Here is a 237,660-nt window from a genome sequence, read left to right as displayed (position 1 = left end):
CTCTGCAACTTACAGTTTCATCAAGACACCAAAAGTTTTAAGTTTCTTGATGAACGTCGCACAACCATGTCTTCTTGATGCTAAAGTCGCCATTCAGCTTACTAAACCTTGCTGTCATAGAGGAGAAGGAGAATTTGGGTAGTGGATGAAGTCAGGGAAACAGGCTTATAACTCACCAAGGTTAACACAGGCTAGTTACTTCTCTGAATCTCAGATTTCTCATCTGGAAGATAGGAATAATAAAGCCTTGGGATTGTCTGAGATTCATTTGTACCATGCTTTTGCAAACTTTTTAAACAGCTATGTAAATGTGAGTTACGCAAAACTTACAGAATATTTGTCTTCCTGTCATGGCCAAATAACTTCTATCATACTCAAAGGGCATGCCGGTCTCCCTTCTAGAAGAGAAGGTAATGAATGAACCTGAAAGAATGCCTCTTCACTCCCCAGGTTATCGAGGAGGATGAAATATTCCTTTTTTTAAAAGTGGGAGCCTCCAAAACTAAAAGGGTTTGAAGAGGCAGAGAAAAGTCCTGAACTGTATCAGAAATTTGGCAAGTGGAAAAATGAGATAAAAACAAGGAAGTGGAAAGGGATCAGTAGAGTCAGTCATCAGCAGGAAGAGGTTCTAAGAAGCGGCAGTTGCTTGTCCTCTTAGGAATCATGAGGTGGTTTTATCAGACCAACGAATGACAGGAAGAAGAGACCAGTAGTGCTGGTTGATGATGTCTGCCATTGGCACTGGAGAAATCTGCTTTATTCTAAGGCTGTATATCTCTAAAACATGGAGTACCTCCCCAAAGTTGTCCAACCCAAGGACTGCACCACCCATTTCTTGTGACTTACATGGATACTAACAATACCACCAGAATTCATTGCTAAGGGCTACTGAGTCATGGCCAAGAAACTGAAGACTTGTGGGGTATGAGTGGTATTTTACATTGGTCTGTTCGTAGAAGACAAAGCCGTCAGAAGGAAAAGGTAAGTTTAGAAAGTGAACAGCTGGCAACCCAGATGGATTTGGGATTTCTGGGCCACAGGTTAAAACATAGGAATGATGGATTCTTGACCTAGTAAGACTAGTAAAAATGTATTACCTGGAGTCTTGCAAATCTGATCAACAGAAATTAGGACTAGACCAGTGATTTAATTAACATCGGTAACTTCCAGGTGAGGAAATTCCTTCTGCCAGTATAGGTCATCATCTTCTGCAGTTTATAGTTTTAGAGTTGCCTATGGACACTGAGAGGTTAAGTGAGTTCCCCAAGATAATACTGCTAGTATGCGTCAGAGACTTGAACCTGGGTCTTCCTGGCTCTGAGGCCTGCTTTATTCACTGCATCATTGGTGTCAAATAGGAATTCGGCCTATGGGCTTCGTGTTGACTTAGAAAACCACATATTGACGTTATGTACGTACTGTTGTATTTTTATTTTGTCAAATATTTCCCGATTACATTTTAATCTGGTTTGGAGGAGTGTTGGGCTGCAGGACTCTATATTTGATACTTTGCAGTACCCGGTGTTGCCCCTCTCAAAAAAGGTATAGCAAAAGAAAAAAAATATAGAAGGAGAAAACCCCCTAATTACCAATAACGGCAATAGAGATTCCCAGAAATTAATAAAGTAAAATCCAAAAAAGGAATAGAAATGAAAATCCATGGGCTCAGATACCTATGCTTTTGTATATCAGATACTTTTTGGGCAAAAGACAAGAAGGTTAGTGATAACAATACAAGGAAACAAATTTTGACCATAGGGTCATCACAGACTTGAGGGGATGAGAACCGTGACTGCCTTTGGAGAGATTCAAGAGGAACAAGGTGGGCAAAAGGGGAGGGGTTAGAGAGGGGGATAAGGAGTAGCATTGTATATTACAATATATACCTATTTTTAAAAACCCGAGGAATTTGAGGAAGAAAACATGGTGGAGAACATTTGCATAAAGATCAACAGAGACAGAAACAGAACTGATATTGTCATTGCAACATCTTTTCTGGACAGAAAGGAAAAAGCCTGGCAGAGAGGCATGGTGCAGTAGTGACAGAGGACTCCAATTATATAGACATGCACTAGTGTGCTTTCTGTGCCAAAAAGCAGAGTAGCCAACACTATCTTGGCTTTCCTTCAAAAAGCTAACAAGATACTTAACATGTCGGATGATAATATCACTATCCAAAAAGGTTCTGACATGCTAGATGGAGCCAAATCTAATTGGATAAAACTTAGAAGGAATTAATGTAAATTCTCACTTTTGGATTCAAAAAACTAACTTCATAAGTGCAAGATACAGATGGTGTGGCTAGACAAAAGTTCATCTGAAAAAAGATCGAAGGGCCTCAGTGGATGGAGCTCGACAAGTCGAGAGTATGATATAGCAGCCAAGAAAGGTAACGCAATCTTAGGCTGCACTGAGAGAAGCACAGTGTTGAGTGCGAGGGAGGTAGTAGTCCTTCTGTGTCTACCATTAGGCTACATTTGGAGTATCAGCTTCAATTCTGAATGCTACATTTTAGTGATAAGCTGGGGAGTATTCAGAAGAGGGCAACTTTTTCAGTTGTGTCCCACTCTTCGTTGACCCCATTTGGGGTTTTCTTAGCAAAAATACTGGAGTGATTTGCCATTTCCTTCTCCACCTTATTTTACAGATGAGGAAACTGAGGCAAACAGGATTAAGTGACTTGCCCAGGGTCACACAGCTAGTCAGTGTCTTGAAATCAGATTTGAACTTGGGGAGAGGAGTCTCCTTGATTCTAGGCCTGACACTCTGTCCACTGCACCACCAAGCTGTCCCACTTTGATGGTAAAAGGTCCCAAAATCATGTCGTGTGCATGAGTTGAAAGAACTGAGGGTATTTAGCTTGGAGAAGGCCTAAGGATAACTGTTTTCGAGTACCTGAAGTGCCCTCCTAAAGTGCTCTCCCAAAGTAAAATAGATTCCAGGAAGTAGCAGGCTGTCCCCTCTAACAAAGTTCACCCAACATTTGGGTAACCAGCTGTTGGACAGGTAGAGCAGAATCTTGTTCACATATGGGTATGAATTCCCTTCCAAACCCAAGGTTCATTTATATGGAGATACTTCCCTTTGGGGCAAACTGGAAATCAATGGCTTCAATCTTTTCTGATAGTGGGGAAGCAGGAAGTTTTGCCTTTTTAACTCCCAGCAAACTTGGGGTTCCTGCCCTACCCTGGAGGGTCTGGCTCAACAGACTTACTCTTCTTGCCACCTTTTGGAACTATGAGAGCCTGCCATGGGAAGGAAGAAGAAGAAGCTGCTGCTTATCCAGGAAACTGAAGTATGCTCCTGGGGGCTCATGCATGTGCACGCATGTATATGAAGGGCACCTGGAGACCTTAAGATAGGTAACAGCTGCTCCTTGATGAGCTGACCCCAAAGGGCCATAAAAACAGCTACCCACCTGCAGAGCCAGAAAGGTTCTAATGGAGTCTGTGGAAAGGCTCGTGTCAGAAGTCACCAAGCTAGGGCTGACTGGACCAGGGACCGAACTGGACTTTTAGAGTTGGAGGAGGAAACCTTAGGGAGCATTTTGTCCAAGCCTTTGGATTATCTAACTAACTTGTACAGCAGGGAAACTGAGGCCCAGAGAGTGACTTGCCTGATGTTAAGCTGCAAGTTAGCAACAGAGCTAAGACCAGCACCCTGTCCCCTTGCTCCACCTTGTGCACTGCGCCATGCTTCCTCTGCCAAAGGTGGGGGTTGGGTGGGATACCTGTGGACTGACTCAGGATTAGGGGTAAGGAGTTGGTGGGCATTATAACCTCTCCTTGGAGGACACTGGACATGGCAGGGACAAGGAGGGAGAAGGGAGCCCTCACACATCTCGGTTCATGAAATGCTTTTCTCTCTGTCCCCTTTCCCATACCTAGCACCCCAACCCCTCTCCTCTCCAATGACATCTTCCAGGCTGTCAACCAGAGGAGAGGGAGAAGTGGCCACAGAGGGAAAGGGAGGACTGTCGCCTTGCCTAGCCTTCCCCTTCCCCAGCAGAGGCAGCAGAAGCCAGGGCCTTATTCTTGTCCTCCCCCTTGGGCTCCTGTTCTGAGGGCAGGAGCAGGGCCGGGCTAGGGCTGGAGTGGCGCTGCTTCCTCATGAATGGGAACACTCTGGAGAGACACACAGAGGAAGGAAAGATGAAGGCCAGGACCCCCAAAGGGCAGTGCAAACGTGGAGGCCTACCATGGGGTATAGATTGTGTAAAGCCTTTAGCTCTACTTCTCTTCCCCAATGGGTCTGAGCAGGGGGAGAGAGGGAGTGGCAATTTGTACATACTGATTTCTGTGAGCTTCTATGGAAAAAGGATACTGAGGATGAGCTGAGAGTTTGAGACTGTTGGTTATTCTCCAGTTTTGCCCCCATTCTCTTGTCTCAATAAGAGACCTCTCCCCCAAGTTGACCCATTCCATGGAATGGGATAAGGTGAGGTTGACCTGCGTGGTAATTCCCAATTCCAGCTCTCTCACATGGTGGAGTGGTTATTGGTGTAAAAGGCCAAGGGAAAGACTGCCTCATCCCTCCTGTCCCCCCAACCTCCTCCAAATCCTTTTATTTTGGAGTTTAGGAAATAGAGTGAATAGGATGAAGGCAGGGGCAGGAAAGGGGGCGAAGCTCACCGTTTCTTAGTCTCTGGTGGAATCACAGCCTCTGCCAGGAGTGTCTTATACATGTCAGACTTTAAGAACCTGGGATAGGAATCCTGAAAGACAGGCAGGACCACCTTATTCCAATAGCATTACTTACACAGTTGTTTTGAAATTTGTGCTTTTATTTCCCAGGACCATAAAATTATCTTCCTGTAGAACAGAGAGATTGTTCAAGTAGTTTGGAATAGAATCGTGGGATTTAGAGATCTAGTCTAATCCCTTCATTTTACAGATTAGGCAACTGGGGCCCAGAGAGATTTATGGCTTGCTCAAAGTTACAGGTAGGATGTAGCAGAGAAAAGATTCAAACCCAGGCCCTCTGACTCCAAATTCGGAGTTCTTGCCACCACCCCATGCTGCCTTCTTAGTAAGCATTTAGCCCTTTATTTAAAGGTAGATTCCTCCAGAAAAGAAGAATGTCCAAGTCCACAGCTTCCTCCTCAGTTTGATAATCCCACCCCCCCATCCCCACAAGGCTGTAGGAACAGCTTGTGAGGAAAGTCCATTAATAACCCCATTACTCTGTGCTTTCCACGTCCTTGTAATTATCTGCAGGACGACTGTCAGATCTAACTCAACTCAAAAGGGCAGGTAGGTGGCCCAGGGAATAGAGTGGCAGGCCTGGAGTCAGGAAGAACTCAGTTCCAATCTGGCCTCAGACACTAGCTATGTGACGCCAGGCAAGTCACTTAACCCTGTTTGCCTCAGTTTCTTCATCTGTAGAATGAACTGGAGAAGAAAATGGTAACCCACTCCAGTACCCCTGCCAAGAAAACCTCAAATGGAGTCACAAAAAATCAGACACAACTGAAATGACTGAACAGCTATGCAGCAACTCAGCTCGGGCATCCAGTAACATCTATCCTGATTTTAGCTTGGTTTTAGTTTGGTGGTGTTCAACATTTGTGTTTCCACTTGTAAGTAGCCTTCAGCTCAAAACCTTCTTGGAAGCTGGTGGGGAATAAAGCATGAGTGAATAAATGATTGAATGCATCCATTCCAAGCCCTAGGCGTTTTTAGTTAAGGGTCTCAGCCTGTGGGCCACCTGACCTTCAAGGCATGAAGGTAAACCTTTTGCCTTTCTCTAAGACAAATGCCTGGCCTTCTAGCTTCAGACCCAGCTACCTTTCACTGCCCTAATGGAATTGATGCTTTAAGGCGGGAACCCTTTTGTTTTTCCCAACTCCACCGAACCCCTGGTCCCAGCACCTTTTTCATAAGCATGTAGATGTGCATCTGGGCATCATCCATGACATAGCGATGGGGTCTGCGGATCCCTTCAAGCGTCTTCTCCATAGTTTTGCTGTCAATATTGACCCAGCGTGTGGCCCCGGGGGCAAGAAACTGTCTGAACCCCAACAGTTAGAGAAATAGGGACAAATTAGCAGAAGGGCTTGCAGCCTGTGGCCTGCCTTTGAGATACCGTTTGCTCTTCGAGGCACTGGGAAAAAACTCGAAAATTATCTTTGGTGCTTTTCCACCCCCACCCCCAACCCACCCCCAGCAGAGTTTCTCCTTCCCCACTTTTAAGTACCTATCATGTAGCTCATTCTTGTTCCCACCTGGCTTTTAAACTAATCCTCAAATAATTTTAGGGGAGATATTATGTGTCTTAGGATTGTTTATACTTTTGGAAACAATAGAGACATGGTCCCTGTACCTTTCTATTCTCTTACTAGACACCTATGTCTTGGTATGCCCCATCCCCATTCAGCAGGCTCAGCCAGACCACCTAACACCCCAGAGTATCCAGCGGCCTCCCTCTGGCTAATCCCGCACCCCTTCATCAGAGAGTGAAATGGGTGTAGCATTTCCAAAAGGAAGCATAAAGTTGTTAATTTAGCCTGAATGGGGAGTGGAGGAGAGGCAGCCTGGGGCTCAGTGCTCTCTCAGACATGATGTCAAAAATTTCCCATCCCACCCTCACCTCAATAGACTCAGATACATAGACAGCAGAAGAATGGACCTAATGACCTCTGAAGAAAAACTCCTTTCGACTGGAAGATTCTCTGCCTAGACATCAAGACCCTTTCTAGTCTCTGCCCCCCCCCCCGCCAGGGGTGAAGGAACCCAAGGGAAGTTGGGATCCAGAGCTGGGTTCTGGGGGCGGGGGAAGAGGTGAGGCTCACTGGTAGACAGAGTCGACACTCTCAGCAATCTTGGACTGCTCCCCATATCGCAGGTCCTCACATGCTTCCCAGAAGCTCAGGTTTTCAGCTGGGTGGGAGGGAGGAGGGGTGACCAGAGGTGAGACGAGAGAAGAAATGTTCAGGGAGAAGCCCCTAGAGCCTGTAGCTGAGTGAGCTGGGGCCCCTGACTGCACACCTCGCCATCCTCCTGAACATCTTCCCATTCCCGCCCTACAGCCACTGGCTGGAGAGGAACAAGGAGTCCTTGGCTCACAATGTGCTGGTGAAGAGACAAGGCTCCAGGAACTGGGAGAGTTGGAGAACTGGGAAGAAAGCCTGGCCCGGAGCAGGAAGGACATCATCCTGTCAGGCATGCTAGCATCCAGGTGGCCAGGTGGAGTATTGAACTTGGAGTCAGACCCGAGTTCAAATCCTACCTCAGATACTTAACCTGTCTGCCTCTGTGCCCTAGCTGTTATCACCCAGGATCTTCTTGGGGCCCTGTATCCCCTACAGGAGCATGGCCAGGGGTGGAGTTGGGGTAGCTGTCTTACCGCTGAACTCTTTCTTGAGGAACTCCATGAACTGTATATGGCCCAGAGGATCCCCCAGGAGCTCCCCGAAGTTAAAGGCCCAACGCTCAACCCGCAACTTAGTAGGTGTCGTCACCCTGGCAATAGATGTGTAAGGAGGTGGCAGCTTCTTTTGCATCCCCCACCCCAAGGAGGAAAAAACCCCAAGGATCTCCCCCATAACTCTCAGAATTAGAGAAACGGATCCAGAACTTATTAGAGTGGTTACCATTCAGGGCCCCTTACAATAGAGACCTTACATGTTGCCTAGCTTGAGCAATGAGGCCCCCTAAATGGGAGGGCCTCAGTGAATTCTGGAGCCAGATTCCCTGTGTCTGGGCCCATGATCCCCCACCAAGAATCAGCAGTTAAGCGTGGGATGGTTATCCTAGTGGAAGCTAGGATGCTTCCAGTTTCTCCACCCACCCTCAGCAAGTGGGAGGAACACTCACGTGGGTGCATTCATTGACCAGTAGTCGGTATCGTCAGTGATCCAAGGGTTACTGGGCAGGCAGCCAGACATGATGGGGTCATGGGGCATGTACTGGTCGTTGAACTTGAGATATCTGGGTGGAGAAAGCCCACAAGGATAACAGGAACGTGGATTTAGAGCTAGAAGGAAACTTGGAGGTCAATTAGTTCAGTCCCCTCATTCTAGAGATGAGGAAACTGAGGCGCTGACTGGATAAATGATATGCCCGAGGTCACAAAGGTAGTAAGTGGCAGTGCCAGAGAGTGCAGATGATTTGGGGGAATGCTCCCCACTCAAGAAGGTCTGGTCGAAAGGAAAGGGCTGCTATGGTAAGAGTAAGCCCGGGGAATCCCAGATGGGGCTTTAGAGAGCCAGGGGAGTATGGGTGGGGACAAAGGAAGCATTTGGGAGAGATCTGGGGTGGACATGTGTGATGTCCCCACCCTCCCACCTGCCCAGACCCTGCTCCTCCCAATCCCGAGGCACTCACGCTTCCAGGCAGATAGAAGACTTCACCCTAGTCCTACCCATCGCTTTCTTACAGTACTCAATCTAGGCAGACACACAAGGAAAAAGGGGTGAGGGAGAGATCAGCTCTTGCCAGCTTTAAAGCCCCCAGACTAGCCAGGGATGGCCTTCCAGTTGGGTGGATGAGGACAGCCAACCTCCTTTGCCTTTAATCTTTGTCCATATTTACCCAATTAAAAAAAATTAAAGTGGGATATCCTCATAGCCAGGAGGTAACCAGATTCCACCCATAGCCCTATCATCCCGTTTCTCCCAGCAGGCCTTAGGCTAAACACAGGCCACATGTGGCCTCCAGGCCACAGGTTCCCCACCCCTGGAAGAATCCACGTGTTGCCCCTCCCTAGAACCCAAAGACAGTCTAAGGGCTTACCTCTCGCTTATAAAAATCCATATTTTTAGTCTGAAAAAGATTAAGACAAGGAGGGTGAGGGCAGGACAAAGCAGTCTGGTGAATGGGGGGCCATAAGAGACTCTAATGGGGAAAACTTCTTTTCTCTTCCCTCCCACTCACAACCAGAATCAGGAACAAGAAGGAGGCATAATTAATGAGTGAGTGACCTACGTGGCATAGTGGAGAGAATGATGGGCTTGGACTCAGAAGGACCTGGGTTCAAATCTTGCTTTAGACTTACCAGCTGCAAAACCCTGAGCAAATAACTTCTGTCTTCCTCAGTTTTCCCATTTGCAAAAAATGAGATAGCTCCTATCTCACCAGGTTGTCATGAGATTAAAATAAATTCTAGCTATTTTTATCTCATAGGCAAAAAGATAACAGTGCTCATTGGGTAGAACTCCCCTGATGATGGCAAGCTTAGTCTTTCCCCCACACTTCTGATCACTTCCCCGGTCCCAAGCCCTGGACTCGAATCCTACCAGCCTCTCAGATACCGGTGCCTCGGACCGTTCAGATGACCAGTAGAGAGTGTGGCTAGCTCAGTGGAGTCCGCCCCCTGCCGTCAGGGACACATCTGAGGTCCTGGCCTCAGTTGTCTTTCAGGTATATAAATGTCCATAATTTCAGATCTTCAGAGAACTCGGTGGTTTTTCTGTCATTTCAGTCATGTCCAACTCTTCATGACCCCATTTGGGATTTTCTTGGTAGGGATGCTGGAGTGGTTTGCCATTTCCTTCTCCAGGTCATTTTACAGATGAGGAAACTGAGGCAAACAGGGTCAAGTGACTTGCCCAAGATCTGAGGTCGGATTTGAATTCAGGTCTTCATGCTCTGTGCTCAGCCCCATGCTCTGTGCACTATGGCACCACCTAGCTGCCCATGGACAACCTTAAAGGTCATCTAGTCCAATCCCCTTAGCTACAGACAAGGAAATAGGCCCAGAGGAGAAGGAATTTGCCCAGGGTCATATGGAAGGTTGGAGACCAAGCTTGGATTGGACCCACATAGCTCCCATCCACAGGGCTGGGATCAGAGTCAAATCAAATAAGCTGAATGCTAACGGGAATCCTTGGTCACGTCTGAACTTTTCCACCCCAGGGAGTTACTTGAACAGTCCAGTATCTGGCTACAGCTGAAGGCTCTAGCCGTGGAGGTATCTCTAGTGTCAGGGTCTAATGTTAACCATACCAAGACCCCGAACTCCAGCGCAAAAGAATGGACTGGACTTGGCTGGAAGGGAAGAGGCTTTTGGAACTCTCTTTTTAAGGCTCTTGAGTCCAGGCAGGGGGAGGGGAAAACGAGGGAAGTTTCTGCTTCCCAGGGGCTTCCTTATTAGAAGTCTCCTGTGCCAATAAAATCACAGGTCTGGTTCCAAAAACAAAAAACAGTTGGACAGGGAATTCAGCCTGGCCCCAACCTGTCTGAAGCAATCAACCATTACCAGCCACGAGACAATCTCTTGTTGTCTAATCCCTCCCCAAACCTTCTGATCCCATATAGGGCTTCATAGCTCCTGGCCCCTGGGGGACACAGCACTGCCTTTTAAATCAGAGGGCCTACAACCTGTATCTCACATATACTAGCTGTGTGGCCTTGGCCAAGTCACTTGACCTGGGTGTCAGCTTCCCCAACTGTACATGAGGGGTTTGGGCTGTGTGGCATTCCAGGTACCTTCCAGTTCTAGAATGTATAATCTTAGGGATCATTGTCCCTGAAAATGCTTCCCGTTCCCTTAATCATCCTTCACATTGTGGTCAGTTCCTTCTTTGTGTATGGTCAGGGGAAGGGGGTTGGGGGTGGGGGAGAACCTGGGACATGTGAGGTCTTGATTCAAAGCCAGAGCTGGAACCCAGCTGAAGAGGGAAGAAGGGAGATGGAAAGCAGAGGGGGAAAGAGGCTGAGGCCAGCCCCGGGTATGGATCCAGAAATCCTGCCAGAGCTGACCTTCCTTGCAATTCCTCCATAGGGCAGACAGGCAGGGGTTATTTCCTATAAATGGGGGAACCAGGGCAAAGAAGGGCCACTCACCATCTGCACCCTGCTGGTATAGCAGTTACCCCGCTCAGGTCCCTGCTCCATCACATTCAGGACTCCCGGCTGACAAAGAAATGGGGAGGGGAGGGAGGGGACATGGAAGAGTCAACTCTCAATTTCCTGTTGTCCACCCCCCTCCCCAAACCCTCTGCCCCCAAATGGGCTTCACAGCTCCTAGCCCCTGGGTACGGTGGAATGAACACTGCTGCTCAAGTCAGAGGACCTACAACCTGTTTCTGATATGGTGCTAGCTGTGTGGTCTTGGTCAAGTGACTTGACTTCTGGGTCTCAGTTTCCCCAATGGTAAAATGAAGGAGTTGGTGGAAGTGGCATCCTATAGCTCTCTATAATCCTTATTCCTAAAAATGTTCATCATCATTACCTTCATCATTCCTCACATTATGGCTAGGATACAGCGGAGCCAAGTGGGCAAGAGTTTGGGTTCTGCTGCCCACTTGTCTGGGCCAGGTCCATGGGTCAGGGTCTCCCCTGGGCCCCCAGTGGAGGGTGGGAATGGAGCCAGCTTCAAACCAAGAAATCCTGCCCCATCCTCGTTTCACAAAGAAGGAAAGAGGAGCTAGGTTCCTGATTGACCTGGTTTGGAATGAGGGAAGGGGGGCAGGGCAGGGAACAGCTTAAAAACTAAACACCTTCTGGGATCCCAGCTCCCCAAAACCCTGCTGGGTGGCTCCCAGAGACTGTGATTACCTTCAGCTACAGCAGAGGGAGACAGAGAGCAGAACTGACCCCTGGCTGGCCTGAAGCGTGAGGGGGGTAAGGGAAGCAGATCGTATCCCCAAGTCCATCCAGCCAATTCTCTGCCCCCCATCTCCACATCTTCCCTCACTGTGAGGCCCTGCCAGCCCCCTACCCCTATTCAGCCGGCCTCAGAGAAAGTTCGTCTTCTGTGCCCCTTTTTCTGAGCTCCTCACCTAGACTCCCCCAACCCATTGGCCATTTCCAGTGACCACTTTCCCCGCGTCTGCCAGGCCTTTCCTCTTTCCTTTCATCCCCTCTACCAGTCCAGATCCCTCATTGGATAGGGAAGGAATCCTGAGGCCCAGAGCGGTCAAGTGATTTGTCCAACATCACAAAGGTCCCTGGTCTGAGGGGGAGGTGGGGAGAGTCTCTCACCGGGGGCCGATTCACCAGCCAATAAGTCTGCTCCTGGCACTCAATGACAATTCTGTCCCCTTTCCGACGCTGCTTGACTGCTCTGAGGGAAGGGAAGATGCTCAGTCACAGATCATGCCAGGGAGGAGGGGAGATGCTGGGTCAGACAGAGATCAGGCCGGGATGTGCTGATCTCAGGGGAGAGCCAGACTCTAATCCCTGCTCTCAGAGAAGATTAAGCAGAGGGGGGAAGGGGTGGGGTAGAACCTAAGGCTTGTTGGAGTAGCTAATACTCTCCCCTAACATCTGGAAAGCTTGCTGACCAACATCTGGCCATGCCCATTTTCCCTTATCTCCTTTCCCAGCTGAGTGGCTTAGTTCCTGGTTCTGTATCCTCCAGGGATCCATCCCTCCCCCACTCCCAGCCCCCCACTCTAGGCAGTGCTAGGAGAGAAGCTAGGAGGAAAGGGGAGAGAGCAGGGCAGGGGAGTGTTTGACACAGCCCCTGGTCCGGACCACAGACTCAGGGGCCTCGGCCAGTGTGGCTGTGGCCTGAGACAAAGGGCAGGGTTTGTTCAGGGGTAGAGGGAAGAAGGGCAGCTCACCTCAGCTGCTCCCGGGCCTGCATCACTACAAAGTCCCATGTGTGATTGATCTTCTTGTGTAGCTGGTTATAGTAATCCTGCAGGAGGGAGAGGAGGAGAAGGGCTCCAGCCAGGGGGCCCCCAACCCAACCCTACTCCTACCCCTGCCTTATGGCTTTCTATGCAGGCCCCAACCCCTCTAGGACAGAGAGGCAGGGGATAGAGCGCCCGGAGGCAATTCTGAGTTGGGGGGCCTAGCCAAGAGGGGAAGGATCTGGGTGGTCTGTGTGTCATCTGCATTGAAGAAATAAAGCAGTTTCTATATCCCCATGGGTATCCCCATCAGTAGGGAGATGGATCTGAATATCTTGGATGGGGCAGTGGGCTGGGGCTGGGACCGCCCTACCTTTTCATGCTCAATCAGGTCCCCTTGTTTCCGTATATTCTTCTTGGCCAAATAGATAGCTGGAAAGGCAGATGTGGCATGCACAACCATGTGCATGCATGTGCACTTGCCAACATACATGCATACATGTACATGCACCATACAGAGAGGAAAAACTGGTGGCTAAACACCAGCTCCCCCCAGTAGCATCATCCCAGGAAGTCCTACCCTTGTCTGTGGAGGCCTAATCATGTGCCTATCCCACCTGTTAGTGACCTTAATCCTGTACCTGATATAAGAATCTTTTAAAAATTAGTGAGAGTCTAACTGAAAATGAATTCCTCTGTCCTGTAAGATTATCAGACAGATTTTTAAAATGGGAAAATAATTTAACTTTCTGTACCATTATCAATGCAATTTTTGTGTAAAAATCCAATTTTGAGAATGTATTACCCAAAACATATTGCTAAACTTAAAACTCAAATCCAAAGCCTGAATTTCCATGATAGATAAACTTTGGAAGCCAATCATATACATCTATATGATTGAGAAAATGGACTAATCCTGTGGCTTTTTTCTGTGACTCAGGGCAAGTCGCTTAACCCACATTGTCTCTAAAATTTAAAAAAAAATTTACTATTCCATTTAATTAGAAAGCTTTTACATTACATCTTTATCTTATTAGTTGTCTATTTCCCCCTTTTGAGGATACCATCCCTGTATTATAATTTGACCATAAATATTGGTTAAAATTGTAAGATAGTCATATTTGAATCCTATTATAACAACTTAGAGATGTTCCAGTATCAATCTATTATTTAATAGATTTAGTGTTGCGCTTACAAAACTTCTTGATTATAGAAATTTGCTATAAAAGGAAAAAGAAAGACATAGTTATAATCATAACACAAGGAAAAATTCCCTTTGCACTGTTGGAAAAAAATTTCCTCAGCTCTGATTCCAGGCATGGGTCATATCTGACAGCCAATCATGTAGTGATAGAGTGTTAAAGGCAAGGCTCAGGATTAACCAGGTGGGAATTTTCCTTTTCCAGAAATGAAATAACACAATGGGGAAATAGAGTCAGAAGGATCCTACCTAGGCCATGTCCTAGGTCGTCCCCACCACCTTTCCCAGGCACAAACATCCACCTTTAGGCAGTTCTCAGACTGCCGCATATGCCATTTTCTACTATTGGCTTTATAACAATTCAGACAACTATCCTGGTAATCAAAGCTCAAAACAATGGTAAATTTACAATCCCATGAATTTTTACCCAAAATAGCAAAATTTCACTAACCACATCTTAGAGCCTGAATATTTTCCTGATGTTTCCCTAATAGTTAACATTTGTTAATTTAATTAATAAGTTAAAATTAACATTAATCCTTTACTTATAAATTAAAACTACCCGAGGCTTCAAACATACAGCAAATGCCTAATAGTTGACTCATCATTTATATGTTGAAGCCACATCTTTAAACTACCTCATACACTTTCATAATAGCCAAGATTTGCAAATGAAAATCTGTTATTACAGTAGATATTATTAGTAGTAGTAGCAATAGTGTTACTATTATCATTACCCGTTTATAACTAAATATACCTCATTAAATATTTAACAGTTTTCAAATATCTAATCCTTTTTTATCACATCCTTTTAAAAGCCCAATTCATATGTAACAAAATCCAGATTAAAAATTGCTTTGTCCAACACCATTTCTATTTTACAATTGTCTTTCAAATTTTACAATATAAGAGAATTTGGAAATACAATACAATTTAGAAATACAATTATAACACAAACAATAAACTTCAGGTGACATCAATTGCATTTTCAAATTATCACACTAAAATCATTGATCTTATTACCTTCGGCATTTTAAAACCACTTTAAAGTTATCTGGTATAGAACAATTACATTAAATTAGAGAAATAATAATAATGTAGTGCTTAGCATATGCCAGCCACTGTGTTAAGCACTTTACAATCATTACATCATTTTGATCTCACAATAACCCTGGAAGGTGGGTGCCATTATTATTTTTCTCTTTACAAACCAGGAAACTGGGGTAAACAGAGATAAAATAGCTTGCCGTAAATTACATAGCTAATACATTTCGGCAGCTGGAACAGAGACGGGTGGGCTCACCAAGGGCAGAGGCTAGCTGGCCCCCGGACTCTCCCAGGCAGCAGCTGGGAGGGGCCTGATGAAGGCTGGCCCTGCCCTGACAGGGCTTGAGGAGGAATCAAGGAAGAGCTGAGCCCCAGTGGGGCAGGAGCCCTTCAGTGAATAGCTGTGTGACCTTGGGTAAGTCCTTCACCCCCTTTGGATCTTGATTTCCCTTAATTGTAGAAAGAGGGAGCTGAACGGCATGACCTCCTCGCACCTCAGAGATCTGACATTCCTGTGAGTCTGACAGTCTCTGGACACCCCCCTCCACCACTATCAAACCATTCAAAATCTATTAGCCACAGCCCTGCCTCTGACCCACTTACCATAATCCAATTCAGCAGCTGGCCACTTAGTGCTCATCCAAAAATAGGGTGTCTGGGGGGGAGGAGGTGGAGAACAGGATATCATCATGGCTGGAAATAACAGAGTGGGGTCCCCTTTTCCCCCTCCAGGAAACCTTTCTGGAGGAACCTAGACTTTACTCCAAATTTGTAGTCAAATCAAGTCAACAAGCTCTATTTTTTTTTAAGGCAATTGGGGTTAAGTGACTTGCCCAGGGTCACACAGCTAGTGTCAAGTGTTTGGTCTGAGGCTGGATTTGAACTCAGGTCTCCTGACCTGAGGGCCGGTGCTCTATCCACTTCACCACTAGCTGCCCCTAACAAGCTCTATTTTTTAAGTTCTATGCATCAGGCCCTGTGCTAAGTGCTGGGGACACAAAGAAAGCCAAAAAACACTGCCCCTTCCCTCAAAGAGCTTACATTCTAATGTGGAGAGAACATGCAAGTAACTGTGTGACCACATGTTATTTATAGGATACCTTGGAGGTAATCCAGGGAAGGCCCCAGCATTGAAGGGCACCAGGAAAAGGCCTCTCAAATAAGGTGAGATACTGATTCCTGGCACTGGACAGAGTGGTACAGAGCTGGCTGCTGTGGGTGGAGAGGATTAGCGAAAAATTAAACCTAAACCTTAGGCAGAAGCCAGATGCTCTTTCAGGAGGATGGAGAAGCAGAAGGATGCCCTTTCCTGAGGACAGCATCCCTATTTCTTCATAAACAAGCATGTATGGTCTCTGCCCCTCACTTGATTCATAACTGTGGCATTGGAGGCCCTTTACCACCCAGACCAGGGCCCCAGACTACCTCTCTAACATTATCCACCACTACTGCAAACAGATCCTTTCTGTTCTCTGAATTGGATTTTTTTAATTCTACCTGCCTTTGCTCATGTCCTTTCCCTCAACCTAAAATGGCAAAGGAAAGAGCTTTAGCCTTGGAATGAGCGGTCCTAAGCTCGCTCTGCCTTGCGCAAATTCCTTTTCCTCTCTGGGCCTCGGTTTCCTTATCTGTCCAATGGGGACAATAATGGCTGCCCAGCTGGCTCCACAGGCTTGTCGTAGTGATCAAACAAAAATGTGCTTTGTAAACTACAAAGCCCTGTATGCTTTTGAGAGGCTGTTATTTAAAGCCAAAAAAGACCTTAGAAATCCTTTGATCCACTTCTATAGGTCCTGCAGCCCCAGAGGGGGAAAATAGCCCAAGGTGACACACAGAGGAAGGATTGGAATGAGCAATGAGTCGGGAGTTACAAGTTCAAGGTTTGAATCTCAGCTCTGCCCCTTGTTTCCTGAGCAAGGCATTTCACTTAGCTGAGTCTCAGTCTTCCCATCTGTAAAATGGACAGTTTTAACTAGAGGGTCCCCAAGGGACCCTTCCAGTTCTAAACTCCTATGACCCAATTCTCTGTCTCAGCCTGCTTCATCATCTCCTGTAAGTGAGGTCTCCTGTAGGGTGGCACAAAGCTTATTTTGGCACCAAGACAATCTTGTTCCTATCTTCCTCCCAGACTCACATCCCATGGCTACCACTCCCTTCCACACAAGAAGAGGGTGGGGCAGGCCTTAGGTGCCCAGCCATCAGACTAAGTGCCCTCCCAGCCCACCTTCTGGGGACTCCCATCTCTAGCTGCAATTAACTTGGCTGGAAATGGACTTCCCAGTCAGCATTAGGAGTGCCTCAGTTGTTCTCCCTGGCTAAGTAAGCTCCCTGCCCCCCCCCACTCCAGCACAGGTGCTGAAAGATATGGGAATAGGGAGGAAGAAAAGGAGGTGGTAATGATGATAATGGAATCATAGGGTTGCACATTTAAAGCTGGAAGGAACCTCATTTAACAAATAAGGAAACTGAGGCCTAGAAAAGTGAGCTGTCTTCTTCAAGGTCATACCTCTTGTAATAAACAGAAAAGCAGGGATTTGAACCCAGGACCTCATATTCCAAATCCTTCTCACTTTTCTCTGGCACTCTGTGGTCCACAAAGTTCTTTGCTTCATAACAATCCCGTAAGATAAATGGCTCAAGTATTAGCCCCATTTTACAGAGGAGGTAACAGGCTCAAAGAGCTTTTTAGTGATGTGCCGGTAGTCATACACTATTAGGATGGGAGTAGTAGCACCAAGGCCTGAGCCCCAGGCTTCCAATGGTGAGTACAGTGCTGTCCCTGCCACCACCTCATTCCCTCTCTTTTGCCATTTTTATGAAGTAAAAATAATATGTGAAAAATGCAAATCAGGTCTTTCGCTTTAAGCGAAGAACTGGGAGAGGGGCCAGCTGCAATCTAGGAGGCCTGAGGGGGGTGGGAGAAAGAGAGGGACTAAACTATACCTATCTACTGGTTAACTGCAGCCCCCACACACTAATCCTAGAGAGCCCCTCCCTCTTTGGAGCCAAACCCAGGAACTGGGTTCCCTAGGCCTTTGCCAGGTTAGCTGGCTGGCTGGAGGATGCCCCACCTTTAGGGCTGGACACCTCTCTACCACCACCATCAAAGCATTGAAAATCTGCTGTGTGACCTTGGGAAAGCCCCTTACCCTCTCTGGGTCTTGATTTCGCTCAATCATAGAAAGATGGAGTTAAACTGGAGGGCAGCCTCACCTGGAACCTGTAAGGGGAGTCATCTGCTCGGAGCACGAGGCATCGAGGGTCCTTCAGGGGATAGATGTAACCATGTTTCACAATGAGATTCCCCAGGTGTAGAGACTCTGCAGAGGGAGATTCAGGCTTAGATCGCTTCTGGAAATGGTATTTAGTTCTGGGGACCACTTTTTTTTTTTTAGTGTTGATACCTTTGATTTTTACATAACCTTCACTTCCAAATTTATCCCTTTCCTCAGTTCTTTTTTTAATGTTGTATTTATTTTATTTTTAATTTATGGAATAAAACAAGCATTTCCATAACAGTATAATAAAAAAAGATGATTGCACCTGAAACTGCAAATCTATTATGTACAACTTGCTACTCTTTTTTAAATATATAATAAAATTATCATGTAAATTTCTTTTTTTTTTCTTTCTCCCTCCCCACCCTAGAGATGGCTGCCATTAGACACAAATATGTGTATGTACATATATGTAAAATCATTCTATCTGAGCTTCTGTTTATCAGTTATTTCTCAACCCTTCAAACAAGTCTAACAATGTATGTGTAATCCACACCTATAGTTCCCCAGTTCTAAAGTAAACCATAATACAAGGTGTCCCAAAAGTTTTAGTGCAGCTTTAAGCCTTAATATTAGCTAATTATTATTATTTAAGCCTTAATGGCCCTCTATTCTGATTAAATCATACCTCTGGTCAAAAACAAAACCACATGTGCCAGGCACTGTGGCTACAGAGACTATAATACCATCTAGCATTCATAGAGGACATTAAATGTTTGCAAAATATTTGACACATGGTCTGATAATAATTTGTTGTTCTTCAGTTGATTCTCTGTGACCCCATTGGGGTTTTCTTGGCAAAGATAATGGAGAGATTTGCCGTTTCTTTCCCAAGCTCATTTTACAGATGAGGAAACTAAAGCAGCTGAGAGAGATTAGATAATGAGCCTAGGGTTATATATCTAGGAGGTGACCAAGTCAGAATTTGCACTCAGGTCTGACTCTAAGTCCCCCACTATCCACTCTACCAGCTAGCTGTCTAATTTCTGCCCTTACAGGGCTAATATTCTATTGGGGGAAACATGTATGCATCAAAGTGATTAAAAATAATACAAGTTTTACATTATTGCATATTGTATAACCTATATCAGATTGCTTGCTATCTAGGGGAAGGGAAAGAAGAGGAAAAGAGAAAAATTTGGAACTCAAAATCTTTCCAAAAAAATGAATGTTGAAAATTGTCTTTACGTGTAATTGGGAAAAAATTCTATTAGAATGTTTAAAAAAAACCATACAAAGTTAATTTCAGGGTGGGGAGACATTAGATACTAGGAGGAATCAGGAAAGGCCTTGTATAGGTGCCAGAATGAGCTGGGATTGGAAGAAAAAGCAAGGGATTCTAAAAGAGATTTCCTCATCTGTCAGATGAAGCATTTGGTGTATTCCTGCACTGAATCCCATGATCCTGTAAGCCCTGAGTGAGGAGAAAGAGGAGGAGGAGAGAGAGAAGTGGGGAGGGGAGGAAATGGAGAGGGAAGAGGAGGAGGTAGTGAAGGGAAAGGAGGAGGAAGAGGAGAGAGAGGAGGAGGGGAAGAGAGAGGAGGGAAGGTGGAAGAAAAGAAAGGGGATAAGGGGGAGAAAGTGGAGGAGGGGAAGGGAGGAGGAAGAGAGAGGAGAAGGAGAGGAGAGGAAGGAGAGGAAGAGAAGGAGAAGGAATGGAAGAGGGAGAGGAGTGGGAGGAGGAGTGGAAGGAGGGAAAGGTGAGCAGAAGGAGAAAGAGAAAAGGGAGAGGAGGAGGAGGAAGAAGAAGAAAGGGGAAGAATAGGAAAGCAAAGAGGGGAAGAGGGAGGAGGAGGAGAAAGGGAAGAAGGGGGTGGAAGAGGAGGGGGGGAGAGAACAGGAGGAAGACAGAGTGTGAGCCAGACGAGGGTGATCAGAAACTTGAGGGGAACCAGCGAGGGATTTTGTGTCAGCCCAAGCCAGCCTCCAGCAGCTCCCAGCCCAGACCCCGGTTATTCTCAGTTATTGCTTCTGCCCTGCTATTCAGCCTGGGTCTTCGCTATCTTCCAGTCTCCTGAGAGGAGCCGCCTGTTTTTCTGCAGTGGGTACAGAGCAAGTGAATTCAACCCTGGTCCCCAGTGAGGATTAGATAAAAGCCTGGCTCTCCAGTCCCATTAAAGGATGCTGGAGGGAGGGGCATCAGGCTTCTAGAGTGTGTGTGCAGGACCAGGAACCTGAGCTCTGCAGGAAAATGACCCCCATAACCCTCATGGAGGTTCCAGTCCCCACACCGTGCTCCCCAGTCCCTTCAGGGAGGTCCCAGCTTCTATTTAACCTGGCCCCGCCTTCCCCCACCCCAGGCCCCATCTTCTTACAGATTATAGAATCTCAGAGCTGCAAGGGACTGCCTAAGGCATCTACCCCAACACACCTACCCAACCAGCCCTCATCGAGCTTTGCTCTAATACCTCTGGTGTTGGGGAACTCACTATCTTTGGCAGCTAGCTCACTGCACTTGGAGATTACACTTCCTAACAAGGAATTAAATTAGGAACAATGATCATCTCGAAGACTGGACTGAGCCCTCAGACAGGGAAGGGTAGAGGAAAGACCATGTTTGGAGTGGGAATGGGAGACCGCAGCATGACGGGCAAATAAAACCTGGGTTTCTCCTGCTCTGCAGAGGACTTGGAGGACAGGAGCAATGTTTAGTCAGCCCCTTCTGCCTGAGAAGCAGGAAACGGTTCCTCCCAACCTTGATACTCCCTTACCTTCCTCTGAGATAGAGAATTTCTGGATGAGCCACTCCACAATGTCACTGCCTTTTTGAGAGAGACAGAAAGAGGAGAAAATGAGACACAGAGAGACACAGGGAAGACAGACCCAGTCCTGATATCTTGGCTCCCTTTCTGCCTCCCCTCCCCCTTCTTCCTCCATGTGAGGAGTGAGAATTTGGCAGCCCTGATAAGACTGGTGAATAGGCAGGCAGGAGGGAGAGGCAGATGCAGGGCAAACGGCATGGGCAAAGCTGAGCAGCACAGAAGGTGCCAGATCAGACAACCCCCTTCCCCAGAGCAGTTACCCAGGCCAGTGGGCAGGGTTTCTAAGGCTGGTGATGTCACCGGACACAGGGGTCACTACTCCACCCCAAGACCACAATTAGATAGGGGGAGACTCTCTTCATTTCTGGGGTCCCAAGGGAGAGCTCCAGAAGGGACACTTCCTGCCCTACTCTGTTAGCTGGGCAAAAACCTAGGGGCCCCAAACACAAAATGGAGGTGAGATGGGGTGGGGTCAAAAAGTCCGGGAGATTTGGGGTGGAGTGGGGACAGCACAGCTCTCCAGTAAGAAGAAGATGGAGCCTTGGACCCCAAGCTCTTCTCAGCTCAATCCCTGCCCCCAACCTGATACATAATTGATAACCAAGTGCATTAATGGGAGAGAAGCTATGGGGGAAGGGCAGAGAAGCTCCCCTTTCAGAGCTTAGGGCTGGTGGGCTGGGCCACCAGCACCACAGGGCTCAAGTCCCGGCACTTCATCCCAGCGCTTCACTGAGCTGTGCGGCTCCCTAGGGCCTGGTCAACTTCCGTACACAACAGATCTTCCTTTGCTGTCTCTCTCAGAAACCTTTCCAAAGTAGTCTCCCCTCTCCCCGGAGGAGCCTTAAGCTGAACTCAGGCACCCTAGAGGCTTCCTCTGAGTTCCCGCAGGACTAAGGGACTCACCAGTCATGGCATGGGGAATCACTGTGATGAGCAGGCGCTGATTCCGCATCTTAACACCCATGTCTGGGTCCTGCATGCCCACAATCACACGCTCCATCTGCAGGATACAAGGATGAGAGGTGATACTCCCCCCCCTTCCCCCTGCTCCTTGCCCAAGGCTACAATAAGCCTAGACACTGTCCAGGGCCATCATTTCTGTTGGCTCAGGGAAGGAGGTGAAGTCTGCCCGCCTTCGGTCTTCCCTCCCCTCACCCCTGCATCCTTTTCCTCTCTCAGTGGGCCCCACCTCTCCAAGCACTTCAGGGACCCAGTATTCTCTCAATTTCTCCATTATCAAAGTCTGCTCCCAGGAGTATTTGCATTTTAACTAGGGATCAAGTCAAATGAATGAATCTTGAATGGTAGAATTTTAAAGGTCTCTTTTTGGTTGGGGAAGTGGACAGGAGGGACTCCAGAACCTCTGAAATCACCCTAGATCCCCTCACAAGCAGCCACATCTTCTGCTTCTGTATAAAATTGTTCCTCCTCTCTAGGGGACACCCGCTCTGTGCTCCTGGGGGAGGAAAAGGGGAGGGACTGCCTAAGGCTGGGCAGGAAGCCAGAGGTAGAGGAAACACCAACCTCCTTTTTAACATTTTGTCCCAGGGGCTGAGAACTCTTGGGAGGGCTCCTGGTTCTCCTTCCCTCCCTACTCCCCCACCAAGAGTGAGAGCAGGGCTCCCCCCTCCCCCAGCCTTCCCTCCTGGGGGCCAGGGCAGGAGTCTAGTCTATAACAAAGCAGGCTGCTTTTATTTTTAGCATTTGACTAAATGCCTTCCCAGCTCAGAGCTTGGCTTTTTCCAGGGCCAAGGGAAGGATGGCGCCGATCGGCCTATGGCTTTGCTATCGAGCTGTTTATTCCTTCCCAGAGATCAACAGTCAGGCCTCCCTGAAAAGCCAATGGAATGAGAATGCTGGGGACAGAAAGGATCTGGGAAAGTGTCCTGAGAGGCCTCTGAGGAAGCCCAGTAGAGCCTGTTTAGCTCCGCTAAAGTTGCAGAGATTCTGAGGGGGAACCGAGCTTGGAGAGCTAGACTACAAAGGATCAGATGTTTAAAGCATGGTGTAGGATAATAGCCAATCAAAACTGGGGGTTGGGGACTTTCTCCTTACCGACCCTGAATTTCTTCATCTGCAAAAGTAGGGATTGGACTGATGGTATCTAAGGTCCTTCTATAGGCTAACATTTCCTGTTCTAAAGACCCCTCCAGCTCTGACCTTCTATGTTCTAAGGACCCTTCCAGCTCTGACATTCTATAATGTGTTATAAGGGGCTCTCTGCCCCAAGGCCACTTCCAGCTTTAACATTCTATATTCTATATTTTGAAGTTTCTTCCAGGGCTATCACTCTGTGTTCTATGAGAGCCAATCCAATTTTGTCAAGGTACTTAAGGGTATAAGAATAGTTCCAGAACCTGGAAAGACTTTAGCAGGGACCCATTGCTTCTGGAGAAGGACCAGGCCAGGGACCAACGGAAGCCTTTATGCACACACATCAACCTGCTCAAGGGAACCCAGAGTCAAGAGGCCATCAGAGAGAAGAAAGGAGAGGGCAGGAAGAGGGGAGAAAGGGTCTGAATCTGGAGATAAGGGGTGGGGGCTGCAGTGATGACTCTTCTGCTCCTCCCAAAAGGAGGCAAGTTAAGACCACTCACGACCAATCAGCCAGCTGCCACTGGAGGAACGTTGCAGGTCTTTTGGCCAGAAAGCTTAGTGTCCCCAAGCTAAGACTCTTTTCTCTTGCAGAAAGGACAGCAAGGCAAGGGATCCCCAAGGACCTCTTAGGGAAATGGGGTTTTTCCTGGTTCCTCGCACACCACGGGGCCTCTGCTAGGCTGTCCCTCTTCTGGGTTCCCCTAGAGCACAGGGCACCCCCTTCCCAGGTTCGTTCCAGGACAGAGGGCATCTGCTAAGCTATCTAAAGGTCCCAGGGCACTCCCCACCCAGGCTTCTTCCAAACCATAGTGTCTCTGCTAGGCTGTCTTGAGGGATAGAATCCCTTCTCCCCTAACCGCCTCCAAGTTCTCCCAGGCCACAGGACCTTCCCTGGGCTTCTCCCGCAGGACACAGGCTCTTCCAAACCCATGACCTCTTCTCCCCAACAAAGATGTGGCTGCCCCCCAGCCCCCTCTTTTGAATCCCCTCCTAGCAGTTGGCCAGGGAATCAGTAGACAAGAGAGATGAGCTCATTCTATCCCCAGGGGAGGATCATGGGATCACCAGGCACAGGGGCTTGGGGATGTAGGTTCCCTGTCCCTCTTACCTTGCTCAGGCATGGCATCTGGGCTTTGCAGCTGCCTCCCTGGTGGAGGGCGTTGATGGTCATGGCCCCTGCAGGGGCAGGCAGAGCTGGGCCAGGCAGATCGGGCGGAGGAGAAGGACAGAAGGAAGAGGAGGAGGAGAGCGGAGGAGAGAAAGAAGCCGACACAGGGTACTGAAAGCTCTGGGATGCTGAGCACTGAGCTGAAAGCCCCGGGGGGCATCCCGCCCACTGCCCCACCCGCCCACTGGCCTCTTCGGTTCTGCTGCCACCTGCTGGACATTTGAGGGTGGGTCAATTGGGGCGGATGGAGGACGAGGGGACCTAGCTTGCTGTGATTATTCAGTCCTTTTCAGTCATGTCCGACTGTCCTTTATGACCCCATTTGGGGTTTTCTTGGCAAAGACGCTTGGAGTGGTTTGCTCTTTCCTTCTCCACCTCATTTTACGGATGAAAAAACTGAGGCAAACAGTTAAGTGACTTGCCCAGGGTCACACAGCTACTAAGTGTCTGAGGCAGGATAGGTAAATAAACGGTGGCACTACTGACCTTACAAGATTCTTGGGGGGAAAGCACTTACTTGATGAGCCTTACAGGACTATAGGAAGCTTATGTTAATGCTATTAGTAGCTTTCCACTTCCATCATCAAACATGGAAGATTCAAACCTTTATTGAACATCAGCTGTGTGCCCAGCATTGTACTCAAGGTGGGGAGATAGGTGAAGACCAGGTTTCCCCCTTAGACAGGATGCAGTCTCCCTTGGGGTGTGGGTGATCGGAACGGAATAGACTCAATCCCGTGAGACAAAGGGAGAACACCGTTGGATGGTGGGTGATGGAGGTGGGGCGCAGAGAAGGGGGTGGAGGTCTTCGTGTTTCCAGTTCCATACGCTTCTTTCCCCAAAACAAACCCAGTGAGCCCAGACTCAGGAAGTCTGCTCATCCCACGTCCCAAAAGAAAAGCCCAACTCCAGGGGGCAGATCATGTATTTACTCACCTTGGGCATGTTCTATCCCTCCAACAGAATATGAGGTCCTGGGAGGCAGGAGCTACCTCAGTTTGGTATTTGTATCTCCAGTACCTAGCACAGTCCAGGTATATTAAGTCCTTAAATGCTTGTTAATTGATTGATTGATTGATTGAGGAGAAGGCAGGGACTCCCAGGCCCCATAGAGCCAGAGAGAATCACAAAGTGTTAAGAGACCTTGTCTGGGTCTTAATCCCAGCCCACACACCACCAAGAATCCCCACTACAACAGCTCATCTGACCCTTCAGCAGCCCATTTCTTGTTTTCTAGGAATTACGACCAACAGACCATAAATTTAGAGCTGGGAAGGGTCCCTGAGGTAGACTAACCCAATTTTATGTTATTAATGAGGAAACTGAGATGCAGAGAAGTGACCTTGAAATCTATGTTCTTGATTTCAACCCCATCATTCTTACCACTAATAATAATAATAGCTAGCATTGAGGCAGCTAGGTGGAGCAGTGGATAGAGCACTGGCCCTGGATTTGGGAGGACCTGAGTTCAAATCCGGCCTCAGACATATAACACTTACTAGCTGTGTGACCCCATTGCTTAGTCAAAAAAAAAAAAGAATAATAACTAGCATTCATATAGCAACAACTATGTGCCAGGCTCTGGGTTAAGTGCTTTACAAATATTATCTCATTTGATCCTCACAGCCCTGGAAGGTAAGTGCTATTATCCTCATTTTACAGTTGAGGAAATCGAGGCAAACAAAGGTTAAGTGACAGAGGTGGTAAGTGTTTGCACCTGGATTTGAACTTGGGTCTTCTCAATTCCAGCACCCTAGTCATTGTGCCACCTAGCTGCTTTTGCCCATATTCACATTATACAATCTCTAGGAGATTTTATGCCTCTTTATCACTTTACCTTCAACTGGGATTATCGTATGGGACAAACATGGGACAATTCTCACCTCTAGAGGTGAGGGTCAGACTGGGGAGAAGCAAAGAAGAGTGATGTTCATTCATCCATCTGTCAATCCACTCATTCAACAAACACTTTGCTTATAGATCCTAGAAGGGAGTTTAGAGACCCACTAAACCAACTCGCTGACTTTACAGAAATACCCCTGGAGGTGAAGTGATCTGCCTATGATCAAACACAGAGTCAGGAGCAAGAGGTAAGATTTGAACTCAGATCCTCCAAGTCCAAATCCAGTATTCTTTCCACTACATGTCAATGTTTTTACACCCATTTTACAGGTGAAGAAACTAAGGCTTAGAGCGCTAAGGGATCCCATGGTCATACAGCTAGAGCCAGTATTCAAATCCATTTCTTTTGACTTCAGTTCCAGTATTCTTTCCGCTGTACCATGGCATCATTTCTGGCTAGTCAGGGGTTCAAAGAAGGCTTCATGGAAGAGGAGACACTTGAGCTAGGTTCTGTAGGATGGTTAGATGTCTATGACAGGGACAGAGAAGCAGGCACTGAGAACAAAGTGGTCTCTGGGTGGTTCTATGGACAGTGTCTTCTGGTCAGACTGAAACAAAGTACTGCATATAAATGAGGTAGAGAGAGAGAAGACTGGGAAGATAATGAGGCATCAGAGTTCAGAAAGCCTTGAATGCCAAGATAAGGAATTTGTAGTCTATGCTGTAGGTACTAGGGAACCACTGATCATTTTTGAGTTTAGAAGTGACATGATCAGAAAAATATACAGGAAGATTACACAGATAGCAAACATATGTAAGATGAATGGAATGGGGAGATTGGAGGGCCAGAAACCATTTAGGAGGCTATTGCCCTAGTCTAGTTTTAGGGCTAATTAAGACCTACATTAGGGAAGTGAAAGTGTGAGTGAAAGGGACACAACTATGACTAAATTTAAGAAAAAGCAAATTCTGTGAATAAATTATTATTTTATGTATACATTTTAAAATTTATTTTTAGTTTTCAATATTCAGTTTTATAAGATTTTGAGTTCCAAATTTTCTCTTCCTCTCTCCACTCTCCCCTCCCCAAGACGGCATGCAATCTGATATAGGCTATACATGTATGATCAAATTAAACATATTTCCACATTAGTCATGTTGTAAAGAAGAATCGGAACAAAAGGGGAAAACTACAAGAAAGAAATAAAATAGTAATGTTTCAATCTGCATTCAGACCCCATAGTTCTTTCGCTGGATGTGGATAGCATTTTCCATCATGATTCTTTTGGACTTGTCTTAGATCATTGCATTACTGAGAAGAGCTAAGTCTATTCAAGTTGGTCATCCCATAATGTTGCTGTTACTGTGTACAATGTTTTCCTGGTTCTGCTCACTTCACTCAGCATCAGTTCATGTAAGTCTTTCCAGGTTTTTCTGAAGTCTGCTTGCTCATCGTTTCTTATGGAACAATAGTACTCAATTACATTCATATAACACAACTTGTTCAGCCATTCCACAACTGATGGGCATCCTCTCAATTTCCAATTCTTTGCCACCACAAAAAGAGTTGCTATAGATATTTTTGTACATGTGGGTCTTTCCACCTTTTTTTAATGATTTCATTAGGATACAAACCTAGAAGTGATATTGCTGGATCAAAGGGTATGCACATTTTTATAGCCCTTTGGGCATAGTGCCAGTTCTCCAGAATGGTGGGATCAGTTCACAACTCCACCAACAATGCATTAGTGTTCCAGTTTTCCCATATCTTCTGCAACATTTATCATTTTCCTGTTTTTTTCATGTTAGCCAATCTGATAGGCATGATGTGGTACCTCAGAGTTGTATTAATTTGCATTTCTCCAATCAATAATGATTTAGAATATTTTTATATGACTATAGAGACCTTTAATTTCTTCATCTGAAAATTGCCTGTTCATATCCTTTGACAATTTATCAGTTAGGGAACTTGTATTCTTATAGATTTGACTCAGCTCTCTATATATTTTAGAAGTAAGGTCTTTATCAGGGACACTGGCTGTAAAAATTGTTTCTCAGTTTTCTGCTTTCCTTCTAATCTTGATGGCATTGACTTTGTGCAAACCCTTTTTAATTTAATGTAATAAAAATTATCCATTTTGCATTTCATAATGTTCTCTATCCCTTGTTTGGTCATAAATTCTTCCCTTCTCCATAGATCTGACAGGTAAACCATTTCTTGCTCTCCTATAGAGTGAATTTTTAATTGAATGAGTGAATGTTAAAGCATTTATTAAGCACCTACTATGTACAAAGCACTTTCTAAGGCTTAGGGGTACAAAGAGAAAAAATCCAAATAATCCCTGCTTTCAAGGAGCTGGTATTAGGGTGAGAGACCACACATATGGAAGGTTTCAGCTGCTAGACAGATGGAAAGGTCCCATGGTCCCCAGGGTGCAGCAGCCAAGGAAATGGTAATACCTTTCCTTTAATGCCATTTTTATGCATATGCATTTCTGATGCAGAACCATTGGACAGTGATAAGGACTTTGGGGCTAAGAACTTACTTTTCCAAGTCTTCTGCAGTTATGGCTTGGGGGGTGAGGGAGGGTGGGGAAAGGAATGGCGCAGGCTAAGGAAGTTGTCACCAAGGTGGTTTGCTTGGACTATGGCTTTGGGGGGCCAGGCTAGAAGTAGGGCCAGTGGTCTGGGAGGGTGGATGCTGTGCTGTTCTCAAAGTTCTTTGGGTTACCTACTTGTCAGTGATAGCTGTTCAGTGGGTGGTAGTGGAGTCAGGATATTGGGGAAAGGAGCAGGAAAATGGAGGATGAGGTTGGATATATCAAGGGGGAATATTCTAGAGAAGGGGACACTTCCCAGTCCCAGTCCTCCTACCCTGCCCTGGCTGGGTTTCCATCCCTGAGATGCAATTAATCTTTTGTTTGTCTCAGAATTTATGCTCTCTTCCTCCCTCTCCCCTTCAAAACCTGCAGATGAAATTTAGGGCAGTCTGACTGCCAGTCTGGAGGAATAGTCTAAGGACTTCCTAGCTAGGCAAAGGCAGGGGGAGGAGGGTCGGGATTTGCCAATGATCCACTCAGATATGTGGGTTAGAGGGCACGTCCATTACTATGACTCCCCTTCCCTTTTATCTGCCCCTCCCCACTAGGGACTCTCCTGCTGCAAGTCAGCAAGCAGACCAAGGTTGCCCTCTTGTGACAGCCAAAGAAAAGGCACCAGTGTCCCCAGAGAATTCAAAGTTTCCAGTCCCATCCCCCAACCAGGAAGGGACTCCTGGGAGATCATTCAGTTCACGCACATCAACTCTGCGTCCCTTGATGGACCTCTGGGTGTGGCCTTAATTCCAGGCTTGGACAGGTACATGAGTGGCCTGTAGGAGTTACATGGGGGGGAGGGGTGTGGCCCTGTACAGGGATATCCCTCTGTGACAATTCATTTCCCGGCTGGATTCACAGAGGTCAGAGAGGGCTTTGCAGAAGGTGTACCCTGAGCTGAGGACAGAGGCTGAGTCAGTAGGGGTGTGTAGAGGCACGAGGGCTTAGTGAAGAACGAAGGGGCTCAGTGAGGGGGATGGAAATGCCTTAGTGACATAAACAAGACTGAGTCAGCGGAAAGAGAAGTCCCCTGGAAATGGAGAGTTCAGGGAAGGGATGGGGGCTGAGTGAGAGCAGATTTTTCATGAGGAAAGGTATGAAAGTTCAGCGATGATGACAGGGGCTTGCTTGCTTAATAAGAAAATGCAGGCTCAATGAAGAGATAAGGGCTTAGTTAGGAAAGGGAGTATAAAGCATCTGAGGGGAATGAGGGCTCAGTAAAGAGGCCCTTAGGTGGCAAAGTGGATAGAGCACCGGGCCTGGACGCAGGAAGATTCATCTTCTTGAGTTCAAATCCAGCCTCAGACGCTTACTAGCTGGCATGACCCTCAGTTTCCTCATCTGTAAAATGAGCTGGAGAAGGAAATGGCAAACTACTCCAGCACCTTTGCCGAGAAAACCCCCTGAAATGACGCAACAGCTACAATTTTGGAGGCTAAGTGAAAGGGACCGTGACTGAATAAGAGCTCAATGACTGGGGGTGAGGTATCAGTCAAGGTTAGGGGCATAGTGAAGGTAATGAGGGCGCAGTCAGGAGGACTGGGGGCACCGTGATAGGGAAAGAGGCTTAATGAGGGGCCAGAGCCTTAGATGGGGTCAATAGAGGCTTGGCGAAGGAGATAGCGGGGCTCAGTGAGGGGAATTGGGGTTTCATGAAGGGATGAAGAATCGAAGAGGCCAGCCCTGGATAGCCCTGGTCAGCCAGAGCTGAGCGGGGACTGGAGGCTTATTGGCTGAAGAATGAGAAACTCCCTGCTTCCTGGACCGTGGGTTCCGCCCGCCCGCCCCTGGGTCCCGCTCAGCCCCTGGGCCACCGCCCTACACTGCGAGGCTGGGGCTGCGGCGGCGACTGCGAACTTGAACCTGCGGCGGCTGCGAACTTGGCCAGACCGACCCAACGGTGAGGACCCCGAGCGGCGGGGGAGCTGCCGGGGGACAGGAGCAGGGGGAGACAAACCGCGAGAGGGAGGGGTGAATGTGAGCGGGAGCGGAACTGAGCGTGCAACTTTGTAAACCTCTAGACGGAGTGCCAGCCAGCCTGGGTGTGACAGCCTGTTAGACGATGTGAGGGATGGTTGGTATGTGTGTATCCATGGGAGTACCGTTGGGACTGGGAGGGAGAAGGTGTATGTTAGTGACTGTGTCACTGATTGTGTAACAGTGTGATACGGTGGGGCTGAGAGTCTCTGTGCTAGTTTGTGTGACTTTTTGTCTCCTTGGTAGGCGTTAGAGTATTTGTGATTGTGAGCATGAGACAGGTTGTAACTGTGATTGTGTGTGGACTGAGCGGTGAGCAGACGTGTGTGTAACCGTGGGAGGGACTGGAGTTGGGCGCCCTAGCGTGCATGGCACAGTATATGTTGGGTGTGCTCTGTGTGGGCAAGCTGTCCTTGCCTAGTTGGGGCGAATGCAGTCACAGAGCCCCCTTTGTACTGGGCTTGAGGTAGAAGAGAAGGGAGGGGGGAAAGTGGTTGGAAGGTCTCAAAGTCTGGCTTCTAGGGCAAGACTTTTTCCAGATTCCTGCTGGGGAGGGGTGTAGGTGGAGCCATCAGAGTTGACCTACTTTTACCCAGTTCCCCATCTAATAGGAGTAGAAGGGGTGAGACATCATCACCCCACCTTCCACACACACACACCCAATCCCTGTACCCTTTCCAAACCATTCAGAACTAACCTGCCCTGCCCCCTCCTCCTCCCAGAGGAGTCCTGGGACAGGAGGTGCTCTGGTCTTGGACATGTGGGGAGTTGTTTTTCTGCAGTGACCTATGCCCTCCCCCTGGGACCCAGAGCTCCCAGACCCTCTATCTTCCCTTCATCTCTTGGAATCTCTCCCCCACCACCACCCCCTGCCAGTTGAACTTGGGAGACCATTGGCCCTTTCCCCAATGGCCTCCTCCCCAGCTTCCTCCCCACCTTTCTCTTTTTCTCTTCCTGCTTGCTAGCTGTGGGCCATTTGGCAAGTAACTTCACTTTTCCTAGCCTCAATTCCTCATCTGTAAAATGAGGCTAATAAACCTTTTACCCTCTCTCACTGGATTATTGTATGGAGGAAGTGCCTGGTAAATGGTAAATTGCTAAAGAAATGTCATAGAGTTAATATTATGCCTAGAGAAGACCTATCTCCCACCCTACGCCTCTTCTGTCTGGTTTATTCAGGCTGCTAAGTTTGACAGTCAGATTCTTACTTCCCTATTCCTGCCACCATTCCTCCTTCCCCCTGCTTTGCCCCTTTCAGGAAGCTTAGGGAACCTTAGTCTTGGAGAAGAAGGAGCCCAAAGGGCTCAGGAGAGGCAATGGTCTAAGTGAGCTAGCTGAAGGCTGGATCACTGGAAGCCAGAAGAGTCAGAAATAAAACATCCTTCCCCCTCCCACACCTAGGAATCCATGGACCCAACCCTCTCCTAGTCCAGGCCCAACCCAGGTTCAAAGCAGGAATGGGGTTAGGCTTAAGAGGACCCCTGGGGCATTCTTAGACATTGTTTTGCCTAGTTTGGAAGCCTAGAATGTCAGGGCAAGTGGTCCAGGTTGGGGTGAAAGGGGTCAGTGGGCAGGAAACAAGGGTTCTGGACTGGAAGTCAGAGCCCTTTTCTGTTGCCCTTTAGCTACTTTTTCCAGACTGACATCTTGATTTTTATAGGATCTGGGAGCTAGTGCCTCAGAATTCTTTCCCTCCTCCAGTCTCCAATCTCATGTCTTCATGGGAGCCCTGCCTCCTTGGGAGCCTGGTCTGGCCCCTTCTGAGCCATCTGTCCAAGAGGCAAAGTAGCATTCATTTATCTGTCTGGAGTGAGGCAGGGAGGCTTACTAGAATAAGGGGCTGTATTCTGTCCCCTCAGGGTCGCTAGAGTATCCCTCCTTTCAATCATAAACTCATATTTCAAATCTGGAAGCTCAGTTAGACACTCCCTCATTTTACCAAGGAGGAAACAGAGAGAGAGAGAGAGAGAGAGAGAGAGAGAGAGAGAGAGAGAGAGAGAGAGAAAGAAGAAAAGATGCTTATGATCACATAACTGAGTTAGTTGAAGAAATCTTCTACTTTCTGGTTCTGTACATCAAGTATCCTTAATCTAAAGCTATCCCTTTGCTCTTGGAGGAATCCCTCCTTACTGGCCAGTGGCCCTGGGAGCATCTATCAGCCTGTCTTCTCAGTTAAGTCATGACTGAGATTCCCTTTGACTACTCCATTGTTGGAGATAAAAAGAGAACATAGAATGCTAAGAACTGAAAGTGACCTTAGGATATAGAACATAGAACTAAAAGGTTCTTCTTCCCCACAGGGGCCACTGTCCCTGCCCATCATCTTCTGCTTGCCCACACCAGGCAGCCACCCTCACTCCTAGGGTAGCATGGCCCCCTTTATTGGGCTCATCTTCCTCTCCCAACCCCCATAGCACCTCTCTCTCCTTCCTAGAGTGACTACTCCTATGGTTGAATTATCCTTCATGCAGGCAACCTCCCAACCACCAACACAACTATTTTTGCCCAGTTAAAAAAAAATTCCTAGTGATGGCTTTGCATCAAGCAAAGGATGTCAGAATTACGTGCATCCGTATGCCTCAGTTGTATACCCATGTGTGTGTACTTACAGAGAACTGCTTGCTTGCAGGTACTCCAAGTTCCCTCCACAGGTGGGTGGAGGACACAGGCATGCCATGCCATTCCTTATTGGAGATGCCTGAATACATCTGCAAGAGGGAGGGAGTTCTAATGACTCAGCTTATCTAATGTGGCAGAGCAGAAAAAGTAAGCGCTAGGAGTCAGACACCCTCCATTCAAATCCCTAAGGTCCTTGGTCTGCCACTTGGTCTACTAGCTGTGTGACCTTGGGTGAGTTATTTAATGTCTCTGAGCCTCAGTTTCTTCATCCATAAGCTAGGGATAAAAATATTTGTCCTTCTTATCTCATAAGACCTTAAACTAGCAAGCTCATAGCCATGTGGTTGTTCCACTAGAATCAATTGAAGTGGGTGGGTGATGGCTGGTCTTTCTTTTTCATATTAACCCCAGACCCATCTCCTTCCCAGTCTGGGCTCCATCATCCATGGGTGGTGTTAGGTTATAATTAGATGTGCTTGAGTTTACCTGATGTGCAGAGACTAAATTTATTCAGGTACAATTAAAACTTCTTTGGCATGTCCCAGTGTGTGCAATATTTATAGGCATTCTGTGACACCAGGGAGGACTGAAGAGGCCAACTCACCTCCATGATACAGCCTCCAGGCCTCCAGGTCTTGAAACAGATTCTGAGTTATGCAGAACCTATGGTTACTGTACCTCCTTCTCCTCATCTCCTATATTTGGGGTCCATTCCCAGAGGAAAACCAGAATTTGGGCTTGGTTTCTTGTGACCAGTTCTCTCTGATTAAAAGCTGGGTGGGGAGGACAGAGAAACTATGAGTTGAAATAACTATTTCAGAATATCTGTGGATTTTTGTTGTCCACTTTTCCCTACTTATCCTATTTCCCCCCCTTTCCTATTATCCATCCCACCCCTACTCCTGACTCAGCAACCTAGTATGCATAGGAACTCAGAGACAGTTCTCTGGAGATACTCCTCCTTGTAGTGGCTGATTACAGGAACCACTGGAATTACTCACCCACAGGAGCATTAAAGAAATTAGGCTGAGCCCTGAGGAAAATCAGGCATCAGACCATAAAGTTGCTGAATGCATTCTCTGTCTTACACCCTCCCCCTCAGAGTTGGATTTATCTAGTGACTGGTGGCGTCTTTATAGGGCTGAATTATCGTCTTCCATTTTCCTCCTCCTTCTGCCCATCTCCTTCCTCTCCTCTTCTCCCCTCCCATTCTCCCTCCACCTTCCCTTACCTCATTTTTCTCCTCACCTCATCTCATACCCATCCCCACAAAAACCCATTTTGGGTGAGTTGCTGATCTGGTTGGCCTAAGTTTGGGGGCTGGGAGGGACCTGGAGAGATCTCACTTCTTGCCTTGTCTCTGGCTTCCAATCCAGGTCTCAGGTGACTGGCTAGAAGTATGAGACACCTCCCTCCCCCACCACTTCCAAGCCGGGTCCCTCCTCACACATTCCAAAGCCTCTGAGTCATCGGGAGGGGCTGTGTCATACAGGAAACGGGACCTAACGACTCTCCCTCCTGGGCTTGGATTCCCCTGGCTAGAGCACCTTCCCCACGCACTTACCGAGGGCCCCGTGCCCTGCCCTGAGCTCCCCACACCCATACCCTAGTCCTCTAGGCCTCAACTCAAGTTCTTGTAGTTAGTTTTGTTTTCCTCACAATATACCATAGGAAATAGCTAATATCAATATTATCCCTCCTGTTTTACAGATGAGGAAATTGAGGTTTAGTAGTGAAGCTCCTTGTCTAAATTCATATAATGACTCAGTATTGCAGCCAGAACTGGAACCCAGGTCTCGGACCTGCAAGGTCAGTGATCTTTGTGTTATGCTGAACTACCTCTCAAAAGTAAGGAGAGGAGGAGAGGCCTCGGCATGGCGGCAGTGATGGAAGGGATGGAAGGGAGTGCGGGAAAGGAGACAAGAGGTAGACCTGGAAGGCTGTTATCATTGCTGTTGTCTGTCCTTTCTCAAAGAGAACCATGACATCAGGGAGGTGATACCATGACATGAAAGTGTGGATTTAAGTGAGGAAGGGCTGTGCAAAGTCACCAGCCTCACCTCCTCTGGAGTCATCTGGGTCCAATGGCAAGATATAGATCAGGAAGACTGGAGATGGCCCTGGACGCAGTGGGAGACCTTGGCCATTGTAAGCTAACAAGTCTCAATTTGACTGAGGTAGCACCCATTCAGTGATTAAGGCTAGGTAAGAAATGAGGCAGAGAATGGCCTTTTTACCTAATTTAAAAAAAATAAAATAAATCTGGGAGGGGAAGACCCTTAGGGTTTGTGGCCAAAACAGAAATAATTGGTATTTACATTGACCCTGAGCCAATCAGGACCAAAACAACCGGAAAGGGCAAGCCAAGTTTATGTTCAGAGTCTTGACTTCTTACCAAATGTCTGTTATACAAAAGATGACCACAATTTTTTTTTTGCCTTTCTTTGTATCCCCATCAATTAGCACTGTGATTGGCACATAGGAGGCACTTAATCCCCATTCCTCATCTGAACAAGGAGGGGGTTGAATTCCAAGAACCCTTTTAGCCCTAAGGCTGCTGCCCTGTGAAAGAGCCTATAAAACCTGGAGACCTCAAACCCAAAGTCTGGAACTACCCTTGCCCTGACTCAGGGGCTCATGCTGGAGACTACCTCTCCCTCACCCCTTATGTACAGCAATAACTAGGGTGTGCACTACAGGCTTTGACACAGGCTTCTGGAATTTAGGGGGAGGGGGCTGCGAATCCTTGCTTTCAGCAGGAATAGTTAGTTAAAATAGAAAGCTACTTGTTGGCACCTAGGTTGAGAGCCTCTCTCCTCCTCATCCCATCTCTATTTTCCTGAGCCTCAGTCTCAAGCTGATGTCTCCACCATGAAGTGGTTTGCTTTCTGGGAATGTTTTGTAGTACTTGCCATGAGTGCAAAAAATCCTAGTAATAACTTGTACACGTCAGGTCAAGTCAGCGAGCATTTATTGCCTGCTATGTGCCAGGCATTGTGCTTCGTTAGCAATCAGGATACAAAGAAAGGCAAAAGACAGTCTCTGCTCTCAGGGAGCTCTAATGGGGGAGACAACAGGCAAACAACTATATACAAACTAGGTATAGACAGGATAAAGTGGAGGCGATCTCAGAGGGAAGGCACCAGGATTAAGGAGGACTGGGAAAGGCTTCCTGCAGAAGGTGGGATTTAAGTTGAGATTTGAAAGAAGCCGGAAGGTAGAGATGAAGTAGAGGGAGTTCCAGACATGGGCCACAGCCAGTGCTAATGCCCAGTGTCTGGAGATGGAGTGTCCTATGTGAGGAATGACCAGAAGGCCAGTGTTACAGGATGTGGAGGGCATTAAGGTGTAAGAAGACTAGAGGAAGGATAGGAAGGGATGAAGCTATGGAGAGCTTTAAAAGCCAAACAATTGATTTTCTATTTGATCCTAGACTGCGGTAATAGGGAGAGAGGAGTGTGTAAGGACCAGGGATCCTTTCCAGCTTCAGCTGTAGATCTGGGATCTTATAGTAGAAGGGAGAAGGAATTGGGTGGGGAATCTGCAGCCTCAAGGCCGAACGTGGCCTTCTAGGTCCTTGGGTGTGGCCTTTTGACTGGGTCCAAGATTTACAGGATTTGTCTGTGAAGTTTGGATTCACTCAAAGAGCCTCACTTAAGGACCTAGACAGCCACGTGTGGCCTTGAGGCTGCAGGTTCCCAACCCCTGGGATAGAAAGTAGGCAAGCTGGCCAACGAGGAAGCTGTTTTACTAGATAGCTATTATGGGATAGGCCAGAGGATCTGAGGTAGGGGAGTGTCCATTTGAGTGAAGATGAGGGAACATACACTAGGACTTTGGACACAGAGGGTGAGAGAGGGGAGGGAGAAAAGTGATTCTGAAACTCCAGTCTTGGGTGACTAGGAGGGTGGATGGTGCCTTCAAGAGAGGTAGGGAAATTTGGAGGGGGAAAGAATGATGGGTTTGGCATTGCTGAGTTTGAAGGGCTACCATCCTGCAGTTCAGAATTCAGTCTGAGATGTGGTTCTGGATCTTAGGAAAGAGGTTAGGCTGGAAATAGAGATCTGGAAAATAGCTGCATAGTGGTTCTTAGCTTAGGGTGGCCCAGTGCCTCAAGGGGACCTTTCAGTCAATGGAACTTGCTTTTTTGATCTTTCCAATGGGAGTGTTGACACTGGATAAAGCCCTCTTCCGGCTCTATGGAGACCATGTAGAGATTAGGGGTGATGAGGGATTCTGATTCCACTGCATGTTACAGTCAGAAAGGACAAATTCTCTCCTCACCTTCTTTTTACTGATGTGGAAGTTGAAGCCCTGAAGGAGGGAGTTATTTGACCCAAGTCACACAGTGGCCAAGCTGGGAGTGAAACTCAGGTGTGTGTGAATACCACTTCTCCTGCCTTTTTGGCCCCACACCACATTTCCCTCAGGCTTGGGGAAGTCTCATCCAAGGGATGAGGATTTGGGGACCCATAGTTGACCCTCTTAGGGGGCCTTGGATCTGAGGTCTCCAACCTCTTGGAGGTAGGGGCAGGAGTGAGAAAAGGGAGGGAGGAATGATAGAGTTAAAGTAAAATGGGGAAAGGGAGAAGAGAGAGAAGGAAGGAATAGAAAGGGTGGGGCATAGGGGAAGGGAGCCTGAGGAGATCTAGATGAGAGAAAGAAGTCTGAGGACAGAAAGTCTGATAGAGAGGAAAAGAATGAGGTGGGAAAACACATGAGGGAAATAGGAAGAAGGGAAAAGCAGAAGGAAGGAAGGGAGAAGATGTAGGAGAAAGGAAGGGCAGCAGAGAAGAGAAAGCAGGTGTTTAATAAATGGGTGTTGATTTGCTTTGTTGAAGGAGAGAAAAAGAAGGATTAAAAAGGAAAGAACAAGGTACCATAGTCATTTAGAAGAGGAAGAGACCACTAGTAGGTACAATGTAAACTCCTTAAGGACAGAGACTTCTATTTTTGCCAATGTATCTCCAGAACCTAGCACAGGGACTGGCACATAGTAGGTATTTAATAAATACTTTCGGATGGACTGGCTAAAGCACTGGACTTGAAGTCAGAAAGCCCTGGGTTGATTCCTATTTCAGGTATGACCCTAGGGAAGTCGCTTAACTTCATTGAGCCTCAGTTTCCTTATCTGTAAAAGGGGGGATAATAATGGCACCTACTTCACAGAGCTGTGGTGAAAATTAAATAAGGTAATTATGTCAAGGACTTCCAAAACCTTAAGTTGTTATATAAAAGTTAGTGACTATTATTCTGGTTGAGCTAAGACTAAAGTGGGAAATAGGAAAGCATTGACTTTCTGAGCCAGGCACTCTGGAACCCCATCCCTCTTGTGCTGACCCCAATACTTCAAAGGTTTCTGGACTTTAAAGGCCATGGCTGAAGGGGACCCTGCCCTTGGGGGCGTGGGCTTGGGGCGCAAAGAAAAGAGTTCCTAAGCACAGTGAATGATGTGCAGGAGATTCTGTGAAAAGGCCAACCCTTGGGCAGGCCCTTCAGGCCCTTCGCTTAGACAATAGGTGCAGACCCCTGGGACAGTTCAGGGAAGAGAGGAGTGGGACACAGGTGTGGGGCCCCAGCTGCCCAAGGCTGCCTCTAACGGGGCCCTGGGGAAGAGTGCAGACACTCAGGAGGCTGAGGGGGCCCCTGGGCTTTACCTAGAGCCAGAGCAACAATGCTCTTTACCTTCCCCTTCAATCCTTCGCCACCCCCACCTACATATACACGAATTCAGGTCTTTCATTCCTGAATGACAGACACCTTGATGACATTCACACACACACACACACACACACACACACACACACACACACACACACTGACAGACACTGACGGACACACTAGTGACAGTCATCGACGTATGCTGGATGGCATACACACTGACCCAGGCAAACCAGGACACCGCTACAGATAGACACATAAGGACACACCCACAGACGCACCAGTGGTAACCCCGGAATCATAAGAAACACAATCTGACACAGATTCACTAGGGACACCAGCATGGACGCACACCCCACGCCCCTATAACTGTTTGGAACACCCACCTCCACCCCCACCCTGAGCCTGCAGGGCTTGGAAAGGAGGCTGGGGCTGGGGAGGGAGGGGGAATCCCCGGACTGCACCCCGCCCTGTGTGTGTGTGTGTGTGTGTGTGTGTGTGTGTGTGTGTGTGTGTGTGGCTGCGCCAGGCCCACTGTGGTTGGTATGCGGGGGGCGCTGTGATGAGCTCACTGCAGTCTGGCCGATAATGAGGGATGGGGCTGGGGAGGGGCGGGGGGGACGGGGAGGGGACCGGAGGCGGCAGCGGCAGCAGCAGCGGTTCCTCCGAGCTTAGAGCTGGGAGCTCAGAGCTCAGCATCTCAGGCTTCAGCGCCGGCCGGGCAGACAGACCCAAGGGTCGGTCCATGGGCCTCCCCTGCTGCCGCTCCTGCTGCTGCTGCTGCTTCTGAGAAGGAGGAGAAGGAGGAGGAGGAGGAGGAGGAGGCGGCGGCGGAGAGGGAGCGGCCGGCAGGCGGGCGGGGGCCCCGGGAGCCGGCACCATGCTGGGCTTGGATATGTGCGAGCTGGGGGCGCAAGTGCTTGAGCTCCTGTGGCTGACAGTGTGCGCCAGAGGTGAGCGCCTGAGGCCCGAGGCTGGGGCAAGGCTGGGGACTTTAAGGGCTGGGGGTCCTGGGGAAGACACCCATGCCAAGGGTTTGGAGGGGGAGGAAATGGGGAAACACCCATGCAAGAAGCTTAGAGGGAGAAGACACGGGGAGGCACCCATGCTTGGAGGCGGAGGACATTGGGAGACACCCATGCCAGGGGCATGGAAAGGGGGCTCATACTGGGAGACACCCATGCAAGGGTACTTGGGGTGGGAACATTGGAAGACTACACCCATGCCAGAGGACTTAGAAGGTGGCATCTGAACAAATGCCATGGCCAGGGGTGAGGAACACTGGGGAACACCTGTGTTAGGGAACGTGGAAGGGGAGGACCTGGGGAGGGGAACTAGGAAGATACGCAGGCCAGGAGATATGAAAGAAGAATGTAGGAAAGGTGAGGTGAGGACTCTCTAGGTGCTGACACAGTCTAGGTTAGTACCTCCCGGGCTCTGCCAGTCCTACCCCTCCACACGGTAACTTTGGAGAGGTGCCCGCCCGAGTCAGCAGCAGCCCAACCTTCAGTACCTTCCAGGCACTGGGATCGGGTCTTCCTAGGGCGAGGCTCTTGTGTAAAACAGGGTTGGGTTGAAATGGGGGCTGACTTGTGGCAATGGATGGGGTGTGGAGGGAAGAGTGCAGAGGTCTCATTCTTTCCCATTCCTCTTGAAACACCCGTGGGAGAGCTGGGAGCAGCAGGTGAGGCTCCCACCAGCCCCTCTGGCCTGGGAGGTATCTGCATTCACTCCCTTGGATAAGAGAAAGACCAAGAAACTGCTAAAGAGAACCCCTCCTCCCCGAGCCTTCTGGCTTCAGCGAAGCAAGGCTATCCGCAGATGGGGGTTTGGAAAGGAAGTGTGGGGGGAAAAGGCAAGAGTGGGGCCTGTCTAGGGCAGAAGGGTTTGAGGGAGATGGGAGGCTGTGAACAGGGAAGGCTGGGGTGAGGTTTGAGGAGGGACAACGTGTTGATGATAGGGAGGGGGAATTTCATTCAGGAGAGAGGAGGATCTGTTTAGGGAAGGGGCCACTCTGTGTCTGTATTGGTACTTCCTTATTTCTGTGTTGAGAAGGGATCTCTATTGGGGTTGGGTCGGCATTGAGAACTTGAGTCTACTGTTTTAGTGAGGGAGGAGGAAGACTTAGTATTTCTGTATTTGGAAGGAAAACAGTATTGTCACTCTGTGAGAGCCTCCCTCCTAGGGACCCACCCAGAGCCCACCGTCCATGGTCCCTAAGAGCAAAGCAAAGACATAGGTGTCTCTCTGGGACTCTATTGTCACTGGAATGGGGCTGGGGACTGGGAGAGAGGATGAACTAAACCATCGTGGAGATACCTCGACCCAAGGTCCTTGAGCATTGGAGGAGTAGGATTGAAGAAGAACCTTGGTCTTAGGTCACTACAAGAAGGGGCCCTGGAGCACTATGGGAATTCCATGCAGCTCAATTACCAGTTATTATGCCCTGGTTTTATGCTAGGCACTGGGGATACAAAGACAAAAATAAAAACATTCCCAGCTTTCAAGGAGTATAGGGGAGGGGGATTGCAATATGTGCATAAATAAAGTTATATACAAAGTAATTTTAGGAGGGAAAGAACACTTAATCACTGAGGGATCCAGAAAGCCCTATATAGGAAGTAGTACTTGAGGGCAGGCTTGAAGGAAGCCAGGATTTTAGGAGGCAGAGGTAAAGAGGGGAGGAATTGGAGGCTTGGGGAGGGGGTGCGGCTGTGCAAAGGAGACTGAGCATGGAATAACACATATGGGGAACAGCTTGTGGACCACTTTGTCTGGAGCAAAGAGTTGGAAAGGGTGGAGTAAAATCACCCTGGAAAGGTAGATAGGAATCCAGGAATAGAGGTTGTAAATGTCAGGCCAAGTATTATGTATTTTATCCTAGAGGCAATAGGGAGCCACTGAAGATTCTAGAGTAGGGGAGTGACATGGTTAGATCTGTGTTATAGTAGTATCAATTTGACCACCATTTGGAAGATGGATAGAAGAGGGAGGCTGAAAGCAGAAAGATCATTGTGCAGACTTTTGCCATAGGTTAGATGAGAATTAATGAGGATCTGAACTAGGGTAGAGCCTCTTAGGACTAGAGGCCAAGTGGAAAGAAGGAAACAGATTCAGGAAATGTTGTGGAGGTGGAATTAACAAGACTTGGCAACTGACTGAGTATGAGGGCAAGGGAAAAGTTAAAGCGAAGCTGGCTCTAAGGTAATGAACCTTAAATGTTGAGGGTGGCCCTCAACAGAAATAGGGAACTTTGGAGGAGGGATGGGCTTAAGGGGCCAGGGGTTTTATCTCATTTAATCTGAGTTCAGTTTTTAACATAATTAGTTGGAAATACCAAGGGGATATCCAGGTGGAGATGCCCAGAAGACAGTTGGTGATTTGGGACTGGAGCTCAGGAGAGAGATTAAGTCTTGGTTGTGTGTATAGATTGGGAGTCATCTACATAGAGATGATAATTGAACCCCTGGGAGCTGATGAGTTAGACAGAGGCAGACAAGGACAGATGAAGGAAGGGGAAGGCAGACAGACAGACACAGAGAGGGAGTCAGAAAGAGGGAAATGGGGAGAGAGAGAAAGAAATAGAGACAGAGAGATGAGAGTGACAGAGACAGAGAGAGAGGAAGAGAGGGAGAGAAAGGACAAAGACAGAAAGAGAGACCGAGACAGAGAAAGAGAAGTGTCTAGGATAGAACAGTCTCATGAGTCCTTTGCCCCAGAACTACAGGAAGTGAGCTCAGAGACTGGAAAGAGACAGTCCCCAAAGCACTGTGGGAAAGGGCTCAATTCAATTTAACAGTCATTTATTAAGTCACTACAAAGTGAAAGGCACCATGCCAGGTGCTGGGGACACAAAACAATGCCAGTGTTTGCCCTCAAAGAGGTTATATTATCCCAAGGAGAATCGGGAGTTGGGGTGGAGGTGGGATGCTGTGATGTAAGAGATGATGGATGAAAAGGAAAGATAACTATTTGGAGAGAGAAAGAGAGCAGCATTAGCTGGGAGGAGCAGGGAAGAATTATAGCTTCTGAGCTGACCCTTGAAAAACTAGAAGGGTTTTCTGCTGAAAGACAGAAGTAAAGAGGGGGCAACGTGCCAGGACTAGCCACAGTGAGAGGATGAGTCAGTCTGTTGCTCTAGGACACTGTGGGAAGATAGTTCAGGGCTTCCCCAGGTCTGGGCAGCCCCTGCTAGAGGAAGCAGGTGCTCCATTGTGACTCTGAGAAGATTGGTTGGGAGTCGGGAGAGAAGAGGTGAGACCCTGAAATTTGTCCTCTTCAGGGAGAAGTCTGGAATAATGGAGGGGATGGGGGTAGGGTGGGAATCTGGCTGGCCCAAACTCCAAGATTTCAGAATTAGCAGCGCCAGATATTCACCTTAGGGTCTGGGGAGGGAGGGTAGGGAGATAGACTTCTGATTCAGTTCTCTGTAGTGTAAAGTGAGCCCAAGCCCAACAATCAGCAAGCATTTATTAAGCACTTGTGTGCCTAGTAGTGTATTAGGGCCTGAAGATATAGGGACAAAAAGGAAACGGTCCTCCCTTGGGTTTTATTGGAGGAGACAACACACACATGTCATTATATACAAGATAATTCTGAGAGGGGAGGCAGGATGCTATTAGCAGCTAACTCTGTGGATCAAAAAAAAGCTTCACGTGGAAGGTGTTTTACTAATTCCATTACCCCTTAGTTTTTTCTGGGGGAAGTGTCATTCAGAAAATTGAAATTGTTTGCAGCTGCAACGCTGGATCAATGCCCTTTGTTTCTGACCAAATCATTCCCCTGTTCAAAAAGTTTCTGCGGCACCAAGTTTCCTATAGTATAAATAACATTTGGCATTTGCATACAGCCCCTTCTCACATCTGGAGGAGATACAGGCTCTTCTCACCTCATGCCTGGACTGTTGTAATAGCCTTGTGCTCGCTCTGCCTCAAGTCTCTCCCCACTCCCCCCATCCTCCATTCAAACGGATCTTCCTTAAGTCAGGCCTGATCATGTCACCTCCTAGTCAGTAAATTCCACTGGCTCCCTATCACCTCTAGAATCAAATATAAAAGTCTCTGTTGGGAGTTCAAAGCCCCTTGGCTTGGACACCTTGGCCCCTTCTTACCTTTCTCATCTTACATCTTACCCCTTGCTACGTACTCTGTGATCCAGTGAAACTGGCCACCCTGATGTCATTCCCAGTGGACGCTTTTCACTATCTGCCATGCCTGGTTCTTCCTTATCATCTCTGTGTTCTGGCCTCCCTGGCTTCCTTCAAGTCCCAACTAAAATCTCACCTTCTAAAGGAAGCTTTCCCCAGTCCCTCTCAATTCTGGTGACTTCCTTCTGTTAATTATTTTCTGTTTCTCCTGTATATAGCTTATTTGTACATAGCTGTTGGCATGTTGCTTCCCCATTAGACTAGGGCCTTCTTGAGAGCCAGGACTATCTTTTGCCTTTCTTTTTATGTATTTTATCACTTAGCACAGTGCTTGGCACATAGCAGATGCCTAGTAAAAGCTTGCTGATTAAATGAATTTAAAATAGTTTTTCATAATCTGGTTCCAACCTCTCTTTCCAAACATTTTCACATCACTCCCCTACATTCCAGTCAAACTGACCCATGGATGACATTCACCTTGCACAGGCTGTCTCCATGCCTGGAATGCTCACCTTCCTCATCTCTGCCTCTAGGAATCCCTAGCTTCCTTCAAGGCTCAATTCAAGTGCCAGACTTTCCCCAATCCCTCCCACTCCTCCAGCCCTACTAATGCTGCTCCTCTGATGGGGGCCACCTTCAATCATCCAGATCTATATCTTCCCACTGGACCCAGATGGCTCCAGAGGTGAAAGTGAGGCTGGTGATTTTGCACAGCCCTCCTTCACTTAAATCTAATTCATTTGCAAGTCATGGCATCACCTCCCTGATGTCATGGTCCTTTTCAAGAATGAAGGGCCAACAACAACAGCTTCTCTGATACTTTGTATACTTTGTATATATTTCGAATTGTCTGTGTATATGTGGTTTTCACCTAGTAGAATTTAAACTCCTTGAGGGCAGGTACTGTTTTTGGTTTTTATCTTTGTATCTGTTCCCAGTGTCTAGCGCAGTGCCTGACATGGTAATAAAAATTTAATAAATGTTTCTGAATTTAAATTTGAGAAAGTGATAAAACTACTCTCTTGCCCCTAGTCCCCTCTCCCTAAAATGCTGCTGTGGTTGGGTCTGGTGCTGGCTAGCCCCAAGAGGAAGGGCACAGGGTTCCCCTCAACAATTTCCTCCCTCCCAAACATATCTCATTGGCATCTGGGGAAACCCCTAGGTAGTATCACATGCCAGAAAGTAGCATCTTATGAACAGAGACTGGGGTTTAGGTTTGGGATCTGTAGAGGGCCCTGGATCTGCTTTCTAGGTCCTTCTCTACTTTGGACAGATGAATTTCAGGATCCTCAAATGTTTCTTCCCCTTTCACTTTGTTCCCAGTGCTAGGAACAGAGGGATTTCTACCTGCCGTGATTCTAGTTCTTGGCTAATCTGGAACTGATAAGATCACGCTTCTTCTTTAGTTTTTGCCCGCTGGGAACTAACAATCTAATCAAATGGTGTTTAGTAAAGTGCTCAATAAAATGAATGGATTGTTGAAAGAATATTTGGGAAAATGAAGACTTCCTTCATTCTATGCCATCTTCACATATCCTAGAATGGAAAGGGCTATCTAGCCCAAGTGCCCCATTTGAAGTGACTTGCTGAGGGTCACACATGCTTTTGCAGCACAGCCAAGACTAGAACTGAGGTCTCGACTCCCAGTCTTTCTACCATACTCCTTCCTCTTATGGGGAGGCTGAGAAAAACACAGGATTATTGATCTACAGATGGAAGGAAGCTCAGAAGTTGGTCCGACCAACTTACTTTAAAATACACACACACACACACACACACACACACACACATACATATATATACATATATATACATATACACACACATATATATACACATACATACACACACACACATACATATATATGTTTTGAAGTGATGAACTGGTCTAACCATTCTGGAGAACAACTTGGAACTAGGCTCAAAGGGCTATAAAACCGTGCATACCCATTGATCCAGCAATATTGCCTCTAGGTCTGTATCCCAAAGAGATCAAAGAAAAAGGACTTAAGTGTACAAAAAATATTTTTAGCAGCTCTTTTTGTGGTGGCTAAGAATTGAAAATTGAGGAGATGCCCGTCAATTGTGGAATGGTTGAACAAGTTGTAGTATATGATTGGTATGGCATATTATTGTGCTATAAGAAATAATGGGCAGGTTGCTTTCAGAAAAACCTAGAAAAACTTACATGAATTGATGCAAAGTGAAATGAGTAGAACCAGGAGAACATTGTACACAGTAACAGCAATATGGCATGATGATCATCTGTGAATGACTTAGCTATTCTCAGCAATGCAGTGATCCAAGACAATTCTGAAGGACTTATGATGAAAAATGCAATCCATCTCCAGAGAAAGAACTTAGAAAAGCCTGAATACAGATGGAAGCATGCTTTTTCTTTACTCTTTATTTTTCTTGGTTCTTTTTGTTTGTGTTTTCTTTCACAACATGACTGACATGGACATTTTTTAAAACTCTCTGTGTGTGTATACATATATATATATGTATGTATGTATATATATATATATGTATGTATTTCAATTAACTAAGACTTATTTTCTCTCTCATTGGACTATGGATCACATCAAGAAACTAATGACTAAGGGGCATTATTCCCTGGATGTTTGGAAAAAGAATAATAAAACCCTTCTAACCAATACCTATAGTCAAGCAAAACAAATTTCTGCATTGACCAAAATGAACACCTCGTTCTGCATCTTGAGCCTCTGTCAGGAGGTTCATAGCATTTTTCCTCACTGTGGGTGGTCATTACACAAATCAGTATTCTTAACTCTTATTATTAGTTAAACCTTTCAAAGTTGTTTATCTATGCAGTGTTGTTATTGTATACATTGTTCTCAGGTCTGCTCACTTCACTCTGTATCAGTCCATATATATCTCCCCAGGTTTTTCTGAAACTATCCCCTTCACCCTTTCTTACAGCACAATAGTATTCCATTATATTCATTTCCCATAATTTGTTCAGTCATTCCCCAATTAATAGGCACCCCTTTATGTTCCACTTCTTTTCCACTATAAAAAAGGGCCACTGTCAATGTTTTTGTACATTTTCCCCTTTCTTTGATCTCTTTGGAGGGTAGAGGCCTGGTAATGGCGTTCTTGGGCCAGAGGATGTGCAGAGTTTAATGACTTTTTGGGCATAGTTCCAAATTGATTTCCATCGTTGGCTGGACCAGTTCACAGCTCCACTAAACAAAGCATTAATGCGATCACCTTATTTTAGGGATGAGGAACATTAGGCCTAAGGAGGTTACAGGACTTGTCCAAGGTCACACAGAGTAATTGTCAGGGGTGGAAAGTGAACCTAAGTCTTCTAACTTTAGAACTAGTTCTCTTCCTGTACTGTCCTGTTTTCCTTGGGGCCTAGGCTGGGGAGAGATTGGGTTGAGGAGGTAGTCAGCTCTGTGTGTGTGTGTGTGTGTGTGTGTGTACTTACTAAAGAGGAGATAAGGGCCCTCTTGCCCCAGGGAGCCCTTCCTCTATTTCTGAGCCCAAGAGTCCAGGCCCCATGCCAAACGTTATTGGGGAAGGGATATGTAGACTGGAGGATGAGGGAAAGGTGGTTGGAGAGTCCCTGCAACTAGGAATTCTTCCTCCCAAAACATTAGAATAATCATTTGCTCTTTTTTTAGGACAGAGGTTAAGGCTTATAATAAAAATAGCTAGCATTAATATAGCCCTTTAATTTTTGCAAAGCACTTTCCATATATTATCTCATTTTATCCTCACAACAATCCTGTGAAATAGGTGCTATTACTATCCCCACTTTGCAATTAAGTCAACAGGCATTTATTAAGCTCCTTCTGAATAATTTGGAGGTAATCTCAGAGGGGACAGAGATTAAATGATTTATCCAGGGTTACACAATTAGTATCTGAGGCAGGATTTGAACTCTGGTCTTTCTCTTTGGAAGTACAGCATTCTATCCACTACACCACTCAGCTGTCTGAGAATTAATCTTTTCCTTCATTTTATAGACCTCTGGATCACTTAACTCTTGCCCTTACCATGCCAAGTATTTATCATGACCCTATGAGAAGCATTGTCTTCCCTTTCCTGGTCCTTGGAAAGGGTGGAACAATGGAAATTGCAGTGGCTTTTGAGTCAAAGGACCTGGGTTCAAATTCTGCTTCTGATGCTTCTAATGGGACATCTGCCAAGTCTTTTAACCTCCTTAAGCCTCTGTGTCTTCATCCGTAAAATGAACATTGGATTAGATGACCTTTGAGGTCCCTTTCAGGGCTAAATCTATGAATTTCTGAAGGGAAGGACTTAAGACAGCCTGGGATTTATTTTGATAGGCGATATCATGGGAGACTAGCCTTTGCTAGTCTCCCCTCCTTCCACTAGGCCAGCTGCATCTCTGGGCCATATGCCCGGCCCAGTGCTCCTGGAATCCCTGGCACATAGGGATGTGCTGGCTGAATGAATGGGTACAGTCTCAGCTGGGAGGCACCTTAGAACAAAGAATGATGGACCTAGTCCTCAATCCCTCTTCCTCAGATTGTCATGTATGACCAGGCGTGGTGGTAGGTAGATGCTTGTAATCCCAGCTACCAGGAAGGATCTCTTGAGCTCGGGAGTTCTGAGCTAGAGTGGTCTATACTGATCTTTAGTCCACACTAAGCTCATCAATATGGTGGAGCTCCTAGGAAGGGGAGTGGGGCACTGGGTTGCCCAAGGAGGGTTAAACCAGTCCAGGTCAGAAATGGAGCAAGTCAACGTTCCTGTGCCAGTCAGTAGTAGGTTTGAGCTCATGTCCCTGGATGATGAGAAAGCCCAGTCTTAAAAAAAAATACACACACACACACACACACACACACACACACACACGTGTGTGTGTGTGTATCACTGCTATACTTTTTACATGTTGTTATCTACCAGCACTCCCAGGAGAATTTAAGTTCCTTGAGGGCAGGTACAGTTTTTCCTTCTGTCTTCATATCCTCATTACTTAGCACAGGGATCTATCTTTACATTCTGGCCAAAATCCTGATGGCCTTTCCTTCCCAGATAAAATTTTAATAGTATTATTTTTTACTAGGTAAAGAGGCCATTTTCTGCCTCATTTCTTACTAAGTCTTAATCACTAGATGGGTGTATTGCTTTAGTCAGACTGAGACCTGTTAAAGACCTTTAGCTTAGCTAAAGGCCAAGGTTCCCCACTGCATCCTGGCTGTCTCTAGTCATCCTGATCTATATCTTGCCACTGGACCCAGGTGGCTCAGGAGGAGAAAGTGAGTCTGGTGACTTGGCACAATCTTATTCACTTGTACGTTATGGCATCACTTCCCTGATGTCATGGTCCTCTTCAGGAGAACGTAGGACAGACAACAACCATAACAACAAGATGACAAGTAATAAATGCTTTTCAATTTGGATTACATGGGACCTTAAAAGAAAGAATGTTAGAACTGGGAGGGACCTTGGATATGATCTGATCCATCTCGTCATTTTATGGATATGAATCATCAGGCTCAAAGAGGAGTTGTCCAGATGGGGCAGCTAGGTGGCACAGTGGATAGAGCACTGGCCCTGGATTCAGGAGGACCTGAGTTCAAATCCGACCTCAGACACATAACACTTAATAGCTGTGTGACCCTGGGCAAGTCACTTAACCCCATTGCCTACCCACCCCCCCAAAAAAAAACCACAACAAAAAACAAACAAACAAACCCAGTCAGGCCTCCTGACTTCCTAGCCCAGGCTCTTTCCATCACAGCAAGGTCCTTGAGTTCACAGTTCATTTGGAAAGAGAACTTGTTCAGTTGTTTTCAGTGTGTCTGACTCTTTGTGACCCCATTTGGGGTTTTCTTGGTGAAGACAGTGGAATGGTTGGCCATTTCCTTCTCCAGCTCATGTTACAGATGAGGAAACTGAGGTAAACAGGGTTAAGTGACTTGCCCAGGGCCATATAGCCAATAAGTGTCTGAGGCCAGATTTGAACTCAGGAAGATGAGTCTTCCTGACTCAGAAACCAGCACTCTGTCCACTGCGCCCCCTATCTGCTTAGAAGAACTTTACAGAAAGGTTAAAAAGAGATGGCTTTATAGGTGTTTAGACTTCAGGGTGGGGAACCTGCAGCCTCAAGGCCACATGTGGCCCTCTAGGCCCTCAAGTGTGGCCCTTTGAATGACTCCAAACTTCACAGAACAATCCCTTTGAGGACCTGAGGATCCACTTTGCCACACTTGAGGACCTAGAGGGCCACATGTGGCCTCGAGGCTGCAGGTTCCCCACCCCTGGTTTAGAGAAAGAGAGGCCCTCAGGGTCAACCTGGGAAAGCTTTCTGGAAGAGGTGAGCTGTGTGACAGAAGTGAAGAGTAGAGGGCAGGAGAATGAGGAAGGCAAAAACAATTCAGGGAATGTTGAGGTGACATCAGGCTGAAGAGGAGGACGGCAGTAGGAGATCAGTGGAAGATTTAATTGCTCTGTCTCTCCCATTGCCCCCTTCTCTCCACCACCCTTGGTTCAGGCCCTCATTGACTCTCGCTGGCACTCATTTTAGGTGCCATCTTCTATAAGAGATATATTTCCCTCTCACCCCCAGATGTTAGTGCCCTCTCCCCAGATTACCTTGTACTATTTTGTGTGCATTCATATGTGTGTGTGTATATATAGATATATGTACACATACATATATACACACATACAAACACACGCACATATATATTTATACATTTATACATATACATACATGCAGACAGGCAGTAAGGCGGTGCTTAGAGCGTTAGACATTGGAGACAAGAAGTCCTGAGTTCAAATTCTGCCTCAGATATTTCCTTATCTCTATGATAAAGGGCAAGTCACTTAACCTCTCAGCCTCAGTTTACTCCTCTGTAAAATGGGAATTATAATAGCACCTGTCTCCCAGGAGTTTAAGGATCAAAGGAGATAACATGTAAAGCATTTTGTAAGCCTTGAAATACCATGCAAGTGCCAGTTATTGTCATATACCTACATATGTGCGATAGCTAGAATATAAACTCCTTGAGAGCAAGTTTTGGCTTTGTGTCCCCCTGCACCTATCATAGTGCCTGGCACATAGTAGGTACTTAATAAATGCTTATGGGTTGATTGGGTAGGTAGGAGGGGCTGAGGATGCAGAAGTCCTCGAGCGTCAAGATCCGATGGTCACCCCAGGGTCTCTCCTCCCTGCCTGACAATCTTCCTTTTGTTCTCCCAAACAGATTTCATGGCGGACAAGGAAGGCATCCGGGCTGCCCATGAGGAAGACCTGGATGAGGTGGACTTGAACTACAAGGCTCCAGAGAAGAAGACTCTGCAGGAGATCCAGCAGCTGGACCAAGACGATGAGAGTCTAACCAAGTACAAGCAGGCCCTGTTGGGGCCCATTCCTGAGGCTGTGGGTAGGAGGCTGGGGCTGGGGGGGGCACACCGGCCTCAGGGACGCCGGGGCTGGGGGGGCACGCCGGCCTCAGGGACGCCGGGGCTGGGGGTGGGGCACGCTGGCCTGAGGGACCAGAGGCTCAGGGGTGTCCGGGCTGGGGGGGCACACCGGCCTGAGGGACGCCGGGGTTGGGGGGGCACACTGACCTCAGGGACGCTGGGGCTGGGGGGGGGCACGCCGGCCTCAGGGACGCCGGGGCTGGGCACACCGGCCTCAGGGATGCCGGGGCTGGGGGGGGCACACTGGCCTGAGGGACCAGAGGCTCAGGGGTGTCCGGGCTGGGGGGGCACACCGGCCTGAGGGATGCCAGGGCTGGGGGGGCATACTGGCTTCAGGGACCAGAGGCTCGGGGTGGTGGGGCAGGCATGGCAGAGGGCAGGGGATGGGGACAAAGGAGTCTAGAGCACCAAATATCAGACTGACAGACTCCACATAGACTGAGGGTGGGAAATCAGGTGGCTAGGTAGATTTTAGAGATGGGGCATTGGGAAACCCCTCTGGGCCCAGTAACCAAAAACAAAACTTCTTGGTGTTTCCCCTAGCTCCCCTCTGACTCCAGTTCATGAAGAAGGGCTTGCCCTAAGCCCTTGTTCTTCCCCTCTCCCCTCCCCCACCCCCAACATACCTAGAGAATCCTAGGATCTAGAAGGTGGAAGAAACTTGAATATCATTTAGTCTCAGTGCTTTTATTTTATAAATAAGGAAACAGAAGCACAGAGAATGTTTTCTCCGAGGCTACACAGGAAGTAGGAGGGTCACATTCAAACTCAATTCTTCTGACTCTTAACACCTGTTTTTCATTCACCATATCATACACTAATACCTACAGGAAATAGGCACCAGGTCCAGACCCACCTCTATTTGCCCTAACGCACTAGTGGGTGGCCAAGCCTAGGTCAGAAATGACTCGAACCAGAGGCAGGAATGAGACCCTGATCCTGGAATCTGGTGGCCTCTTGACTCACCTTGGGCAACTTGGAGACTTGGGGGGGGGGGCGGGGGGGCATTGTTTAGCCTAGAGAAGAGATGCTTTATGGGAGGTAGAGGAAACTAAGTGGTACCGTGGTGGGCCTGGAGTCAGGAAGACCTGAGTTCAAATCCAGCCTGACTCTAGCTGTGTGACCTTGGGCAAATCACTTAACCTCTCTCTGTCTTAGTTTCCTCAACTGTAAAATGGGGATAATAATAACACCTACTTCCCAGAGTTGTTGTGAAGATCAAATATTTGTCAAGTTTTTTGCCAACCTTAAAGCACTATATAAATGCTAGCTGTTTTATTATTATTATTATTATTATTAAATCACATAGAAGAGAGAGATCAGATTTGCTTTACTTGGAAGACAAAGACAAAGCTGGGGGCAGTAGGTAGAAGCAACAGAAAGGCAAGATTTCAGCTCCATATAAAGAAAACAATTCCCAATAATTAAAACTATGCAAAAACGGAACAAGGTGCTTGGCAAAGTACTGAGCTCCCCATCACTAGAGGGCTTCAGGCAAAGGCTGGATGACCGCTTGGTGGAGATGTTGCTGAGGGGATCCCTGCTCAGGTACAGGTTAGGCTGGAGGGGTCTCTGGGGTCTCAGGATTCACATGCTGCAAACTCTTAGAGCCTCTGCCCCCAGCTCCTGAGCTCTGTCCCGGCTTTCTTAGCTGCTCCCCAATCCAAACACATACATAGTTCTTTACAAAGAGCCTGTCTTCTTAACAGGACTTGGGGAAGGAGAAGAACCTATCTCCCTAGGGGCCAGGGGCCAGGGTGTGTCCAAAAAGACAGAGAAGAGGCCCCTCCGGAGAAGCATTAGATTGTGAGCTCCATGAGGGCAGGAACTGTTTTCTGCCTCTTTTTCTATGCTCAAAGCTTGGCACAGGGCCTGGCACCAAGTAGGCACTTAAGGTTTATTGATTGACTGACTGACCAGCAGGACAGAGCAGATTCATCAGGATGAATTCAGTCCACTAGGCCAGGAAGCATTGATTGAGCCACCCAGAGTGTCTAGTCCTGGACCTTACTGCCTTGTGTAGGTTTCTTGGGCTCTGGAACCAGTCCAGGTTCCTTTGCACACAGTAGGGGCTTACTAAATATTTGTCATACTGCTCTGATTTTTGTGCTCAGAACCACTTACTAAACTTCCCTGACCACTGAACCACAGCCCCAGTCCTGTCCCTTCTCTCTCCTGAACCCCTTGACTTCAGAGATCAGTTGTAGTCATACCATTCAAACCTTAATGACCTGCCCACACCCCTGCAATTGTTATTTTTTGGGTGTCTGTTTCAAGCATCCCTCTTTCCCTTCTTCCTGTTTCAGCACCTTCCAGACCATAGTAGTCATTTTTCTAGGCTTCACTTTCTAGTTGAAGAGTTCTTTAAGTTGAAGAGAGGCATTGTGGCATAATGGATGGAGGGCTGGCTTTGAAGTCAGGGCGGCATGGATTTGGATCCTGCCTCTGACATATACTACCTGTGTGCCACAAGCCAGTCTCCTAATCCCTCAGCTAGAGGCAGCTAGGTAGCAGTGAATAGAATGCTGGGCCCAGGGTCGAGAAGATCTGAGTTTAAATTTAGCCTGAGACACTTACTAGGTGTGACTACTGTATGCCTCAGTTTCCTCAATTGTAAAATGAGGTCAATAAAAGCATCTATCTGTCAGGCTTGTTGTACAGATCAACTGAGATAATATTTGTAGGGTGCCTGGAACATTGTAGGCACTTAATAAATATTTGTTTTCTTCCTTACTTCTCAGGATCTCAGGCAGCTAAGACAGAAGTTCTTAAGTCAGGGTTCATGGACCGTTCTGAGTGGGTGGTGGATAGATTTCAGGGAATCCACAAACTTGGATGGGAAAAAAAGTACATCTTTATTTCAATAGAATTTATTTTCTTTGTAATTCTATTTATTTTATCTTATTCATTTAAAACCATGATTCTGAGGAGTCCCTAGGCTTTACCAGATTGCCCAGGGGGTCCAGGATACAAAAAAAAAGTAAAGATCCCTTGGTCTAAGACTCTTTTTTAAAAAATTAATTTATTTTTAGTTTTCAACAATCACTTCCACATGCTTTTGAGTTTTAAATTTTCTCCTCCTTCCTTCCCACCTCTCTCCCCAAAGATGTGTGCAATCTGACATAGGCATTACATATACATTCCTATTAAATATATTTTCACATTAGTCATGTTGTAAAGAAGAATTAGAACCAATAGGAGGAGCCACAAGAAAGAAGAAACAAAACAAAACAGAAGGAAAAAAAGAGTAAATAGTATGCTTCAATCTGCATTCAAACTCCGTAGTTCTTTCTCTGGGTGTGGATAGCATTTTTCATCATAAGACTTTTGGAGATGTCTAAGATCCTTGCGTTGCTGAGAAGGGCTCAGTCTATCAAAGTTAGTCATCACATGATGTGACTGTTAACTGTGTACAATGTTCTCCTGGTTCTGCTCACTTCACTCAGCTTCAATTCGTGTAAGTCTTTCCAGGTTTTTCTGAAGTCTGTCTGCTCCTCATTGCTTAGAGCACAATGGTATTCCATTACATTCATATACCACAACTTGCTCAGCCAAAAATTGATGGGCATCCTCTCAATTTCCAATTCTTTGCCACCACAGAAAGAGCTGCTGTAAATATTTTTGTACATGTGGGTCCTTTTCCTGTTCTTATGATCTCTTTGGGATACAGCTCTAGAAGTGCTATTGCTGGGTTAAAGGGTAGGTGCATTTTTATAGCCCTTTGGGCATAGTTCCAAATTGCTTTTCAGAATGTTTGGATCAGTTCACAACCCCATCAACAATGCACTAGTGTTCCAATTTTCCCACATCTTCTCCAACATTTATTATTTTCCTGTTTTGTCATGTTAGCCAATCTGATAGGTGTGATGTGGTACCTCAGAGTTGTTTTGATTTGGGTTTCTCTAATCAATAGTGATTTAGAACATTTTTTCATATGACTACAGCTTTAATTTCTTCTTCTGAGAACTGCCTGTTCACATCCTTTGATCATTTATCAATTGGGGAATGACTTGTACTCTTACAAATTTGACTTAGCTCTCTATATGCTTTAGAAATGAGGCCCTTATCAGAGACGCTGGTTGTAAAAATTCTTTACCAGTTTTCTGCTTCCTTCCTAATCTTGGTTGCATTGGCTTTGTTTATGCAAAAACTTTTCAATTTAATATAATCAAAATTATCTTTTTTGCATTTCATAATGTTCTCTCTTTCTTGTTTGGTCACACATTCTTCTGTTCTCCATAAATCTGACAGGTAAACTATTCCTTGCTCTCCCAGTTTGCTTATAGTATCAGCCTTTATATCTAAATCATGTAGCCATTTTGACTTTATTTTGGTATATGGTGTAAGATTTTGATCTATGCCTAGTTTCTGCCATACTCTTTTCCACTTTTCCCAGCAGTTTTTGTCAAATAGTGCATTCTTATCCCAGAAGCAGGGTCCTTGGGTTTATCAAACAGTGGATTACTATAGTCATTGACTACTGTGTCTTGCATACCTAACCTATTCCACTGATCCACCACTCCATTTCTTAGCCAGTTCCAAGTAGTTTTGATGATTGCTGCTTTATAATACAATTTAAGATCTGGAATGTCAAGGCCACCTTCTCTAGCATTTCTTTTCATTAGTTCCCTTGATATTCTGGACTTTTTGTTCTTCCAAATCTTGTTATTTTTTCTAGTTCTGTAAAATAATTTTGGTAGTTTGGCATGGTACTGAATAAGTAAATTAACTATGTAGAATTGTCGTTTTTATTATATTAGCTTGGCCTACTCATGAGCAACTGATGTTTTTCCAATTATTTAGATCTAACTTTATTTGTGTGAAAACTGGTCTAAGACTCTTAAGTTGTAGCTCTGTCTCTCTTTAGTGGAGACGGCTCTAGATCACAGAGTTCTAGATATTCCTAGTCTAGGCAAGGAGTATCAAATTCAAATAGAAAAGGGATTCCCATGTGCATGCTGATTTAGAAAACCCTGTATTAACATTATCTGTGTTCTATTGTAGTTGTATTTTTTTTTGGTTAAATATTTCCCAGTTGCATTTTAATATAGTCAAAGGCTGTGATGCTGCCAGGTTGAAAAAATTTTCACAAAGAAAATATATAAATTCTGAAATGATACATCTAAGGAATATAAACTCCAGTAAAATGTAAGTTCCTTGAGGGCAGGTACTGGTTCATTTTTATCTCTCCTCCCTCCCACCCCTTTCTTGGCATGTAGTAGACATTTGACAAATATTTGTTGATTTGAATTTAAATGAGTTGAAAGGAAGGCAATTAGACATGTGACTAACAAAAATCTACCTAGTCGCAAACTTCCCTTGATATCATATCTAGCTTAATTTCTCTAGGCCCAGCTATCATGATCTGAGGTTTGGCCCATCTGGATGCCTCATGGTCCCTAGTGAGAACAGTAACCTCCCTTGAAAAGCCAGTTTTGGAATTCACCTACTTAGACTTCCTGCATTTAAACCATTGGTCTATTTTTTCATTCCCAGAATCCTCTTGATGGCGTGGCTGGGGGTGGTTCTCTGCCCTTTGTAGGTAGTAGCTCCCTTTTGCCATCCAGGGAAAATTAAAAGCACAGCTTGTTCAGACAGGATTTTTCCTCACCTAAAAAATAAAAATCAAACCACTCGACTCACCCTCCCCACCCCCCCCATCCCAAGTTCACAACTGACACCCCCTTCCTTTTTTATTGGGTACAGTAGGAGACAAAACCATGTCTTTCAGGGAGCTTCTGGTCTGGGGGACCAGAGACCCACAGAGAAAGATAACCATAGTACAGAACAGTGGGGTCTGAGGGGGTCCAGAGGAGGGAGAGTGAATGGGGATTGGGAGGTTTCCTGGAATGGGAGGACCTCAGCTGGGCCCTGGAGGATATGGACAACCAGAGGAGGAGGGATAAGCATATTCTGGATTGGAGTAATAGTTCAGAAACAGCAAAAAGACTGGTGATAGGAAAGGGGTCATTAAGGGACTGTAGGCTATAATATCCTCCCCTCACATATAACCCCTGTTCCCAACTACCCTGCTCTTTCTGTACCTCAGATCCCAGCCTCCCCAATGTGCAGGTGACTCGGCTGACCCTGGTATGTGAACAGGCCCCTGGACCCATCACCATGGACCTGACAGGTGATCTTTTCCTCCCACTTTGTGTTGCGTGTTATAAGGGAGAGAAATAGGAATAAAAAAGACCCATGAATTGCCTTCCAGGAAGCTTCCAATGAGTACCCTATACCTCCTTATCCCACCTCTAGTCCCTGGACAGTGAGGGCCTCTCACCCCTGTCACTATGGAAACCCCCGTCTGTCCCCAAAGGCCCAGCAAAGGGCAGCCTGACTCCCAGCCCTGTTTCTCTCGCCTACACAGGGGACCTGGAATCTCTCAAGAATCAAGTGTTTGTGCTGAAGGAAGGTGTGGATTACAAGGTGAAGATTTCCTTTAAGGTAAGACCCAGCTCAGATCCCCTGCCTCAGTCCTGGATGTCGGTTGTAATGGGTGTTCCCCCTTGATCTCTACCACAGTACCCAGAAGTGATTAATCCTTTCTGAGGCCTTGCCCCTTAAGCGCAGTCTTGGGGGTCCTTGGTTTCCAGGCATGTTGCTAGAGTGCCCAGATATCCACCCTCTTTGGTTTCAGACTTTCCAAGTGGCTCCGGCTGTACTCCTGTCTGTTGCCCTAGTGGGAAATCCTAACTCTAGTCCATTTCCAGTTCCAAAGACCCCTTTTCTTTGACTTAGACCACCCTCTCACTTGCCTGCAGGTCAACAAGGAGATTGTCTGTGGCTTGAAGTATCTGCATCACACCTACCGCAAAGGGCTACGAGGTAAGGCCAGCCACAGGCACTAGAATGGGGGCTGGGGGCCTCAGGATTCTGGCATCCATTACTACCATCCTCACTTTCCTTAGAACTGCCTGGGGGCAGAGCCCTCTACTGGACCCTGGAGGGAGAAAGGGGAGACAGCATGGTCCCCCGACCTCAGGATCACGCCAGTCCAAGGAGAGAGCCCCTATCATTGGGGAGGGCTTGTACTGAATGGGGGGGGGATAGTCCTGCCTTCTAGAAGCCCCAAGTCTGAGGTGGGTAGGCAGGGCAGTCTCCATAGACAGCTCCTGACCGTATCTTATCCACAGTGGACAAGGCCGTGTACATGGTGGGGAGTTATGGGCCAAGGACAGAGGAGTATGAGTTTCTGACGCCCATGGAGGAAGCCCCCAAGGGTCTACTTGTTCGAGGCACCTACCACATCAAGTCCTTCTTCACGGATGATGACAAAACAGACCATCTCTCCTGGGAGTGGGACCTCAACATAAAGAAAGACTGGAAGGACTGACCCCCACCCCCCTATCCAACCCCTCTAATCCCTATCCCACCTGCACCTGCCTCAGCCTCCATTGGGGTCTAAGGTCACCCTTGGGCCAGGCTGGCAGGGACCTTGCTAGTGGGGCTGAGAGCCCATAATTGGAGCACTAGGTGTGGGTCCCCCCTTCCTTTATCCCTCCCATTTCGGGGCCTTCCTCTGGCCTCCAGCAACACCCTTAGCCCGGGAAGGGGCTGCATCCAACTTCTTCCCTCTCCAGCTCCCACCCACGCCTACCCTCTTCCTTCTCCTTGGAGGTCTCCCTCCTGGGGACCCAGCACAATTCCCCTCCCCCAATAGGGATTCCAAAGCACCTGACCTGATCCTCTTCCTCCATTACATAACTCTCCTAGCCATCCAAGCTCAGTAGGAAGGGGCAGTTCCATAATTCTTTCCCTCAACCCCATCAAAAGAACCTTTTGTGTCTGTACCAGGTTATACAAACCCTGACTCTCATCATCCCCTTACCCTGGTCCTCCCCACTCAGGGTCCAACAGTCATCTTCCTGGAGGAGGCTTCCAGGGACAGGCGGGAATAGAGTGGGGTGGAACAGGTGGGGAGCATCTTCAGCCATCCCTCCCCACCTGCCGGGGGCTTGTGTCTGTAACCAAAGCTCATCAGAATTGCCTTGTGTCCCTTGCCCTCCTCCGTCACATTCCTGTGGTGGCCCCAGCATGGCTGGGGCTGGGCTGCCTGAGAAGGAGGGGCTGTGCTCCTGCCTGTCCCCACCCCCCAGGCTGTGGGATTCCTGTCCTTGCCCCCAGTTCCCTGCTGTCTGTGTTCTCAACTGTTCCCATTAAACTTCAGTGATTTCTGTCTCTTGACTCAGGTGTATTTCTTCTCCCCACCCTGGACTCTGGGCCATCAGTACGTAGCTCCCCAGACCTTAGAGATTGTCTCCGTGTCTCTCTGTATAGGAGAGGTGGGGCTGGGGCCGAAAGACCCCGGATGGGTCCTTGAAGGAGGGAGTGTCCCTCCCCACCGAGCTAAGTCATCCTCCCTCTTTATTAAGGTCAGAGGCTATTTAGAGCCTGGTTGACAAGGCGCAGCGGGTAGAGATTGTCCCAAACCTCTCGGCTGCCCTCTCGGTGTCCCCCCCCATCCCCCCCCCCTCCAGCCCCACTTACTCCCAGAGCCTGGCCCCAGCTCCAGCCAATTCCTCTGTGGCCGGGCCTTATCTTTCCAGCCCGCACCTGGTACTGAGGCCCAGGCACTGCCACGTGGCAGCAGGTCCTTGGTCCCCCCCTTTGTTATCTGCCCCCACCCCCGTTCCCAGTGCACAGACACCAGCCAGCATTTGCTCCCAACAATGAGACTTCACTCATTCCTGCTGCTCTTTCTGCTTACTGCATGGGCCTGGGGCCTGGATGGGGAGGAGGGAGTGGAGGAGGAGGAGGAGGAGGAGGAGGCCAAAGCTCCTGAAGAGGCCAGCCCGGGACCCCCCTCTGATGAACTTCTGGAAGAGGACAACATCTTGGTCCTCACCCAACACAACTTTGCTCGGGCTCTCCGAGAACACCGCTACCTGCTGGTGGAGTTCTGTGAGTGCAGGGAATGGGGGAAGGGCTGCCCCCAGAAGACCCCCCCCACCCCCTACTCCCCAACACACTCTGAGATTGGGGGAGGGAATGAGGAGTTGAGGCTCAGGAAAAGAAGGGAGGTCCAAGGAGTCACTCGGCAGGCCTTGGGAAAGGTGGGGCTTCAGGCTGAGGGCATTAGATTGAGGTCTTGTGCAGTGCTCTGGTATGGTTCGCACCAGACCTTTGTCCTATCCAACTAGGAGATGCTGGACTTTCTAAGCCCTAAACTCAAGTCCCCAGCCTGCCACTGAATTCCTGAGAAACCTTGAATAAGTCACCCCACCCTCCACTTCTGGGCTTCTCTTTCCTCCTCTGGAAAATGAGCCCCGTGGACTCTCTGATATCTAAGGTGTCCTCCAGCTCAGATGTTCATTCTATGGTTCTTTGATCTCTATGACCCTTTCTAGCTCTTGCCTTGCCCCACTTCTGCTCTGGGGAACAGATGGGAGCAGGGGAGGACGCCAGAGTCCCTGGGCCCAGCTGCACCTTTTCCCACTGCAGAGTTAACCATGAAAATGCTGGAGGACAGCACCACCTTTTTTCTCCTCTTCACTAGTCCTCACCCAACACAAAGGGACACCCTCTCCTTCCCCTCCAACCCAGTGAGTTTGGGCAGGGGTAGGAGAGTAAAGTCCAGCCTGGCCTCCTCACAGGGCTCCCTGGCTATTTCCTTTACATCCCTTTGTAGGTCAGGCTGGGAGACCCAGAAATCAAGAACAGAAAATTAATGGGGAAGCATTGAATCAATATAACAAAGAAATGTGAGCTCCTGGAGCCACATTCAGGCAGGAAGAGCATCTGACATACAAATACACATGAACACACACACAGATGGGCAAGGACACAGCATGAGCTGCATGTACACACATACACCTCTGCACAATTCAAGGGCTGGCCTTCGTCTTCCAAGACACAGAAACCCAGCATCCTTCCAGCTCCTGGTGGGTCATCAAGAGATGCTTTCCACAGAAGGGGCCTGGCATGGGAGAGGGTGCCCAGGGAGCACAACTCTGTATGAGGAATCCCAGAGCAACTGGGATACTCCCCAGGAAGCTCTTGGGGAGCCATCAGGGATAGAAGAGAAGGAAGGGTCCATTCAGGTGAAGGTCCACCCCCTCCCTGGGACCCCTCATTGTGGAGGAGATGGACAAGGATTTTCAAAAAGCCCAGGGTTCAAAGCCTGAATCAGCTGCTTTACTTGCCTATGTGACCTAATGCAAGGGACTACTCTCTCATTGGGCCTGTTTTTCTCATCTGTAAAACGCAGGCTTCAGACCAGAGTTTCACTGACAGCCCTTCTGACTCTAGTTTCTACTATCTGTTGAGTCAGATGACAGTGAGACACTTCAGTTAAACTCACAAAGGATGGCCAGCCCCTGCGAATGATAGGATACCAAGGCAGGCTTCCAGGAGAGGATTCTTGGCCATGAATGGACAATTCAGGTGTTGACCAGAATTTGGTGGCTGGGCTGAATAACCCCACTAAAGACAAAGGAGCCAAAGAAAGTTTCTGAGTGAGAGACAAGACAAAAATAGTGGATGCAGGAAGGCTGGGGAGTTGGAAGTGGGGCCCTACTCACTGAGCTCTCCACCCACTACCCAGATGCTCCCTGGTGTAAGCACTGCAAGGCTCTGGCCCCTGAGTATGCAAAGGCAGCATCCTTGTTGAAGAATGAATCCTCAGAGCTGAAGCTGGCCAAAGTGGATGGCCCTGCGGAAATGAAACTGGTGGTAGAGTTTGGGGTGACGGGGTACCCTGTCTTCAAGTTCTTCCAGGACGGGAACAGATCCCAGCCCGTGGAGTTTACAGGTGGGGAAGGGGCCTAGGGTGGCAGGGTGGGACTTTTGTGGGGGCAAGATAAGTTTCTCAAATGGGAATGTTAACAGGGAGCAGTGAACAATTTAACCAAGATCCAGGCAGCGTGGAGCAGTAAGAGGAGCCACCAAGTGAGAGTCAGAAGGCCTGGGTTTTACCCCTGGCTTCATCATGACGTTGTGTGGCCTTGGAACAGAGTTGATCTAGAATCTCAGAGGTTTTTAACCTGGGCGCTGTGAACCTGTTTTCAAAAATGTTCTGGTAACTGCATTTCAATATAATTGCCTTCTTGGTAATCTCAAGTATTTTATTTTATACATTTTAAAAATATTATTTTTGAGGGGCAGCTAGATGGCGCAGTGGATAGAGCACTGGCCCTGGAGTCAGGAGGACCTGAGTTCAAATGTGACCTCAGACACATAACACTTACTAGCTGTGTGACCCTGGGCAAGTCATTTAACCCCAATTGCCTCACCCTTCTCCCCCAAAATAAAAAAAATATTATTTTGAGAAGTGGTCCAGGGGTTTCACCAGACTGCCCAAGGGGGCTATGACATGAAAAAGGTTAACAACCCCTGAACTAGATGACCTCTCAGGGCCCTTCTGAAGGCGCTAACATTCTAGGACTTGTCCCGAACCATCCTTTCAAAAAAGTCCATATGGGAGCCAGAAAAACCGGAAGTCCTGACTCATTCTGGCCCTGTTGATTCTTGCCTGGTAACCTTGAACCATTCCCAGAAGTGAGACCCAGGTGGTAGTGGGGGAGGAGGGAGGAGGGAGGGAACTCGGGGTTATTTCTCTTTCTGGTGTCCCTGGCTTTATTCCAAGGGCCAAGGGGAAGCTGGGGCCCTGACCCCAAAGGGGAGGAGATAGGATCAAATTTCCCTTGCTATTCCTGAAGATGTGACAGATGTGTAGGCTGGAAAATAGTCTAATCAGGTGGATTTAGCACTGATTGAATGTCTGCATCAAAAACACTAATAGCTCCAGGTCAGTTTGAAAGGAGGTCTGTAGTGGAGTGCTCTTGGGATCTCTCTTTGGACCTATTTAATTTAATATTAAATGAAATATTTGGACCTATTTAATTTTTTTAAACATTGGTGTTGATAAAGGCATAGATGATAAAGACAAAAGGCATCAATGAAATATACACACAAAAATAAAGCTGCACATGGCATACTAATTAAATTTCCAGATGGTATAAAGCTGAGAGAGTTAGTTCTTGCTAGGCTAGAACACTGGGTCAAATCTGAAAAGATGAAATCTAATAAAGATAAATGTAGAATCTAATGCTTGGGTTCAAAAAATCAACTTCAAGAGTATAATAAGGTGAGGGAGAAGGGAAATCTGGGTGCATAAGTTTCTTTGAAAAATATCTGGGATTTTGGTGGACTGCAACCTCTATCTGAGACAACTGTAACATGGTGGGCGAAAAAGACAAGCTGAGTGCACTATTAGCTGGCATTCGTAGAGGTACACCATCCAGCACTAAGGGGGTGATGGTACCACTGTCCTTTGCCCTGGGCAGATTGCATCTGGAGAATTGTGTTTGGTCCTGGGCACGTTTCAGGGAGGATGCTGGAAACCTGGAGAAAGGCCAGAGAAAAATGATCAGGTTGGGGAAGGAAGTGCCTTGAGATTAAGTCATATGAGAGTCAATTGGAGAAAAATGGGAATGTTTAGTCTGGAGAAGAAAAGACTACTTGCAAGGGATGGGGGGAAATGACATGATAAATGTCTTCAAGTATTTGGAGGAAGCTTATGTGGAAGAGGAAATGTGGGAGGGAATATGACAAGGGAAGAGGGAAGAGCTTAAATGGAAGTCTGCAGCCAGAAGGAGGAGAGTTGGGGGGAAACTGTAGAAAAACAAATTTAGGCTTGATGTCGGGAATACTTTCCTAAGAATTAGAGATACCCCAAAGTAGAATGGCCCATTTGGGGAAGTGGTGGGCTCCCCTCATTTGAGGTCTTCAAACAAAGTTGGGAGAATGGTTTACCAGGTATGTTGGACTGGGCCTTCTAATTCAGGAATGGGTTGGATTAGATAGCCCTAAGGTCTCTTCTAACTCTGGGATTTGGCATTTGGGGTTGCACTGCAGGCCCCCAGGAGGCTGAGAGCATTGTTCGTTGGCTAAAGCGACGCTTGGGTCCTGCTGCCACTCAGCTGGAGACTGAGGCTGAAGCCAGACAACTCATTGATTCACAGGACCTTGTTGTCATTGGATTCTTCAAGGTGAGCTTGGAGATTGAGTATGGGTCTTACAATCACCCCCTTCTCCATCCCTGGGGACTCAATTTTCTCACCCGTAAAATGAAGGCATTCCAACCAGATGATTTCCAAGGGCCCTACCAACTCTGACATTGTATAATCTATGGTTCCTTGCAGTTCTGACATTCCATAGTCTGTGAACTATGGAAGAACTAAGGTATGTGGGAGGTGTTGGGAAGAGGGCTGTGTTGCCCCTGGATTCATATCTAAGCATGGATGCAGGACCTCCAGGATGAAGATATGGCTGTGTTTTTGGCCATTGCAAAGGATGCTGTTGATATGACCTTTGGCTTCACTGACCGACCAGAGCTCTTCCAGAAATATGGCGTGAGTCAGGACACGGTGGTCCTCTTCAAGAAGGTAAATAAGGAAAGGCAAGAGGAGAGGATAGGTTAGGGAGGGGACTTCAAATGCCAGTGGGAGATTGGAGGCTGAGACTCATCCTTTGACCTCAGGCCACCCTGGTCCTGATCTCTCTCTTTCCCCTGTTCCTTTCTGGCCCTGGCGTGGCTGTTCCAGTTTGATGAGGGGCGAGCAGATTATCCAGTGGATGAGGAGCTAGGATTGACCCAAGCAGATCTCTCCCACTTCCTTGTTGTACATAGCATGCACCTGGTCATGGAATTCAACAGACAGGTAATGCTCCAGGCCATGTCCCTAACTCTTCTGATCATAAGAGCCAAGGGGGACAGTGAGCATCAGAAGTGATTTTTTTTGTGTGTGAAGCGATAGAGGTTAAGTGACTTGCCCAGAGTCATGCAGCTAGTAAGTGTTAAGTGTCTGAAGCTGGATTTGAACTCAGGTCCTCCTGACTCCATGCCAGAGCTCTATTCACTAAGCCACCCAGTTGCCCCGAAGAAGTGATTTTGTCAACAGAATCCCTCACACCCAAACTAATTGGATAAAAAAGGGGTATATCCATCCATCCATCCATCCATCCATCCATCCATCCATCCATCCATTCTTTTGTTTATTAATTCAGCAAGCATTTATTAAGTGTTTATTACATGCTATGCATTGGGCTGGGAGCTTGGGCTACAAAGCCAAAGAAATCCTTGATCACAAGGAGCTTAAATTATGTTGAGGGGTGGGAGGGAGGTCAGAAATAAAACGTACACAAATAAGCATTGTGTGGGAGACACTTAAGGAGATATACTTGGGAGATTTATTATAGGGTGAGATGCTGTGGGTGAGGTAGAGATATGGGGGAGAGGAAACATTGGAGAGGGAGCAACTGAAGGTAAATCAGGGAGGGATGTCGATGGGGACCCTTGGCTCTGGCTCATTCTTCCCTCTCTCCCAAAGACATCCTCCAAGATCTTTGGGGCCAGGATCCTCAACCACCTTGTGCTCTTCATCAACCAGACACTTACCCCACACAAGGAGCTTCTGACGGGTTTCCAGGAGGCTGCCCCTCCTTTCAGAGGAGAAGTATGTCGGGGAGGAAGGGATGAGGGAGATGTGGGCTGACAGGGCTGGCCTTTCCCAGTTCTCAGTGACTGGTGGCCTGGCCTGATCTGTCCCCCAGGTCTTGTTTGTTGTGGTAGATGTGGCTGGAGAGAATGACCATGTGCTACAGTACTTTGGCATGAATGCCACAGAAGCCCCAACTCTGCGCTTTATCAATATTGATACCACCAAGAAGTATTTGCCCACCACTGAGGAGATCACGGCTGCCTCTGTCACCACCTTCTGCCAAGACGTCCTTAGTGGCAAAGTCAAGGTCAGCCCCTCACAAATCTCCTTATCAGGTTTTTCTTTGTTCCTCCTACACTTTGAGAAAACCATGTGGAGGAGGGACCCCCGGGTACTCTGCTCTAGCTCTCAGCCTATTAGTGTTCCTGTTTCACAAATGGGAGCATACCAGGTCCCCATCTCAAAGTGTTATCATCAGGAGGGCTGGGTAGAAGTCAGAGTATCCTTAATCCCAGGGCTACCAGCCCACAGCTTTTACAGGCCCAGATGCCCCATACAAAACCCTGGGCATTAAATACAGGAGTCAGGTAGATTCCCATTCCCTGTGACTCTGTTTCTGTCCTCAGGAGGGTAGAGATGGGGCCAGAGCCAGTCCAGACATCTTTTCCCTTCCCCAGTACATACAGACAGCTGCTTTCCTGTCCCTTCCCAACAGCCCCAACTCCGGAGTCAGGCGATCCCACCAGACTGGGACCAGAAACCTGTCAAGGTTCTTGTAGGGAAGAACTTTGAACAAGTAGCCTTTGATGAGTCAAAGAACGTGTTTGTGAAGTTCTGTGAGTATCACTGAGGGACGGGGAAGCTCCAGCAGCTTCATTTCCTGGCCTCAGAGTCTCCCCTAGGAGACCTCAATAGTATGCCTTCCCTCTAGGGCTCTGGGAGCCTGGTCGTAGGGTCCTCCATCAGGGGTAAGGGCATCAGACTTGTGGGGGGCAATGTCTTCGGTGGTAAGGACTCTCTACACTTGTCTACCTTCCTGCCTCAGATGCGCCATGGTGTACACACTGTAAGGAGATGGCCCAGACCTGGGAGGACCTAGCAGAGAAATACAAGGACCATGAGGACATCATCATTGCTGAACTTGACTCCACAGCCAATGAGCTGGAGGCCTTTACCGTCCGGGGCTTCCCCACCCTTAAATATTTCCCAGCTGGGCCAGGCCGTAAGGTGAGACTCCAGGGACAGCCAGGGGTTGGCATACTGCTGTTTCCTGGTACACAATAGGTGCTTAATAAATGCTCAGTTGATTAAGCTGTGGCTGGGGAGGCTAGAGTGAAATCAATCCTTTCATACATCAACTGTCCCATCCTGCCCATTGAGAAGAGCCCCAGTGAGCTGGATTATCTAGCAGCTCCCTTCAGTAGCCCTCTCGACTCCCCTCTCGACAAAAGGCCATGGTGAAAAGCACCTGAGACTTGGAGTCAGGAGATCTGAGCTTGATGTAGGAACATGGTTAGTCACTTTACTGCTTATCTGTAAAATGGCACACTACTCTGAGAGCTGAACATATGCATATGCCTAACTCCACAGGGTGTGCTCCAATCCCTCCTCCCCCCACCCAATAACACCTGCCCCAGGAAAACACTTTATGAGCCTTAAATTACTATATTATTGCGACTGGTTGAAAGTGGGTCCAGCTGCCTGTGTGTCTAGAGACATAATTAGGGTTCTTTTACTTGGAGCACAATCAAGTTGGGGTCCTGGGATGGTGGCAGAGGAGGGAAGGATAGACTTAACTGGGGGGCAAGTCTCTCAGAGGATCTGTTCTCTCCTCGCCCTGGGGCAGGGGTAATGTGTGGGAGAAGGCAAGCTCTTCTGCTCTGGGTGGAGAGGGAGTGGTTTGGGGGATTGCGCTCAGCTCGGCAGGTCTCCCCCTCAGACCTCTAACTCATTTTCTCTGGCAGGTGATTGAGTATAAAAGTGCCAGGGACTTGGAGACCTTCTCCAAATTCTTAGACAATGGTGGTGTCCTGCCAGAGCCGGAGAAATCTGAGGTCCCCATCCCGGTGGGTATTCCTTCCTAATATCCCCTTCCCTTTCTTCTTCTTTCCTCTCCCCAAGATGCCTGGCATCTGCTCTGTTGGGGTCAGGGGACTCAGGCAAAGAACAATGACCTTAGTCAAGTCATTTCCTCTATTTGGTATTGTAAAATAAGAAGGTTGAACTAGATGATCTCAAACCTTAGGTATTCTATGCTCTGGAGGTGGGGTGACACAGAAAAAGGGTAAAACCCTTAGGAATAGGACCTTGGAGACTGTACCCCAATGGAAAGAACACTGGATTTTGAGTCAGCATGTTTGGGTACAAATCTCAGCTCTGCAATTTATTACCTATGTGTCTTTGTGTCTTCCCTTCTTTGGGGCTCAATTTCCTCATCTATAGAATTGGGAAGGGGAGTGGGAAGGGAAAGACCAGATGATCTATCTCTAATGTCTCTTCCAGTCTCAGCTAAATTCCTACATTCTGCAAGGAGCCTTTCCCAGTCTTCCTTAATCTCAGTCTTCCCTCCGCCGAGATTACCTCCAATATACATGCCATATGTATCTTTATTTTTATACTATATATCTTTTTATTTTATTCTATATTCTTCTTTATGTAAATTCTATATCTACCTTATATATCATTATATATTTATATGATATATCTTCTTTATTTTATTCTATATTATATTCATATTATTCTTTATATATTCTATATCTATTTTATAGATCATCATATATATCTTCTTTGTACATAGTTGTCTGAATGTTGTTTCATTCATTAGATTGTGAGCTCCTGGAGAGCTGGGGTGGCTTTTTGTTGATTTGTTTTTTGGCCTATTTAATCACTAAAATTTAGCACAGTGCCTGACGCATAGTAGGTGCTATTAAATTAATAAATACTGGTTGACTGACTGACACTTTTTTTCTTCCCAGGAGGCTGGAGCCAATAACAGCAAAGAGCACAAAGATGAATTGTAGTTGGCCTCTTCCCTATCCTCAGCCACTCATCCCAGAGGTCCTGGAGAATTCAGAACTTTTAAATTAAATCACCTTGGCCCTTGACTTCATTCTGCTTTTCCCTCTCCTCATTCTCTCAGGCACCTAACATCTCTTCATTTATCCTGTTCCCTTCCCCACTTCTTGGTGTCTTGGGTAGGGTTCTTGGGGGGAGAAGCAGGCGGAGATGTGAGTAATGGGGGAGAAGTCTGATCGAGTGGAGAACAGATAATACCAAGATAATTTGAAGCCTTCCATAATGAAGGGCTTCCATAATAAAAGTTTTGAGCCCAAGATTATCCCTGATGCTTGTGGGGAGGGGGGAGAGAAAGGAAAGGAGAGGTCCTTATTTTTTTTTTTAATTTATTGTTTTTTTTTAATTTTTAGGCAATTGGGGTTAAGTGACTTGCCCAGGGTCACACAGCTAGTAAGTGTTAAGTGTTTGGCCTGAGGCTGGATTTGAACTCAGGTCCTCCTGACTTCAGGGCTAGTGCTCCACCCACACCACCTAGCTGCCCCAAGGAGAGGCCTATCAGTGGAGGCTAGTTCAGGTATTGTCGGGACAACCCTGGTCCAGTTCCCTCAGGCTTGTTTTTTTCTCTGCTTTGTAGTCCCTCTGTCAAGGGACACACCTTCATCCATGGGAGCTGGAGACCTGGAGGTGGAGAATTTAGACATTAGCTGAGTCTATCTTGACTCCCTTTCTGATCTACACAGACCCTTCCCCTTTAGTTGGGAGGGCTTTGTGCAGCTGAGTTCTGGCAGGATTGTAAAGGATCTTTTCCCATGAGGTGGGGTTGTGAGGAGACACTCCTACTGTTTTATTTATGGGAGGAGATGTGTTATAAAGGATGCTGCCTTGGGCCTTAGGCCTCACTGATCTGTAACAACTTCCGGGGGAACCAGGTTCTCCATTTTGAACCGATATGAAGGCTTTCTTCAGTTTCCTGGATTTAACTTTTTACTACTTCCTAAAATTACTCCATTCCCTTTGTAACCAGATTCCCTAGTCTGGCATTCACTTCTTCCCCTTCTATGTCTCACCTCTACACGCTTGAATGTTTTCTAGGCCTTACTTACAGGGGAAAAGAGAATATACAATTCAGAAATAATATCCCAGGGTAAAAAAATTAGAAGTGCTCATTTCAGACTAGATTGTTTTTAATTTCAAAGCTATTTCTAACTGAGATAAGGTCCCAGGAGCAAGCTTGGCCAGTTCTGATTCCCTCTAGGCCAGAATTCTGCTTAAAGGTTCAGTTCCAAAACACCCTGGCCCTGGTGTTCATATTCATATGTATATGCTTGTATATTAATATATAAATGACTATTAAGAAGTTTTGAGAGACAGGGCACAAAAGGTGGTGTAGGAAATCAGCAAAGGCTTCATGTAGCGGTGGCATTCAAACCTAGTTTTGAAGGAAACTAAGAATTATAAGGGGTGGTGAGGAGGTAGAGCATTTGAGGCATGGAGGACAGCCAGGCATGGAAATGGGAACCGGTGTGGAAATAGCAAGCAAGACAGTTTGGCCAGAGGATTATAAAGTGCTATAGAGGGGAGAATTATGTAACATTTGAAACGTCAGGTTTTTGGTGCACAACTAATACAATACTGCAAAGATTTAAGTGCGGATACTTATTTAGTAAGGTAGCCTGGCTAAGTGGATAATTTCTATCCCTACCTCTGACATTAGCTGTATGGCTTTGAACAAGTCACTTAACCTTAGCCTCAGGAAACTCTAAAATTCATAGAAGGCACACAAAGGCAAAGAAAGATTGCAAACGACTCTGCCTCTCTGATTGATAAAATCACAGATCCTTGTCATATATTGATGATTCCCTCTATTGATTGCAATCCCTTCGAGTTGAGAGGGATGACTATGGCTGAAAAAATTAGTCACTGACCCTGTAATGAGCTTCTCCAAATTTACCAGGCTGGACAGGAACACAGTGACGCTAAGCCTGTGCTTAATGGCTTTTCTACAGTGGTAGTGTTTGTCAGTTTATATTTCATTGGCATAGCCTTTCAAGAATGTAGGAATATTTCCACTATGTGATCAACAGTCCCCTCCCTCTGACTAAAGAGAGAGTATAGAAATCAAAATTACCCCCAACATTCCAAAAAATCACAACCATCCAATGTGACATCTCTGTCTCTTCCAGACTCAGCTAAATTCCTACATTCTGCAAGGAGCCTTTCCCAGTCTTTCTTAATCTCAGTCTTCCCTCCGAAAGGTTTTATCCAAAGGTCTCTCCAAAGGTTTTATCAGACATGACCTTTCTCTTAAAGGATTGTCTTCCTGATGGACAAGATGGTGGATTTGTCTGTACTGTCCACTTCTAGCAGAAGATACACTCTAGTTTTTGCTGCTGTTTCATGAGGCAAGATCAGGTAGGGGTAAATAGTCTCTTCAGTAGCCCCAACACCATACTCAACTCTTCCTCTTTTAATAACCTAGGACCCCAATTCTTTTGACTAGCACTTCCTTCTACCTCCATTGGATACCACTTGAGGGGTGGGGAAGGCCAACGGGTGGTATTTGGAGACAGTTATGGTGATGTAGAGTAGCCCAGGTTATACGTGGTGGTGGTAGTGGGGAGGGCTGTGAGTTGATAGCTCTGGGATAGGTAGGTGGGTGGGTGGGATTGGCAGCATGCTGGTCTTCTACATCTGAAAAAGACTGGCCTGCAGCAGTCTTTGATTACTGTTTCTTTCCCAAAACATTCACATTTACAAGGACTTGTCATAGTCTCTAGCACCTGTGAGAGGCAGAGCTGAAAAATGCCAAGGTCTATCTGTATGAGGTAGGGTTCCTTCTCCTGATGTCTGGTCAGCTGTCATAGCTAGGGCTATCAGGCACCCTAATAAGGAGGTTGTGGAGCGCTTGAGAGAGCTCTAAAATAAACAAACAAAACCTGGAGATCCTTACCACTGAAGGGGCTGGAAGCTGAGGTGGAGACAAGGTAACCTCTCTAGTGAAACAGACCTCTCCTGCCCCTTGTTCCCTAACCCCATCCCCACCTTTTTCAGTTCCATGCAAACCACAGTAAGAGTAGCAGACGCTTGTGTTTTTTAAAATTTTATTTAATTTCATTATTATCCAAGTACCTTTGAAAAGATAATTGTACAAGTCAGAGCATGAAAAATGGTCTGGGGCAGCTAAGCTGGCCTTAGAAAATGTACATATTTACAATGAGACCCTTTAGAAACAGGGAAATGAAAAAGGGCTATGGTCGGGCCACAAGGAAACATCTCACTGGACAGAGGATAACAATTAGAACTTTAAAAAGATTGAAGAGTCAAATGCAGTTAGTTCCCTGGATGAAGACAAGTTCTCATTTGCTGGGGTTCACACAGTGGCAGGCAAATGACAAGACTGCGTTTCAAGGCACTCGGTGACATCTACAGTATTGGAGGCCCCTGCCCTCCTTCCCGGGGCTTTGTTGTGCCCACCTGGGGCTGGGGTCCCAGTTAGTGAGATGTGGGCATAAGTGAGGCCATGCTGAAGGGAGAGCAGCAGGGGAGCCACAGGTGAGGAGAGAGGCCTGGTCACTCTCGACGTTGCCAGAGAGGAGGTCGATCCCTCGCCTTTCCAGTGGGCCCAGGCTAGATGACCCGTCGATGTCCTGTCCTGATCTGCCTGAGATAGGAGCTTAGGGACCAAGCCTCAGACAGATCAGGGAAGGACAGTGAGAAAACCACAGCGGACATTATATGTAGTTAGCAGCAGTGAGGGCAAGTTCCCCTCTGAGGACAGGCCTTAAGTTACAGAGAGGGGTGGGAGTGGTGGGAGAGAGAGGCCTGATCTCTCTCAGTGCCAAGATCAATTCAGTGATGCTCTAGGGCAGTGGTATCAATAGAAATAGGGACCACCAATCTGTACACAAGGATTCCTGTGGGCCACCTATCGACTTAGTTTTAAAATGTAATATTATCTACATTTATTTTGTTAAATATTTCTCAATTACATCTTAATCTGGTTCAGGCCACACTTGGGAGGGTGTTGTGGGCCACATGTGACCCTGGGCTACGTATCCAAAACCTCTGCTATAGTAAATCTGCTGTTTGACAGCAATTCTGCCTTCAAAGCATCCTGCTAAAGCTCTGACCTCTGATCTGGGCAAGTTTCCTCCATGGAGAGTTGGGTCAAATTATGTTAGAGAGAACATTAAATAGTAAGTGATCAATGGCTTGTTCCCACAGGAAGAGGCAAGGCTGCCTTGGCTAGACTCCCAAGAAGAGTGTGTGTAGGTAGATGGGTCTCAAAGGATATTGATTGCTCTGGGGGTTTAACTTAAGGGTGGGATTTCTTTCCTCCTCAGCACCTGCATTGACAGGTTTTCCAAGACTGACCCCTCCACTCCCCACCTACAAGCATACACAAAGATAATGTGAGAGAATGAAATAAAATCACCCAGATGGAAGATATGGGGGCTGGGGCTTTGCAGGTAGAGGGAATGGTATTTAGTTGGGACAGATGTAATGGCTGTACACATTTGGCGATTTCCAAAGTACCTATATAGGTCTGACATTTACATAAGAGCACTGTGACACTGGAAATATCTTCCTTTATTACAATATATCAAAAATATGAGCTTTAGTAAACAAGGTCATATACTTTCTAGTACAACTGTACAACACTACATTACATAGAATATTTTGCATGTAGGCAGGTTCTCAAAGGAGAATCCTCAACCCCTTGTGGACAATGCTGACCGGGGAGGGGCCACAGGAGGTTTCAGCCCGATGGGGCCTGTGTGATGCCCTTTGGGATAGAGAGCTGAGCAGGGTGTGCCAATCCGGCACTGCTCTCTGTTTCCGAATTCCTCGGCAGTGGTGCCCAACCTGGAAGAGTGTGGGACATGGGAAGTCTAGGGGATTAATCAACTTTCTCCACTTTCCCAATGATCTTCTCTTCAAAAATGGGCAAGATGGCATCATCTTCTCGAACTTCCTCAAACACTACCCCACAGTCAAATTCATCACTCACTTTCTTGAAGTAGTATCTGCAAGACAGAAGGACATTGGGTGAGGGAGAGTTGGCAAGAAGAGGAATTGGAATAATATAAGAAGCCACAATTGGACCTTTATTTTGATCTCCCTGATCAATGATGCTTTCCACATACTATCACACATAATACAACATCCCTGTGAGGCAGGGGCCATTATCCCTGTTTTACAGATGAGGAAACTGAGGCTGAGCAGTTACGTGACCTGTCCAAGGTCATATACGTAGTAAATTTTTGAGGCAGTACATAAGCCCGGGCCTTCCTAGATTTCAAAACAAGCACTCCATCCTCTACATCATGCTGCCTCCTAAGGAATATGGTATCTGTAGGTCAATTATGATTCTTTCCAGCAAGGAGACAGAGTGGAGCCACCAGGATTCATAGTCATTAAGTCTATGCCTACACAATGACTGAAGGGACCCATGCCCAGCTCTCACGTCTTCAATCCTACCTTGTAAAGTCTCTGCTCCAGTTTTTTCACCTTATCTAGAATACAAGCTTCTCACTGATACCTGTCTCTATTCAGCCCTCTCCTCGCTACCTACAATCTTTTTGCCTCTCCATTTATCATTTCCTTCAAAATCAGGTTCAAAACTCATCTTTTCTTTTCTTTTTTTTTTTTTGGCTAGGCAATGGGGTTTAAGTGACTTGCCCAGGGTCACACAGCTAGTAAGTGTTATGTGTCTGAGGCCGGTTTTGAACTCAGGTCCTCCTGAATCCAGGGTCAGTGCTCTATCCACCGTACCACCTAGCTGCCCCCAAAACTCATCTTTTCTAAGAAGCCCTTTCTAACTTACCACCCTCCATTCTCAGGTCTCCTTTGTCTTATATCCTCTGTAGTCTATACTGCCTCAGCTCATACCCACTGCTTTGTAACTATTTTCAGGTTTCTCCAGCTACAGGCTCTGCTCAATAAATGTCTTCTGAATGAATACAGGAATAAGGGGTGATTATGTATCAGGGGGTAACTGAAAGTCCTGGGATACCCTTACACCAATAACAAACACTGATACGGACACTGATTTGGCTTCATTCTCAACTTCTTTACTCACATCAATGTCTATCTCAGTCTCCAATGGTTCAACTCAATTACACAAGCTTTTAAATGAGCACTTGTTATGTGTTAACTGGGCCAGGAGTCTGGGAGCTGGATGAGATAACCACTCCTTCCCCCAACTTTGCTGATACAAATACCCTTTATTGTAGGTTTGAGAACAGAAGGCCCCTGCTCCTGGCTGATCGCCCACATAGGCCAACTTATCCAGGAAGGCTAGGCTGGGCTGTGCCTTACCAACATGGCTGGCAAGACAGAGGACTTTTCCTCTCCTGAAATGTAATTCCCAAGAAGAGCCACTTTGGTAACAATGAATCACTGGTTGTAACCTTTACTGGGAGATCCTCCAGAGCTGGTTCCCGCCCTGCGGGCTGGCTGCATGTTGAAGCCCACGGGCTGGAAATAACTTGAGCATGTTTATAAATGGGAAAACAACACAGCTCTGTTTATCTATCCTCCACCCAAAATCCCCAAACAATAGCTGTAGACTTAACCTCCAGGCTGTGGCCAATGGAGAGATTGTAAGTGGGGGCACAGTGTGTTTTTATGTGTAGGGGGGAAGGGAATGGTGTGGAGAGCAGAGCAGTAGTTGGGTCTCTTGTAGAGCTGTTAATTTTCCCCAACCGTTCACACCCTTAAAATGAGTTCACAGGGCAAGATTTTCCCAGACTTTTTATTAACATGTTTCCATGATAAAATTGCTAAAGTAGCTGGTATAAGACAAGGGAAGTATCGCTAGCAGAAGCCCTGGGAAAAGATCTAAGATGAGATGCCGGGAACAGGATTTCTAGGGGACCAAAGGGCTGGGACTGCCTGTTTTGAAAGGAGGTCGTTAATGACTTTCTGTGTGTGTGTGTGTGTGTGTGTGTGTGTGTGTGTGTGTGTGAGCGCACGCACTTGTTTTTCCTGTCACAAGGGCTAACTGCTTCACTTGAGCCTCTGCTGTCTTTGCCCCTGTGCAGAGGGAGGACAGTGTGGAAAGCATGCACAGGGACAGCAGAGGAGGAACAAATGACATAGTGTGTATTCTTTCTTAGCACTGTGGGCATGCTTGCCTTCCTAGGAGCACTATGAGGGGAAAGGTAAACCCAGCATCAGAGTACTGTTGAGCTGAATGAGATGCAAGGGTAGGGAGGGATAGGGACCATCTGCTTCCCTCTCTCCTCTGAGCTATGTTTCCACTATTTTCTGAGCTGGTGCTGAGCATAATGGAGAGGAAGGTCATGTCACTTCTAACTGGGAAGGAAGGGGCTCTTCCATCAGTTTTGCATGCAAGGATTGTAAAACATGCCATGTGAATACAGCCTGGCTTTGTGTGAAAGTGGACATGGACATAATGGATAGAATTACTCAATATTAGAGTGAAGGGACCACTGAGTTTCATTTTACAGAGTAAATTCAAGAGATCAAGAGAGGGTAGATGATTTGCCCAAAGTCACAGACCTGGTCAGTGGAGTAAACTAGAACTTGAATCCAGGTCCCTGACTCTTTCCTGGTACCACTTCTAGAAGAGACAACAGCCAAATCCTTCTCTGTGGCGCAGTGGATAGAGCTCCAGCCTTGAAGTCAGGAGAACCTGAGTTCAAATCTGGACTCAGACACCTGACACTTACTAGCTATGTGACCCTGGGCAAGTCACTTAACCTGGATTGCCTCACCAAAAAGAAAAAAAAAAGAGTCTTGCCCTTTAATTTAGGCATTCTTCTCACAGTTTATTTCTGTTTCTCTAATACAATGAAAAAGGGGCTTATGATGGAAGGACCTGTTGCCAGTAGAAACAATGAGATGTACATAGGAATTCTAAAGTATGAAATATAGATAACTGATTAGACTAAAAATAAAAAATCTACTTCCATTATTACGGGATATAACTTCTACAAAAGTTAGTGGCAGTAACTAGGCCTTTTGGTCACCCACCTGATCCAGAGCCTCTCATGGAAGGTGACTGGGTTATTTCTTTAAAAATTTACATCAAAAATACAGATCTTCAGAGCTTACTATCTGATTTGTTATGCCTCTTCTTCCAAAGGTATAAAGGGAAAGAGAAGCTGGAAGAAAATGCCATCATTTGGTGGTTAAGCTTTTGCAGCTACTTCACAATCCATGAGGCAACCTGGAAAGAGCTGAGAGGGAAACCTGGGTCATGCCAAACAAACTCGGTAGGCTGGTAGCACATTGTGGAGGCAAGGAGAAATACTTGCCCCAAAATGCCTAGGTAAGAAATCTCTGAGAACAAAGACCCAGAGAAATCGTAATGAAGAATGAAGCTCCTGCTTGCGCTTCTCTAGGCCTCCGGGTTGTAACTAAGTTTCCTGTGTGAGGGACACCAGGCCAGACATTTCTGCTCTCACCTGTAGTTTCCTTTCTTGGTCAGAAGTTCTTTGAATTGACCGAGGGTGACCACACGCCCCTTGACCAAGGTCCTGTAAGGGATTGGCTCTCCACAGAAGTAGTAAGCTACCACGATGGTATCGCACGGTGGAGCACTGCTATTTCCCAGCTTCTTTTGTAGCTTTGCCCTGGGATTCAAAAGCAAAACAAGAGTTGGTTACTTTTTGTGGAAGAGGGATACAATAAAGCACTTCCTACCATGAATCCACAAAAGGTTTGCATCCAGTGGAACAGGTGCACAATGTACACACACACATACACACGCACACACTAAAAGCTGTGATTAGTGCTCAGTTGTGACCCCCACAGTTTCCTGGTACTGCTGCAGGCCAGCTAAAGAAGAACTGGAATAGGTCTAAAGGGTCTACATCCTATCCTCTGGCCAATCGAAAAACACTAACAGGCAGACACCTATAGCTCTGACCTACCAACCTGCTTACCCTCCCTCTTCTATCAATTAAGAGTTGATTCACAGAAATCTCCAGCCTTAAGGTTTCGGTTTCCCCTAGAAGCACCATCAGAAATAGAAGTGTTCCCTTACCAACCAAAGACAAATGCTAACACTAAGGTTTGTAGAAGCAGAAATTTTGCATTTTGCCCATGCACTCCTTTTCTCAACCACCCTGAACTGTATTTGTGTAGTTCGTAGGTTGGTGGCATTGCCTGAAACTGGCCTCATATGGATAGTGTGCTGTACCCGGAATGAGGAAGACCTCAGCTCAAATTCTGCCTCAAGATAATTGTCACTAGAGGATAACAGCACTTCCTTCTCAGAAGAGTTGTTGTGAGGATCAAGTAACATATGTAAAGTGCTCTGCAAACTTCTAAGTGCTATGTAAATGCTAGCCATTACTGCTGTTAACCAGGGTCCCAGCACATACAACGGTGCCATTACTCCCATGGCCACTGGCAGACCTCGGGGAAACCCTGTGCACAAGGCTGGTTAACAATCAGGAGGGTATTCCCTATGTCTATGGTCACTGTGTCCTTTTATCAGCTGAATGTTATGACAAAGCTTGGGTTTCTTAAGGGGCTGTAAGTAGTGAATTTCTGTACTCAATCCCACACTAAATCAGGTCCTACAGTTGGTATGCTATAGAATCACATTTTCAAAACTTTTTTTGGGGGTGGGGTGGGGGAGAAGTGGACAATTATACTGTTCAAGGAGAAAGGTGGTTTATATTGCTTATCTTAACTGAATCTACTTTTGGGACATGCCCTATCAGGGTTCTAACCTAATCATAAAGCACCTAAAAGTTATGAGTTATATTGATTTTAAATGTTCAATGAATTACCTCTTTTCCTCCTCCTCCCTGCTAGAAAAGCAGGACCAAGTAGTATAAAAAGTATCTTGCGGGTGTCAGGCAGGTTTTCAGGGAGCCCAATAAGTATGGCACCACTATCTGAGGCCCCACAGTTCTGCTAATCCCTTTAAACTGTTCTGACATGACATCTACTTTGAGTTATACAGCCCTGAGCTTCAAATGAAAACTTCTGTTCTCTAACAACACCTTCTACAACACAGGAGTCAACTACCCAGAACAGAGTTTGCAATTGCCTGAATTGGGGCTCATGGTTTCTCCAGAAGCCTTTATAATGTTCTTCAGGCAGTGTCTGGAAGCGACAGCAGCCCACCATACACTCAGGAGATTGTGAGTGAGGCTGAGGCACACCACCAGCGACGTCAGTTAGTCCACGGCACCACAACTCACGGGCTGAATAGAGAGGCTTTGGTGCCAGATGCCCCTGTACCCCAGTGGAGCAGCTGACCTGATGCATAGGAGCAAGGAGTTCATGTGATCACAAAGTTCTTGCTAGGGAAACTCTAACCTAATATGAGAGGCTATCCAGAAAGAGGGCTCCCATTCAGAAGCTTAGTATCTACGTCCCACTCAATATATGCATTGCAAAACCTTAAGGAGTTGGAAGGAGCTTTTGAAGTTCTCTAGTTCAAGGTCTAAGTCCTCATGGCACTGCATTTTCACAGAGCTTCAGTTGGGATTATGATCTATAAACAGAGGCAGTATCCTTGTTGACACACAGGAGGCTTGCCTGGTCAGATCATTGTCTCTTTCCTCTAACCTACCTTCCTGGAAACAGGACTCCTTTGATGTTAAGGCTCCACAAAATGGAAAAAGAATGCAACTTATTTATCATCTGGGGTATGGACTACTTTTGCTTACTTACTCTTACTGCCTCTGGTAATAGCAAGAAAAGGGAACAGAAAACAATTCTTCAGTAATTCTTTCAAAAAGAGATAGTTTCTTTCAGCCACTGGTCGAGAAGCTTTTCCATCTACTGAACTGAGAAGCTGGCAAAGGCTTTTAAGATGACAATGTCTGAGCAAGGAGCTGTGGCTTTAGTGCCAATTCCTTCTTTAACACACACAATTTGTGGGGAACACATTGGTTCTGACATTTAACACAGCAGGTGCTTCAGAATATGGTGATTTTTATTGTGTTTACAAACCACATTCTCATTCTTTTGTACCACTACTTCGTAAGGATTTTGGCCAGAAGGTATGGATATATTGGAAAGTGTGGGGTCATTTTTGATTTCTAGGGTCTTGACTAAGTAGTCATTCAAATGAGTATTTTCTACAGTTGTGATTTCATCTAAGAGTATCAGAATTTTTTGAGCATACAGATTCATAGTAAGCAGACTGATACTACATTCACCACAGATACTTTTATGTTAATAATTTTAATTAACTCAAAGAGCTTTTTTTCAAGAAACCTGTCTTTTTTGACTAGGTTATAAATGAGCCACTCTTGGAGAACTGAATTCCAAAGTTCAGATGGGATGCTTTAAAAAGGGGGGTGGGTGGGGGCGGCAAAAAGAGTATAGGAGTTGGGTTGCTATAAAACACAGGCCCCTTTTAGGAAAATGCGGCAACAACCTTCCAATCTTCAATTGACCATGGACTCAAAATATATGTATGGGCCAACAACTCTCTGCAAACCTGAATACTTTCCCTAGCTATACTGATATCAAAATGTCTCCCTTTAAAAGACTGCGGATGGAAGGCTGCATGTCATAAAAAAAAAAAAGCAGGCTCTGGCTGTATCTCCACCCTCTAAGGCCTTGTCCATTTCCAAGGCCAAGCTGGTTCTGTAGTGTGGGAGCTCCCTAATTGTGGGGTGAAGGATAGAAGGAATAAATGGATAAATTATTCAATAGCTAGTGATTTTTGTGGTCTAGAACAGCAGGCCCCTGGGGCCTTGGTTCCTAGATGTATAGAGAACACATGAAGCGTAGTGGCACCTACTCAGACTCGGAGAGGTCCATGTCGGAGACAGCTGGTACCACATTCAGCATTGGCATACAAGCTGGCCTGACAGAAGAGCGACCCCGCTGGATAACCTCTTGCACATACCTAAAGAATAATCTTTATATATTAGATATGGCAGGTTTACCCCCATTTCTATGATCCAACATCAGTCATAAAGCTAACCTTTCAAGGAACAAAACCTTAAATCCTTTGTTCACATCTTCTTAGAAGATAGCAAAGTGTAGAAAACACAATGAACCCTTATAACCCAAGACAACTGAATCAAGTTTCCCAAAGCCTAATAAACAGAGAGCTCTAGACAACGGCTTGTACTTCACAAGATGGGGATTTGTCAGCTGATCCATAATGGCATCATTCGGCCTCTGCACTGGAAGCCATGAAGAATTCTACAGACAAGTTACTTTTTAGCAACTACAGAACAAACATTCCTCACTCTTTTTCTGCGTAATATGGTTACTAGTCAGTTGTTCTTTCACCAGTTCTTTCTTCAGACAACATACACTTTTAAAAATCTGAAAAGGCCTGGAAAGAGGCCTTGAAGAATACACTTCTACATATTTCCTTTAATATGAATAACATCACCATCTTTCTCTGAAGATCTCAAAGAGCAAAATTCTTATGAAGCAATTTATATTAATCTGCTTTTCTACCTAAATTAGCTATAAATGATACCCTTTCTCTACATCAATGAAATGTATACATTTGTGGGTGCAATTCTGTACAATTCAGTATAATACACTTTCATTAATTGATAAATGACACACTGTTAATATGAAGAAGCCAAAAACTAAGAAAATGTTCCAAGGCAAAGAACAGTAAAAATGGGTCATTGTAGACAATAATTCCATATCTCAGGACCCATATGCACAAAAATATGTATAGTAACTCCTTTTGTGGTGGCAAAGAACTGGAAACTGAGGGGATGCGCCCATTACTTGGGAAATGTTTGAACAAAGTCATGGTATTTAAATGTGATGGAATACTGTTGTGCTGTAAGAAATGAAGGGGACGAAGGTTTCAGAAAAACCTGGGAAGATTTGTGTCCACTGATGCAAAGTGAAGTGAGTAGAACCAGGAGAACAGTTTATACAGCAATAGCAATATTTTTAAGATAATCAACTCTGAAAGACTAAAGTAATTGATCAACACAATGACCAACCACAATGTCAACAGACTCATGATGAAACATGTTATCCACCTCCAGAAAGAGAACTAATGAACTAAAATAGTACAGATTGAAGCATATTTTCTTCTCCCTCTCTCTCGGGGGAGGAAATGGCTAATATGGAAATCTGTTTTGCATGACTACATGTATTTGAAATGAGTTTTGTTTTTCTTGTCTTCTTAATGGGCTGGGGAAGGAGATAATTTCAAACTGAAGATGTAATAAAACTGAATTTAAAAAATAGTTCACTATCTCTCCCTTTCCCAATTCTTCAACCCCTGGGTCTTTCATTACAAAATCAGCAGTTGCTTATAAAACCAAACCAAACCAACAAAATTACTCCTATATCAAGAAGCTCAAGCCAATAGCTTTTCTTCTTCCTTAAGAGTCATCTGTAAAAGCTTAACTTCATCCTGGGGAAACCTGGCAGCAAGAAAGCAGGATGCAAAGGGCCATGGAGAAAATGGCTTTCACTGAGTTTTAATATTTACTTTATCAATTTCCAGTACCACTTCATGCAGAACAACTCACCCTACACTGCAAAAGAACTCAAAGATACAGCTCTATACCTTAAAGGAGATCCCAAGTGAAAGTGGAGATAAGACATATAATTTTTTTTTTGGGAAAAAAAACCCCTCAAATCTATTGCAATAATAAGCCAAGAAATTGTTAAAAATAGGAAAAACATAGGAAACCAAGGACTCACATAAGCTCTCTTAGCAAAAATAATAAACTAGCTCCTGAATATCAACATTGACCGCCCAGGTGCAGAACTGATCTTCCAACTTGAAGAACTTGCAAACTGGTCTTCCAAGAGAGGATACAGACAGAGAAATAAACCCATCTAAGTGTCAGGGACCTTGCTGATAAGAATGTGTCTACTTCTGACAAGATGGGAAGGGTCAGAAGAGGAAAAACTTGATGACCTCTTAAGCATGTGCTAGCCTTAGGAATTAGAAGGCTATGGGATATGAGTCTTTGGGGTTCTAAATAACTGTCATCATTTTTATGTCCTAAAGCTAGTAAGAGGAGTTAAAAATATCTACTAATTCACAACATACTTGCCACTTAGCATGCATATAATAAAATATCTGATTAGGTGGGACAACAGAGCTGGGTTATTTATACAGAAAAGGCAAAATTATAACTTTAGATGTCTTTATTACTTTTCTTTTGTATATGTGAATGTGGTCAGCAGTTTATAGTTAGGAGGAGTAGGGAGAACAAGATGGAAATTGGCAAATAAGGAAGAGTGGTTTGTTTTTCTCTAAAACTTCAGCAAAGCTGAAGAAGATAAGAAGCCCTGCTTCACTTGGACAAAGCACTTCAGCTATATCAAGAAAGGAAACAATTTTGTCACAAGTTTTAATTGCCTAATCCTAAAAAATTCTTGCTGCCAGTATGTTGTCAAGTATTTTTCTACTCAATTATCTTTCATATCTACATATCTGAATAACTTTAAGAATATTAATTAGTCTGTGATCCTACTCCTTCCTGAATGCTTCAAAAAACAAATAAACCCAGTTCTACAGTTCTATCTATCAAGGTGTAAGATGGTTAACCTGCAGGAAGATTTATTTGAAAAGAATCAGAGAGTTTTAAAAGCTGGAAGGGACCTTAAGAGATCATCTAATCCAGGGGTGGGGAATCTGCCGCCTCAAGGCCACATGTGGCCTTCTTCTAGGTCCTTGGGTGCAGCCTTTTGACTGAGTCCAAGTTTTACAGAATAAATCCTTTTATTAAGGAGATGTGTTCTGTGAAGTTTGGATTCAGTCAAAGGGTTGCATTTGGGGACCTAGAGGGCCACATGTGGCCTTGAGACTGCACCCTGATATCTAAACTCTTTGTCAGGTGAAGGAACTGATATCCTGAAAAGGCAAGTGATTTTCATCACACAAGAGCCAAATTCAATTAAAATTGCTGCAGTCTAATGGTATCATAAGAACACTCAACACATTTTATAGTACCCACTCTCTGTGGAAGCACCGTCAGTGAGAAAATGTTATCTTCTTAAATAATAATGCTTTATGTATCTCAACTTGGGACCAAGTTGTCCTTGTAGGGAAAGGTCAAAGGTGCCAAATTTCCATTTCATCAAAATTAAACAGGAAAAGTTCCTTTGCCAGGGAAATTAATAGTAGGTTCCTGGAGTACCTTCTTCCACCTTTTACCCTCTTAATATATTATCCTAGGTCCTCAGCAGACATGTGTTCTGTGAGGGGGGGGTGGACTTGACATCTCAGGTTCCTTCCAACTCTAAATCTATAATCCTGTGATCTTTCTATTATTGGGGAGATGCTGATAAGATGACTGCTGCAAAGCTCTGCCTATCCTCTACGTCCCAAACATAGCACTTGAGCCTCAGAATGAAAGATATAGCCAGAAGTAGGTGGGTAATCCTTGTGGCTGCACTTTATATGGTTAAATTAAACTGGTGTGCAATGTTTTATGGTTATAAGGGCTTAAAGAAGTCTATTTATGGGACAGCTAGGTGGTGCAGTGGATAGGGCACTGGCCCTGAAGTCAGGAGGACCTGAGTTCAAATTCAGACCAAACACATGACACTTACTAGCTATGTGATCCTGGGCAAGTCACTTAACCCCAATTGCCTAAACCCTCCCCCCCCAAAAGAAATCTATTTATCAGAAACACTGAAGTGGCACACCTCCAGCACGATAGAACAAGTGACATATCATTTGCGTTGAGTCTACTGGTTCAGTCAAATGTTCATATATGGTAGTGAGGGTTATTTTTTTTTAAAGAAAAATAAATAAAATCATAAGATGTAGTATTTACATTAACCCTACAATAAGGATGCAAATTAAAACATAATTTAGTTAAGAAATGGAATTACTGATTACAACACAGATGCATAATTCTGCAGTATAATTTAGACTTTCCTGGCGGTCTTGCATACTAATTTATGAAAACTAGGGGTTAGATGACTATAAGATAGAATTTTGATATCAGAGATTCTATAGAGTTTATTTTTACACCTATGAAGTGCACAAAGCTGATCAGATTTTGAGGTTTATTTCCTTAACGTGGCTGTAAACAAAGCTTTTTAAAGCTCTCACTGAAAAGTCTTCATTTTGGTACTTAAGCCTACATGAAAAGCCTACTTTGCCTGAAACTACTTTTTTGTGTTATTCTGAATCATGCTGGGGAAACACTGTCATCTCTCACACTAAAAGACAAAGACAAGCCTCTCTTTCAAAACATCTTTTCAAAGTGACCAATGCCACTGTTAGTGATCCAGAACACTGATTAGGCACTGGATGAATAATTCTATTTAATTTCCTTTCAGAATGACTCAGGATAGCCAGCACCCTGCAGTTTAATCAAACACCTTCTACTCCTTCTGGCCCTTTATCAGAGCACTCAGGGCGATGGAGCTTATTGTGCCGTCTTTCTCTTCTGATTGAGGAGGCTGGGGTAACTACTCATGGGAGTGGTCCAGCCTCCTGCCTTAATCCCTAGAGGTACCAATAAATGTAGTTAACTAAACCTGGCTGTCATGCTCAAAGGCTCTCTGTTGTGGATCTCAGGAAAATGTTTTTAAAGGATTCACCAAGATAAAGTAGATACCACTTAATATAATTAGACTGGGTGAGGAAGGACTGAAACACAAGCAGATGGCATCAGTTTAAAGTAAAAACCAAAGGCCACTATACTTATGTCATTTTTTTGAACAGGGTATTTCAAAACTCACCGCTCACCAAATTTACTTATTTTGGAATTCCAGAAAGCTGAGATACCGTAATAACCAACGCTTACCTCATCACTCTTAAAACATTAATTTTCTCTGAAACTCCAATCAACTGAAACCAGCCCCTACCTCTGCTTGGTAGGCAGTTTTCCAGCTCTTTTCTCTTCTTCTTCCAGGCGCCTTCGGGCTTCCTCCAGCTGAGTCAGGGGGTTTGGGGCTGGGTTAGGTGGCATTGTTGGGTCTTGGATGAAAAGATGAGAAGGTTGGACCACATTTCGGAGCTGAGCGCTCACCCACGGATGGACAGCACCAGGACGCTCAATGGAAAGGGGTCTGGAACTATCATGGCCCAGCTGCTTCTTAGTCCCTGAAGACCTGTTTTAAAATAAAATAAAGGTAAGATTCAGTCAACATAGCTTTTTTTTCTCTTCAATTTAATATTTTATTTTTTTCCAATTACATGTAAAAACAACTTTAACATTCTTTTTTTTCAAATTTTGAGTTCCAAATTATCTCCCTTCCTTCCCCCTCTCAATTGAGAAGGGAAGCAATTTGACATAGGTTATACATGTGTAATCATGCAAAACACATTTCCACAACAAAGATCTTTAAGGGAACAAACAAACTTGGTCACCAGCCACGCAGGAGTTATTACTCTCTTCTCCCCCATTAAGAGAAATCTTTTCTAAATACAGCTACTTCCTCACTCGCAATTTGGATCAAATAATCTTTCTAATCCTTCTTGTTTCTAGTAACAGGCTCTGAAGAGCCTGTGCTTAGTCTGCCCTTTCCCTTTCCTTACCACCTTTGGCCTCAGTGGTCAGAGCATGGTTGGCCTCCTCAAGGCCAAGCGAACTATGGATAATTGGCAGCCTCATTCCCCCAGAGCACACAGAGGAGAAGCCAGAGCTGACAGGACACAAATCTACGAGTGGGGCATAGAATCAGCAATGAGGTCCAGCTGTGGAGGTGGACGATAAGGAGAAGGGAAAAATGAGCATATAGGTTTGGAGACCACACTAAATTATAGAGAGGTGGCTTCAGAATATCTGTTTTTTTTCTTACTCCTTCCCTCTCAACCCTGGACCATTCCAGGGATTTCTCCCCATTTAGTTTCATGGTACTTTTGAAAACTCATACACATTTATCATATTCTAATTAGTGTTTAATTTATTGTTATATATGTCTTATCTCCCTCTATTTAGAGCATGAATTCTTTCAGGTCAGGGAACAACGTTATTTCTTTTCTGTTTTTCCTCTAATGCCTAGAACAGTGCCTTATATATGGAACTTAATAAATGTTTATTGAATTAATTCCTTACCCAACAATACGGCTAAGCTAAATGGATTCTAAAGTAGATAAATGGGAGAGAAATAAATGCATATTAGGAATTTTTGGAATTAGCTGTCTGGCTCTCAATGTACAAAATAACCTCCATATGATTAATACCCCCATTTGAATGCTTTTTAACAATGCTGAATGTGAAGGTGGGCATTCTAGTTTTATAACAGGACAAAAGGGACAACATGATGAAGTGGGAAATGGGACCTCAGTAGAGGAAGGGTTAATAGAAACAAGAAGGATTAGAAAGATTATTTGATCCAAATTGGGAGTGAGGAAGTAGCTGTATTTAGAAAAGATTTCTTTTAAATATGAGCTAGAGAAAGTGGAAGAAAGAGATGACTGATCAATGAGAGGCTCCAGCAGTGGAAACCCCAAACGCATGTGCCAAAGATAGCACAAAATTCAATTTTCTTTGGCACTGGGACTGGTTAAATGTTGCCATGCTCATATGAGCCATGAGAATTATTGGTCAGAGAAAGATACTACTTTTCCTGCCTTTGATTTTGAGTCAGAAACGAGTATTCATCTCAGCTCTTCTCCTGACCATAAATCAGATGCACTCTCACCCTACCCCCTGAAACCAGAACAGTCAATATATCACTAGCATTCTTTAACTTTCCCATAGTCCCTAGTAAATTAGCACCACTTCTTCTGCCACAAAGAGGAAGGGCTCAGCGCCATTCTGGGGAAGCAGACAAGTGGCTTGTTGTTGTTGCTGAGTTAAGTCCAACTCTTTGTGACCCCATGGACCATACTGTCCATGAGGTTTTCTTGGCAAGGATACTAGAGTGGTTTGCTGTTTCCTTCTCCAGGGGAATAAGGCAAACAGAGGTTAAGTGACTTGCCCAAGGTCGCCCAGCTAGCAAGCGTCTAGGGCCACATTTGGATGCAGGTCTTCCTGACCCCAGCAGCAGCCAGAGTTCTATCCACTGAGCCATCCAGCTGCCTCTGGATAATTGGCTTACAGCTGGAACCAGGGTTGGAGCTAGAGTCCAACAATAAAGGACTGAACACCCCCAAAGGTTGGGGCTAAGTATCAGCTGGACAACCTAAGGGAATCATAAAAATAAGATGTGTTGTTGCAACAAGTTGGACTAAATAACCAAATCGTGTATGTGTAATTTACCTTCTTATATACATTTTACCTGGAGATTTCATCACACTACAGTTGAGTGAATAGCTCTGCACTCCAACAGCATGATGACTTACTACAGGAGAGGATTAACAGAGTTAAAAGGAACTAGGCTACAGATACTGCCAAAGAACATTAAAGCTGGAAGCGACTTTATAAACCAGGAAAATGAAGCCCAGAGGTTAAGCAGTGAGTTTCAAGGTTGCAAATTAAAGGGAACATTCCCTAATCCCCTTTGGGTAGTGACAGTGAAAATGACCAGATGCTAAAACAGGGTATCCAGGGTGTTTCTGTCAGACTCTGATTCACTTTTGTCTTTTAAGTGACAATCAGGTGGTAAACTCCTAAAATACTTAGATCATTCTCAGATGAAGTCATTACCACCCCCAGAAATAAACATGTAAGAACAGTACCACAGCGCTTGCTGGAAAATAGAAATGACCTAACAACAGGTCTTTTCCACCATTAATTTTCCATATTCTTTCCAGGTTTACTGTTCTAAGGGTTTGTCTGATATGGAGAGAAAAAGAGGATCTGAACTGAGGATACTACATTATGTGAATTAATCCTAATTTAAAGGTGGGATATGGCATCAATCTCCTCCATCAATCTGGTAGGCACTTGGCTGATACTTACTCAAGGCTAATTATTATTAGTACTCTTAAAAAAAAGTGTTCAGTGTAGTTTATCCTTCCCACCACAGTACCTTAAAAATCTTTGATTTATGCCAATGACAACCACAAAGGAAAGGTACCACAGGAGGCAGTATGTATGATGCAGTAGCAAGAATCCCGGGGGCTGGCCTGGGAGTCCCAAGACCTAGGTTTTAGATTTGGCTGTTATCCTTACTAAATGTGTGATTCTGGATAAATCATTTGTAACCTTCTAGAGTTGTTAAGAGCAAACAATTTTGTAAACTGTAAGTAAAGCAGACGATTCACTGAAGCCTAGCGTCCTGAGGCCAAGAGGAGCAGGGTTCACGTTCCTTAAACTCTCCGTGCCCTAGACAACTATGAGTTGAGAAGATGGCAAAGTGAATCGATAGTTTTTTCACCTGGGAGTTAATACCATGAATCACAGGTTTAGTCCCCATTCCTAAATACAGCACTGCTGAAATGTGAAGAATTATTACTACATAGGATGTGAAAGAACAAGAATGCCCTTCATAATGTAGATGTCTTACCATTCACCTCAGAGGCTCAGCTGAGTCACGTAAAATTTGTTAAACGTGGTGATTATGTCTGGTAGAAGGCCTGACCTGACACAATGTATCTGAATGAACATATTAACAGAGAGCGTTTTTATTTTCCATGAGATAGTGTTTACTGGTTAACTAACTTCAATACTTTCTTCTAGGTCCTGCCTATAATTTCATCTGCATGGATACTCTTTCCACTGATACTGGTCATAACGTCTCTAAAATTACATCACATAATGTGATCAAATTGGAGAACAATTAAAAAGCATGTCTTCAGCGCCACCCCTCCGTGCAGTAGGAGGCCTGGAGAAAGGAAGTAACCAAAAACCGTTACCTCTCGCTTCCTCTGCAGGGGGCCATCTCCACTCCACTGCAACTCTTTCTTTGGGTACACTTTTCTAACTTTCTACCATAAAGGCAGAATTACTTTTATAACTAGTTTAAATAAATATTCTTGAGGGGCAGCTAGATGGTGCAGTGAGTAACAGCTCCAGCCTTGGAGTAAGGAGGACCTGAGTTCAATTCTGGCCTCAGACACTTGACACTTACCAGCTGTGTGACCCTGGGAAAGTCACTTAACCCCGACTGCCTCACCAAAAAAACAAACAAAGCCAATAAAAGAAATATTCTTATATACTTTCCACCCCATAGTTACTTACCCATGGTTTGTTTTTTTATGCCTGCTGATTTCCTTTTCTCCTTCTATTATCCACTGCATGATTTTCTGGTTCTTCTCCACATCTTCTGGAGACCCAGGCATTTCATAGTTGGGAGCAGCACTTTTCCCTGAATCAGCCTTCTTTGAATTTCTTTTTGAGAGCATACTGGTTTTGCCACTGAAAGAACAAAATTTTAAAGGTTAGTTTTTCCTCACAGAATCACACAACTTGGAAGGCAGAAATCTCCTCTTTAGGAGAGCAGAAAAGTACCAATTCCTTATGTGATGTCTGTGGATGGCACAGCCACTGCATCCTGAGACTGATCATTCCAATATTTTGCAGTTTCTATTTTTAGAAAATTTTCCTAATGTGCCAAAATCTGATGCTATAATGACCATCCACCGCTCCTGGTTTGGTTCTCTAAGGTAAGTTAGAACAAGTATGATTCCTCTTCCATATGACTAACTTCATCTTTATTTTATCTCGAAGGCACCATCACTAGGGATATGGATTCTTCAACTAAAATGTAGCCAATGGCTTTCTACCATCATCTCTGCATGGGACCATGCTCACTTGGTAATGCTCAGGAAACATTTACGTAGTAAACAGTAGCCTGAGAGAGAAGTATAGCCAGAAAAAGGTTTCTCTGATAGATGAAAAAACCCAACCCCCCAAAAAAACCAAAAAACCCTGTTTTTTTGTCTTTTTTTTTAAAGTTAAATTGGGATGTTTTGGCTACCTGATTTCCAATTTTTGCATGACTGACCATAGGGATCATGTAACCTGTTGTTTGTTTGAGTCATTGTCCTCAGAGAAAACAGAGGTGGGAGACATCAGCTCTCTAGAAGGGCAACTTAAAGAAAGGTTTAGATATAGCTTCATTATATTGTAGTTGAAGATGACTGTTAAACTGGGTTTGATGATAGTACCTTCCTGGAGACAGTGGGAAGGGAAAAGCCAAATTTCTATGAAACCCTTTATCCCAATGCTCTTGCTTTATACTATTCCTTAGGCCAGGGGTTTTCAACTAGGGGTCAGGGAATTAAAAAAAATTTTTTTTTGAGATTTTATATTTCAATAATCAGTTGTTGCCTTTCTAATCCTGTGAATTTTTATTTTATGCATCAAAAAAATAAGTTCCGAGAAGGGTCCAAAGGCTTTAGACTGCTAACAGGGTCCATGAAACAAAGGTTAAGAACTCTTGTGCCAGGAAAGCTTTGATGAAGTGTGATACATGGCCAATCACACTTACCCTTCTTCGGTGTAACTGTGGCCTTTCAAGGTATGTAAAGGAAATACAGGAACCCAGCTTTCATTCCTGGTGGGTATCTAGCACTTTAGGACGGGTGAAAGCTATAATGTGCTTAGCAGTTGCAAAACAACTACTTTATCTGAATGCTCAACTGTAAATATCATGTTGATTTTCTCTAAATATGTACACAGATTCACTGCTGGCAGAGCAGACATTTGGGTCTGAATGAGCAGGCAGGAGAGGAAACATGGAAGTAAGCCGTCTGCTGCCCAGTGAAGGTTAAGTGACCTATGAAGAAACAGTTCTCTAGACAATGAAGAGATGGGATCCTCATTGGTTTTCTGGCTCTAGGCTCTCCTGCTTTTAAAATTTTGAGCACTTTTCCAATTTCTGTTTCATTCTGTATGTCACTATAGAATTCTACCCCATCCCTCACACTTAATGGCTGAACTCAGACTGAGAAAGAGGGAGCGTTGTGTCTACTGTGAAGGCCATTCGAGCTATGACTTTTCAGGTACAGTTACTCTAAGAGGACTGTATAATTCTTGTCAGCAGGGCTTGTTTAAGCCTAGAGTTGGACCCACTGCCCCGGTACTGTAAACTCAGTAGTTCTCAGTAGTGAACTCCTTGGTTTTGCTTTTGTTTTTTTTTTTTTTAAATAATGATCCTCTGTTAGAGTGATTATTCTTTGTGGATTAAATATCATTTTTAAAATGCAGAGTTTCAATTTAGAAATACTTTCAAAATCCACAGATGACAATTTCACACAATGTGATTCCCTCTTCTACAAAGGAAGACAGTTTCATGCCCCTCTTTCCAAACTCGCTTCTTGATTCTACCTAAAGCAGGCGCAGCTACAGAGATGAAGGACAACAAACAATATAATTAACACAAGAGGGTATGGTTTCAAATCTGCCAACTCAAGACAAAAACTCAGTTTTTCGTTTTCCAATCACTCTCTAGGACACTTACCTGTAGCCCAATCCATCCACTGGATTTGAAGTTAGTCCCATGCTTTCATTGTAGTTTCGAGATTTGGTTGCATAGTTATGTGACTCTGAACTCCAAGCAAAGCTGTTCTGAACCCTCTGAGTGGCTTCAGCCTCAATCTGCTCTTTTGGTTTCATCACACTGTGGTGATGAATATGGTGGTAGACATGTTTGTGATGGTATAAATTAGCTGCATCTAGTTTCATTCCTGATTTTGTACTGTGCTTGCTATGCCCAGGAGGTCCTGAACCCAGCGTCCCTGGAATCTTAGCTGCATGACCATTGTCTGGGGAGCGTGGCTTTGGGGAATGGTGGCCAGGTCCTGGGGACTGGCAACCTGGCGTCTTCATGACCCTCTGTACATGCTCATCAAGGATGCTCTCAGGATTTTCCTCGTGGACATCTCGGATCCCAGTGCAGCCCATTTCTGCATAACGGGGAGGGAAATGGTGCAAGGTTTGTGCAGAAGGCAGCTTGTGACTAACTACTGAAGGACCAGAAGAGATGTTTGCATCCTCACCTTCTTCTTCCTATTAGGAAGAGAAAAATAGTGCAACTGAAGCACTTCATTTCAAGTTCATTTTTGTTTCATTAGAACATCAAACCAAATGACAAACAGGAAGGGGAGGGCTTGCCTAACAGATAGCTTAATTTTTCTGAAGGTATTTCTACAAAAACCACACAAAGTTTCCACAGTGTTTTCTGATGTGTTAATGCTGAGGCTGCCTGCTGAAACTGTCACAGCACAGGTGGTAAAACAGCATGAGGAAAAGAGAAGAGGAAACATTTCAAAGACAGTGCCACACTACCAAGAAAATTAGTGTGTGCCCAAGGTGCACAGGGAAAGTTAATGACCTCTGGAGAGCTCTCTCCTCTATTACTTGGCTGCTGAGCATTGGAGGGAGTTCACATGGACTGAGAAGTATTAGGAGTGGTGCAGCACACATATGCCCGGGTACCAGTACTCTTGGCCTAGTAAGAACAGCAGGGAAAAGGAAGAACAAAGGAAGGAAAGACACATACAGGTAACTTTATTGGTAACAAAGAAACTTTTGCAGGCTTCAGACTGTCTAAATCATATTGGCAAATATGTTTGTCTTTTTAAAAAAATTACTACTTATAAGTTTCCTAATATTACCCTGTAAAAATTTTTTTTTGTAAATTACTGTCCTTCAACAAAAATGATGACAATTATTCAGGATGTCCCACAAGTCTTGGTGAAATTTTAAGCAATTTAAGCTTAATTTCGATCATAAATTCTGAGCTGCAAGGTATCTGTGAGATTATCAAGGTCAATCCCTTCATTTTAAACTATTAAAGCTTAAAACTGCACTAAGACTTCTGGGACGCACTGTATAGTATAAAACTCTAAATTCTTGAAATATCAGTAGATTCTCATATGGTACAGTCAGAAACCATATCTATTTTATATTCTATACTTTTACAGAGACTGGTAATCATGGATTAAATTTTAAATGTGTAATATGTTGAGGGATATACAAAGGAAAATAAGACAAAGTCTAGTAGAGCAGAAAAAAGATAGTTTCAACACATAATAGAACACAACTACGTAAGAGAGGTAATGAAGTGCTGTGAGCATCCCATCTTGGTGGTAATAGTAGAATAAAAGAAGGCTTAATAGGGAAGGCATCATTTGAAGTAGGGTCTTTAAGGATGGACAAAATTTTAACAGGGCAGAGTGAGAGAAGAATAGTTATATAGCACTTTAAAGTTTGCGAAGTTGAGTTAAATATATTATTTCATTTAAGCTACATAATAACCCTGTGAGAAAGTATACTACAGGTATTATTATCCACATTTTACAAATGAAAAAACTGAGGCTCAGAGAGGTCCTATCTGTGGTCACACAGCTAGTAGGTATCAGAAAGACGACCTGAATCCAGTTCTTTCTTACTCCAAGTCCAGCACTTTACCTACAACGAAACATTGACTCTCAAAGAAAAATCCATCTAACCTATCGTCTAGGGATCAATATGAACAAAAGACATGAAGGTCGGTGGGGTAGGAAAATGGAGGAATATAGTAAGTACTATTTACACCTGTAGATAGTCAATAAATGCTTGATGATCATCAATTATATAAGTGGGACCAGGAGTAAGGGGAGAATAAAACACCATCTAGTGGTCATAATGAAAAGGAGCATCATATAATAAAAAAAAAAATAGTGAATCTGTGGTTCTGACAAGGCATAGCAATATTATTTCCCCTCAAATGAGCAACAGCTATTTTTTCAATTTCATATTTACACTTATGTGCCAAATCTGATGATATTAAATAAACATACTATTACAAATGTACAAAGATTTATGATTCTTTTGCTCGTAAATTGATCATAAACTCAGAGCTGAGAGATATCTAAGTTAATCAAAGCCAAGCATCTGGGTATCATGTCTGAGACAAATTCAAACCTCGTATGACTCCAAAGCTAGGGCTCTATCCACCACACCACACATCTCTCAATGTTGTGACTACTCCACCTACCAATATAGATAGCAACTCCTCTATAATTTATGTGGTAGGAGTGAGAGTCTCATTTCATTTTAATATTGAATGTGAGGTACTAATCTGGACTAAATCATATTTGCCCTAAACTCAGTAGATAGTTTTCAAGACTAGTAATTAGGGCTAATAAAATAATTACTGTGCAGCTAACTGGTGATGAAGCTCTGGTCAGTCCTTGGACAACAACAGTCTATCACTGAAACCTTATTGCAACTTGATAGGACCTACTAGACTTTGGAGCAATAGGCATCTAATTGCAGTTTCAGGACCCAGGAAACTATGGTGGGACAGTAGCCCTTAGCTAAGATCCTTTCCTGATCGCTAGAAGCAATTCCAAAGAGTAACAAAGTGGCTCAGTCAAAGGATAAGTTATGTAACTTTGTAGTCCCATAAACAGATATTCAAACACACAGTCAGAATCTTTGGACTGAGTCCTTTTTACCCAACTTTCTTTCACAAGAGTTTTTCTTCATGGTTCCTCACAAGAATTCCGAATCACAGAATTTAAGAGATAGCTAAGAATTTAAGAGATTTGAAAAGGCTTCTCAATTTTTCCAGACATCTCTATTTGATGCAGCCAGCTTCCTGCTGAAGCACAGAAGAGGCTATTGTACCTACGCACATTATTTGCTTCTTTTGCAAAGAATTTTCTTTTTTTGTTTGTTTTTTTTTGTTTTTGGCAACTGGGGTTAAGTGACTTGCCCAGGGTCACACAGCTAGTAAGTGTCAAGTATTCGGTGAAGGCCGCATCTGAACTCAGGTCTTCCTGACTTCAGGGCCGATGCTCTATCCACTGCGCCACCTAGCTGCCCCTTTGCAAAGAATTTTCAAGAAAACATATTTAGTTATTCATCACAGTGCTACAGGCAGATATAGTAGTGTTCATTTTAAAATTAAGTTTTGAGAAAAACTGTTGACTTGAAAAATTCATGAGACAACTTTAATTTAGGACAGAAACTAAGGTTCTACTACGTTAAATACAAATTTTTGCATTCCACAATGATGTTCCTGTATTTTCTTTCCAAAGGAGAAAAATATGTTCGTGATCATTTATTAAATTTGTACTAAAATTGGAGACAGAACTTCTCATAGAGAATTGAACATTGACCACTAGGTGGGGCATAATTATCACATTATCAAAGTTCTTATTCTGAGAATTTAGAATTTTAGATTTCATTTTTTAGAATAGTTCATTCAGTAAATATGTTGAATATGAGCAATTAAAAAAAGATAAGAAACGATTCTACCTGCTTTAGTTTCATAGATTATATATAGTATATAAAAGAAAAACTTATTTCCCTCAAAAATTGCTGAGAAATTATGCTTCAGATAGGAACTGTACTAAATGGTACTTAAGGTCCTTTCTGTTTCTAGGATTCTATGGAGCAGAAAAGGATATAAATTAAGTGTAGCTAAGGGATCTCCTTTCTTTTGAATTTTGCAGAACGGTCATCAAATATTTGAGAGTGGCAAATTTTTGTCATAAAATGTCTACACAAAGTGATAGATGGCTTTTGAATGATGCCAAAATGAAATCTGAAAACCAAGAGAGAGAAAACAGGGAAACCATGTTTCCAAGGAAAAAATAAAGGAAGTTCTATAGATAGTGCAGAAAGGAGCAAGAGTATCTGCAATCTAGAAGACAATATGTAAAATAACCCCACAAAGATGGAATACTTATGCAGTTGAAAACAAAGAGAAGAAGTCTGCCATTATAATGTACAACTCTAACTATTTCTGTGAGCAAATTTCCCAGCATAATGAGCCCAATTTCAGCAGCTAAGTACTATTTTGGGCAGCCAGGTGGCACAGCAGACAGAGCACTAGGCTTGGAGTCAGGAAGACCTGAGTTCAAATCTGGCTTCAGACACTTACTAGCTGTGTGACCCTGAGCAAGTCACTTACCATTTGCCTCGGTTTCCTCATCTGTAAAATAAGCTGGAGAAGGAAATGGCAAACCACTCTGGTATCTTTGCCAAAAAAAACCCAAACTCCAAATGGGGTCAGGAAGAGTTGGACATGACTGAAACGAATGAACATTTCAGACGCATAAAGCAGAATAGTTTTTGAATGAACACTAAAATAAAACCTGTAAAATGATAACCACGTAATACCTATAATGATGAGGACAAAGTGTCTTTTTATCAGCTGACAATTCATGATAGAGAGAAAGGTTTTGAAATATCTAAAATTACAGGTATCAGTGAGATTCCATTTGCTCCCTCTGCTCCATCAAATGAGATTAAAAAAGAGGAAAATACAACAGCAGTGAGGATCAGATAAAAAGATGATGTTATGTACTTTTAGCTGACAGGTTACACCATGAAAACAAAGCTGAACCCTAAAGGCATTCAGGAAAAAATTTCAAGGCTTTTTTTCTTTCTTTCTTTCGTTTTTTTACTAAGATGTCAATAAAACAGTCTATCTAGGTTAAGGAACTTTCCCTCTTGTGATATAGGCACTTAATTTAGGAGACAATCAATGACACTAAGAAATGGTTTGTCAGTCAGCTATATTTCCTGTCCCAGGAATTTGTGACATAAAAACAAAACCTTCACGAATTTCAGTACTTATACATCCTTCCTGACAAAAGCAGAAGACCAGAGGCTAGTGGCTAAATGCTATTTGAAAGATTCTGACTATATCTGAAGAGTTAAATGCTTCTAGGTTCTGTACATCCATTGCAACCCTTCTGTCTAATGCCTTCAGTCACTTCTCACTGATCCCCTATGGCCTGAGACACATCAAAAACTAGCGAGAAGGAATACTCAATGTAACACTGAATAATTCTATATAATACCACTTGCCCAACCACCATTTTTGCACTATCTTCACCAAAAATGACCTTAACAAATCCTAGGCTCATCATTTCATGAGGATACCACAGGAATGTGTGGAACAACAGCCCCCTCTTGGCAAAACATGGCTAGTTCTGCTTGTAATATATATGTGTGTTTCAGATACGTTAATGTTTATATTAAGGGAAAATCAAGTGACAGGCTCACCTGTGAGGGTTAGACGTTTGAAACAGGGGCAGGAATGAAAAGGAATGCCCTTTAGAGAAACTGAAGTTAAAACAGTTAACTTATTGATGCAAGGTTTAGGGCAGCTATTGAAAAGGCTCAAAATCACTAAGCAGTTGTTAAGGTATTTAGGTAGCATAGTGCAAAAAATGCTAGACTTGCAGTTAAGAAGATTGAGTTCAAAACCTGTATGTGATACTAGGCAAATCATTTAACTGTTCACAGCTCCAGTTTTCCCCTCTCTAAAATGGGGATAAGTACACATATGGGGAAGAACCAAGAGGCAGAAGAGAGGTAGCAACTCAGCCAAGCTCTCCTAACATCCCCCTACAGATTTATGAAAATAATGCCTCAAATTGAATTCTGGAGCATCAGAGACAAGAAAAAGTCATTTTTCCAGGCTAAGACAACTTAGGAGGCCAGAAGGAGAGGTCTGTGACACAGGGGTGAAGGCTGGTCTATAGAAAACACAGCAGCAACACCAGGGTGGGTCTTGGAGGTGGTGCCAGCGGCAGCAGCAGCTTCAGGAGTTCTTAACCCAGATATGGTAAGGGGATCAGGTAACTTGTCAGAAAGACTTTTCAGGGGACCTCTTGGCTGGCATTGGGTACAGGACCAGGTGCTGTTTAGCAACTCCATTGCTCATGCACAGTTCTAGGGCAGAGAGGAGTGCTTGTGGCTGCAATGGAGCAGGGGTCTTTCCTGGGTAAAGACCACAGTGTAGACCAAAAGAACACAGATCACACCTCCCTGGATTACACCATTTTAGAAAACAGCAGCGTGAAAAAGCCTGAAGCTTGGGAAAGTGCCCCCCACCCTCCTACATAGGTGAGAAAAGCACAACTTTAATATACAGTTTGAAGTAAAGAAGCAGGCTGGAAAAATAAGCAAACAACAGAAAAGAACTTGACCATAAAAAGCTACTACAGTGACAGGCAAGATCAAGACACAAATTCCAAAGAAAACATCAACACGAAAACGGCTATAAGAAAAGCCTTAAAATGCATACTAGATACAAGCCCAACAAGAATTCTTGGAAGAACTAAAGAAATTGCAATCAATGAATCAAGTAAGAGTGGCAGAAGAAAAACTGAGAAAAGAAATGAGAGCTATGCAAGAAAATTATGAAAAGAGAATTAATGGCTTGGAAAAAGAAGCACAAAAATACAGAAGAAAATAACATTCTAAAAGATAGAACTGCCCAAATGGCAAAAGAAACCCAAAAATTAACTTAATAATACCCCCAAAATTAAAATCGGGTAAGTGGAAGCTAAGAGACAGCAAGAAACAATAAAACAAAGTCAAAAAGAATGAAAAAAATAGAAGAAAATATGAAATATCTCATTGGAAAAATAACGAACCTGGAACCAGATCAAGGAGAGACAATTTAAGAATTACTAGACTACCTGAAAACCATGATCAAAAAAAGAGCCTAGACATCATCTTTCAAGAAATTTATAAAGGAAAACTGCCCTGATATCTTAGAACCAGGAAGTAAAACAGAAATAGAAAAAATCTACCTACTGACAAAAATCCCAAAATGAAAAATCCTGGGAATACTGTAGACAAATTATAGAGCTCTCAGGTCAAGGGGAAAATATTGTAAGCAGTCAAAGTCAGGATTGCACAAAATTTTGCAGCTTCCACATTAAAGGAGTAGAGGGATTGGAATATGACATTCCAGCAGGCAAAGGAGCTAAAATTATAATCAAGAATAACCCATCTAGCAAAAGTGATCATAATCCTTCAGTGGAGAAAAGAATATTTAATGAAATAGAGGGCTTTCAAGCATTCCTGATGAAAAGACCAGAGCTGAACAGAAAATCCAACGTTCAAACGCAAGACTCAAGAGAAACACAAAAAGGCAAACATGAACAAGAAATCTTAAGGATCTTAATAAGGTTAAACTGCTTATATTCCTATAAGGAAAGATAATTTAAAAAATTCTTAAGAACTTTGTCATGATTAGGGCAATTAGAAGAAGTCCTACCAAATTCCTTCTATGACACAAATATGGTTTGATACCTAAATCAGACACAGCAAACACAGAGAACAAAAACCATAGACCAATTTCCTCTAGTGAATATTAATGCAAAAATTTTAAATAAAATACTAGCAAGGAGATTATAGCAATATATCACAAAGATCACATACTATGACCAGGAGGGATTTGTACCAGGAATGTAGGGCTGGTACACTATTAGGAAAACGAAAAGCATAACTGAACATACCAATAAAAGAACCCAACAAAAATCATATGATCATGCATCGATAGACGCAGAAAAAGTGTTTGACAAAATATAACTCCAATTCCTATTAAAAACACTAGAAAGCACTGGAATAGAGTCTTTATTAAAATGATAAGTAGTATCTATTGAAAACCAAGAGTAAGCATGATCTGTAATGTGAATATACTAGAAGCCTTCCCAATAAGATCAAGGGTGACGCAAGGATATCCATCACCACTATTATTCAATATTGTACTAGAAACGAAAGCTATAGCAATAAGATAAGAAAAAGATGCTGAAGGAATAAAAACAAGCAACAAGAAAAAAAAACACAATACACTGTAGTAAATGACCATAGTAATCTAGTATTTGATAAACCCAAAGATCCAAACTTTTGGGGCAAGAGCTCATCATGTGACAAAAATTACTGGGAAAACTAGAAAGCAATTTGGCAGAAACTAGGCATAGCCCAACACCTCACACTGTATACCAAAATAATGTCAAAATGGGTAAGACTTATACGTCATAAGCAAATTAGGTGAGCACGGAAAATTTAACTTGTCAGATCTATGGATAAAAAGAGTTTATGACCAAAGAAGAGAGAGAGGATCACAGGAAGCACAACAGATAATTTTGATTACATCGAATTAAAAAGGTTTTGTACAAACAAAATTAATGCAGCCAAAAGTAGGGAAACTGGGAAAAAATTTTACAGAAGGTTTTTTTGATAAAGGACTTATTTCTCAAATACATAGGGAACAGAGTCAAATCTATAAAAATCAGAGCCATTCCCCAATTGATAAATGGTCAAAAGATATGAACAAGCAGTTTTCAGAAGAAGGAATCAAAGCTATCGATACAAGAAAAAATCCTCTAAATCACTTTTGACTAGAGAAATACTAATTAAAACAACTTTGAGGTACCATCTCACACCTATAAGATTGGGTAACATGATAGAAAAGCAAAATGATAAATGCTGGAGGGGATGTAGGAAAATAGGGACACTAATACATTCTTGGTGGAGCTGTGAACTGGTCTAATCATTCTGAAAAACAATCTGGAACTATGTCCAAAAGGCTATAAAACTGTACATACCCTTTGACCCAGCAATACTACTACTAGATCTGTACCCCAAAGAGATCAAAGAAAAAGAAATCTATATCGACAAAAACAGCAGCTCTTTTTGTGGTGGAAAAAAATTGGAAATTGAGGGAATGCCTACCAATTGGGGAATGGCTAAACAAGTCATAGTATATAATTGTGACAGATAATTATTGTGCTATAAGAAGTGATAGAGGGAGTACTTTCAGAAAAATCTGGGAACTTACATGAACTGATGCAAAGTGAAGTAAGCAGAACCAGAAGAACACTGTACAAAGTAACAGCTATACTATAATGATAAACTGTGAAAGACTTAGCTACTCTGATCACTACAATGATCCAAGACAATTCTTAAGGAGTCATGATAAAAAATGCTATTCACCTCCAGAGAAAGAACTGATGAATTGGGTGAAAATCGAAGAATCAATTTTTCACTTTCTTTATTTTTGGGGGCAACATGGCTAATGTGGGAATGCCTTGTATGACTTCACAGATATAACTGGTGTAATATTGCTTGCCCTCTCAATGGGTAAGGAAATGGGGTGGAGGAAGAGAGAGAATTGGGAACTCATGATTTTTTAAAAAATGAACGCTCAAAATAAATAAATAAATGATAGATTTTTAAAAGCAAGAGAACACATACCTCACAGGCTTGTCATGAAGAGCAAATGAGATATCAAATACAAAGCATTCTGCAAATCCTAAAATACTACATAAATGCTAGCTATTATTAAGAGACTTTTCTTGGGGCAGACAAAAAGGGCTTAGATAAAGGAGATGTGATAACAAGATGATGAGTGAAATAATTCAGAGGAAGGATAAAAAACTACTATGTTATGATGTAAGTGGGCTACAAAAGAGTATTTTCTATCTAGAACCAGAAAGTTGAATCTGATGACCAGTAAGAAAAGACAATGGCAACAATAAACAATTATTGTTTCTTGTCCACATGTTCCTATAATATCGAATATTTATATAACACTTTATGGCTTATAGATTACTTTGCCTATTATCTCATTTGATCCTCACAATTCTGGGAGGTAAGTGCTATTTTTATTCCTATTTTACAGGTGAGGAATCTGAGGCACAGAGAGGTTATGTAACTTGCCCAGGGTCACATGGGATTTGAACTCAGATCTTCTCGACTCTTTACTCTATACACTGTGCCAACTAGCTGCCCACAGAGCATGAGTTCTCACCCTGGGGTGGGGGCTGTGAACTTATGTTTTTGTTTTAATATTTTGATAACCTTATTTATAATTGGCTTTCTTTGTAATTTTAAGTATTTTATTTTATGCATTTTAAAAACATTATTTGGATAAGGTGTCCATAGTCTTCACCAGACTGCCAAAGGGTTCCAAGACAAAAACAAAGTTAAGATCCTCCGATATACAGTATTCAAGTTTACAAAAATTTTTTCCTCACAAGCATGAAAAGTAAGTAGTGAAGATTTATTAACTTCATTTTACAGATGAGGAAATTGAGGCTTAGAGAATTTATAATACTATAAGACTGATTCTCAAACCTGACCATGTGTTCAGGGATAATGGTTTGGTGGAGGATCTGGGTTAGAAACGTTAAGAGTCAGAATAACATATTTAGTTACAATAAGCTAATTTAAGTAATAAGACTCTGTATCTATGTATCTTGTACCTATGTATCTAATGACATGTTTATCTTTTGTACTCCATACAACTTAAAAATGTCTATACCTGAACCAGCTTCCTGAGCTTATGTTGTGCTCAGGATTCACAGTGTTAAGAGTTCCCCAGGGTCGGCTCTACACAGAAGGATTCCTGGTGGCAGTTGATTATTAGCAGAACAGAAAAGTTTTACAACTTGTTGGTTGGTTAGTCTAACACATTCAGTGAGATATGCCAGTCTACTCACAGCTCGGACACGTTTTAGACGCTCCTCTAATTTCTCCTCTGCTTCCCGCGTCCGCTGGACAGCCTCCAAGCGATTGATAAGTTCTGCTGCAAACTTTTGTGGTTCAACACGGATTTCCTTTGGCATTCGGTAAGTGCGCTAGAACATAAAAAGATAATCCATCTGAAAACTTTTTAAATTGTTCCACAGTTCTATTTGATTTGGAGCTAAAGAGGATGTTAGAGACCTATAAGTCTAACCCCTTCATTTTCTATAGATAAAGAAAACGATGCCAATAGTTATTAAATGGCTTGCCTATGGTCACAAAGGTTAAGTAATAGCTATTCTCTGATTCCAAATGTACTGCTCTTTGCCCAATACTACTATGTTATCCTGCAATTTGTAATTCTTTAGAGTCAGATGCTATGCTGTTGATTAAATGTTCAAAAGAAGATAGCTGGGACAAGACTTCTGTCTTTAGAAAGCTTATACTTTAAGGCAGCATATATGTGATCATACTTTATCTCCCCAATACAAATAACTTCTACTGTACTGTGCTTTGACTTGCATTATCTTATTTGATCTTCCAACAACCTTCCAAGGTAGATGGGACAGGAATTATTTCCATCTCATAAATGAAAAACCACAGTTAAAGTTTTATATACCACCCCACTTACTGGTCAATCACCCCTCTACGTCAGGTGCACTCTTCCTTTCTCTTGCTAAATTACTTGTTTTCTTATTTGTAAAATAAGTTAGAAAAGATGATCTTTGAAGCCCTTTCAACCTCAAAATTATATGACTCTCCTATTCATAAAGCCACTCATAAATTTCTTTTCTGCAATAAATCCATGTTCACAGTTCAAAATAGCAAATTGCTCTGGTTATAGAAGACAAATAGATTAATAGTTTCAGAAAAGATATCTTACGGTCTGAAGGACGGGCAACAATAAGAATGCTAGTGTCACATCAGAATAATAGTGGATGAAGATGAACAGTGGATGAATTAACTGCTGTTGCACTATCAAATAAGGTAATCTGGGATATTAGCATGTAAACATGATATATAAACGAATGAAACCTTATGGTTATGAATGGTCTGCACTGGGCAAAAAACAAAGCAAAAGGAAGATTTTCTACTAAAACTTCACATGTAATATGAAACACAATGGAGCATGAATGTGACATAGGAAAAGCAAGATGTCTCGGTTTTAGGTCAAAGAAGACACCTAAGTGGCTAAAGTTTTTGTTCCTAATTCTTGTTCTCAGCAATTTCGCTGCATTTTGCAAAGGACTCTTGTCTTATTACTTTGCTAGGGGTATAAGCCAGGTTGAGTACACTTGTAAGAGGTGCTCCTTAAAAAAAAAAAGTCAATAGTTAGGCTAGAAGGGACCTTTGGAGTCCCTCTACTCTATGACTTTATGACAAAAATGGAGTAATTTGCTTCTGAATCAAGTAAAATGTTTTCTGGTAATCTGGCCTAGGATATTAATTATTGCTCAATTTGTTGCATTCCTGTCTCTTTAAGAGAGATGCAGTTTGTATTATCTCCAGAGAAAATTACCTCTAAATTGCTTACCAGTATTTCTCAAGGAAAAAGCAAAAGGATCTGATCCAAGGCAGTAAAAGAATAGTATTTTGTATCCAGAAGAAGCTCACAGGGAGATAGCAGAACTGTGGCTCTCCTACGGGAGCTCTTCTGGATCTTCGGCTCAGTTATTTGACTTGAAGCTCCTCTCACCGTTTCTGAGTCAGACAATTTTGATTCTAAATTTCTTAACACCATCTTACAGGGAAAATCTAACACAGCTTGAGTCCAGTGAGGATTATGCATCCTACTTGTTCCCCCTTCTGTTTATCTGTTTGCTAGAGAAACATCAAGTTGAGCACAGGATGCCAAACAACAGCAACATTTACTTTTTCACTTACAGGATCAAATGAGGTAATATTTGTAAAGCACTTAGCACAGAGCCTAGTACAAAGCAGGCTTTTGAAAGAAATGCTTTTCACCTTTTATTTTCTCTTCCTGTGTGCATCCATCCTCTCCAATTTAATAAATTCAATTAGAGCTACCACAGAACAAATATATAGAAATGAAGACCATATTTCCTGTCTGCTTCAAAAGAAGAGTAAGACAACTGCATCATTTAACTTGCCATAACTCAATCACACCTCTATTCAATTTATTTCATTCAATTTGTTCCAAATAATGTAATAAATGCTCACCACCCTCTTCTCCTGCATACTTTCTTTCTTTGAGTTTTCATGACACTACTCTTCCTTGGTTCTCCTCCTACCTGTCTGATTACACCTTCTAAGTCTCCTTTGCTAGTTAATCGACCATATTACATTCCCTTCACGTGTCTCACATCTCACCCTTTCCTCTCTATTCATATAGACACACCTTAGTTCAAAGCCTTCATCACTTCCTCTGTATATTATTTTAACAGCCTCCTAACTGGTTTCTCCAACTCAAATGTCCCCATTCTAGTCCATTCTAAACAATTCCCAATGTGATTTTCCTTAAGTACAGAACTGACTAGGTCATTCTTCCTACTAAATAAACTTCAATGGCTTCCCACTGACTCTAAGATCACATATAAACTCGTCTGTTTAGCTTTTAAAGAACTTCACAATCTAGCAACCTATCTTTTTCAACCTATGAGGCTGCACATTACCCCACCCCTGTGATCAAACCAAACTAGCCTCCTCTCTGTTCCTCATACACAACAGTCCCCTCTCTTTACCTTTTCATTGTTCATCCCCCAGGCCTAGAATGTACTCCCTTACTCCCTGCTTACTCCACCTCACAGGATCTTTCAATATGTAGCTATAAAATAATCCTCGATATGAAGTCTTTCCTGATCATCCCAATTGCTAGTGCCCTCCCTCCCAAATTACCTTGTACTTAACTAGTTTGTACTGATTCTTTCTATATTCTGTATATACTTAAACATTATCTCCAGGACAATGTTTAAAATTCTTTCTAGTTAGCAAAGAAGTACAAAACATTCATCAGCAGAGGCCGCTTACTGCCCCTGAGGGGTGCAAAATAACCCACACAAAAACCCAACTCTTGATTCCTGAAAACTTTTTAAATTGTTCCACAGTTCTATTTGATTTGGAGCTAAAGAGGATGTTAGAGACCTATAAGTCTAACCCCTTCATTTTCTATAGATAAGGAAAACGATGCCAATAGTTATTAAATGGCTTGCCTATGGTCACAAAGGTTAAGTAATAGCTATTCTCTGATTCCAAATGTATTGCTCTTTGCCCAATACTACTATGTTATCCTGCAATTTGTAATTCTTTAGAGTCAGATGCTATGCTGTTGATTAAATGTTCAAAAGAAGATAGCTGGGACAAGACTTCTGTCTTTAGAAAGCTTATACTTTAAGGCAGCATATATGTGATCATACTTTATCTCCCCAATACAAATAACTTCTACTGTACTGTGCTTTGACTTGCATTATCTTATTTGATCTTCCAACAACCTTCCAAGGTAGATGGGACAGGAATTATTTCCATCTCATAAATGAAGAAGCTAAGGTCTACAGAGATAGAATCCCTCATCTCTTTGTCATCACAGGAGGCATGGAGCCAAGTGCTTTCTGATTTCAGGACCTGAGCTTTTTCTGCTCTATCACCTCTCTTTTCTCCTCATTTGATGACTGGATTGAACAGGATGGTGAGGGATATTTAGAGAAGAAATAATGTTCACCAGACTCCCCTATTTCACTGTGGTATGATATTCATTTGCAGTCTATAGAGATTCTACCCTTGAATTTGGGATTATCTTCCTGTGAGGCTTGCCAAACAAATTTTAACTTCTTTATGCAGCTGCTAATACTTAGAATACAGCACGTTTTGGTGAATTTAGCCAAATTCCTTAATTATTTCCCTAAGATTTTTCATCATGTCATGTGCTGCTTTTATGTAGAGCATGCAAGCACTGATTTTTTTTTTTAAATAAGGTCAACCTCATTTTCCATGAGACTATCCTTTAACCACTTTGTTTTTCAGCTGGATTTTTACAGCTTTTGTTTCCCTGCCCCTGTTTAGACCTAGCATATGTGCAGTAAACAGCTGCTGTTCTCATAGTAAAAGAGCAGAACATATAAACAGAGGTATCTGTTGTGATCATACCTATGGGACACAAAGGGATAGCTGCTGTGTATCCACAGGATACACAAAAACATCAAGAAAAAAGATAATATGCCGAAAAGCCTTTGGTATCCATAAGATGAACTCCTTAGACAATTAAAAAAAAGTCTTAAGTAGTGCAACAATATAAAAATGATCAACTAAGCTAATGTATTAAAAAGAGATTTAAGGTATTTACAAGGAAACACCAGTTCCAGGCCTTTTTAGGCATAATTTTATTAAGATAAAAATATGGAGAAAATGTTCACCATTGACTACCCAGGAGAGCTATGAAGGCAAGTTAGCCTCCTAGAGCTATTTCAAAAGCAGATCCATTTCCAGCAATTGCAGATCTCATTACTATAATTTTACAAAGATGAGCAAAGTATTTACTTTCTGCTAACCTAAGTACAAGTCTACAGTTTAAGTCAAATCTATCTCCACAGTTGGGTTGACATGAAGTGCCAAGATATGTGGGATTATTCTAGTCTCAGGAGACAGAACAAATTTACTTCTGATATATGTAATAAAAATGTAGTTATCTTCTGTAAATTAAAGTGAGGAAGGAAAGAAATTTAAGAAATTCTTATGAAATAGGTATGTAAAGACTAAGAGAAATTTCCAATTTGCTGGTGCAGAAGATGTTTCAGCTCTGTAAGTGTATTATTCAAATAGCAATAATGATAGTAGTGAATTCAAGCTTCCTCATGACTCCTTCCTGATGATACCCGGAATCTTTTCCCCTTCAAAATTACTATGTAACACAAAGGGATACTAATTCTTTTATAAGTATCCACTGTAAGACTGGCTTAATTCAACTCAACAGAATAAATTATTTGTGGGTGGAAAATGGTTAAAACAGAACTTGCTGTACATATTTTATGTTGCAATTTCAGAGTTTGTAGACTATCGTTCAGTAAAGGCCTGTCTGTACCATGATCAATAGAAAACTACTATTATTTTTATCTAAGAGGTGAAGTGACTGACAGCCTTTGAAGTCACAGAATATTTATGTGGTGGCTCCCACTGTTCAGCAATAAAAAGAGGCCAATCCTTAAAATTTCATCTCTAACAAAGCAATGATTATAGCAAAAATGGTACTGAGAGGAATAAAAAGGCACCAAGCCAGCCTTTTCCACAGCAACCACAAAGTAAAAGCAACTAACTGAGTAAGTTAGGCTGAGCAACCAGGGCTAGCAAGTTTCCATAACCAGAGCTTTATACACAATTGGATAATCAAAGCAACAAAGGCCCTTTTGAATCTCAAGAAAGATAATCTAATTTAGCAGGAAAAACAAATTTTTAAAAATCTTAAAACAAGTGATTCTGCTTAAACTTTACTTATAAATGGGCAAGAAAGGAAAAGCTGAACAGACTTTTCTCTGAAGTAGGCAAATGGAAATTCTTAATTGACTATGTTAGAGTTCAGTTATTCAAAGAAAAAGAAATCTTCCTTATTTTCATCTGAGTTCTAAATGTCATCTGTTTCAGGAATGAGAAAACTTAACATGATTAACAGCACAGATGTTACTGCCAAGTCATAAGCTTAAATTGAAACTGTGATTTCTTATATTGGAGATAGGCAGAGTTCACTAGAATCCTGGGGAAACATCTCGCCATCAAAGGAAACAGTCAATCAATACAGTGGCTAAAGCCAACACAGTCTACTAGGAATAAGGGTGAGTGGAGTGCAGTGAGGGGTGTCAAAGAAAACAACTGGCTACATAATGGATTTTAAATGGTTTGAAAATCATTGGGGAGGGATGGGGAGAGAATACGAGTTGAGACAGTGCTGTTGGAAATTAGCTTTGTAGGTTAATTGGATTATAAGTTTAAGAGCTGGTAGGATCTTTAGAGATCACCTAAGGTACAATTTCTCATTTTATAAAGAAACTCAAGGTGATAGAGGTTAAGACTTGCCTAATGTCATAAAAGTAGCAAAACTGACATAACTAGAATTTAACCCAGGTTCTCTGGCTCCAAATCCTCCCCACCTCACTGAATTTCACAAAAAGTTCTGCTACTTACAGGAATGTGAGGTAGTGGTACCCGTCCATTGGCTTTGACGCTTTCCTGCATCTCTCTTCGATGTTGCTTTCGGGTTCTATAAGGTGGTACTCCATCTCTATTGGGAGGAAGCATAAATCCATTAACTCAAATAAGAAATGAAATCAAATGATATATACTGGAACTGATCCCTAGATACTATTCTATAGCCAACCAACACAGACGTATGATACTTAAAATTTCTCCAGCAGTGATTCGGGGGAAATCATTTTATCCTCTAGATTAAATGAACATTAAAAAATAGTGATAAAGACTAGGTGTGTGATTTCATTGACACAGGGAACTCCCAGATGAGGAAATTCTCTCTACTAATGAAGGCTGGCACAAATTATGCATCTTATAGTCTTGGAGAATTGCTGAGAACCTTAAGAGGTTAAATGACTTTGCCTAGGGTCACAAAGTCAATATTTCAGAAGTAGGTGAAAAACATACAATACTACATTTCACTGTCAAGGTAAAAGTAATTTTACACAATCACAAATCTCAGACTTGAGAAGAACCTCAGAGGTCATCTACTCTGACCTATACCTAAACAAGAATCCCCTCTCTAGCATATCTGCCAAGTGGTTATCCAACCTTTTCTTGATGACCTCTATAACCCACTCACTATATTCCTAGGCAGGCCATTCCACTTTTGGATAGCTGTAATCATTAGGAATTTTTTTTCTTTAGGTCAACATAAAATTTGCTTCTCTGAAACTTCCACCCATTGTTTCTGGTTCTGTTTTTTGGGGCAAAGAAGAACAAATCTAATCCCTTTAACACACACAAGCCCCCTCAAATACTTGTCCCTCCCAAATCTTGGTTTTTCTATGAACAACATTCTTTGCTTTTTTAACCTACACAGCAAGATCTTGAAGTTCCTTCACCATTTTGATCACCCTCCTTCAGATATCCATCAGCTTAGCAATGTCCTTCCTAAAATGTGGTATTCAGAACTGAACAAAATATTTCTGATGTGGGCTTGGTGCTGTACTATGGTCCAGTAGGACTATCACAGTCCTGGACACCCTAACTCTCCTAATGCAGTATAAGGTAGGATTAAATTTTTTGGTGATTACATCACACTGTTGACTCATATTGAACATTATAGCCTGACAAAATCCATAAAGATCTTTTAAAATCAAGCTTTTAAAATCCATGTTTTCCCATCTTGTAACTGGGAAGCTGATTTTTTGAACCATCTCTACACCTCCTTGTTCTTTTTCCTCTTTTTAAATAATTCTTTGTTATAAGTATGACTCTTAGGGAGGGGAAAGGAAAATGGGAGAATCAAAGTGATATTACAAGATATAATAAATATATTTTTAAAATTTTCATCTCAGTAGATTTGGCCCAATACTGTAGTGTCTGTCTCTCTCCACCTACCCACCCACCCACCAACATTAATACACACACGCACACACACACACGAATGAATTAGTTATCACTCCTAGTTTTACATCATCTGCAAATCTGATTAGCGTGCCAATCTATTTCCTTATCCAGATCTCTGATAAAGGTGTCAAATAATACACAGTCAAGCACGGATTTTTGTGCCATCCCATTAGACACTTCATTCCAAGTTGATATTTAACCATTAACAATTACTTTTTAGGTCCAACCACTCAGCCAATTCGAAATCTGCTATTATATAAGCCCATATCTTTCTATCTTGTCTATAAGAATAGTATGAGTTTTTCCAAACTCCTTGATAAAATCTAAGTAAACTATGTCTAGAGCATTCCCCTGATCTATCAGTGGATTGGCCCTACAAAAAAAGAAAATGAAGTTGGTTTGGTATCAGTGATCCTGATGAAACTATGCTGGTACTTCGTGATTTTCACTTTCTTTTCTAGAATATGGGATCCTCTGTACAGAGCTGAAAACTGGATTAGAAATTAACTAGTCTAACCATTTCATTACATACATGACGAAATCAAGGCCCAGAAAGATTAAGTGACTTGTTCAAGTGCACACAACAACGGGAAGACTCAGAATTTTAATCTCAGTCCTGTGGTTTCAAGTTCAGTGCTCTTTCCACTGCACTATAATCAGTCTTTTAATAACATGCTTCAAATTTTGCTAGAAATTCAAGTCAACTTCATTAGTCTAGTTTGCTCTACTCTCTATAGGTGATGACACCCTCCAAAGCTTGTAGACTTAACTTCACTCTTTTGAAAATTAGGACACATGCCTGCTTCCAGTCTTATGGTATTTTTCCTGATAACACTGAACTTTCCTTTAAAAAAAATTTATTTGTATTGACATATTTTATCTTTATTTGACAATCATTTCTGAAAATATTCTTTCCACCTTCACTGCGAGACATTCCCTGCATCAAAAATTTAAAAAAGGAAAAAAGCAGTATGATAAAACTACCCAATGTGCCCAAACTTTGTTTTTAAATATCCTTTTAGTTTTGAATATTTTATATCTCTTGGGTTTTTTTTTTAACATTAGCAGAATTTCTCCCAGCATTCTTCCTCCTCTCAGAGAGAGCTATTTCATATAAAAAATACAGGATGTAACAAAAGTTTTAGTATACTTTTAAGCTCTAATACATTAAAAAAAGTACCAACTTTAACAATACCCTTACAACTGTGCTAAATTTTTGAGACACATTATTTTCTAAAAAAATAAAATCAATAAAGCTGGTCAATACATGGAAAAAGTGCAAAAATATATTCAACATTCCACATTCATGGACCTCCTACAATTACAAAAGTCTAGGGTGGGACTGTCTTTTTGAAACTCTTCTTGGGGCCATACTTGTTCTTTACAATTTTGTATCATTCACTTTTGATTGTTTTGTGGTTGTTCTTTCCATTTTCATTGTATAGACTTGATCTGGTTGAGCTGCCTTTCCCATCTTTGTTTTCTTCAGTACCTTTTCCACATCCTTGATACACATTTGGAACTGTGATGTTCTCTGTTCAAACCTTTAGGACTCTGATGACTCCACTGCTTTGATATTGAAAAGTTTGTCATAAAACAGATCTTTCCTGTTGTCTGTTGTTCCTGTGCCAATTTTGCCCTTAAATATTCAAAAGATCACTTTTTAGGTCTCTTATCAAGTTTTCTTTAAGCTGGTCATTTCTTTGACTTCAGTTTGATGAAGTGACACTGTTCATAATCATCCACTTCCTTTTCCATAAGGTTTTACAAATGAATTTGTATTCAAAATCAGTGTTGCTACTGGCTGCCATGTCTGTCTGCTTGGCCAACTTAAGTGTTTGCTGTCTGATGCAGTTTTCTGACTTAAAAAGTGGCATATTGGTCAAACTTCTTTGCAAAATTATTATAGTTTTTGTCTATGTCTTTTCCTCTATCCATTTCTCAATTTTTGAAGAAAAAACCTTGCTTAAATGTGTTATGGTAGAATTCTCCAAAATAAATGCCATCTTTTTGTCTCCTTTACTATTCTAGTTTTGTATTAATTTTGATCTTTGCTCTCACAAGTTAGTGATCTCACTATGCATAGACAGCAAGTTCAACAATGCCTCCTGTATAAGCCCTTGTTAGGAAAATTAAAAAAAATATGATAGATGTACAGAAACTCAATGTGTAGAGATCAATATATGGATCTGTTTAAGAAATAATAAAATCAGGTGATATTTATAGAATGTTTTACAATTTATCCCAAAACTATTTTGAGAATAAACTATATGGGTAGTAAAGCCTGCCTTGATTAGATTATTAGAAGGGAAGTTGGTTTTTTGCCAAGAGATATTCCACAGTAGACATCATTAGAATAACACAGTTGACATAAAGTAAAATTCTACTATACTTACTGCTTCATAACTGTCAAAAAAAAAACACCATCTGATTTAATAGCACACAAATTGCCTTAAAGTCTCTCCTTCAAAAAGAGGTCTACCCTTCAGAACTTCCACTCAAAATTATACAAAATGCTTTGTTTTGATATCATTAATATCAAAGGGTTACATGCTTGCCAAAGGTGTCATGGAGATTCTCTATAGGTGATGACATCCTTCAGAAAGTTCCTGTTGGTTTGCAGATGACACTGTGCTCAATGAATCAAATATGACCTTAAAATACTACACAGCCTAATGAATGAGCTCCATAATCATGCTAAACAGTTTGGTCTAATTCTCCACATAGGAAAGAACAAGTGAAAAGAATATTTCTCTAGACTATGATATACAAGTGGATGGCAAAACTACAGAGCTCATTCAATAGCATATTCTTATCTTGGCCAAATTTGCAAATGGAAAATGAGTTGGACTCAGAAACCAACACCAGAAAGGGAGTATGGGCTAAATAACCTTTGGGAAATTATACAGTTTTTAAAATGACTCCAACATTGTCTTTGAAATGAAGGCCTTAATTTGTAATACAAATAATCTAGGGATACTGTATGGCTGCAAGTCATGGAACAATATAGTGTCCAAAGCAATAAAATTCAGAATCTTCCAAAACACTATTAATTGGTCTGGAAAGCAATTAGGAATTATGCTAAGAAAGTAACTAGAATGTCTATACCTTTGATCCAGAGATAGTACTGTTAAGCATATGTTACTGGGACGCTGAAGATAACTTGTATTTTACGACGCAAAATGTTAAAGAGAACCAGGCAAACAATATGCATAATGACTATAACAAAATAAATTTAAAAAAAAGGATCCTGAATACCGTGAAGTTTAAATGATCAAGTTCTGTCCCAAGGAGATATAAGAAACCTCTGTTATTTGCAGAGGTGAGGGCTATGAGCATAAAAAAGGGGAAGACAAACTATTCCCCTGCACCCCAGCCTATTTTTGTACTATCTGAAAACTAAGAATGTTTTTTCACATTTTTAAATACAATAAAACTTTACTCACAAACAAAAATCATTCACAGTTTGTGGACCTTAGAAAAAAAAGCAGTGGGCCAGATGCCCAATTCTGTTGTAGAACAAGAAAAAGACTTGGCTAAAATGTAGGTTAGTTTTATTTTGCTTGTTTTTTTTTCCCTTTTGTTATTCTTTAATATAAAAGGTGCTCTAAAGGGAAGGAGGAAGAATATAATGGGAAATCAGGTCTGTGAAAACAAAAGCTATCAAAATTTTTTAAATGATAAAATTATCTAAAGGGCAAGAGAGAAACGTGTGTTAGGCATGAAAAGCCTGCAACACTTTAAAAACAAGGAATTATGAGGAAGAAGCAGAGTAAAGGATGTCATCAAAGAACTCCCTGAGCAAAAAAGATAGGCTGGTCAGGAGGCGATAGCAAGGAATAATAACCACTGGACAATCTGTGTGCTCTGTGTGTGTGTATACGCATACATACATACCTACATACACACACATACATACATGTATGTATGTATGTATGTATGTATGTATGTATAGCTGCAATAAAAAAAAAAAAAGGAAGACAAATCCTCTCTACTCCCCATCCCTGGCCACATTGAATGGATTTCTTGTGATAAACTTCCAGGAGGACATAGACAAGAGGTGCAGAGGATGGAGGCCGGTGGAGGGGTTTTGATTTTCATCATTAGAGGGAATACCACATGTATCTGAGAGTAATTAAGGCCAGGGATGAACTTTAATCAGACTTCATGGTTACAAAAAATGATTAATTTTCTGTGTTGAGTCACCTTCAATACCTTTTTTTCAATTCAACACAAGTTTATTAAATGTCTATATGTGCAAAGTATATTGTGGAGAGACCCATTCTAGCCCCCAAGGACTTCATAGTTCAGTAACAGAGGTTAACAGAAGTTTGAATAAGTAATATAAGGGGTATAAGTTAAAGAAGAAATCAGTTGAGGTTGCTAGAAGTCATTGACAAAACAAAAGTTTCCATTTATACCAAAATATTTATAGCAGCACTTTTGTGGTAGAAAGGAACTGGAACCTAAGTAGATGTCTGTCCACTGACTGGATTCTCTAGACTTTGCCCATGTGCCTTAGTTGCCTTTCACTTTGGCATATCCTTTAGTCCCTTAGGGTACCTTTCTCACACTGGTGAATTCCTCCTGGGGCCTCCATTTTGGAGGGAGGCCTTAAGCTAGCCATCCTTCATTCCTCTCTCAGCTCTGCTTCTGACTGTCATGGCCAGCTGTACCTTCCTACTGCCTGTATTTTTAGCTCCCTTTTCTGCATGGTTTTACCTCGTTAGAATGTAAGCTCCTTAAGGGCAAAGACTGTCTTTTTCCTTGTCTTTTGAATGCCTGCCGTTAAGGACACAGCAAGCACATAGTAAGGAATTTTAAAAATACTCCTTGACAAACATATTGGGGAATGGTTAAACAAATCGTGGTACACAAACATTATGGAATATCAAGTGCTACAAGAAACATAATCCAGTGAAGAAATAATATTCTTACCAATTCTTTGTAAGAGTACAGAGAAGCATAGAAAAACTAACATGAATTGATGCAAAGTGAAGTAGGCAGAATCAAGAAGATAATAGATAATATAACTACAACAATGTAAATCGAAAGTACAACAACCACAAAACAAATGAAGGTGAATGATGCAAAATTATAAAGAACAAGCTTGTCCGCAAAGAAGAGATATAAGAAGATCCCCACTCTGGCTTCCTTGCAGAGGTCTGGATCCACAAGTATGGAATATCACATATATTTTGGATTATTTTAATATATTTATTGATTTTGCTGATTTCCCCTCTCCCCACCCCACCCCACCCCCTCTTCTTTGATCTAAGGGATGGCTATCATAGAGGGAGAGGTATATGGGTTTTATGTCCAGGCAATGTAAAAAGATACTGATAAAAATCTATCAGACAAAAGAAAAAAGAAATCAGGAAAGGAAAGATTTGTAGAAATGGGGGCATTTAAATGGATGGGACATTAAAGATATTTTGAAAACTAAGGCATAAAGTTAAATAGAAAATTAATTCAGGAGACCAAATGACATCAAAAGATGGAATTTTGATATTGTATCCAAAACCCATCTAAATTCCTTTGAAAACTATTTGATAGAAATTTCTATTAATGAAGTTTTTCTTCTTGTGAAACACAAAGAAGATAATTAAGTATATATCATTGAATGTAGAATTTTCTTAAATAAAATATGTTTCTGCACAAATATAAATAAAAACTATTAGGCAATGACAGCATTCAAGGTGCAGCATTTAGAGAGTATGGTAAAAGGATTTCACATTGCCAATGAAAGGTTTACCAATACTAGCTATATATACCACATTTAAAAAATAAACAGATGGATAAATAAATTGCATGAGTCCATCAAAAGGCCCCCTCAGAATTAATAAACTCTGAAAACTGTTTCTAAAACTATTTAAAGAACAAAAGAGCACCCCATTTGGAATGCTGTTTAAGGCAGTTACTAAATTGTCATTGCATAATGCCTAGAGTGTCATTCAGGTGCATTTTGTCTTTCCAGTGAAATTCTGCCAGAACATATTTTTCTCAGTGTGCTATTTTTCTTTCCAAGAGGGGAGAGGAGGGAGGGGAAACTCTATCTGCACACAATCTCAAAAGGTTAGAGCTTTAACTCAATAAAGGTAAGAGCAAACATGCACTTCTAGGAAAAGTTATCATTAATACTGTAGAAATAGCTACCTAGTAAAACAAAATTAGTCTTATTTTAAAAGATTCTTAATAATAATAATAATAATAATGTTATTAATATGGTGTCTGAAGGACACTTTCTTCAAATGGTGGGATGTAAGCCAAATAAACTTCTATGTACTAACTCAAAGGAGGAGAAAGAATAAGTGTTAAAAAAAGGTGAGAGAGAGAGAGGCAGAAATAGAAGTGAAGAGCTCCTAGGTAGGATGTTGTCTTCAGTCACTTAACTAGCCAAGTGACTGACTCCAAGAGTACTTATGACTCTGAGTCTCATGTTGTTAATCTGTAAAATTTGGATAAAACATGAATTATTGACTTCATGGGATGTTGTAAAGAAAGAACTTTGCAAAACAAACTTTGAGCTGTTATTAATTATTAAGGGGTCACTGGAATAATAGAAAGCTCAGAGGATTTAGGGGCAGCTAAGGGGCACAGTAGATACACTGCCAGGCTTGGAGGAAGGAAGACCCGAGTTCTAATCTGGCCTCAGACAATGACTAGCTGTGTGACCCTGGGCAAGTCACTTTCCCCTGTTTACCTCAGCTTCCTCATCTATAAAATGAGCTGAAGAAGGAAATGGCAACCCACTCTAGTATTTTGCCAAGAAACACCCCAAACTGGGGTCATGAAGAATTGAACGTGACTGAAAAACGACTGAAGTGAGGACAACTTTGGCTACCAAAGTGACATTATTTCTTACCAAAAGCTTTACTTAAAGAAAACATTAATGCAACATAAAATCACAACAATAATTCTCTACTGAACACATGGAGGACAACTCTGGCTACCAAAGTGACATTATTTCTTACCAAAAGCTTTATTTAAAGAAAACATTAATGCAACATAAAATCACAACAATAATTCTCTACTGAACGCATGGCAACAATGACCAACAAAATGGAATGTAATGAAATTTTTACAATTTTCACAAAAGAATTATTTCATTTATTAGAGTTACCAAATAAAAGTGCTGTTGCTAACATATATATGGGCTGGAAGTGAACCAAAGGGGGAAATCTGTATATCTGGACCAATTGTATATTCACCAGAAAAGCAGCTTTTGTTGGTAGGTAGGGTGCTGCTAAATTTTTTTCTTTCTTTCTTTTTTAAAGTAATAAATTCTCTGTACCTTCAGTCTGGGTGGAAAGAGCAGACTTTTGTTCAGAGCACAGTAGTGAAAGACTGATAATGGCCTCTAATCTATCCAGCTTCAAAACACATGTTCAGCCCTGCTGAGCTCCCTTTGATGTAACTTTAACTAGATTCCCTAGTGCCACCTCTGAACTTGGAACATTCCTTCATTCAAAGCTCGATGCCAACTCAACCAGAGGAAGCAAACTCAAAGATAAGCACTTTAATTTTATCCCCACTAAACTTCACTGAAAAGAAAACTGGGGGCAGGAAAGAAAAAATGAAACTAATGTAACACAAAGTTCTCCTAACTTTTCAGGTAACTTTCTCTTAGTTATCTTTAACAGCAAGAAATCTGAAAAACCTGGAAATGTACTCACTGAAAACTCTCCATTGAATAATTTTACAGTGTTCTTCAGATGCTATCTTTTAGCTTTCTCTGTTTTGTTTGCACCTCTAAGCTCTTAAGCAATAAAAAAAAAATTAAGAACTGTCTTCTAGAGAATAGCTAATACTAATAACTAACCATACTTCTATAATATTTCACAGCTTACAACACACTTTCTTCACAACTCTGAAATATGCAGTGTGTTATTTAAATGAGTGGCGTTAAAAATTTGTCCACAGGCTCAGAACTAATAAACAGTACATCTAGGACTTGAAACCAAGTCTTTGAAATCCAAGTTAGTATTCTTTTTATTACAAGACACTACTTCTCAATAAAAATATAGTGTTGTTTTGAATATAGACTGCATTCCTAAAGTATGTGTGTATGTATTCACTCCTACTCTATTTTGGAAACTCAGTCTATTCAAACCCAAGAATTTAAACAGATTTTTGGAAGTTGAGAAATAAGTTAATGTGGATGGCTAACTCTACCTTGGCCCCTGCTTCACAGTACCCTGTCTCTTTCACTCTATTCCTTGGGTGGCTTAGCTAGTTTGGTTACCAAGTTTGGAAAACAACAACTACTCTGGGGGATCTACTATCACGTCTACTTTTTAGTTCTGTGACATTTAAAAACGAACTTTAAGAACTCTGCAGTTGCAAGCAGAAGTTCTGGAATCATCTATTTCTATCTATAACTGGAAAACGGATCTCAAATCAAGAAGCAAAGTGCATACTACTATTGGTGGTAAAATTATTCTAACAATCTCTTTCTACCTCTTAATCCAGGAGTTTTCATGAGAGATGAAAGCCACTCTTACATTAAAACTTTCCAGTGAGATTGATGAGACTGGAGCAGGAATGCAAGACAGTCATCTGAAGTTTGCAATGCCAGCAGGGGCATTTGGCTGAGATTTCTAGTGTGTGTGCATGTAGGGAATAATGAGGAAATTGTTGCTATTACTTTTGGTGTTCACAGGAAGATCAGTGAGGTTTAAGCTGTGTCTAATGATACTAAAATAACAATTACTGTCTGTGCTTAGGTTTTATATGATCCAAATTGGGATGGGAGAAGGCAGGAGGGTTCAAATGTGGTCATACATTTGGTCAAATATGGTAGACAGTTTATGTGATCCTCATTAACAATCCGATGAAGTAAATTACACAAGTAATAATTATTTAAAATGTAAACCTAGAGAGGCTTGACCAAGGTCACTCAGCTTATTAAGTGTTAGAACCAGGACTTGAACTCCTATTCCTTGGCTTCAAATCAAGTGTTCTTTTTACTACTACATCACACTGACACAGATGAAATGAAGAAGTGCTAAGGAGGGCAAAGAAGGAGTTATGCCTAAATGACCTCTAGTATTTGCAATAAATAAAATTCTTTCTTACAGGTTCTCACTTTGACACCAAATTACCTTCTGAATGCAGAGTCAGAAAGGAATCATTAATATGCACATCTCTATCTACTCCAACAAAAGAATGTGAAAACTACTAATACCAACTCCTAATCAGTGCAGAAAGAGATAAAGGTACCAATGTACAGTCACTCTTGTCCATCACTTGCAGATAAGTTTCCACATTATTCATATACTTTTTGTAAATATACCAAAAATTAAACCCCAGAGGCCCAGAAAGTGAAGAGATTCTAGATGGAACTAAAGATGTTTCTCATTATCTAATATGTAATTTTTTTCTACTTAACAGTATTTTATTTTTTCCAGTTACATGTAAAGATAGTTTTCAATATTCATTTTTGTAAGATTTTGAGTTCCAAATTTTCCCCCCTTCTTCCTTTCCCTCCTCCCTCCCCAAGACAGCAAACAATCTGATATAGCTTATACATGTACAATCATGTTAAACATATTTCCACATTAGTCATGTTGCAACACATAATTTCTTGAGAAATGGAATAAACTTGTTTTCCATCACCTCTGTGCAAGTAGTATTAAAGCAATGATGATGATGATAATTGCAAATATTTGTATAGTGCCTACAATATGCCAGGAATGTTGCAGGGAATTTTACAAATATACCTCACTGGATCCTCACAACAAACCTGGAAGTTAGGTGCCTTTGTTATCCCTATTTTACAGCTGAAGAAATGGAAGTAAAACAGAGTTTGAGAGACTTCTCTAGGGCCACACAACTACTAAGTGTCTGAGGTTGGATTTTATCTCAAGTCTTCTTGTTTCCAAATGCAGTGCTCTATCCACTGCACTGCCTCACTGCCTCTAAGTATATCAGACTTGTATAACAGGTGAATTAGAAGATGATTAAAAGGACTCACTGAAGAACAGTCCTCCAACACATGATCCAAATGAACGAAAACCTAACTCGTAAATGACATGAACCTTTTCCTGTGTTTTAATGGAGTCACACATGATTTCATGCATATGTATATTCCTTTCAACAATACAGGCTAAAATTCTTCCATACCTTTTCATATAGTGGAATTATTGTTCATGTTTCCCCATAAATATATGTCCAGTGTACGGAAGGAAGGAAGGAAGGAAGGAAGGAAGGAAGGAAGGAAGGAAGGAAGGAAGGAAGGAAGGAAAAGAAAGAAAGGAAAGAAAGAAAGAAAGAAAGAAAGAAAGAAAGAAAGAAAGAGAGAAAGAGAGAAAGAAAGAGAGAAAGAAAGAAATTTCTGGTGTATGAGCATTCCATTCTGACTGATTATATGTTGTTCACTTTCTTGTTAGAAGGCTAAACCACCTATATTTCTTGAATATATTTAATGTCACTTTTTGAAGCTCTTTCAGTTAAGTCTAGCTTAATTCTTCTAAATTGTAGGTTAATTCTTCTAAGGTTACAGTGTTACCATGATTCACTGCCACAGTACCAGCAAAACACTGATATTAAAAAGCTAGATTTGTGGCAGTGAAAAATTTGGAATCTTGAAAGCTCTGAATAATTTATCATGTTTAAGTCAGCGCAATCTCTTTATCCTCCTGCTCAATTATGGGCTCAGTTAACTCTTCATTATAAATATATTTAATATCAATAAACAAGGTACATCTGCCCAGGAGACTAGGGTGTCCTGAATTAGAAATCATTGTCAGAAGGAAGGCTCATTTTCACACAGTTCTACTTCCTGTAGAAACGATCAGTCCTCTATAAATGTAATTGATTATTAATATCAATAAATAATTATAGCTGAAACTTTTTAATAATAATGTTAACTCTTTTGAAGAGCCATTAAATAGGTTAGCTTCAGCAGAATGACTGTAACTTGGACTAGTTTGTCTGATAGGACTGTAAAAGAGGGAGGAAAAAAAGGTACTTTTGCTGTCACTATTCCAATAATTTCCAAGTACCTAAAAAGAGAAAAATTGAGCTGACATAGTTGTGGCAAAGTGGAAGAAACCCTAGATTGGGAGTCAGAAGAACTGGTTCTTAAATACCAATTCTGACATTAGTTAACAACATGATCTTTAGGTCACTTCCCTTTCTCTGGGGCTCAGTTTCCTCACCTGTATAACAAATAGATTGGACTAGATAGATTATCTTGCTCTAACAATCACTGATTCTAAAAACTACTCATAAATCTGTCTATTATTTATTAGAATAAACTCCCCTTTCCTCCCCTTCCAATAAGGGTGTCTTATTTTAATGCATTATCCTTACTTAGTCACGGCAGACTATGATTCAGACACAGTATCAGTATCTATGTGGCATCTGTCCTTTTATAATGTAAAATAAAACCCAGACATTTTGAGTAACTGGCATGTTAACTTGGGATAAAAGAACAACAAAATATTTGGCCATCTTTTAAAAAAGTTTGAACTCTAATTAAAGCCCAGAATGTTGCTCTACATTTGTGCTTGTTATTAAGTAGAGGAGGAAATACTCTGGGATTCTGGGGGCCGGATGTATTACTGACTAGTAGCTCCTGCATTTACCCAGATAAGCAGTTGGATGGTTTTTCTAGTCTGCATTAAAAAGCCACCACGAATACGTCTAAGAAAGTATTTTCTTTCTTTCAGCCAAACCATAATAAAAGTTATGTGGTCAAATGAGCAAAGAATACCCTTTGGCAAAACTGATTCTACAGGCTTGATCTTTTTTTAGCTACTGCTGAAAATAAGAAGATCAATGCAACAGAATCATAAAAAGCAGCTTCCGTGTGGAAAAAAGCTATAGCATTTAGCAAGGAGTAGGGATTGTACAAAGAAACAAGTGATACGAAAAGTTCGAACTTGGTAGAAAACACTTAGGACCAATGCTTTCAAGTATACTTAATAAAGATTCTTAAACAGGCTTAGTGTCATCAAGTTATTTATGTTTATTATCCACTGGTGATTAAATACATAAAAATTTCATGCACCCTTGAGGAGAGGAAACCATGCTTGTAAAGACAATGTGAAAAGTTTAGTTCTACTGAATGGGAACAGCCATATTCCCAGTAAGTCTCTTGGCCAAATACTGTGCCCTTCAATGAAACTGATCTTTGACCCCAAATGAGAAGTAAAGGTACACAATGTTTCTCTTGAATATGAGCAACTTTTTTCACATTTCACATTTATATAGTTCTTTAAGACCTGCAAAGCATCCCACAAATATGATCTTATTTTATCCTTACAACAATCTTTGGAGTTGGAGTGTTATGCTTATTTTACAGAAGAAGAAATCGAGGCAGACAGAGTTTAAGAAACTTGCTCAAGATCACACAGTTGGGAATGCTGCAGTCCATTTGAATCTAGATCTTCCTGATTCCAAGTCTAGTGCTCAATCCAAGGTGCCACCTAGCCTCCTTGGTATTTCTAGGCCTAACTGCAATCCTTGTGCTTGGAAGAAATCTGTTGTAGGAATCTGGTAATATGGAAATTTCAAGGAAAGACTTAAAATTTTTTGAATGCTACTATTTAGGAAAACGTTTCCTTCAAATAGAGTGTTAAGAGGTTCACTGAGAAGACTTTTACTACCAAATAAATTTCCTTCAAAATAAAGGGACTTTAAGGTACAGGATAACTTAGTAAAGCAGTTTGATCAGTAGGAGGGAGTGTGATTTTAAGCAATTCCATAGGTGGATACATACTGCTGTATTTAGTAGCTTGGGACAAATTCCTTTAGGTTTATGTTCTGAAATGTCAGTAGTTTCTAATAAAATGTAATGATTTACCTAGGAAAGTCCCTTGAAACTTCATAATGAAGAACAAATGTTGAAAATATACTAAAGTGTACTTACTAGATCAAAATACAGCTAAAAAGGCTCATATAATGGTAACAATGAAATACATAATACAAGAATTTAAATCTGACTCTTCATTAATCAAATGGAATATGCTCACAAATACACACATGATATCATTATTAAAATATGGTAACAAAACAAGTGAGTAAACAAATCCAGTTATGCAAAAGGGAGGCATGCTGTACTTTAATGAAGATTTTGATACTATCTCATTTCCAAAAGAAATCAAAACGACTTACACACTGCTGTCAGTGAGGGACATTGTGTCGGCATCACTGGACATACTCTGCTGTTCGCTGTCATTAGCACTGGTGGCTGGTGCTAGGGCATAACCAGAATTGACATAGTAAGGGTTGACAGGTTCCCTCCACGAACCATGCCTGTAAAAGAAAAATTTGAAATTTAGTCATCCTAACTTTGAGAACTTTCCAAGAATCATACCTGCCACAATAACCCTCCTAGTAATTAATGAGCAACAAAGAGTAACATTTCATATAAATATTGGTAGTTTTACAAGTGACCAAGAGGGAAATCTACAAGGATGTCAAAGCTACAGGGAATGGTGCCACATACATACATACACGCAAAAAAAAAAAATCTTATTGATATCTTTTTAAACGTCACCAGAATTTCTCTCAGTAACCTTTTACTCTGCCCTGTCCAGATTTCCCATATGCAAATAATATTTTTAATACAAGAGGAAGAAGAGGGAAAAAAATCAGCAAATTGATTAAAAGTCTTAAAATATATGCAATATTCTGTACCACCTCTGCTAAGGAGTGAAGTGTATCTTCTTTTATCTTTTCTTTGGGGTAATACTTTTAATATTTTGTGTTCTTTCCATTTATATTGCTATAGTAATTTTGTGTATTGTTTTCTTGGCTCTTTATCACATCCTGTAAGTCTTTTCATGTTTATTTGTACTTATCATATTGCTCATTTATTATAATACAGTAATATTCCATTATATTAATGTGCTGCAATTAGTTTAGCCATTTACCAGTTGATAGGAATCTACATCATTTCTAATTCACAAAGAGAAGTGCTATAAATATTTGGTATGTAAGAGGACTTTCTTTTTTTTTAATGACTTCCTTAGGGTATAAACCTAGTAGCAGAATCTCTGAGTCAAAGGATTTGGATATTTTCATCACTCTATTTACATAATTGCAAACTGCTTTCCAAAATGTCCCAATTCACAGCTCTATCAACAATGTACTAGCATGCCTACCCTCCCAAAGCTCCTCTAGAATTGACTGTTTCCATCTTTTGTTATCTTTACCAATTTTCAGGGTGAAATAAAACCCCAGGGCTGTTTTGATTTGCATTTTTCTTATCATTAGTGACCTGGAACATTCTTTCATATGGGTGCTAACAGTATGAAGCAATTGGGGGTTAAGTGACTTGCCCAGAGTCACACAGCTAGTAAGTATTATGTGTCTAAGGCTAGATTTGAACTCAGGTCCTCCTGACTCCAAGGCTGGTGCTCTATCCACTGCGCCACCTAGCTGCCCCAACCGTTTAGAATTGTTTTGAGAACTGTTTGTTCACATCCTCCGATCACTTATCTATTGAGGAAAGGCTATTAGTTTTACATATCTATTAACGGTTTGTATATCTTGGCTACTAAATTCTAATCAGAGAAATTTAATACAAAGACATTTTTCTCATTTAACCACTTTCCTTCTTATTCTAGATGAATTGATTTTATTTGTATATAAGCTTTTCAATTTCATGTAATCAAAGTTAGCTTATTTTACCTTTTGTAATCAATCACTTCTATTCCTGGTTTGGTTAAGAATCCATTTCTTACCTTCAGTTGTAAAAGGTATATGATCTGCTCCTTTCCATTTTTTTAAGTGGTGTGATCTTTAATATTAAGGCCATATGTCCACTTTGAATTTTATTATGCAATATGTAGTTATAAGCTTAATTTTTGCCAGAATGTTTTCCAGTTTTCTTTTAAACAGGGAGTTCCTTCCTATGTAATTTGTGTTTTGGGGTATATCAAATCTGGTGTTGAGTCTCATTGTTTTTAATTCTCCCTCGTCTAATATGTTCCACTAATCTCTCTATTTTTTAACTGACATCAAATGGTTTTTATGACTGTCACTCTATAATAGTTTGAGATCTGATGCTGCCCATTCATCTTTTTTCCCTCATTATTTCTCTTGATATTTCATTTCAGATCTTTTGCTCCAAGTTAATTTTATTACTTTGTCAAGTTCTATACAGTATCCCTTTGAAAGCCTGATTGATATAGTATTAAAATTATAAATTATCTTTGGTGGTGCACTATTTTTATTATATTGGCATTATTCTTTCATCTGAGTTGTTCCTTATTTCTTTAAAGTGCACTCTGTAATTGAATCAATAGACATTTTGTATGGTTTGGTATATTTTTAAAAAATATTTTAGGAATTTTGTACTTATTTTGATTAAGATTTCCCCTGTAATTACTGCTTTTGGGACTTCGTTATTCTATAGAAATATTTTCTGAGGGTTTATTCTGAAGCTTCCGATTTTGTTAGTACTATAAATTTTCTCATTTATCTGCTGCTGATGTCCTAGATTTTTTAAGTAAACCATCATGTCATCAGCAAATAGGAATAATTTTATCTCCTTTTTGTCTGTTTATTGTTATTTGCCTTTAATTTCATTCATTTGCCTTAATGCTAAAGCTAGCATTTCTAGAACTACAATCAAAGAACAGGACAGAGAATAGGCATCTTTACTTTATCCTGTATTTACTGGGAAAGTTTCTATTATATCCCCCCTGCATATGGTGATTGCTTTTGGTTTTAAATAATTTTTTATTACATTTAAAAAGTTCCCTCTGTCTATACCCTGTAGCATATTTAGCATTAATTAGTATTATACTTAGTCAAACATTTTTTCTGCACCTGCTGAGATAATAATATAGTTCTGGATATTTTTGTTTTTATTTTTGGTTTGTTTGTTTTTTGTGAGGCAATGGGGTAAAGTGACTTACCCACGGTCACACAACTCGTAAGTGCCAAGTATCTGAGACCAAATTTGAACTCAGGTCTTCCTGAGTATAGGACTGGTGCTCTATCTAACTATCGAACTCTAACTGCCCCGATGTTTTTGTTTTTGATATAATTTACAAAAATATTTTTAATTGCAAAGTACTGGAATGAAAATGGGTTCCCATTGACTAGGGAATAGCTGAATACACTGTGGCATATGCTATGTGGTATATACTTGTGACATAATTATTAAGCCATGAAAAATTGAAATATATATATGAATATGTAATAAATTGAAACAAATGAAATAGGTATGGAATGAGACAAACATTTTCATTTGGGGACAATTCACAGTTGTTTTTAATTATATCTAATTTATTACAAGAGAGGTATCTATGGGGGAACAGAAGGCATTGGAAAGTGACAGTGATAAAAACAATAAACAAAGCTCTGAGACATAAATATGAAGCCATTTAAGCAATACTGTAAAGTTAAGATAACTTTTTAAAATATTCCAGTTATGGAATATTACTGTGCTATAAGAAACAACAAATATGACATTACAGAGAAGTACAGGAAGACTCAAATGAACTGATGCAAACTAAAGTAAGAAGAATTAAGAAACTATACATAACTATTACAATTACGTACATGGAAAGAAAAATAACAAAGCAAGTGAAACTGAAAGAATCATATCGGTCATGCTTAGCCCAAAAGAAGACATATGAGAAGGTGCTTAAACCCAATTCTTTTCAGAGGAGGGGAGTAAAAGTACAGCCCACTGTATATAATATCAAACTTTTTTGATGTTGGTTATTTTTTTCCTTTTCATTCTTTGTTATGGGATAGCTCTCTCAGAGACAGAAGAAAGAATACATGGGGAAATTCTAGCAATGTAAAGGCCAAAGCTTTTAATAAAAATCTATTTTTTAAAAAGTGCTCCAGTTATTTACATATAGTCTCAATTTATAGTACACATAATTTCTGTAGTTTTACTCCTTGCTGTTGTGGGAAATAGTACCTACACCATCAATAAATAAAAGTCCTATGTCTGTCACCACTAATTAGTTACCTTGAACAAATCATTCAATCTCTCTGGGATTTCAGTTTCCTCTTCTGTAAGGTAATAAGGCTAGCCTAGATAACTGTTAAGCTCCCTTCCAGCTATAGTATTTTTAAATTCTGAACATTAAATTCTATTCAATAAATATTATTATGGGCTTACTATGTGAAGGTATTGTTCTGGGGATACAAAGATGAAAGCTATGATTGTTACCAACCAGAATCTTACAATTATACACATATGGTGAATTGTATATATACACTCTCAAAAAGCATATTAGAAGGTAGTAATGAGACAAAAATTTTGAAGTAACTATGGTATTATTGTTTCTGTAATAACAAATCATAAAAATGTTAAATGTGAGCTTCACAATTCTTTTTATTCTATTGTTTATAACACTGCCTTACTCTCAAGCCTCATAGTGGGAGAAGCAGCTGTGCATTCTCAGAGGCAAAGTTCAAGTTTTTGCAGGTTCTATCAAGCTGGGAAAAGCTTTTATATGGATCTAGCAAAAGAGCAGCTAAATTCATAGATGGTAAAGGATTTCTAGTCTTCTGCCTTCTGACTACGCTGATTTCACTCTGGCTATCAAACCAATCTCACCCCACCAGAACTTTAGATTCTGTCCTGGGATGACCATCTCTGAGATGTGAGCTTTCTACTTATCACGTTGAGAACTAGAATTCTGGGCTACTTCCCACTATCTCCACTTCATGCAGCATCCACACCTCCCTTTTCTAACTCCCCTTTAGGTGGTATCTTCACTTCTTGGAGAGCAAGCAACTTGAGGGCAAGGACTGTCTTGACTGTTTTTTATTTAAAACCCTCTTACTTAGTATAATGCAATGCCCAGCACATAATATGATTGCTTTATGTATCTACCTTTCTGATTTATTTTTTAAGCCACAGTAACTCATGAAACATCTTGGAGGGACAGCAATCTGCATTGAAAAAGGCAATATCCATGTTAGTGAAACCACAGATTTTATCAAATTCATAGTAAGTAAGTGCAGAGATTATCTCCCGCCAAAACAATAGGGAATGATGCTGAAGTGTCATTGTTGGTTTGAAAGGACTGTTGGATAATAGTGATAAGCTTGGGAAGCAATTACTATGCATCCATAAAAATCAAGTGAGACATCTATGTAGAGACAGGACACTTGGGCATACTGGCAGCTGGAAATTTCTGTGTTTCTGGTCTATCCAACGGGATGTAAATTCAAAGTGACATTTACCCAAAATAGCTTTTCTGAAAATACTGACAATTTTGGTCTACTGGATCAAGTAATTGGTGCTGGCTCCCATTCCGTGTAATAACTGATAACTATACTGGTTAGAAAACTACTGGTTTGCAATTTCAAAAACACTGCTTTAGCTACAAAACAATGATGCTTTATTTTTTAAAAAAAATACTATTTATACCTATGCAGCTAAAAAAAAATAAAGCCAATGTTAAATTGTCAGATGTCCAAATTATCAATATAGTACCATAACTGTTACCATTTCTGCAGTCTACCACCATGGGTTAGCTTATTCCTGGAATTCATTCAGGTCATTTACTCCCTTCTCATCGCTCCCCCATCTCTGTCTTGAAATATAACCTGTCCTTCAAAGCTTAGCTCAAAAACCATCTCTTCTCTGAAGTGTATACGTACTTGTCCATTCCCAAGTCAAAAATGATCTTCTTTCTTTGGACCTCAAACAACAATCTCAAGCTTTTCTTAGAGAATCATTCAATTATCCAAATTCATTTGTTGTATAATATTACACAGTAGAGACTTCACAGAAGGTTCCTCAGAATTCCCCATATCTGAATAAGAACCCCTCTATAACACCCCAAGAAGTACTCAACCAGGCTTTGAAAACTTCTTGTGAAGAAAGGTCTGATACTTCCCAAGGCATCCATCCCATTCTACTTTTTGGATAGCTCTAAATTATCAGAAAGTTTTTTTCTTATGTTAAACTGAAATCTACCTTTCTGCAACTTCCACATATTCCTCCTTGTTCTGTTCTCTTGGGCAAAACAATCCCTTGTGCACATAACAGCTCTCCAAATACCTGAAGAGAGCTATCATGACATATATAGGTCATGTTCACCCCCTTCCAAACAGTGAGCTCTGTGAAATCAGGAATCATGTGTTAATGATCTCTATATCTCTCACTAGATATCTAGTATATCGTTCCGCAACGTAGGCAATTAATAAATGGCTGTAGAATGAGTAATTCTAGCCCTAAAATTCTATGATGGTTAATGTCCAAATGCTAAAAGACTACTAAAAGAGAGCTGAATTTAAAAAGATATATTAAAACCAAAATAGAAGAGGAAATTATTGTCCAAAACTAAATCCAATGAACAGAAACTCTATCAAACAAAATATTATGTTCATTTCTTCAGGGCTAACCATTTCAATATTGCATCACTTATATTTCATCTTACTCACCAGTACAGTTTAAACTGAACAGCCCTCAAGTAACAAAAGTCATACAAAATGGAGCTGAGTTAATGATGCTATAAAAATCTTTAATTTTTGCATTTCTTGTCTGTTTGCATTCTTAATTTGTATATTGCCTTTACATGGTCTCTGCATTTCTACAAGATGTGCCTCAGAGGTGATTAGTGGTGAGAAAATGAGGTTCCAATCTACAGCAAAATCTAATATGAAAAGAATTCTAATCTGTGTGCAAACTTCAACACTTGTAATAGTGAGGAACTACAGAATCAATGATGGAGGAAAGAGGATAATGAACAGTATACCAGGTATAGCTGATAAAAGGCTGTCTATTAAAATAAATTCTCAATAGTCCTTTTAATTCTTCTTAAACTGAGTGGATGGACATACTGTTTAGAGACGAAAGACTTTAATGTCTTACAGCCTGGAATAGTACATTTACTATAGTAACTATAAACAACACCAGCATTCATAGCAGTGACATAAGTAATTAGATATGATTTTAATTAGAGTTTTCCTCCAAACGTGTCAGTAAGTCTAAGAAAGCTTCAATCTGTGAAATGATGTTTGCTATGAAGTAGTACCCTGCACTACTTTTCTAGGAGATCAAGCTTTAATACTACATGAAGCACCAGAAAAAAACTCATTAAAATAACTAATATTTCTATAATACTTCCTAACTTACAAAGTACTTTCCTCACAAACTGGTCAAGTTGGCTGTGCAAGTAGTATAGCCTTTTATTTCTACTTTATAGAGGCAAAAACTGAGTTTTTAAAATTGTACTGCTAAGAGTACATGACAAGTTTAACTTTAAAACTGGAACTAAATGCTAGGTCTTCCAAACTATATATTCAGAACACCACTCTGCCTCTTCTAAACTGCAAATTAAACATAGATAACAGGCTCCTTTCAGAGAGCTGGCCAACTCATTTTTATTCAAATTCCACTCACAGACATAATTTCAAGGAGTACTTTACATTTGAAGTCCTCTCCCATAAAATGGTAAATCACGACAAAGTTCTCGTGTACCTGTTGTTGGACATAAAATGGCTCATACTCAATCTTACCTCTCTATCAGTGAAGGCATCCTTTTCCCTTCCAAGACAGCTGTTACGCTCATCCATTGACAGAATTTTGCATGCAAATTCTCTTTACATGCCGTCTCTATTTTCTGACAGGCTATCCATGCATAGCTACTTTCATTCTGAATACTGCAGTGTAATTGGGGGGAAAGTAAAGGAGGAAAGGTGGCAAATAGGACTACAGAGTTTTCATAAGAATACAATGCCACCAGCATTTCAGAAAATCTTATTTCTAATGTCAAGCCTTCCTTGTAGCTTAGGCTTTGTAAATAATCCTATTGAAATGTAGCCCTGAATGACAGCTAGTTTCTGAACTTAATCTTCTGAATGTTTCAGGATGAAAATGTAAACTGTGCACAGAACAGTAATTTCTCTTTACCTTCAAACACAGTTTTGTGGTGACAAATGAAATCTGCACAACATATCTAGAATACGTGCACAGGCAGGAAAAAAAACACCTTTTAAATTGATCTTCACTTATAAATAACAACCTAGGTAGAAAAGTTGATAGTATTACTAATGTGTACATGACAACACGTAATAAAAATTTTAGAACTTCACCCTAATATTGCTTCTGGGATTTAGACCAAATGCCATGGTTTCCAAATGATTATGCTATGGGGTAGGTATACTTTGGGGCAGAATGGTATCTATAACACAATGGAAAGTGCAGAAGATGACAACAAAGTGTAATGGCAAGAGAACTTTAATGGATTCTGAAGGCCTAAAATCACCTCCTGGTTTTGCTATATTCTAGAGCTGTATGATTTCAGGCAACTCCTTTTACCTCTCTGTGCCTCAGCTTCCTGACCTCCTAAGTGAAGGGGCTGGATAAGATCATCAATAAGGTCCCTTCCAGTTCAGACATACTAGTTACATGCCTATGGACTGTGCTATCACATTTTCTTTTTGCTAATATGTAGTTATGTTATCTTAAGTTGTCAAGCTCCACAGTATTAAATGCTGATAAATAAAAAGAATTGACTCATAAATTTGAAGTACTCTGTTTATTTGTTTGGTTTTTGGTTTTAGGCAACTGGGGTTAAGTGACTTGCCCAGGGTCATACAGCTAGTAAGTGTCAAGTGTTTGGTCTGATGCCACATTTGAACCCAGGCCCTCCTGACTTCAGGACCTGCACTCTATCCACTGTACCACCTAGCTGCCCCCCCTTTTTTCTGTTTGTTTGTTTTTTGGAATTTGAACTACTCTGGGGAAAAAAAAGCCTTGTGGAAAAACAGCCTTATTTGGGGGTTGTGTTATCCCAAGAAGCATTACCGTACTATGCTGAAAATGGCACCATAATAATTCCTAAACATGACATTTATCAACTTTGAAAAAAATCTATGTTTTGTTAACGATGCTTGGCCAAGATTATCACTAAAAAAAGTGTCATCTGTTAAAATTCTGCTTAACTATTTCCCTATTTAAAGTAGGGAAAGCTCTTCCATGGAGTCTTCTCTAATTGTCCACATCTTTTCAGTTATTATTTAGCCCAGCTACTAGGAATTAACAAGCATTTATTTTAGAACAGTTTAGCTCATGCATAAATACCAAAGCCCAAATTTAACATAATGTCAAAATTACTGATATAATCTTAACATTTTCCAGGAATGCCTACTAATATTAAATCTAGAAGAACCAATTTATAATACTATGCTCACTAAAGTACCACCATTAAAGATCAGAAATTAGAAGCACTTTGTGTGGCAGTGACACCAGTATGTCCAATATTCTGGAGTAAATCTCTGTTTTGGGAAGACTTTAAGATTAATGATTTATCAACCAACTATTATGATAAAATGATTGATGTGAGTAAGCACAAAGGTACATGTCTATATCTCATATTTTCTTTCGTTTCAAGCTTTTGTCGTCCCCCCCCCCCATTAGATGTAAGCATATTAGACAAAGTCAAATTTCTTCTGCTCCCTTGGTAACTGCCTAATACCTGGTATACTGATATGTGTTACTCGTCAGCAAATGTTACTGACTGACACTCCTTATGACACCAAGTTAAAGACCCAAAAATAAGATTCTTTCTTAGTAGCAGAATTAAGGAGTAATTATTCATGGCAATGAATTTTATTTTCCCTGGAAAAGATATTAACTACTAAAACAGTAGAGAAAACCCAAAGAGGAAAGGTAAGCTAGGCTGGTCAACAGTAACAAATGTTGCATTAGAAGTTAAAAAGGAAGTTGAGAGATGGCAATCATGAGATCACTAATAATTTTGAAGGAAATAATTTAAACTGATTGATGACATCAGGTTCTCAACGGAAAGACATTGAGAAATGAGGTGACGAACTGTAGGCAACAAATGTAGGTAGTTTTTACTAGGGCTTTCAAAGGGAAATGGAAATAACTTGAGTGGGGCCAATTAAGGAGTTTGGCAAGTCACTGAAGCTTGTTAAGCCTCAATTTCCTCATTTAGAAATTGGGAACATTATCTGTTCGACCTACCCCTTGGACTGTACTGAACAGCTTAGTTGTGCGACCCCTGGGCAAGACAATGAAATGTGGTAGCATTTTATAAATATAGGTGCCAAAAAACAAGGAGATATCATCCTTATCTTTGTGAAACAATGATTATGTCTTGCCTATGTAGGAAATACTACTGTGGCAGCAAACAGTTTGGTGAAAGGATTCCCCATTAAAAACTGAGATAAAGCCTAAATAGTGCCAAAAGCATCTGGCACAGACTTCAAACAAGAGTCAGCCCCTACCACAAAAGTTTTGTTAAGTAAAAAATGATACTCTTTCTGTCTCCCACCACCAAAAAAAGACTTTTTATAACATAGAGCACAGTGTTAAATGTTCTGCAATGTATACAGAAAAATCAAGGAATGGACATTTTAGTCACTTTTTTTTTTTTACTGCAATTCCAAACTGCTTTCTAGGATGGTTGAACAACTTCACAGCTTTACCAACAGAATGTGAGGAAGCACAAAGGTACATGTCTATATCTCACCCTCCCACTGCCCCTACAACATTGACCTTCTCCAAATTTTGCCATCTTTGTCAATTGGGTAGGTATGAAGTGAAACTTCCTAATTATTTTGATTTGCCTTTCTCTTATTATTAGCTACTTGGATAAGTCTTTCATAGTGTTATTAATAGTTCACAACTTGTTTTTTTGAAAACTGTTTATATCATTTGACCATTTATCCACTGGGAAGTGGACCTTAGTTTTATATATTTTAGTTTCTCATAATTCTTGGATTTTTTAAAATATTTTTTTCAATTGCATGTAAAAACAATTATTTTTTAAAATTTCGAGCTCCTTTCTCCCCCTCCTTGAGAAGGTAAGCAATTTGATGTAGATTATACATGTGCAGTAATGCAAAATATATTTCCATATTAGCCAAGCTGAAAAAGAAAACAGACAAAAAAATCTCAAGAAAAATAAAGAAAAATTTAAAAATATGCTTCAACCTGCATTCAGACTCCATCAATTTTTCCTGGAGGAGACAGCATTTTTCATAAGTCCTTTGGCATTGTCATGGATCACTGTATTGCTCAGAAAACCTAAGTCATTCGCAACTGATCATCATATAATATTGCTGTTATTGCATACAATGTTCTGGTACTGCTCGTTTCACTTTGCATTAGTTCGTGTAAGTCTTCCCAGATTTTTCTGAAAGCATTCTGTTCATCATTTCTTACAGCACAATAGTATTCCATTATAATCATATTCCACAACTTGTTCAGCCTCTTCCCAAAGTGATGTGCATCCACTCAATCTCCAATTCTTTGCCACCACAAAAAGAGCTGCTATAAATATTCTTGAACATATAGGTTCTTTTCCTTTTTTTCCCTTTAAAAAAAATCTCTTTGGGATGTAGACCTAGTAGTGGTATTACTGGGTCAGAGGGTATGCAGAGTTTTATAGCCCTTTGGGCATAGTTTGGATATTTCTTAATAGATATCTAATGTAAAAATTTCCCCCCACAATCCACCGCTTCCTTTCTTATCTTAGCTGCACTAACGTAGTTTGTGCAAAAGTTTTTCTGTTCTACACAATCAAAATGAATACTGCTTTACTTTTTGTGATTGCAGCTATCACTGTCTGGTTAAGAATTCTCCCTCAGTCACAGCTGTGATATATACACAATGACTACAACAATACAAATAGAAAGAAAAAAAATTAAATGAATGTTGTATAATTACAATGACCAAGTTTGGACCCCAAGAAGAGATAATAAAATGTACTTCCCTCCTTTCTTTGAAGAGGTAGAGGAATACAGGCATGGAGCAATGCAATGCTGTCAGACCTGGTTGACATGGCAAATTTTGATTTTTTTTCTCCTCTTTTTTCTTCTTTGTTATAAGAATAACTCTTTAGGGAGTGAAGAGGGATAGGGATACTTATGAAAATGAAGGTAATTATAAAAACCAAATATATCAATAAAAATTTAAGATAAAAAAAAAACTTGACATACATTATCTTGTCTGATCCCTGGCTAAGATTCCAGGAGAGGCTGTCAAGTGTCTGGTTCAAGTCAACCAGCATCATCAGAAGAGATGCTTGGATCTATTATTACCTCTGTCTAGATTCATGGCATCAATGCTACAGCTCAGCTCTTGATCACTATTGGGCATGTCCCTGTTGCTACTCTGGACCCAGCCCAAGATCAGTCTTTTACCACCTGGACTCAACAAAAGAACAAATATTAACATGGGCAACAGAAAGATCAGTCCTCTGAGTATCGCAAATTTCAGTAGCAAAACACTAGGGTTCTCAAAGAAAATAATTTTTACGTTTCTCACATGATAGCACAAAATCATTTACTACTACACTCAGTTTCCTTATCTGTAAAATAAGGCATTGGGCTAGATATCCCTTTCAGCTCTGAATCTAAGATCCTATTTTTCCTCCTAACATCCCTATTTCTATTAAATAGTTCATAACACCACCTTCCTTGATTTAGAATCTTAAGAGTTGTCTTTCTTACACGAACTGATACAAAATGAAAGGAGCAGAACCAGAACAGCAACACTGTACGATGATCAACTATGAATGACTTAGCTCTTCTCAGCAATACAATGATCCAAGACAATTCCAAAGTACTCATGATGAAGAATGCTGTCCACATTCAGAGAAAGAATTGATGTAGTCTGAACGCAGATCAAAGCATACTATTTTCACTTTGTTTTCTTTTCATGTTTTTTTTTCCCTTTTGGTCTGTTTCTTCTCTCACAACATGACTAATATGGAAATATGTTTTACACTATTGCACATATATAACCTATATATGTGTGTGTATATAGATAATCAAATTGCTTACTGTTTTAGGGACAGAGATGGGGAATGAAAGAGAGGATAATTTGGAACTCAAATTTCAAAAAAAAAATGTTAAAAGAATTGTCTTTAAATATAATTGGAAAAATAAAATACTTTAAAAAAGAAAAATAATAAATTGTCATTGTGAGCATTCATTTCACTGAAATCAGTAAACACTACCAACCAAGGCTTCATTTATTGCTTTGTTGATCATCTAGAAAAGCTGGAAAAATGTTAATAATAAAGATTAAATGTTAAAATGTAAAAAAAATAGGGCTATCTCTGTATCTTCTGTCTTCTCCTTACCTTGTGTTTTCAATTAGTTATATTAAGTTCATGCATTTCCATCCACATCCAGCTCAGGTCATATGTAAGTACGATGTACTAGCATGAGCAATGGATCTGGAGATTAGGATTCTAATCATTTGTTGTTATTCTGTCATTTTTGAGTTGTATTTGACTCTTTGTTACCCATTTGGAGCTTTCCTGGCAAAGATATTGGAATGGTTTGCCATTTCCTTCTCCAGCTCATTTTACAAATGAAGAAACTTGAGTGACTTGCCCAGGGTCACACAGTTAGTGTCTGAGGCCAGATAAGAACTCAGGAAGATGAGTCTTCCTGGGACAGCTAGGTGGCACAGTGGATAGAGCACTGGCCCTGTAGTCAGGAGGACTTAAGTTCAAATCCAGCCTCAGACTCATAACCCTTACTAGTTGTGTGACTCTGGCCAAATCACTTAACCCCAATTGCCTCACATAAAAAAAAAAAAAAGAAGATGAGTCTTCCTGACTATAGGTACAGCTCTTATCTACTGGGCCCTGGCCACTTAGCTCAAACAGTCATAATTAAAATATTAACCAGCCATGGGGCAATGTGTAAACCCTGGGAATAGCATTACTCTGTAGACTATTATCCTTGCTTCTAACTCTGGCACTCACAGCCATCATCCAGGGGCAGGAAATCCTTTGGAAAAGCAGTCCCACCATCTCCCTCCTCACATCTTCTGCCTCAAAACAAATAAATGAATGAATGAATGAATGAATGAATAAAACCCTGCTACAAACAAGGCAATTAAGCCAACCTAGGAGAAGCAACAAGACATACTAAGGGAGAGACTGGAAGCAACATGGGCCAGACAGATTAAACTACTGCTACTATCTCACTGTGGACCTCGGTAAAGACAACCAGGAGGCCCAAAAGTCCAGGAATAACTGTGTCTCTCAGTTCACCAATTATACTGCTAGCCTGACACAAACAGCCATGACTGCTACCCCAACACTAACCATCAGCAAACTGCCACTGACAGGCAGGTAAACCCAAGATCTCAAGGAAAAGTAGTCTTTTCCCTTTCCTCCCCACCTACCCTACTAGCAGTCTGGCCCCAACAGCTAGTATCCAGGAGTGTAACTCTAGTGCAAATTCAATATGTCAGCTAATTTCCTCTGCAAATGCTACAGGCCCTTCCTCCTCAGAAGGCACAACTACTAGATAACCAGAGGGAAAAAAAGTTCTTACCCTACTACCCTTTGTGTTTTTAACTGGTTCAATATTAGAAATATAAATGGTTTTTTATCAATGGGTGACATTAAAGAAGATTCATTGCCATCTATTTTGCCATTGCTACAACCTAATGAGGTCTGACTTACAATTGAAATCTATGTGCTGTCTTCTGCTATTAGTCCCTTGAGAACAGAGAGGGTCTTGATTTTCTATTTTTATCTCCATTGATTAGCACAGCGCTACATACAAAGTAAACGTTTAATAAATTCTTTCTCATTTGTTCACTTCTGCTCTTCTCTAGGGCTGTTTCCTTATTTTACAAAGAGGTCTGATAATTCTTGTAATACCCACATAAGTTAGTGTGAAGAAAATATTTGGTACATGTTGTTAAATTAGCAAGTAGACAAACTGATTAATAAGACAAAAATAATTCAACACCAATTACAGAATGAGGGCTTGTGACTGGTAAAATATAAAAGAGCAATTACCGATCAATTCTTTATAATAACTTCAAACACAAAATAATTTTGCTTCCCAGATTAAACAATAAAATCAGAGGGATATCTTATCTTCATATGTATTTAAAACCCATTGAAATATTTTCTCACATCGGTCTTAGAGAGAATGCATTATGAGGCAGTAAGTACCAGGGTTTTGATGACTTAGAGGATATGTCTCAGACACTAGCTGTATCACCCTGAGCTGACAGTATAACTTCTCTTCTCATCTTAGTGTCCTTATCTGTAAAATGGAGAGAATAATAGCAACTAACTTACAATATTGTTATGAGGATTAAATGAGATAATAAGTAAAGTGCTGTGCAAACCTTAAAGTGCTATATAAATGCTATATATTTCTAACAAAGACTGTTGGAAAACAACATGAAAGAATACTTCAAAGAGTGAATAAATATATGGTGATTTTTGAATAGATAGTGGGTAGTTTTGATAAATATGCACTAAGCATATAATTGGTATCATGGCAGATCTACAAAAGCAAAGTATAACTTACAAATAAAATTTATTTCACAGACTCAGAGTTGTAAAGAACCTCAGAGTTCATCTAGTTGGGTTTTTTGTATGAAAGGATTAGACTTGCTCTGGTTGGCTGCAGAGGACAAAACCAGGGCACCCTTATTAGCAGCACCTCTTCTTAATTACATTCAATTTTACAAGAATTAAACACTTATGTGTAAGCCTCAGTGCTAGAACAGCCCATGTTCATATAGCACTTCATGGCTACAAAGTGCACTGACATGCATCTTTTGTCTTACATTTTTTTCCCTCTAGGTCTTGTCTGGACAAATTTCTCTTAGTAAACTACTTAGTAAACTATATATACTTTATATACTCTGTATATAAACAGGCACATGTGTACAGATATACATACACACTCCTGTGCATGCCTTTCCTATTTACTTTACTTTGGTCAGAAGATGTATTCTTTTCTCTCTTCATCTTACATGAAATCATAAGATTTGTTAATATTTTGGGTCCTTAACAACTTTCTTTATCTCTCTATCTCAAGTTTAGAGATCTTTTATTTTCATATGTATGGACAGGTCACTCAATACTCAATTAAAAATTTAGTATGTCTAAAACCAACTCCATTTAAGATACCTAGACTCCTATCTGTGCCGAACAAAAGTTGGCAGATATGTAATCTCAGGTGTTTGACAGGAGTTTTCTTCACAAAGGCTTTAACTTTTAGTGGTTACTTTAGTGACTTGTTCAGTGGACTCAAAGGGTTGGGGTAGGGCAGGAGATGGAGCACTTCTGTAATAGCAATAGCAAGGAGGCCAGTGTTAATGGATTGAAGAGTAATAGTAACCTGTAACAAGATTGGGAAAAGGTACTGGGTGGGTGGGTGGGGGAGGGAAATGAGGGACTGTGAATGCTAAACAGAAGACTTCATATTTGATCCTGGAGAAAACAGGTAGGCACTGAAGTTTATTGAGTGAGGGGTGACAGATATATGCTTTAGGAAAATCACTTTAACAGTTGAGTGAAAGACAGACTGGAGTGGGAGCAACTTGCGCCATTGCAATAATCAAGAAATGAGGTGACTGAAGGCCTGCACCAGGATGTTGGCAGTATCAAAGGAAGAAAAGCAAGAGTATTCCAGAAAATAAAGGTAAATTTGTTATAAAGATAAATTATAAAGTTATAAAGGTAAACTTGACAGGTGTTGGCAACAAATTGAATATAAGGGATGAGAGTGAGAGAGAACGAGAGTGTTGAGTTTGACACTGCTGGGTTTCAAGCCCTGGGCCTCTAGGTGGTAGCCTCCACAATCATGAAATTTGGATGGGGGGGAAGGTTTGAGAGGAAAAATAATCAGATCGGTTTTGGCAATGCTGAGTTTGAGATGTCTATAGGACATACAGTTCAAGATGTATGACGGGATTGGAAATATGAGCCTAGAGGTCAGCAGAGAGGTTAGGACAAGAGAAGTAGATTTGAGAATAATTAGTACAGAGATAACTGAACCCATGAGCTAATGAGACCATTTAAGTTAAACATATTTGGGGTGGGGAAGGAGGAGAAGAGGGGCCAGAATACAGCACAATGGGACACCCTTGGTTGTGAGGTCATGATCTGGATGAAGTTACAGCTAAACAAACCGAAAAGGAAGAGAACCAGGATAGAGTGGTGTCATGAAAACCAAGAGAGAATCAAGGAGAAGAGTGTAATAATGTCAAAGGCTACAGAGAGGTCTTGAAAGATCTAGATAAACTGCCTTGTTTCAGTGAGGGCCCAGATGAGATTATGCAACATAAACTCTTAGTTGACCCCACCCAATCAGCATGACTTCATAATTTTCTCCAACTCCACCGAAACAGCAAGTGCATAGGAGCAAAGGTAGTAGATAATGGGAATGATCCAAGGCTGAGGCTTGGCAGGGAAAGACCAGCAAGATAATGAGGGGTAAAAGAGATGAGGTCAGTGTAGAGTTGAACTAGTTCACAAAGGGGTCAAGAAGGAGAAGGGAGGAGAGTATAGCTTAGTGTGGGGTGATGGCCTGGGCGAGAACTGAGGGGTGGAGAGACTAGAGATTAATGTCTGAATGAAGAACAAGGCTTGTGGTAGGAGAGGGAGAGAAGGAATGCTAATAAACTGTGATCAGATAAGGGAATTTCAGGGTTTGTGAAGAGGGAAGCGGTACAGCGGGTGATTAGTAAGATCAAGGGTATGACTGTGTGTGGCTGAGGTGTGGTACAGTGAGTGTAAAATGAGTCACGTAAAATGTGTAAGTTGAGGAACTGGGAGTTTAAGGTGTTTGAAGAGTTATCAATATTTTGTGGAAGTCTCCTAGTTTGAGGGCAGGAGGTGGGGAGGAGAGAAAGATTGTAATTCAGGTACTGAATTCAACTAATTAAGAAAAGAGTCTTGAAGGTCAGCAGACAACAACTAGCTACCAGAATTGATTGATCACTATGTTGGGGTCAAGGTACAATGTGTCTGTGTCTGATCAGATCAATATGAGTTTGGAAGGCTCTAACACAGGGCACAAATACTCCCTATGAACATTTGGAGTGGAAATATTTCTAAATTTGCATATCTCACATTTCTTTTGAGCTACTGCAATTCTGTTTTGCCAATACAGCACACCATCTTCTTGGACGTGGCCACACCAAACTGGAAGGTCCTGTGCCAGTGTCTCCCATGTTTCACAATCAATTCTAAAGTTTTTCAAAGAGACCTGGTTTATATATTATATTCTTGTATTGCTTCCTCTGACCTCCACTGTGTGGTAGAAAAGGGTTGAATGAACCTCACAGGAGGAGAGGTTACTGAGCAAAGCTGATAGCGGAAAACTTTAAAGAGACAATGGGGACAAGGAATATTCTGATTCCCTACCGAAACCAATGAATGGGAGGAGAGAGAGCAGGGTGGGGGGAAGATAAGCAGGTAATGTCATCAGGAAGGAGCCAGGTCTCAGTGAGAACCAGAAGATGCAAAGAGTACTAAAGAAAGGATTAAGATGAAAGCAAGTTTATTGCCATATGACATGAATTCCTGATACCACAGTGGAAGAAATGGGAAGCTTTGGAGTAGGACACTTCGGGGAGGAGTGGATTGAGAGGAATGGGAATAAAGGATATGAAGGGAAACGAGGTGGAGGATGGCTCTGAATGATGACTCATGGGGCTCAGAATCAACTGGTATGAGAAAACTTTATTAATAATGAAGAGAAGATTTTAGATAGATTTTCAATGTCTATAGGGTTTTTGGTCTCAGGATAGAGTCCTTCCAGAATTTAAGCAACTCAGGAGAGGCAGAAGATCAAGCAGAAGATTGTGATGGAATTGTGCTCTCTCCCAGCAGGAGACTAGACTGGTGATAGAATGGATAAATTCTTCTGCCATTCTTATGTGTCATTTGGGATTGGCGAGCTCTACTCAGATCAAACATAAGGAAAGAAGCAGCCTCTTGTCAGATTTTGCACATGGAAATAAGCTAGGCTTCTTGTGCCAGCTTGTAGCAAAGAGTACGAACAGGAAGGGGGGAGAGAAGAGAGGAGGATAAAAGTAAGCTTTCCTCCAAATGAATTAATTCTAAATGCCAGTTGCTCATGCCCAGTATGGTGAAAATGGGTACCAGGCTGGAAGGAGGGCAGGGATGAGGGGTTGGAGAGCAGATCTCTACCTGGTTAACTTTCACTCTGCAGAAAGTAGGTATTTTGCTTACAAATACCAGTACTACCAAACTATAAAATTAAGCCCAGAATTTCAACAGCTTTTCCTGATTACTGTTAGCTACAACCAAGCCACAGATTCATTTAATGACTAAACCAGGCAAGCAAGCACTTTGTTTTCCAGACAGAGAGGAACCTTCTTAACAGGATCCAGGTTTTTCAGATATGTAAATAAGTTACCTAATGTCCCATGGATAATAGCATCCTTTTCCTACAGGAGTGCCATGATATTTTAACTCCTGAACTGACTCTGATAGATTTACATCTTAAAAGAACAAGTCCAATCTTTTTTTTTTTTTTTGGTGAGGCAATTGCGGTTAAGTGACTTGCCCAGGGTCACAGAGCTAGTAAAGTGTTATATGTCTGAGGCTGGATTTGAACTCAAGTCCTCCTGACTTCAGGGCCGGTACTCTATCCACTGCGCCACCTAGCTGCCCCAAGTCCAATCTTTTTTGACATAGATAATTCTAATTCTAACCATACCATTCTTTAAAGTTTGAAGAGGAATTTTATATGGTCTTAAAATGTTTCTGAAGGCTTTAGGAATAGCTCTTATAATGTAATCACCAACCATGATCACAGAGGCCCAGTGATTAAACATGCCATGTACCTGTTGACAGAAAGGTGATGGGCTCAGGATGCAGAGCAAGACATTTTTTGGACCTGGCTGATGTGGGAATTTGTTTTGCTTTACTGTGTATATTTGTTAGAAAAGTTCTTTTTTATGGAGGGAGAGAGAGGTGAGGAGAGAAGACAGATTTTTGGTTAATTGAAAAAAAAAATTTAATTAAAAAAAGAATAACTATAATAGCAGTCTTCTCAGAAAACAGGGGACTACAAAGAAAAGTCCCCTATTTATAAGGCTATTCTCCAGAACGGAAATTGTCACTACAAAAGGGGATTTGTAGTAGCTTATTTCCAAGGTCTTTTCCACCTCTAATACTATGTTTTATAATTCAGAATCTATCTAGTTCACCCTCAGACCAAACAATTCCTAAATCACTCACTATTTTATTTTACTTTTTTTCAATGAGGCTATGAGGTAAAAAGACTAACCTATACAAATTCAAAAAGGGGGCTTTGGGTATATACATTCAAAGAGTTGTAGTCAGAGCGCATCAGTCACAGGGCTGGTTCAGTATTAGGAAAACTATGAGAGTATAAGTAAACATAGTAACAAAAACAACAAAAGTCATGATTATTTTAAGAGATGCTGGAAAGGTTTATGACAAAATTAAATATCCGTTCCTATCAAAAACACTAGAAAGCACAGAATAAATGGAATTTTTGTTAAAATGATAAGTAGTATCTATCTAAAACCTAGAGCAAGAATTAACAGGGACAAAATAGAAGCCTATCCAGTAAGATTAGAGGCAAAGTAATTATGCATCATCACCATTATCATTCAATATTACACTAGAAATACTAGCTGTAACAATAAGACCAGAAAAAAAATCAAAGGAATGAGCTTGGGCAATGAGGAAACAAAACTATCACTTTTGAAGATGATATGATGGTTTACTTTCAACCAAAAGTCTAGGTAAAACAATCAACAACTTCAGCAAAGTTACAGGATATAAAATAAACTCATACAGCCCATGAGCATTTCTATATATTACCAACAAAATCTAGCAGGAAGAGATACAAAGAGAAATCCCATTTAAAATATCTGCAGACAGTGTAAAATACTTGGGAGACTACGTGCCAAGGCACACACAGGAACTATATGAACACAATTACAAAACACTCTTCAAATAAATAAAGACATATAAATAGAGAAATATTACAATAAAAATGACAGTACTAACTTAATTTACTTATTCAGTGACATGCCAGTTAAGCTGCCAAAGAATTATTTTACAAAGTTTGAAAAAATAATAAAATTCATTTGGAGGAATAAAAGATCATGAAGATCAAGGGAATCAATGAAAAAAAATGTAAGTTAGGTGGCCTAGCAGTACCAAATCTCAAAGAATACTACAAAGCTGTAATCATCGAAACAATTTGGTACTGCGTAAATAGAGAAGTCAATCAGTGGAACAGTTTAGGTACACAATTTATAGAAAAAAATGTGCACAGAAACCTAGTGTTTGATAAACCTAAAGACCTTAGCAAGAACTCACTGTTTGAAGAAAACTGTTTGGACAACTAGAAAATAGCCTTGCAGAAACTAGGCATTGGCATCTCACACTGTATACCAAGACAAGCTCAAAAAGGGTATATGATTTACACTTATGATATACATAAGCAAATTAGTGGAGCATGGAAGAAATTACTTAATCTATGGATAAGTGAAGAGCTCATGATTAAACCAGAGATAGGTTCATGGGAGATAAAATGGATAAGTTTGATTATATAAAGTTATAAATGTACCGCACAAATGCAAACGCACCAATGCAGCCACAACTGGGAAAAAAGCAGGAAACTGGGGGAGCATGTAAGTTTCTCTGATAAAGATCTCATTTCTCAAACATATAGGGAACTGAGCCAAATTTATAAGAATAAGAGCTATTCCCCAATTAAGTCAAGTGATATAAGTAGGCATTTGCAGAGAAAGAAATAAAATTTGAGGTACTATTTCACATCCATCAGCTTGGTGAAGATGACAGAAAGGGAAAATGAGATGCTGGAGGGTGTGAGAAAGATAGGTACACTAATAAACTGTTAGTGGAGCTGTAAAAAATCTAACCATTCTGGGAAACAATTTGGAACTATGCCCTAAAGACTATTAAACTATGCATAGACTCAGCACACTACTAGGTCTTTACCCCAAAGAGAGCAAAGGAAAAGGAAAAGGATCCATATGTAGTACAGAAATATTTAAAAAAGCTCTTTTTCTGGTGGCAAAGAACTGGAAATCCATCAGGCTGAACAAATTATGGTATACGAATGTGATGGAATACATTGGTACTGTAAGAAATAGTGAAAGATTATTTCAGAAAGACCTAGGAAGGCTTACATGAACTGATGCAAAATGAGGTGAACAATTTACAAAGCAAAGTAATATTGTAAAGATAATCAACTGTGAAAGACCTGGTAACTCTGATTAACACAATAATCCACTAAAATTCCAAAAGGCTGCTGATATAAATGCTCTCTACCTTCAGATAGAGAACTGATCGAATCAGAGTACAAACTGAAGCATTTTTTTCTCTTTTTCTTTTTCCTTTTTTTGGGGGGCCGGGGAAGGAATGTTGCTAACTCAGGGGATGGAGTTAGAACTGGGGGGCAGGACTTGTTTTTACCATTTCCTAGCTACTGGACACCTACATTATTTGTCACTAAGACAGGTAGTGGAGACAGGAATAAAACTGGAGGGGTCTTCTTACTGTAAAACTGGTGCACGTTAGTTTCTTCCTTTTTCTTTCCTTCCTTCCTATTTATTTTTATTCAATTTCATTTTTAGTTCCAAACTCTCTCCCTGGCCCCCTACCACTCTCTAACCCCCAGAAGGCAAGAAATACAATGCCCATTACACACATCACGCAAAACATTTCCACACTGCCACTGTCCTGAGGGGAACGTGGGGTGAGACAAGAAAAGAAAGAAAAGAAAAATGTTTTTACCCTTTGTGTAAATCTTGTACCCTTTCTGAACTTATTTTAGTATAGTGTGAGACCCTAATGCCTAGTTGTTGTAAGGCTATCTTCCAGTTTTCCAAGCTGTCTTTACCCCAATAGCTAGGATCTTTTGGTTCATCAAACACTAAGTTTCTGTGTGCATTTGTTTCTACAAATTGTGTATCTAAACAGTTTAACTGATCAATATCTTTATTTCTTATCCAGTACCAATAATTTTGATGATTACAGCTTTGTAGTATAGTTTGAGATCTGATATTAATTACCAGGCCCCTTACCTTCCTATTTCTTTTTACTGACTCAAATTTTAATACACGAATGTAAAGGAATAATACTATAATATATTATAAAAAATGCTGACTATAAGGGGCAGCTAGATGGCGCAGTGGATAGAGCACCAGCCCTGGATTCAGGAGGACCTGAGTTCAAATCTGCCCTCAGACACATAACACATACTAACTGTGTGACCTTGGGCAAGTCACTTAACCCCATTGTCTAGCCAAAAGAAAAAAAATGCTGAATATAAAGAAGGATGGTAGGTCTTCTATGAACTGATGTGAAGTACAGTAAAAAGAATGAGGAACATTCCACACAATGATTGCTTCTATGGAAAAAGGAAAGAACAGCATAACAATAAAACAATTGAAACTCAGTGCTGTAAAATGATAAGGAACAAATCTAGACTAAATTTGCAAAAAGAGACACACATTTTTTGGACATTGCCAATACAGGAAATTATCTTGCTTGGTCATAAACACACAAACACACAGTTGTGTATCTATTTGCTATGAGAGTTTTCTTTTTCTTTCTCCGTTGTGGGAGAAGTGGGAGGGAGAAAAATAAATACTTGTAATTGAAAATAATTAAAAATTATAATGACCAAACCTGGACTCAAGCAGAAAATAAGAAGGGAAGCCCTCCTACCTCACTTTGGAGATGTGTGGGACTTTGTGTGAGACTTGGTGTGTAATGTTGCATATAAAGTTGGGTTTTTTTTTTCCATGTGTTAGTTACGCTGAATCTTTTTTTTCCTCTTTTATTCTATGTTATAAAGGATGGCTCTCTGGAAAGGCAGGGGGAGATAGAGGGAAATGTGGATCATATAAAAATAAAAGATCACTAAAATTTTTTTAACTTCTAAAATAAAAGTCTGATTCTTCAGATCCCTTAGATGGTATACAATTCTAAATTTAACAGCCAAATTTAAGAGAGTCAGAGAAACCTGACAAAAATAGTAAAAAGAATAATGAAAGAAACAACATAAAAAGCAATGGACTGGAGGCCAAATTATAAACCTAAATTCATGGAGTATCTCTGGAGTTAGAAGATCTGGGTACAACTCCCAGCTCTGCTATTTACTACATGTGTAACTGGGCAAATCACTTAACCTTTTTGGGTGTTGGATGCCTTATCAGCAAAAGGAAGATTTTAGACTAATTGGCCTGAAGTCCCTTCCAGGCTTAAATATATGATCCTACTATCTACTAGCAAAAGAATATACTCCAAATTATTTTTCTAAAAGCTAAGAGTCAGAGATTTAGGACTGGAAATATAACACAAAGGTGGCTTTGGTATATGGGTAGTATGAGTAGGACAAAGAACGATGGCAGCTTGAATGGACAGAATGATAGCTAGGAAGGTGGGAGCGATACAACTAAGCTTACAAGTATTATCTAGGTGTAATGCAGAATGCTAGACTTAGGAGACTTTTCAAATTATGGGTCTGACATTAGTAGCTGAATGATTAAGCAAATGACAAACTCTATGAACTTCAGTTTTCTTACATCTAAAATAAGGATAACTACCTGTAATATTTACCTTTGTTATTAGGGATCTTAAAGCACAACAGAAATGTAAGTTGCTACAGAAAAAAAAAACTTTTAGGAAGTACTGTTCTAAATAGGAGCTACAGTATTTGCAAGACATGTAGGGAAGTAATTTGTGATGTTGCTTTCTCCTAAAAGCCAATCAACCTTTTAATATTGAATGATCACTGAAGGAGGAAAAAAGTAAATGAAAGCCTATTTACTTACATGGCAAAAAGAAAAAAAAAAGATTTAATTTTCCACTTAGTGTTTTCCTTTCTAATACTCCCCTCGGGCAATGAAGGAGTTTATTTCCAAATTGGAAGAATGTATTACGCGTAATGGAAAGTAAATAAGTTAAATCTATTTTAAGAAATATACTGGACTTTTAAAGATGTCCCCTTTAATATAGTAAATATGCAGAAAGAAGGATCAGTATTTCCAGATGTTTGAGTCATAATGAAGACATTCTATATTAGCGAAGAAGCTTTCTTCAAGGAATCTGACTTTATTTTGCTAGAGGAAAGAATCACTTAAGAAGAAATGAGATTTTTTTTTTCTAAATCTTCACTTTTATCTTCTACAACACTAATATCCTTCTTTAACACTTCATCTATGCTGAAGGGCCTAAAAAATGAGTTCCCCTTAGCCTGAAAAAAGCCTACTGGGCAGTTAAAAAAAATACAGATAGATAGATATACATACAGATATATACACACAGGAGAGAGAGAGCATAATTTTTCTAAAATGGTTAGACTTTACATCTCTAATTATCAAATTTATTGAAGTATCAAATTTAATAGCTAAACCACGTAAAAAATATGAATTTAAGTATCAATGTCCTGGATAGAGCTGGTCTGCCTATACTGCATAAGAGAATTAAAAAGGTCAATATTCAGAGGTTAATTCAGGATATTAAAGAGGCTACAAGATGTTATTGGCTGTGCAGTAAAACTTAAGATACTAAGAATACCTTTACTATGGTTCCCTGACATACAGGAAAATTAGAAATGATTGTTTTCTCACTCAACTCAAACTCCATGCAAGTCATATATCAACACCCCATTGCAGTTTAGAAGGGGCTCTAGGTTCTTAAAGGCAACGCTGATGGAATGTAAGCTACAGCAGCTCTGGCGCAGTTGGAAGCTGGAAAAACTGGTCTGAGAAAGAACTCAGCTAAGTTTGGAAATGTCTGTCACCAGAAGGTTGCCACCAAAAGAAGGATTACTTTGGATTCAGCCTCTTAATAAAAAATTTAAAAAATATGGTGTGCAATTAAAATAAGTCAATAAGAATTTATTCATCACTTATTATGTGCCAAGCACCGTGCTAACTTTAAGCTGACCTACTTAAATTAGGTAATGATATAAAAACAGGAAATGGATGAAGAAAAAGATGTCAAGACAAAACAGTTTCAAACAGAAATTTAATTGATATTCTGATAGAAATCAATTGCCATAAGACTGATATCAAATGAGTCTAGAAATTGCCTCAGTCAGCAAATAATCTCCTTGTGTAGTACAGAGCTATGGTAGCACCAAGGGCAATGCTAGTTTAAAACATAAATTTGTTTGTTAGTATTACAGAAGGATGGTAGATTATGAGCACCATACTGCAGCAACACAAGTTTAAAGAAAGCTTAGTCAACAAAAAATCATATGATTATCTCAATAGTTGAAGAAAAAGCTTTTGATAAAATACAAAGCTCATTCTTATTAAAAACACTAAAAGCACAGGAATAAATGAAACTTTCCTCAAAAGGATAAGTAATATGTATCTAAAACCATCAGAAAGAATTATCTGTAATGGGAATAAGCTAGAAGCCTTCCCAAGAAGATCGGGGGAAAGCAAGGATGCTCATCATCACCACTGTAATTTACTATTGTACTAGAAATGCTAGCTATAAGAGAAGAAAAAAAAAATTGAACGGATAAGAATAGGCAATAAGGAAACAAAGTATCACTCTTTGCAGATGATATGATAATATACTTACAGAATCAACTAAAAAATCAGTTGAAATAATTAATAATTTTAGCAAAGTTGCAGGATATAAAATAAACTCACATAAATCACCAGCATTTTTATATATTACCAACAAAGTCCAGCAGGAAGAAGTAAAAAGAGAAATCCCGTTTAAAAGAAGCACAGACAATAAAAAACACTTAGAAATTTACCTGCCAACACAAACCCAGGAAGCAGAAGGGAAGAGGGAAACAAGAAAAAAAATTTACAATAAGTTTTTCTGATAAAGGCCTTATTTCTCAAATACATAGAGAATTGAGTCAAATTTATAGGAAGCCAGATCATGCCCCAATTGATAAATAGTCAAAGGATATGAACAGGCAGTTTTCAAAAGAAGAAATCAAAGCTATCTATAGTTATATGAAAAAAAAGTTCTAAATCACTATTGATTAAATAAATGCAAATTAAAACAACTCTGAGGAACCACTTCATACCTATCAGATTGGTTAATATGACAAAAAAGGAAAATGATAAATGTTGGAGAAGATGTGGGAAAATTGGGACACTAAATGTGCCCAAAATGTCCCAAAAAAGGTGGAGTTGTAAACTGATTGAACCACTGTGTACAGCAATTTAGAACTATGTCCAAAGGGCTATAAAGTTGTACATACCCTTTGACTCAACAATACCACTACTAGGTCTGTGTGCCAAAGAGATCAAAGAAGAAGGAAAAAGGACCCACATGTACAAAAATATTCATAGCAGGTCTTTCTGTGGTGGAAAAGAATTGGAAATTGATGGGATGTCCATCAAGTGGGGAATGGCTAAACAAGCTGTGATATATGATTGTGATGGAATAGTATTGTGCCAGAAGAAATGGTGAGTAGGATGTTTTCTAAAAAACCTGGGAAGACTTACATGAACTAATGCAAACTGAAGTGAGCAGACCAAAACAGTGTGTACAGTAATACAATGCTGTATGTTGATCAACTGTGAATGACTTAGCTATTCTGAGCAACACAATGATCTAAGACAATTCTGAAGGACTTATGATGAAAAACACTTCCCACCCCCAGAGAAAGAATCGATGGAGTCTGAATGAAGATTGAAACTTTTATTTTTTCTTTTTCTCCCTTTTTTTTGGGGGGGAGGGGTTCTGTTTGCCTTGCCGACATAGCTAATATGAAAATACATTTTTGCATGACTGCACATGTATAATCTATAGCAAATTGCTTGCCTTCTCAAAGAGGGGGAAAGGGAGGCAGGCAAGGAAAGAATTTGGAGCTCAAAATTTTAAGAAATGAATGTTTAAAAAAATTGTACATGCAATTGGGAAAAAATGAGAGAAAAAAACAAAATAAATAAAAATTTAAAATAGATTTTTTAAAAAAGAAAGCTTAGTAAGAGACCCAAATAAACAAAGTTTTTCCAAACGTACTTAAGGCTTGTGATGAGTCAAATTTGAAATAACTGAGGAAACAAAGGTTCAAGTGTCCAAGCATATTGATTTATTAAGCAATACATGCCAACTGCATAACAATTGGGAGCAGGCTTCTTCAGTTTGGCACTGGACCCCAAATATAGGGGGAGACAGATTTTTTTATGCAATAAAAGAAAACAATTAACAGGATATAAACCAGGATACAAGATTAGGTAATCTGATTTCTAATTGGAGGAAAGATTAGGGGCTTTCTGAATTGGGAGAGGGATAAGTGAGTTTGAAGAATTGGGAGGGGGTAGGGTAGTTAGGTGGCACGGTGGATAGAGCACCTTATCCACCGGCCCTACAGTCAGAGGGACATGAGTTCAAATCCGGCCTCAGCCACTTGATACTAATCATGTGACCCTGGGCAAGTCACTTAACCCCACTGCCTCGCCAAAAAGAGAGTTGGGAGGAAGTAAGAGTTACCAGGTGGCCTTTTTCAGATGTGAAACAGGATGTCACTCAATTCTTAACATTAGCAAGCAGGTGCAATTTACAGGAAAATTAAACTTAGGTCTCAAAAATGAAGTCAGTTTTCCAAGATAGAGTCAATTCGGTTCACACAATTCCCATAACTTTATCATCCCCGCCCCCCCGCCTTTGATTCATATGGGAAGAGATCAACCCACTTCTCCCACAAATCACTTACTTATAAGCCAAATTCATAAGATTTTTAATGTGCTCATGCTCACATCAACATTACATACAAAGAAAAGACCATTGGGAAGCATTCTCTCACTTAGCTCAGTACAACAGCTAACACATGTCTGAAGAACAATAATGATGATATACAAACCTTGTTAAATAGACTCTCTAAGTATATTAAGTCAGGCTACAGATTAAACTGCTTAGAGGTCTCACAGTGTACTAATTTTGAGACGGGAGATTTATGTGTCACCGAGAATACTCAGCAAATATAAACACCATGAAACAAAATGCCAAAGCAATATAATGATGGTCCATCAATACGAAATAACATTAAGTCCCCTTGTGTCCTAGTAACCCATTCCCAATGTCCATTTAATCATCAAATTTTGTCTTGAGTCCCAGATATCCGTCCCCTGTGGTCATCTGGTCCCTGCAAATATTTTCTCTTGAACATTTTGGAATAGGCGTCATTTTCAGGTCAGCTCTGAAGAGGGCTCTGTTTTTCTAGCTCCAAATCATTTGCAGAAATCCTTAGCTAATTCTGCTACAATCTGCCAGTAACAAGACCTAATACAATTTAGTACAACTGCTAGCAGGGAAGCTGGGTAGCACAGTGGATAAAGTGCTGGGCCTTTCCTGAGTTCAAATCCAGCCTCAGACATTTACTAGCTGTATGACCCTGGCAAAGTCACTTAACCCTGTTTACCTCAGTTTCTTCAACTTCAAAATAATCTGGAGAAGGAAATAGCAAACCACTCCAGCATCTTTGCCAAGAAAACCGTGAATGGGATCAAGAAATTAGACATGACTGAAAAACAATTTAACAACAAGTACAACTCCTAAATTTGGTTTTCTAAACCTGAAGTTTCAGTTCTCACTTGACCTAAACCCTGTATCTGATATAAAAATTAAAAAAAAAAACACCAACTCATGACTCCGATTTGCTAAATGAAAATTCTCTCTTATGAGACACTTTAAAATAGGAAAATAATTTTACTTTCTTTACAATTATCAATACAATTTTATATGTAAAATCTTTAATCTAATTTTGAGAACTTGTTATTAATACTCAACCCACAATTCTCTCAGGCTGAAAGTGGAAGGAGGGAAACAAAAATGGGAAAGATAACAAGACTTTTTTGGGGGGCTAGGCAATGGGGTTAAGTGACTTGCCCAGGGTCACACAGCTAGTAAGTGCCAACTGTCTGGTCTGCGACTGTATTTGAACTCAAGTCTTCCTGAATCCAGGACTGGTGCTCTATCCACTGCACCATCTAGCTGCCCCAGATAACAAGATTTTTATAGCAACTCTTTTCATCATAACATCACAGTCCCAAGATGTGTTAGCAGGTATAAATTGTGCTAAAGAAAAACAAGGATAGTTAAAAACATCTGGACTATCAATATGCAGGAGAGCCCTGTGCTGGAGACAGTAAAATTCTGATGGCACAAACCAATTTATTTTCCTGATAAATACTGGAGAAGATGTGGGAAAATTGGAACACTACTGCATTGTTGGTGGAGTTGTGAACTGATCCAACCATTCTGAAGAGCAATTTGGAACTATGCCCAAAGGACTATAAGAACATGCATATCCTTTGACCCAGCAATACCACTTCTAGGTCTATATCCCAAAGGGATCATAAAAATGGGAAAAGGACCCACATGAACAAAAATATGTATAGCAGCTCTTTCTGTGGTGGCAAAGAATAGGAAACCGAGAGCGTGCCCATCAACTAGGGAATGGCTGAACAAATTGTGGTATATGAATGTGATGGAATACTACTGTGCTGTAAGAAATGATGGAGCAGGACGACTTCAGAAAAACCTGGAAAGACTTACATGAACTGATGCTGAGTGAAATGTGCAGAACCAGGAGAACAATGTACATAGTATACTGTGCAATGAATGACCTTGATAGACTTAGCTCTTCTCAGCAACACAAGGATCTAAGACATCTCCAAAAGACTCATGATGGAAAATGCTACACACAACCAGAGAAAGAACTATGGAGTCTGAATGCAAATCAAAGCATACTACTTGCTCTCCTCTTCTTTTACTGTTTTATTTTGTTTCTTCTTTCTAGTGTTTCCTCCTGTTAGTCCTAATTCTTCTTTACATCATGACTAATGTGAAAATATGCTTAATATGAATGTTTAAGTAGAACCTATATCAGATTGCACACTGTCTTGGGGAGGGGGGAGGAGAGGAGGGAGGAGAAAATCTAAAACTCAAAATCTTATGGAAGTGAATGTTGAAAACTAAAAATAAATTAATAAAAACAACAACAACAACAACAAAAAACCCCAAAAACCCCTGATTTTCAAAGTATAAGAACTTGGTGATGGCTCCACTTCTGGGAGCCAAGATGGCAGAGTAAAAAGGTAGTCACTCTCACCCTCCCCTATCAACCTCTGAAAACCCAGAAAATATCACCCCAGAAAAAAAGAAAAAAACCTGGAACAGCTAAACTAGAAGAAAGACGGGGAACAGCAGTGCAGCAGCCCAGCAAACGGGTCTCCCAGTGCCTCAGCAAAAATAAGGGAAGCAGCACTACAAAAAGGCCCCAGGCAGATAAGCACCCTGTAGCATTCATCTGAAAGGAGCTGAAGAAAGCAACCTAGAGTCTTCCTAAAGTCCCAGCCTTCCTGATTCCAGCTCAATACCAGGTAAGCTGTCAGAACCTCCAACTGTCAACCAGGAAGAGATCCTGAAGCCCAGGTGGTAGAGCAGGCAAACACCAACACCTGGACCTCCAAGTGCCTCAGTGAGGGAGGGGGGAACTGGTGGAAACCAGCTCAGAAAAACCCCAGATGCCTCAGCACTCTACTACAAAGGAATCTCCCAGTGCATTAGAAGAAACAAGGGAGGCAGTACTGCAAGGGGGCCCAGGCAGATAAACACCCTGCAGCACCCATCTAAAAGGAGCTGAAGAAAGCTAAAGGAAAAGAAAAGCAGGCAACCTAGATTTGCCTGAAAGTTCCAGCCCTGCTGATTCCAGCCCAGCACCAGGTAAGCTGCCCAAACCCTACAGCCTCCAATTGCCAACATAAGAGGCCCCAGCACACAAAGCCAGTGACCAAGACCTAGGCTCCCAACACAAGAAGCTTGGGTCAGTGCCCTATGTTCCCCAGCAGGAGAGCTCAATCTCTTCAAAGGCCAGGGAATAAAGAAACCATGAGTAAAAAGAAACATACCACAGATTCACATTATGAGAAGAGTGAAGATCAAGACAGAAATTCTGAAGAGGACAACATTGTCAACAAACCCACATCTGCAACATCAAAAGGGAATGTGAACTGGTATGAAGCCCAAAAAGCCTTCTTAGAAGACCTCAAGAAGGATTTTAAAAGTCTAATAAGAGGGGTAGAAGAGTCCTTAAAAAATATAATTGGCAAACTGGAAAAAAAGTACACTGAAGAAAACAAATCCCTTAAAAATACATCTGGCCAACTGAAGAAAGAAGTACAAAAACTAACAGAAGAAAGCAATCTGTTAAAAACTAGAATTGGACAAATGGAAACTAATGACTCTATGAGAGAGAAAGAATCAGTCAAACAAAAACAAAAAAGTGAAAAAAGAGATGAAAACATAAAATACCTCATCGGTAAAACAACCGACCTGGAAAATCAATCCAGGAGAGACAATTTAAAAACCATTGAACTACCTGAAAATCATGATGAAAAAAAGAACCTGGACAGTATCCCTTCAGGAAATCATAAAGGAAAACTGCCTGGAAGTCCTAGAACCAGAAGGTAAAATAACCATAGAAAGAATACACCGCTCACCACCTGAAAGAGATCCCAATTTGACAACTCCAAGGAATATAATAGCAAAATTCCAAAATTACCAGATGAAAGAGAAGGTGCGGCAAGCAGCCAGAAAGAAACAATTTAAATATCATGGAACCACGGTCAGGATTACACAGGACCTCGCAGCTTCTACATTAAAAGACCTCAAGGCGTGGAACATGATATTCCATAAGGCAAAGGAGCTTGGATTGCAGCCAAGGATCAACTACCCTGCAAAAATGAGCATGATTTTTCAAGGGAGGAGATGGATATTCAACAAAATAGGGGACTTCCAAACCTTCCTCATAAAAAGACCAGAGCTCAACAAAAAATTTGATCTTCAAGTACAAGATTCAAGAAAGACATAAAAAGGTAAATGGGACAGAAAGATACAAAATGTATCTTTAACAAGCACAGACTGTTTACATCCCTAAGAAGGGAAGATGACACTTGCAACTCTTGAGAACGGTATTGTTATTACACCATGTTAAAGGAGTATATATAAAGGGGGTGGATATTAGTTGACTTTGATGTAATGGTAAAAAAAAATCTAATCAAGTGGGTTAACGGATTCAAGTAAGTGGATTAGTCTGATCTTAGAAAATGTACTGAGAAAGGAGGAGGCAGAGAAGGGTAAATTACATTACAGGAAAAGACAGAAAATCCTATTACAGCAGAGGGAAAGAAGGGAGGGGGTTGAGCATTGTTTGAACCTTACTCTCATCAGATTTGGCTCAAGAAGGGAATAACATAATTAGTTAGGTAAAGAAATCTAACTTGCCCTATAGGCAGTAGGAGGGAAAAGGGGAAAGAAAAGGGAAAGGGATAATAGAAGGGAGGAGAGACTGAAGGAGGCGATGGTCAAAAGCAAAACACTAGTGACGGAGGAAAGGAGAAAGGAGAAAGAAATGCATAAACGGGGGGGAAAAAAGGATGGAGAAAAAGACACAGATAGTTATCATAACTGTGAAAGTTGATTGCTATCTTTTTTTTCCTCTTCTGTTGAGTTTTGTTTCCTCTTTCTGATGGTTCCTCCTATTGGATTTAATTTTTACTTATAATTTCACTAATGTAAAAATATGTTTAATAGGAATGTAAATGTATAGCCTATATCAGATTGTGCGCTGTCTTGGGGAGGGTGGGGGACAGAAAGGGGGAGAAAAATTTTAAACACAAAAGCATATGGAAGTGATTGTTGACAAATCAAAATAAATTAATAAAAGAAAACAAAAGAAAAAAAAGAAATTGGTAAGTATTCCAGTACTTAGCATGGATCATCATACAAAACAAGCACTTACAAAATGCTTGTTGAGAGGCAGAGCCAAGATAGCAGAGGAGGAAGGGGGCAGCTATCAGATTTTGCCTTGGATAAAGAAACAGGCAGAAAGATCAGACCAGACATTTGCTCCAGAAACTGTTAAGAGCTTGGCCCCAACATGAATTTTGAAATCAGGAGTAGGATGGAAGAATGAGTAAACAAACTAAAAAGAATCCTACCATATAGCTCTACTACAGTGACAGGGACACAGGACATAAACTTAAAAGAAAATAATGACTCCAAAATGTCTACAAAGCCTCAAAGAAAAACACAGATTGAAAACAATTTAACTAGATTTCCTGGAAGAGATGACGTCTTTAAAAAAAATAAAAGTTAAGAAATGTTTTTCAATGAAATGAGAGCTCTAGATAAAAAGAAACTGGAAAAGAAATGAGAGCTAATAAAGAAAAAATTGTAAAGCAAACTGAAACTTAGAATGGACCAACAGAAGCCAATGATTCCATAAGACAGTAAGAAGTATTAAAACAAAATCAAAAGATTGAAAATAACAAGAAAATTATCTCACAGCAAAAACAACTGATCTGGAGAACAGAACAAAGAGAAAATGCAAGGATCAATGGATTATCTTAAATCCACATACAAAAAAAGGAGCCTAGACAACACAGAAGAAAAATGCCCAGAACTTTAGACCTTAAGGGCAAATGAGAAACAGAAAGAAACCACTGTTCTTTGCTTGAAACAGAGCCCAAAATGAAAACTCTCAGGAACATTAGAGATAAAATTTAGAGTTTTCTGGTCAAAGAAAAAAATACACAGCCAAAAAGAAAGAATTCAAGTACCAAGGAGACAGCTGGAATCATACATTGATTTAGCAGCACACACCACTACAAATAAACAGAGAACTTAGAACTGTGGGTGCAAAATTCAAATACAAATAGATCCATGCAACTGCACAGTGACTTAGAAAACCACAAATTAACATTATCGATGTTGTGCTGTATTTTTATTTTTTGTTAAGCATTTTTTTGGGGAAGGGGCTAGGCAATTGGGTTAAGTGACTTGCCCAGGGTCACACAGCTAGTGTTGTGCGTCTGAGGCCGGACTGGAAGTCAGGATCTCATGACTCCAAGGCCAGTGCTCTTTCCACTGCACCACCTAGCTGCCCCATTTTTGTTAAGCATTTTGCAATTACATCTTAATCTGGTCCAGAACTGCTGTAATGGGCCTCAGGTTTGACAGCTTTGAGGCAAAGGATATAGGCATACAACCAAGAATAACTTACATTTGGGGGTCACTAGGTGGTGCAGTGGATAGAGCACTGGCCCTGGAGTTCAAATCTGACCTTAGAAATATAACAGTTACTAGCTGTGTAACTCTGGGCAAGTCACTTAAACTCAACAAAGAAAGATAAGAAAGAAAGAAAGAAAGAAAGAAAGAAAGAAAGAAAGAAAGAAAGAAAGAAAGAAAGAAAGAAAGAAAGAAAGAAAGAAAGAAAGAAAGAAAGAAAAATTCACCCAGCAAAACTGAGTATAATCATAAAGGAGAAAAAAATGGATCTTTAATGAAATACAGGACTTTCAAGAGTTCTTGACGACAATACCATTCAAACACAAGAGTCAAAAAAATATAAAAAGGGAGACATGAATGAGCACCAACCATAAGGAACAAAACATGGAAAAACAGCTTCCATTCTAATAAGGGGAGATGTCACCTCTGAACTCTATTTTCATCTGGGATCATAGTATAACTGACAGAAAGCTTGGAAATGGTTCTATTGTATCTGGATAATCTTAAAAGAAGAATGGAAAGGTGGAGAAAAAGAAATACACTAGTGGTGGGGGGGGGGGAAGGTTAGTGAAAATTACATCATATAACTGGGACATAAGAGTCTAAGTCTTATACAAAAAAGGAGAAAGGGATGGACACACACAGAGAGCTGGGTACAGAAATATATTTCACTCAAAAGGGAAATAGAAGGGAAAGGGGGAATTAGAAAGTGGGTAGATTAAGACAGAAGTAATATTCCTAAGTAAAACAAAATTACTGAGGATGCACAGAAATATTTATAGCTTATTTTGCAGTGGCAAATGAAGAAGACCTTAAAATGTGATGAAATACAACTGTACCATAAGGAACAGTGAAGGGGATGGTATCAGAGAAACCTAGGAAGGGAGCAGAGCCAGGAGAACAATTTATACAAAAAGGAACAAAACAGTAAAGTCAAATAACTTTGAAAGACTCAAGAACTCTGATCATCTTAATGACCAATCACAATTCCAGGGGACTAATGATGAAACATGTTACCCACCTGCTGACAGAGAAGGAAAACACTACCAGTACAAAATAAGACCCTTTTTAGACCTAGTCAACATAGAAATAATCTGTTTTGTTTGACTATACATAATTACTGATCCAAATACGCCTACTTTCCCATCTATATAAAATCCTTATGAGAATAATCTATACATAATGAGGACATGAAAAGAGAACTGGCAGGGAATATTCCACAAAAAACTACAACTTTATAACAAAGCAAATAACTGGAAGCTGTGGAAAACACAAGATCCCAACATGCACATTTGAAGATTATTTTAAAAGGCATTTGATTTGTTGATCAGAATATTATGGTCACACCTAGTAGATTTAAACATATGTATCTGAATAATGAAATGTCTTCCTCTTCATTCTTCTCATGTACCTGGTGGTCCAATAATTTTTCCATCTCCCTTGCTCCATGAGAAACATCATCCCATCACCTCATTCTTCCTTACTTCTTAAACACATACCTACACTCTGCCTTTCATCACAGTGGTCTTCTTTCATTACTGTTTCATATACACACACATACGAGACACATTTCTCATTCCTGTTTTCCTCACTCTAAGTCATTAACCCCATTACTTTTCAAATACCTTCTTTTAAAAACCTACTTCATTATGAGCAAATTCTCCTCTACTCTAAAGCCATTCCTCATCTCTTCAACTCCTTAATCAAGAACATCATGTTGTTTTCCCTACTATTTGCTTCCCTCCTCTCTCTCATTCCCCAAGACAAACATGCCTGTCTCCTTGTTACCTGAGCCACGTAAACCTAACCACTCTCCTTGCTTTTCATCATTTGAAATTTAACCCAACCCTTTATAACATCCTCTACAAATTACTTGTTTATTGACAACTAGCAATTACACCTAACTTCACAGATGACTTCCAATTCTTCTTTCTCTACTGTTTATCATTTCTATTATCCTTGGTGACTTCACAATCCATACTGATGATTTATTTGAATCACTATTTCTTGTTCTTCTAGCCTCTACCTTTAAGCTATACCAGTAAAAGCATAAGCAAAACTTCAACTTCCAGACCAAGCTTTGTGATCCTACTTGTCCTCAAAAACTGGAAGCAAAGACTCAGAGGGAAAAAAAATGGATTTTCCACAAAGACTACATAAATACCAATAAAAAAATGAAGCAAATGGTTTTAAAAAATGAATAAAAGCTCTGGAGAAAAGATTATAAGACAAAGCAACAAATTTTACCCCCCCCAAAATTAAAATAGACCCAAAAGAAATCAGCGACTGTGAAACAGAAATATTCGAATAAAAGCAAAGATAAAAGGATAGAAAAAAAAAAAGACATAGCAAGAGAAACTAAACTGAAAAAACAGGTCAAGGAGAAATAATCTTTAGAATCACTGGACTCCTTGAAAACCAAGATTTTTTTTTTCAAAAAGCCTGGGTGCTCTATTTCAAGAAATGATAAATAAAAACTAGTCAGAATCCACTATACACTTCCTTCAAAGGAACACCAAAATAAAAAGTCCCAGGAATGACACAGGCAAAATCCAAAGCTCCTATGTCAAAGAAAAAAAATACCAGAAGCATTCAGAAAGAAGCAGTTCAAGCGCCAGAGAACTATCATAAAGATTACACAAAACCTGGCAGCTATTACTATAAACAAAAGGAAATCATGGAATACAAAATTCTAAGATGCTAAAGTGATGGGCTTACTACCAACAATAATACAGTGCAAAGCCAAGTATGATAACACAGGGGGAAAATTGGACCTTTAATAGAATAAAGTACTCCCAAGCATTTTTTTCATGAAAAGACCAGGGTACAGCAGTAACTTTGAAATACAAATTACAAGACCTCAGAAAAACCTAGAAAGGTAAGTTTACTTAAGCCATTGAGAGGAACTGTATGACAAGCTAACATTCTAATAGTGAGAGAAAAAAATTAATCTCTTCAGAATCTTTGTTCTTCAACAGGTATTGAAAGAGGGGGCCAAGATGGCAGAGTAAAGGCAGGTACTTGCCTGAGCTCTGCTAAATTTCCCTTCAAACTACTTTAAAATAATGCTGTGGCTTCTAGAGCTCTCAGACAACAGACGATAAGAGGGTCAGACAATCAGACAGAAGGAGATTACAGGGAACTCTTTGTTGATATTGGGTGCAAGACTTTGTTGCACTGTCTATAAGTGGTTCTAGGTTGAGTCCCAGGGTGAAGAAGATAAGCAAGTAGCACACTAGAGCATGTGGCTGAAGGAGTGCAGGTCACAGTTCCAGAGCGGAGTACTTGTAGTTTCTCAAAGACCAGAGCACAGGCCAAGAGAGCAGTGACCACACTTTCACTTAGATCACACAACCTTGGAAGAACTGAAAACTTACACCCCCAGAACTGGCTCTAGAAAAGCAGCACAAAAAATCTGAAGCTTGGGACAGTTCCTCCTCCACCCTATGAGCAGAGCCCAACTTTAACATCATGTTAAAAGTCAAGAAATAGGCTGGAAAGATGAGCAAACAATAACAAAAAGATCATATAAAGTTACCATGATGAAAAGAAAATAAAAACACAAACCTAAAAGAGAACAAAGTCAAAACATTTACAACTAAAGTCTCAAAGAAAAATTTGAATTGGTCTCAAGCCCCAAAAGAATTCCTGGAAGAGGTCAAAAAGAAAATGATACAAGAAAATCATGAAAAAAGAGTCAACAGCTTGGTTATACAGGAAGCATACACACCCCCCCCACACACACACACCCCCACACCCACACCCTTAAAAAAAAACAGAATAGACCAAATGGTAAAAGAGGCATAAAAATTCACTGAAGAAAAAAAACTCCTTAAAAAGTAGAATTGGAGCCTATATCAGATTGTGAGCTCTCTTGGGAAAGCAGGACGGGAGTGCGATTTAAAACTCAAAAGCTTATGGAACTGATTGTTGATAAAAAATAAATAAAAAAAAAAGCAAAATTAGCCAAATAAAAAAGGGTATACAAAAGCTCACTGAAAGAAATAATTTCTGAGTTCTAGGGGGTGGAGCCAAGATGGCAGAGTAAAAGGAGTGACTTGTTTGAGCTCTCCCCCCAAACCCCTCCAAATACCTGTAAAAAATGGCTCTAAACAAATTCTAGAGCAGCAGAACCCTGAAACAAATTTCCAGGCCAAGACAACCTGGAAGGTCAACAAGAAAGGTCTATTACAATGGGCTGGGAGAGAAGCCCAGTTCAGCGTGGGCCACGCTAGCAAAGACCAGGCCCAGCAAACCAGCAGCAGCCCTCAGAGGACTATATCAAGGGGAGCTGTGGAGGTTTCCAGACTTCTCAACCCACAAACACCAAAGATAACTTAGAAGGTCAGTAGGAAAGGTCTGTAGGACCTCAGTGAGAGAGAAGCTTGGTCCAGCCCTAGTCCCAGTACAGCCCCAGGGTGGCAGCTGCTTCTGGAGCTCTTGGCCCACAGACTGAGGGGGGATCCAGCAGTTGATCAGAGAGCCATTGCAGGAATCTCTTTGCTGGTGCTAAGGTAGGATTCTCTTGCTTTGCAAAACTGTGCTTGGATCTGGGTCTCAGTCATGGGTGGTGGGTCCTTGGGGCAAGGAGGAGTGCTGACATAGCAGAACTTGTGGTGGTGATGAAAAGGGAAGCCTCCTCACAGTTCCCAGGCAGAAAAGAGTGCTTATGGACACTCATACATTAGAGCACCAGGCCAGGAAAGCAGTAAATACCTCTGCTTTGTCATACCACCTTGAAAGATCTGAAAAGTTACAGGTCCCTAGAAGTACCTCTGAAAACAGCTGCACAAAACCCCTAAATCTTGGGATAGTGCACTTTTCACACTGGAAGCAGGGCCCTACCTTAACAAAGAGTTTAAAAGCTTAGCAAAAAACTCAGACTATAGAATCTTACTTTGGTGACAAAGAAGATTAAAACATATGACCAGAAGAAGACAACAAAGTCAAGGGTCCTACATCCAAAGCCTCCAAGAAAAATATAAATTGGTTTCAGCCCATGGAAGAACTCAAAAAAGATTTTGAAAATGTAAGAAACATCACTAATGTGAAAATATGTTTAATAAGAATGAATATGTATAGCCTATATCAGATTGCACACCTTCTTGTGAAGGGATGGGGGAAGGGAGGGGGAGAAACATTTAAAACTCAAAAGCTTATGGAAGTGATTGTTGATAAATCAAACTAAATTAATAAATTAATAAAAAAAAGAAAAATAAGTAAGAGAAGTAGAGGAAAAACTGAGAAGAGAAATGAGAATGATGCAAGAAAATCATGAAAAACAAGTCAATAGCTTGCTAAAGACCCCAAAAAGTACTGAAGAAAATAACACCTTAAAAATAAACTAACCCAAATGACAAATGAGGTCCAAAAAGCCAGTGAGGAGAAGAATGCCTTAAAAGGCAGAATTGACCAAATGGAAAAGGAGGTCCAAAAGCTCACTGAAGAAAATAATTCCCTAAAAATTAGAACAGAGCAAATGGAAGCTAATGACTCTTTGAGAAATCAAGAAATCATAAAACAAAACCAAAAGAATGAAAAAATAGAAGACAATGTGAAATATCTCAATGGAAAAACAACTGACCTGGAAAACAGATCCAGGAATAATAATTTAAAATTTATTGGACTACCTGAAAGCCATGATCAAAAAGAGCCTAGATAATTTCAAGAAATTATCAAAGAAAACTGCCCTGATATTCTAGAACCGGAGGGTAAAATAGAAATGGAGAGAATCTACCAATTACCTCCTGAAAGAGATCCCCAAAGGAAAACTCCTACGAATATTATAGCTAAATTCCAGAGTTCCCAGGTCAAGGGAGAAAATATTGCAAGCAGCCAGAAAGAAACAATTCAAGTATTGTGGAAACACAAAACAAGATTTAGCTGCTTCCACATTAAGGGATCAGAGGGCTTGGATTATGATATTCTGAAGGTCAAAGGAGCTAGGATTAAAACCAAGAATCACCTACCCAACAAAACTGAGTATAATGGATATTCAATGAAATAGAGGACTTTCAAGCTTTCTTGATGAAAAGACTGGAACTAAATAGAAAAATCTGACTTTCAAATACAAGACTCAAGAGAAGCATGAAAAGGTAAACAAGAAAGAGAAATCATAAGAGACTTATTAGAGTTGAACTGTTTACATGCCTACATGGAAAGATGATATTTGTAACTCATGAGACCTTTCTCAGTATTAGGGTAGTTGTAGGGAATGTGTGTGTGTGTGTGTGTGTGTGTACAGACAGAGGGCACAGGGTGAGTTGAATATGAAGGGATGATATGTAAAAAATAAAATTAAGGGGTGAGAAAGAATTGTACTGGGAGGAGGAAGGAAGAGATAGAATGGGGTAAATTATCTCACATAAAAGAGGGAAGAAAAAGCTTTTACAGTGGAGGAGGGAGGTTAGAGAGAATAAATTACTCTTACTATCATTGGATTTGGCTTAAGGAGGGAATAACATACACACTCAATTGGGTACGGAAATCTATCTCACCCTACAGAAAAATAGGTGGAAAGGTGTAAGAGAGGAGTGGATGACAGAAGGGAGAGCGGATTGGTGGAGGGGGTAATCAGAAGCAAACACTTTTGAGGAGGGGCAGGGTCAAAGGAGAGAACAGAATACATGGGACAGCAGGACAGGGCAGAGGGAATTATAGTTAGTCTTTCATAACATAACTATTATGGAAGTGTTTTGCATGACTACACATATATAACCTATATCAAATTGCTTGCCTTCTCAATGAGGGTGGGTTGGGAGGGAGGAAGAGAGAATTTGGAACTTAAAATTTTTAAAATGAATGTTAAAATTTTTACATGCAACTGGGAAATAAGATATACACACAATGGGGTATAGAAATCTATCCTGCCCTACAGGAAAATAGAAAGGAAAGAGATAAGAGAAGGTGGAGGTGATATAAGGGAGGGCAGATTCAAAGAAGGGGGATTCAGAATGCACACGATCTTGGGGTGTGAGACGGGAGAGAAGGGGAGAAAATTTGGAACTCAAAATCTTATGGAAGTGAATGTTGAAAACTAAAAATTAATTAATTAATTTTAAAAAATAAAAAAAAGAAATAATTTCTTAAAGATTAAAATTTGGGCAAGTAGAAGTCTATGATGCCATAAGCCTTCAAGAAACAACAACAAAAAAAGCAAAATGATGGAAAAAAATATATTAAAAAATGTGAAACAGCTCACTGGAAAAAACAACTGACCTAGAAAACAGATCCAGGAGAGATGACTTAAGAATTATTGGACTACCTGAGAACTATGATAAAAAAAGATTCTAGATATTATATTTCAAAAAATTTTAAAGGAAAACTGCCCCAATATCTTAGATCCAGAGGGTAAAATAGAAATTGAATAAATCTACTGATCACTTCCTGAAAGAGAGCACAAAATGAAAACTCCCAGAACAATGACAGCCAAATTCCAGAACTTCAGGTCAAAGAGAAAATATTGCAAGCAGCCAGAAAGAAACCACTCAAATACTGTGGAGCCACAGTCAGGATCACACAAGATTTAGCAACTTCTACATTAAAGGATCAGAAGGCTTGGAATATGAAATTCTGGAGGGCAAAGGAGCTACTATTACAACCAAGAATCCTTACAACCAGCAAAATCCTTCAAGGTGAAAAATTGACATTTAATGAAATAAAGGACGCCCAAGCATTCCTAATGAAAAGAGCTAAATAGAAAATCTGACTTTCAAATACGAGACTCAAGAAAAGCATAAAAAGGCAAATAGCAAAGAAATCGTAATGGATTCAATAAGGTTAAAATATTTATATTCCTAGATGATACTTGTAACTGCTAAGAATTTTATCATTATTAAGGCAGTTAGAAGTAGTATACAGTGTCAGTGGGCACAGGTGTGAACTGATTATGAGGTGATAATAGCTAAAAAAATAAAGGGGAGAAAAAGAGGGATTCACTGGGACAAGTGTGAAGGGAAAGGATAAATTATCCCACATAAAAAACACCAAAGAGCTTTTACAGTGAAGGGGAAGATGGGGTGGTAGACAATTCTTGAATTTTACTCTCACTGAAACTGACTCAAAGAGGGAATAACATACACAATCAGTTGGTTATAGAAATCTACCTTACCTTCTAGTGAAGTAGGAGGAGAAGCAGATAAAAGGGGAAGAAGATGGGGAGTGATTGGGAGGACTGATAGAAAGTAGGGCAGACTGGGGTAAGTGGTGGTCCAAAGCAAGACAGACTTTTGAGGAGGGACAGGGTTAAATAAAAAAGAGAGAAAGATACAAAAATGGGATGGAGAGAAATGCACAGTTAGTGATCATAATTGTGAATATGAAAGGGATAAGCTACTCTCTAGAATGGAAGCAGATAGTAGAATGGTTTAGAAACGAGAATCCAATAATACGTTACATACAAGAGATATACTTAAGGGGCAGCTAGGTGACGCAGTGGATAGCGCACCGGCCCTGATGTCAGGAGGACCTGAATTCAAATCTGGCCTCAGACCAAACACATGACACTTACTAGCTGTGTGACCCTGGGCAAGTCACTTAACCCCAATTGCCTTTGAGAGAGAGAGAGAGAGAGAGAGAAAGAGAGAGATACACTTAAAATAGAAAGACACACACAGAGTTGCAATGAAGGGCTAGGGTTAAATCTATTATGCTTCAGCTGAAGCGACGAGGCCAAGAGTGGCAATCTTGATTTCAGACAAAGAAAAAGCAAAATTAGGCCTAATTAGAAGAGATAATCAGGGAAACTATGTTTTGCTAAAAGGTACCAGAGACCACGGCGTTTTAAACTTTTTTCACTCACAACTCCTTCAGCACTTTTTAAACTGTGGGTTACGACCCATATAGCTGCCATAAAGCAGACTCATGTTCTACCTGTGTAGCTGCTCAAAAGCTTGTCTAGGAGTTTCCATGTATAAGCTGATACCTACACATGACTGAATAGCTGCCTTCAGTTTCTTTAAATATCCACAGCTCTGTGATAATGAATTTGTCCTTTAAGTGGGTATAATTATAGTTCAATGAGAATCCACAAGGGGTATAGACTGTGAATTTTCTAGCCTTCTTGTCTGGGATGTGCTTGAACATATTGCCATGGATACATACCTTGTTACATAAGCTTAAAATGAGTTTTTGATAGTCTTCAAGACTTCATGGGGGAACACTGAATAGTTAAATTTTTGCCATTTTGTCCCAGAGACTTTCAAATAGGAAAGAATATTAATACCTAATCCAGGTGAAACCGGATATCGTTGTTTTGGGGGGCTAGGGAAATCAGCTATATAAAAGGTAGGATGTGTTTTTACAATGAAGATAATATATAAACTATTCAACGTTAACATTTCTTTTTCAAAATTTCATCATCATCAATTTCTCATATTGAATCCAATTGCTTATGTATTCCCAGTTATAGAGAAGTAAAGGTCACATACGTTCTATTATTCTTAACATTTCCATAATGAGTTTTTTACAGATGTCTTGAAATGTACATTAGGAGCAACCAGGGCCAATGGCTATGCCAGAGTCTTATAAATATATTTAAATTAAGCCCAGATTGAAGGTCTAATAATCTGTGCACACCATTATTTATAACCCATTAATCTTTTTCTAATAATATGTTCTGTGCTTTTATAAAAAAAAAGTGCTACCACAGACAATAAGTAATATCAAAAAATTTTACAGCAAGTTTCTCTGATAAAGGTGTCATTTCTCAAATACATAGGGAACTGAGTCAAATTTATAAAACTGAAAGCCATTCCCCAATTGATAAATGTTCAAAGGACACATATAGGCAGTTTTCAGAAGGAGAAATCAACGCTATCTATATTCATATTAAAAAATATTCCAAATCACCACTGATTAGAGAAAAGTAAATTAAAACAACTCTGAGGTACCACTTCACACCTATCAGAAATGAAAAATGCTAAAGGAGATGAGGGAAAACAGGTACAATAATGAACTGTTGGTGGAGTAGTGAACTGGTGCAACCATTCTGGAGAACAATCTTAACTATGCCCAAAGGGCTATAAAACTGTGTATATCCTTTGATCCTGCAATACCACTAGCAGATCTATACCCCAAAGACATAAAAGAAAAAGGAAAAGGACCTACATGTACAAAAATATTCATCAGCAGCTTGTTTTGTGGTGACAAAAATAGGATATTGAAGAGATGCTCATCAACGGGAGAATTGGCTGAACAAGTTGTGGCTTATGACTGGATGCAGTACCATTGTGCTATAAGAAATTATGAAGGGGATGGTTTCAGAAAAAAAAAAAAACATGGCAAGACTTATATGAACTAATGCAAAGTCCAACGATGAGAACTGGGAGATTATTGTGCACAGTAAGAGTAATGTTGTAATGATTACCAACAGTGAAAGGCTTAGCTATTCTGATCAATACAGTGATTTTACTTCCAAAACATTTCCAAAGGACTCATGATGAAAAAAATGCTATCTAACTACAGAGAGAGAACTGCTGAACTTTGAGTGTAAATTGAAGTATAATTTTCTCACCTTTTTTTTTTTTGCATTATGGCTAATATGGAAATGTTTTGCATGATTTCACATACATATAGATATATATAGATATACATATCTATATATATCTATATATCTATATATCTATCTATCTGATATCATGTTGTTTGCCTTCTCAGTGGGTGGAGGAGGCCTGAGAGGGAGAGGAAGAATCTGAAACTCAAAATTTCAAAAGAATAAAAAAAAAAACAATAAATGGGGGCGGAGCCAAGATGGCAGAGTGAAAGCAGTGACTTGCTTGAGCTCTCCCCCAAACCCCTCCAAATACTCATAAAAAATGGCTCTAAACAAATTCCGAAGCAGCAGAACCCACAAAAAGACAGAGTGAAACAAATTTCCAGCCCAAGACAACCTGGATGATTGATCAGAAAGGTGTATTGCAACAGGCTGGGAGCGCAGCCCAGTGGGCAGGCAGGCCTCAGTGAACCTGGAACAGGCCTCAGAGGACTGAATCTCAGGCAGCTGTGGAGGTTTCCAGACTCCTCAATCCACCAATGCCAAAGACAGCTTAGAAGATCAGTGGGAAAAGTCTGTTTCTGTCGGTGCTGAGAGAGGAAGGCGGGGTCTCAGCTCCATTTCCCAAGAGCACAGCCCTGTGGGGGCGCAGTTGCTTCCTGAGCTTCCCACAGACTGAGGGGGAATCCAGTGGCTGATCAGAGAGGGACTGCAGGGATCTCTTTGCCAGTGCTGAGGCAGGAATCTCTTGCTTTGCCCGTGTGTGGATCTGGGCCACAGTTCTGGACTCCGGTGCTGGGGTGAGGTAGAGCGCTGGCTTGGTGGAGCTTGTAGAAGCTGTGGAGAGGAGCCCTTCCTCACAGTTACAGGACAGAAAGGAGTACTTGTAGTGGCAGGCCAGGAAAGGAGTAAACACCTCGCCCCTTCTCAAACCACTTGGAAGAACCGAAAATTTACAGGTCCCTACAAGTATCTCTGAAAACAGCTGTACACTCCCCCCCTCAAGCTTGGGACAGTACATTCTCCACATTGGAAGCAGATTCATACCTTAACAAAGAGTTTAAAACTCAGGTAATTGTCCGGGATCATGAGCAAGCAGCGCAAAAAGAGTCAGACCATGTTATCTTACTTTGGTGGAAATCAAAATATACAACCAGAAGACAACAAAGTCAAAGCTCCTACATCCAAAGCCTCCAAGAAAAGTCTGAATCAGTCCCAGGCCTTGGAAGAACTCAAAAGGGATCTTGAGAAGCAAGTAAGGGAAGTAGAGGAAAAACTGAGAGTGATGCAAGAAAATCACGAAAAACAAGTCAACAGCTTGCTAAAGAAGACCCAAAAAAATACTGAAGAAAATAACACCTTAAAAAATAGCCTAACCCAAACGGCAAAAGAGGTCCAAAAACCCAATGAGAAGAAAAATGCCCTAAAAAGCAAAACTGGCCAAATGGAAAAGGAAGTCCAAAAGATTACTGAAGAAAATACTTCCTTAAAAATTAGAATAGAGCAATTGGAAGATAGTGACTTTATGAGAAATCACGACACAGTAGAACAAATCCAAAAGAATGAAAAATTAGAAAACAATGTGAAATATCTCATTGGAAAAGCAACTGACCTGGAAAATAGATCCAGGAGAGAGAATTTAAAATTATGGACTATCTGAAAGCCATGATCAAAAAAAGAGCCTGGACACCATCTTTCAAGAAATTACCAAGGAAAACTGCCCTGATATATTAGAACCAGAGGGCAAAATAGAAATTGAAAGAATCCACAGATCTCCTCCTGAAAGAGATCCCCAAAGGAAAACTCCTAGGAATATTGTAGTCAAATTCCAGAGCTTCCAGGTCAAGGAGAAAATATCACAAGCTTCCAGGAGGAAACAATTCAAGTAATGTGGAAAAACAATAAGGATAATACAAGATTTAGCAGCTTCTACATTAAAGGACTACAGGGCATGGAATATAATATTCTGGAGGGCAAAGGAGATAGGATTACAACCAAGAATCGCCTACCCAGCAAAACTGAGTATAATCCTTCAGGGGAAAAAAATGGTCATTCAGTGAAATACAGACTTTCAAGCACTCCTGATGAAAAGACCAGAGCTGAATAGAAAATATGACTTTCAAATACAGGACTCAAGTGGAACATGAAGAGGTAAACAGGAAAGAGAAATCATAAGACACTTATTAAGATTGAACTGTTTAACCTATCAGATTGGCCAACATGACAAAACAGGAAAATGATAAATGCTGGAGAGGATGTGGGAAAACTGGAATTGCTAATACATTGTTGGTGGAGTTGTGAAATGATCCAACCATTTTGGAGAACAATTTGGAACTATGCCCAAAGGGCTACAAAAATGTGCATACCCCTTTGATCCAGCAATAGCACTTCTAGGGCTATATCTCAAAGAGATCAAACAAATGGGAAAAGGACCCACATGTACAAAAATATTCATAGCAGCTCTTTTTGTGGTGGCAAAGAATTGGAAATTGAGAGGATGCCCATCAATTGGGGAATGGCTGAGCAAGTTGTGGTATATGAATGTAATGGAATACTATTGTTCTATAAGAAATGATGAACAGGCTGACTTCAGAAAAACCTGGGAAGACTTATATGGTCTGATGCTGAGTGAAGTGAGCAGAACCAAGAGGACTTTGTATACAATAGCAGCCATGTTATGCAGTGACTAAGAATGTTAAACTGAACCCTTCTCAGCATTACGAGGATCTAAGACATCTCCAGAGGCCTCGGGATGGAAAATGCTGTCCACAACCAAAGAAAGAACTATGGAAGTCGAATCGCTCTCACTTATTTTTACCTTAAGTTGAATTTTGTTTCATCTTTCTGATGGTTCCTCCTATTGGTTTTAATTTTTACTTACAACTTCACTAATGTGAAAACATGTTTAATGGGTATGTAAATGTAAAGCCTATGTAAGATTGTGTGCCATCTTGGGGGGGGGAGAAAGGGAGAAAAAATTTTCAACTCAAAAGCATATGGGAAAAAAAAATTAAATAAAAAAATTTAAAAAAAAAGACTGAACTGTTTACATTCCTGCATGGAATGTAATTTTTATAACTTTTATAAATTATAATATAATACTTATAACTCATGAGATCTTTGTCAGTATCAGGGTAGTTGGAGGAAAAAAATTATATATATGTATATGTAGATAGATAGATAGAGGGCACAAGGTGAACTGAAGATTAAGGGGTCATATCTGGAGAATAAAATTAAAGGATGAGAGAGGATCATACTCGGAGAAGAAGAAAAGGAGAGGTAGAATGGGGTAAATTATCTCACAAAAAAAAAAAACCCAGAAAAGTCTCTCACAGTAGAAGGGGAAACGGGGGAAGGTGAGAGGGAATGAGGGAATCTTATTCTCATAGGATTTGGCTTAAGGAGGGAATAACATACACATTCAATTGGGTATGGAAATCTGTCTTACCCTACAGGAAAATAGGGGGAGAAGGGGACAAGAGAGCAGGGGGATGATAGAGAGGAGGGCAGATTGGGAAAGAGGGTAATCAGAAGCAAATACTTCTGAGGAAGGACAGGGTCAAAAGAAAGAATAGAATAAATGGGAGGGCAGGCTAGGATTAAGGGAAATAGAGTTAGTTTTTCACAACATGTCTACTATGGGCGTGTTTTGCATAACTGCACATGTACAACCTATATTGAGTTGCTTGCCTTTTCAATGAGGGTGTGTGGGTAGGGAGGAAGACAGAAAATTTGAAACCTAAAGTTTTAAAAACATATGTTTAAAAAAATGTTTTCACATGCTACTGGGAAATAAGAAATACAGGAAATGGGGTACAGAAGTCTATCCTACCCTACAGGAAAACAGAAGGGGAAGGGGATAAGAAAAGGGGACAGAGATAGAAGAGAGGACAGACTAGGGGAAGGAATATTCAGAATGCATGACATGTTGGGGTGGGGGGAGATGGGGTGAAAATTTGGAACTCAGAAACTTGTGGAAGTGAATGTTGAAAACTAAAAATAAATTTATATTTAAAAAAATATTTTGAAAAGAGAAAAAAAAATAAACAAAATCCAAAAATAATCAATTTCAATTCAATCAACATGTAGCAAGCACCTATTATTTATGTGCAAGGCAAGAGAGGTAGTCTTAAAAAGACAAATTCCTTGCACTTAGAGAGTTTTCAATTTAAGGGGCATATAAGATATATACAGAAATAACTATAATGCACGTTTTCTTTCAAGTTATTCTACAAACATTAACCATAAACCCACCATTAAACCATAAACCAGTGCAAGGCACTGTACTAATGCTTAATTAGGACTTGTTAGATTAGGCTCCAAATGCCTTATAGCATGGAGTAATAAAAAGGATTTAGAATCAAGAGAACTAAGGTTGCGATCCTGAGTCTGCTAATTATCTCCTATGCATTCTAGGGTGATTCAAAACCTCTCTGGCCTCAGTTTCTTCATTAGTAAAATGAGGGAGTTGGACTAGAGAACCTCCAGATAACCTTTCCACCTTTAAAACAATGTTCCTATAATCTTTGGTTCTACAGAATCCCAGAAGAGGGGAAGGTCTAGGGAATGAATCAAGAAATTAATCAATAAGCACCTATTTAGTGTTTACATGCCAAGTACTTGGGACATAAAGACAAAAAACTAAACAGTCCTTACTCTCTAGGACCTTGTGTTCCATTGGGGAGGTAAATAAGGTACACGTACAGTGCGTTCGGTCTTAGTGCAATTTTAAGCTCTAACTTCTTAAAGCTCTGAGAGCTTAAAACTATTAAGACTTTTGGAATACCCTCTATATTTAAAGTAGTTTTTTTTAAATTGTTGTTTTTAGTAAAGGGGACTTGTGGGGGAAGGTCAAGAAAAGCATCACATGCTTTGAGGGAAGCTAAAAGAGTGTATGTTTTAGAGGCAGGAAGATAGGCAACACAAGTGTCAGGCAATGAATAAACATTTAAGCACCTACTATGTGCCAGGAACTGTGTGCTAAGCACTGGGGATACAAAAGGGCAAAAATTAGATGGAAATAGTCGGAATTAGATGGTTTGACCTACACAAGGAACAAAGAAGCCATTTTGGCTGGAATAAAAAGTGCACGAAAATGAGAAATGTGTAACAAGCCTGGAAACATAAGCTGGACCCAGATGGTGAAGGGTTTTAAATATCAAACAGAGCTGAGTTTGTATTGCAGGGAAGGTTTCATGGAGAAAATAGCACTTAAATTAAGCCTTAGATGAAGAAAAGGAATTCAAGGGCACTCTCTCCACAACTGTCCTACACCGACTTAAGACTTCCAACATTTTCCATTATAATTTAAATATGCCAGAATTCAAATTGTCTTAATAAAGCAACAATGATTGAATCCATTTAGCACTGGTTAAAAAGGAGAAGAACTGATCAATAAAACAGACTAGACAAAAGAATCAGAAATAATGGAACTCATTAACCCAGTGTGTATTAAATCCCAAAACATAAATTGCTTAAGAACAAACTTCCTATTTGATAAAAAATTCTGGGAAAACTGGAGTTTAGCAGAAATTAGGCTTAGACCAACCTCTTGTTGACCATGTTTTAAATGTTGAACAACAGATTAAAAATGAACATATCACCTGAATGTTAAAAGACCATATCCTAAAAAATTGTAAGAGAAGCAAACCATATACTCACAGCTATGGTAGGGGGACGGATTCTTAACCAAAAAGGGGAAAGAAGCAATTGCAAAAGAGAAAACAGATTAATTCTGATCACATAAAATTGAAAATTTTTTGCACAAATAAAACTAATGCATCTAGAATAAAAACGGATATGGTCAACTGGGGAAAAACGTGCATTGAATATTTCTGGTAACAGTCTGCTATACAAGATACATAGGCGATTAACAGAACTATATCAAGACCAAGAGCCATCCCTCAATAAGAACTGTTGGTGAAGCTGTGAATTAGTACAACTATTCTGGAAAGCAATTTGGAATTGTGCGAATAAAGTGGCTAAAATGTTCAAACCCTGTGACTCAGAGATTCCATTGCTAGGTACGTGCACACACACCCCCACACACCCACCAAGGAGATGACAAAAAAAGAAAGACTCTATACACACATGCATATTTCCCAACAGTTCTTATTAACTAGAGAGTTTGTTCCTAAGTAATATTTATAGTAAGATATATATTATATATGTTTAAAATATGAATTTTATGTGTATATATGGAGAGAGAGAGAGAGAGAGAGAGAGAGAGAGAGAGAGAGAGAGAGAATACCACTTTTACTGGTAGCAAAGAACAGGGAAAAAAAGACTATCTTTGGGCTATAGTTAATCGGATTATAGTACATGAAGGTAATGGACTATTACTATGCTATGAGAAATGATGAAAATAGATAAGCCTAGAAAGGTTTACTTGAACTGATATAAAATGGAGTAAGCAGAGCTAAAAAATAACATAACAATGTAAAACTATAAGGATGTAGATGGAAAGAACTGCAAAATAACTGAAAATGAATGTTGCAAAATTATAAAAAACAAGCTTTGTTCCAAAGAAGGGATACGTTACCTCCCACAACTCCCTAGCGAAGTGAGGCATCCATGGGAAACCTGAATGTTGGATATTTTTCAATGTATTTATTAGTTATGCTGAATATTTTTCTCCTTTTCCTCTTTTTATTTAAAAAAAACTGTTATAAGGAGATAGTTCTCTTGGAGGTGAAGGGAATATAATGCAAGGAGAAATCTAGGTGATATGAAAACAAAATATATTAATAAAATTTATTTTAAAGAGAAATTAAATATGTAAAGCTACTCATCAATTTAAATGTATCAAATAAAAGTATAAAAAATAGCTCAACAGATGTCTTCATTGATTGGTCAAGGGAAAACAAATTATTTTAGTGTTACTAGGTTCTATGAGGGGATGATGGACAGAAAAAAAATATTTAATACAGAGGTTCTCACACATTTTGGTCTCAAGACTCTTTTATACTCTTAAAAATTACTGAAGACCCAAAAGAGATTTGCTTATGTGAGTTATTTCTACCTATATTTACTGTATTAGAAATTAAAACTTATACATTTGAAATATATCAATGCATTTAAAAATAACAATAAATTCATTACATTAACATAAACATTTTTATGAATAACTATTTTCCAAGACAAAACAAAAATTAGTGAGAAGAGTGGCATTGTATTACACATTTTTGGAAATCTCTTTAATGTCTGGCTTAATAGAAGACAGCTGGATTCTCATATCTGCTTCTGCATTCAATCTGTTTACAATATGTTGTTTTATTTTAAGCATGTGAATAAAAATCTGTTCTTAAACGGAGATGTAGGTTGGAAAAGGGAATATTTAATAGGCAAGTATTATGAAAATAGCTTTAACTTTGCAGACCCCTTAAAAGTTCCTTGAGGATTCCTTGGGAACTTTGGTCCACACTTTTGAGAACTGCTGGTTTAGCCACTGTGGAAAAAAAGTAAAGTTCCTCTCACTATCTTCAGTTAAGTCACTCAGTTAATAAAGAACCATCAGTCCCCTTAAAGAACTCAGAACTCAGGCTAGAGTGTGCTAAACCGAAGTCAAAGCCAACATTCCTTCTTCATCTCTCTTCTGTCTCCACCATTTCTCCAGGCCTTTTGTTCTCCAAGAAATGGCAGGCTCTCTTGAAATTTTCTTGCTTCCAAGTTTCTTTTGATAGTTCATTTTACTTTTTTTTTTCATCAGAGTTTCTGCCCTTACATTGTGTCTGCTTTAAGAAATTCTATAATGTCATTTCATCTGGAATACATTACTGCGGATGAAAATATAAATAACAATATCTATATGCTGCATTAAAGAATAGATCTGAGTCACATATTCCACTCTCAAAGACCATTCTATGATTAAAAGAATATTTTCGATGGTTCTATTTAAAAGCATGCAGGGAAATGTCTCTTCATTTAGTTTAAATAACTACAGTTATTGTGGTAGGCAAACTTCTTTCTTTTTCTTTTTTTCCCTCTTTTCTGAAAGGCAGTGACCATGCCAGGAATAGCAATGAATTCAAAGAAAAATATTACCTGTTAAACCTTTTTTATGACTGTTGTCACCAGTACAGATTGCTTGGATGATGAGGCAGAGAATAAGGATGTTAATAAACAGCAATTCCAAGGCACAAAAAAAGTAGGGTGTGGAAGTCAAAACATGTTACAGCTCAACAAGCTCAAAGATGAACAGAGACATTTTGAGTCGCACAAAGTCCCTCCCTTCTTGAAGAATATAATTAAGGCAACATGCACAGGAGGTGAAATGATCTATGTATTTCTGTGGTGCCTAGCACCAGACTTAGGCACTCAGACAAACATTGAGAAAAATAAGTTAGACACTGGGAAAGAAAAATGAGAATTCTCCAGCCTTTTTTTCTCCAAAGTCACTTTTTTATTGAGAAACAAAGTTGTATGTCAATTAAAAAACTGGAACTCTGGAATTTAGGTCATTTCCCTGCAGTTGCTGGTTTTAAGGAAAACCAATGGTTCTGGTCAGGATACCATTACTATGACTCTATTCTTTAAGTGAAACCAATGGGATTTTTTAGCAAAAAAAATTTTTTTAATCAAGTGGCAAACTATGATAAATCCCCTAAGTTATATTCTAAGGTAAATGATCATGACTATTGCACTGTTACTTGCTACAACACACAAAATGAGTTACGTGCACTCCTTCCTATGGCTGGTAGGCCAAAAACATGCATTCATAGTATAATAAATAGATCACATATGGGAAGGGACTATAGCAGTCACCAAGCTCAATCACTTCTTATTAAAGTTCAGGAAAGAAAGTAAAGCCCAGAGAGGTAACTGCCTCAAGTTCCACAGTTACAAAGTGGCAGAGCTGAGCTTGGACCAAAGTGCTTTGATTAGAAATCCAGCATTCCTTATACTTCGCCATGTTGCTTGCTTGATGCAGATAGTTAACTTGTAGGCTCAAGACACTTAGTAGTCCCCCTGTCCTATATCCTTTCTAAAAAGCACGGCAAAAGGGTGCTAGTGTCTATCAACTGAGCTAAAGGGAACACACCCAGAGATTCAATGAAGAAAAAAACCTACTAAGCAAAAGATTTCTAAAAACCAACAAACCTGGATGATCAGCTGCAAACTATTAATCACTAAAATGGAATGAAATAATACTTAATGAATAGAATGAATGAAATGAAATAATACTTAAAATACTTCAAATTATCTCTTAAAAGAGAGTTGTTATATGTGCTATATAATTTAAATGGATAGAGGATTCTAAGTATAACTAGAACAGTGACAACTTTCATCTGGTTGTTTCAGTTTGTTGAACAATGTGATATTTCTCATCTTAAGTTCAAGGCATGGTTTCTTAGGAATCTACAGGCTAAATATTTGTCCAGTTCTTTCAGGACAATTTCCAGCATGTTAAAGAAGCTCTGCCAAAAAGATTCTGGATCTAGATCAGTCTGAACCAAACACCCACACACTTTAATATGTTACTGATGTGCTTTTTTGTTCCTGGAAGAAAGGAAAGTGAATAATAGTTATTCTCTAATGGTTAGTTGTTTGTGTGGTTTCTGTAAATGATTTGGAGATATCACTTCAATCACATGAAAGAGGTATCCATATGACAATGACAATAATCTCATGTCAAAGAATTATCTATTTTCTCTTTTATAATCACCTTTATCTTTGCTGTGTTAAGAATTCACTCCCCAACTATATCTGTGTGAAAGGGTCTGCTTCTCTTCTGAAATATTTCTGCTATGCTCTAAAGAGCATATTCAGGTCAGATATCTATATCTGAATTTATGTGGTATATAGTGTAATAAGTTAGTCTAAACCTAATTTCTGTCAAATTGCTTTCCAGTTTCCCCAGAAATCTTGTAATATAGGAAATTCTTAACTAGGTAATTTCTGCCTTGCGGTTTATCAAATACTGGGTTGATTTCCATGATTTCCTTGTCTATTCTGTTAAATTGATCTACATTTTTTTTAAAGCCAGTACCAAATAGCTTTAATAATCACAGCTTTGTAATATAGTTTGAGATCTGGAAGAACTATTCCTAAATTCTTACTTTTTTCATTATTACTCATAATATTCTAGATCATTTGTTCCTCCAAACAAATTCTATTATTTGTCTACCTCTAGATAGTATCTGTTTGGTGATTTAACTGGTATAGCATTAAATTTGCAAATTAACTTTGATGGCATTATTATTTTTAATTTTATTGGCACAGAGCAGCCATGAGCACTGCATATTACTCCAATTATTTAAGCTGTTCTTTATTTCTTTAAGGAACATTTTCTAATTGTATCTATACAGGTATTGAATGTGCTTTGTTACTTCTAGATATACGTGTATAGTTATCTGAACAGAGGTAATGCGTTCTGGTTTTGTTACTGTTATATAGAAATGCTGTTGGGTTTTGTGGGTTTATTTTGTAGCCTGCAACTGTACTAAAGCTACTGTCTCAACTACTTGTGTTTCTTTTTCTGATTTCCTAACATTTATAGATTTTTGCTTATTATGTGATGTTTACTTACAAAATGTTATCTCCTCTCTGCCTATCTTTGTGCCTTTAATTTCCTTCCCTTGTCATATTATTATTAGTTGCATTCTAGAACTGTCAAATAACAGGAAAAGAGGTCATACTTTATTCCTATACATAGCTTTTAGTGTTTCTCCATTATATATAATGCTATCAGTTTGCGAGACGCTTTTTGTCATACTGAAAAAAACATCCCTTTACGCCTATATTTTAGCATTTATAAATGACTTGCATTATGCCAAAAGTTTTTTCTACATCTACTGCTATAATCATTGATTTGGGATGTTCAGGGTTTTAATGAGATTGTGTTGTTTTAATATTGTTTGACCATCTTTGCATTCCTTTAATAGATACAAGTACAAAAGCTAAAACAGATAATTTTAATTACATAAAATAGAAAAGTGTAATGCACTAGGATAAAAACGGAAGCGGTTAAAGGAGGGGAGAGAATCTTTGTATCAAATATCTCTGAAAGAGTCTGATAAATAGGCTATGTAGACAATAGCGACAGGTTAAAACCAAAAGTCATTTCCCAATAGATAAATGTGAAAGGACATGAACAAACAGCTCTCAAAATCAGAATACAAACTATTAACAAGCAAAAGAATACTCTAACTTACTAATAAGAAAAATGCAAACAGAAATGATCTTAAGGTTTTACCTCACACCTAGCAAACAAGCAAAATGACAAAAGACGGGAAGTAAAAATATATAAATAAAAGTGTATGCAGAATAAATATATACACACATACCAAAGGTAAACATATAGATGTAAAAGAGGAGACAGATAATGGCCTAAATTAGGATGATGGATGCAAGCTGTTGTTCTGGAGGTTAGAGCAATAAGATATGGTAACTGGTTGGATATAGGTGAGAAAGAAGGAAGAGTCAGTGATTACTAACTTATGAACCTGGAAGGGAGATAGTTTCCTCAGTAAAAAGGATATTTGGAAGGGGGGAGTTCTAGAAAAAGATAAGAGCTCTCAACTCTACAGAATAAATATATACATATACACATAATATATACACACATAAACATGTATGTATGTATGTATGTATGCATGTATGTATGTATACACACACAGAGAGAATAAATACACTCAAATACTTGATGCTCAAGTGGATCTATAATTTCATTGTTTGGAGAGTCCCTTTCAACAACACAGATCACAAACCATCCACACCTGCCCATCCAGGATAGCTCTTATTCATGTGCTCCCAACATGGTGAAGACCTTCCTTAATTTCTCCCCACATCATGAGGGTACCATGGAGCATTCTGGATGTCTACCTGTCATTTCTTACTGTTGCTACATAACCAGGCTACTTTTGTGTCATACAAGTCTTTTTATACTTATATATTGGGCTTGTCCAATAGTATATGTATCTAGGACAGACAATACAGAGGAACATTAAGCTGGGAGCAGCGCAGAGAAGAAAGAAGACTGGATAGCTTTTAGGAAACTGCAAAGAACTGTTACCAACCCTAGGCTTCCCATTATAACAAAGGCCCATCTTTCCAATACAAACATTCTACTAGAATTGCAAAATGCCATTAAGACCCGGTATACTTCTGTAGAATTAAACATGAGTATCCAAACCTGACTAGTTTTGTTTAATGTTTTTGATTTGTTTAATGTTTGTTTTGTCTAATAGATAATTTATGGTTACTAAGTAACCTAAATAACAGTCAGTTTTGCACATCACCTTGAGTTGCATGGATGAGAATCCATATCCAGATCCTTGGAAGGAAAGAGGGTTTGTTTTCATTCCAAAGCAGGAAAGGGACTTAGGAGCCTGACTCCTGGAGCCGAAGAGGGCCACCACAATGTCACTCTGACCCCACAAGTAGGATACCAAATAAGACATGGCTACTACGATTCTGCCATAAGTGTATAAAGCCTAGCCCAAACATAAAATGCCAATCCAATGAATAAACCAAAAAAGATAATGAGCTATTACAACACCCAGGATGGCTAATACACAAAGCTAGAAAAACTCCAAAACAACTATACACAAAGCCTCAAACAAACACACAGCTTACCCACAAGATTAACTGTGAAAAGAAATAATTTTTTTCCAGAGGTAAAAATTATATTATAAATGAAATGAAAGTACAAGAGGAAAGAATTGGAAAAGAAATGAGAGCTACAGATGAGAAACTTGGAAAGTGAATTAACTTAGCATAAGAAGTACAAAATTTTATCTAAGTAACAGACTTCTTGAAAATGAGAATGGACTAAGCAAAAATTAGTAACTCCACAAAGACAAGAACATTAAAAAAAACAAAGCCAAAAGAATGAAAATTGAAGAAAATATAAAAAATATAAGGTATCTCTTTTAAAAAAGAAAAAGCTGACCTAGAAAACGCAAAGAGCTAATTTAAATGTCGGTGGACTAGAAAGAGCCTGTATCATATTTCAAGAAATCATGGGAGAAAACCACCCAGACAAGAGAGATAGGAGGGAAAAGTGAAAACTGAATCAACCAGCCTTCCCCTGAAAGGACTCCCAAAATGAAAACTTAAGCCTATCACAGTCAAAATATAGAGACTACAAGGATAAATACTGCAATCAGTTAAAAAGAAAAAGTTCATATATCAAAGAACCATAGTCAGGATCATACAAGATTTAGTAGCTACCACCATAAATGAGTGAAGAACATGAAATATGACATCCCAAAAGGCAAAAAGACAGAGGCTTTTAACCAAGAATGACCTATTTAGTTAGCAAGATGAATATAATCCTACAAGTAAAAATAGATTTTCAATATAACATAATAACATACAATATAATAGAGGCCTTCTAAGTACTCCTAGAGAAAAGGCTGGTACTGAATAGAAGAAAGGAAAAGAGGAGGGGAGGGGGAAAGCATTTATATTTTTTATAAATATCACATTTGATGAACTTACTAGGAACTATTAAATACTAACATGGAAGTCAAGAGAAAGAGAAAAAAAGTCAATACAAGAGAACAATGAGAAGGGACTTTACAAGAATGAACTATTTACATTCTAATAGGAAACTGGGAAAAGTGTCCCTTTAAAACTCTAATGTCATCAGGGGTTATATATAGAGTCAAATATAACAGGGGAGCAGAAAGCACTTGCCCTATAAGCACTGATGATCTTCTAAGAAGAAAAGAAAAATAGGGAAAAAGAGAAGAGGCAGGGGAACTTATCTAGTGAACAAATATATAGAACTACCATATACAAAAAACAGGCATACTTTGGCTATATTAAAATATTTCTGCATAACAAAAAATTATATCATTAAAACAAGAAAAATAGATAACAAAATGGATAATGTAACAGACTAAAAACTTGACACCTATAATATTTAAGAAGCTGTTAAAAGTCACAGTAGTAAAACCTAGCTCACAATGGACAAAACAATCAAAAGGTATAAACAATCTTTAAAAGAGGAAATACAAAATTTTAATCATTTAGAAAAATGCTCAATCTCATTGATCAAAGAAATGCAAATAAAAACAGTTCTGAGATACAATTTCCTACTTGTCAAATTTGCAAGGAATAAAGAAAGAAAGAAATGGAATTTAATGCTGGTGAGTTTATAAAGAAATAGATATAACAATTTATTGCTGTTAAAATGAGAACTCAAAGAATCTTTTTGGAAAACAATCTGGCAGTATGTGGTAAAAGTTGCCAAATTTTTAAAAATCCTATTCTTTGACCTAATAATTCCATTATTGGGGAAAATATCATGATAGTAATATAAAACAAAGCTGTATTTTCTAAGATTTTTCATACCAGCACTGTATATACTTATAAATAACCACAAGCACATTAAATGTTGAACAACAGGAAACTGGTTAAATAAATCATGGTACAGTAATGTAATGAATACTACTTTGCAATTAAGATGGACAAACGTGAGGAATACAAAGAAATATTGAAAGATTTTTATGAAATAATACAGAACAAAAAATGCAGAACCAGAAGACTAAAATACATTTAACTAACACATTTAAGGTCTCTTCTAGTTCTGTATCTATGATCTTACAAATGTTAGTAACATGTTACATTTGATAGAAGACTCAATTTTAGTCCTGCCCATGAATACTTCCATGAGTACCTCATTATTATCATTACTTCTTTGAAGCTCTTCTCCAAAATAGGGATAACATTTCTACTCCTTACTTCATAAACCTGCTGTAAGGAAAACTACTATAAAAATGGGAATTATTTGTATATTCTAAGCTCTGATATTCTGTGTTCCAAGGCCCATTCCAACTCTAATATCATCTATTCTATCTTCTAAAGGCTATCCCAGCTCTGACATTCTAAGTTGTAAGCACAAATACGATCTCTAAGCAAATGATTCCCAAATTTATACATACAGTTCTAATTTTTCTTCTAGGCTCCATCCCTCATTGCCATCTGCCTGCTCAACATCTGCACATCTCCTGGATGTCTTCCTGCCATCTCAAAGTCAATCTGTACAAAATAGACCTCATCATCATTTCCTCCTAAACCCACCAATTCTCAAAAATCTTCCGTAGTCATCCAGGTTCATAACCTCACTTATCCTTGATTCATCCCTTTCCCTAAACCCCATACACAACAAGTTGTAGAACTGTATCCTTTCTACCACCGATCACATTTGCTTTCTTATTTCCACTCATACAGCCACCACCCTTTCAGACCTTTATCACCTCTTGCCTGGATTAGCAATTGCCAGCAGCAGCAAGAGATTAGTTAGCATAACAAATATTTCTCCTCCAATATCTTCTCCATTTAGCTGACAAAATGATATTCCTAAAACATGATCTGACCATGTCACTTCTCTGCTCAATAAACTCTACACTATCCCAATGTTAAAACACAGAACCACCAAAATCCTAGTTCCCAGACTCCCAATACAGCATGATCACAGAGTTTTGCGTTTAACATTTTAACAGGTATTTGATGAATGAAATGCAAAATGCAGATATAACATATCAGTACCTACTGAATGTTTGTTGATATTTAGCTTCTTAATTCCTTAAGGATGAAGTACAAATTCCATTTTGGAAATTAAAAGCCCTTCACATCCTAGCTCAAAAATACCTTTCCAGCTTTATTATATTATTTCCCTTCATACAAACTGTAGGTCAGTCAAATTAGTCTTTTCCCTGTTTTTCACACAAGGTACTCCATCTCTCATCTCCACATTTTTCACTGGCTGTTCCCCATATTTAGAATTCACTCTCTCCCCCACTCTGCTCTCTTAGAATCCTTAATTTCCTCCAAAGTTTGACTCAAGTAACACATTCTATATAAAGTCATTCCTTCTACTTATAGTGTTCCCCTAACTTGCCTCAAAAAAAAGTACTTTGAATTTATTTTTATACACTTTTGTATGTATTTATACGTGTATATGTCTTCTCTATTAAATAATTTAAATTCAATGAGGGTAAAGGCTATTTAATTTTTGCCTTAGTATTCTCAGAACCTAATTCAGTATCTAGCACTTGGTAAATGTTGAGTGAAGACTACCTATTTCTTCAGACCATGATGTGTAGATGAATAACCAAGTGAACTGAACTATTAGTCCATGCATTGTGGACAGGCAATGCCAACTGGACAGTGAGCTGGGCTCAAATTTAATGGGAAGACGAGTAGGCTAGATTACATCTGAGAAATTATGCAGTACTTTCAACTTCTTGAGATTTAAAGGTGGGGGGAGAAGGGCAGTTTTTTTTTTTTTAGCACCACTAACTTTCTGGTAATGTTATATGGCTAGCAAACAATTATAATAGTTCAAGGGGAAAAATAAAGAGGGCATCCCCTAGGTTAGTAAACAATCACAATGAAAAGGAGTTGAAAGACATAATATGGCATTAGAATCCAAAGGGCTTGGCAATAGATTTGGGGGGGAGGGGCGGTGAGGGCAGCAGGAGAGAGAAAAGAGACAAAAATGACCAGAGTTTCAAACCTGAGTGAGGGGGAAAACGATGTTTCTGGAAAAGGATCTTTAAATTTCACATTCTTTATCTTTCCAATTTCATACTTCTTCATAACTTTTCTTTCCCCAGACCCTAAACATGCTGGACCAGAACAGACCTTAGAAGATCACCTTGTCTCACCTCCTCATTACACAGATAAAACACCAACACCTAGGCTTACTTAAATGACTTGCCCAACCTTACAATACAAAGCAATAGTACAATACAGTACAATATAGAACAACATAGAATTACAATAGAATCACTAGAATCCAACTTCCCAGACTTCCCATACAATAGGGTTACACAATCTTTGGGGTTCAACATTTTAATAAATATCTGCTGAATAAAATACAAAATGCAAAGACACAACACATATCAATATCTACTGAACACTTGTTGATATCTAGGTTTAAAACGAAAAATTCTAGTTAAAAAATAATAGTTTTTTTATTTGATGAGTGCCAGTAAATGTAACCCAGATTTAGAAAATTATTTGCCAAGTTTTAAACAAAAAACAGCTGACGATGAAATGCTCTAATTTTGCAAGCAGTTAAAATGATATTTCACCATTCTTTTCAATGTCCCCAAATTCCAAAGATGTCAGTGCAAAATGTGAGTGCAAACAACACTCCTGTAACAGGGTGTCCTAACCAGCTCAATAGTTGTCTCTTATTTGCCTTCTAATATTTTATTGAGAAACAAAAGTAAAGTTCTATCGCACTAGTAAATTGTTTCCCTTATTCATCTTAGTAAGATATATTTCGTTACATAATCACTGTACAACCTTTCAAAATATTTCTATGAATCAAAACAGGAGGATAGTATTTGATCATCTATAAAACAAAAGGGGGTTGGATAACATGCTCTTAAGGCTCGCTTCCCAGTTCTAATGTTCTGAGTCTTTGAGAAAAACTGAGGAGAGTGTTCTGACCTAGGTCTATGCCACTAATGCTGTCAAATTAAATTAACTTTCATAATTCAAGATATAATGAACCAGATACTATTATCTCTCCTCTTTCCAGCTGGCTACCTTTTGATCATTTTTTCACTGTACCCTACTTTAGATATATAATATTAAATCAATATTTTATATATACTAAGTGCTGTTTGCTAGAACTCTGTAATGAAACTTTAGTAAAAAAAATATTATTTTATAACAACTTAGAAGGTTTTTACAACTTCATAGGCAATCACACCACATCTTCATAAAAAAAATATTTCTGAAATAGCTGAGCACTACAGAGGGTAACCTAAACCTCAAATAACAAATTCAACTTAGTAGGCATAAAAAATACAGTCATGTTTGGTTCAAAATATTCCTCAATTGAACCAGTTCCTGAAGCTTTCATCAGCAACTAGGAGAAACTGGATCAAGGTAATTGTTAGGAGTTCTAAAATGCTTCAGGAACCTTCAGGAGACTTTAAATTCAATCAGGATCCTCTCAGTTTTCCCATGAGTAGGAAATGCAGGAAATGACACAACCCTTCCCAAACCTTCTTGAGAGTACATCATCCAAGGCACAGTGTCAAGCCTATGTTAGGAGTCCAAGTCCTGGGTCCTTCAAAATAAAGTGGCACCACAGATGATGGCACTGAGCTACAGAGTACAACTAGTATCTAGCTGAGCATCTTTTGTAAGGCACTGATTTGTTATTAAAGCCCAGCTCCTCAATTTAAAAAAAAAATAAGAAAAGAAATAATCACAAGTGGTATTTATATAGCATTTTAAGGTTTGCAAAGAATATTATTTTAATTCAACAAACATTTGGTTGGTTGGACAGCAGTATGGCAGCACTCTGTACTGTAACAGAACTGAGTCAGAGAACTAAGGAACAGAGACGCACGCATATAAGGCTGTGTGACACTGCACTAAGCATGAGGAGGGAAAGAAATCAGCATCTCTCAGGGGCCAGTTCTTCCCCAAGAAGTCACCTGAGGAAGAAAGTGAGGCCCAAGAAATGTGAATTGCCCAGAAACATAAACTGCCTGGGAGAAAACCAGGATGGCTTCCCAATCCAGTCCCTAGGGAAACCATGATGAAAGGAGAGGTTAGAAAGTTAGCAATAAGTGAATATAAGGAAAAAATACAGAAACTACCAAAACTGTCAGGAAGAATAGATAAACCAACAGGGAAGACTTTAAGAGAAGGGAATAAGGCCTCCAAATCAGCTAAAAGAGTTCTGACATCTATAAATAAATACTGTAAGACAAAGGAAAATGAATGATGAGGCCAATAGAATAGGGAACTATAGTAGGATATTCCTAAATGGTAGAAAAGACAAAATAAGAATTCCGAAAGCAGAATTTATGACCTACACAGCAGAAAAACTTGGCAGAAGAGAAAAATTTGAATCCACAGAGGCAAGTCTCATCAAAGTAATAAAAGAGAGAATAACTGATTAGAATCGCAAGTACACAAAAGTGAAGAACAATCTGGAAGAAGAGAAGCAAAAAAGCAATTAACAGTAAAAGAAAACATGATCTTCATATGAGCCAAACATATTGTGATTATTTTCCACCTTCTCCACTCTGGACTAGATTCCATCATGATCATGCCCCAAGAATCCTTATCACCAGGAAACTCATCGTCCTTCGAGATTACATCAGATTTTATATTCACAACCTTATCAGTACTCTAGTAATAAGCTATTTCAAATGAATTGCTTCATTTTCTTTGGCTTCTATTACTCAGCTTAGGTCCTCCTTTCCTTTCTCATATGTCATAATCTGTCCACCCATCTATTTATCTATCATTGAAGACCCCAAGATCATCCATTTCCTCTCAGGCCACCATCAGTTATCTTGACTTTTGTCTTGCCACTGTACTTTGATAACTCTGAAGGAGAGTGAGGCTGACCATTTTGCACAACTCTGCCTTACTTAAATCCAATTCAAGTGCAAGTCAAGACATCATCCTTGAACTCACTGGTCCTCTTCAAAAAGGAAAGGAAACAACAAGAAGTACTCACAGCATTCTTTGCCCTTCGGATTGGAGATCTGGGATGAGAAGCAAAGAACTCCTCCCAAACTCTTTATTTAAAGGAGGCTCCTAGGCCAGCTAACATGTCATGTCCCACAGTTAGACTAATTGGACTGGATTCCAACATACCTCCATGTCAGATATGGACACCTTCTTCATTCTCAACCTTACTTTTCAGCTTCCTTTGGTGTGCTGTCTTCCCTCATCAGATTGTAAATTGTTTAAGGGCAGACATAATCATCTTTTTCTTGTTTGTATCTCCAGATCTTAGTATGGTGCCTGACATGTAGTAAGCATTTAATAAATGTTTACTGACTGATTGATCTCAAAGACAAGATGAGTACAGACAATTTAAGAACTATACATCTCCCAGAGGAATATAACAAGTCAAAAAAACTTGAATATCATCCCTAATGCAAGAAATAATAAAACTGTCCAGACCTTCTAAACACGGTTAAAGGAAAAAAAGTACCAATCAAACAAATCCACAGACTGCTTCCAAAAGAAGCCTTATCCTAAAAACACAAAGACATATAGTAGCTAAATTTAACAATCTGACAAACAGATTCTGCAAACAAACAAAAAATTCTAATAATAAAAGACTATTTTGTACCCAATAGAAACTACAGAATAGAATAATTTGTTCTGAAGAGCAAAGGAACTTAAGAAGTAACCTAAGATGGCATAACCTACAAACCTAAGCCTAACCATTAATGAAAAACAGATAAATGTTCAATTGTTTCAAAAAGGCATCTGAAGCATTCCTAGAAAGAAAATCAGTTCTAAAGAAATTATATGCTCTTCAAACACCCAAGATGAGAAATATAAGAAAGGTAAAGAAACAGAACAACCATAAAATAACAGAGAGATCAGGACAGAAAATCAAGTTAACAAAATAGCAACAAAATCAGAAAAAATAGAAAGAATTGTCAGCTCCTACTATGCATAATTATATGTTAACAAAACAAGAGGAATAATTTCAAAAATGTAAAATATCTATACTAGGAGAAGAACAAATAGAGATCTTAAATAATCTAATTTCATAAAAAGAGACAGAACTACCTGTAAAGGAACTACCAAATGGGAGAAAAATCCTGGTCCTGATGGATTTACAGAATTCTATCAAATTTTCAAAGAACAATCAGCACCAATACTACACAAATTACTCTCAAAAATTGAGAAAGTAATCTACCAGATTTTCCTTTCATGAGACAAATACAGTATTACTACTCAACCAGGGGAGCAGCTGAAGATCATTAATAAATACTAATTCAAAAATTTTTAATAAAATCCTGTCAGATTAAACTGATTCATCTAAGAAATCATTCATCATGACCAGCTGGATTTATACCAGAGATGAAAGAATGATTTAATATTAGGAAAACAACATAATTAATCATATTGAAAAGTAAAACATTCAAAACCACATGATTATCAATAGATGGAAAAAGCCTTTGACAAATGTTGATTTATGTCAAAAAAAATTCTACAAAGTGTAGGTATAGAAGAATCTTTTCTTAAACATAAAAAAGTATATATCAAAACCCAAAAGCAAGCATCATATTCAATAAAGATATACTACAGTTGTCCCTTCCACAATGCAATTTTTCGATATACTGTAGATCAACATAAGAAATTAAATGGGAATTTAGGAGGAGTTTTGCAGAAATCCAGACAACACACAAAGGACAGCAGATGACACAAAAAAAGTATAGAAACTCAGAAATGCATAAAATACATGTATAGTGTTATATAATATCAACTCAAATTTTACATAAAGTACCCTAAATACCCCATTAAGAAAAAGAAAAAATTCAAACTTCTGGTATGAACAGAGGGCCAAAAAATTTTAAGCAGATTTTCCTAGATCACAGGGATGCCCATGTCCCTAACCACTGGGATGCAGAAAAGATAACTGCAGAACTGTATCTTTCATAATAAATACAAGAGTAAAATAAGGATGCTCACTCTCTTACTATTATTTTATATAGTTCTAGGAATGCTAGCAATAGAAATAGGTCAAGGAAAAGATATTATAGGCATAAAGATTGGTAAAGACAGGTAAAACTATCTGTATTTGTTGATGATATGATGGCTGACTTAGAAAATCAATAAAAAATACTAGTGGAGGGGCAGCCAGGCGGTGCAGTGGATAGAGCATCGGCCATGGATTCAGGAGGACCTGAGTTCAAATCCAGTCTCAGACACATAACACTTACTAGCTGTGTGACCCCGGGCAAGTCACTTAACCCCACTGCCTGGTCAAAAAAATAAACAAACAAACAAAAATACTAGTGGAGACAATGGCTTGGTTTCAGGATACAAATTTTAACCTCAAAAATTAACATCTTCCTATAATAACAAAATCTGAAACACAATGATAAAAAGGGGAATCCCATTCCAAATTAATACAAAATGCATAAAGCATCTAAGGATCAATCTACCAAAGCACACAAAATGCTTGTATAGACGGAATTACAAAGTGCTCCTTAAAGAAATAAAGAACAACTTAAATAGCTAGAGGAATTTAATATTCATGGTGGGGCCATGCCAATATAATAAAAATAATAATGCTACCAAAGCTATAGTTGCACAACTTTTTATAGTATAATTTATAGTCTTAATGTTATATCAATCAAACTAGCAAAGGGATACTTTTCAGTACTTGATAAAATAATGACAAAATTCATTGAGAAAAATAAAAGATCTAGAATTAAGACAAATAATAAAAAACATGGACATAAAAGGGGAATAGCACTTCTAGACCTCAAACTATATTATAAAGCAGCAAGCATCAAAACCATCTGATACTGGTTAAAGATACAAAAGATCAACTGAACATACTAGACAGGGAAGAATCAGAAACTAAGGTACTCAATAATCCAAAGTTAGGTAAGGTATAAAATGAATTATTTAGGAAAAGACTCAATTGATAAAAACTGTTGGGAAAACCAGAAAGCAATATGGCAGAAATTTGACTTAGACCAATATCTTATAGCACATTCCACAAGGAAGGTGCTGGATATGTGATCATACTATTAAAAAAAATAAGAGATGTGCCTCTTATTAACTACAGGTAAGAGACCTATTCTTAAACAAGAGATACAATTACATAAGATAAAACAGATAACCTTTATTACATGAAACTGAAAAGCTTCTGTATAAGTAAAATTAATACACCAAGGTCAAATGTGAAACTTTGAATCAAATTTTTTGATAAGGGTTTAAATCATACTTACATACACACATACACACACACACACACACACACACACACACACTCCCCAAAAGCTACACCCCAAAAGTGTTCACAGGCTTTGAACAAAGAATTCCCAATAGAAGACTTGTAACCTACCAACAACCATATGAAAGAACATTCTAAATCATTAATGATAAGAAAAAAATGCAAATCAAAACAATTCATATCCAAAACACAATTCAGGTTTCACTTCATATGCTGCATACTGGGAAAGATAACAAAAGACAGGAATATTCAATGTTGGTGGAGTTGAGGGGAAAATAGGCACACTAGTGCATTACTGGGAGAACTGTGAATCAGTACAATCATTTTGAAAAGGTATTGGGAAGTATGCAAATAAAGACTAAAATGTCCGTATCCTTAGTCCCACAGATCCCATTACTAGGCTTATATTTCAAAAGAGGTCATTAATAAAAAGAAAGTCCTCACACACATCAAAATGTTTTAAATGCCACTTTTTGTGATAGCAAAGAATGAGAACAAATTAGATGTCTACTGACTGGGGAACAGATAAATAAATTGTGATACATGAACATATGAAAGTTACTATAAGAAATGATGAATGTGAATGAATACAGAGAAGCATGGAAAGAGCCACATGAACTGATCTAAAGTAACTGAAGTAATATAAGCAGAGCCAAGAAAACAATATACACAATGAAAACGTCAACAGAAAGAATCACAAAAACAACAGACATCAATAAATACCTTATTTTCAAAAAGATTGGTAGCAGGATTCAAACCCATTTCTATAACTCTTTTTTTAAAGGCAATTGGGGTTAAATGACTTGCCCAGGATCACACAGCTAGTGAGCGTCATGTGTCTGAGGCCACATTTGAACTCAGGTACTCCTGACTTCAGGGTCAGTGCTCTATCCACTGCACCACCTAGCTGCTCAAAGCAGTGGCTAGGTTATAAGAATCCCAGCAGTGGCTAGATTTTAGGAATCTAAGCCTCAAACCCATTTCTTCTTGAGTTCAAGTATAACATTTAAGAGTTAAAAAACCTAAATACCATTTTTATTATAAGCTTTTAACTCCAGCAAAAGATTTTATGTGAAAGACATTAAAATGAGGTTTCTGAATACAGGCATACTCAATATAAAATAAATGCTAGTTAAATACTTTGTCTTCTACTGCTGAGCAACAGCTCACTGGGTATGCTAATTTATATTAACTAATCTCAACTGGGCCCTCACTGCAGCAAGGCAATTCTTTTACTCATCCTTCATTGATTTCCTACCCTACTCCACAGATAACGGTTTGGAACACTAAACCTCTCCACAAGCTAACTAGCCCTGGATGTTTTCTCTTGTCAGAACTTACTAGATCAATCCAATAATTTTCCTCTCACATCTTTAATACCTTAACTAGGCAGAAGCCAAAAAGGAATAAATTATTCACGTCCCAAGTTTCTTACTAATTTTCCTGTTTTGTTAGACTTGGCTATATTTTAACTTTTACCAGGTCATAGGTTTAGAACACAATTTTAAAGATCATATAGGCCAACCCCCTTCACTGTACAGATGAGGAAAATGGAGCCCAGAGAGATGAAAAATTTCCTCCACATCACATAGCTACTTAGTGGCAGTACCTTGATTCAAACACAGCCACCCTGATTCTAAAGCCACTACTCTTTACTCTATATGTCCTTATCTTAAGTCTAGATGCCAAGCTGAGACTGGGCAGCCAAGGTAAAGGGCTAAAAGGTGAATGTTGGTTGGTTTTGATACTCTTTTATTTACAAGGGCAAAGAGCCCTTAAGCCCATAGCAGAGACAGACTGCTTAGTGAACACAGTCTTGGCCACCAGAGTAAACCTCAACAAAACTATTCTGTGAGCCAGCTGCAATGCCATCTAATTGTAAACATCCCACCCACTAAGCTCAAAGGCAGAACTTTGGTGGGTGGCTACAGGACAAGAATCCAGATAGAAAGTTGTTTGGTTTCTACCTAATCATTTGTCTTCTTTGGAAAATACAACTTTATCATAATCTTAATGTATATTTTGATATTTCATGTCAAATTAGGAAAAATGAATCAAACATATAGGAAAATAATGTTATCTGACCAGCCAATTAAAAGAATAAAAGTTTGTAACTAGTAAGAGAGCATTACTTGCCAATTCTCTGTGAAAGCATTAAATACAAAGCCATTTTAAGACCTAAATTAAACAATGAAATGAAAAGACTGTCTTATCTTCATTTCTAACTGTTTAAATCCAATGAGAAACTTTCATAACACAGTTTGGAGAAGACAGTAAATGGCTAGAGCTAATGGGTACTAAGGGTTTTATTTCAAAGTCTTGTTAAAAAAAACTTTAAAACAGCACTTCAGAAGGTAATCACAAGGATGGTTTGTCAATGGGTAGCAGTTTTAAGAAAACTGGCACTGAGCAGATAATTTGCTCCTGTAAATCTAGCTAGAAAAGCAAAATAGAGCTTAAAAAATTAAAAAGAAAAAAAAAGATGTCACAGAGAGAAGCCATGTGATACAGTAGATAGAGCACTGGCCTCTCTGAGTTAGGAAGATCTCAGGGACTGGGGCTCATTTTCTATGGTCCTCTGATGCCTCTGATGAATACTGGCTATGTGACTAGAACAAATCACTGAAACCCCATTGCTCAGACAATTCTTTTAAGATTATAAATTGCATCTTGTGGAAGTAAATGTTGAAAACTAAAAACAAATAAATTTTTTAAAAAAAGATTATAAATTGCAAAATAGGGAGTTTTCTCATTAGGAGCTTCCTAATGAAGTCACAAGTATGTAACACACATGCACGTGTATGCAGGTATATGTACACACACACACACACACACACACACACACACACACACACACACACAATTTTCCCCCCTAAAATTTCAGAGTTGGAACAAATCTCATAAGTCATTTCATTTAGACTCATTTGTTATTCAGTCATATCTAACTCTTTGTGATCCATGCACCATACTGTCCATGGGGTTTTCTTGGCAAAGATACTAGAACGCTTTACCATTTCCTTCTCCAGCGGATTAAAGCAAACAGAGGTTCAGTGACTTTTCCCCAGGGTCACACAGCTAACAAGTGTCTGAGGCCACATTTGAACTCAGGTCTTCCTGACTTTAGGCCCGGCACTTTATACACTGAGCCACCTAGCTGCCTCTCATTTAAACTACTACTAAAAAGGTTTTCTTACTTTAAAAAAAAACTGGCCTTTGGTTGGGCCTAAAGGTCAGCACTAGAACAAGTAGGTCATAGGGAAGCAAATTTTGGTTCAATACATATGCTTCTTAAAAACTAAAGCTATCCAATAATGGGGTAACTAGGTGGCACAGTGGCTAGGTGCTGGGCCTTGAGTCAGGAAGACTCCTCTTCCAGAGTTCAAATCTGGCCTCATATACCTGCTGTGTGACCCTGGATAAGCCACTTAACCCTGCTTTGTTTGCCTCAGTTCCTCATCTGTAAAATGAACTGGAGAAAGAAATGGCAAACCATTTCAGAATCTTTACCAAGAAAACCCCAAAGGGGGTCACAAACAGTCACAAGGGTCACCAGACTGAACAACAACGTCCAACAATGGAATGGACTGCTGTGGGAGGTACAGAATTCTGTTTAAGTTGAGACTCAATGAACATTACCTAACCAGGATGTTCCCATTTCCATGGAGGAAACTCTGATCATTACAAAGGTTTTCCATATATTGAGTCAAAATTTACCTCTCTACCATATACTGATCCTAGTTCTACCATGTTGCTTCCACTAGAGCACAGAATTCTAATCTGTCTTTCTAGAACCTTTCAAGTACTTGATTATAATCACAAATTTCACAGCTCTAATCTTTCTCTGTTCCACTGTAAACAAGCTGAGTTCTAGCAGTCTTCTACCTATAGAAAAAAAAAAAACTTGACTAAAGTAACTGAGAATGTAACAGATAGCCCAAGAGCTGCACTGCTATCCATAAAAAAGAACCAAATTAAGTCTCCAGCATTTTGGGCAGATTCTTTATGGAAGACTCATGTAAAGGCATGGACAAGAATTAAGCAGGATGACAAGGTGTGGATGGAGGGCAATTTGTAACCAAGGAAAGGGAATGCCCACATCTGCAAGATCTTAGATACATCCAAGAAATGTTTTTCTAAAGGTTATTAGACATCTGTAAGACCAGAAGGTCAAAACTCACAATTTACTGTATGGGGCATACAAACACGAACGTGTCTTTGCAAATAGAAATTTGTACAAAGCATATCATAGCTATGCTGGAAATCTTACAGTATGTCAAATTTATTCATCTTACTACCTACAAACGAAGAGAAAAGAGTAGAGTTGTCCAAAAGTGGAACAGGATAGTTCCCTCCACCTTGGAGATCTTCAGGATGAACAACCACTTGCTAGGTATATTATTTATCACTGGGGATTCCTTCTTTTTATTAACTGTATCCTCAGTTTTCAACACAGTGCCTGGCACATAGTAGGCATCTAAGAAGTGTTGATTGGGTTGGAATGGTTGGAGTAGGATGGCACCGATGTCCCTTCTAACTCTCAAACTCTGTGAAGAAATGATCTAATAATAAAATAAATTAGTCTGATCAAATCGAGTGATCATACAATAAAGGCAAACCTAAGCAAACTAACACCTGATACGTTCCTGAAATCCAAATAGCTACCCTTTTTAAAGGTTAATCTTTCCCATAGCCCAAGCCTGGGTACTGATGAGCCATCTGTTCCTAAAAGCCCAAAGCATTTCCAAGGAGAAAGGAAGGAAAAAAACATAAGTCAAAAGAATATCTAAGCCCTGTTTCAGAAACACACTCCAAATTTCTAACAGAAAAAAAGTACTTAAGAGTCAAATGCAAAATTAGCTTTATTTTAAACTTGTCTTACAGACTTTACCTAATGAAATTATGAAGACCAACAACTTACATTAACAAATCTATTTCAAAAGTCATCCCTTACAGTATAGTTCACAAAGGTATCAAAATTCCTAACAACAATAACAAAAAAAAAACCTAAAACAAAATCATTACAATAGCTACCATTAAAATCTCCTAGTCTGAAATTACTTACAACTGCCTCAATTTCTAAAAGCAAGAGTTCTTAACCTTCTTCGTGTCATAGACACATTTGGCAGTCTGGTGAAACCCACAGTCTCATTCTCAGAAAAAAAAGTTTTTCAATGCATAAAATATATAGGATTATAAAGCAAATCAATTATATTGAGAAAAAAAAGATAATTTTTTCCCCCAGCCAACCTCATGTAGCCCCTGAATTCTAGTCCTTCAACCCTAGGTTAAGAAGCCCTGCTTAAAATAAAATGCAAATCACTAAGCCAAAGATACAACATAAATAATTTTCAACTAATATTCCTGCTTTGAGTTATTATTTATGCAAATGTGTACGTACTGATGTGTCCTTCCCCATAGATACTATTGCTTGTAACACAAAACAACAGTGTCCCAAAAGTCTTTGTGCATTTTCAGCTTAATTTTATTAAATTAATATCAAATCATTAATATTAAATTATTGGTTACTAATATTATTAAAGCAAAACTGTACTAAGATTAACAAAACTGTACTAAAATCAGATACCCTGGTTTTTCATTTTATACCCAAAAGCTCAAGAAGTTGAAGTCTCATTTTCAGAAGGCTAGAAAAGAAATCCCAGAATCTTTTCCTCTCTCAAGTCAACCATTTACTTCTACCCTAATTATAAGCAACAAACACCACACTGTTTAACAATTCCAATCAAATGTTTGTGAGCAGGGACTGGTGATTAGGGTAAAGCTTACCTCATAAGAGGAATGAATTTCAAAACCCCAACCCCCACCTTACAAATCTATTATGGGTTCTATTTATAACACAAACATTTGGTATAGGATTCAGGAGTAGCAGTAACAGGTGATGTAATATGCTGAACAAACAACATTCTATTCATACGGTGGGAAAATAAAACATATTCATAGCTTCTTTGATCACACTCTAAACAATCAGATTAGAAGTCAGAGATAAACTCAGTGGGCTAGGAGATGAAAGGCTTAAGGAGAAATAAATTACCAGTTAGGTATTAAGCAAGATCTTTTTTGCTCGCAATCAAGTTATCTGCCACAAAGAAGATTGACCAAGTGGTTTCAAGCCACTGCCAGGCATGTTCTTTATTTTTATAATACCCTGTAGCATGCCACCCACCCACTCTGAGTGAACTTTGAATTGCACAACACATCAAAGACGCTTTATGACCAAAATTAAACAATAAGATAAGAGTGACTGTGTGTTCTACAGTATACTGGCTTGTCTCCTGGGAGCAGCAACGGCAACCAGATAATCAAGATCCAAGGTAGGGCCACAGGTTTCAGCAGTTAACTTCTACTCACTTACAGGGAAGCACAGCAAAGAGAATAAAGATTTAATTTAGGGTTGCCCATTGGTTCAAAATGAAGTCTTGTAACCTCAACCGTGTAAAACAGGAGTTTGAGGAATCTGAGGCCCTTTTACACCTTGTTGCTACTTGTGTGACTTCACTTCATTGGGCTTCAGTTTCCTCATGTGTTAAATGAAGGGGTTGGTCTAGATGCCTTCTAAATCTTAAGAGCCAATGAACAAAACAATGAGTGGACAAATAAAGGCTTAAATTTAATTTGGAACCATACCCTTAAAAAAAAATCACAAAACTGTACACAGCCTTTGACTCACTGATAGTAGCACTAGGCATATGTTCCAAAGAGATAAAAGGAAGAGGGAAAGGACTCATATGTACAAAAGATATTCATAAAACAGGGTGTCTCCAAAAGTTCTGCCCTAGCTTCTTTGCTATTTCTTGCATAAGACACTCCATCTCCAAACTCAGGGCATTTTCACTGATTCCCTTCCCTTGAATTCTCTCCCTCTTCATCTCCACCTCCCAGCCTCCTTCAAGTCCAAGTCAAAATCTCCCTTTCTACAAGAAGATTTTCGGGGACTTCCAGGAGCCAAGGGTGGAATAAGCAGTAAATCACCATAACTCTCCCATATTCACCTCCAAATAACCATAAAATACTGCCCCAAAACAAATCCTGGAACAGCAGAACCAGCAAAAAGCAGGGCAAAACAATCGTTTAGCCCAAGAAACTTGTAAGATCAGCAAGAAAGGTCTATCTCACTCAGGTAAAAGGGGCACGCAGTCCAAAACAGGAAGTGCCCCAGCAAGCCAGCATCAAGTCCCACCTCATCAAATCAGTGGGAGATCTAAAGCCCCAGTGCAGGGGAGCAGGCAAATGCCAATACCAGGATGCCCCCACATGCCTCAGTATAGCCAGGGGAATGGGTGGACTCCTGCTCCAAAAACCACCAAGTGCTTTAGCATAGCCCTGGACAAACAGACTGCCGCCAGCAGTACAGACAAGAAGGTCCCCCCTCAGGCTTCACTGCAGCACCAGGTAAACAGCCAGGGCCTGCAGCCCCTGGCACAAGAAGCCTGAGACAGCGCCCCTTCCACCCCAGGAACAGAGTTCAAATTTAAAAGAAAGGAAAAAGTCCAAATAAGATGAACAAAAAAACAACAACAAAGAAGAATCTGACCATAGAAAGTTATTATGGTGACAGAGAAGTTCAAGATACAAACTCAGAGGAGGACAACAATGTCAAAACATCTATGAGCAAAACCCCAAAGAAAAATGGAAAGTGGTCTCAAGCCCAGGAAGAACTCATGGAAGAGCTTAAAAAGAAGCTTCATTCTTTTTTTTTTTTTTTGGTTAGGCAATGGGGTTAAGTGACTTGCCCAAGGTCACACAGCTAGTAAGTGTTATGTGTCTGAGGCCGGATTTGACCTCAGTGACTCCTGATTTCAGGGACGGTACTCTATCCACTGCGCCACCTAGCTGCCCCAGAAAGAAGCTTCAAGAAAAAAAAAAGTGATGCAAGAGAATTATGGGAAAAAAAAGAGTCAATAACTTGGATAGAGTTGTTTTGTTTTTTTCCTGAGGCAATGGGGTGAAATGACTTGCCCAGGGTCACACAGCTAGTAAGTGTCAAGTGTCTGAGGCCAGTTTTGAACTCAGGTCTTGCTGAATCCAGGGCCAATGCTCTATCCACTGCATCATCTAGCTGCCCCAATAACTTGGAAAAAGAAAACAACTGCTTAAAAAGTACAATTGGCCAAATGCAAAAGGGAGTACAAAAGCTGACTGAAGTTAGAATTGGGGAAGTGGAAGTTAATGACTCCATGAGACATCACGAATCAATCAAACAAATTCAAAAGAATGAAAAAATAGAAGGAAATGTAAAATGCTTCATTGGAAAAACAGCTGCCCTGGAAAACTGATCCAAGAGAGACAATGTCAGAATCAGCCACATTCAAAAAGAGGATCTGGATGGCATCTTTCAAGAAATTATCAAGGAAAACTGCCCTGACATCTTGGGAGTGGGGGACAAAATAGGCATTGAAAGAATCCACTGGGGGGCCAGCTAGGTGGTGCGGTGGATAGAGCACTGGCCCTGGAGTCAGGAGGACCCGAGTCCAAATCTGGCCTCAGACACGTAACACTCAATAGCTGTGGGTGAGTCACTTAACCCCAATTGCCGAAAGAAAGAAAGAAAGAAAGAAAGAAAGAAAGAAAGAAAGAAAGAAAGAAAGAAAGAAAGAAAGAAAGAAAGAAAGAAAGAAAGAAAGAAAGAAAGAAAGAAAGAAAGAAAGAAAGAAAGAAAGAAAGAAAGAAAGAAAGAAAGAAAGAATCCACTGATCACCTTAGGAAAGAGATCCCAAAATAAAAACTCCAAGGAACATTAAAGCCAAATTACAGAACTATCAGGTCAAGGAAAAAATACTGCAAGTGGCCAGAAAGAAACAATTCAAATATTGGAAGCCATAGTTAGTATTACACAGGACTTAGGCAGCTACAACATTAAAGGACTAGAGGTCATGGCACACAATATTTCAGAAGGCAAAGGAGCTAGGACTACAACCAAGAATCACCTACCCAACCCAGTGAAATTAAGCACAATACTTCAAGGGGAAAAATGGTCATTCAATGAAACAGAAGTATTTCAAGATTTTACAAGGAAAGGACCAGAACTGAACAAAAAACTGGATCTCCAATATCAAGACCTTAAAGAAGCCTAAAAAGGTAAAAAGGGAAAAGAAAACATAAGGGTCTCAGTGAAGCTGCACTGTTATTCCTACATGGGAAGATGATACTTGTGATTAAAATTGTACCACTAATAGTACAACTAGAAGATATATACATAGACACAGCATACAGGTATAAGGTGAATTTGAGGGAGTGACATGAAAATAATTAAGGGATGAGAAAGAGGAGTATACTGGGTGCACAAGGAAGGGAGAGGTAGAATGGGATAAATTATTTCCCATGAAGAAGCATGAAAAACCTATTATAGTGGAGGGAAAGATGGGAGAGTAGGCAATAAGCATCGCTTGAATTTTACTCTCATCAATATTGGCTCAAAGAAGGAATAATATACACAGTCAGCTGAATATGGAAATCTATCTTACCTAAAAGGAAAGAAAGAAGGGAGGAAATTAAGGGGGGGGGGTGGCAGAGCAAACTGACAGAAAAGAGGGTAGACTGAGGGAAGTAGTAGACACAAGCAAAACACTGCCATGGAAGGAAAGGGTGAAAGGAGAGAGAGGACAAATAGGAGGAAAAATAGGATGGAGGGAAATACATAGTAATCATAACTGTGAATGTGAACAGGATGAACTGCATCAAAAATATGTTTTTGTTTTGTTTTGTTTCTGTTTTTTTTGGTGAGGCAATCAGGGTAAAGTGACTTGCCCAGGGTTACACAGCTAGTAAGTGTCAAGTGTCTGAGGCAGGATTTGAACTCAAGTCCTCCTCACTCCAAGGCTGGAGCATAATCTATCCACTGCACCACCTATTTGCCCCAAAAAATATCTTGTTTACAAGAAACACAACTTGAAGGAGAGAGACACACATAGAGTAAAGGTAAAGGGCTAGAGTAGAAAGTACTACAAAAAAAGCAAGGGTAGCAATCCTGATCTCAGACAAAGCAAAAGCAAAAGTAGACCTAATTAAAAGATATAAGGAAGGAAACTACATCTTGCTAAAAGGTACCACAGACAATGAAATAACATCACTACTAAACATAATGCACCAAGTGGTACAACATCCAATTCTTAAAGGAGAAGCTAAGTGAGTTACAGGTTCACAACCAAAGGAGATTAGAAAGCATTTTGACACGGAAAGCAGATACTTTTGATTATATTAAATTAAAAAGGTTTTGCACAAACAAAACCAATGCAACCAAGATTAGAAGGAAAGCAGAAAGCTGAGAAACAATCTTTACAGCAAGTGTCTCTGATAAAGACCTCATTTCTCAAATATATAGAGAACCTAGTCAAATTTCTAAGAATACAATCCATTCCCTACTTGATAAATGGTGAAAGGATATGAACAGGCAGTTTTCACAGGAAGAAATCAAAGCTATCTATAGGCATATGAAGAAGTGCTCTAAATCACTTCTGATTAGAGAAATAAAAATTAAAACAACTCTGAGGTACCACCTCACACCTATCAGATTGGCTAATATGACAGAAAAGGAAAATGATAAATGTTGGAGAGGATGTGGGAAAATTAGGACATAAATGCACTATTGGTGGAGTTGTGAACTGATCCAACCATTCTGGAGAGCAATTTGGAACTATGCCCAAAGGGCAGTCAAACTGTGCATACCCTTTGATTCAGCAATACCACTACTAGGCGTGTATCCCAACGAAATTATAAAAAAGGGAAAAGGACCCACATGTTCAAAAATATTTATAGTAGCCCTTTTCATGGTGGCAAAATATTAGAAAGTGAGGGGATGCCCATCAATTGGGGAATGGCTCAATAAGCTGTAGTATATGAGTACAATGGAGCACTACTGAACAAGAAGCCTTTCCTGATCCCCCTTAATGCTAGGGTTTTTTTCCCTCTGCTGATTATCTCCAATTTATCCTGTATGTATCATGTTCTTACATAGTTGTTTTCATGTCGTATCCCCCATTAGACTGTGTGCTCTTTAGGAGTAGGGACTGTCTTTTGCTTTTTTTTTTTAAACTCCTAGCACTTAGCACAGTGAATGACACATAGTAGGCACTTAATAAATGCTTACTGACTGATTCACTGAGCAAATAACTGGAAACTAAGGGGGTATCCATCAATTGTGGCATGGCAAAACAATTATAATATAGATGCAAAGGAATATTATTGTGCCATAAGAAATGACAAATTGGAAGTTTTGAGAGAATCCTAAAACTTACATGAATTGATGCTGAATGTAGTGAAAGAAACCAAGAGAATGATTTCTACAATGGCTAAAATATTATAAAGAAAAATAACTTTGAAAACAATACAAATAACCAATTATGACTCCAGAAGTCTGATGATGAAGCAAGCATACTGCTCACCTCTTGCCAGGGAGGCTGACAGACTTAGAGGTACAGAATGAGACTACATTTTTAGACATGGCCAACCTGTATATTTATTTTGATTACATATATTTGTTACAAGGCAGGGATATTTGAGGGTGGAAGGATATGAAAAAAAGAAAAGCTCTAATAGTGATCTAAAAGAAAAAAAAGAAAATAGAATCAAATGGAGCATTTTTTAAAAATACATAGAAAAGAATAGAAGGAAGTTCAAAGGGAGACAAAAGCAAGATTTTTTAAAAACCCAAGTTGCATATAATAGAAATTTATAGTTTCATATATAATCCTCTGTTTCTGTTCTATGTGTAAAAATGTTCATGTACTGTGCTATAATAAATGATGAGCAGGTTGATTTTTGAAAAACATGCAGAGACTTGCATGAAATAATGAAGAATGAAATGAGCAGAACCAAGAAAACGCATACAGTAACAGCAATATTATTCAAAGAATTAATATGAACAACTAGATTATTCTGAGTATTATAAATACTCAAATCAACTACAAAATACCTATAAAGGAAGATGTAATCCACTTCCAGAGAAATAACTGATAAACAGAAGTATGCACAGTATATAGTATGTGTGTGTGTGCGTGTGTGTGTATCTGTGTTAAATGCAGCCTTCTCTAGTGTGGGATAGAGAAGGAGGAAGGAAAGGAGTCAGTTTTGGAACTTAAAATGGAACAAGAAAAATCAAAATTTTAAGAAGCCAACAACAAAAACCTGAGTATATTCAATGCTAAGTACAAAATCACATATTAACCTAAAGCAACAGTATCTGCATGTTTACAAAAGTGCAATCTGGTAGGTTCACAAGCCTGAAACAGGAACTCAAGATTCAGGAGTAGAAGGCACTTCAGAGACTATCTAGTTAGGAGAGAAAATCTGAGGAAGGAACATCGATGGAAGAAGGGAAGGAGGGAAGGGACTGAAGGAGGAAGAAAGGAAAGGGAAGAAAGGAAGGAAGGGGAAGGAAGGAAGGAAGGAAGGAAGGTACAAGGCAAGAGCAAGAGAGACTAATACATTTTAAAATTTCATTTTATTTTCATGTCTGCATTCTCTAATCTGTTAAATATTTATTGTTTGTAGGTAAGAGAAGTATGTCACTGTCCAAATGAGGTAAATCACAGTCTACTATGAACAAAAAAGTCCAGTTACTCTGACAACTGTTTTGAAAACACCAATTTGTTTTAACATGATTGATATATTAGGGAACAGTTTGAGCATAACACATGCTTCATGGTTGTTTATACGTGATTTGCAGGGCATGCATGGAGTTGGAGAGGTGACCTCCACAGACAGAGTAGAGATGACAGCATGCAGGGGACCTGTGGGAAGGAGAGATGTTTTTCCCTTAGAGGGTGAGAGCTACTGGGGGACAGGGTATAACACTCTGGGTGGCGAGAGAAGGGAAGGAATGACAAGGGGATCCCCAGCAGAGAGATGTAACAATGACCTGGGGATCCTTTGACCCTCACTACCCCCAGCCACTTGCCCAGGGAAAAGTCACACCTCAGTGGAAATGGATCTAGATAGTGGGTGCCCCAGGGGACACCTCACAGAAGAGGCTGCTGCCAAAGGTCTTCTGTTCCCTGGTCACAGGGCGAGGCCACCTCCATCCCTCATGAAGCAGGAGAACAGCTGTGACCCAGATCTCCCCGTGGGAGCTCCCCTTGTCAAGTGGCTGTGGTTGGATCCTGTTTGGATGTTCTTCCCCTAATCCCATTTTCCCTGTGAGTCCTATGGTTTTTATTTCGATATTTTGCACAGCTGGATGATTTTTAGACTCATGTTAAATTACAGCAGAACTGCCTGTAACTACATGGATGAAAACAACTGAAACTGTTTCTGTGTTTTAATTATTTCAAATACTTAACACCTATACTTTACATGTCAAGTGACCAAAGCTTATAAACATTCATTTTTACTTCACCTAATTCAAAAGACGTGGCAGATACAGAAAAGCTGGAAAAACAGCAAAGATCCTCACCTTTCTAACCTTACCAGTAATTCTTAGCGAACCCTCATCTAGAACACTGGGCCCCCCAGTCTCTATAGTCCCTTATCCTTCTCATTTATGGCTTACACTCCTATCAGATCAATCTTCATAAAACACCAACTTTTCATGTCAATAGCCTACTTTAAAAAATTACTCCCTATATTTAATAATATTGGGAATAATACAGGAAAATCATATTTCTTAAAATAGTATTCAAGGTCCCACAGAAACTTCTCCCAACCAATCTTTCCAGAATTATAACCCACTGTTGGACTTTAAACAGGGGACACCTCCATAATACACGAAGGAAACTTTGGGAGAGAAAAGGGCAATCTTAAAACCAAAGACTGTAATTTTTTCTTCACTGCCCCAAAACTCTCACACTTTCCATTTGTCCACTGCCTGATTTCACCCAGAGCTAACTCATCTCCTTGAACTACAATGGAGAAGAATCTTATATGGCAGGATTTTAAGAAATATCCCAAAATAAGTACACATGAAGTCACAACAGCCATGAGCTATGTGCAATAAGTAATTTTCAAATGGTTGGACTAGACAGTATATCACATAGGAGAAAGGATACTAGGCCCCAGGTTCAAATCTCAGCTTTGCTGCTTGTGACCCTAAGCAGAGGTCACTTCACTCCTCTTGGTCTCAGTTTCCTCATCTAGGAAATAAGGGGATTGGACTAAATGATCTTTAAAGTTCCTCCTAGTGCTAAATGTTATGATTCTTTTTGTTATCATTGTACACAAGCCTCTTGTAAAGTCCAGACTTGCATTTTAATCCCCTTACTCCAAAGACAGCACCAGCAGACAAAGTACTACCTGCTTCAAACAATTAACCAATCTTTACAAAGGCTTTCAATTAAGAAATGGACAATTACATTTTACAAGCTCAAGATAATCAAATGCTTCCTCAAATATTCACTGTTGCAGTAACTACTTAGAAATGGCAACTCCCAACAAATTGCAGGTAATTTAGAGTCATTTACACAGATGACATCTTTTCCTATCTCTACTCAAGCCTCTATTGCATTAGAATATAGGAATGCTTCCTCCTTGATTTCAAAATGATGAATTTTACTGAGTCAGACTCAATCTCTTTTAATAGAAGCCTGAATCACAGTCATTATACAGAAATGGGATTCATCCAGCTTATATTCAAGGTGAAGTCAAAAATCTACTTCAAACAGGCAGGACACAAGAGATAAATGTCAGAGTTTACAAGACTACAAAGTGATTTTCTTCCAGAATATAATTAACACTAGCCAAGATAAAAATCATATCACTGTAACTGTCAAAAGGGTGCACAGTATAGTGAAAAAGAATACTCACTTGATGTCAAAGTGTTAAGACCCCTAGTTCAGACTCTCTTCCATTTAACAATAACAATAATTTATTTTATATTATATTATTAATAATAACAGTTATTTATATAATGATTTAAGATTTACAAAGCACTTCACATATATTATCTCACTTAACTAACTGTGTAACTGTAAGATACAACTTTTCTAAGTTTCAGTTTCCTCGGGTGTCAAATGGGGGTGTTACTTGCACTTCCTGGAACTGTTTTGAATTAAGTGCTTCATAGACCTTCAGGTGCTATATAAACATGAGTTATAAACTGCTCTTTAGAAGTAGTATTATATACATCACAATACAAACTGTACCTCTAAAATGAAATGTCTTTTAAAAAAGAAAAGAGTAAATGTACATCAAAACAAGCACAAGCACGCAAAATTACCATGTGTAGTAGCTTTCTTTGTGGTAGCAAAGAACTGAAAACTATGGGTGTTTCCCATCAATTGGGGAACAGCAGAACAAATTAAGGTAAATTAGTATAATGGAATATTATTGTGCCCTAAGATATGATAAAAGGGATAGTACTGTTTCATAGAAACCTAGGAAGACTTGTATGAACTGACACAGAGCAATGTAAACAGAATCAAGCAAATAATTTATACAGCAAGAAAATTGTAAAGATAAATGACACTGAAAGAATTAAGACCTCTATCAATGCAGTAACCAACCACAATTCCAGAAGACTGATGATGAAGCATGCCATTCACAAGAAGTAGAATGAGACATACATTTTTGGGTATTGCCAATGAGGTAATCTGTTTGCTTAACTATACATATTTGTAACAAGAATTTTGTTTTTTTCCTGGGCCAGGGGGAAAAGGCAGAGAAGAGGGGAAGGAAGAGAAAATAAACGCCTATTGACTGAAAAAGGAAGTAAAAAGATTTGAAAGGCAGAGAAATTGACTGAGGCTGCAAGGAATTGTAGTCTATCAGCTTCTTCACATGACTTATTTAAGAGCTTGAGAGGTTAAAACTCACTAAGTATTAAATCAAATAAGCGTTTCAAGACTATGGGAAGACGAAGTCAGAGCTCGTGGATTTCAAAATTAAAAGAAAGATGATTTCATGGATTTCTCTCATGAGTCAGTGAGGCTCTGATTTGAGCCATTAGGAACTGAAAGTGAAGACTCCAGCAGGAGAGGAGATAACAGGAACAGCTAAGAAGGCAAAAGCAGAGGATTTAAGAAGACATTAACAGTAATAGGTGACAGGAAGGTTTCATATGCTTTACATGGAAAGCTTCTGATTAGAAGAGAAATATCACTTAGGGACTGGAAAGAAAAGGCTAGGAGCTTGTTGACTGGAAGAGATATTATACTCTAATGCAGTTTCAACTATTAGGCTTCAAGGCCATCTACAGTTTGAGAGATGAAGCCCCTCATAAGTACCTGGTTGCTCTTTGTTTTATTTTGTTTTGTTTTTAAATAGTATTTAATTTTTTTCCAATTACATGTAAAGACAGTTTTCAACATTAATTTTTTATAAGATTTTGAGTTTCAAATTTTTCTCCCTCCCCCACCCCAAGACAGCAAGCAATCTGATGATATAGGTTATCACGTTAAATGTATTTCCACATTAGTCATGTTGTGAACGAACAGAACAAAAGGGAAGAATCACGGGAAAAAAACAACAACATGAAAATAGTATGCTTCAATCTGCATTCAGACTCCATAGTTCTTTCTCAGGATGTAGACAGCATTTTCCACCATGAATCCTTTGGAATTACCTTGGATCACTGTATTACTGAGAAGACCTAAGTCTATCATATCATAGTCGATCATCACATAATGTTGCTGTTACTGTATACAATGTTCTCCTGGTTCTGCTCACTTCACTCAGCATCAGTTCATCAAGTCTTTCCAGGTTTTTCTGAAGTCTACCTGCTCATCATTTCTTCTAGCACAAGAGTATTCCATTATATTCATCTACCACAACCACTTCCCAATTGATGGGCAGCTCCTTAATTACCTTTCTTTGCCACTACAAAAAGAACTGCTATAAACATTTTTGTATATATGGGTCCTTTTCCCTTTCCTATGATCTCTTTGGAATACAGACCTAATAGCAGTATTGCTGGACCAAAGGGTATGCACAGTTTGACTGCCCTTTGGCATAGTTCCAAATTGTTCTCCAGAATGGCTGGATCAGTTCACAACTCTGTTGTTGATGCTTTAGTGTCCCAAATCTTCTCCAACATTTATCATTTTCTTTTTCTGTCATATTAGCCAATCTGCTAAGTGTGAAGTGATACCTCAGAATTGTTTTAATTTGCATTTCTCTAATCAATAGTGATTTAGAGCATTTCTTCATATGACTATAAATAGCTTTAATTTCATCTGAAAACTGCCTGTTGACATCCTTTGCCCATTTATCAATTGGGGAATGACTTGTATCCTTAGAAATTTGACTCAGTTCTCTATATACTTGAGAAATGAGGCCTATATCAGAGACACTTGCTGTAAAGATTGTTTCCCAGCTTTCTGCTTTCTTTTTAATTTTGGCTGCATTGGTTTTGTTTGTGCTGTACACGCTTAAATGGTTTAAAGGGAAAAAACAGATTTAGTAGCTGCTTTACTATGGACATGATTCAACAATGTAGCATTCTGTTGAGTGAAGAACTAGCTGTTTATATTGCCCAGAGTGTCAACCTAAAGAGTCTTCAGGGAGCTCTGTTCTGTCATAACAAGCTGAGAGCTAACTAGACAATGTAAAATCCAACTGACTAAGGAACTGGATGCACTTGTATGAATTATCCAGAGAACCAATCTAATAAAATTTAAAATTCCTTGGCATAATGGAACTGCTTGTCAAAAAAAAAACAAAAACATTTTCTCAGCCCCCTTTTAAGCCTAATTGTGAGTTAAAAGAGATAGTCACAGTTTCATCATTTTCAAAGTAGATATGGGGAATTGGTTCACCAAGGGAGTGATGAGGACAAGTAGTGGAGCAGCTAACACAGCAGGAGCTTTGTGGGGGACAGATTTTTCCTAAAAGGAACACAGGCATCAAGGCCTACAATGTGGTTATGAATGGTCCTGACTACATAGGTTCTCTTCACTAATGTACCTCTCTGCTAGGTTTGTATACATGTATGGACTGTAACGTAATATTATTTCATTACTCTTATATTGAGTAACTGTGAAGTTATAAATATTATTTATTCTGCCTTATCCTTTACTAAATGTTTTATGCTTAAGAGCTAATGATATCACTGTGATTGATTTTATGTATAGGAGAAGCACATCTATATGGGCTCATGAGCGACAGTGGCAAATGGAGTATCTCTCTCTCTCTCTCACTCACACACTCACACACACACACACACACACACACACACACACACACACACACACACACACACACACATTATTGCTAGGACCCTGACAGCTTGAGTTATAGCCAAGTGTTACAGTGCTTCTCTAGGAAGCCAGATCTGCTAGTGTGAGACCTACCAGTAAGAGGGGAGGTGATAAAAGTAAGATGGTCCAGAGAGAGAGAGCTGATCTGAACCTTTAGTCAGGGCCTACAATTATATGTGTACATGTTATCTATCCTGATTAAAATGGAAGCTACTTAAAAGTAGCAACCGTTTCATTTCTGTCTTTGTATTCCCAGGACCTAATATAATAGGTAGTGAAAAAATATTTGTTTATTGACTTACTGGAGGAAAAAAGTATGCCTTCTGTGAAGATACAGTATAGTTGAGGGAGAAAAGCAGGGGAGGAGCCTCTAAGGAGAGGGGCTACAAGATCTTGATGGCAATCACTCAAATGCTGGCAAATTGTCACAGAAATTAAAATACAATTACACACAGGCTCTGCCACTTGCCATAGAAAGTTAGGGACTAAAGTCAACCAGAACACAATTATGACCCTCACTCATGTTCCATATAAGCCAGACTTGGGCGGGGGAGAGAAGAATGGTAAAGACTATATTGCAAAAATCACACCTTCTTAGTCTAAGTTCTCATTTTCAGTTTCTTCTAATGTAAGTATGTGGATAAGAGTTTAGGCAGTATGGGAGCAGGGGAGGAATAACTCCATGGACAAACACTGAAGAAGGAACAAACAGCACATCACCAAAAAGAAATAGAATAGCAGCTGAGGTAAGCTCCCAGAGACAGGAGGGGAGTGTTATTAAGGGAAAAACAGTTTAATAAAAAGCCTTGAAATCAATGAAAAGGACCATTTTATCCTCTGAGAACAGAACAAAAGGAGAGGATCAGTGAGGATGTGGAGAGGTTCTGAGGAACAGAACAGAGATGGGGGGTTGATCATGGGATCACAATGAAACTTAGAGCTAGAAAGTGCCTTAGAAATCATCTTCATCTTACAAATGAGATACTGAGGACCAGAATGGTTCAGGGACTTGTTCACTGTCACACAGGATTAGAACTTAGCTGCCTGGCTCTCTTTCTACTATGCTGTGCTACCTTGATTGAGTGTCTAGATTTTCTTGATAAAATATGAGATAAGATCTTCTACTGAAAAAAATTCCAAGTCACAAAGTCATAGGTTCAGAGTTGGAAGGGAGGGGAACTTACAGACTACCCTGTCCAACCTCCTCATTGTACAAAAGACAAACTTAGGCCAAGAAGGGGTGACTTCCCTGGGGTCATAGAGCTACTTAGTGTCTGAGGCAAGAGCTGAACCCAGGTCCTCCTCACTCTAAGTCCAGCACTATACCATACTGTCTGGGAACCTGAGGAAAGGGAAAGCTTTAGGAAAGCTGTTGCAGGGAACTGATTCAGAGTCAATGATGAACAGAGACTGTTATGTAACAGGTGAGGGACCAGGTGAAGTTGGATAACATGAAATTTGAAACATTCGGTTGCACGACTTGCTCCAGCGACATTCAGCAGTTTGGAAGAAGTAGAAAAGGTAGAAGGTAGATGGTGAAGGTGCCCCAGGGTTAAGGACTAGTAGGGCATGAATGTTGGGAGGACAAGTATGCAAGAGATTCAAGGAAGGACTGACAATGCCTTGAAAAACTAGTTAACTACAGGGTTAAGGTTAAGATCAACACAATGTAATCTGACAGTCATCCTGAAAAGAGATAATTCTTACCTTGGAAATGATTTGGATCTAAATACTCAACAATCCCAAACTGCTGAGGCAGCCTTTTCATCAGGTGTATAAACACTGTAGGTATTGAATGTCAGTGTTTTAAGAAATTTTCTCTACAGTGTTAAATAAATCAACACTTTAAAATTTAGATAAAGATTTAAAATAATTACACATGAAGCATTTTTGAAATTCCATACTTCAGCTTCAATACACATCAACATTGACATGTTATCCGAAGGTTACTAAATCACCATCTAAGCTCCAATTATTAACAAGCAGAAGCTGTGCTATATAGCCAAAAAGTACAACACTTCAAGCCTATCATAAAGGCCCTAATGTACATCAAGTTCCATACTGCCAACTCAAATCATTAAATGACAAAAAGATTTCCAAGTCCCAGACTGAAGCCCACCAACCTTATGCAATAATGGATAAAGCCACATTCAAAATACTAACTACACTTAGAGTTCTTTGAAAAAGAGCTGACTTATACCACAAGTCCTGCTCCTTCATCTAGGTAGAGGGATCATTACTTTTTTTGTGTCATGGACCACCTTTGGCAGTCTGGTGAGGCCTATGGACCCCTTCTCAGAATGTTTTTAAATGCACAAAATGTATATGATTATAAAGAAAACTAATTATATTGAAATACAGTTATCAAAGTATACACATAAAAAAGAAAACAAGTTCATGGGTCCAGGTTAAGAACCCTGCTCTAGTTGGTTTGTTCAGGTTGATGCTGGAACACAGGATGAAAGCAAAGACTGGGTATAAAGGCTTGTATTGTCATTGGCTGAGGGCTAAATGAGCGATCAAAGCAACACAGTCCCTGGCATGGCTATAAAGTGCTTACATAAACAAGATTTTGGGCTGCCAGAGATCATGTAGAAAATATATGAGAGGCAAAACAGGAAAAAGGAAAGTCATTTAAAAAAACAGAGAAGGATGTAAGAAAGAGAACTAAGGTTAAAGACACAAGAACCAAACTGTCTTATGGAAGATAAATTTGACACAGATACTACACAAAGGGCTAATTATCAAACTTGGAATTTTCAGATCTGTGAAGTAGTTTGCTAACTTGCTTACTTCAGAGATTTAAGTAAGAAAATTGTCACTGAAAAGCAACAGAGTCTCACAAAAGTAGAATGTGAATTTATTTAAATTGTATCTCTAGAAACCAAAAACTGTTTCACTATCAGCTGGAGAAATGAAAATTACATTATTTAATGGAAAAGTAACAGAGTAACAGAGTAACTTCACACTTAATTTTATTTTTGTATCTCTGAACAACAATTTTTATCTAAGGTTTTCAAGACTCTATTACCTGTCAATCATTTTGAAAGACTAAGCAAGCCTCCCTCCTTCTATTAAGTAAAGTTCTTTGATCAAAGAGCAGCAGGTGTTTTTCGCTTTGTATCTGTGTCTCTCTTTAAGATGATTTAGTTCTACTATTAAACTTTCACCTTTATGTAGAGGATTCACAGCCCTCTAAACCCATTTCCTTACCTCCAACTATCTACATAAGGGAGCATATAGATGTTCCTTCAATAGAGGTCTGTCCAAACCCAAAACTATCACTCCCCCTGAACATTCTCCTTCTCTTAATTTCCCTATTTCTGTTCATGGAACCACTATCTTTCTAATCACTAGACTTCAAAACTAAATTTTTAAAAAATTCTTCCTTCATTTTTTATTCTTCCTTCTCTTTCACTTTCTGTATCTAATCAGTAACCAAGTCCTGTCAATTCTACCTCTGAAATCTCTTTCATATTAATTCTCTCCTTTTCTACTCCCACCATTCAAATAAATTTAGGATCATATTGCATTTTACCTTCTAATTGCTCTCTGTACCTCCAATGCATCCTTCACACTGAAACACAGCTAAGGACTCTTACTACACACAGCTTTGTTTATGTCACTTCTGAAAAACCTTCAATGGTTTTCCACTGCCTTCCAAGTAAAATTAAAATGCCTTAGCCCAACACTGAAGGTTTTCCATAGTCTGACTCTAATCTTTCCTAACCTTCCCAGCCTTAATTCATATTACTTTCCCTCATAAACTCTTAACTACTACCTTAATGACCCTACCCAACTATACTACTCACCCTTTTGCTTCTTTGCACTAGCTCCTTCCTTCCCTCATTCCTAGAATTCATAAGACCAATCTCCAATCCAATCTCTGCCTGCTGAAATCTAACACACATCTCTCAAGATCCAACCGCAATGAGACACTCTCTTACAGTTTTAAGTAACTTCTTTCCTCAGTTTTTTATATATTACCTTGCACTTCTTTTTTTTAAATTTTATTAATTTATTTTGATTTATTAATAATTACTCCCACATGCTTTTGAGTTTAAAATTTTTCACCCCCTTCCTCCCCCCCACCCTCCCCAAGAAGGCACACAATCTGATATAGGCTATACATTTACATTCCTATTAAACATATTTTCACATTAGTGGTGTTGTAAGTAAAAATTAAAACCAATAGGAGGAACCATCAGAAAACAGAAACAAACCCAACAGAAGAGAAAAAAAACCAGCAATTCAACTTTCACAGTGCTTTCTTTGGATGTGGATAGCATTTTCCATCCCGTGGCCTCTGGAGATATCTTAGATCCTTGTATTGCTGAAAAGGGTTAAGTTTATCAATATTAGTCATCACACAACATGGCTGTTATTGTGTACAACGTTCTCTTGGTTCTACTCATTTCACTCAGCATCAGACTATACAAACAAGTCTTTCCAGGTTTTTCTGAAGTCAGCCTGTTCATCATTTCTTATAGTACAACAGTATTCCATTACATTCATATACCACAACTTGCTCAGCCATTCCCCAATTGATGGGCATCCTCTCAATTTCCAATTCTTTGCCACCACAAAAAGAGCTGCTATGAATATTTTTGTGCATGTGGGTCCTTTTCCCATTTGTATGACCTCTTTGGGATATAGCCCTAGAAGTGCTATTGCTGGGTCAAAGGGTATGCACATTTTTATAGCCCTTTGGGCATAGTTCCAAATTGTTCTCCAAAATGGTTGAATCATTTCACAACTCCACCAACAATACATTAGTGTTCCAATTTTCCCACATCTTCTCCAATATTTATCATTTTCCTGTTTTGTCATGTTGGCCAATCTGATAGGTGTGATGTGGTACCTCAGAGTTGTTTTGATTTGCATTTCTTTAATCAATGATGATTTAGAGCATTTTTTCATATGATTATAGATGGCTTTAATTTCTTCATCTGAGAACTGTCTGTCATATCCTTTGACCATTTATCAATTGGGGAATGGCTTGTACTTTTTTTAAATTTGACTTAATTCTCTACATATTTTAGAAATCAGGCCCTTATCAGAGAGACTGGTTGTAAAAATTCTTTCCTAATTTTCTACCTTCCTTCTAATCTTAGTTGCATTGGCTTTGTTTGTGCAAAACCTTTTCAATTTAATGTAATCAAAATTATCCATTTTGCTTTTCGTAATGTTCTCTATCTCTTGCTTGGATATGAATTCTTTTGTTCTCCATAGATCTGATAGGTAAACTATTCCTTGCTCTCCCAGTTTGCTTATAGTATCAACCTTTATATCTAAATCAGGAACCCATTTTGACTGTATTTTGGTATACGGTGTGAGATTTTGGTCTATGCCTAGTTTCTGTCATACTCTTTTACTTTGCACTTCTTATTCCTCTTCTATGCACCTATCATATTCTGCTTTGTATTATAGTATGTGTTCATATTTTATCCCATTTGATAAATTCCTTGAAGCCAGGAATCATGTCTCATTCATCTTGATATGGAACATCTAGCATATAATATTCCAATCACAAATTGTGTTCACTTCCTCATCCAAATCCAAGTATCATGAAGAAGCATGACCACACATCGACAATGCTCTTCGATGCTATGCACTGTCACAGTATGATTCCTCACTTCTTTCTCTGCCACCCAGCAGGGCTTGTTATATTCTGTTTTATAGGATAAAGTAAGGATGATATCTATTAAAAAGAAAGATTCTCATCAATGATTCCCAGAATCCTACTGAATGTGACCATGTGCTTAGCACACATGCAAAGGACAACTAGGCAATAACTGCTGTTAACAGTAACTTAAACTTCTTAAAACTCAATTGTCATCAGAAATAGTCTGAATACTACTCTATATAGAATAGAGCTCTCCATTAATCTCCACTACCTACAGATAAACTTAGAGAGCCATAAGTCAATATGTTCATGTTAAGAAATTCCTTTTTCCCTTCATGAGATATAGAGCTAAGATTGACTTCAGTTATAATATCCATATAGTAGCTCCAAGAAATAGTTAAAGGTCTTCAATAGAAATTATCTAAAGAATCTTATGCCTACTAATTTAGAGGCAGTGTGATATAAAAGAAAGAATGCTAAACTAGGAGAAGCAAAAAGAAATCTGCATTCAAATCCTCCCTCTGACACTTATCAGCTATGTGACCTGGGGCAAGTTATTTAACTTCTATGTATATCAGGCAACTTCCTAGGACTTATCTACTGCATAGCACAGTGCCTGGCATATAGGAGGTGTTTAATAAATGCTTATTGATTGATTAGAGCATTTCCTAGAATTTAACTGAGGCATCAAACACTTTAAAGCCGAAGACTCAACAGTCTCATGCCTCCAGAAGACACTGGCCTTGACAAAAAGACCAACAACCAGCTCCCACTACTGCTCACGGCACTGAGTCCCACCCCTTTGCCATCTCTTCAAAGAGTTGGAGATTCCACATCATAGAAGGAGCAATGCACATTTTGGGGCTATCTTTAATGGAATCATCAGTAAGAGAGACATAACAGTGCCATTCTCCAGGTGTAAATCGAAAGAACCTACAGAGGCCTTGGTAAACTCTCAGGTGGTAAATGTTCCCACAGATGATTCCTACAGTGATACTTCCCTGTCTCTAGGCCTGAGCTTCCTAATCTGCAAAATGAAAGAGGAGATAGCTTAGATGGCCCCTAACATCCCTTCATCTCTAAATTTTCATATAAAGGAAACACGAATAGTCAATCAATTAGCATTTATCAAGTGCTTACAGTGTTTCAGGCACTATGCTAAGTGCTAGAGATAAAAAGAAAGGCAAAATCAGTCTCTGTTCTCCAGTAGCTCACATTCTAAACAAACATGAAAATATCCAGGTACATACAGCATACATACAGGGTAGATAGAAGGTAATCTCAGAGGAGAGGCCACTAGTAGCTGGAGAGACTGGGACACAAACTTACAAAATTACAGAAAGAAAACACAAGAGGACAATGAAATATATAGAGAGAAATACATATGTTTTAAAATGTATGCTTACACTTGCTCACACTTTTGGGGCCTTTGCTCACGTTGTGCCCTAAATCTAGAATTTGTTCCCTCCCCTTCCTTCCAACCTGAACCCTACTTTAATACTTTGATATAATCAAATCTGTGATCTCAATGATATATTTCTAATAAAGACACAGTATAGAACGCATCCACACCTCATACTATCTAATTCTTGTCCATGTCTTTTCATCAATCCTGCACAAAGTTACCACCCAATAAAAATGGCATAGTGTCTACATGCAGCAAGTCCTTAATAAATGTTTACTGACTTCTAATTCATAGAACTTGATAACGTTAACAAAATTATTTGGAAAAACAAAAGATCTAAAACATCAAGGGAAGTGATGAAAAGAAGCAGAGATGAAGGGAAAATATCATTTCCAGACCTCAAACTACATTATAAAGCACCAATCATCAAAATCATCTGGCATTTGTTAAAAAATAGTGATAGATCAATGGGAAGACTGGACAAGGGAGAATCAGAAACAAAAGAACTCATGGAAAGATCTATATGAACTTATGTACCACTAAGTAATCAGAGCCAAGCCTAATCCTCTCTGTGTGAACATATATATTTTTATATATCCCAAAAGCAGTGTGTGAACTGGACTCTATCTTCAAATCTAACTGAATCCATCACTCCAGTCCTTACCTGCAAGCTTTCATAAAGAAGAGACAGGCAGTGAAGGATGAGAGGAAAGCAGAAGAGGTTCCCATGTACATGACATGACCATAAAGCAGTGAAACTGGTTCCATAAACCACATATGAAAATCTGTATCATTACTTTACAGTCACAACTAGAATTCAAACAGATGACCAGATCAGCCCTGCCCAAGTAATTTCAAAATTATCACAGCAAAGCTCTCAAAAGCCTAAGTCCCACTAGCACATCTTAACGAGCAGATTGTTTATCTATTTGTAGAAAACTAGACACACTGTCAAATTTTTTAAACTGGGAAGGTGTATTTGATATTTAATAAGCATAACAATAGTAACAGCTGACATTAATATAGCACTTAAAGGTTTATAAGACATTTTACATAATCTCATTTGATCTTTGCAACAATCCATGGGGTAAGTTATTATCCCTGTTTTACAAAGGAAGAAATTGAGGCTTAGAGAAGCTATGTGACTTAAACCTGATCATACAACTAGTGTCAGAAGTAGATCTCAACTCCTATCTCTGAGTCTAATACACAGACTCTTTCCAGAATTTTACTATGATTAATGCCATTTTTTTCTTTAGGTTCACGTGTGCCATTTGTCCCTTCACCACCCACCATTCATTTTCCTTGCTTTTCAACTTAAGGTACACTATAATCACATAACATTTCCACAGCACAGAAAAAGATTAACTTTCTTTTTAAAGATGAACAAACTGTTCTTAAAAAGACTGAATAAGAAAATCCCAAGACTGTATAAGAGGAAAAAATGTCCTACATTTTAGCTGTGAGTTCAGTATTTCAACTAACTTGTAGTAGAAGAATATTAATTTATATAGTTGAGGCACACCCCAGTTACCATTGTCCCAACCAATGTTGATGTAAAAAAATTATAACAAAGCTCATCTTTACATCAGAAAACCCACTATAATTCTGACCAAATACCAGAGATGTAAATCAGATTATCAGTAACAAGTCAAGCTAGAACTTTGCCCTCAGTCATATTAATTCTATTGAGTCAACTTGTTATGCCATTTATAATATTTTTCTACAGAACTAACTGTTCTTTAACATCATTCTCATGCCTCATGCTTTTGTGAAAACAATTAACATTAGGTGGGATATACCTTCAAATGTATTCCTGAAAAGTTACGTATAAACTTGATTTTTGTAAATTAAATCATTTTAATGTACTAGTGGAGCTCACTGTTTACAAGAATATTACTGAATTTTTGTAAAGTTTAGTTTATAAATATGAATGATCACTACCAAAATTTTGTTTTATAAGGCCCCTTTCAAAACCCAACTCCTCCATGATACCTCTCATTAATACTCAGGGCAGCAGTTTCTTACTCTGAATTCATATAACACGAGTTTGTATTATGGAATCACTTTTTTTTTTGCTTTGGATCTTTTTTAAAAGAAAACAATTTTACAATCCAATTAGCTTTATTTTCATCAATATAGAGTAAGGATACTGCTTCTTTTTCCATTCCCTTGGTACATGCAGACCTAAGACTCTATCTGTGGTCACTATACCAATAATGATTCCTATTGTTGTCCTGGAAAATTAAATAACAAAACATGCTTCCAAACTCTACCAGGTCACTTGGAGAAGAAATGCAGTGGAAAAGCTTGGAGAATGTTTTAAAACCTCTTGAAAACTGGTTAAAATAAGAACAAACTTGACCCCAAAGAAGAGATGTTAAAACATTGTCCTCCCACTCCTTTGGGAGGAGAGGGGCAGATTACACAGGTATGGAACACTGCATATATTATCAGATGTTTTTTGGCTATGTTGCCCAATTCTGATTTTTCTCTTTATTTTCTTTTTTAAAAAATTTGCTGGGGAGAGGGATACAGAGAGAATTTTACGCAATGTAAAAACAAAAGGCATCCTTTTTTTTTTAAAGCAAGCTATAAGTACTAGAGATTACAGAGTTCTTATATAATCATGAGTTCTTATGTAATCTCTCTTATATAACCCTCTTCTGTTCCACTTTGTATATGGAAATGTTCTCTTTCGGCATCTGTAAAGTTTAGAATTTTTTAAAAATTAAAGGAAAAAATCATCTGAACTTCCTAACAACTCCACAAACCACAATTTTCCCCCAAAATCTGGCTTGTATAAAAATCTGATTAAAGCATAAGGATACCTTTAATAATACAACCAAAGTGACAACGATGACAACAGCAAAGATAAACAAAAGTCTTTTGCACAGTGAATAATATATTTTAATATATTTTGCATATTTTAATATATATTTAAACTTTTTTTCTTTTCAAATAAATATCATTTAAGGGGGTGAATCAATATTCAGCCTAGCATATCACTTTCATGTTAAATATACGGAAGACTAGAAACCTTGCCTTAAATGACTCACCAAAAGTCACAAAGCTATGCAGTGGTAACAGTGGTAGAGTAGGGACAAGAATGCTGGTTACTGGACTTTTTCTAGTCTATATTCCAATATGCCATTTGTGTAAACTCAATTTTCTCTTACACACTTAAACTCCATTTGTTGTATTCAGGTATGTTTTATCTCTTCTAATATCCTGTAAACTTCCGGAGATGTTATCTTATTTACATTCCCATCTCTTTCAATGCCTTTTTGAATGTACTTTTCACTCTGGTGGGGAGTGAGAATGGGGAGGGAGAGGTCCAGGGATTAGGACTGGTGATTTCATCAGCGCAGGGAATGGTCTGGAAATTCCCCCCTCCACTGGTACAAATCAATAATTTGCCTTTAACTTACATAGTTTAAGTTAAAGGGCACTGAGAAGTTAAATGATGAGTCCATGGCTCCACAGTCAGTATCTACCTGAGGTGAAACTTGATCTGCAGCTTTCCAGATGGCTTATCTGGAAGGCACTTAATTAGATGTTTGTTGAATAAAGTCAGTCAATAAGCATTTATCAAGCTCCTATAGACAAGCATTGTGCTAAAGCAGAAGCAACAAATAGTGAAAGAGACAATCTTGTTCAAAGCAAATTGAAAAGTTCTATATCTAAAGATAAGTGTTAAATGGCTAGGAGTGGTTACTAAACAATAATTGTACTTGTGTATATGATTTAACCAATGATATAACAGAAGCTCTAGCCTCAGGAGGCAAAACCTTACGGGAGAAGAGGCAATATGGAAGAGTGATAGAGAGAGCCCTAAGAAATAGGAAAACCAGGTTGAAGCCCTGCCTAGGACACATACTAGTTGTGTGACTCTGGACAAATTACTTAACTTCTCATTGCCAAGGTAACTGTCTTAAAAATAGAAGTCACACAACAGTAGCTGATTTGCATTAGTAGAGAAGGTTGGCTCACCAACTCAATGAAAATCAGTGTCAGATCTAAATAAATAAATGAAAACTTAAGGTAGGGGGTGGCAAAGAACAGTGCTTCATATAATAGACTACATTTGTGTATTGCTTAAATTTTCTCAAGTTTGAAAAAGTGACATTATACACTTGTGACAATTCTTCATATGGGCCAATGTTATTACTGTTCTTGGACTGTTTGATGTGTTAGCCTTAATTCCTCAAAGAGACTATAAGCTCCTCAAAGGCAGAGATCAGAGGCTCCACAAGATAAGGCACAATGCAAGACAGGAAGTATTTAATAAATGTGTATTGATTATTAGGTTTAATAAAGATCAGGGCAGAAACGTTTTGCTTCAGAATGATGTCCAGAAGATCACAAGCATCAGAATGCTTGCTTACAAAAAAAGGCCAAAAAAAGCACAGAAGAGTCACTTAGTGTGCAATGGAAAGAACTATGCTTGAAGCTTCTCCGTGACAGAAGCGGCATATTGCATAGGTCAGTTTTATCTGCTGTGCCACTCAGCAGATGCCACAAAGCCTTTAAAAAAAAGAAACTAGACTTGTTTGCGTGGTATACTGGAAAAAGTGCTGTACTGGGTCAAAGACACTCAATTTTGAATCCACACTCTGCTATTATACTATACTATATTGCTCTTGTGTAAGTCATATTACCTCCTTAGGTGAGGCAGCTGGTGGCTCTACATTTGCACAGAGTGCTGGGACAGGAGTCAGGAAGACCTGAGTTCAAATCCAACCTCAGACACTTGCTAGCTGTGGTCAAGTCATTTACCCTGTCTGTTTGTTTCCTCAACTGTAAAATGGGGATAACAGTACCTATTTTGCAGGTTTGTCATGAGGATCAAATAAATCAATCAATAAACTTTTATTAAGCACCTACTATGTGCCAGGCACTATATAAATGCTTATTCTCTTCTCTTTCTTTCCCCTTCCTTAGTTCAGTTCCCCCATCTATAAAATGACAGGGAAGGTTGGACTGGACCCCTAAGCTCATTTCCCAACAAGTGCTAATGTGGAAACAGTGTGTGCCAAGACTCCCCTTTAACTCAGCCTCTCTTGGGTTGGAGCAGCTGCATCACAGAGGCACTTTATTATATAAGATGTTGAGATAGGTCATATAGCTGAGATGAAAAACAATAGCTGTGTCTGACTAGTTGCCACAGGATTACAAAAAAGTTGACTGAGGCTGAAACCCCAGTAAGAAAAAAGCCATTTTTGAATAAAGATAGAAGAAATGGGGTACTCATGATCATCAATTCAGGTGTCAAATAGATCTCCACACCTGCACTACGATGGGCAATGACATCCCAATATGAACATGATAGGTTCAGATTTAGTAAATCATCCTTCCTCAAAGTAGAGCACATACGTTGTTTTCACTAAGTTAGTAGAAATTTTTTAAAATTCACATGGATTTTTTTTTTAACCCTAGAATTTCATTTACAACTGAGATTATTATTTCTTCCCAAATTTAGCAAATAGCTTTCACTGGGAGATAAGTTGGGTGACTTGAAATCTTACTGTTTGTCAGAAAAGTTCCCAAAATATATGAAAATTGGTGAAGCAGAAACGTATTTTTCTCCCATTCACCTAATGCAACAGTAATGGAAAAGATTTGTCTTAGACTTTTCCAAACAAATATTCATTTCTGGGTTGAGATCAAATATGAAAAATTTCCACCCAAAGGGAAAACATCTGAGAAAGTTATGAAGAAGTGAGAAAAGAAGTGTAGAATGGAAATAGGTTTTCAGCTTTCATAATAATCACTACTATAAACACTCTGGGCCAGGAAACACTACCTCATAATCAGTATTATCCAAGAACTTCTGGATGAGAACATACTTCATAGAATAGACCTGAGGCAAGTACAAATGTAAGTTAATGAGCAAGATGTCTGAAAACAAAGATTTAATTATCTTCTCTAGAATCCCACAGCCCTAACACTAAGGCTTTTACCTAATAACTTTGCCAATAACCAGGTTCTTGGCTAACCTATTCTGTTAGCACTCAGCATGGCATAGTGCAATGAGCACAGGAACCTGAGTTACAATTCTGCTACTTATTAGCTGTGGGCAAACTTGGGCAAGATAATGACCTCCCTGGGCCTCAGTTTCTTCATGAGGGGTTTAGGCTTAATGAATACTAGAGTTCTTTAGAACTTTATATGAATGAATAAGAAAAAACATGAAATTATTCATTATAATGTTTAAGAAATTTAAAACAAAATTTATCCAACAATCAGGGAATGGACAAACAGTAGTACAGGAATGTAATGAAATATAAACTGCCATATGCAATGACAACTATGAGTAACATATAAAGACTTGTATAAAGTTATGCAATGTGAAGAAAGCAAACCTAAATAATAAAAATTACTACAATGTAAGGACAAAACAAAAAAATCAACAAAACTCAAGCCAAATTAAAAAAAATTGGTAACCTTTTACCAAGTTTAAAGTACACACTTCCTTTCTGCTATTCTCTCAAATACAGAACTGGAAAGTGATAAATACTATCAATAACAATCATATTATTAGGTAGTTTAAACTTATTTGACTAAATACTTTTGAAGTTGTGAAGGTTTGAGTATTTCTTGGGATATGCTTGTAACAAAAGAAAACATATCAATAAAACAAGCAAACAAATAAATCATAAAATTAAATGTGTCATCTTTGCAATAAAAAGAATGAAGCTTTGGAAAATTCTATTGCATCAGATTACTGCTTACACTGCCAGACACTCACTATACCAATTGGTTTTACTTTTTCTTTGTTTCAAGGGAAGGCTCTGAGAGGAAGAGAAGTATAAGTAGGAATGACTTACATAAAAATAAAAGTCATCGGTAAATTACTTGAAAAAAATAAAAGAACCTAAGGTCACCTGCACACCAAGATAAAGAACTGGGGCAAAACTTTATTGGAGGCCATTTATTTGCACTATTAAACTGTAATGACAGCAACAAAAAGGAGACTTAACCTTCTACAACCTGTATGATAAGACTTGGGTGGATGCTCTGTCTTGCCTTGAAGTTCTTAATCGACAGGAAACATATTTTACTATATTCTACTCATGCTATAGACACAAAGGATAAGCTCTGTTTTCCAGCAACAGTTAAATTAGTCAAATAATAAATAATGATGTACTAAATACTGTGCTAGGATCTACAGGACAGTACTAAAATATAAGCCCTTATTCCTGTCTTCAAAGATTTAAAAACCTAGTTGAAGAGATAAGACTAACACAGCTGACCCAATCCATGGTAGACAATAAATACAGTGCTAAGATATGTAAAATAAACCATAAGTTTCATAGTTTAAAACTGACAGAAATTAAGTAATCCTTCAAGGTGGGCCTTCAAAGATGGGAAAGCTTCATCCACATTTCTCTTTTTTTGAAAAAAGAATGAAAATACATAACCTATTAAAAACAGCCATTTAATATATGTCAGTATCATTATGGAACTGGCTGAGTCTTTTGTAGTTTATTCTCCTTAATTTTTTTTAAAGCAAACAAAACATCTTTCTAGTGACAGTGAACTAATGCTTTTACTTTTCGTATTACTCCTTAATTCAATGACTATTATTTTTTTCTTTCATCTTTTTAAATTTTCTTCTGATAATAGTGTTTATTTTGAAAGCTTACCTATATCACAACTGTACAGGTCATGAAGCAATAAAGTTTATTTTTAACTAATCTGAACACTCCCCTTTACCATCATCTCATACCAAAAAATGCTTGACTCTCCAATAGATGTCCACTAGAAATGATAGGCATGATTCCCGAAACTCATTCACTTCTAATAAATGGATTTCATCTTCGAGACCACATAATAACGGGCAATATTTTACTAAGTTCATATGCTGCAAAATTCTTAGCATATTGAAGCAAACTATCTTAGAACTGAAAAGAATCTTAATAATCACACAACACAATTCAACTCTCTTTTTTTAGATGAACAAATTAAGGCACAGGGAAGCTAAGTGATTTAACTATGATATCACAGTGTGAAAGCTCAAAAGGGGAAAACAAATAAACAGAAAACTACAGTATATTTGAATTATAAGCCTAAGGTCAATGAGTAGACTTAGATCTTTGCAAGGAAAGACTATGTCTTATTTTTATCTATACATCTCCCAGTGCCTAGAAAGAATTTAAATATTGGAGAGAGGGAAGAAAGGAATACACGCAGCAAAAAAAAAAGGGGGGTGAATTGGTGGTATTCTGTCCAACACTGCTATACTTAGTAATGAGAGGGGCAGGTAGGTAGGTGGTGCAGTGGATAGAGCACCGGCCCTGAAGTCAGGAGGATCTGAATTCAAATTCGGCCTCAGACCAAACACTTGACACTTACTAGCTGTGTGACCCTGGGCAAGTCACTTAACCCCAAATACCTAAAAAAAAGTTAAAAAAAAAGATAATAATATAGTTAGTAATGAGGAGTCATCTCTTTTTAAAAGGAATACTTCAATAGATCTGTGATCTTCTGTAGGTGGATATTTCCTCCACCAATGTGGTTTACAACCTCTTGATGCTTTCTCATCCCATGCAGTTCTTATGACTTTCAGTGAATATTCCTTAGAGATGTACCTAAAGAAGCCTTCTTCTGGTTCTTTTATTATTTTGGGAAAACCAGCATCACTCAGGTTTGTCCATTTGTTATCGTTCATCGTCATATGAGGATGCTGCACCTCCTTATACCCAACATGTGTCTGTCTACCTATCCACTGTCCTCAGGGTCACCTGCAATTCTGATTTTGTTGAAAAAGTGATGTTCCATAATTCTCCAACAACTAGCATCACCAAGAGAATATACGTTAAAAAGATCAGCTTCTAAGACAGCAACTTTGGGTCATTAAAATCTTATTAATTAATTAAATCATTAAACCCCAACATTTCAAAATGCCCAAGCTGTATTTTAAAATATCCAAATACATAAGGTTACTCAGAAAAGTACCATTTTCAACCCATCGCAGTTTCTAAAGACATCATCATCACCATCATCATCATCATCATTACTGTCATCAGTAAAAAACTTAGTTTAATCGTTACTAATTTAAAATCTGTGAAGCGATACACAGAATTTCCCTCCTTTAGGTCAAATAAATGCCTCATGTACACCAATATATTCATTCACAGCAGCACTTTTAGTGGTGGCAAAAAAACTGAAAACAAAATAGATTCCCATCAATTGGGGAATAGCTGGGAAAAAATGCAGTACATTGAATGTAACAGAATATCATTGTGCCATATGAAACAACAAATATGAGCAATTCAGAATAAAATTAAAATATCTATTGATCTGTCACAAGGCAAAGAAAGCAGAACCAAGAAAATAATAATGATGACTATAGCAGTGCAAACGCAAACTACAGAAAGCATGAACTAGGACTAAATTCAATGGCCAATCTTGGTTCCAGTGAACAGATAAAAAAGAATTTACCCTCCTTTTGATTACATGGGTGCAGAATATTGCATATACTCTCAGAAAGTTGCTGTTTTGGGTGGTTTTACTCAACCATTTTTCTTTGATACAACTGAGGATTCTATGGAGGGATGAAGGGGGGAGAGTAAAACTAGAAAGAAAGAAATGAAAAAAATACATCAATAAAACTTTTTAAAATTAACCAAACACTGTTAAGGTTACATTCCTTCATATAAAATTGAACACTATAAGCTTAAACTTTCTTTGAAATATATATTTTTTGCAGGACATTTGCTCAAAGACTTCATTAAATCTATTCAATGAATGCTTATTAAACAAATTTAACATTTTAGATTCTCTGAAACCACAAAGATACAAAATTATTATCAAATTATGACCAATTAGTTCAGAAACTAATTTCTGGGTTATGTTACTTAGTTTATTACTAGACTACCTTAGGGTAGAGTTTGTATTTTAACACATCTTCACAAGCTTCAGGCCCTTCTTTTCCAAGACTTAGCACAAAAAGCACGCACAGAGTAGGTACTCAAATGTTTTCTGAATTTCAATTACTTTGCAGGCAAGGAGCAGCACTTAAGCGACTTGCCCAGGTCTCACAGCTAGTAAGCATCTGAGGCCAAATTTGAACTCAGGTCCTCCTGACTCCTGAGCATGTATTCTATCCACTGTTAATTACTTTCGAAACATTATTAGACTCTCTATAAGAAAGAACCTAAATTTTAGGCCAGTTTTGTCACTCCTTTCTCAAGGTAGTGACCTTTGACAAGTCACATCCTATCCCCAGGTTCTAGTTTCTTTAAAAGTAAAATGGAGATTCTGGACTTGATTATCTCTCAAATTCATTCCAATTCTAAGCTTCTTTGTTTCTAAGCAGAAAAAGTTATTACTAACTTGACAACAAAACTACCTGTCACAGCTAGTTTATACCTAACTTGAAGAGAGAAGCAAAATTAATTCATGACTAAGAATTTAAAGATGAAAGGGGCAGGTAGGTGGCACAGTGGATAAAGCACTGGCCCTGAAGTCTGGAGGACCCAAGTTTAAATGCGGCCTCAGACCAAACACTTGACACTTAGTAGCTGTGTGACCGTGGGTAAGTCACTTATCCCCAATTGCCTTTAAAAAAAAAAGAACTTAAAGATGTACCAAATATGATGGATCATGGATCACAAAACACAGTAAAACAACTAAAATCGAGGGAATGAACAAATGTTTCTCCTGAATTAAGTGCTACATGTTTAATCGCATTTTATCTGAAAGTTTTCTGATCAACTCTGCAAGTTTTCTAAAAATTTAAAGCATGACAAATTCAACCAGGCGGACTATTTTCCTAGATATTCTGGATTTAAAAGAGCTGCTGCATTTTGCTAAATAAACAGGCTTTTGCTATAAGAGAAGAACCAAAACTATACTTCAACTGATCTTACAAATATCTTTTGAATAAAAGTATGTTTAAACACTTAGATATAACTAATCCTATGTATATTAACAAATAGCCAATTTCCCTGTCAAACTACACTTCAGGACCTGATCAGGGTTTTTTATTAACTCCACAAGAAAGTCCAAGGACTTGGGAATTTGTTTTTCAAACTCTTGATTACACCAGCAGGGTTATCATATGAATTCCCAGCTTTCAAAGTTTCATAAACAACAACAGTCTTTCCTCATAATCTATAGGAAAATAAGTGGGAAAATGAAAGTACTCCAAAATATTCAGTAGACCATTTTCCATAAACAGAAACAAATTTTCACTCCAGAGATTAAGTAAAAGGACAAAATCAGAAATGAAATGCTTTTCCAAAGTTACACCAACCTGATGATCAGACATTCAGTTTTACCTACTGGCAGAAGCTGACCTGAGGAGATTTTTAGATCATGGTTTTAAAAATAAAAGATAGCTTAATCAAAAATTAAACATTGTTCATCTTAGACTGTCAACAGTGCTTAGCAATATTTAGACATCTTGATGGTAAAGAAATGAATTCTCTGCCTCCAAACCTTGCAACAGAAGCCATAGAAAACCTGCAAAATGCTCTTTGTGACAGAAAGTTCTCCAAAGAGCTGTTATGGTTTTTTTATTGAATGTACCATATCTATGTACCATCAACTCATCACACAGAAACCTCAGAACTATTCTTTTCCTAAGAAAGGGAATCTTAATGTACCAAGAAGTAAAGTAAGTAAATCCAGATTCCAAATCAACACCACAATTATCTTAAGTGTATACAACACGGGAATATCCATTCCCACTTGCCCTAAGTTAGAAAGGCTATTTTTACCACATAAACTTACCATCTTCTACACAAATGAGTACTGATTTACTAATGTCAGTGTCAATGTGTCACTAAAATGACTATCAACACGAAAATTCTTTGTCATCAGTAAGTCATAACTTTTTAACTCAACTCTTCATTACAAACAAGATATTTGACATTTCAACAAGATTTGAGGAAGAAGTGAAAACAACATTCAGTATCAGGATAAAAAAAATAAACATACCACAATTCAGTTTGAGCTGAAATTCACCAACAGCTCCCAATCAACTGAAAGAGGTTTTTCCTAAGTTGTTCCCCAGAATTCAGAAATCAGCACAAAACACGAAAATCACATTTGCAACTTACCTGAATTCTCTGCTTTCATTGTATCTCCTATTTGATGAGGCCCGCTGGGGTGCTGTTTCCATGAGTAACTTCTGAGTTAGCCTGCTAGAGGGAGCTGAATCTCTGCCATTATCCTCCTCTGTGTCTTGGTCACACTTCCATTCCTCATCCTCATTCAAAGTGGGCAAATATCCCGGTATACCTTTCCCTGTCCCTGACCCAGGGCTCTGATCACTAAAGATTTTAGGGCTTTCCAAACCCGTCCTCGTGTATTCCAAATAAATATCTGATTTAAGGAACAAGGGATAGGTGTTCTCCTCCATCATGGCCTGGACCTCAGTTTGGGCCTGGTCGAACATGGCAGGATCAATATGTTGCTTCATGATGCAATCTTTTATGAAGCTCTTTGTAGCTGGTTTAGTTTGACGAGATACGATTCCATTATTATCAAGAATATATTTTCTGTAAATAGCTTTTGCCAACTTAAGCCTCTTTTCTTCATTGGAGTCACAGGGCTCCAATTTCCTAAAGCCACTGCAGGCAAACCAGAAGTCTAGCAAATCTGCAGAGTCTTCTTGCTTCAAGAAAGTCCTAAATAGATTTATTCCATCTTGATCATCCAGCAAAGAATGCAATGATTCAGCCCATTTCAAATATGGGGGTGTAGGTGAGGCACTTCCTTCAGGCTCATACCCCAAATCCAGATCTGATCGCCTCGGGGTGGCCGTGGAAGTTTCACTTTTAATCCCATCGCCTTTCCCAAAATAAAAGCTGTGGCTGACTGGCCTGGGATCTGTGGAAACCAGTTCACCTTCCTCACCAGGAACTGGGGGCCTGGGAGCATCTTCAGTGAAGCTCCCCCCAAGGTCCAAGGGGAAACCCTGTTCTTGGACATTCATTTTGGGGCTCTGTGTTCGTCAAGGGATAATGATTGCAGCACCCTAATCTCAGTACACCAGTACTTATAGTTCCAAAGTGAATCAATCTGTCCTGTTGAAACCATTAAGAGGACAAGGATTAGGAAAAGTAGTCCTGTAGAAATTCAGCTATTTAGGTTTTTTACAAGACAAGACTACAGTACCCTGCCCTCCCACCACACAGACTGAAAATAAAGTATTTCTCAGGTTTTCGGCAAAATATTTATTTTTTAGTTTGTCCATTTTTGCTCCACTATTTGGAATCACGAACATACAATGCTTTCTTTAACTTAATACATGAACTAATTTGGTAACTTAATTATAAAATTATTCTCACAATTAAATTTTACATAAACACAGACATACATACACACGCCAGCCATGAAATTTGGTTTAAGGTAGAGTCATGCCCGATAGTCTTAAGATTGGAGGAACAATTTTATCAAAAGGAAGAAACCCTCAACTACAAAAATATGCCCCTAACCCCATCAAAACTCATCTTCACCATTCCAACTCCACTAAACACAGTTTTTACACAGCACTTGCTTTTTTATATAAACTTTTTTAATCTATAGAATATTTATTTTCTTTTTTAAGGGATAAAGCTTTATATTCTTTGCCAGTAATACCCTCAAATACATACCATGTATTCTCTATGTACCACATAAATTTTGCTTAGAATTACTTACAAAGTTTCTAAATTACAGTAAGTTGCACTAAGCTCAAAACAACAGAATAAAAAAGAAATGTGTGATAACTTTGTGATCTACCCAAAACTGCTACTGATAGGGAACACAGAAAAGAAAGTAGTCACTTTTTAATATCCTTCTTACCAGAAAAGTATATTGTCAGCAACTGAGGGCCCTAAGCAACCTGAAGAATTCCAACAGGGTAAAAAAATCATTACAGTGAAATTAGGATATGGCTACTAGCTAAGGAAGTGTCTCTCCTGACCCAACTCTGGATTTTGATAACTAAATTACCATATACTAGATTTATAACAAGGTGTTACTAAATATCTGTTTAACTTTTATATAGACGAAGATGCTAAAAAAAGACTCCCTCTCAGGCAGTCTCCTAGCTGTAGCTATTTGCAGGTGGCTAACAAATTCTTTTAAGATTTAAGTACTTCCCTGATCCACACATGAGACATCTAGTTAAGTCCAAGTCCACCAGTACCACCTACTCTGGTGTTAAGCCAAATACTGGGTTGATGACTTGTAAAATTCCCATGTGGTTTGACCACATATTTTAAACATTTAAAGTGGGTCAAGTGCTGAGAGAGATCACTGATTTACAAAGCAAATCTCAACCAGCTTTGCAAATGAACCATAGCCAGAACTTTTAAAAATCAGGGTTGCCCTACAGAAAATTAGGTAGCAAGTACAAAATTATAACACTTTACAGTTTATAAATCATTTTCCTCACAACAACCCTGTGAGGTAGGAAGTACCAGTATTATTAATTCCCATTTGACAAATGAAAAAAACTTACACTCAAGAAATAAAGAAATTTGTCTAAAGTCAAAAAGCTAGAAAGAGCCAAGACTACAACCAAGCCCAATGCTCTTTCCACAATACTATGTTGTCTCTTCTTCTGCTTCTTTCACCCATTTGTACGGCTCTCCATGGGAATCTATATTTATGAGGGTATCATTTTGTTTGCCTGAGGTAGAAAACAGGGTGCTTACCGATGGCTAGGAGTGAGTGCCACTGATAAATGTGAGTTAGGTCACAATTATATGACCCAAATGGCATTTCTGTTGCTAATGATTTCTAAAAAATGATTGGCTATGCTATAATCTCTATCTCAGCAGGGACAGCCAATTTCTTAAGGTCAAATCTCTCTATGTTTTGGTATCCAGCTGCTCTGAGACCACCTCAATTGAAAATTAATTTTTTCAACCAGTTCACATTTACTGAGCACCTGAGTGCAAAAGATTTCACCGGGCTATCAATATGTAATGTACTATTGTCCACAATGCCATACTGCGAAAGAAGATCAGGGCAATTAGTCAACTCTGAATCAGAATATATGAGACATGCTGAAATCCTCAAGAAATGCCTGAACAAAATTAATTTTGAAAGTGTGATTGCTAAACTACTCCCTAAAATGTTTGATGATTGTATGCTGCCTCACAACACCTTTTTCAATATATTACTGCTGAGAGCTAATTTAAAATAGCATTTTATGGTTGTATGTTTTATATCTATTATCTTATTTGATCATCACAACAACTCTGTGAAGTAGGTAGTGACAGGATTATCATCGTCACCTTACAAATCGGGAAACTGAGGACCAAAAAAAGTTAACATGACACAAACAGGTAGCAAAAGAGCTTAGAACCGAAGCTTCCCAACTTCTAATCCAATGTTTTTTCTACTATACATATTGCTTTTCTACACTGTTTTCTAAAGCTTGTATTGCAATTTAATCTGTGCATATCTTGTTTTATATTTGTTTTCTATTTAGGCCCCACATTTCGACACACTGAATTTAACAGGTCCTCAATAAATCTTATTAATTTACAATATATCAGTGTCTTGCACAAAGCTGACATTCACCAAATATTTGTCAACTAATTTGTTTTAAGTGAAATTTCTGAAATGCTTAACTTTTGATATTCCTTTGTATTAATGATTTAGCATCAAATGTTTCATTATAAAGCTGAAGCTGTTAAAACATCAATTCGCTAATCAAATGTGTTTATCAAATACACCAAAACAAACATGGGATAATGGAATGAACACTAGACTAGGAATCAGAAGACTTAAGTTGTATAGGTGGTGTTGCCACTCATGAACCGTGTGACCTTGGGCAAAGCACTTAACTCCTGGGGGGCTTCAGTTTCCTCACCTGTCAAAAGAGGGAGTTGGACTAGATCACCTTCCCTTTCTTTTTCTGCTCTGTGATCATGTTAAACTTATCTTTCTCCACACAAATGAAACATTTCAGATTCTTTCCACCTACAAGGGTTGTCAATTAATGCAAGACAGGAGACCCTTGCTATCTCTACAAGTACTAAATGGGAAACATCTCCCACCAAATCATGTTGACCAGTAAAACATACTCTATTCTTTGATTCTCAGGTCTCCAACACAGAAGTAAACCAATACAAAGTCCAATCACTCACTCACTCAACAAATAAATAAATAAATGCAGTTAAATTAATTCACGCTAGAATAAAGTGACCACAGATATGCAACCTGGCCCAGAGCCTGTAACCTCCAACAACAAAGTTCTTCCTTGAAAGGAATGTGCTTTTTAAAAGCTGATGTGCCTTTATAATTTAAAGATTGCATAAGCTCCCTTCCTGAGTACCATGTGTCTGGACTCTTTAAAAAGTTATGTGATCACTAACTTGATTCTCTCCTCACAGAAAAAACCCAAGAACATATTTCAAACCAGACCAAGGGAGGACAATTCAAAAGCTACTGAAAATCAAACAGGAATATGGTCTTTTAAGTGACATCCTAACCTTTTCCCCCAGTTGAATTTCTTAGAATTGAAACTGAGCTATTCTTACACATTGTTTCAGGTCAGGTACAGTTTCCCACCCAACCAGACTATATGTGAACTACTGTAGAAGGGCCTATGGATCCAAGTAAACTTGAGACACTTCCTGCAGGGAGAAGCATAGAACCTTTTTGTGCAGTCAAAAAAAAAAAAGCTAATCTCCACAATAAAAACCCTTTGCAAAAATATTTGAGAGTTGGGCTGAATGAAACCACCAAAGTATTGATGTATTTACTCTTTTGTCTTCAGAAGTTAATGTTTTACCGATTCTCTCTATCACTGGTTTTGAGACTGCCTATTCCTAAAGCTTCCTGGGAGGGAAGTGAGGGTGACTTCTAAAGGAAAAAAAATCACCACGAGCTGAGGCTTAGTCTTTGGACACAAAGTTAGGTTTGTTACCTATCATCTTGGAAGGTTATAAAAGCCAGGCGCAACCCCTGAATTCTGAGGTCAAACCACATCTAATAGCACAAGCTGTACAGAAAAACAACAGTATTTCTGTTCCAATTTGAGGGTACGTCTATGCCTTAGTCTCTTAATATCCCTCCTTTAGGTCTAATTCTGGGATTCTAAAAATCGATTTTGCAAATCTCCAACATGGCTGTCTTCTTCAACCCTCCCACCCAGCAGTCCACCTATGAGACTGACTCCAATTTGACACCTGCCCTACTCTATCCTCAGGTCTCCTTATCTGGAACATCCTTTCTTTGCATTTCTCTACATTGAAATGCAGATACACTCAACCATCTTTCTCCCTTCACAACTTGAGATTTTCATCACACTGGAAATTTTTTGAGGGGGATGTCAGAGGACTAGGTTTGGGGGGTGAATTCAGAGCCTTCTGCTCAAATAGCCCTCCACATACAAATTCCTCTATCCTATTTTACATACATAAACTAGCTATACTTTATGAACTGCTTTGGCCTCTGCCACATTCTCTTCTTGAGGCCCCCAAAGTCTCTCACTTTCTACCCTACATTCTCATACTAATCCTCCAGATCCATCATTCAGCCTTCTTATATCCACCTACATTTCCATGAGATCCTAACCTTATAAACTCATAAGCAAGTCTACCCTAAGCTCCTCTTCTGCCTAAGCATCCCCATGTCTCCTGACACTCTTCCCAAATATCATTTTCTATCCTCACTCCTCAAGCAAGCATTCCCAGGTCTCCTCATCACTCTTCCCAGGCATCTTCAGGTGCTCCTTCAGACTCTTTCCTCTCCTCCTCTCTGGCACCCCCAGGTTCCTCTTTCCTTTCCTCCTCTCAGGCACTTCCAGGATCCCCCTTCCCTCTCCTCTCAGGCACTTCCAGATCCTCTCTTCCCTCCTCTCAGGCACTCCCAGGACCCTCTTTCCTTCTCCTCTCAGACACCCCCAACTCCCTTCCCTCTCCTCCTCTCAGGCACCCCAAGTGCTCCTTTCCCTCTCCTCCTTTCAGGTATCCCAGGTACCCCCTCCCCTCTTCTCTCAGGCACCCCCAGGTCCCCTCCTCCCTCTCCTCTCAGTCACCCCCAGCTTCCCTTCCCTCCTCTCAGGCATCCCCAGGTGCCCCCTCCCCCTCCCTGGCACCCCCAAGGGGTCCATTCCCCTCCTCCCTCTCCTCCTCTCAGGCACCCGCCAGCTTCCCTCCCCTCCTCTCAGGTACCCCCAGGTGCCCCCTCCCCCTCCTCCTCTCTGGCACCCCCAGGGGTTCCCCTCCCCTCCTTTCAGGCTCCCCTCTCCCCCTCTCAGGCACCCCCAACTCCCCTCCCCTCTCCTCCTTTCAGGCACCCCCAGGAGATCCCCTCCCCTCTCCTCCTCTCTGGCACCCCCAGGGGGTCCCCTCTCCTCTCAGGCACCCCCAGCTCCCCTCCCCTCTCCTTCCTTCCCCATGGCTCCGCGCTCCCTCCGGCCGGGCCCGGGCCTAGCGCGGGCCCTGACCTTCCCTGCAGCGGCCGAGCTCCCTACAATGGACCCGACTCCTGTGCCGGCGGGCTCCGCTCCGGGCCCGGGCCTGCCCCGCTCCCCGCTCCCCGGCCCGGCCCGGCCTCCCCCCTCAGGAATGCGCGGCCCCAGCCCGGCCCGGCCTGGCTCCCCACTCACCCGCGCGGCAGCGGCGGCGGCGGCGGGTCCCGGTCCCGGCGCGGGCGGGCGGCCCGGCCCATGCGGCTCAGAGGAGGCCCGGCGGGCGGGACGGGGCGGGGGCGCGGCCCCGGGCGGTCCCCATGGCGGCGGCGGCGGCTGCCTCCGGGGCGGGGAGGGAGGCCCGCGGAGCGAGGGCAGCGGGCTGGGGCGCGGAGCCGGAGCAGAGCCCGAGCGGAGCCCGGGCTGCGCCGACCGCCCGGCCCGGCCCGGCCCGGCCCGCTCCTGCCCCGCCCGCGCTCTGGCCTCTGCCTCCGCCGCCTCCGCTCCCCGTCCCAGGCCCGTGCTCTGGGCCCCTGCTCCGGCGCTCCGGCTGCGGCCCCGGCCCCGGCCCCGCGGAGGCGGCCCCTGCCCGCTGTGGCTGCTCCTGCCGCGGTTCCTGCCGCCCGAGCCGGGAGCCCGAGCCCCCGAGCCCAGCGAGCTTCAGCTCGAGCCCAGAGCGCCCCCCTCGGCGCCGCCGAGAATTGCGGGGGAGGCCCCGGGCGGGGGAGGGAGACGGTGCGGGGGCGGGGAGGGGCGGGGCGGGGCCCCAGAGGCGAAGAGGACTGGAGGCGGGGCGTGAGAGTGCGCGGCGCGGGAGGGGGAGGGAAGGAGGGAGGAGGAGCTCGAGGAGTGGGAGGAGGGGCTGAAGGAACGAGGGAGGCGTTGGAAGGGAGGGGAAAAGGAGAGCGCGTGGAAAGAGACGGGGATTTGAAAAGATCAACAGAGCCTAGTAACCTTGGAAGATTCCCTTCATGTCACTGCTCCTCAGTTTGCTCATCTGTAAAATGATGGGACTGGAAGGCATCTCAATGATCTCTTCCACTACGAGTCCTAATATGAGGGAAAGAGAAGGAAAAGGTGAAGGAGAGGAAGAAAGGGGGAGGGAAAGAAAGGAGATGGTGGTAGATAAGAGGGAAAGGAGATAGAAGGGGAAAAGATGTGGGAAGGGAAGGAGAGAGGCTGGAAGAACTGCGAGGTGAGATGGAATGTTAAGAGAAACAACACTAGCAGAGAACAGGAGATGAACTGAAAAGATGGAGAGAAGAAAAACTACTGAAAAAATAAAGATGATCCATCTTAAGCTTCCTCTTCTCTACTCCATACCTCAAAATCCCTCTTTTTTTTCTTTATCCCCCATTATCTTTTCTTTTGTCTCAGTCCCAGATAACCCTACTACTTGTAATCTTGTCCCCATCCCTTCTGGAGAAGATCCTCCAGAAGTGATTTCTTCTCTCTCACACCTTCAATATCTCCTTATCCACTGGGTTATTCCTATAAAAATATCCAAGTTTCACCCATCCTAAGAAAACAAAACAAAACAAACACACACAAACCTTAATCTGATAACCACCTTCCCTCAAACTACTGATCTATATCTCTCAAGCTTTAGATCAATATCTCTTCTTTTCCAAGATAAACTCCCTATGCCCATTTCCTCCCCTCCCACTCAATTCTCAGTACCTTGCTTCCACTTCTGACCCCAGCACTCAACTGAAACTGCTCTTTCCAAGGACATCTGCTAAATCCAGGGGCCTTTTCTCAGTCCTCATTGTACTTGATCTCTCTGAAGCTTTTGACCTGTCAATCCCTTTCTTCCCCCTTCCTTCTCTCCTCCCTTGAATTACCCAGGATCATAGAATTAGAGTTGGAAGGGAACTGAGAGGACAGCTAGTCCAACCTTATTTTAGAGAAGAGGAAATTGCCAGACAGAGAAGATAAGTGACTTGCCCAGGGTCACACAGTCAGCAAGTGTCTAAAGCAGGTTTAGAACCCAGGTCTTTCTGATGCCAAGTTGAATGCACTATTTACTATGCCACTGGCTCCTGACAGCTTTTTCTTTTAGTTCTCCTTCTAGAATTCTAAATGGTGCATTTCAAACTCTTTTGCTAGATCATCATCGCTTTCCTTGCCCCTTAAGTGCTGGTGTCCTTGGCCCTTTTTCCCTTAATGTCCTGATCAATTCCCATGGGTTCAATAATCAACTTGTTGGAGGCAGCTAGGTGGCGCAGTGGATAGAGCACTGGCCCTGGATTCAGGAGGACCTGAGTTCAAATCTGGCCTCAGACACATAACACTTACTAGCTGTGTGACCCTGGGCAAGTCACTTAATCCCATTGCCTAGCCAAAAAAAAAAATAATCATCTTGTTGCAATCTCTCAAATCTATGTGTCCAGCCTTCATGTCTCTTCCAGATTCCAGTGCTATATCTTGTATTGTCTGCAAGATATCTCTCCATGAATGTTCCGTAAGTGTGTCAAACTCAACCCAAAACAGAACACTCAGTTTCCCTAAAACACATCCTTCCAAACTTCCCTATTATTTCAGTCTTCCCAGGCTGACAACACTGGAATGATCCTTGAGTCCTCCCTCTCCCTCAATCCCCACATTCTGTCAGTTGTTAACACCTCCACAACACCTCTACCATTGGACCCCTTCTCACACTTCACACAACCATCACCCTAATTCAGATCCTCATTTCCTCTCACATGGACTATGGCAATAACCTCCTGACTGATCTCAAAGCTTCCAAACTCACCGCTCTCAAATCCATCCTCAACACAGTTGCCTAACT

At 40.3% G+C, this 237,660-nt stretch overlaps 4 protein-coding genes across 10 annotated transcripts; 2 read left to right on the top strand and 2 right to left on the bottom strand.

Annotated features, from left to right (window-relative positions):
* Nucleotides 1-1,407: 1,407 nt before the first annotated feature.
* On the bottom strand, nucleotides 1,408-24,220 carry RGS11 (regulator of G protein signaling 11). Of its 3 annotated transcripts, none has more exons than XM_021006561.2 (17): nucleotides 24,014-24,220; nucleotides 21,712-21,808; nucleotides 20,758-20,808; nucleotides 17,982-18,088; nucleotides 15,372-15,423; nucleotides 12,894-12,952; nucleotides 12,509-12,585; nucleotides 11,925-12,006; nucleotides 10,785-10,853; nucleotides 8,733-8,762; nucleotides 8,325-8,386; nucleotides 7,815-7,928; nucleotides 7,345-7,460; nucleotides 6,791-6,878; nucleotides 5,871-6,009; nucleotides 4,632-4,714; nucleotides 1,408-4,124 (listed from the first exon to the last, which is right to left on the bottom strand). In XM_021006561.2, the coding sequence occupies exons 1-17, from the start codon at nucleotides 24,074-24,076 to the stop codon at nucleotides 3,986-3,988; spliced, it is 1,428 nt and encodes a 475-aa protein (XP_020862220.1). In that variant the 5' UTR covers nucleotides 24,077-24,220; the 3' UTR covers nucleotides 1,408-3,985. The 3 variants fall into 3 exon arrangements, with proteins under 3 accessions (XP_020862220.1, XP_078008738.1, XP_078008739.1); XM_078152612.1 differs by lacking the exon at nucleotides 24,014-24,220 and adding an exon at nucleotides 21,998-22,335; XM_078152613.1 differs by lacking the exons at nucleotides 1,408-4,124; nucleotides 4,632-4,714 and adding an exon at nucleotides 4,747-5,612.
* Nucleotides 24,221-29,181: 4,961 nt separating this feature from the next.
* On the top strand, nucleotides 29,182-59,530 carry ARHGDIG (Rho GDP dissociation inhibitor gamma). 4 transcript variants are annotated; one of them, XM_021006859.2, is made up of 6 exons: nucleotides 29,182-29,272; nucleotides 51,124-51,303; nucleotides 57,393-57,476; nucleotides 57,714-57,790; nucleotides 58,108-58,171; nucleotides 58,480-59,530. In XM_021006859.2, exons 2-6 carry the CDS (start codon nucleotides 51,129-51,131, stop codon nucleotides 58,677-58,679), a joined length of 600 nt encoding a protein of 199 aa, XP_020862518.1. In that variant the 5' UTR covers nucleotides 29,182-29,272; nucleotides 51,124-51,128; the 3' UTR covers nucleotides 58,680-59,530. The 4 variants fall into 4 exon arrangements, with proteins under 4 accessions (XP_020862518.1, XP_020862515.1, XP_020862517.1 ...); XM_021006856.2 differs by lacking the exon at nucleotides 29,182-29,272 and adding an exon at nucleotides 30,166-30,409; XM_021006858.2 differs by lacking the exon at nucleotides 29,182-29,272 and adding an exon at nucleotides 30,508-30,587.
* A 377-nt stretch (nucleotides 59,531-59,907) lies between these two features.
* PDIA2 (protein disulfide isomerase family A member 2) lies at nucleotides 59,908-68,896 on the top strand. The gene is made up of 11 exons (XM_021006794.2): nucleotides 59,908-60,247; nucleotides 61,890-62,096; nucleotides 64,202-64,335; nucleotides 64,594-64,731; nucleotides 64,891-65,007; nucleotides 65,677-65,802; nucleotides 65,900-66,094; nucleotides 66,503-66,623; nucleotides 66,833-67,014; nucleotides 67,752-67,853; nucleotides 68,763-68,896. The coding sequence occupies exons 1-11, from the start codon at nucleotides 60,016-60,018 to the stop codon at nucleotides 68,805-68,807; spliced, it is 1,599 nt and encodes a 532-aa protein (XP_020862453.1). The 5' UTR covers nucleotides 59,908-60,015; the 3' UTR covers nucleotides 68,808-68,896.
* Nucleotides 68,897-71,886: 2,990 nt separating this feature from the next.
* AXIN1 (axin 1) lies at nucleotides 71,887-229,531 on the bottom strand. 2 transcript variants are annotated; one of them, XM_021006742.2, is made up of 10 exons: nucleotides 228,571-229,531; nucleotides 123,474-123,614; nucleotides 108,936-109,032; nucleotides 102,785-102,922; nucleotides 92,002-92,549; nucleotides 89,778-89,954; nucleotides 85,573-85,818; nucleotides 80,546-80,653; nucleotides 77,238-77,405; nucleotides 71,887-73,829 (listed from the first exon to the last, which is right to left on the bottom strand). In XM_021006742.2, the coding sequence occupies exons 1-10, from the start codon at nucleotides 229,446-229,448 to the stop codon at nucleotides 73,703-73,705; spliced, it is 2,628 nt and encodes an 875-aa protein (XP_020862401.1). In that variant the 5' UTR covers nucleotides 229,449-229,531; the 3' UTR covers nucleotides 71,887-73,702. The 2 variants fall into 2 exon arrangements, with proteins under 2 accessions (XP_020862401.1, XP_020862402.1); XM_021006743.2 differs by lacking the exon at nucleotides 80,546-80,653.
* Between the last annotated feature and the right edge of the window lie 8,129 nt (nucleotides 229,532-237,660).

Source organism: Phascolarctos cinereus, unplaced genomic scaffold, assembly GCF_003287225.1.
Source record: "Phascolarctos cinereus isolate Bilbo 61053 unplaced genomic scaffold, phaCin_HiC Scaffold_4;HRSCAF=312, whole genome shotgun sequence".
In the NCBI taxonomy this organism is placed as follows: Eukaryota; Metazoa; Chordata; class Mammalia; order Diprotodontia; family Phascolarctidae; genus Phascolarctos; species Phascolarctos cinereus.
This window is presented reverse-complemented; position numbering and strand designations above follow the sequence as displayed.

Bases quoted from the DNA above. Each gene is read 5' to 3' on its own strand.
- RGS11 (XM_021006561.2), bottom strand. From the start codon at position 24,076: ATGACCATCAACGCCCTCCACCAGGGAGGCAGCTGCAAAGCCCAGATG. The intron at 21,809-24,013 runs GTAAGAGGGACA...TGTATCCTGCAG, and splicing joins AGATGCCATGCCTGAGCAAG to ATGGAGCGTGTGATTGTGGG. The intron at 12,007-12,508 runs GTGAGCTGCCCT...CCCTTCCCTCAG, and splicing joins CAGGCCCGGGAGCAGCTGAG to AGCAGTCAAGCAGCGTCGGA.
- ARHGDIG (XM_021006856.2), top strand. From the start codon at position 30,250: ATGAGAAACTCCCTGCTTCCTGGACCGTGGGTTCCGCCCGCCCGCCCC. The intron at 51,304-57,392 runs GTAGGAGGCTGG...TCTGTACCTCAG, and splicing joins GCCCATTCCTGAGGCTGTGG to ATCCCAGCCTCCCCAATGTG. The intron at 57,791-58,107 runs GTAAGACCCAGC...ACTTGCCTGCAG, and splicing joins AGGTGAAGATTTCCTTTAAG to GTCAACAAGGAGATTGTCTG.
- PDIA2 (XM_021006794.2), top strand. From the start codon at position 60,016: ATGAGACTTCACTCATTCCTGCTGCTCTTTCTGCTTACTGCATGGGCC. The intron at 60,248-61,889 runs GTGAGTGCAGGG...CCCACTACCCAG, and splicing joins CTACCTGCTGGTGGAGTTCT to ATGCTCCCTGGTGTAAGCAC. The intron at 65,803-65,899 runs GTATGTCGGGGA...TCTGTCCCCCAG, and splicing joins CCCCTCCTTTCAGAGGAGAA to GTCTTGTTTGTTGTGGTAGA.
- AXIN1 (XM_021006742.2), bottom strand. From the start codon at position 229,448: ATGAATGTCCAAGAACAGGGTTTCCCCTTGGACCTTGGGGGGAGCTTC. The intron at 123,615-228,570 runs GTAAGTTGCAAA...TTTCTTTTACAG, and splicing joins AATGAAAGCAGAGAATTCAG to GCATGGTTCGTGGAGGGAAC. The intron at 109,033-123,473 runs GTAAGTCGTTTT...TCCTCCCAATAG, and splicing joins TCCCTCACTGACAGCAGTGT to AGATGGAGTACCACCTTATA.